Source organism: Drosophila miranda, chromosome XR, assembly GCF_003369915.1.
Source record: "Drosophila miranda strain MSH22 chromosome XR, D.miranda_PacBio2.1, whole genome shotgun sequence".
Taxonomy (NCBI): Eukaryota; Metazoa; Arthropoda; class Insecta; order Diptera; family Drosophilidae; genus Drosophila; species Drosophila miranda.
The window spans coordinates 19,906,089-20,122,369 of NC_046674.1; the positions used below are offsets into that span (position 1 = coordinate 19,906,089).

Here is a 216,281-nt window from a genome sequence, read left to right on the forward strand (position 1 = left end):
AATATCCCAAACGCTTTGATCGATTAATTTCTTTTATTTTTGTTATTATTGTAAAATCCTTCCTAAACGACATATGTTTAAATTGTAGAGCCGGGGATCACAACGTTCCCGCTCGTCTTTACCTACTCTACGTTCCTTTGCAAGATATTACCTTTTCGCAGATCCTTCTGTTTTATTTACACAGTAAGTATATCTATCATATGCACATGCATCTAACATAAGAACGATCGTCCAAACAATTCTGGGAAACTAATTGCCAATAAAATGGGATGACGTACTATCATCAGCCCTCTGCCTCCTTGATATGCCAATTCGTTGCAAAAGTATAATTTCTTTCGCAATGCGGTTTAATCAACAATAGGTATAATATCTCGTTATCTAACGCTTTCTTCAAGACTTCTGAAAAGAGCATTTGGACTGTCTCTTCAAAGAGCGAGTTAAGGGATTGATTATGTTATGATTATAACTTGTATAGAATATTTCATGAATGATTAAAAGGTTTTTTTTTATTTTGCAATAAAGCATCGGTTTGAAATCTATTTCTAAATAATATTTTATCAATACGCATTAAATAAGTCGAAACCGTCAACCGATGCTGCCTTCATCCACAGAGTTTTAAAGACAATTTAGTCAAATTTTACCTAATATGGAAATAAGTAAAGACAGACTCCTGTAGATTCGGTGAAATGAAGCAAATGACATCCTACATCTCAACATTTGGGGGAGCAACAATGACCTCCCCTTGTAATAATAAAAATAGTGCATATTCTGATTAGTTTTGAAATTTAAATATTTATTTTTACTGTATGTTACTAAGTTTCCATTTATCTCTTTTATGATCTTTCACATTTAGTAATCGAAATGTATTGTCAAGTGTTTGTTTGCTTTTACATACGTTTGTGTGGTGTATATAGAGGCATATATGTATATCATATTGTACAGATCCCAACTGAAAACAAACAGAATACATCAACGTAAGGATAAAAACAAAAGGCGGACAAACATAATTTTTAAAAATTATATAATTAAGTAATCACAATACGTTTCAAACTTTAGGTTTTATAGATATTAGATTAGTATTCGCGGCATATAATCATGTGGTTGTGTTCGTGTGTGTGTGTGTGTGTGTGTGACGGTTTAAAAGGGTAATCAGCATATCAATTTACAACAGTTTTTCATTCTCATGGATTCTCGCTCTCATCCGCGATTCGTGTGTGTGTGCACAACATTAACTATCTGAACTAGGGTAGGTGTTACGGGGCGGGGATAGGGGTGGGCGTTTGGGTGTTGTTTAAAAATAGTTCAACAAAATACATATACATTTATATATATTTATATAGTTAGTAGTTATATGAGATTCCTGTCGGTTTTAGCTTCTGCTTCTCGGCTCCTCTGCTCCTCTCCTTCACTTTCATCATCATCTTTCATCAGCTTATTCGCTCATGTAGGGATAGTTGACGTCACGCAGGGGCACAAACGTCTCCTTGATGGACTGCGGTGAAGTCCAGCGTAGAATGTAGTGGGGTCCGCCAGCCTTGTCGTTGGTACCGGACATCCGACCGCCACCGAATGGCTGTTGGCCCACAACAGATCCGGTCGACTTGTCATTGATGTAGAAGTTTCCGGCAGCCCATTTGAACTCCTCCAAAGCGGTTTGGACCCAATTCCTTTGCAAAGGATTAAAGAAATTAAAGAACATATTTACGAGTTTCAGGCTATACGCTTACTCGTCTTGTCCGAATATTGCGCCAGTTAGGGCAAACTTTGTGGAGGTGTGAACCAGCTTCATGGTCTCCGCCAAGTCCGCTTCCTTGTACACATAGATGGTCAGCACGGGCCCGAAGATCTCCTCAACCATGATCCGGTCCTTGGGATCTTTGCTAACCACAATGGTTGGATTTACAAAGTAGCCCTTGCTGTCCGAGTAGGTACCGCCGGCGATTATCTCCAGGTTCGGAGACTTCTTGGCCTGCTCTATATAGCTGGTAATGCGTTTAAATGCTTTGTCATCAATGACAGCCGATGTGAAGCTGCTGATGTCTTGGACATCGCCTATTTTTAGTTTCTCCGCCTCGCACTGCAGACCAGCCTTGATCTGCGGAGAGAGTTGAAGGTCAAACAGATTAGTAGGGGGCAATCAGTGCTGAATGGCGCTCGACCAACCAACCTCTGGCCACAGAGACTCGGGCACATACATGCGCGAGCAAGCCGAGCACTTCTGTCCGCAGTACTCGAAGGCCGAGCGTATTGTCGATGTGACTACCGACTGGACGTCCGCCGATTTGTGCACGAAGTGGAAGTTCTTGCCACCACACTCGCCAATCAAGCGGGGAAAGTTGATGTAGTTGTCAATATTGTTGCCCACCTGTTTCCACAAGCGGTTGAATGTTCTGTCCGAGAGATAGAATACAATATAGAACAGAAATCAATAATCCGACTCTTACTTACGGCACAGAGCCGGTGAAATTGATGCCTGCCAGGTGGGGACTGGCCGTAATCGTGTCTCCGAACACCGGCCCATCGGCTGGCACAAAGTTAACAACGCCATCGGGCACTCCTGCCTCGCGCATGATATTGAAAATGCGCCAATTGGAAAGCATGGCCGTGTCAGAGGGCTTCCACAGCACAGCATTGCCCTGGAAAACGAGACGGGAGTGCACAGGGTGTTAGCTTAATTGATTGGGAATTTTAGGGGCTTGGTCGTCCTACCATCAAAGCGGGGGTGTAGGACAAGTTGCCGCCAATGGCCGTGAAGTTAAAGGGGCTGACAGCGGCAATAAAGCCGTCGATGCCACGATATCGCATGGAATTCTTGGTGACCTTGATGTCCTCACTAATGGGACGATATTTGGAGACCTCCTTCAGGAAGTAGGCATTCAATCTGCATGTAAATGAATCCAGACATTAGGAATGCTATTCCCTTGAGGCTGACTTTCCCCATTTACCGTATGAAGTCAATCAGCTCTGCTGCCGCATCGATTTCGGCTTGAATGACCGTCTTGGACTGTCCCAACATGGTGGCCGAATTCAATTCCTGGCGATACTTTGTGGCCATCAGATCAGCGGCCTTCTCCCAGATATTCAAGCGTTCTGCCAGCGGCACCCGATCCCACTTGGGCTGCGTTTCCACAGCGGTTTTGATGGCCTGTTGCAGGAGCTTCTTATCGGCATAGTAGAACTGGGCCAGCTTGTGTGCATGATCGTGGGGCATAACCTGATGCCGCACATCAGATGTCTTGAACTCCTTGCCGCCTATCACAATGGGAATCTCCTCGCAGTGAGAGGCCGTGTCCTTAAGAGCCTGCTGTAGGGCCTTGCGCTCCGGCGAATCCTTGCAGTAGCTCAGAATCGGTTCGTTCTCGACACTAAAGTCCTTTAGCTTGAGCTCCGGAATCGCAGAGCCCAGACCTCGCACATGGCTAGCAGCGGTGGATAAGTGGTGTTACATGGACCTCTCTTTCAACTTGAAAATCAACAGGAACTTACCTCTGGATTACGCTCTGCTGCTGGCCGGAGCACCTGGCGGGCGTACTGCGTAGCAATCGCAACATCTTTTACTGGATTGAGGGGCCTGTCTCGGTTTCTGCCTTGTTATATAAGCTCTGTTGTCGTCGTCGGTGTCAGCGGTGCTTCGTTTCAACTAGAATTTTGCTATCTGTGTGATAAGCACAAAGGCGGCAGGCGAAAGGTACAAAACGAAACGAAAAACATTTGATTAGTTTTCATTTATCAGCGCAGCCTTGAAAATTCATTGGGGGGCTACACTGCTCGGGCGAGTCGCACGAGCAGCAGCGGCAGCGTCACCGTCACCGTCGCGTGATTTTGATAAGGACCCAAACGTGAAGAGAGACCGACAGACACACCCCCCGGGCCTAAACCGAGATAAGGCCACACTTGATCAAGTAATTTTCTGTACTTGCATGAATTATAAGCTCGAATATCAAGTTGAATTGGATTTTCTAGCGCGAAACACTGAATAAACTCGTCAAGTTTTTTTTCTCGGTATCTAAATTGTCTCTTCTCTTGCTCGCGCACACACACAAATACACACGACTTGCATACATACACATATAAAAGCAAAATTTGACAAGCATCAGCTGTTCTGTGTACGCTGCACAGTGGTGCGGATGCTTACCAACACTAACATTCATTGTAAACTTTCCGCTATCGACATACCGTCAAAAACTTTCATTCGCCGATATTGTGTGCCGTATTCCAGAAAAAACTAGACTGAAATTTATTGATATAGGGGAATGGCTACAGGGAACTAATATCATTATCGCCTACTTGTTTTGAATTGTTTGACCACTGTGCGCTGGCTACGGAAATTTCCTAATGCCGAAACAAACCGATATACGTGTGTAGTATGTGCATATGTGGAGCTTATACCAAAGGTATGTACATATAGTTCTTGTTGTTTTTTAACTGGCACTGCCTTGATTTATGAAATTAAGCAGCCTGGACGGGGAGCGCGGGGAGGCGACCCACCGTATACCAGCAGTTGTTCTTGCGAGGGGGAGAGAGACAGAGGACGGGCGATGCGCGTGAGCAGCAACTATGAAAGTTAGAAAGAGAAAGGTAGAACAAATATGGAGCAAGCATTTTTGCATTGTTCGTCAGATTGTCAAGTGTTTTTAATAAAATGCAATTAAAGCTGAGGCAAATTGATTTTTACCAATACATACTATCTGTACGTGACTACAGACAACATTAGTATGTATGTATGTGCATATGTATGTAAATTTATCGGTAGAATAATAATAAAACGGCCAACAAATCAAGAACAAGTCACAAGTTGATTTTTGAGGCCAAGTAAAACGTACGAAAAGCAACTAAATACAACAAAAATTCGTTACTCAGCTGTAGATACACACACTAACACACAGGCGCATTCAAAATTCACTTGGTTTTGGCCCGTTTTGCGCTTGTTGTTGTTGCTGCTGCTGTTGTGACCCATTATGCAATGTAATGTTTTTGCCTCCCGTTTATTGTTAGCTTATTGGTCGCTTGAGACCCTTACTATCATTATATTTTGCAATGTAACACATTGCACACTATGCACAAATAAAATTGATTTTACGCTTACTTTGTGTGTTTTTTCAGGTGACGACGCTGGTCAAAAACGCGACTGTGCTTTTGTTTGGCTGGGACTATTTAAGCCAAATAAAAAGAGCGCTATAAAATTTAGCCGTTGCCGGTAGGGTTGTTAAAAATGTATCGATATATTATTAGCCGATTTTCGGTTTCAATAGCATTATTTTTGTGTCATATTTGAAGTTTGGCGCCATAGAGCCTTGTTTGTTATCATTTTTCTTAGGAAATTATTTTAACTATATGAAAGTCAAAATGGTTAACGACTGTCTTTATTGGAGGCATCTATTTTGTTTAGTTTGTCTAAGTTCCGGCTGTCTCATATAGCCAATTGAAATTACCCATGTTCAGAAATTCCACAATTAACTTCATCTAGAGAAAGTTTTGTCTTGGCTCAAAAAAACTTGAACTGGTTCAGTTCGTTATCGACTCGCATGCTGCTCGTGACTGCTTTCCACCTATGCACCCCTGCAATGTCATACTTTCCAACACTTGGGTTAGCTATCGAGTGCCGCGCCAAAATTTGAAAATGGACAAGATTTGCGAATTTTCTTTACACATTTATTAGACTGTTATTTTGTTTGGCTGGGGCTATTTAGAAAGATCGCTCTGAAATTTAGTAGCTGTCGGTTGGGTTGTTAAATATATACCTATATATTGTAAGTCGATTTTCGGTTTCAATATCAATATTTTTGTGTCATAAATGCGGCATAAAGTCTTGTTCAATCTTGTTTTGCAATCAAGGAAGATATACTGCGACTATATGAAAATCAGAATGAATAACGACTGTCATTTTTGGAGGCTTCTAAATATAATTCTAATAAAAATGAAGTGTTTCTAAGTACTGGCGCTCCTAATTAGCCAAGCGAAATTGGCTATTTCAAAAATTCCACCTTATTTTTCACCTATCGAAATTTTTGTCTTGGTTCAAATGAACATGACTCACATATGGCTGCTTTCCACTTATCCAGCCCTGTGACCTCATACTTTCCAACACTTGGGTTAGCTATCGAATACCGCGCCTAAATTTGAAATTTGAGAAGCTTTGCGAATGTTTCTCACACATTTATTCGTGCTAAAACACATATTTTTTATGAAAAAAAAATTATTAACCAATATTTACACTTTAACTAGCTTAGGGTAATAGGGAAATAATATCACACCAGGGTTAGCCGTAGTAGCCGCCGCTCCCCGCACTGGCTGTGGCAAAGCCGCCACTGCTGCTGGCATATGCCGTGTCTATAAGAGAAAACATGTCCAAAACACTTGTAGATTGCAGACGGAAGGATTAAGGGAGCTTCAGGCAGATGTGCATGGATTTCTACTTACTCATTCCGTTGCCTCCGCCGTACGGGAAGCCGCCGTAACTGGGATAGCCATACTGGGACTGACCGTACTGACCATACTGGCCGTATATCGAATAGGGATTGTAGCTCGGATATGAGTAGTAGGGATATCCGCCGTAGCTGGGATAACCGTAGCCATAGGCATTACCATACATGTTCCCATAGCCGCCACCCAATCCAGCGCCGGCGCCCGCTCCCCCACCATAGTACGGATATCCATAGTACTGGCCCTGAACCATCTGCAGAACTGTGGCCGACAGGACTAGGCCCAGCCAGAGGCAATTTCTTGTATTTTTTGCAGACATATTTGTTGTTTTTGGTGGTTGTTTTGTGTGTAATCCTCGAACGCAGACTGAATGCAAAACCACTGACACAAACTGATTTTATAGAGTTTGCCAACTGGTATATTCGCGATTTTTACCAAACCATAAAACGCTTTTTTAATGGCGCTTAATCGCCCGCCCATCAAGCATTGCTCATCGGCCTCACTGTCCGCTGACGCTGTTTGCTTGCTCGGGCATGACCCAAGCGGCGTATACGTATTTTTACAATATTGTGTAAACCGTAAATAATGCTCCCACGACCAGAAACAAAACAAAGTTTTTAGCAATATTTGTTTACAAGTTGTCAACGCTCCCACACATAATACTATTATGATAACCGTTTTGCTCTCAGTATCAATTAGTTAGGCGGTTTTTCAGTGGCGCAGGGGTTCACAAGTTTTCCGCATAAACATAGTCATTAGCCTTAAAATTGTTTGATGGGCCGCTTAGTCATGTGGTGCTGTGCTGTTCGGGTGGTTTCCACTCTTTGAGGTTCATTGCCTGGGTGGTCAATGCTCATCAACGCCCTTCAAATGAGGTCAATAATTATAATTCTTTTTGGCGGGTATCAATTTGGCTTAAGCATTGACCGAGAGTTCAGTCTGAAGGACTTTTACCTTTTTGTCATGCATGGGCATCCATGGGAATTTCCCCCCAATCTGGTATAGATTACATCTATCATCTGCCACCTGATTACCCCCCACTCTGTATGCCTGTCCGTCCTTGTACATTGACAAATTACAAGTCACAATATTTTATGCAATTTTCCAAACAGAGAAAGGCAAAGAGAGAGAGAGAGAGAGAGAAAGCCCAGAAAACTTGCCAAATTCGTGTACAAAAAAGTATCCAAAAATTCATTCATAAATTTTTAAAACCTTTTCCCATACACTGTGCTCATTTGTGTTGGTGTGTGTTGGGTTTTACACTGGCCAACAATGGAAAATGTCATGGAATTGCCATCGCTGCTATTATTGTTCTTTGTCGAGCCTTTGGGTTCGCATGCAGCTGACGTTTCTCTCTCTCTCTCTCTATCTCTCGCGCGCCATCTCTTTCTTTTGCCATCTCGCTCTCTCGTTTTCACTCTACATTGCCGCATTACTTTCGGTTCTCCAGGTGGGCCAGGTGTGCTTTTGTGCCGCGTAGGAGTTGCATTGTTGCTGCTCTCCAGTCGAGTGAGTTGCATCTGCATCGAGTCCGGACATGTTTGCGCATGCTCAAGCTCGGATTTCGAAGCACCCTGTACGCCCATTCCGTTCCCCGATTGAGTCCGAGTGATGTTTTTGAGTGCACCAAAGTGCAAGCCTTGCAGGTTGTTGCAGGTGGTTCCCCACGTAACCTCATATATAATTCATACAAAAGACAGTATCAATAAATGGATGAGTAACGCCCATCCATTTTAATGGTACACGATTTTTTTAGCCTGGCTTTATGAGCGGGCTACAGTCTCTCTTAAAATGTTTCCTTGTAGAAGAATAAGGAATTCCTTAAGCATCTCAAGATCTTTAAGGTATATTTTTAGTTTATTCGAGAGTCCCAAATAAAGAGAATCCCAAAAGGTATTCCATGGATGATTCTAGGACAAACAACAAAAGGAACATTCCAATCGTGGTTCCAACTGGCAAAATCGTATCCTAAATATTGAACAGTCTTCAAATATCTACAGGTAGTCGAATATCTTTTGGAATTTGACGTCTGAAATTCCCTAAGATTCCTTCGATTGTGCCCTTAAAATCTTAGAGCCTGAATAGTGAATATAAAATGGAATTGAGGGCTCTTTAAACCTTTAAGACCTCCAAAAAAAGAACCAACCTTCCCTCATATGCGATCATCTAGCATTCATGGTAATCCCAGTTCCATAATTAGTTATAATTCAATTATACGAAAAATACCATTCAGGAAACCCTTTAATGCCAGAGATAATAACCAGCATTTATCCCTATCTTAGGGGCTGGAATCAATTGGCAAAGTACGCCCCAAACCCCGTTGCCCGTGCCCCGCCACTTAATTTCCTTGCCCCAAATGAGCAATTTTCATATTAAAAAGTTTGTCTATACCTCTCTAGCACTTCCTCAACCCCTCGACGGAAAAATGAAAGCTATCCTTCACAAAACTTCATTAAACTTTTCGTTCCTTTCACTTTGCTCTTGCTCTACCTTTTTTTTTTGTTTTCTTGTTTTTTTGTGATAATTTTTGGGACAGTAAAATGCTAATTGTTAGTCCGAAAATGTCCGAACCATTCATGTTTTTGGATACTTTTCCAATTTGGCCAACAGTTTTACATGTAATTAATTATAAATTTGATGCAGCAGCAACTTTTGTTTGCTTGTCAGGAATGCACTAAAAAACGAAAAGCTAATTAAAACTTGAAAAATATGAAGAGGAGCAGCAACTAATGCCCTGGCCCCGAAGAGATCGTCCCGCTGAGAAATCACTCAGAATGCGCTGGCCCCGTCAGGGGCAATGAGTATCAGGAAAACTCACTCAAAGTTGCAGCTAAGCGGCGGTGGAGGCGGATGCAAAATTGCAGCTGAAAATGTTACGCATACGCCGCATGGGTCCGAGAGAGAGATGAGCACGCTGAGGCCGTCTCGCTCTGAGTGCACTAAGCGGGTGGTTGGCAGGAGGGGGGAAGGGAAGAGGGGGGTGAGGGCGGCAAAAAAATACAAAAAAAATCAATTAAAATGCACTCGAGTGGGATTGTCGAACCGCACACTCTGCGACACCTCCACTCTATGGGGATGTTGGGTTTTTAGGAAATTTGTAAGAAATTTTCGAACGAAAATAAGCAAATGCCTTCTCTCTCGCTCTCGCTCTCGCTCTCGCGCCCAGCCGACAGGCTGTCTCTCAGGCTCTGTCTCTGTTGCCCTTGCTCGCCATGGGTTTCGCGGGGGGATATTTCAATTCAGTTATTTGTGCAATTTCGCTCAGACCAGTTGTGTGCTCCTTGGGCCCCGTGTGCGCTTTCAGCATTCTCAATCAATCAGCAGACCCGCAATCGACCATTTCCGAAACACTGAAACAGAAACAGAAACAGAAACAGCAGATAGCCATCAGAAATTCCGAATTTAAGCCAAAAAAATTAACAGGCCCCGCCTCCCGCCACAGCCCCAGAAGCATACAGAATACAGCGGATCAAGTGCATTATCCAAAAGGCCGCCCAACCGCAATCAACATCCCAGACAACCCACACGGAGTCAGAGAGCAAAAGAAGGAGAAAGAGCAGGAGAAAACGCAAGAGAGAGAGAGAGAGAGAGAGAGAGCGAGAGCGAGAGAGTCCCAGAGAGGAAATAACAGTTTGGAAAGCTAATAGCATTCTGCTTTCTCTGTTTGTACGTCTGTGTCTGTGCGTGTTTTGCCGCGTTGTTTTTTTTCCTGTGTGAGTGACTGTACTTTTTGGCGCCCAAAAACATTTTGAGCGAATCATCAGAAACAACCAAGCAAACAAATCAACAAACAAACAAACAAACAAACAAACAAACGGACAGACAGATAAAAACATTCAAACTAATTAACAAAATTGCGACAAAGCGAAATTTAATGTATTGACAGGTGAGTGCTCTTCGGGCTGTAAACTGAATTTTACAGATAATTGTAGGACGGCTCAAAAACTCCCAGTAGATCAATGATGAGGTGTATCTATCATTTGTGGGATTTATTTGATTGCTACATACACTCGTATATATATTTTACCCATTGAAAACTATTCAAAGGACAGCTACCATTGGTTATTGAGTATTTTCTATGAATATTATGGGTGGGAGGAATGGATATGGCTTATTTTGAGGATTATGTATCCTATCCTACCTATAGGTTGGGTAATTCTTATGTAAAAGTAAGGGTTACGATTCGAATCATTTTCAAAAATACCTCATAAATACCGATCTTAAGTCTTAAGTCTTTGCTCCAAGATCATAGTAATTCCAATTTTATGTCTTTCTTTCCCCTAAAATAATAGGCTTCCCCTTCTTCATTCTCTATCATTTCTAAAGAAACAATTCTGACCTGTTCCCAATTTCTTTTCCTCTAGACTCTGGACTCTAGACCCTAGACTCTAGGGGATATATTCGAGCGAGGCAATTTAAAATAATTCCGCGAGTAAATCCCATAAAAATTTCAACAACTTTGGCTATTTGTTGCCACGTCATAATGCATTTTGTTCGTTTCGTTTCGTTTGGGGCCAAGACAATGGCCCAGACACAAGGACACACACACACACACACACACAGACACACGCCATACAAAGGAGTGTGCAGTGGTAGTTGTGGAGTGTAAGGACTAATTAAAACTCCGGTAGACGTCATAATTGGAGGGCGTACTGGAGGGGGGTGGGGGGGTGGGTAGGTGTTGGGGCCAGTCGGCTGGAGAGTAAATTAACTAGGCGAAGGCTTTTGTAAGGCATACCATGCTGCCTACATAGTTTGTGTCTTCCCACTACCCCCCCTGCCCCCCCCCCCCCCTGCGCCCTTCCCCGACGGCATTGAGAGTATATATATAAAAAAAAATTTCCATTTAAAGGAGCCATGGACCAAAAATCCTGAAAGAAAGAGCCCAACGAATAAGTGGGGAAATATGCAACTAAAAGGAGAGATGCGAGAGAGTGAACTGAAAAGAACCAAAACCAGAAAAGAGAAGAACAGAAAGCAGAGAGAAATACATATATAGGTATATATATATATATATATACTTTTGCCGTGCACTGTAATGAAAGGCCTCGGGCATAAGTTTTAAATAAATATTTGTCTCTGTGCATGTGCATGGGGATGTGTGTGTGTGTGTGTGTGTGCATGTAATTTAACAAAAACAACTGCATAAAAACAAACAAAAATTGTGCACGAAATGATGGAAGAAGCAGCAGCGGAAGAGCCAAAGAAATGGACAAGGGTCGGTCGGTCGGTCCATGGCAGCAGGGGTGTGCGGGGTGTGGGGGGGTAGAGCGGTAGGAACTGGCCAGAAACTACAGCGTATAAAAATGATGAGAGGCAACAAAAATATAAAAAAAAAACGACTATAAAGAGTAAAAAGTAACAAAGTTCCAAGGGGAATACTCTAGGAATTCCAGAAAATGTTTAAGAACAGGTTTGCCTCTTTAAATATTATACGGGATATTATAGAACATTTTTAGAACGAAAACTGCAGGAGGAACAGTGCGAAATGTTGAGAGATATAAATAAATAAGAGATCAAGGCATTCGAATATTTCATTGTATATCCATCTTGAGATCCTAGGACATACCCTACACGCTTTCCAGGGTATAATTATGGGGCTGCCCCAAAGGGGTGATCCGAGGGGTGAAGGCTAGGCAAACAGGCAGAGCAAAACAGTAAGAAAACTGCCTGACGGACTGCCTGAATGCTCCCCACTGTTGTTGACTGACTGTCAGAGGGGGCTGGTCTGGGGGGGTGGGCTATTTTGCGGGAGAAAAGGCACTATTAAAGTCTTAGCGAATGTAGGTTGAGGTAGCCGTAGGCCCCCGACAGGCGCCGCCATGTTTAGAATATGCACACAAAGCATAAGGCCAACAAAGAGGGTGATAGGAACGGGGGGGGGGGGGGGGGGGGGGGGGGGGGGGGGGGGGGGGGGGGGGGGGGGGGCGGGCCCAAGGGAAAGGAGGAGGGCGGGGGCGGGGGGAGGGCGTCCAAGGAGGCTTGTTGCTCTGTTAGACAGTGTAACAAAAGATTTGCTTAGCTTTCATGTAAAGCGTAAAATACAAACAATTATGCAGTTGGGTAGCTACCCGTACCCCCTTTCTGAACCCCTGCTCCAAAACCCCCCTCCCCTCTCATGGCCCACGACTGTGCCTCAACCCCATCCTCCCCCATTTCCTATTTAGTAGGCCGTCAAGCCACTTGAGTCCGAGACTTTGCTACTTGAAATTTTGGACAAAGCAGCGTCTACCTCCACTCGCTCCCCCTTTCGAGCCCCATTTCTGCCTCACCTATAGATGCACTATAGGGTGCCACGATTCGGCCTAGCCGAGGCCTACAAAAATATGACAAATTACAAAATAATTGTGCGCACAGTCAAAATGTTGTCCTCATTTGTTGTTCTCGTTGTCGTTCTCGTTGTCGTTCTCGTTCTCGTTGTCGTTGTCGTTGTCCTCCCTGTTGCTCTCCTTCTGCTTCCATGCACGCCTCCTACAACCCAATCCTCTTCAGCTACAGACCTCGTCCTCGTCCTCGTGCTCGTCATCGTCATCGTCAGCATACCTTGCAATATTAATGAACTCTTTTACATCGTCTGTCATTTCCATGGCATTCGGCGGCAGTGTAAACCGCAGCAGGTTTACCCCCATCCCAGCCCCAGCACCAGCCCCATCCCCGCCCCCCCCCACCAGCAAAAGCTCGCTGCTTCGCCGTCGTCTGCCTCCTTCCAATATCCAGTCCGCTCCTATTTGCAAGGCTGGCGGTGGCTTGGGAGCCAGCATTATAGAGCAGACTTCGACAGAGGCCCGACATCATGACGTATTTACTTTAGGCCTTGCATATAGAAAAAAATGCACGGTTTATGCGGCTGAAATAACGCGATATTGGTGGCCACCTAGAGAGTGGAAATTATAAAAAGAATGTGTTTTGTATTTTGTATTTAAAACAAGTAATTGTATGCCTGGTACTCGAAGAGTTTGGGGATATATGTAGAAGAAAGTATTTATATTCTGGATCCTCATCAATAGCCGAGTCGATATAGCCGTGTTTGTCCGTCCCGATAGGCGCCTATAACTAAGAGACTATAGAGCAATCAAATTTTGTATCCATACTTTTGTGATATCACACTGTTTCGAGTGTATTTCGCCCTGCCCCCGAGCACGCAGAACCATGGAGAATGACCCTATCTGCCAGATAACTGAATTTGGTTCAGATTGGATTATTATTACGGCCATAATTAGCAAATCCATTAGCTACTCGTTCCACGCGCCTTCTCTTGCCCTCCCTCTCTCTCTTTCGCCCTGTTAAACGCCCTCTGTGGAAAGCGAGCGAGATAGCAATACAGCTGTTGCGAAAAAATATTATAAAACTCAAATAAAATAGATCATTAGGTGGAAAGATGATAAACGGAGGGCAAGAGTTAACATTAGACAATTACTAGCGGTTGTGAGGGCTCTTCTTCCACTCTCTCTCTCTCTTGAGAGAGAAACCCCCAAACCATTAAGCGACAAGCGGGACAAACAAGCACTTGCTGATAAGTATTCATAGTCGTTTTCCTCTCACTTACCCAGAGTTCATGATTTCGGCTGCGCATAAACCTACTTTTTAGTGGCATAACCGACCCGAGACCCCAGCCCCTGGGATGGGGCTGAACTATTCGCCCACACAACTGTCGCACCCAAACCCAAAACCCAAACGCCATCACATTGGGGAGCATCCGTGTCGTTCCCAAATGAACGCGTTCGCAGTGCTTAAAGTTTGTTACTCGAAATGCATTTTATATGGCCCGTTAGCCGTTACATTTGTGTTTGCATTGGCCCGCGGGTATTCATTAAAGTTGAGGGCTCCCTCCATTCATACATACACTTTATAGATATAGCATATAGCGCTCGTACATATGTATACACACGCCATGCCAGACTTTAAGCTGACTGACAATATTCTGGCTGGAGCAGAGGATGGCTCAGGCCCAGGACACAGGACACAGGGCACAGGGCAGGACAAGTTAGTTTTTGGCGTCGGGGAAAAAACTAAAAAGGAAATTAAAGGAAAATTTTGCGTCGCTGTGCTCTCCTGGTTTGAGTAATGGAACTTTTGTCGGGTCGCAATGGGAAGTGGGATATGGAACTAGAACTGGGTCTGGGTCTGGCTCTCTGGCTCTGGTTCTGGCTCTGGCTCTGGCTCTGAGGGCGACGAATGGATAGACAGCTCAGACGTTTCGAGTTGGCTTATTACATGGCCCAACTCCTCTGCTCAGCTGGGTATGCGATTTGTTTGTGTGCCTGGCCAAAAACTTATTAGACAGTCGGAAATTGAATATTGTTCCTGCAAAACTGTTAAATGTTCGTCCCAGGCTCCTCTGTCACTCGGCTGTTTCCTGTTTTCGTCCTTCTCTGTGATTGTGTGTGTGCCTGAAATTCGTGCGGTTTTCCTCAATCTCTCATCCGTCTGACTTTCAAATTGTTTTGCTATGCATACTATGCTGGAAAGGGCAACTAATTAGAGCAATGTGCAGCAAAAGTTTCCCCCCCCCCCCCCACGCCCCGCAGCCATCGGCTAATGTGTGAAAAGACAGCCGGGGAAAGGATGATGTGCTCGGTAATCCGGATTAGATTGTGGATCAGGAAGTGCTCTGCATACAGGTCGTTCCCGAGGAAGGACTTAGTTATCCCCGAGGGGGCTTATCGTGGAGAACAGTCCGTTTTGTGGCTTATGGCTTAGTCGGCCGGGCGAAAGGTCATCTCAGGCATGATGCACTGTTTCATTGGTTTCCAACTAATCAAATTTGGCCAAATTTGGGTGGGGAAGGGGGTTATCCTGCCTGCCACTTCGTTAATTTGTAGTTATCGAAATTCTACAAAACCAGATGAAATCCCTACCAAGCAGCCGTTGCCATGGCACCTGCACCACCGCGAATTCAGTTGAATGCAAGCATATATGCAGGCGAGTCGAGCAGAGTCGAGCAGAGTCGAGTCCGCTCATTAGTTACATATATTCTGGTCCCATATCAGATAAGCTCATTAGCGTGCTGTACGTAACTAAGTTTTTCGCCAGCGAAATCGCGTATACGCAGCGTATGCACTCCGCCCTGCGGAGATACACATGTACGGTGGCGCTTTAAGGGCGAAACGCCAGCCATGGAAACGAAACCAAAGTTTGCCTTTGGGGCTAGAGCTGCAGCTACCTGGAGCTTATTAAAGCCCTTCTCATTGTAGACGCTTTCAAAGCGATTTTCGTTTCGTTTCGTCTTTGGTCTTTGGTCTCTTTTTGTTTTATTTCCTATTGCTGGCTCTGTCTTTCATCTTCATCTTATGCCTGTCTCTGTCTTAATGCCTCTTGAGTGCTCCGCTTGGCTGGGCTTAAACTCTTTTTGCTGGCATTTCAACGCTGCAGCAGTCTGCAATTTCTTCTTCCAAATGCCACTTTGCATTCCCTCACACACGCACACGGAAAGACTCCAAATTGAACTTCAATCTTCCCTTTTTTTTCTCTCTCTGGCAACCCCAACGCCCACACCAACACCAACACAAAAACACAAACGCATGTAAATTGGCCAATTTTGCACTGACTCCCCTCCCCAACGCCCTGCCACGCCCCCCCCTTCCGTCTCTGGCAGCTACTTCTGCCAGGAACAGAAGAAAATACATAAACGAGAAATCCTTTTCTTTTCGTTTCGTTTCGTTTTCTCCTTTTGATTTGTAGCTGGCGCGCACTTTTGTTGATTTATCTTGGCCTCTGCCTCTGCATCTGCATCTGCCTCTACATCTGGTGCTGCTTCCTTTGCATTTTATTTGCCATTTGCCTGACAGTCGCTGAGCCGCCGCTCTGCTCCTCCCAGGGCTCTCCGGGGATATGCATTTTGCCAAAAAAAACAAAAACAAACTCGAGGAATATGAATATTGGCATTATGGGGCTAAAAGCTTGCTTGCTCGGGAATCGAGGACATAGAGGAATAGCCGTAAAGGCTATGAGAACTCCACGGAGTACAGTGGAGCAGCTCTGGCAATTATCACTGAAAATCGCATTCAATTTCTAATCACAAATGATGTGGCAGCCGTCTTGAGCCGTGGCAGCAACCTGCGTTTTAATGAAAAGTTGCGGTTATCCTTTTTCGCTCTGGAGTGCGGACCGCAACCAATTGCCGTGCCACAAAACGTTGCAGCACAGTCAAAGTTTTAATGAAGCCACCGCTCTCTAGCAGGTGCCAGGCCACGACGAGAGGACCTGTAACATTTCTGGTTGACGAATGGCAATTCGTATCGGGAAATGGAGGCAGCAGCAGCAGCAGCAGCGGCAGCACTTCAATCCAAAGCTGTGGTAAATGGCTTTCCTCTGGCCCCAATGCTAATCAAATTAGAATTCCAAAGCTTTTGCTTATGGCCTCCACGGTCCCTCCCTCTCTCCCTCTTTCTCTCTCTCTCTCTCTGTGTGTGGGAAATTATGAGGCATGCTACTTTTTGCGGTCAACCGAAGTTTGACGAAGGCTTGCCTTTGGGGCCGATGGTGTTGCTGATATTACTTTTCATTAATTATTTGCCACCCCTCGACATAATATTTATTTAAAATTTTAATGAGGCATTGCGAGTGAGTGGAGGCATTAGCCATTTCTCTACCGCTGCCTCTGCCTCCGCCTCTGCCTGCCACCTTTTTGTGGTACTGGTGGTGGTGGTGGTGCTGCTGCTGCTGCTTTTCCTTCTGCTGTGGTTTCCTTGACAAATTTTGGTTGAACAAGTAGAGGGAGATGGCAGCATACTTGTGCGGTTACGTGGAGAGAAGCAGAGGGAGCGGGAGAGCGCGTTGCATACTTTTCGGTGCACTTGGACAAGGACACGGCACATGATTGATGCGGCCAACAATGGCTCAGCTCCTGCTGGAGGAAGACATGGTCTTTACATGGCCATTAGATATATCATGCATATATCTCAAGAAATAACATTTCGTGCTTGATTCTCCAGCTTTTATTCTATGGGATTTGTGTACATATATGTACGCATGTATGTAAACCGATTCGGGTTTGATGGTGAGCAGTAAACTTTGAGTTCGGAGTCTTTGCTAGAGCACATAGTGCCTGCTTTTTTGAGTGGTCGGGGCATTAAGAAAAAACAGAGGGGATAGTATTGAAGATGTGGGATTCCAACGATGATTCGGTGTGTGATTCGTTATAATTCACTTTGTACATATATATATTTTCCACATGTTCGCCCTGGGGGTTAGTGCGTAATCCACGATATGAAAGCCATGTGGAGAGTGGGCTAGAGACTGCACTCCCAGGGATCTGAGAGAGTCGAGCGGCAACAACGAGTGGTAACAACGATTCGTTACACCGATCGGCAACAGCGAGTCGCTACACCGATTGGTAACAGCGAGTAGCTACACCTATCGCTAACAGCGAGTAGCTACACCGATCGGTAACAGCGAGTAGCTACACCGATCGGTAACAGCGAGTAGCTACACCAATCGGTAACAGCAAGTAGCTACACCTATCGCTAACAGCGATTCGCTACACCGATCGGTAACAGCGAGCCGTTACACCTATCGGTAACAGCGATTCGCTACACCGATCGATAACAGCGAGCCGTCACACCAATCGGCAACATTTTAACATGCGGAAACCTGCCGTTACTCTGAACAGCAGGTGATACTTTCGTTGTGGACACATCTAGACGGTCCTTCTTGAACCAGAATCTACACAGCTTTCGCTGCTCTTCTTTTCCCAAGAATTCTATGGAAAGTTGGGATATTTATATATGGCTGCATATATTTTGCCGATTGCATAAAAACCGCAACATCTTTCTGCAACATCACCATCGTTAACATACCTCTGTCATAGGCATGTCATATATCGGGCCATGTTTCTCATAGCCCAATTAGTGGGCTTTTTTGCAGATTTCCCCCAGATTTCCCCCAGATTTCAGTTTTCTATAATTTCCATTTTGTGAATTTTTCTGCTGCGTAGCTTTCAATTAATTTAACAATAATTTTTGCATGTATTTCATTTCCCAAAAAATCACAAATAATTAAACCAAATAAATTTTCCTTCTATTTTGCTGTCGCTGTCGTTGTTTTTGTTATTTTTGTTGTTGCTTTTGTGCTGCACTTGCAATTTCGCATATTTTTGCGTAGCATTGTAAATGGCAAAAGGAAAACTGCCGAAGAGAAGGAAAATCAGCGAAAAATAAAAGAAAAAAATCGCAGCTATAAATAAACGACGTCAGCGAATGGCGACAACGGCAACAACGATGGCATGGCACTATCCTAAGTGCCTACCTCCTAGCCTTCCCGCCACCCCCTTTCCCTGGCCGCCCTTCCCGTTGAGATGGTCACATCTCTAGACCCGAGACGGATCGGATAGACTGAGGACGGACTGCAGCGGATTCTCTTCTCTATGCCAAATGCAGTGGCCCGACCGACCGACTGCCTGCCTGCCTGCCTGCCTGCCTGCCTGCCTGCCTGCCTCCTCGTCACTCTCAAGTTGTCACTGGGCTGGGGGCAAGAACTTGGATGGATCTCTGCTGCCTCTTCTTGCGTCACATTCTCCACTATTCGCATCCTTCTCGACGACGCTGCTCTTGGAGTGGCCTCCACTCTCGTTGGAGATTGTTTATGCAGCTCGGTCCACGCGAAGTGGTTTATGATGCCATGGCAATGGCAACGGCAACGGCAACGGCAACATTTTCAGCTTCATTGGTTGGGGCCGGGGGGGGGATGCACATAGTTGTGGAAAATGTGAATTGTCCGTGGGAATTGTCTCAAGAACTGGAAAAAGAAATACGAGTACACCTCCCAAGAGGTTGCGGGGACAGGGCGCCAGGACCAGAGCCAGGCGACCCACGATCTGGCCCCCGATTGGGGGAAAAGCTAAACGGGGAACAGGAGCACGACAGTCAATAGTATTATTATAAAACGAGGGACAATTAGACGTTTCATCGTCAAGGATCCCTTTGAGCTGGGAAAGTGTTTTTCTCGCTTTGGTTGATTTTTCCCCGGCTCCAGATATGATAGATTCCCCTAGCGTCAGAGAAAAACGAAGCACAGCCACATTTCAATTAAATATTCAGTTTTTTAAAAAAACATAAACATAGCGAATTTAAATGGAGTTCACTTTTATTCTTAAAAATTAATGCATTATATATAGGGCCCATTTTAAATCGAAATAATATATTTAATCTGTACTAAAAATATATTTTCTTTTATATAATTCTTTTAATAATATAATATGAATTATATTTATTTAAATTGTAAAATATATTTTCATTTTAGTATCAAAATTCAAATGAAAAAATTTCTCTGAATTATTTTCATATTTAGATTAAATATATTCACTTTTTTTTTAAATATAAATGCATTAAAAAGTCTTTCTTTAAAAGGCCCATTTTTCATTGAAATATAAAACACTTTAAATCTGCACTAAAAATATATTTTATTTTATTTAACTTAAATATGAAATATAAATATTAACAATATAAAATATATTTCAATTTTAGTGTCAAAATTCAAATGTAAAGCTTTCCCTTTCGATTTGCACTCTCGATGGAAATCCTCTGGATTATTTTCATATTTAGATTCAATATATAACATTTAATTTTTAAATATAAGTGCATTAAAAAGTTTTCCTATTAATGATAATTTTTAATCGAAATATAAAACACTTTAAAATATAATATAATAATATATTTAATCTGTGCTAAAAATATATTTTATTTGAATTAATTTAAATATATATATGAAATATAATTATTTAAAATATAAAATATAAAAAACTTTAAAAGATAAACACTCTCTTTACAAAGTGCACTCTCGATGAAAATCTACTCGATTCTTTTCGTATTTCGATTCAATATATTTTCCTACAAATTAAATAATCTATAATTATGTTAAAGCGTTTTATGTTAATTATTAAAATCTCAAGGCGTTTTTTCTCTGGGTGCAGATTCCAGATAGAGTGCTTCAGATGTCTGTATGTATGTGTGTGTGTATGTGTAAGCATTCCCCTGACTTTACATTTTTCTTCGCCAAGATTTTCTCGAAATTTCCTTTTTATTTTGTTTTCCGCCTAAGATGCATCCCTAGCCGCATGCTCTCTTCTCTTCTCTTCTCCTCTCTCTCGCCCTGCCTTTCTGTTGTGTCTGTGTATCTGAACGAAAGCATATATGTTGTCTATATATTATGTACTAAATCTGTCGTTTTCCTTCAATATGTCAGCGTTGTCGTGGTGTGTACCCGTACCCGTACCCCTACCCTATCCCTATCCCCCCCCCCCCCCCCCCCCCCCCCCCCCCCCCCCCCCCCATCCTCCCATCCTCGGGCGGGTCTGTTCTGGTTGCGTTGTCGTCGTCGTCGTCGTTGCTGAAATTTAATTAATGTGAAAATTTGCACAGACTGAGGCTATTTATAAGTTGTTGTAAGTGCTCGCCATGGCAGAGAGTCAACCCCTTGGCTGGGCTACCGCCCTCCCCCCCCCTCTTCGGCGTACCTCTGGTAAATGCCATGTGTAAATTGAAAATTGAAAATTGAATATTTTCCCTGGTTCTGGCTCTGGCTCCGGTTCCCCCCCCGAAAAAAGAGTTCTGAAAACTTAACTTGATTTTCTGAAGGTGGTGCTGGTTGGGGTGGTGGATGCTAATTTAAATATGCAAAATGTTGCATGGATTGATTTTCGGCTTTTGTTTGTGGAAGGTCGCTCCAAATTCAGAGGCGGTGGGGGGGGATTGGGGGGAATGGAAGGACAGGTGTGCCCGGGCCACAATCAAACACTTCAAAGAGCCTCTGGTAAAGCATCTGGAGCTCTGTCAGTGCCAGGCGGTGCTCCTCGCCTGCTCCTGGCCCGGCCACGCCCATTTGCTGCTGCTGTTGCTGCCACAATTCTTGAGAGCTTCAAAGTGTGGCAGGAAGGCAGGCGGTGTGGCGGTGTGGCCAGGGGGGCGGGGGACGAGTGTAATTGAATTTTGATTTAAAGTCCTTTGATATGTGTTCGGGAGCAGAGTGAAAATCACTTAGACCAGGCCATCAGAAAGCCAGCAAAACGAGAGGCACAGGATGGGGTCATTTCAATTTTATGTGGCCTGCCTGCCATGCCCCCAGCGCCCCCCCCCCCTCCCCCAAACTCGCACAATTTATCGAAAAGTTAATCGATAAACTAAACTCTTGGTTCTTTTCGAAAAGCCAAAAACCAAATCCAATAAAAATATCTACCCAAAGGGGGGAGGTGGTGTGTGGTGGGGGGGGGGGGGGGGGGGGGCAATGTGGAGTTGAAAAGTTGTTGCAATAATTGATTTGTTGCAGATGTTTTTTCGGGGGCTTTGTTGGCTTTGTCTGCGATTGCCAGCCATTTGCCGAATGGAATTTCCTCTCATCTCCGCGGCGGTTCCTTCACTGGTTTCCCGCTTGTTTCTATTGGTATTTTACTTTAATTACTTAGATTAAATGGAAAGTTCTGCGCCGGCGGATAGCCGTGGAAATTGCACATTTAATTAGAGCTAAATAGTTTCGGGTCGAAAGTAATTGGAATTGGAAGCGGAATCGGAATTGGAATTGGCATTGGATTTGTTGTGGGTTTTCGGTGTGGTCTGAAGACTCTCGAAGAAGTTGTGTGGCTCTGGGGCTCTAGAGCTCTCGGCTCAAGCCCAGCGCGAACTCATTAAGGCTCCACACTCGTCCACATTTAAATAAATTGTTGTACATTTCCCAGCCCCAAGAGCAGCGCGTAGCTCTTTATAATTGCCGTCTAAAAAGCACTGTGGCAAGCTCTGGCGGAAAATATTTTGCTGTAATTCAAAAGCGCACCGGCGACAGACGCACACGGCAAGAAAACCCCCAAACCCCAAGCCCCAGGCCAGAACGCAAACGTTTTTCCTGACTCTCGGCGGAGTTTTTCCTTTTTGGGGGGGGCGGTCGCGGTTGCTTCTTTGCTCTGCTAAAAGATCCCCCAAGCCAGTGCACTCCCCTAGCCAAAATGTGTTTTTGGAAGCAAAAACCAAAAAAAAAAGAGATGAAAACAGAGTAGAGAAAATCCCCAATAGCAGAGCACAGTTATTTTAATTAGAAAAGAATTAATTTGCATATTGAACAGGAAACAGAAAGAGAGGCACAGACGAGAGAGCGAGAGAGAGAGAGAGAGGGATAGGTGAAAATATGTAGATGGATGCATGGAAAATCATTGAAAATTTTGTCAAGAATTTGTGTGCGAATGAAAAGCGAAAAATCTGACATAAATCCAGATAAAAATCATATCAGAATATCAGAATTCTTCTAAAAATAAATCAATAACCCAATTAATGTTACAAATTTTGTAAGTATTAGTATTTTTAAGAATTATAATTAATTTTAGGCCAAAAATAGTTCTATAATTCCTCTAAAAATAAACAAAAAACTCAATTTATTATTGTATATATAAAAGATTAAAAAAGGTCGAAGGTCGTGTCATTAAGGTCGAAGAATTTTAAGGGGGAGATTATTTGAATTCTTCTAAAAATACATCAAAAACAAAAACCAATAAATGTTAAATGTTACAAATTATAATTATAAATATTATTTTTAAGAATTATAATGAGTTTTTGGCTAAAAATAGTTCTATAATTCCTCTTTAATTTATTTTATTTATAAAAGATTAAAGATGGTCGAAGGTCGAAGAATTTTAAGGGGAATATTATTTTGTTCAATTATTCGTCCAGGTTTCTAGGGTAGGGGTCCTCTTCGGGGGGTATCGATTGAAGTGTTTGCTAGCTTTGAAATTACTGAAAATTACAAATTATATTTATTATTTTTCAGACCAAACAGTGTGATATTTTCATATAAATTGAATTCAACCAAGACTCGGTTTCCGTTTCCGTTTTGCTGGCATTTTGCGCACTTTAATCACTAAGCCCTGTCTGTGCCTGGGGCTGAACATTAAGCTGGTTTTCTTTAGATTAGAATTGACACTTAATGGTGATAATCAGAGAAAAGCTTTTTGAGTCCGACCCACTAAAGCCGGCCCCAGGGCAGACGACAGAGAGGACATTGGGCGGAGGAACAACTTGACAAGGAGCAGGAAGAGCCATCGGCAGGACCCAGGCAATCAGTCAATCACTCAGTCAGCAAGTCACTCACTCACTCTCTTAGTCAGTCAGTCAGTCAGTCGGTCAGTCAGTGAGGCAGTGAGGCAGTCGATCAAATGAAATCAAATCGGGATGCCAGATATCGAAGGACACTCGACTCGAGGCCCTAAATGCCCCCAAAAGCGTTAAGTGTCCTGTTGTTTATCCTTGAATATCAACAGCAACAAACAACAACATCAAAGTGACCGAAAAATTCAATTTCAATTCCGTTTTATGCGCCCAAAGGACATGCAAACTAAAACTGATTTCAAATGCAGCTCCTCAAACGGTAATCAAAGCTGCTCCATCTCCTCCACAGAGACGTGGGGGGGGTTATAAAATGTGAACAGCCACCTGGTTGGCCATGTAAACGGAGAAGTTAGCCAGGGACAGGACAGTTTATCTTGAGTGGCTTGTGGTGGCTCCAAGGACTGCGCCCGGTATGCAGAGTAGATTTCTCCAAGAGCTGGGGCTGGGGCTGGGGCAGGCTCCTCCTTGCGCGCAATTTCAAGCAAATTTTTAATGATTTTTAATTGGCCATTTCTCAGAGAGCGAGAGCCCCTGCACACCACTCTTTGCTCATCTCAAAACTGTCAAACTATACACAATTTTGTTACCGAAAGTGTCACAACAAGAGCCCGCACCAGTGCCCGTCCCAGCCCCGCCCAGCCCATCCCAGCCCCCCCTCTGAGTCATAAAGAAAACCAACGAAATTTTCACATCATCATTATCAAAACACAAACCGTGAAAATTATCTGCTCAAGTGGAGATGCGCCTCCTGGGGGGTGGCTGATGGACCTGGCCAAGTTCTCACCCTCCCTCGGAGCAGCACACATCCCTGGTCCCCGTTCCCGTCTCCCGCCCCGTCCCCGGTCCCGTCCCTTGCCATTAAAGTGCTGGCCCAAAAGCATTTAGAGGGAAAACTCTGCGACGCGTCAAATGCCTCACGGGCAACATTGTCGTTGTTCTCTCTTCTCTCTGCTCTGCTCTGCTCTGCTCTGCTGCTCTGCTCTGCTCTCTGCTCTTCATTCTCTGCTTGTAACACGGCAAATAAAAATTGAAAGCAAATGAGACAGGAGAGACAGACATGGACACGCCGTCGGTCCTTCCAGGAAGCCAGGAACCCAGGAACCCAGGAGCGGCAGCCTTCCTCATGTATGCCAGCGAGTATCCTCCACCTCCTCCACCTCCTCTTCCTCTCTCTTGACAGCTTGCGCTAAAAACGTTGAGTGTCTTGGAGGAGGAGGAGCAGAGAACCGGGTTTACCCTCCTGGTTAGGTAATGCGTGACAGAAACACCACCCCCCCCACAAGCGGGCCCCAACCCACCTGCCACCTGCCTCCTGCCTCCTGCCTCCCATTTTGCGAATTCAAATTTGATGGCGGCTGTGGCTTCCTCTGCCTCTCATGCCCCGGCCCCGCCGCTCCGGCAGGATGTGGGGCTTGTCTATGTCGTCCCTTTATGCCTCCATTTCCTCTTTCACCCCCCCTGCCACCCCTTGTGCTCCTGAGAGCGTGCCGCTATCCTGATCCTGACTCTGGCTGAAAGTTTAAGCGAATTAAATTATTTGCTTTTTAGATTTCAATATTTCCGCAGCTGAGATTTCAGTCAATATCTTGCTGGATGCCAGAAGCGGACAAGGGCGGGGGGCGGAGGGTGCTTGTTTGCTGTATGTGGGCGTGGCCAAGGGCGTGGGCGTTTGTGGAGGCGTGACTGGTCTAAATTGGGTTTTTATGATGTGTCTGTAATCATAAAATGCTTTGAGGGCAAGTATCAAGCATTTGTTGAATGTCCCCCGAAACCTGAGGAGAGCCGAAACGATACCTGACGATTATTGAAAAGGCCTTGTACATGGCCTGTACATAGAGGATGGAGAAGTTCAAAGTAAATTGAGGGGATAATAGACAGATAGAAGCACTTGATGCATTTCTATGGCTGGGATTCCCATATCCCAAGGGATATTTCGAGTATTTAAAACTAAAATGAATAAGATTTTAATGGGTTTTCAGCTCGAGGAAGTATATATTTAGATCTAGTGGGGGTTGTTTAAGGACGAAAAGGACACAAATTTCATGGTTTCCTCTCCCACATACGAACATGTATCAACAGGCCAGGGAATTCAATATCAATCCACAATTGTTATCCCTTTCTCCTCTCAGAGGCCCACCTGCCTTGCCACTTCCTGGACAAATTACCCCATCATATGGTCCCTCCCCCCCCACATCAAACTTGAAGTTGGCATGCCCCAAACTGATTATCCTCCCGGACTGCCACTCTGCCACTCTGGCCCTGCAAATGATTTCCTAGCACGCTTTTGGGCGCTGAGCCTTTTCGAGGCTAAAAAATAAAATGTGTTCCGCCTAGTTGGGTGTTTTTGGGTGTTTTTTTTTTCACTTATGGGCTTCTTTTTCGGGTAATCACAATCATTAAAATAAATAATATACAAACAAGGAAGGACGAGGACCGTCCAGCCTGCTACGCGGCGATGCCTCTTCATCCTTTTCAGCTTTTTGTTTGTTTCCTTTTGGCCTGCCTTTTGCCATTTAAATTTCAACTCTAATTCAATTTCTTTTGGCGTTGAGTTGGCCCTTTTTTCTACCGTGTTTCTGCCGTGTTTCTACCGTGTTTTTGCCATGTTTCTGGCCCGTCTAGGCTGCCCGGGAAAAATATCAGAATCAAGGAAATTTATTTGAGTTGAAGGAAAAACGTAAGCATGATTATTATGAAGCCACTGAAAGTTAATTTTATTGCAGGCCAAATGGAAAAGAGGACGGAATGGAGTTTCCAGGGGGGGTGGGGAGACGGGAGACGGCCGATGGGGGCTGTGTGAGGTGAGAACTAGTCAAGCGCACATTTGGAGCTTGGCCTGGGCTCCCTTCTGCTTTTACTGTTTGCTGGAGTGAGAGCCAGTACGTTGCATGCTTCAATGGTCGCGCAAAACATGCCATCATCATCATCATCATCAAAGGGAAATTAACCTAAACGGCCATGAAGCTGGCACTGGCAGTGGCTCTGGTTCTGGCCTGGCCTGGCCTGGCTCTGGCCTGGCCTGGCTCTGAGGCTGCCTCTGACTCTGCGGCGGCTTTACACGTCCAACGACCACAGACTGAACAACTGCTAACCCGCATTCTTGCTGATTATGAGGTTCACTTTCAGTTCTGAACTGCAAACTGCTGTGAAAAGTCTTCCTTCCTTCCTTCCTGACTGCCTGTGGGCCTGCCCTGCCCTGCCCTGCCTCTGACTGTTAGTTTGTCCAACCCGACTCCAAGGGATAGCCATGGATTGCCGTTGATTTGGTTGCTAATTGTGCCCCTCTTCGGCTTGGTTTAACTCCGCTAATTGAACTACTCTTGCCAGCCTCTGAATGCCCCCTGAAAGGTGTTTACTGAGGCGAAGTTTTTGGAGATTTGCCATGTGATTGCCTGGCATCGGTGCTTCATGCTGCGATTGATGCCACAAGGGTTTTTCCAGCTTGTCAGCTGTCTTTGAGCGAGTAATCGAAACGGATTGCTTGCCCCATTCAAATGCCACACGTTGAATGCAATGTTGAATGTTTTCAACCGAGCTTTGAGCTGTCGGTCCCCAGAATCCAACAACAAAATACACAGCGGAAAATACTTGCTTTTCGGGCTTTCTTCAAGTCTGGCTGTAAATTTCGTGCCTTTTCTATTCATAGTTGGTCCGTCCCGGTCCCTTGTGGCACACATTTGCGGCACAAAGCGTTTTGTGGCCTGTGTCCCTTCAGCCGCCCTCTAATTACCTCTGGAGGGTGTCCGAAAAATCTGCGCCCGCTTCGGGGCCCAGAAGGAGGACTGTGGCTTGGCTTCGCGGCTGACACTGTTTAGACAGTGGATTCAGGGATCCGCAGCACCGTGTTCACCGTTAAATGAAGCAAGTGCACACAAGTCCGGGGGGGCAGGCAGCACGGGGTGGTGGCACGGGCGCCTGGCCTTATTAAAGGATTTTGTACTTAACGCCATGTTGAGCATCGCATCGCATCCGAAGGTGAAACAAGCAGCATATTGATAAAAATAGTCATTAAAAAGGGTTGTTGTTCCTGTTCCTGTTCGGGTGGCACGCCCCTCCTTCCACTGCCATGCACTGGCAACCTTTGTGCTTTTATAAATACATTTTAATTTAGCTTTGTGCATTGAAACATATTTAAATTAAGGAGCAGCGGCTTGTAAAATGCCAACCCCCCCCCCCCCCCCACGACACGACACGACACTTCTGTTTACCCACATGAGCAGAGCCGGGTAGAGTTTTTGCTCCGCTGCCGACTGGCTTTTGCCATTTTCCAATAGGGTTTTGTCATTGTCGAATGGGCAACGCCTTCGCCCGGACTGGCACTGGCACTGGCACTGGACTGGCACTGGACTGGACTTATTGGCGCTGCCAAGCGTGCTCCATTGTGAGAGGACCCCCGATTGTGCTCCGGCCCGGACTGCTCCGTGGTGGCGGCGTTGTCCAGCAGCCGCCCGCCTGTCATCCGTTCGATAAAATTAAAACGTCTGCTCATGTGGACGGATGCCGCTGCCGCTGCCGCTGCCGCCCGGGCCAAAGTTTGCTCCTTTGTTTATCGACTTGGTCGTCCTTCGCTCCACTTCCCTTTTGGCTCATTCGGCTGGTCGGATGCTGGATGACCTCATCTCCATATGCTGGATGGAGTCCCTGGGCACAATATCTGTCTCTGCGTCCGAGTGGATCCGTCCCAAAAGGCAGAAAGCGCCTTTCGATTAAGTATCGAAAGTATCCCTTATAACGATAACGATTGGCAGGAGTCCCTGGGCACAATATCTGGCTCTATCTCAGAGGGGATCCGTCCCAAAAGGCAGAAAGAGACTTTCGATAAAGTATCGAAAGTATCCCTTATAACGATAACGATTGGCAGGAGGCCTTGGACACAATATCTGTCTCTGTCTCCGAGTAGATCCGTCCTTTCTTACCTTCAATAAAGTATCGATAGAAAGTATCCGCTGTAGCGATAACGATTGTCAGGATGCCGAAATGTTAGCCAAAGGAACGATCTTCTTTAACAATTTATTTCGAATATCATTTTCAAAGAGAACCTCCCGATGCAACACTCTCCTGCGCTGAAAGGGTACTGTTTATTTGACCACTTATCTCTCCCTCCCGCTCTCGCTCCCTCTCTGTCTCTGTCTATGGCCACAAGTTTGGTCCTTGTTCCTTCTGCCTTGTTCCTTGCAGTCCCTTTGTAATTTGCATCAGCATCGCTTCGGGGATGGGTAGCTGATGAATTTACAAGCCATTTTTTATGGCAACAATTTGGCCAACTCTTCACTTCACTTATTTATCGATAATTGGAAACTGCGGCAACCCTGTCACCCCGCCAGCCTGCCAACAATAACGGTGGCTAAAAGGGGCAGAGCGAGAGAGAGAGAGGGAGAGAGCGTGAGAGTGAGATGATTTGCATATGGCACTCATTGACCACATTATCGGATAGCTTCTGGTTCCCGGTCCTTGTCGATGGGTCAATCCCTCCCCTCTCCCCGCCGACTTTGCAGTCCGGTTTGATACTCTCTCTCTCTCTCTCTCTCTCTCTCTCTCTCTGATTCATTGGCTGGTTTGCACAATGCGGGACTGAAAATGTCATTATTTCGCAAGCAAGCCAGCACGCAAGGAAGGAGCAGGAGCAGGAGCGGGAGGGGGAGTGGCAGTTTGCAACAATTCCTCACTCGTTGACAATAAACTCGGGGAGTCCCACTGCTGGGCTTTGCTGTGGCTGCTGCACTTTTCTGATAAGCGTTGATTCCACGTGCCGCTGCCCCCCTGCCCCCGTGCCACCGTGCCACCGTGCCCCCGTGCCAGTGGGGCACATTGTGTTGCATCGTCTGGCTGGCTAATGAGTTGCTAATTAGAGTTGTGTGTGTCTGTGTGTGTGTGTTTGTCGGTGTGTGATTAAAAGTGGCTTTAAATGAAAGCGTGTTGCCTGATGGCGGGCTCGAGCTGCAATTAGATGACGTGCCATGCAGTGGCCCCGGATTCGGTGAGTCATGGCCAAGTCTTGGATAGTCCCCCCCCCCCTAACCCCATCTGTACGCTTTAAAAGGTGCTTCAGCAATTAGTTGAAATTCAGGCGGCACTCGAAGGCGTCGTCCTCATTGGTTCCGGCTGATGATAACCACTCGATGCACAACCACTTGATTATCAGGCCAAATGCTTGATTTCCCTTCAAGTGCAGCACTCCTCTCTCTGCCTTTCCCAAGGCAACTTTCACTCAACCGCAGGGCCCTGGCCTGGGCCTGCCAACTAAGCCAAGTGAAAGCCCCACCCACTCAGCCCCAAAGCCCGCCCAATGCCATTTAAAGCGTGATTTTGTTGTTATCCGCCCCTGAAGATTCTTTTAAACGAGTACGAGTCTGCTGCATAATCATAATCATATAATTATAATCCTTTCGGATCGTGTAATTAAAATGTGTGCATATAATGCTTTCAATTATGAATGAGAGAGTGGAATGGTCATTGGGATAGGTGGGGGGAAATGGGGGAAATGTTATTTACATGTCCCTCTCTCTCTCCCTCTGTCTCTCCCACAGATGAAGATAAATTGAAATTTCATTAAGAAAGTTGTGCTATAGGGAGAGATGGGCATACATATGTATGTACACTCGTAGATGGATGCTTTCCAGGGGCTCTTCACAGCCCTCTCTCTCGCTCTCTCTGTCTGCCGGTAGCCCCTCGTGTCACTTCAAAATTGAAATGTGTAATGGCTGACTTGTATTTGTGAGTGTATTTGTGTGTAACCGTGTCTGTGTGTGTCTCTGTGTGCCTGTGTGTGTGTGTAGGCGCACTTCAGCGACTTAATTGTGTCGCGTTAACGTCAAACACATGCAACAAACATGAGCAAACAAATGCCTTTCCGTGTGCATATGCCTGTATGACTGTGTGTATCACTGTGTCTGTGTCCTCTGTGTGTGTGTGTGTGTGTGTGTCAGGCACCGTGTTGACAGATTCAACCACCCAAACAAAAAGCCCGCTCCATACCCACCCTCGCCGCTAACATACAAAGCCACTCTTTTATTTTATTTTATAGAAGAAGCAGCAGGAAAAAAAAACTCGCTACCATACAAACACACACTCACTCAAGCGGCAAAACATATCCCGCACACATCCGTTATAGCCACGCCCCCACACCCACACCCACAACCCACAGCCACCTTTTGTTTGGGAACACGGCATCAGCCTCCAGCCCATTGCCACCTGTCATAAATTTGCATGCGCGCAAAAGGTTGAGCCCCATAAAACATATTTTCCTTAAACGAATTGAGCCGTTGACGAGATACCCTTTAAAACGAGAGCTCCACCATAGAAAAGATAGTGGAATGAGTGAAAGAATGAATGTATCGATAAGTTATCGCCCGCAGCTAGGAATCGATGAAACTCGATAGGCGCCCAACCCGCCGCTCAGGGAAATGCTGACTCATTTGGAGGGCAAATTAAACGAACAGGCCGGAGGAACCCCATCTGGGTTAAGGCAATGACATACCCTTTAAAACGAGAGCTCCACCAAAGAAAAGATAGTGGAATGAGTGAAAGAATGGATGTATCGATAAGTTATCGCCCGCAGCTAGGAATCGATGAAACTCGATAGGCGCCCAACCCGCCGCTCAGGGAAATGCTGACTCATTTGGAGGGCAGATTAAACGAACAGGCCGGAGGAACCCCATCTGGGTTAAGGCAATGACATACCCTTTAAAACGAGAGCTCCACCAAAGAAAAGATAGTGGAATGAGTGAAAGAATGAATGTATCGATAAGTTATCGCCCGCAGCTAAGAATCGATGAAACTCGATAGGCGCCCAACCCGCCGCTCAGGGAAATGCTGACTCATTTGGAGGGCAAATTAAACGAACAGGCCGGAGGAACCCCATCTGGGTTAAGGCAATGACGGGAACATTTTCGATAGGCTCTACAAACGAGTATCGCATAAAAGCAGCTGTTCCCCCACACACGCACACGTACCCTCAGAGGCAGAGGCAGAGTGAGAGGCAGAGGCAGAGGCAGACGATGGCTTATGCATAATAGACACACATACATATGTATGTAAGAGTATGAGTGTGTGAAGGAAAGGCTGGAAAATCCATTTCCATAACCTGGCTCGGAACTTCCATGGCGATTATGAGAATATGCTAAAAATACCGCGAGAATATGGAAATGTTCAATCAGGCGACTGGCCAATCGCCAGTGCGCATTGTGCGATGGAAATTGAATTTTCCCCCCTGTCTTTGGCATATGGGATGGTGATGTGTGTGTGCTGATAAGTTTTAAGCCTTCGAATGCTAAACAAAAGCTGACTTGGCAATCAATTAAGAGTCCCAGCTTTGTTTTAATGAACCTTTTTCTTTCCCTTTTTGATGGGTCCAGCCTGTTGCTGCATGGCAGGGCATCCGAAGAGGCAGAGGCAGCTTGCAGCTCAATCCACCTTCCAGCTGGCTTTTAGTCTCTGGATTCAAGGCCTGCTGCGGCCAGTTGACAGTTTCATTAGTTGGTTTACTAGAGGCGGAGGCGGAGGACTGGGGACTGGGACTGGCACTGGGATTGTTTGCATTGTATCGCCATGTTGTGCAGGATATTGGCTGGCATTCTCTCTGCTTGGGGCTGGGGTTGGGGCACACACATACTCGATACTCAATGTGGGTGGACGTCGTGTACTGCTGTTGGTAATGGAGTTGGTCTGTTGTCTTGTCTTGTTGTGGCATTCACCGGAAGTCAACTGATAAGTTTAGTTGACATGGCGCCCACTCTCCCACTTCCTGTCCCCCGTCCTCCCCCCAACCTCTCAAGTTTAACCAGCTGAAAGCTTTCATAAGTTGATATAAATCTGAAGTTCATCACAAAGCTGTCTGTCGGTTCGTCGGTTGCTTTGTGTGTGGTTTATTCAATAAACCGAACTATGGCAAAAGTTTGATGAAATAGTAATGGACCTGCCAGCCGGGGCTAATCCTGTCGCAACCTGAAAACTATACCCATTGCCAAGCCTTTCGAACGGGCCCCCAAATCCCACAAACAATCATTGACAATCCCCCCAATCCCGGGCCTTACACAATCGAACACGTCTAACGCACAGCAGACAGCATATTTTCGGTTCGTTTTGTGATCACGAGCCTTCGCTCTGGTGACCCATAAAAAACGGTCAGCCCAACTCCCAAAAGTGGAGTACCCTACAGGTCCGAGGGCTCTGCATCCATCTGTTGACCAAGAAGGTATCCATGCAAAATTGAACAGGCTCTCCTGCCTGCTGGCTCCTGTCAGATGCAAGCCACCTGAAGGCGTGGACCGAACAACCCCACTCCAAGGACCAACACAGCATCCCATTGTTCTTCCGCCACTCGTCCTCTCTTCCCTCTTACCGCTCTCTCCTCTTTCCGTCTTTCTGCATATGCATGAGCTTTTTCTGTGGACTGCCTGGCTGGGCAAACACGCAAATGTAGTCGCCGCCTGACCTGGCACTCTCCCCTGTGTGCATGTGCCATGGTCATCATCGAGAGAGTTTGCCATACGACCCACCCGTGTTCGTGTGTGTGTCTCTGTGTGTGTAGGTATGTTTGCCTACGCCTATAAAAGTGAACGGAAGTTAATACGTTTACCGTTTGCTTTTACCCTTCAGCAGGCAGGGTGTGCCGGACAAGGCACAGAGCACTCGACTTCTCAGATGTCCCACTACTGCTATAACAGCGGGTTATTTGTGCAGTGAAGGCTTTTTTGGAAGGGCATATATATTACACCCAAGAATGTTTCAATATTGATGTATATTGTAGTTTGTTTATCAAGTTTTAAGAGTAAAATTCGGAGTATTCGGAGTCTCTTAAAGATCTGGTTTTGGATATAGAAAATATGAAGATATGAAAAAAAGGGGGACAGAAAATTCCTTAAACTGTGACTCTTGAGTGCACAAGTCACTGAATGAACTACAATCCATTTGAAATAGGTTTTGCCACAAGCTCTGGGAAACAATCAAAATAAATTACAGAAGGGGTATTTAAAGCAGGATAAATGTAGGTTTTACAACTGGAATATGGACAGACGATTTGATTATTACTTGATTACTTTTTTAGCAATTTGCAGACACGTTGCTTTCAGGAGTGTTTCAGTTTAACCTCAAAGATCGTTTCATTCGAGACACCCTTTTGTTCTAGAGACACCCCAATCCCCAGCTTTGAATTAAAGTTAGATTAAAATGCCCCCCAAAGTATGCAACAGTCGCCGAATACAGCGTCCATAGAACGCTCAAAGCAGCGCATCAAGCAGGGCATCAAGCAGTCGATCCTGAGCCGAGCAGACCCGGGCCCACCTATAGCCATCTCTGTCTAGCGCTGGGCAGGTGGCGCCATCTACATTGTTTCACTCTGGCGCTGTTGTCGCTCCTTGTCGTTGTTTTTGGGGCTCGCACACAGGACCCGGGATCCAGGACCCAGGAGCCAGGACCCAGGCCCCGAAATTGAATTGCGTTAATACGCTTATGGCATATACGATTATGGGAATGGCGAAGGGAAACGGGATATGGGATATGGGATATGGGATACGGGATACAGAAGAGGAGCCCTGGCCTGGCCTGGCCTGGCCGGACCTGGCCGGAAGCTGGACGGGACGGGACTGTAATAAATGGCCAGAATAAAAATGCATATGAAAATCTATAATAAAAATAGGCATCAAATGGAGATTAAGTGCAGGCCAGGCACTTGGGACTGGACCAGGTGGGCGGCGGACGAACGCCCAGGGATTCCTGGGCTTATACAACATTTATGTGTGCCCAAACATGGCCGTAATTGTTATGCCGGGCTTATGGATCTGTCCCGGTCCCGGGCCGATTCCGGTGTCCCCCTCTTGTTTATTCCGTTTATGGAGTGCCGGAGTGGCTCGAATGTACATACATAATTACTGCAAATTATAATGGCCTCCATATCGCAGGTCCTCACATTTGCTTAACATTTTTTTTCGTTTTCTTTCAATTCGGCTCTGGCATTCCGTATAAGCCAAATGAATCCGACTTGTTCATTGTCGTTGTCCTTGGGTGAAATTGCATTATTATGTACTCCCCCTGCCCCGCACTCCGGCACCCGCTGCGACTCTCTTCGACTGGAGCTGCCAGCTCCTTTGACATTTTCTTAATACACTAAAAGCCAACGTCATAGTTCAGAGTCGAGCGGCACTTAGTCAACGGCAAATGCAACTGCAGCATCCGCCACTCGTCCACTTCCTGCCATCCTGCCAGGCCCCCCCCCCCCCCCCCCCCCTATCGCTCCCCTGCTATCTGCTATCTGCTCTAAATGTGTGTGAGTATTTTTCTTCTTATAATATTTCCACTTTGATTCAATTTCTTAATACCTTTAAGTTAACATCCGCTTTGGCAGGGACCTTATTCTGCTCCACAGAGAAGACTTCCTGCGGTGGCCAGAGACAGAGAGAGACAGAGAGAGACAGAGAAAAGCGGAGGCTTCCTGTGAGCCGAGTGAGAGAGAGTACTTTGGCATTATCCTTGCAATCAGCGTAACTGTAAATCACACACACTCGCAGCGCCAGGACACTCGAGCGAGAACTGTTAAAATAGTTGACACAGAGAGCGAGCGAGAGAGAGAGAGAGAGAGAGAGAGAGACAGGCCGGAGACACAACTAAAAATGGCATCGGGAAATGATGCTCGCCTAGTTTGGAGCATCCTTTTGTATTATGGATGTCACTGTAACACGCCAGCAAACACTGCACACGCAGGACACACAATCCCTATGCCCCATCCCCCTTTACACTCGCACTTGTCCATCATCATCATCATCGTCGTCGTCGGTCGTCCTAGGCTCTGCCTTGCACTCCCATTTTCCTTCTCATTCTCCTAGTGCTTGTGCTTGTTCCTTTGGTCCGGACACCGCGTCGTCCGCATCGTCGCCACACTGACGGATATTCCGGTGCTTGTGTCAAACGCTTGTCATTTTATTCTGCCTGCCACACCCACACCCACAGCCCCACCGACACCCCCACCCACTCCCACTACAATCTATACTCTATACACAGTGCCACGCATCAGTTTGCTCCCTAGCTGGGGGCATAGAGCACACCGTCCTGGTCCCCCTTTTATCGGCTTAAAATGCGAAAATTGCAAATAAATACGCTAAAGTTGTTCTACTCGGAGCACTTTCCTTGGCACTGCTGCTAAATTATTTACTTGGTTTTTATTTGACGTTAAACGTTCGGGACGATTTCAAGCTTCGATTGTCCAAACCCTGCACGGAGCGTACACAGCGAGAAATGGGCCAAGAAAACCACTGCCCCTCGTAAGAGCTCTTCAGCAGGGGCTGTTCTACTGTGTCTTTCGTTATTGGATTCTGGATTCTGGATCCGACTCAGCTGCCCAGGCAGGCCCCAGTGCACTGTTCAACACTGAAATACTCCTCCTTTTCAACACTATCTTTTGTAGATTTCTTCGCCGTGTCGCTTCTCTCAGTGGCTGTGTGTAAGCTTTTGATACAAATAAATGCGTGCGAGATACAATTCTGATCGTTTGCTCAATGGCTCGTGCCATTTGCCATCCCGGGAGTCCCCCTCAATCTCGCACGCACACACAGAGTCCCCAACAAAGTCCCCCGCCGTAACACCCCAGTAGTTGGCCATGTTCATTTCGTGTGCTCGCGTTCCGTTCCGAGTGCTGTCCAAATAACGGCTGGCATCCCATCTAGCATCCATCGTTCGAGATTGCAGATGGAGAGTCGGAGGACCTGATGCACACCCGATGGAAGCTCCCCAATTTGGGTGCCTTGTTGTTTGACTTTGTGCCGTCGAAGTGGAGGTGAAATTTCCAGGGTTGCAAGTCCTTTGTTTGTTATCGATAAATATTCATTTACCCATCGATTGTTGGGCCAAACCTCCACTCGCTCCCACCCCCTGCCCCGAAGCAAGATCTGACAGGACCTGCGGCAAACCCCTGGCAAACGCTTTTCCGTGCGGCATGTGTCGGCGTTTGACACATTTCATTTCAAGTTTTTTTTGCACCCCCGAACACTCCCGCCCAAGCCATTGTCCACTCAAATGTGAAAAATCTATCCAGTTTGCATTCAATTTCCTAGTTTTTGTTTTTTTGTTTTGGGTCGATTTCCCAGCCACGTGCGCTCCGTGGCAGAACGGAGGCGAGGCGACCGAGGATGCGGCGAGGGTTAAGCAAACACAGCAGGAAGCTGTCGGCAAGGGGTTAAGGCGAGATAATTAGTTACTTTGTGTCCTTGTGGTTACTGGGTCCAGTCCCTGGCTCTACTCATCCCCCATCAACCATTCTCCCTGCTCCACTTCTATCTCCATTTTTGTCTGTGGAAGCGGATTTGTAGTTCTCGGCGCGTGCCTTAGTCCAGTTGAGGCCCAGGAATGGAATTGGAGTTGGAGGAGGACTAAGGGCGGACTAAGGGCGGACTAAGGGCGGACTAAGGGCGGACTAAGGGCGGACTAAGGGAGCACTGAGGGAGGTGTGGGAGCGGCAGCATTTGGTCTCTGTCTGTCTCGTCCTGGTATTTGTATTGGTTGAGTGTATTTGCTGATGCTCTCTACGGTCTGTAGGGTTAATTGAATTTGCTTTTGAGGTTCCTTTCTATCTGGGGGATACTAGAGGAGCGGGGTGGAGTGGAGCGGAGTGGAGTGGGGGAGTGTGGTGTACATCTACATACATTTAAAACTGATTTATAAATATTCATGAACTGACCTCACAATTGATTGCCGAAAAGGCGTAGGCACAAAAATTCAAAACATAAATGTTTTCCCCACAAAGAATTTTGAATTGAAAAGGGATCGAATGGGGAGCCTATCCACCTACGATTTAAACAATTGTTCGGGCAGGAAATAAGTAGATTGTAGGTTCCCTCCTTTAAATTGGTTGCGAATTAAGATTTTTGTATATCAAATGATAGTTTCGCAATCGATTTCCCTTTTCCAGTGCATTGATATCTATCGTTTCTATCGCCAACAATCGTCTCAATCGATTTCCTTTCTTCAGTGCACTGATATCTATCGTTTCTATCGCCAACAATCGTGTCAATCGATTTCCCTTCTTCAGTGCACTGATATCTATCGTTTCCTTCGCCAACAATCGTCTCAATCGATTTCCCTTTTCCAGTGCATTGATATCTATCGTTTCTATCGCCAACAATCGTCTCAATCGATTTCCCTTCTCCAGTGCACTGATATCTATCGTTTCTATCGCCAACAATCGTCTCAATCGATTTCCCTTTTCCAGTGCATTGATATCTATCGTTTCTATCGCCAACAATCGTCTCAATCGATTTCCCTTTTCCAGTGCATTGATATCTATCGTTTCTATCGCCAACAATCGTCTCAATCGATTTGCCTTCTTCAGTGCTTTGATATCCATCGTTTCCTTTGCCAACAATCGTCTCAATCGATTTCCCTTTTCCAGTGCATTGATATCTATCGTTTCTATCGCCAACAATCGTCTCAATCGATTTCCCTTTTCCAGTGCATTGATATCTATCGTTTCTATCGCCAAAAATCGTCTCAATCGATTTCCCTTTTCCAGTGCATTGATATCTATCGTTTCTATCGCCAACAATCGTCTCAATCGATTTCCCTTCTTCAGTGCACTGATATCTATCGTTTCTATCGCCAACAATCGTCTCAATCGATTTCCCTTCTCCAGTGCCTTGATATCTATCGTTTCCTTCGCCAACAATCGTCTGGCAGGGACCCAGGCCTGGGATTTTGATTTATTCGAATTGAAAACAACTCTACTTCAAATGCAATGAAATAAATGAAGTTAATTAAAAACCCGGCCATAATCCAATGAATTTTCTTTAAAAATTCCCAGCGCCAAATCTGTTTGTCATCTGTGTGTCTTATGCCGAATAAAATGCGCAAATATTTGTATTTAATTGAACTCTTAATCTGTCCCAGGCACTGGGGCGTGCGGAAAAGTCAAACAGATTTCCGAAAGCCAAGAGCAACAAAATGTTGCAAGTACTTGTGCATATGCATTTACTCGTAGAAAACTACGACGAAAACCACAACGGATATTATCCCTCTTTAGGGGTTTTCAGTTTTCAGTTTCCAGTTTTTGGTTTTCGGTTTTCGATGTGTTTTTTTGGTTTTATTCTGACTTTTCTGCTTTTGGAGTTCAAAAAGTTTTTTAGTTGGCCTTTTACAGCATTTTGCGCCAAGTTTGTGTGTGTGTGTGTTTTTTTTCGGCTTTCGGCTTTCGGTTGTGTGTATACAATTTTGTGGCAAATTAAATACACAAACGAAGCGTGCCACACACACACGGGCACACGCACACTCGAGCGATTCTTGAGCGCAGCAAAGTATGCAACAAAAAATTTCGGCCTCGCGCTTTGCGTGTGGCACATTTAAAGGCAAAAACCCTCCACAGACGAGCAGGAGGGTGGCGCAACCGCAGCTTTAATGCGAGGTGCGTGTGTGGAAAATCTGGTTGCAAATTAATGGGCGGGGGGGGGGGGGGGGCGGTGGGGCGGGGTGTGGGAGGGGTGCTTAGAAGTTGCTGTGAGCATGTGGGCAACATTTTAGCGAATTATGGTCTGAGCAGTCAATCAAGAAAATGCTGGAGTTGAACAAAAGCGGAAGTGGGGAGGATGTTGGGGCTGGTGCTGAGGGCAATGATTAATGGGTATTGCTAGATGAGATACATATATACACTTCCACTGATCTCCAAGAGCTGTAGAGATTGTTGTACTCAAGACCCTGCTAATAATCTGCATGTTTCTTTCTCCCCCACAGATCCACAAGCGATTGAAAAGTAAGTAAAAAAGTCCATAAATATGCCCACATATGGCATCCCAAAGTCTAGCGTCTGCGAGGGGTATCCACGGGCTGCGTCTTTCTCCCTTTGACAGACACAAAAGTTTCGCCTTCAATTTAGTTAATTAACGGGCTCACATGTCGACACATTTACCAGGAGCTGCTAGCGTCCCTTATCGCATTAACATCCTGCTCGGTCCTTGTCTGCGGGGACTGTTTAACGGTTCTCAACTGGAAACTTTTCTTCGCGCACTATTCAACACTTTTATTTGCCGTTTTTTTGCGTGCGTTTCCTTTTCGGTTGGCTTTCGGACTTTCTTTTTAGCCTTATCAATACCTTGAGAACAGCAGACATAAGGAAGCTGTCCCAGGTCCTGGCCGGACCCGGTCATAATATATTTTAGGAGATAGGCAAAACATTAAGCGGATTAGTTTTCCTGGCCCGTCTGGCCACTGCACTCGCAAAAGCAGCTTGCCAGAGACGAAGGAGCCCCGAGTTCAGGTGGGTCACAGGACCATTAGTTGTGTGTCGTTGGAGGCTCCTGCTCTGCGGGGGCAGAGGCGGCCCGAGCTAGTTATAAATTGTTGGCTATTAGTTAAATGAACTTGCCGCTTTCTTTGGCTCTGCCTCTGAGCACGGCTTTGGTCATTTCAGTTAGCAACCACTAAGCCACTGAAAGAGGCTCACTCAAATAGATTTACATTTAAATGCTAAGCGCCCCCGAGAACTTAAATCTCACGAAAGGTGAATGCCATCGCCAGCACACCAGACCAGGGACAAGGAGTGAGACTTTTACTCAAGCAGCAGAATGTTTGTGCTCGGAAATCTGAGATATCGGAAGTTATTGCCCAGCACTTGTATTGGATATCTAAGATATATTTCCATACTACCATTACCCTTAGATTTCAACCTTTAAGACTTGTGTTTATTGTTCTCTCTCAGTCAAGGGAAACCAGATGGAAAAATTTATTAGGCCACGGAATGATTCATGGCCAGATGGAGGGGAGAGTAATGCCTAATCAGGCAGGATGGGATTCGACCTCGCCAGACAGAAGTTTGTAGAGCTAGAGAAGGCCTTGATAGGTCCTACGGCTGTCCATCAGAAGGAAGATGTCTAGAGGGATTGTTTTCGGGCATATCTAGATAGTTTTTGGTTAGGAGGAGACCAGATGCAGGAACCATGTTCCGGACAAGTAGTTTAGTGTATAATAAGGGTATAAATCCAACGATTGTCCCACAGTTCCTCCAACTTTCATCTGTTTTGAGCACCTCAAAAGTCCACCTTTACACCTTTATAAATCCAACGATTGTCCCACAGTTCCTCCAACTTTCATCTCTTTTGAGCTTCTCAAAAGTCCACCTTTACACCTTTATAAATCCAACGATTGCCCCACAGTTCCTCAAACTTCCATCTCTTTTGAGCTCCTCAAAAGTCCACCTTTTTGTACCTCTATATTATTGGATCTTTCTGTCCAAGTTCCTGCCCTTTTTTCCCATTTTGCAACTCGTTCTATCCTTCTGTAAATCACTGTAGTTCTAGTGGTTCCTATCATCTATTTTTCCACCTTTTTGTAGCTCTATATTATCAGATCTTTCTGTCTATGTTCCTGCCTTTTTGCCCAATTTTCTGCCCCAATTTCCAGCTAGATTTCCCGTAAATTCATCTACTTTTCCACCTCTTTTCCATTTAATTAGCATCTCTCCTTAAAGGTATTTTAAATTTCTTCCGTTTTGTATTATCTATCCCATTTATCTATCCTCCTCCTTTGGGTAAATTTTCTCCTTGAAAAAAAAAAACAATCTCCCCTAATAATGTTTATGAATTGAAATTTAAATTGATTATGGGATCCGACAGACAGCTCGATTTGCATAATCCCAATGGATAATGAGTGGATTATGTAGTTGATTTAGGGACCTCCTCCTCCCCCTCCCCCTCCCCCTCCCCCACCCGCACCGCACTGACAGGGGGGCGGGGGCCCTCGGAATCGATGCCAATCGATGGTTGTATTGAGAATTTTAGCCATATTCCATGACAATTAGAGTTCATTCAAAATTCAAGCGACCCAATTTTCATGCCTTCCCCCTTCCCCCATCCCCCCACCACTCCTTCTTGGTTTTGGGGGCTCTTTTGGCATTGGATTTGTATTTGTGGGCTATGTCGAAAGTTTTTCACGTGAATTTGATTATTCTTTTATTTTGCTTTCAGTTATTTATGGAAATGCAATTTATTTTTTTATCAGGTGAGAGAGTGGCGGAGCGACAGAATGGGTCAGGGGGTCAGGGGGCACACGCACACGTGCAGTCAAATGAGATTAACAATAATTTAATTAAAACTCGGGGGCTTAATGCATTTCGCGTGTAACGGAATGCGGATGATTCTGCGGATGCTTCTGCGATGGGGCTGTCCACTTGCTGAGTATCGGTTTCTTCTTCCCTTTCAAGGGTACTTTTTTGTTGTTGTTGTTGCTGTTTTTTTTTCCACCTGAAATGAAATTTAATTAAGTTTTGCACTTATCGTTTATACCAACAAACACACACACAGACAAACATGAAGGAACAAAGGCTGAGAGCCTCGCCCTGTCCCTCTCTCTCTCTCTCTCTCTCTCTCTCACTGAATGCCACGCCCACCATTGACCAATGTCCCAGCCTTTCATAGTACTTTTTACTAGAGTATTTTCAGACAGTGTTTTTGCAGATTTTTCCAGCAGTAGTCTCTGCACTTTTGGTTCTTCTTTATACTCATTCAATTAATTAACTTTTGTGTTTGTTGTTGAGATACGCACACGCACACGCACACGCATACGTTCCCATCCAAAAATATGCATAGTGTGCGTGTGTGTGTGCGTGTGTGTGTGTACATATACGGTTTTTTGGTAGAGAAAACCAACTCTGTTCCGGCACAAGACTTTATACATTATTTATCACTTTTTGCACTATTTTAATCGGATTTATGCATTTTCCTTGCGAGCATGTGTGGAAAATTCCTTCCACCTCCCTCGCTCTCTATTATATTTATAGTTGGAATAATTGTAGTTTTCTTTTACTTGAATAAATGCCAACAAAGTCAAAGATTTCCTTAGGTTTTTGTACGCCAAAAAGCAATTCAGAGCAGGATAATTACTATTTGCGAACCACTCCAGACAATAGAATAGAAAGAAAATGTTTTTTCCTGGCGAGTTTGGGCCTCAATCGTTGCATAATTCGGCTTAAATATTTAATACTCAAAGGCAGAGAACCACGCCCGCAGGAGGGCTGTACCTTTTGTATGTCCTGTGCTGTAATCGTTTCTGACACACTAAATTTATAAAACTACTAGCTACAGTACATAAATATTAAATTGATATTTATTCTCTCTCACGCATAGCAAAGTTTAGTGCGCAATAAAACCAAGTTTTTCATATGAAAATATTTGTAGTTTTCGAGAGACATTAACATATTCAAAATAAACAAACATGTAAAAAGTAGGTCCCCATGCAACCCCTGCATGGAAACCAAACACATACATGGCTTGAGCGTGACTCCAGCATCTCTTGGTTAAGAAATAATCTTCGTATCTTAAAATACAACATTTATTGAATGGTTTTCTGTTGGATGTGACACTACACAAGGTTGAGGTGTACCTTCAGGAGTCTAGTGTTTGAAAACACACTTTTTATTATTTTAGCACTAGCATAAAGTACAGTTTTAGGTGTTTTAATCGAGTTTGAGTCGGCTCGCAGAACAGATCGCCTAGCGGTCTCGGAAATAGCAATTTTGGTTTGGTTTTACATGTTTTTTGGCATTTGACCCATTCTTTAGGAAATCATTCAAAACACACCTAGTTTTTACCAATTTTCGGACTTATTTTCATTGTTGAGGGACCTACTTCCGTCTTTTCGTCTTTTAAAAAGTGACTTACAACAACCCAAATTTATTTCTTATGAGACTTCTTATTGATTTTTGATACCTACTGGCCTTGAACACCCTGTGTTATGAAGACCTTTACCATATAATGAATAATCTGTTCTTTTCCGTTCTGGTTGCAACCTTCTTATAATCCACACGTGTTGGTCTTTCCACCTACGTATGTATATCATAATCCCCGAAACTTTTTCCCATCTACTACTAATTTTGAAATGTTTCATTTTCATTGCAAAATTACTGAATATACAACTGCTCGTATTTGCAAAATTCATGAAACTCCTTTGATTACACGAACCAAAAGGTTGTGTAATATTTTCCCCAGTCCTGGCAATAATTGCATTTATTTTTCCCCATTTCCACGTTTTGTTGAATTTTCATTCCCCCAAAAGGCCCCTTCCCCTTCCCCGTCCCCGCCCCCTTCCCCTTGCACCCCTTCTTGATGATGTATTTGATGTGTTCCAAGTAAAACCTTTGGCTTTCGCTGCAATTTTCAACTTATTTGCCCCCGAATGACCTTCAGGCTGGGGCTGGGGGGTGGGGTGAAGTCCAACTGCAGTTGCGTTCTAATTGGAAATGACCTTTTTTTTTGTCTATTTTTGTTTGGTTTTTCTGTTATTTATATTTTAATGAACTGAAAATATTTGTGTGTAATCCTTTTGTTGTTGCTGTTTTTCCTCTTATTTGTCATAACATTAATTACGTAATTCAATTTGAAGCCAATTTACCGTTATGCTTTAATCCCTCTCATTAATTTGCATACGACGTGTACGTGGGCGAGGGGACGACTACGTGTGCGTAATGCAATTCCCGTTAACCGTCGAAGCACTCGTAATGCGAGGAGTGGGGGGGGGCCGAGCATAATGCTACAACCCAAAGGGGATAACTATAGTCCATAAATTATCAGGAATTATAGTTAAATAATTACAAAAATATGCCGAGAACATAAGATGGGCATTTCTGCACTCCTTAAATATTCAGTAAATTCAGTAAAACCATCGAACTCCTTGATCTGAGCAGTAAATAGTTCATAAGTTGTCATAAAATCCATCCGTTGAGGGCCACTCCAAACTGTTGGGGTCCACTCAAAGATTAGAACAGGCTGTTTTACTTCATAGACCCTAAACTTTATTGAGACTCTTTTGCTAAGTTTCCGCTTATTTTATCCCCTTAATAAATATGATCATGAAATTATTTTATATATTTGCACTCAGCCCAACAGAGATGCACTCTTTACTGTTAAAGTGCACTCAGAGAGATGCTAGGCAGCAGCACTGTTGGGTGCAGAAGTACTCAAAAGTCAACCAACAACCAGCTCTCACTCACTCACTCACTCTTGTGTTGATGCTCTGCTCTGTGCTCAATAAGACAACCATGCGCATTTGGCAATGCGAGCGAGACAACCATAGTCTGCCAGATTTTCTGACTAGGCAGCACCAAAACGTACTCAAGCAAGTACACCCCCGTCGTCGCACGGGTTGTCACAACAGAAAATGTTCAGCAGATATTGAGCGTGAGTGAGTGAGTGCGAGAGTCGAATCTTATGAATTTTTCTACCGCTAAGCGGCGCATTCAACATCTAGTTTCCTCTTCTCGTTTACAGTATTTCCATTTAAAATGAGTGCTTGCTTAATGTTAGGTGCTTAACATGAGTGGGATGTTAAGCAGCAATGTTAAACGAGACACTTACGTTTCTTTTGCTCTCTCGGTGTATTAGCACAACGAGGTGGTTGCGTTGCTCTCTCTGCGAAAATTTAATATAAGTGAATAATTAAAGTTAGCATATCTTGTAGAATATCATGCGGATAAAATTATATATGGCGATATATTTTAATCGATAAATCCGCGGTCACACTGGTTGCTTCAGTATTCCCATTTAACAAAATTTCAAACGCTCCCGCGGCGTATGAGCACAACGAGGTGGTTTCGTTGCTCTCTCTGCTGGGGTTCTTTCGGCGCCGACGGCAAGGTGGGACTCGAATTTTGCTCTGTTTAGTGGTGGGATGCGATCTAAGGCATCTCAGAACAGAAGAGAGCCGCACACTCAATTTTACGTTGCAGCGCTGCTTGAATATGGTAAACAACACGAAAGGGGTATTAGCACAACGAGGTGGTTATGTCGTTTCGCTTTGCTCTCTCTGCTAGGGGCGGCTCTGCCGACGTCGACGGCGGCGTTGCAGCGATGAGTTTTTTCAATGCTTCAATACGCTGTTTCAATATTTCAATTTCACAAAATTTCCAACGTTTGAATTGAGCGGTTGCTGCGCTGCGTCTCCGCAACGTTTTTTTTCGTCAGAGTGAAGAAGAAAAGATATATCTCTACAAATCTGAAGAAGGGAAAAGTCGTCGAGCCAAGTGAAAAGTGACCAAGTTTCGTAATAGCAATAAAAAGTAATATCCGAGTAAAAACGGCAATTGGCGCATTGCAAATGCAAATTTAAAGTGTGCGAACGAGCAGGAAAGCAAGCCAGCAAGCGAGAAAGAGTGTGCAAAGAAGAGGCGGCAATAAGCAACACACACAAACACACAAGTACACACATCAAAGAGAGCTGCAAACAAAACGAAATTGTTACTAAAAAAAAAAAACGTTCTCCAAGCAGCGGCAAAAAACAACACAAAAGAAAACGTGAGCTCTAACTTTGATTACTTTTCCTTTAATGACTTTGCCGCGTGCGTTTTTTTTTCTAACGGTTGCTGTGTGTGTGTGTGTGTCTTTTGTGTTTGATTAAGAACAAATTAAGCATAATTAAAGCGTTCTCTTAGTCTCAGCTCGCCCTTCCTCCCTCGCTCTGTCTCTTTCTGCGTCTCTTCTCTTATTCCTTGTATTTTTACCCCAACCGGCAAAAGCCGTCGCGTGTTGCTGTCTGTCTGCCTGCCTGCGTGTGTGTGTGCTTCTTAATGTAAGTGCATGTGTGTGTATACAGTTTTTTTTTTTTTCTTTTTGTGCAAAAAAAAATAAAAGAAGCAGCAGCACACAGCATCCACAAGATCCAACACCATCCACAAGGGCTTCTAGGCGGCGGTCCAAGCCCCACGCCGCTCCAAATTGATTTTTGTATGCTGGCGGCGCTCTGTCGACGGCGGCGGCGACGGCGGCTCTGTCGTTATTTTTTTTTGTATTTTCTTATTTGCCTTCTCACGTTTTTTGCCTGTTGTTATTGTTAATTCCTTTTGTGCCTTGCATTCGGGTTCTGTGAGAGAGGGAGAGAATACAATGAAAGGGCTCAGTGGAAAGATGCGATGGATTGATACCGTGTAAATCATTAACCATGTTAAAACCACACAAACTGATAACCATTTCTTTTTTTTTGTTTTCGATTGCCTATTCTACAACTCTTATCAGACATTCGACCTGGTATTTTTCTGAATGGGAACATAAACCTTAACAGTAATCTTAAGCAGTGCCAAAATGCTCTCTGTATACCCTGCCATGCCATGCCAAACCATACCATACCATACCAAAACGCGTTTCGTTTTACGCGCGTCTTTACGGCCGCTGCTCTCTGTCTCTCTCTTGTTCTCTAAAATTGAGCGCAAGTCGCTCTTTATGCTCAATTGTTCAATTGCGCTGGGGCCAGACAAACTGGCTCTGGATGCACGAGTGTGAGTGTGTGGCGTCGTTTAGTGTTGTAAAGCGACGCCCAGCTTGATTTTTGTAATTTCTAATTGGCGTGGCCAGCGCACCCGTAAAGCGCGCGATTTTCCTTTTCCTCTTCCACTCTGTGGAACTCTTGTGCCCCTCTTCTGTTGTGCTGCATTGCATTCCCGAATCAATTTTTGGCACGCTCTTCTCGTCTTTGTGGCTTAAAAAAGGCGTTGACAGGGTGTGGGACGGGGCTGCTCCTTTTGACTACACTCATACATAGACCATACCATGGTTCTTATCGAATCCTGGCAAGACCCTCAGAGTCAGTTTTCATCCCAATAAGAAATTCAGTTCTGATTACTGTTCAAGGCGCAAAAACCGACGTCTCTGTCGCTGCTTCGCTGCACTTGAGCAGCAGCGGCGCTGGAAGACGCGGATTTGAATTTTTCGCTCTCTTTGTGGGACACGTCCCACGTCCCACGATTCCCGCTCTCTCGCTATCTCTCTCGTTGGCTTTGTTATTGTTACGGCATATCATTCATGGTTGGCCGGAGAGTGTGGGAGGAGGAGGGAAGTGCAGTTAGTTTCATTCACTTATTTATTATTCATCAGGTACTGGAAAGCCAATTAGATTCCATTACACAACTGATATATTTACTGTGAATTCTATCCGACTAGTCTGCTATTTCGTTTTTTTCCAGCTATTTCTAAAAAAAAACAAAAACTCAACCGATTCGTGCGTTGCTTTTCTGTGAATGATATCCGCACTGATTTGTCACTCAATTCCTCAAAATGACCTCCTCACCTTCCCCTCTTTGCTGTGACTTACTCGAATGATCTTTGCACTGCTCTGTGAATGAAATCCTCCTAGTGGTCTCGCTCAATCTCGGCTTGCTCTGCTCTCCCTGCCCTCCCTTTTTCTGATTTCATGCTCGGTCTCGGGCTTTGCCTGTGCCTGTGCCTGTGCCCGTGCCCGTGCCTTTGCTTTATGTTGCATTTCCTTTTCATGTACTTTTTTCGCACTCTGCCTATTTTGTTCATGTGCTTTGTCGCCAGCGACGTCGCCGTTGCCATCTCCTCAGTCGTCAACGTCATCAACGTTTTGCCCTGCCTCTTGCTGTTGTTGCGCTGCTTTGTGCTTTCTGTGTGCATTTTCTTTGCTATTTCTCATTTACTTTGCTCTGTCGCTTCGCTCGTTCCCCTGCCTAGGCCTCGCTTCTGTCTCTCCCTCCGTTTCGTTTCGTTCCGTTCCGTTCGTTCTGCTGCGTTGGATTTCAACCTGTCATGGGAGAGAGGTGGGTGGGTGGAAAACGGGGGTCTGTGTGTGTGTGTGTGTGTGTGTGTGTGAGTGCAGATTGAGGTCTGTACTTTGTTGCACTTTCTTGCCTCTGTCTGCATCTGCCTCTGCCTGCATTTTCTAACTGGTTGGACTAGGATCCAGCGTCGCTAAGTCGTCGTCGCCAGCGTCAGCGTCGTCTGTAGGCCGTTGACTGCATTGAGTGGCGTCGTCGCCTCTGTCCCGCTCTCCTCTTATCGTTGACCCTGCGCGCCACTTATTGCAATTCTCTTCTTCACCACCATCTTCTGCTTCTGCTGTTGTTGCCGGTGGTGCAGCAATCCATGCACTGCATTTCTTTTGCTTCGAAGCCCCACCAGAGCCAAAAGCACTCAACCCGTTTTGGTGGGAGGAACGGGGGGCGGGGGGGGAGACAGTACAGTGCACACACGCTAAGTAGAGATTGGAATTATGGATACCCTGAGAGGCAGAGGCAGAGGCATGGAGAGAGAGTGAGAGGGTGTTCCTGAATGGAAAGCAGGCATCCCCCCCCCCTCCCCCAAAGAGTATTTAAGGCTTCTCATCGCCCAACTGGCCATCTGCTTGGAGACCCCACTGTAGCCTGCTGCAGAAGTGGTCACACATGGGCTTTTCAGTAGAGCTTCCACTGGCTTCTGGTGCTGCTTGCTGACTGCCTTGCCACTTAACCGCTTTTCCGTCTTTTGTCATTTCACACTCTCCTTGGGGGGCCAGCAGGTTGCAGAAGGGGCAACCACCTGACCTGCCAACCAATTGGCGTATGCCACCAAATGTCAAATGGCCTGGCCTGGCCTGTGGGCCTATTCCGGTGGGGGGGGGCACCGCTCTCTCGCACACATTAGTATGTTAGATTATCCAAGGCTTCGCCTTCTGCTGAGGCTGCTTAAATATGCAAAAGCGCCTTGCGAATCCTTGTGGGAGAAACCAGCAGCAGGAGGAGCACAAACACAAACACACACACACACACACACACATTAGAAATTTAACAGGTTAATGTCCAAAGTCGTAAACGAGACCATTTATTTATGGCCACATTCTGTGTCGTCTCCCCGCCTCCCCGCCTCCCTGCCTGGTTCTCCTAATTTTCATAAAATATATGGAGAGACCACTCGCACTCCCACTCGCACTCGCACTCCTCTCCCGTTGAGTGGTGTGTGTGTGTGTGTGTGTGTGCGTGTCCTGAACATAAAAATCTCTGAGACCTTGAAGGGCTTTGATAATGACTGCGCGTTCCTTTCTCTCTCTCTCTCTCCCTCTCTCTCGCTCAGTGTCTTTGCCACCCTCTTTCGGCTGGCAGCATAAGCTTTATGTTGTCGAGCTCCGGTTTTTTTGGGGGTTGGAGATACTCTGTCGCTTGCGTTTTTTCCCCAGTTTCGGGCCAGCTGTCGGATTTGTCAAAGGAGTGAAGGACTCCTCGGTCGACTCTTGGGGCAGCTCTTGTGTGTGCGGCAGGAAGTTACTTTTGACTGGGAAGCGGCCAGGCGGCCAGGGATGTGGTAGGGAGGAAAAACGTATCTGGACGGGGAATACATGTATCCGTGAGGAGCATGAAGGTTGAAACGACAAAAAAAATAAAACACAAAACGGGAGCTAAAAATGCAAGTATCTTTTGTGGGTAACAGGGTATTTAATACGAGGCAGGAGTATCTGTAAGATACATTTTTCATTTTAAATGAGCGCTGAATAATTATCTTTTGGGGTTGATGAAATGTATATTTTATCTATGCTGTATCTTTTGTATCTTTTCTTTGTGAAATGTATCTGATGATGGTGCATTTTGGTCAATCACTGCCAGAATCACCTGAAAACCTTTTTCTATGGATCAAAAAGTATATGCTAATCAAAAGATAGTCATTAGAACGGGTTGCCGTTACCGTTCAAATGTTAAATCAGATGCAGATACTTTTGGCACCCCAAAATGTATCTGTCATCGCATGAAGGAAGTATTTATCAATTCAAAAACTGTTTCAAGTATCTAGTCAATCCACAAAATATGCGCAATCTGAATCCGTTGGATCGTTCAACCAGTTTCGATTTGCATCTCAAAATGTATCTGCAATGTGCGGGGAACCAGTTCTACTAAGCGAACGAAAACAAAAAAAAACATGTGAAATTTCATCAATTCCGACAGATACACGGATACAGATACACGGATACGAAGGAAAAGTCAGATGCCTTCAAGTTGGATAAGGAATGCATCCATGGAATGTCCGTGTGTGTGTGTGTGTGCGAACATCATTTGCGCTAATCGAAAACGCATCTGCAGAATGCATCTATCCAGCAGCAGCAGCAGCAGCAAAGATACTTGCAGACAATCCATCCATCCATCCATCCAGTGGCATGACCATTTCTAGGAATTTTGTAGGCCTTCTTTTTCTCTCTTTTTTTTTTTTGCTAATTAGCACACAACAAAACCTCGATGGATGTGCAACCAAACATCGAAGCTAGCAGCCATCATTGATTTTTCCATAGAGAGAAAAGTGGCAAAGCGGTTCTGGCCATTTCGGTGGATCGGGGGGCCTTATTTGGCACCGTGGCCCAAGAGTTTTTCCTGCGCAAGAGATATCTCCAATTTGTCGCTGGCTGCATAGCTCAGATGCACAGATACACAGATACACAGATACTTGTACTAGCTGTGTGTGTGTGTGTGTGTGTGTAGTTTTTGCTGCATTCATCCGCCGCCGTCCCATTCGAAATGTCAACGTATCAATCGTGTTCGCACTGCCGCTCCAAAAATACACGCCGTACATATCTCACAGATACATCGATATGGAAGCAAATCTTTTGGCACGTCAGCAAATTAAACAAATTCTAAACGATTCCCCGACCCGACCTGTTTATGCAAATCGCACAACGCCGCCGTAGCCGGGGAATATCTTGTTCGCTCAAGATCCCCACCCCCCTCCCCCTCGCCTCCCCCTCCCCTCATCGAAATGGTATACAAAGGCGGAATATACTCGCTCGCAGCAACAATTTTATTAAGTTTCGAACTGCCCCTGCAACGAATGTGTGGGCAGAGAATAGAGCGTTGCGGTGGAACGCCAGAGGGAAGGGTATTCGGGACGGGGCGGGGCAATCTGTTGATTAATAGTTCATTATGATGGAAATAGATCTCTGGAAATGAGTTGCTTTAGTTTCCAATGAAATTATTTATCGATTAATAAAGGCATTTAAAAGGAAACTCCTTTCAAAGGGCGATTGAAGTAGAATGTTGTAAGATGAGATTTTGAGAGACCAGCCACAGATACAAATACAAGTTGAAAGTTCCTGGAACTAGTATCTTTTACTTGTTCGGCCTGGATCAGCCTCTCAGATGATTTGAAATTGAAAACATGTGGCAAAAACATATAAAGGCATCACGGAATTTATTCGTAGGAATTTGGTTGCTCCCAAAAGGCGGGACTTGAGTACATTTTCTCCCGAATATATATTACAATTTTTCAATTTGCAACTCAAGTACGCCTCGTCCTTTGTGAGCCCTTTTTCACTCCACATTCCTAGCCTTGTCTCCTCCTTTTATCACTCGATTTTTCAGCCTTTTTTCCCTCGCTTTTCTTTTCGCGTCACCTTTTTTTTGATGGCATTCTTAACCTTTTGCGCGCGAACTCTTTGTTGTTGCAATTATTTGCCGATGATGTTTCCATTGTATTAATATAAACACGGCTCCTCCCCCCTCCCCATTCCTTTCCGTACCGTCTATTCCATTAATTATCTAAACACGGGTCTGACGCATCGCACCGACCCAAGAGAGGGAGAGGGAGAGGGAGAGAGGCATAGCGTTTTGCTCTCTCCAGTTTTATTTTATTTTTTTATTTGATAAACAATTATGATGATGTGCCTCTGCCTCTGCCTCTGCCGCTTGTCCGCTCTCTAAAGACGCCTTCTGTTTTTGCCGTTTATTTGGTTTTAAATGTTTTTCCTTTTTGCTTTTTTTTTTTGATGAAGTAAACTAAAAATTTGTGTTTGTTGCTTTTGCTTTTTCCTTTTGTTTTGTTTATTTGTCGGCATTTTCATTCATAGACAAAGTGGGACGGACGGACGGTGGGAGGGAGGTTGGGAGGCAACAGTTTTAGATGATAAATCTTTTTATGCGAGGGGCAGCACGCGCTTTTTATAAACAGATACAGATGTCTATCTGCTGCTGCGTAACTGTATCTCTATCTGTGCGTGTGTGTGGTGTGTGTGTGTGTGTGCTGTGTGGCATTATCATTAGCTTTGGCGATTGGAGGGGATTCTCCCTCTCTCTCTCTGGCGTCCGTACCCACAAGTTCATTAACTTTCGGAGATTTGTGCGCGGGGGCAACAATTTGTCAAAAATTCTGTCAGACATGCGATTTTTTAATTATTATTTTATATACAACATTATGTACAATAATATTTTATTGTCTTCTCTCTCTCGGTGTGTGTGTGTGTGTGTGTGTGACCCACATGGTGTTGGGGCTTGGAGCATAATTTTGATTTCTTCTTCATAATTACGTCTATACCCTCTCTGATGGGAGGGTCATTTCGATTACTCTTAAATGGAGAAATACTGAAATATTCCAGAGTGTTCTACAAGGAACAAACAAGTGCCTAAGGAGCCCCAAAAACAGGTCGTTATGGTAGCCAAAAGGCTCCTAGGAGCCCTGTTTCTTTAGAGCACATTCTCAGGCGCATTCGTTGAAAATTCCCCTAAACGAAAGGCTGCACTCGTTGGAGTTCCTGAATAGTTATCAAAGTGGCGAAAAAGGAACAGAAATGAGCCAAATTTAGTTTCTTTTATTTCTTCTATATATTTATTAATATATTAAAATATATTTTTGGGTTTTTTGGGTAGGAATTTTAGGCATTTAAAAAATGAACACCCGTTGGATTTTTGCCCCAAAATTCGAGGTTCGTTTGAAGCTCTAGGATTTTCGCTGTAGGGTGTCGTTGTAGGGTATCTCCCTCGGCGGTCTAGCCGTATTTTCTTACCCGTTTTCTATTTATGTTTGACATGCGAGACGCAAAGACAGCAGCAGAGCTGCTCAATAAAAGTTTGCTCAAGCAATTAAGGCAGAGACGAAGTTGCGTCCGGTTTATATTTTTGCTCGTATTTTTTGGAGTTGTCTGCCGCCTGCTGCTGCCTGCCCCACTTGACCATTTGCAGATGGAACGAGTGAATGAGTGAATGAATGAGTGACTGAGTGAATGAATCATTGACTGAGTGAGCTACCTGCTGTGCTGGTTTACTTCAATGTTGATCATAATCCGTGTTTTGTTTTTTGGACGGGGGTTTTGGCTACCAGTTCCGTTCCGTTCCGGCCCCATGCGACGTCAAAGAACAGGGCGCGGCATCGGCGGCGGCAACTCGTTCAACCAGATACAGATACACTTGTATCTGTGTATCTGAGAGGGCCAACAGCTGACTGCCATTGCGGAAATGTATATACCCGTTACGCTCAAGGGTATCCTCCGCGCATCCATCAAATCTGCATAGACCTCCAGAGAGGGAGGGCATGTCTGGGCAGTTTCCTGGTGGGCCGGCCCCCCCCCTTCCCTCCAGATTCCAGCATGGAGTAATTTTCCGTTTCCATTTCCTGCCCAAAACGAAGCTAAACATTGAAAATGGTTTTTCCAACAGCTGTTTGTGGGGGAAAATATTGAGAGAAAAGAAATACCCAATAAATTGATCTTTTGGCGGTCTACAGAATTTGTTTATCTCTGAGATACGAGCTCGAGAAATGCTTTCCCTTTCCCTTAAGTTCAATAAATTATTTACTGCATTACGCATTTAGCAGGTAATTAGTGCGAGTGGATCCCTGGATCCCTGGAGCCCTGACAAGCCCTGCATCTATTTATTTATTTAAATTCTCCATAAATCTTGTATTTATTCTCATTCTCTCTCTCTCTATCTCTTTCAGGTACGTGTCTGGGCATTGATTTTCCCCCCTCTAAAGAATTTTCGTGTAAGTTTTTTTTTGTTTTTGTTTTTGTGGGTCATAAAATTGCTGACCGTGGAATAGATTTTTGTGTGTGGGGGGACGGGAGGGGGTGGGCAGTTTTCCACGGCAGCAGATGTTTGTTTTTCCTAATTACAGACTCAATCTTCCAATCGTTGGCCGGCAATCCATAACGAAGGGGGGGAAGGGGCGGCACGATCTCGGTAGAACAAGGGTACTCCCGAAAATAAACGATTTATCTTTTTGTAATGGATAGACGAGAGGAATGTACGAGAGGAAGGGGATCCCCTGGAATTTATCATTTTCTCATTCGGTTTGGTATTTGAAGAAAAAGGAGATGAGGATCAGAGTGATCTGGGGACTTACTTTGGGGACATTATTTCCCCCGACTCTTCCTCAAGAAGATATATCTTATAGATACATATTTCTTGATATATTCAAAGATTCAAGCGCACTTATGCGGAGAGGAAAAAGTACATATTTATTTTTCGACAAAATTTTTTAAATATTTTTTTTAATTCTTTTATTTTTTATATTATTATTCTTTTATATACCTTTTTTTTTGTATTATTTAATTTGTATTACTTCTTTTATTTATTTTGTATTATTATTTATTTATTTTTAAATATTTTCTAGTTATTATTTTTCTATTATTCTTATTATTTTTATTATGTATTTGATTTATTTATTTAGTTTTATTACTTTATTTTTTTTATTACTTTATTTTTTTATTATTTAATTTATTAATTTATTTTTTTTTATTATTTAATTTATTAATTTTTTTATTGTTTTGTTTATTTTTAGTATTATTTTATTAATTTTTTTTATTATTTATTTATTTTTACTATTTTTAACTTTAAGCTCTCTCTGTCCCTTTCTCTCTAGCTCTATGCTAGTGAGAGAGTTCTTCTGTAGACTGTAGAACATTCTGATAGATCCTTGTCTCCCTCTCTCTCCCTCTCTCTCGCAGAGATCTTTTCCCATGCCTTCTCTGTGGTTCACCGAACCCTGCGCCCAAAAGCTCAATTAGTTTTTTTTTTTCCCCCGATTCCCGATTATTCTCGGCTTGAAACTAGAACCGGAATCCATATTCCAACAGATAAAAGATAACAGTAATTCCAGACAGATTTTAGTTGGTTAACCATTTCCGTTGGGGCCAGACTACAGCCAAAGAGAGGGCGAGAGAGAGAGGGAGAGACGGCGGGAGGAAGTTGGCAATTTTGGTCCGCCCCTCCCCCTTGCGGTCGTATCTTTGTATCTGGCATTTAAGAGATGGCATCCAACTTTGATGATGGCTCACAAATAAATATCTAAGAAAAATGGTTTCAACCAAAGAAAATTCATTTTTCCCTGCTGGAAGAAAAACTAGTTTTTCCTTTGTGTACGTGTGTACGTGTACGTGTGTGTGTGTATGTGTTTTTCTCTCTCTCTCTTTTGGTTTCGGAAAAAGTTTTCTCTGCAACAGCGGAACAGGCAGCGGCAGAGGCAGCGGCTCGTGGTTATCCGGCAGCGGCACAAAACTCGTCGTATCATGGCAGAGCCTCTCCTTCTGTCTCCTGCCTCCCCGCCCCCCGGCCCCACGTCCCCCGTCACATCCCAAAAAGTTTTCCATCATAATCTACTTAACTTTTGCTGCAATCAATTGCAGACTTTTTGTAGCAGCGTTGTGCCGCCTCATTGCATCTTACACACACACACACACACAGACACACACACACACATACACCCCGAGAGGCAGAGAGAGACAGCCCCCTTACCTTCTGTGTGCGGCTCCCCCCCTCCCCCGGCACTGTGCTGAGGCTTTCTTTGTGTAGATACAAAACGTACTGAGAGATACTTGCCGGACTGCCTGCCTGCCTGCCTGCATTTGCTGGTGTTTCTTTTTTGCATTGCACGACGGACCGTTAATAGAAAAGTTGTCAATGTTTTTCCTACTCGACAGAGAGAGAGCGAGCAGGGGAAACGGGGCACTGAGGGGGGGGAAGTGTCAGCCATTCTTATCTTATCACCCACCATAAAGGGAAGGGGGAGGGGGGATGTGCTGCTGTCGTTTTGCATTGAGACTGGTGCAGGGAGGGGTGGCCAGTGGCAGGGGGGGGGGAGGGTGGGATGCATCTGTTCTGCGTTGCGCTGCGTTTCGTTTTGTCCGGTTGCAGGTACTTAGATTTAGATACAGCTACAGCTAGAGCTTCTTCAACAAGCAAAAAGCTATCTAAATAGGGGTAAAAGGGATGGGGGGAGGAGCAGTGCCAGAGAGATGTATAGACACAGCCCACAGACAGCAGGCAGCAGGCAGCAAACATGTATTCCGTACAGATACAATATCTTATAGATGCATTCAAGCGTAATTGTTGTTACCTATCCACGCGAACGCGACTCTCCCGCTCTGCATCTTTTGTTGCATTCTCCCACTCTCTCTCTCTCTATCCGTATCTCGAGTGCTTCGAGGATTGATTACTATCTTGAATAGAGTTGTTCCTAAAGTATTCCATAATCCAATAATTAGGGGGGATCATTCGCTGGCCAAAAAGATACGCCCCGTGTATCTGTAAGATGTACAAAACGTTCCTCTCTCCGTTGGCCTGCTTAGTCATGTTCTCTTTTGGGCTGTGGGGAGATTCTGTGGCTCTTGGGTCAAGCCCCATATTGAACCTACAGTTTCTCCGCCTCCTCTTGCCCCGTATTTGTATCTATGGGTTGTGTGTGTGTGAGTGTATCTCGTCTTTCAAAATTGGCACATGTGTCTGCCCCCCTGGGCTTCTCTCTCTCTCTCCCTCTCTCTCTCTTTTCCGTTCACCATTTTCGATTTAGTTTCGAGCTTAAGGCTTTTGTGCTCTGCTGACTTCTGGCTAATTGTTTGCTGCTGTTGCCTGTATTTGTATCTGTATCTGTATCTGTGTGTGTGTGTGTGTATCTGTCCGAGAGCTGGTAGTATCTGTATCTGCGAGAGCATCGAGTATCTATTGCAATTGCATTGTTGTCTCGTTTGTACACATAATTGTAATTGATAGTTTGACTTTTACACAGAGAGAGTAGGTGGATGAGAGAGAGCGAGAGAAAGAGGGAGAGGAAGAGTGAAATGTGAATTATTTAAGGGATTTCGTTGCTGTATCCGTGACAAGGTAATTGGATAGCAAATCCGAAAATGGAGCAACTCTTAGAAAAAGACCTTCAGCTTGACAGCGAGCGAGAGGGAGGGAGACAGAGAGAGAGAGAGGGACAGAGACAGAGATTCGACCGAAAAATACTCGGGCTTTGAACTATGATATTTTCCTTCATTGCCGCATTGAACTTTTCACAGTTTTGTGGCGAAAACCAGTTGGGGTATTTTCTCCCCCCTCCATCCTCCCCGTTTATCTATAAGTATTACTCATACGGCCAGTGGAACCTGGGGGCCAGCTTTCTCATCCTTTTTCCTTACGATTTGTGCATTTCGTGGTAGGCAGAATCTTCGAATCATTTACACGACATGTATGTTGCTCGAGTCGAGCATTACCCAAATATTTACAAATATAACCGCTTGAGATATTGCCCAGACAGCAAGTACCAGCGGGAGCTGATTATTTTGGGCTTTTAATCCCCACGAATCCCCAGAACCGATCTTGATGGGAAGTACGTCCCCCCCCCCCAGTCCTTCATTCTATTGCGAACTCAATCGAAGAATGCTCTCCGCCTCTATCACCATCTTCCGTGCTCTTTCTTCCCACATGTCCACAGCCTCTGTCCATGTGTCCATGTGTGCGTGTGTGCGTGTGCGTTCCGTTGGTTCTTCTTCGTTTGCTCTTCTTGCCGTTTCTTTCGTTTTCCTTGTGTGTGTGTGTGTGTTTTTTTTGCCGTTTTTCTTGTGTTTTTTTTTTGCGTATATCAAGCGTTCATTGCCCGCGTTTTGCTGTGTCTGCTCTTTTCTTTCCCGCGTGTTTTTGCTTTTGTTGTTGTTGCTGCTGCTTCTGTGTGTGTGCGTGTGTGTTTTTGCCGCTGCATTTTGATTTAATTTTTGTTCATTTTATTTATTTTTAACATACACAATTTGTTAATCTGTCGTTTTTTTCCTCGTTGTTTGGAATAATTTTGCATTTTGTGGGTGAGAGAGAAAGAGAGGGGGAGAGGGAGGGGTTAACGATTGCCCTGTGAACTCTTGGTGGAGCGATGCGCTCACTTCAAGGTCACTGGGGTTTGACCTTCCTATTGCATAATGAAAGCGCTATTTATTGAGTGTTCTTCTGGATAGCAGCCTATCGATTGCCAGTTGATTATTTATCGATTAATGCAGAGCACATTCCGTGGATCGAGCTTATCGCTCGCTCTCATTCTCTTTCGCTTCCACTTCCTTTCTTAGGTTCGAATAAATCACAGACTTTCCTTTCCTTATTGCCGTTTTTTTTTTGTTCTCGGTTGGACAGTGTAATTATCGTGCACTATTACTACATATTTATCGCCAGCCCCCCCAACCCCCACCCCCTGCCTCCTTTGCCCCCTGCAACCGAGTGCTGATTAATCTCTGTTTAGCGATTGCTTATCAACTTATATTCTTAGTCGTAGTCTGCCAATTCTTTGACTCATTTAATCAGTTTATAAATGCTATACATTGTATATATATGTGTGTGTGTGTGTGTGTGTGTATTTATAGAGCCCCTTTGCCTTTGCGCGGCGGATCGGCGGTGGGCGGGAGGAGGGCTGACTTTTCTTGTACTCTTTCTGGTGCGCTTCCTCGGCCGCTTTGTCTTTTCCGATGCATTTCATTTGCAGCTTTAATTTAACTTTAGCGAAAAGTAACCACAAAAGAGACCCCAAGTAGGAGAGAGGAGCATGTGTGTGCTCAAGAGAGAGACAGAGACAGAGACAGAGAGAGATAAAAGCTGTTTTTTTTGCATTCTATTTTTATTGCGTTTTGCTTTTGCTGCTTGCTGCTTGCTTTTTGCATTTTTACTTTGGCCTGTAAACTATTTCGGTTTACTATTTACTTTATGGTGCTGTCCTGCTCGCACGCCGTCCCAGCCGGCGTCTGCTGTACAGGAATAGTGCTGTGGAGAGGGGTGCGGGGTGCGGGGCGCGGGGTAGGAGGAGTGTGCTTAGTGCGTTGATTTCCCGACCTATCCGGCGACAATATTTGTTGTGCACTCGACGCAAAAGCCCCCAGGCAGGAGAGGCAGAAGTGCAGCAGAGAACAGGGGCCGTCCGGTATTCCTGGCATTCACAGAGAGAGATAGAGAGAGAGAGAGAGGCAGAGAGAGAGTAACAGGGCCCCGGGCGGGGAGAGGAAAGAGAGGAACAACTGTAGACAGAAGCCTAGGCATTTGTGTACGTACAGTGGGACTGTGCCTGGGAAATACTTGACAAAAAAATATAAAAACTATAATAAAGCAAAAAATTAATGTTTTTTGAATCTGAAATGAAACATAAATTTCGAACCGTTATCGGTGTATCGGTGGCTTTCCCACACTTGATAGTTTATGTGCTCCACTGTGTCGCATGTCTAGATCTCTCCCCCTGCCCCGCCGCTTGTGCATGTGCACCATTGTTGGGTTGCATGCCACTCGGCAAGCGGCATAAAAGTTCCTAGACCACTCGAAAAAGAACACAAAATTTATATGCGCCGTCGCGCATGCAGCACAGCAGCACCAGTCGCAGCGCTGCTTCAGCTGCAGTCTGCAGTGCAGTCTGCCGTCTGCCGTCTGCAGCTGCAGTCTGCGTCGCTGCCAGCGTCGAATGTTGACACGTACGAGCAAGTCGCGCCTTGTATGGCTTTCAATGGCAAGCAGATTATTAATATTGCAAATGTGTGCAAAGAGTGGAGATAGCAGGAACGGAACGGGAATGAGAGTGTGTGAATGAGAGCGGGAGAGTGGGAGATGGAACGAGTGTGTGCGGCTGTGTGTGTGTGTGTGTGTGTGAGCATCTCAGCCTATAAATATGTTTTGGCATTAGGACTAGGAGTTTTATAAACTTCGGAAAGGGGTAGCCCAAGGGTAGATTAGGCCGTGGCGATATTTTCTCGAGTTACGGGGTAATCTCTTCTTGGATTTTGTATTTACTGTATACGTTTTTTCTTTAACTACTTGAAATAATTGCAAGTGCAGACAGAGGCAACATCATTATCATTATCAAAACTTCATTATCGACTTGGCACAGAACGCACATTCATTGCACATAGCGGCGGCCTACGTTGCTCCTCGCTTTGTCTGTTGACTTCCACTCGCTGCCGTTTGTCTCTGCCTCTGTCTGTGTTTGTGTGTGCCTGCGAGTGTGTATATATTTGCGTCTGTCTGCGCTTCAGAATTGTATAGCAATTGAATATTTGCAAGAGATTTCCGTTCATTAAACCCGACGGCGAAAAGCAGCCAACCGACATCGGCATCGTCAGCAGCAGCAGCAGCTGAAGAGAGGAGATTGAGCGAGTGAGAGAGAGAGAGGGAGCGGAAGAACCGTAGGCGGCCATAGCCTCAGCTGCTGCTGTGGGCTTTTTTTTTATATTTATTTCATTCTCCCTTTGGAGCACAGGAGAAGTGGAAAAAGAAGAAGCAGAGGCAAAGGCAGAGGCAGAGGAACCGAGAGAAGAGCTTTTGCTATAATTAAATTCCTTTTTAAAGTTTCGCGCGGCGGTTTTTCATGCATACATTCAGAGGGTGTGAAGGGGCTAAAGTGCAAGGCAAAGTTTTTGCTCTCCGAGAGAGACAGAGAGAGAGAGAGTGCGGGTTGGTGGAAGATCCCTCTCTCTCTCTCTCGCTACAAGTTGGTAATAGGAGATTAGCCCAGGAGCGGCCCGCATGGCCCTTTCAATGTTTGATTGAAAGTTCATTATATCATATTTCCACCCAAAAATGTGCCCCCATCAAAGTTTGTGGTGCCTCCCGCCACACAGTCCACTCCACTGCACTGCACTCCACTCCGGTCGGGGAACACAGTCTACTCGAAAAGTTTGGCACAACCACAGCTTAAAGTTCATCTTGAAATGTTTGGGATTTTCTGTGGCAACCGCCCGCACCCTCTCTCTCTCTGTCTCGCCCACATCTCTAATTGCTGGATGTTCTCTGGTTTCTCAGTCTCCCCCCCTGCCGCCCCCCCTAAATTTGAAGGACTTTCTGTAGAAAACTTGAAAACTTCCGAAAAGTAGCTGGAAATGAATGACCGACTGATGGACTGATTGAATGATATCTGACTAAACGATCGACTGACTGAAAAGCCGGACTGGCCCCCCTCCCCCAGCCCGCCCCCCCCTTGCTGAGGCGGATATATTTTCCTGCCGGGTCCGAAAGGTAGTGGAAATTGCAACTAAACTTGAACCAGGAAAACATGTTTTCAGCTTCCATTCCACCACACGATCTGTGCTCACTCCCCACCTGACCCCCCACCTGCCCCCCCGTCCTCTACTGTGGCAATGAAAAATGGAAAGACTGAAAGAAAAACCCGCAGGTTCCACAACTTTGACTCCGAAAAAAACAACAACAACAAAAAAACTCCTCTGATGGCAAACAGGCACGCCAAGTTTTTCCTGGTCCTAGCCCCAAGCACAAACCCCAGCCCCACCGCACACCCCACTCTCCCCTCTTCCTCTTTATTCATAGAACATGTTTGGCCATTTTTCTGCTGGCTCTCTCTCTCTCTCTCTGTCTCCGTCTCTTGTTTCCATTTTTCTATGCATTTTATGTTGCTTTGGCTTCGTTTTTTCCTACTTTTTGTCGATGCACAACAGCAGCTAGGAGGTGCACAGGCAGGGGAGGGGAGCGGAGGGGAGGGTAGGGGCTGGGCGGTGCTGCGGCAGGTATGTTGGCCCCCGGTTTGGTCGGGTCGGGGGGCTACTGTGGTCTGGTTTGCTTTGCTTTCTTCTCTCCCTCTCTCTCTCTCTCTGTCTCTCCTTTTTTGGCATGGCTTTTCATGTTGTTGTTGCTTTTACTAAATATGCACTAAATGCTATTTATTTCCAATGTGTGAGAGACCGTGTGTGTGTGTGTGTGTGTGCATCAGATTCCTGGGATGCTTCCACTCTAAGTATCTCTCGCTAGAGATGGAGCTTCTCTACCCAGAAATGAATGCAATGAATACTCTTGAATTTGATTTGGGTTTGAATCTGGAATACCCTGCCAGTGGGGTCATAATCTTAGGGGAAAATCGAACCAATATCACATTTCATAGATACTTATCGGTATTTCCATGCAAATTTCTCTTGGAATCGTTGGAAAAAAGGTACAAGGCCTCTCCCATGCAGGGTATCCAGGGTATTGGGAGCCATTGAGGGAACTCCCACGAAAGCCAGAGATGTTTTATCTGCAACTCTGCTCCCCCCTCCCTTTTTTTGGCAATTTTTGCAGGCAGCTCTCTGGAGAGACAGACAGCGGGTGGCAGGGGGAGGCAGCATTTTTGCTCTGTCAATTATTTCAAAAAGTGATTTTTCGCTCTACAAAAATATTGCATAACTGCTACCATCCCCCATCCCCCCCCCCCCCCACGCTGGCCTAAAAGCAAAAACTTTTTCTGGCATTTGTTTAAATTTGTGTTTGGCTCTTCCCGAAGGGAATGGAAACGCTCCACGCTCCACTCTCCACTCTCCAGTGAAGTGGATTTTCCGAGTGGGGTTTTCTCGTTTGGCTTTGGGGAGGGCCTGCGCCTGGGCTTGGGCCCCCAAATTAAGTTCACGTTTTGCGGATTATCTGTGAAAAGAGGCCGTCGTTGAATTCTATTTGCTTAACCGAGAAAAAGCAGAAACAGAAACTGAACCATCAATCACGGAGCACAGAACAACACAAGGTGTATCTTTTGTCCAGATTTTGGAGGAGGCACTCCCTCCCCGCCACCCCCCACCCCCTTCTTGGGAGAGACTTTTGAACAAAAGCATTTTTCAAGCATTTCCTTAAGCGTTTCGCTCAAGTTTCATTAAGCAAAGTAAACTTTTAGCAGAGCACACAAAAACATACACGAGGTGGGCGAAAAAGGTAGCAAAAGAGTAACAAAAGGCTTGGGGGGGAAAGGGGGGGGGCAACAGGGGGGGAACCGCAGCAGCAGGCTTTTCATTACCCCAGAGAGAAAGGGGGGGGTGGCGGGTGGCGCCTGGGAGAGTGCCTAAAAGTGCGCTTTATTAAAATCAAATTTCTTATTTATGCCCTGCGTTTTAATTAAATTTTTTACAAATTTATTTATCCCCCCGAAACACCCCCCAAAGGGTTGTTGGATTTTTTGGTTTCCTCCTTTCTTTCCTCGCTTTCTGTTGCCACTTTAATTGAAATTCCTAATTCCTCTTTCTCCTCTCTTTCCTTTTTTTTTTTACGTATTTATTTTTAGTTGCGTTTTTTGGTCCTTTGCCTTTTTTTAAGCCATAATTATATTTCTGGGCAGCACAAATCCAATAAGCATTATGACTTGCCCCAAGACATCGTTTGTCGTTTTGCCCCCAAGCCGCACACAAACACACATCCTGCCCCGTGCCCCGTGCCCCACCCTGCCCCGTGCCCCGTGCCCCACCCTGCCGCATCCCCCATTTAATGTACTACTGTAATATATATATTTTTTCCGTCTCTAAAAATAGAACTGCCGCCAGAAAGAGAAACTTTTTTGGGGTCTCCCTTAAATTTTATGGCCTCGACGACTGTCGCGCTAAATATCCTTTACTCCTGGCTCCTGGCTCTCTCTCTCTCTCGGGAGAGAGGCTCTTTCTCTCCAATCTTTGTCGCTTTATTGAATTAAAAATTCAAAATTTGCCTTTGCATCCTCGACAGCAGGCAGCCACCAGCCAGCAGCCAGCAGCAGGCTTCACCCGTGGCACCCCCGCATCATTAAATTAATAAATTAAAATGGAAAGCACTTTGTTTCAGACTCCCAGAGAGTGCCGGAGAGAGAGAGAGAGAGAGAGAGAGAGAGAGAGAGAGAGAGAGAGAGCGAGCGAGCGGCAAGTCTTGGGGCCAACAAAAGCGATGAAATTATTAATTTATGTCATTTACTTTTGGTTCGAAATATTTTTAAATTAGCTCCGCTCTCGCGTTCGATGAGAATGAACGAACCAGATTTCCAAAGGCTCTATAATTGGAATAGAGTGGTCTCCCTGTCGTCCTCATTATGGCTTAGAGCTTTGAGCCGGATGGCAGACGTCGTCTCTCCTGTTCTCCTGTTCTGCTTTTCTGCTGTGCTCTGTGCTCTCTGTGCTGTGTACAGTGAGAGGGAAGTCGAACTCTGAACTCTGAAAAATACTTCTGCAAGATTTCAGCGTCTGAAATGATTAATCGATTATTATCGTTATCGATTTGTAATCGATAATAAATGGAAATGTATATTAACTGTGAAATACACAAACAGATCAATTATCGTTGGCTATCGATAAGCTTTCAATTTTTAATCGATAATAAATGGAAATTTATTTCTTCTCTGAAATGCCAAAACAGATCAATTATCGTGGGATATCGATAACAATTTGGTCTATAATCGATATAAAATGGAAATTTATTTCTTCTCTGAAATGCCCAAACAGATCAACTATCGTGGGATACCGATCTTTGGTCTATAATCGATGTTAAATGGAAATTTATTTCTTCTCTGAACTTATCGTTGGCTATTGATAACACTTCGATTTATAATTGGGGCTCAATCTGTCATATCTAATGGATCGGTCTTACGTAAATTATGGCCAATATCCGAAACAAGTAGTTAGCTGCATCGATAATTATCGCTCGCTATCGATAGCCCTTCGATTTATAATTGGGTCTTAGTCTGTCATATCTAATGGATCGCTTTTAGGTAGATTATGGGCCATATCAGAAACAATTAGGTAACTGAATCGATTGTTATCGTTGCCTATCGATAGCAACTGTACCATTTTCGATATATAATCGGCGAAGAATCTCCTTTATCCAAATGGCATGGAAATCGACAATTACTTGTGCCCACTGTGCACGGGCTCAGCCCCCCTACAGCCTCCCCAAACCTTACCCTCGCCCCGCGCCCCCAACCACGAGAAAACTTCCTTCGGGCAAATGTCTGCGTCTTTCCTGCTCCTTAATAGATTTTGTATTTTGATTGATTGCCTCGCTTATTCAATTGTGTTTGCAGTAGAAGCAACCCAAAAGCCCCCCACCCCCACCCCCACTCCCACTCTCTGGGGCACCCACTAAACCAGTCATCGTGGCATGCCCCAACCCTTGCGGGGCTTACACAAGAGTCGCGTCTGGCCGGGCTTATGAAGCGTGTGATTGCTTTACTTACAGCTCTGCCGAGAAGTTGGTCTGCTCCGACAGGATTTAACTGCATTATTAGTTGAATCTGTAGCATAAATTTCAATATCGATGTTGGTGGGCGAACCCATGCCACATGCCACATGCCTCATGCCCCATGCCCCATGCCCCGTGGGGGCGGCAACCTAAATGAATTTTAATGCCCTTTAAAGCGACTTTCATATGCCGTGGCGGGGTGGGGGCTTCAGGTGTTCTGGCTGTTGTCGGAAACCCTACTAGTGACAGATACTTTCTACGTGTGTGCGCGTGTGTGTGTGTGTGTATCTGGCAGATACTTTTCAGAGTGCACTGTTGCATAAAAGCCGAGAATGAAAAAGCTCTCGTTCAACGTAGCCCCACCGCAACTATGTAAGCTAATGCCACCCGAAAAACTACAAGATATGACCACACGATGGGCAGAGGGAGGGCGGGCTACAGTGGGGTCAGGGGTGGCAATGGGGTCAGAGGGTACCAAAAATACTTTTGATGCTGCAACACAGGCAGTGGGGCAACGAGATTCCTGCTGCAGCAAAATGGGAACACGAAACAGGAGCATATCCCCCTGCCCCCTGCTCCACCCCCTGGCCCTCCCCCCTCCTGCTCTTCCAATTAGTTGCATAGATAACGGGACATCCGTACGGATCGTATCGGATGGGATCGGTTCGTTTCGTTTCGGTCAGTTACAAGTGCAATTAGCTAATTAATGACTAGACCCAAGCTCCACCCCCTCCCCCTCCCCCTCCCCCCTCAGACAGCAGAGTCCTTGGCCTGCGAATCGGAGAGCCAGAGTCCATCCACGGATTGACAATCGTTGACGGGGGGGAGGGGCGGCGGAGCACCACGCTGATTTCGGGGAGGGGAAGGGAGGGCGAACGGAGGTGTGGATCCTGTAGGACATCCCCTTGATTGAGGGAGTCCTCTGCTTCCTGCCATAATGAATCTTCCAAGCCCATTATACCGTATCGTATCCAATGGGAGACTTGAATTGCATCAGACTCTAAGCCCCTGTGCCCCCCATCCATATCCATTTACACGTTTCCACCGCCCCTAGACATTTCCCTTAAGAAATGCTCATCCCCCCGCCCCCCACCCCCTTGCCCCTGCGCCGTCTGTGCCCCTGCCTCTCGTGCGGTCAATCACATGACGTTGTCGCCAACCCCCCACCCCCCACCACCACTGGCTGGCCCCCACATGCTCCCCCATGTAAAATAATCTGCTCTGTTCTGTTCCGTTCTGTGTTGTCGTTTGTTGTCGCCTCAGAGGCACTAAGTATCTGCCAGATACATTTTGCTTGGCTACAGATTTACGCCTTGGAGCCAGCCAGCCCCCCCCCCCCCCCCCCCCTCCCCATTCGTACACTAATTACAAATTGCAGCATGTAGCAGCAGTGGCAGCGGCAGCAGTTGCTGCCTCATCCGTATCTTCCTCTCTGTTGTGCCTCCTTTCTCCTCACCTTTGGTGCAACGAATTCTCGCGTCTCATAAATTAAGTAGGCCACCCATAGACACCCATGGCACCCGTGCAGACGCCGCCCGACTCCACCTTGCCACAGCACAGCGGGCGGGGGTCCAAGACGGAGGCGCATCTTTATTAACGCCGACGTCAACGGGGCGAAACATTACAAATGTTGCTACCAAGTACAGGCACAGATACAGACACAGACACAGATAGAAATGCAGCATAGATACTCCTGTATCTGTAGCTGTAGCTGTGGCAGATACTACACCTGTCTTGAGACATCGTCATCGTCTGCTTGAAGAAATCTTATTAACAGCAAAAAGAGGAGGAAAGAGGATGGTGGGGAGGATGCGGGGAGGAGAGGCCCAAAGCTGCTGCTGCAGTAGCGGAAAGGCACCGTTGCAAGTCGCATAAATTACACAGCCAGATCATACCCCGCCCCCTGGTGGTGGTGCCACCCCCTTTTCGCACTCCGCAGGGGGCATTCGCCTTTTTAGCACCAAAAGCATAACGATGATTATGCCAAAGCATGAAATGCGATTTGCCGTGTGGCATCATCATTATCATCTTCGTGAGGGGGCCCATGGAGCTCGAGGCTTGAGGCATGAGGCATGCGGCATGCGGCATCTAGCATCAAAGGCGGCTCTTAATTTCTTAAACAAGATTTCTTCTCGAAGGCACACAAAAAACGCAACAAGAAACGAAGAAAAGAAGAAACAAAGAAAATAAGAAAAGAAGAAAACAGTTGGGCAAATATCTGTATAAATAGGTGAAGTATAATGCAAAAAGAATTGATGGATGGATGGAAAAGAACTGGGGGAAAACAAAAACCATTTGCGAACAAAATAAGATAGAATTTTAATGGCATGGATGGGATGGATGGCACGGATAATGATGAGGCGGAGAAGACACTTTTCAAGAAATCAATTTGTAGAAAAGTCAGCCCATAATACGAGTAATACGCCAGATAAAAAATGAACCGATTGTTGGAAATAAAGGAAAACCAAACAAGAGATTCTTTCGAGGAAATACATCTGAAGGAATCAAAGGGCTAACCTAACCTTATATTCTTTCCTCATGGACCAAAACCATCTTTATAAGGTGCAAGATTTATAGAAGATTCACTCATAGACGCAGAAATACCCCAATACTGCTTTCGTTTTAGTTCGAACTGGAAAACTTTGAAGCTCCTTGGCCCATTTTTTGGGCAATTGGGCCGACATTACCCCTCTGTCTCTGATCTGATTCTTTCTGAACGTTAAGAGATCATCCTCCTCCTCTCTCAGTACGCTCCCAACTCTCGAAACTCTCTCTCTCTCGAGAGAGAGAGAGAGACAGACAAGAACAGCAATGCTCGTGGAATGGGCAAATGACAAGAGTAACGGACAGCAGACTCTAACGGTGACTGAAGCACGGACGGGCCAGAGAAAAAGAGACCCAAGAAGTTCATCCACTGAGAATAATGTCGTGGTAGATTTAGGCAAAGAAACCAAATTACACTGAGAACAATTTCATACACACAAAAAAATAAAAATACCATAAAAAAGACAAAAATCTCTTGTAAAAGAGTCGAATAGAGCGAATCTTTAAGGAATTCGTAAGAGAAGTTCGACTGTAATTATTTTTAATTATATTTTTTGTTATTTATTATTTTTTTAATTTGTTATTTTTTTAATTTATTAGTTTTGTATTTATTATTTTTTTTTGTCATTATTTTTTTATTTATTTATTTTTTATTTATTTATTATGTTTCTTTTTTTTGTATTTATTATTTCTCCACGCTATTTTTCTTTTATTCAACATTGAGTTTTAGTATTTTATTTATTTATACTAAAAATCATAAAAAAATCATTATTTTTGAGTTGTATTTGTCTATTTTTGTTCACAAAAATAATTATTATGCATAACTATTAATAAAAAATAATTATTATCAGCAAAGATTATGCGTAAAAATTAAAATTAAATTTGTATTGTGGAATTTTTTAGAATAAGTGAAATTTCGTGTGCAACAAAAATTTCGTAGACCCCCCATAAAAGTGGAATTATAAACATGAATTCAGATGAAACACTGGACTCACATTAAACTCATTATAAAGCCCCTAAATAATGGGCTGTGTGCGGGGTGGGGGGGAGTGCAAACTTTCTGCTGACACTATGAACACACACACACAGGCAGACAGAGGGAGACGGGAATAGAGAAAAGCGGGGGAATTTTAGTGTCGAAAAAAAGGCGAGGGAGAGGGAGAGGAAGGGAGAGGGAAAACGACTGCCGGAGAATGGCAGAGAATGTAAAATGCACAATAAAGTAGAAGGATTAAGGATTCAGGATTATGCCAGAAGCAACACACACACATAGACACACACAGACAGACACACCGATACGGAAAACAGATAGAAAGAAGGTAAAGGGTTGGGGTGTTGGGGGGTTGGGGGGTTGGGGAAGTGAATGAGACAATGCAACAAACAATGACACAAGAGTGACAAAAAAAAAACAAAACAAAAAATTGTTGGCTCAGGTTTTTGTTTTTGTTGTTTTTTTTCTGTGGCAGCCAGCAGCATCCTTTATCATTGCATGCCCCACGAGATGATGACATGTGTTTTGTCAAAGAGAAGGACAAAACGATGATGTGAAACGGCCAGAAACAAACACACAAACACACACACACATAGACCGTGTACTATTTGGATAGTTGGCTGTGGGGGGTGGGGTGGCGAGGGGCTGCCAGGAGAAGTGACATTTAATTAGAGTGTCCCAAAACTGATGACTGGGTCAGAAAACATAATCAAAAGCAGCAGTAGCACAGATAGAGGATACACAGATACTACACAGATACACAGATACACATCTGGTAAAGGAGAGATCATTTCCATTTCCATTTCCGAGCTTATCAAATCAAAATGGCCTTTTTCTGACAGCCATTTTCCATTTCTGTATATCATTTACTCTGGCCATTATTTATTTATTAATCCCATAGTTTAGTTTTAGTTATTAAATGGAATACCATCTCGTATCCCCCCCCCCCCCCCCCCCACACACACACACACACACACACACGCACACGCACACACGTATGCAAATCCACTCCATAAGCCAAAGTAATTGGAAATTAAATTGGGGGATTTCCCTGCAACTATTTCCAAGGCCCTTAAGGGGTTCTTCCCCAACAATTTCGTGTGTGTGTGACACAATCAAACGGGAATCAAGACGAAGTTTTCCCCGACACACACGCACCTATAGCGCCCCCTCTCCGCCGCCCCCCGTCCCGGGGAGGCCCCAATAATTGCTTTATCATGAAAGACAGGAATATCATTTTACCATTCAATAGAGGGGCGGGGGAGCGGGGGGGAGCGGGAGAAAAGATGCTATAACGAGAACTACAATACAAGAGGAAATATTGGGTATTTGTTGTTGGGTCTCTCTGCCGCATGCCCCGCCCCGCACGGCCATTGTTGTGGCATGGAGTCATTTTAATGGGCCATCATATTAAGGGATTCCACTGGCCAATTCTCATATGCTGCTGGAGCTTTTGTTTGTGTATCGATTGTTGTGTCCCCGCCACCGCCACCGCCCCCGTCCCCGCCTGGCTATTGGCTATTGGCCATTTGCCATGCGCTGACATGTGCGTTTAATTGCGTTTCACTTATTTGACACAAATTAATGTGGCACTCCAGGCACTCCTCCTTGGCCTGCCCGCAAAAGTGTGCTACGATTTCGGGCTGCGTCTCGCCTTTGGCAAGTGAGTAAAAAGGGCACGGGCCGGGGCCAGCGCATCATAAATCAAAAATATGATGACCCAAGGAGCAGGAGAAGGCCAGGAAATGCCTTCAAGTGCAGTCAAGGGACTGACCCGGAAGCCGGAACCCGGAGGCCGGCCACGGCTAACCCTTGACCGAAAGTTTCGCCGTGCGAGTGTTTTATGTTATTAATATTAATATTTGTGGCCAGAACCCATAGAGGGCTACGTGTACGTGTGTGTGTACACATAATTATGCAATTTAATGAGTTTTCTCTCTCCCTAGCCCTCTCTCTGTCGCTCCCTTTGCTGTCACAGGATATCCCTCTGGACAGCAGCTGGCTGCTGCACATGTGCATAATTTATTTTGAAAAATTAGCCCTGTTTTTAAAGTAATTTCTGATATGGGGATACGTGGATCCCTGACGGAGCCAGGTGGAAGGAGCCAGGTGGAAGGAGCCAGGTGGAAGGAGCCAGAAACACTGTTACGAAAATGTTTGCTGACGACAATGAACGGGGCAGGGGGAGGGGGAGGCAGGAAGGGGAGGCTGGAGGAGAACAATGATGATGATGATGATGAAGGTGCGGGTGCGGGTGCGGTTGACTTTGCCACAACTTGACACACGAGTGGCAAGAGGACAGTGGAGGAGTGGAGGAGTGGAGCCTCCTGTCTCCTGTCTTCTGTCTCCAGTCTCCTGCTGTTGATGTTGATGTTTGCTCTTGAAGGAGCAGGAGGAGGAGGAGGAGGACCATAAATGGAAGGAAAACTCATCCCGAGGAAATTGACGTACCATAAAGAAGACAGCGCCCCCTGACTGTGTTTTCCTTTCAACGCATGACAGAATTTTTAAGGCCAGAAAAGGTGTCCCCGACTCTGCCCCATGTGTCCGTGTGTGTGTGTGTGTGTGTGTCACGTACAGAATTTAGCATTTATTGTCTCTTGGAGGAAAAGAAATTCAATTGAAAAAGTTGTCCCCCAAAAGGTGTGCCGCCACACAGAGGGGTGCGGGTGGGGGTGGGCTCCACTCGTAGACAAAAGCCGGTCAACGGCTCCTGGAGATTCGAGAAGTAGTGCAAAAAGTAGGCAACAGTTTTATATTTTTGATTAAAACATAACTCCTCCCCTCCCCCTCTGACACTCCACTGAAGATCGCAGGGAATATTTGATTGAAGTTGGAGATGGAAATGTGTCCAAAATGGCAAAGGAATAGAAGCTTTGCCAGCTCTGGTGGAGTTACGAAAAGGGGGGACCAAAGAGGACTGCAAAGGGGGGAGATGGAAAATGGGAGTCGAAGATGAATCTTTTGTGATTTGTGGCTTTGTTTTTGTCATCGTTTTGTCGTGTGGCAGGAAATTAGAAAGACTGAGGGACGGACTCACGCACGACATCGTCTCCGATGGCAAAACAGAAGGAAAATTAGAAAGCAAACTGGTTTAACCCCCCCAGATCCCCCCTAGATCCCCCCCCTAGATCCCAGACATTGGCATTTATATGTCGGAGTTAATTAAAAGAAAACTAGTTATGCCACTGCTGTGCCGCTGCTCTTTTCCTTCTCTTCGTTCGTCCATAGAAAAGTCATTAAAAAGTAAAGGAGTCGACAGTCGACAGTCGACAGACGACAGTGCGTATGATTGATAATGAGTTGAGAGTTGAAATGAAATTCAATGAAATGAAATGATAGCTGACATCCTTTCCGACACAAAAGACACGCAGACAGAGAGACGGCAGAGAGACGGCAGAGGACGGCAGATATTTTCCATTGTTTCCCTTTTTTTTTTTGTGTCTGGAAAATGCACCAAAAGAATGCAGTTTTCTTGTAACGGAAGCTCTTATTCCATTGCCCTCTCGGACACTTATTCTCCAAGTCTCGGCGCCTCCGCCTTCATTGTGGCACCCAAGAAGCTGTCATTGTTGTGCCTCTCCTCCTGCCTTGCGGCATGTGATTGTGTGCAACCTTTTGCGGGTTATCGCAGCGGGTGTCACCGACAGGACAGGGCAGGACAGGGCAGGACAGGGCAGGACTCCCGGCTTTCACTGGCCTCCCATTGTCCCGTACCAGTAGAGCAATTTACATATTGCCAGCGAGGACACCGAGAGGTGGCATTTGTAATTTCTAATTTCTGTTATCTCCGATGCGGGCATATGGCCAGTTGATTGACCCCTGACCCGCCCGCCTCGAACGGATATCGGATGGAAATCAAAGATCTTAATCGGCATTAAAAATGGAAATTTCTTGGGCCTTTCAAGGGTCTTCTTTTGGCCCCCTCGAAGGCTGCCTTGGCATGCGTTGGTGAATCTCGACCAAAGTCCTTGATATAGTGTCCCTTTTTGGGCCCAGCGAAAACTTGCAGGAAAACTTACACCGCAAAACTATGAAAATATTCCCTTTTATGGCCTCGTCTACCAGCAGCAATTTGCATTTATAAATATCATAGTCTGTCCGGCGAGGGAGAGGGAGTTCCAAGTGCCTTAATCACCTTTTAGCGGCAGAAGGACTCGGCTTTCTGGACAGAACTTCTGGTGGGGAAATTCAAATTGGTCCGAACAATGTCGGGACGCTTTTTTGTGGCTCTGCGGTGCTCTGTGGTGCTCTGTGGCCAGTGTCCTGCCAAATGTTAAGTGCAGCAGATCTACCCAAAATTATGCGCATTTTGTTTAGCTCCAGACTCGGCGACTCGGCCACGAATATTTCAACTGCTCTCCAACTCGCCATCTTTTTGCGCCCCAGTTGGGCCCTCGAGACACCACCGTTACATGGGGAATTAGTGTGCATAATTTCTTAAAAAAAAAACTCCACAGCAACAGCGAAGGGGAGGGAGAGAGAGGGAGGGGGAAAGCTTTTGGCAGTCATTGCGTTGGTCTGGTCTCTGCGCAAATATTTTTGGTGTCCCCCGGGAATGATTTTTTTTTCTGCTGTATGTACATACATACATTCGTACATACATCAAGTTATGCTGGGAATTTGTACGCTCGAAAAGGGGGAAGGGGGGGGGGAATGGAGAGGGAAACACGGAGGCAGTAAGATGTTTGTGTGCTCTCTATGGGTGTCTGTGTGTCTGTGTGTGTGTGCTGTACCAAATTGCACATGAAGTGATTTCAAGCGTAAGAAATGCCTCACAACAGCAACAAAAACAGCGCCCAGAGTACATCAATATTACATGTAAATACACACATATGTATATATATATATATATATATATATATACATGAGTGTATACAAGTGTACGTAAGTACATCTGCGTCGCAGCATCGCGTTTGGAATATGCACAAAAACTTGGCGCAGTTTCAACAGCAAAAAAAAAATGGAAGATGAAATGAAAGAATTTCATATCAAACAGGGGGGAGGGGGGGGGGGGGCACGAGCAGGGGGAAATGGATGATGAACGAAACACGAAGTACTACACGCGGGGTTTTTGTCGGGGTCACCTTTTGCTTGGGGTTGCCCTTTGACTGGGTTGAGTTTATCCTCTTTGCAGGAACTGCATCTGGCTGGGATCTCTGGCTGTTTTGCAGTGGAAATATCGCAGTTTGAGATGTGCTGTGGTCTTTGGTGTGCCTTGGTCGGGGTCACCTTTTGCTTGGGGTTGCCCTTTGACTGGATTGAGTCTATCTTTTTGCAGGAATTGCATCTGGCTGGGATCTCTGGCAGTTTTGCAGTGGAAATGTCGCAATTTGCGATGTTCTCTGGTCCTTGGTCTGCGCTGGTCGGGGTCACCTTTTGCTAGGGGCTGCCCTTTGACTGGGTTGAGTTTATCTCTTTGCAGGAATTGCATTTGGTTGGGATCTCTGGCTGTTTTGCAGTTGAAATATCGCATTTTGAGATGTGCTCTGGTCCTTGGACTGCCCTGGTCGGGGTCACCTTTTGGGTTGAGATCTCCCTTTGAGAGATCTTTTCTAGTTGGGACTGGCTCTTGTCGGGCGGGGGAGGGGGTCACCTTCTGTTCAAGTATGGGTTTTGCTTCCCCCCCGCCCCCCTTCTTGTTGCACAAGTGCCGGATGTGTCCGCTGCAATGCAAAAACTTGATTAAATGTGTGCCCGAAAATAGCTTTGGCTAATTTCATGATTTATGTGTGTGTGTGGGGGGTGGGGCAATCTCTTGAGTGCAAAATGAACATTTCAAAATGAATATTTACAATGATTTATCGGCGACTAATTTGGTGTTGTTTTTATTCTATTTACAGGAACGGCATGCAGCTAAGCGACAGTATTTTTGCTCAGCACTAAAATAAATATATAAACAAGATATAGAAGGGATACCCAGCACTTTTCACTACAGAGATACAGAGATACAAATCTTAGCCGTGATTATTTGTTGCATTTTTTTGGACACACGGAGGAAACGAGATAGCGAGCTTAAGCCAGAAACAACAACAACAAAAGAACAACAAAAACAACAAGAAGAAAACGTAGTACGACTAGCAAAAGACACCACCAATTTCTAATTTTGAACTAAGGATAAAGTTAAAGATACAGATACATAAAGATAATACCACAAGAAAGTAGCCAAAATCTCTATATGTTTAGTATATATATTGATCATCGTATATGAACAGTATATAGCATAAAGTTATACATATATTTACAACAACAAAGCAACAGCAGCAACAGCAGCAACAACCCCAAGGCCCTATCTCTAGAAAAGAGAGAAAAAGTGCTTCGAGAGAGAGAGCGACCGCCGGTCCGATAATCAGATACATATTTTAATCCCAGACGAGACACAGAAAAGGCTTCAAGATAGATACCATGGAGGACAATAACACAAGCAGCAGTGCGGGCGGTACGTCCATCAAACACGAGGACCCATCGGTGACACTCACAATAAGGCTGATTATGCAAGGAAAGGTAAGACCGAAACTGGATATACTTAGAGCCAGATTAAGATACTTTTCGATTAAGTTGGAATCCCTGAAAGTAGAGGAATGAGTGGAATACTCCTTGTGGCATTCCCATTCCCCTTCTCTCCTCTCCTCTCCCTTCCGACTGGCGTATGCCTATTAAAATATGAACGCTTTTGTGCACACCATTGGGCTCTGTGTCACATCTTAAATATTTATGGGCCTCGTTTTTCTCCTCATTTTTCGTATTTTTTGGAGCAGAAATCAATAAGTGGGAAAGGCCACCTCCGTCCCCCCCGCCCCGGGAGGGCCGTCAGCATACCTGGCAGCCGCAGAGAAACAAAGAGAGAGAGAGAGAGGGAGGGAGGGGGAGGGGTAGGGAGAGCAAACAATGGCACAAAAATATATACTTACAAATTACGGCGTGCATTATTTTGTATGCAAATTTAAATTAAATACGCGCCACGTCACGCATTATGGCATTTCATTTAAAAGAAATTAAAAGTGGAAGAGGCAGAGGCAGAAAGAGACCCAGAGAAATATAAAGTATAATATATACCATATAGGGGGTACTACATTGGCAGAGAAAGAAGCCCTGAAATATATTCAAATAAAATAAAATATTCCGTGCTGATATTTAAATAAAATATACTCATTTCTGTTTCGATTTAAGCCGAAAACTATTTTCGAGTGCCGTTTTTCTCCCAGTGTAACATGGGTACTCATATAAAGGCAATAAAAAAGCAAACGGGAGACGAAGTAAGGCATCGGCTATTAAACAATCGTTACGGCTCCCCCAGATATGAGTAATAAAACAACAACAACAACAACAGCAAGAAAATAAAATGCATCAATGTACAAAATTGTTGGCATGACAACAAAAGTATTGCACAAAAAAAGAATAACATGCAACAAAATATATACATATACATATATTTATAATAATAAATATTTTATTGAAAAAGACAAAAAAAAAACGGAGGCCTGCGGCCCACAACGGGTTAAACCAGTCGCAAAAACACTGAATATTAAAAATTAAATATTAATATGTTTGACTGTTCGTTTAAATTAACCACAAATAGGGGCCACTAGCGCATTCTATATAGTGTATGTGTGTGCGTGTGGGTGTGTGTGTGCAGTTCAATCAAGTAAAATCTTGTTGTTTTTCCCAGGCAAAGCGACCCAAAGGCAAAAGCCAGAAACACGAGTCAGGAATCACGAATCGAACACGAAACACCAACAATGACTGAAATCTCTCGAAATTGATTCAATTTCCAAACCAAAGCAAACCAAAGCAACCATCCTCTCGAATCCTCCCACATGCAAATGTTGTTGTTTTTGTTAATTCTGATACAGATTTGTGGTTCAGGCCTACCATCCCGAGAGTGGTTTGACCTTTTTATAAACAAACCAGATTGCAGAATCTGTTTGTAATCGGAGGATTATTGTAGGCAGAATAAAGAAACTACGATATTGCACACACATACAAAATATATCAAACCACCGCCCTGGGTTCGGCTCTTGCATTTTTGTTGTTGTAAGTCGGCTACAGGCGCAGTGCCAGTGCCAGTGCCGTCGTCGGAACTGCCTTATCTCCCTCGTGATCTTCGTTTCGTTTCGTCTCAAGCTTTGGCTGCTCTCACGCAAGCAATGCTCTCTCTTGCATTTGCTGCTCTCACGCAAGACATGCCTCTCTCGCATTAGCAACCATCCCATTGCTATCTCTTTCTCTCCTTCTGCCTCTCGCAGCAATTCCTTTTTAGGCTTCCTTCTGTCGCTCTTCTGTTGCGTCGCCCTCGATTAAGACGCATCCAGGCTCTATCTCTCTCGCTCTCAGGCCCTCACTTGAGACGGCCGGCGGTCGAAATTACACTGAGAATAATCGAAGGACAGACTTTAAATTCTCCAAAGAAATAAAGAGACTTTCGAATGAGATAAACCACATTATATTTGTGATATTCAAAGCCAAACATTGCACATTTCCACTCTCACTCTCTCTTAAACGATGAAAGCCAACAATTGAATTTTAAACGTACTTGAAACAGGCCCTAGGGCCGGGGGAGTGGCCTATACCCCTTGGGGATGTCACCTACTGTGCTGTGGGTATAGTATTACTAATAATTATGATATCTCTGGCCGGCTGGCTGGTTAATGTATCGTTTTCCGATTAAACTGAAGCTACTGCTGCTCGGGCGGTGGTCGGTGGGCGGGGACACTGATTCATAGACACGAAAGCATTCAAGCTAAAAGCTGGGCTAAACAAAAGCCACCACAAAGCGGAGGGGAGACAAAAAGCGACACTAAATAGCTGCTTATTTATTTAATAACAGTCAACAGCCATTAAAAACTATTATTCAGCAGCAACAAAAACAATACTGAAAAAAGCTGTCACGCAAATTCAAAGCGGATCGCGTTGAGACGAGACGAGACGAGTCGAGACGAGAGATGGAGAGGCTTGCCACTTGAGATGTGTACATTAGAGAGAGAGAGGGAAAGAGAGATGAAGCGAAGAGGAGGCGCTGGCTCTGGCTCTGGGCACGTGGTGGGGCTGTCATTTATCTTTTTAGCCTTATTCTCCATTTACCGCTAAAGCCGAAAAGCCGAAATGCTGTAAAGCCGATTCCCAGCTAGATTTCGATGTGCCCAGGCAGTCGGCAGGCATCGATTTAATTATACATTTTCTGGCTTGATTTTTATTTTTATTCGGCGTCTAAAAGAGGCGACAGGTGCAGAAGCACAAGATAAGGCGACAGACCAGTGCATCTATCGCATCCAAAGCGGGTAGGCTATGGAAGGGGCGAGGGGGGGTTTTCGTTGAACACTTTACATGATGTGTAGCCAAAAATTGGCAAAAAGGCAGAGAAATATGCCCCCCAGACGCGACAATTTATGGCGAAAATAGAAGCCAGACAGCCCAGTGGGCCAAAACAGTGCGAGTTGACAAAGAAAAAGCCAACATCTGAAATCAGATTAGAAGAGGGGGCAGTGGCAGGGGGAGGGGGAGGGGCAGGGTAGAGCTGTACCTGGTAAATCCCTCTCTATCCCGATCGTAGAGACCCCCAACCCCATGAATAATTGCGCACAAGAAATAAACTAAATATACATATATGTATGTACATATGTATGCATGTATGTATGTATGTACGAGTATGTATTAATGAACATTTTGTAAATATTCCCTGCACATTTTCTCCCGAGATTTTCTTTAATTCTGATTTTGATTTTGATTTTTCTTTCTTGTGCCTTGAGTGGTGCTCAAGGATTCGGGCAATAAATTCTCTCCCCTTCTTTATTTTGATCGATAGTTATAGATTAGCATGATTTATGCGGCCTTTTTCGAACGGGCACCCCCCCGCCGCGCCGTTTGTGCGGCGGGTCGTATTTGAGATGTGAATAAATTTGAGGCGCAATGCAAATCAAGTGGCAAAACAGGAAAAAAATAGAGAAAAAATAAAAACCAACAGCAGCGAAATAATGTCAACCGATTTGCCCGATTATACAGAAATCGGCCGAGAGATGGCAGATCGAAGATGGGAGGGCGACTCATTGCGGGTATATCCGCATTGGGATTGTGTTTATTTAATTGTGCGACTAGACTTTGAGGTAGGTTCGGATGGTTGGGTAATTATTGTGCGAAGGAGACAGGGGGGGAGCCAGAGGGAGAGATAGTTGGGATAGGTTGGGGGAGAGACAGTGAAGCTGGGATTTATAGAGATTTATCAAAGAATGCAAACGAATAATTATTGAGTACTCGTATTGAGAAGAAGAGAACATGTTTGGGAAATTTCCTATATGCATATCGTATTTTAATAGAATTTCAGAGAGTTAGAGATGGGAACGAAGACTGGGTGCTGAAGACTGAATTTTTGAAGCAAGACCCGAGTCTAGAGGGCTATAATGGAATTTAGGCAGAGATCTATCTATTGATCTATATTTATTGCAATAAATATACTGTGGATCGTCATAGAATTTCGCAGAACATTGCACAACATTTAATTGCTGAGGAAACCTTTAAGCCATGATTGCCAAACCAGTCCTATCTGGCAAATGATTCGTGGATCAGCAGAGGCCCATCGCCCACTCACTCAGCCACTCGTAAATCCTCAAGCCAATCAATGTTGCAATTATTTAACGAAAGAGAGGGGGATAAACCAAAATAAATCTCCAAGCCAGATGGAGATGTATAGATACAGATACAGAAGAGACAAAGAACCGAGCCAGACAGAGGAGTGGAGGATCCCTCCCTTCGTATGGGGTGCATGTCAAGGGCACTCGCTGCCAGAGTTTCCATTGTTTTTCAAGTATTTTGTGATATTTCTGCGTCTCTCTAATTAACTTTGGCTCATTAGGCCCCCGAGTGCAATTGTTGCAGTTCTCTGTGAAAGTCACAGTCACTCGGAATCGAAATCGGAGACGGAGACACACGGACACACGGAGGCACGGTGGCACGGAGGCACAGAGGCGGTGCCATGGAGCCTGAGTCAGAGGCAGAGGCAGAGGCAAAGTCGTGATGCAGTTAATTAATTTATGGAAAAATATATATGTACAAAAGAAGACAAAAAACAATAAAAATGAAATAGAAATAGAAGAAAGAAACAACAAAAACATTCAGTAGATGGAGTGCAGCGACAATGTGGAAAAAACACCTTTTTCTTTTTTTTTTGCATTTGTTTTGTTTTACTTTTTTTGTTGTTGTATATTGCACCTTTTTGCTCCGTTTGTTCCGTTTGTTTTTCTTGGCAGCCATCCGCAAATTGCATTCAAAAGAAACGAAACCGAAAATGTGGGTTGCTCTCTCGCCCAGAATTGTCCGTGGCAGACACACACAGATATTTGTTGCAATTGCAATGGCTGTTGTTGGTGTTGTATTTTTGAATCATGCATTTTTAATTAGTGAAATTGCACGACGACTGCAACAGAGGAGACAGGCGGGGGGAGGCATGCCGCAGCGACAGAGAGGGGTGGCAGGCACCTTTATGCGAATTTTCATCACTGTCTGCCACATTTCCCAAGCACTTGTCTAATTTCTTACTAATTTAACTATTTTTCAAATGGAGAGCAGCGCTTTTTGTTGTGCAACGCCAACGGTGGAGGCAGTGGGAGGGGAGGGGGGGCAGGACAGCTCAAGCTTCGATTTGTATATAAAGAACCATCCAGTATTCAGGGTATTATCCCCCACCCCGCCACCCGCCTGTTGACGGTTTCCCTTTCAACAACAAAATGTTGAATGTTCTTCTGCCTGCCTCCTGGCTCCTGGCTCCTGCCTGCCCCCTGCCTGCCTCCTGTTTCTGTTATTATTTAATTTAATTAAAAATTTCCCACTAGCTGTCTGTATCCTCTCCTGACCCTCCTGCATTCGGCCCTGGAAAATTGTAAATTATTTAATTGTACAATTTTTTCTTTTTTTTTTTTTCTGTTTTGTTTTCGTTGCGGCTGCCAGGAGCAGAAATAGCAGAAACAGCGAAAAAATATGTGCTGGGCGACAAAATGCGCTCCATGATTTATCGGATGGAGTTTGGGGGGGGAGGGGATGCAGGAGGTGCAGGAGGAGACGAAGCCAGAGCCAGAGCCAGCCGCACATGTGTGCCACAGCAGGCCATATGTGTCTGCTCTGCTCAGCCCCCCCTCCTCCCCCCGACTAGCCCCTCTTTTGTCACATTTTGTGGATTTTCCAACATTTGTTGCAAGTTTTTCTTGCATTTTTCCTTTGCAACATGCGGCAGCTCCCATAAATGGTTCTCACGGTTTTGCAATTGCCGTCAGAGATTGCGGTGGCTGCTGTTGCTGTTGCTGTTGTTTGTTCATTGTTGCTGCAATTTATTTATTTTCGTACAATTTTCAACGCCGCCACACATTAAAAACATTACAAACAACAACAAAAATCAAGAAAAATCTGTGAAAAAACGAGTCATGCTCCACGGAACTGTCTTTCGTCTCGAGTCAAAGTCCGAAAGCCGTTTGCTTGCCATTTGTTTTCTCCATTCTTTCCCCCTTTCTTTGCGTTCTTTCTGCTTCTTCTTTAATGTCTGCTCCACTAACACCAAAAACTACTCGTATCTCTCGTGCCCCCCCAACCCCACCCGCCGCCGACGCCTCCCCGCCTCCTCCCAGCCACTGCCACCGTCTCTGGTTCTGGCAGTTTCTTTTGTGGCCTCCACAATTAGCGTTCGTTGTCCATTCTTTTGGGCCTTGGCTTTAATGCCTTTCCTGTTATGGTTTGTCAAAAGCCCCAAAGTGATAAATGGAGCCATCAAAATTTTGCGTTTGACTGGAAATTGTGTGGGAAAAAAGCATTAGATGGGGGAATACTTGGGATCATTATGGGGGGGAGAGATGTGATGGCTGTTGATGCTCATCTATTTATAATGATTGGCTAATGGTATGATTCGAAAAGGTTTCAAAGGGTCTATCCATCTAGATCTAGGGAGAAAGTGGTTCCAGTAGCTGTTAATACCTCCATTCCACGGGCAGCCAATGATTTTCTCTTTTCAATTGGTAGAACATTCCATCCCCAACATTCGAAACGAATGTGGCCGCTCGCTTATGGGTAATTTTGTATTGTGTTAACAGAATGGGGGGGTGCGGGGGTCCTCTACAACCTTTAAACCCCATTTAGTCAAGGCTTAAGATCGAAAACACAATGGTCCTCGGTGTTAACTGGGGACCCAAAAGCCGCTTGGCCCCTAATCTGAGAATCTCCCCCGACAAAATCAATAAAAATGGAATGCAAAATGCGAAAAACGAGAACTTATTCCCTGCTCGGGATGGGGATTGGGAAGGGGACTGGGAAGGGGACTCGGACTGGGTCTCGGACTCTGGACCACATGGAAAGCCCAATGCCAACCTGCATTTTCAAACAGTTTTGGCTCCCCCTCCCCCCTCCACCCCCTGGCTCCGTGTGTGCGTGTGGGCGGAATGTCAACTTTTCCCATGCATATTTTAAGCACGAAAAGCTCCCCACCCGCCGACCAAATCGATTCCCAATCGGTATTCGAGTCCGAATACGAATCCCAGCTGTAAGCAAAAGCCAAAAACATTCAACAAAAGGCTGACCAAAATGCTTCACAGCCTCCGACTCTGACCACAAAGTGATTTTTGGAAATTGCAAAACATTCGAAAATTCAAAATGCAAAATACAAAATGTACAATGCATTCGAGAATGTAAGGCATTTAATTGTTGGCCAGGAAAATGGCAAGCAGTGGCTTTCCGTCGGGCGAAAGTCACCGAAAATTTCACTACCATTCCCCCTTGCAGAGAAATGATTGGAGAGGGGTGGGGAGAGAGGCCAAACGATGTCAGGCGGATCCGATTTATGCAAATTGCGTAAACTTCAGAACGGAACTCGGGACTCGGACTCGGACTGGCCATGGAACGGGGATAATTGAATGTATATGGGCGGGGGCAGAGGGTGGAGAGGGGCAGAGTGTGGAGAGGGGAAGTTACACTGCCACGCACCGGCTTTGGCCACATTATTAATGATGATGAGGCAAACCGCGAACCGCTGATGATGGCCACGCGGGCAGGCATCAAGCAAAAGATGAAGGAGTCTCTAGGCCACAGATACAGCTACAAATATGTGTAGAATGGAGAGTGGGGGATGGGGTGTGGGGCAGCAAACTTGTCCTATAAATTACACACAACATCGGACCATCGAAATTTGTCCGCGAGTGCACACAGGCGTAAAAACGCATCGGCGACTGAGAGCGTGTTGGGGCTGGGCCTCGTTCGTTCTGCTTTCAACGATAATTGCGCCAATAATTATGCCAATTCGCTCTGACATTTGTGTACAATAAATATCCATGGCATAGGCATAAATATTTTGTCGAAAAGGCGCACAAGAATTGGGATAATGCCAGAGAGGAAGGGAGGAGACAACTAATTTCCCTCGCACATTGTCTTCCCCAGTTGCCGGTTCTCGCTGCATTTTGTCTGGCAAACTGCCCATAGCTGAGCCGAAAAAAGAAACCAACAGATATTGTACATAATACTCGTACATAATACATCGTACTAGCACAATGGACTGCTGCACTTTGGTTGGTGTTTCTGTGAAGGTTGCCGCGATGGTTTATGGCCAGAGCATCGCATCGTTCTAGCAGGGCAATCAATATTGGCCACGGTCCCAGAGATGTTGAAACATTTCGACAAATCGGCCAACGAAAGCCCAAAAGTTTACTCAAATGTTCAATTTGTTAGCCGTAGATTGAAGGCAGCTCCACCTGGTTAACAGTTCTGAGAGCCGGATGGCGAGAGGAGAGTATATGCCGGTCCCAGTCCCTGCTGCTGACCAAGACATAGGGAGATAGATGGGGTTTAGATGGGTTAAAGGTCAAGGAAGGGGGGAAGGGAAGCTTCAAGAAAGTCAAGAAAGCTTCCTTCTATATATATTTGATCCAATCCTAGTGGCTCTCGCTTTGGGGCATCCTCATCAATCCCTAGACTGGAGTCGAGCAGCGTTTAACCCCGTTCCTTCACGCACACTGTGCGTATTTTGTTTTTGCATACTCGGTCGCGGTGTATTTATTTGCTATGGAAATCCCGATCGTGCAGACTTTTTTCCTTTTCATCTTTTCTCAATTATTCTGCACTTTGGCGCCATGGAAGTCGTGTATTTTGCTTTTGCACTCTCGGCTTTGCATTGGATGATGGTAGCGCTAGCCCATCTCTTTCCCGGCCCTCTCCCGCGCTGCCCCTCTCTTGGGTGTAAGTGGAAACCACTTTTGATATCTGTCAACTGCCATGTGCCGTGGACCACGCCACATTACGATTGATGTACAGTAATACTGCTTATTAAAAATGATTGATTTATTGATACCCAAAGGAGGGAAGGCGGGCTCTATTGTTGCCACTCGACTTTTGCAGTGCGGCACTCGGGTTTCTGGTTACGAGAGCCGGGGCAGTCAGTGCAGATATTTACAATCAATTAAAACGCGTTAAATGCGCTGGCCGCAAATTTCATTATGTCCCCAGTCCCCAGTCCGCGGACACTGCCACTGCCACTGCCACTGCCACAGACCAGACAGGCAGACGGACAGCCTGACTGACTGAAAGGGAAATGGGATCGAGTTTGGGTTTTTTTTCTGTGGGAGTGGGGATTGCTTTTTGTGGCAATTAAATATGCAAAAGTAGTTACACACTCACATGAGTGGAGTGATGGAGGGGCGGACTGGTGGAGGGGTGTACGGGCGGGTATGTGCCTTCCTTTGTGCATGCTCTGGCATAATATCACTTAATATTTAATCAAATTTGAGCATCGTCGCTGACAGTGGCAGTGGCAGTGAAAGAAACGAAAAAAAAAAAAAAAAAACCAGAGACACAATAAAGTGCTTTTGAATGTATCTGCATCTGCAGTATCTGTAAGGGGAGGGAAACTTAATTTAAAAGATATTCTACTACATGCTTCCGCCATTTGTTTTGTTTCTTTGCAGGAAGTTGGTAGTATTATTGGTAAAAAGGGTGAAATTGTCAACAGATTTCGTGAAGAGGTGAGTAGATCCCAAGATATCGAAGGCCATAACTCATTGCATTTCCATCTCCGTCCACAGTCTGGTGCCAAAATTAATATATCGGATGGGTCGTGCCCGGAACGTATTGTGACTGTGTCTGGTACAACTAATGCAATCTTTTCGGCATTTACGCTCATCACCAAGAAATTCGAAGAGGTATGTGTGCGCTAAAACCGACAGGCCGGTGGGGACGGGGGTCAAGCACTTGGTGTCCACCTGGTGTCCCTGCGAGTCCCAGTGAGTCCTTTCACATTACTAACTTCTGACCCGTTTTAGTGGTGCTCGCAGTTCAATGATGCAGGCAAAATTGGCAAAACTCAAATACCCATACGATTGATTGTGCCCGCCAGTCAATGTGGATCGTTAATTGGTAAGTGAATCCATCTAGCCAAAGAAATCGTAATCTTAATCGTTTGACTTTGATTCGAACAGGCAAAAGTGGCTCAAAGATCAAGGAAATACGCCAGACTACCGGCTGCTCCATACAGGTGGCCAGCGAAATGCTGCCCAACTCCACAGAGCGAGCGGTTACATTGAGTGGCAGTGCCGAGCAGATCACCCAGTGCATCTATCAGATTTGTCTTGTCATGTTGGAGGTGAATACCCTCTCCTCTCTCTCTTCTATCTATCCCATCTAACTAATTATGGTTTCCTTTCATCCATTGACAGTCCCCGCCACGCGGTGCCACCATACCGTATCGACCAAAACCGCAAGTAACTGGCCCTGTTATACTGGCCAATGGACAGGCCTTTACTATTCAAGGCAACTATGCAGTGCCCACACAAGAGGTATGTCTTCCTGGCGCTACACAACACCGAAGCACACAAAAACAGTGTTGTTAGACAGTGAACAGTGTTGTGTACTCTCTCACTCTCACTCTATCGCCAGCTATCTATCTATCTCTCTGTCTCGCTCTCTCTCTCTATCTCTCTTTCTGTCGTAACCGAGCCCCAGGCCCCCAGACCCTTGAGCCCCCAGCTACGAAAATTTGTATCTAGAGACCCCTAAACCAACCCACCCCCGAAACTGTCTCTCTCTCTCTCTCTCTCACTCTCTCTTTTTTGGTTTCTGCGCGTCTACACACACACACACACACACACACACACACACACATACAAACACACAATCTTTGTGTTCTATTTGCCTCTTAATAACTCTTTAGTTTTCTCTCTGTCTCTCACTTTTCTCACTCTCCCCCCAATGCTCGTCACTCTGTAGAAACCCCCCACCGAAACGTTTATGATTTTGCAAACCTCCTCTACATACTCTCTTTCTCTGTCTGTCTCTCTCTCTCTACTTGAAGAATCTCTCTCTCTCTCTCTCTTTCTCTCTCTCTGTCTGTCTCCCTCTGGAGAAGAATCCCCGAACCAAACCGAAACAAACCGAACCGAACCGATCCGACCCGACTTGTGTGTCCCGTTTTTGATCGCCCTCTTAACCCTCTAGCCACAGTTGTTTATCCCCCCGCCCCTCCCCACGCCTCCCCCCAGGAGATTATGTGTTCTACATCTACTTTATATCCAAGTCCAAGTCCAGTCCAGGTCCCCGGACCCCACCACGATCAAATGAACTAATGTGCTAACCGATTTTACAGCCATCCAGACTCAACGACAAATTAAACTTAACGAAAACAAATTTTTTGAAATAAACTTTAAAATATGTATCTTTTTCGTTTTGTTTTTAGTTTCTTTTGCACTCTCTTCTCTCAGGTTAAAAGAGCGAACGAGTGAGCCGCTCTCTGAGGCTCTCTCAATCTCAGCATCTGTCTCTGTCTCACTTCGAGAGTCGGTCGTCGTCGTGTGGGAAATAGTCAGAAAAATCCCCAATATCTGAGAAAAAGTAACGGGGGAGGAGGCTTTGTCCGAAGGCAAGGCAAGGCACGAGTCGAGTCGAGTCGAGTCGAGGCGCGGAGTGAGTTTTGTGTGAAAGAAAGAAAGAAAAGGCTCTCGGGGAGCGGGGGCTTCCCTCTCCCTCTCCCTCTCTCTCTCTGAATCTGTGAATCTCTCTGTATCATCTCTGTCTCGGCTCTCTCCTCCAACTGTCTCTGTCTCTGCCTCTGTCTGTCTCTCTCTCTTCTTCTTCTCTCTCTATCTGTGTGTGTCTCTAAGTTCTGTTCTGACGAGGGCTCGCTGGCAGCGTGTGTGGAGAAGTATGTTCAAAAACTACACTAGTCCAACACCAAAACCAAAACCAAACCACCAACCACCTCTATCTATCACTCAAAAACTATCTATATCTATCATATATATATCCAATTAATCCACACAACAACAACAAACGACAACGAATATCAGAATTTCCCCACTCTCTCTCTCTCTCTCTCTCTCTCTCTATCGAGTGCCAGAAAACATAAATAAATAATTGAATTAATAATAAGAACCCCAAACTCTCTCCTGCGTTCAATCGATCTCATGATTTTCTGTGTACTACAGGCATTTCCTTTGACCAAAAAAAAACACCCAACAAAAGCAGTCCAGTCCAGTCCAGTCCAGTCCTGTCCAGCCTTTATTTAGATGAATTTCGTCCTGCCAAATGTCACAATCCATCGAATACCAGAGTACACTCGTGTCTATGCATACAGCAAATGCCAATAGCCATTAGCAACAACAATAACATACTGTTCAAATATCGTCCTGCCCGAGCCCTCCTCTCACATCTCTCACTGTCTCTCTCGCTCCAGTCTCCACTCTCCACTCTCTCCGTATCAATAAGTATTGTTCATAACTCTGTTACAAAATCCCGCAATTCAATTTTGTGCTCCGAAACAACAGTAAAAACTATTTCTAGTACAACCACAGAGCCGGCCCCCCCCCCCCCCCCCCCCCCCCCCCCCCCCCCCTCCATACAGTACAGTTCTGTGCCATTCCATTCCATTCTGTTGCGTTGCGTTCCGTTCCGTTCAGTACAGTCCTGTCCACGGTCCACGGTCCCTCCACTCGACAGCCCAGTAAAAACTTTTTCCCACAACTAAAAACAGAATCAAAAAGTTTTGTTATTGTCAAATCCAATTCAATTAACATCCAGGAATGTAATAAATCAAAAAAAGAACAAGTTTTATGTAGAACCCATTTATTTCTCTCCAACCATTCGCTCTCTCTCTCTCTTGCTCAATCTGTGTCTCTCCCTGGTCCTGTTGTCGGTGTTGGTTTACCATTTTGTTGGCCTAAAGCGACGTCCCATAGTTGTCCCCCCAGTGGAAGCCAAAGAAACAGTGTTGTAAAAGGCCAGAAAAATGCCTAAACTGTACCCGAAATGTACTCTCAACCTCTCCGCTAACCTTTTGGCATTAGTCCCACATTTGTTGTTGAATCTCGTTCATGCCTCATGGTATTTGACACCCATCCCCCCCCCTTGGAATACCCCTGGAATCTCTCTCTTGGTCGTCATTTGTTATTGTTTTTATACCCTAACCCCCCGTCCGCCCCAAAATATCATTTATTCTGTTGAAGCCCGACCTCTCGATCTCTGCCCAAATACACACACACACACACACAAGTACAAACACACACACACACACACAAAAGTACACACGTTTCGAAAGCTTTTTCCGAATTTCTCCAGCGATAAATCGTATACGTATTTGATAAGATTTTAAACATCTCTCCATAGCAAAATAGCAACTACAAAAGTTAAGATTTAATAATCAACTTGTTCCAATGCATTTATTTGTGGTAAACAACTTTCGTTCTTTCTACTTTTCTTTCTTCTTCTTTGGCAAAATGTTTTTTCAACCGAACGAACAAAACTAAATAAATGCACACACACACACACACACACACACACACAAACACAAATGAAAAATACAACAATAAAACGTAGACCTGTCCAGTATTTCCACTTGCCCTGGCTACCGGCGGCCTACATGCTGGTATTTCAGGCTTAGCGGATCCTTTATTAAAGGGGGCACATTTACAAGGAGCGGTACCAGCACACCACCATCACCTACAGCAAATGCCCGATGTGAGTTTTTAGATATCATCCTCCTCCGAAATCCGTAATCCGAAATCCGAAACGGTTCAAGAACTGCCAACCAACCAACAAAAAGATATCTCCAATTCCAACTCCAAACAACTCTATCAAAGAAACAAACTACTATATAATCGAACGAACACCCCCCCTAAGCCCCTAAGCCCCCCCTAGCCCCTCCGCCCCACCGCCAGACAGAGCATGATGTTGCTGTACCGCTGTACCTGTACCCAATGCCCGCCTGCCTGTCTGCCTGCCTGCCTGTATAAGAAATCCCACACTGTATGAATCCCTAGATAGTTGTATATTGTACCCCTCGCCAACCCCCAGCCCCACCCCCCTCTCAGTAGTTTGTGTGTTGTGTACCATCTTTACTACCTTTGGCACTTCTTTTATGATCCCCCCAGTAGCGTAGCGGCGCATTTCAATAACATTAGCATTTGGGGCCAGCCCACGAGTGTCCCGTGTCCCCGTGTGTCCCGTGTGCCTCGTGTGTCTCGTGTGTCTCGTGTCCGTTGCCACAATGTTGCCAATGGCCAGCAGCAGCGACAAGAGCGGCACTAAAAATCAGGCAACTCTGGGGGGGACATGGCCCCATACTACAGAATCGTCGTCACCCATTCCCCAAAAGTCATCAACAAATGCATTTTTACTGTCGTTAACCCCTTTTTTCCACTCCACTCCTCGGGGCTCTCCGCTCTCCCCTCTCCTGCCTCCTTCAGCCCTTTCAAGTTTCTTGTAGTTTTTTTTTGAAATGTTTCAACTTGTTTTTGCCTCTGTCTGTGTGTGTGTGTGTGTGTGTGTGTGTGTTGTCGCAAATGTTTGTTAATAAACACACGCACACCAACACACAAGTTTTTATGACAGTTTTCTGGCAGATAATCCATTGTTGGTAGAGACCCCATCCACCCACTCGTCCACCCACCCGTCCCGTTCTGGATCTTGCACTAAACTTTTTTATTGAGTTGCAATTCATTTTTGGGTCATAAAATATTTCCATGGCGCATGTTTTTTTTTTTGAATTTCGTATTGCATTTTGATAAATATTTCAGTTCAAGTTTTCTAAGCTCTGACACACACACACACACACACACAGAGAGACACACAGACATAGCCATGCACCATGCACCGTGCACCGTGCACCATCCCCCCGCACAATGCAATTTCAATATTGTATGATTTATATGAGATTTTCTCTTAGTTCTAGTTTTCCAAGCCACCCCCAGCACCAGCCCCCCATCTCGCTCGTTCTCTCTCTGTCTCTGTCTCGATTTGAGAGCTGCTTTTGGATGCATTTATTCGAAAGTTATTCGCAAGTGTTCGCATTTGATTTGATTAATTTATAAAGCGCGTGCATATCCTAGTGTAGCCCCTAGCCCTGCGCCCTGCACCCTGCCCCCTCCATCCTGCCACATCGTGTGTCGTGTGGAAAGCTTCTCTCTCTCTCTCTCTCTTTGAGTGTGTTGTGTGCAGGCTACATATGTATATGTTATTTGCTGTAGGTGTCAGTGGTGGAAAAAAAAAAGAAAAAAAAAAACAAGAAGAGAAAAAAAAGAAAAATCCCCCATGCATAGCAGATGTTGAGGATGCATTGAAATATGCTCCAGATCCAGGGGAAATGTACAAAAATGAAATTACAGCCAGAGATTGTGGAATATATAAATAGTATAGGTCTCAAGGCGAGACATCCCCAATCCCATTTACATACAGTCCTACTATACATATGTACGAGGTGTTCCATCCATTGTATATCCAATAAATGTCTGAACATAGTTGCTATCCAACCATTTCTCTCTCTCTCTGTCTCTCTCTCTATGTAACCTTAAATTTTGTAAAGCTAAATTCTTGTGTAGTAGAGTCATGTACCAGAGAAACATTATTCCAATGAACCCTACTACTACGAAAACACTTACATACACCTACATACCTCACGCATACACACACACACACAGACACACACACAAACTGATGTATAAAGAGAAATATACGAATTGTACAAACAAAAAACAAAAACAAAAAGAGTCCCAGATGATGATTACTATCCCGTTTTTGCTTTTGCTTATTGCATTCTGTTGTTGTTTTGTTGAAAATGCTTTATCCGTTTCGTTCCCATGCCGTTTCCGTTACCGTTACCGTTTCAGTTACCATTTCGTTCCTATTCTGTAAACATTTTCATTTCAATTTTACTTTCCTTTGTTCCCTTCTGTTGACTGTTGTTGAAAGTTGTACGCGCGTTGTGTTGTGATCTCCCCCTGCCACCCGATCTACCCCTGAAACAGAACCCCACCCCCCCTCAAGAATATATATATACACCCTACACACACTCACACACACACACACACACTTACACACACTATAACCAATGAAGCCCCTGGAATAAGATTTAACCTTTAAAAAAACAAAACTAAGAAAAATACATATAATGGAATCACTCACTAATCGATGCCTTTCGTCTATGTTCCTTCTCCTTTCCCCGTTTCGAAAACAGGTGGCCAAAAACCCGTTGGCCAGTCTGGCTGCCCTGGGCCTGGCTGGCATGAACCCAGCCAGCACTGGGGGCATCAACCACACAGGTGAGTTGAGCGCTTCATCGATCAGAGGCCAGGCAGATTTCCAATCTAATCTAGGCTCTGCCCCAGCAGCCCTGGCTGCACTGGCCGGGTCGCAACTGCGTACAGCCAACGCCGCCAATCGCGCCCAACAGCAGCAGCACGAGATGACCGTGTCCAATGATCTGATCGGTTGCATTATCGGCAAGGGTGGCACCAAGATTGCCGAAATCCGCCAGATATCCGGCGCCATGATCAGGATCTCCAATTGTGAGGAGCGCGAGGGCGGCAATACCGATCGCACTATAACCATTAGTGGCAATCCGGATTCGGTGGCCCTGGCCCAATACTTAATCAATATGAGGTGAGTGCGCCATATCCTTATGTATTGTACTGTACCGTAATGTACTACCTCTGTGTGTGCCTTTGTGTTTTATTTTCGTCTTTATATTCATGTGCGTGTGTGTGTCAATACATCAATTTTGTCGAATTGATTTGCTAATTGACCAAAAAAGTATATAAGGTATAAGGAGGTCGTCGGTCATCGGTAACGCAACCGTCTCTCTCTCTCTCTCTCTCACTCTCTCTCTCTCTCGCTGTCTCTCTGTCTCTCTCGGTCGTGGAGTGGCGGCTCGTTCAAATGGGGTTTCGACGGATGTCGAGGGTTGGGGAGGGGGGGGAGGTCAAAGGTTAGCATAGCCATAACCATAGCTTAAGCCACAACACACATGTCGTAGTCTATAAGTCGTAAGCCCTGCGAAGCCACATGTCCAAGCACTTCCACCACAGATCCATGGATCTCCACAGAACTTCTTCTAGCATAACGATTTTAATAAACCACCTGTATAACTGATACTCGTACAATATATATCTAGTATTACCAACCAACAACAAAACCATGTATAATATAACAGTTCAGCAGGCCCACAGCCAGAGCCAGAGCCAAAGCCAGAGCCAGAGCCAGAGCCAGAGGAAGCGGATCAAGATCAAGGTCGAAACGTGATGAGGCCCAGCCACCAGCCCAGCTCACTCTCTCTCTCTCTCGAATCAATCTACGCATCGCACACTCTTTTTACACAACAGAAAAGAACAAAAAAAACGTAACGGTACATGCGCTCTCGTAATGCTGGACCGACCTGATCCAATTGGTACTTCAAACTGCAGTTCAACTCCAAAAATTATCCTCCAAAAACCTCTCTCCCCCCTCAAAAATCAAAAACCGAACCGTATTTCCTCCCAACCACAGTTCATCCTCCAAAAAAAAAAAAAAAAAACCTGAAAAAACCAACTCTTTCGGTCCATGTCTCCCAATAAAAAAAGAAAAAAAACCAAAAAAAAACTTTTGTTCTTCTAATCCTACCATCCAAAATTTGAACGCCGCTCTCCCACCAAAACCAAAACCAAAAAAAACCCCAAACAAAAAAAACAAAAAAAACAAAAAAATTAAATAAAACCTTGAAACAGCTCTCTTTTTCTCTCTCTCCGTAAACTCCGAACCGTTCCTCCACACAAAACCTCCTTAACCTTTTGCATAAACACTAAAAAAAAAAAAAAAAAAAAAATTAAAGAAAAGAAAAAAAAAACCAACTCAATTCCACAAAATCGAAAGAAAAAAAATTACCAAATGTTTTGAAAAATACCTCTCACCCAAAAACCGCAACAAATACCAACAATATCCCAATTTGTTCCTTTCTTTCTCTCTCTCTTTCTATCTACCTTAACCGAAACCTCATCCACAGCGTTGAGCTGCAGAAGGCCAATCTCCTGGAGCAGGCCCAGGCCCAGCAGAACGGAGGAGCGGCTGCTGTGGGAGCCGGAGCTGTGCCCGGAGGAGCTGGAGCCACCGTCGGCGGCGGTGCATCCGCCGCGGGCACCAACGGAGCCCTGACCACAGTGGCCCTCGCCGCAGGAGGAGCAGCGGCAGCGGCAGCGGCAGCGGTTGCAGCTGCAGCTGCTGCCGGCGCAGGGGCAGGCAGCAACGGCAGCCCCACGGGAGCCGCCAACGGAAGCAGCAGCTCGATCAGCAGCAATGGCAGCGTCTCCGCCTCGTATGCCGGCGTCAATGGCAACCAGAGCAGTGCCGGAACCCCCAATGGCACCGCGGCCGGGATCAATCCGGTGGCGGCTGCTGCCGCCCTCAACAGCCCCCTCGCCTCGGCGCTGCAGCTGCTGACCAAGCCGGGCGCCCTGAGCGCCCTGTCCAACCTCAGCGCCCTCGATCTGCTGAGCCTCACGTCGCTGGGCAACGACAACGGCGGCTCGCCGGGCGGACCGCCAGTGCAGACGACCGGCGTGAATCGCGGCAAGGGACACTACGCGCGGTTCCGGCAGCACCAGGCCGAGACCGGAGTCGAGTCGGAGAAGCAGCGCAACAAGTTTAATCCGTACTAGGAGCAGGCGGATGCCTGCCCCGAGGTGCCGCCAGATCAGGCCTGGAGAGGGAGCGGAGGGGAGAGGCCGATCAACGATTGATAGTCGCTTAGTTTTGTAGGATTTTTGCATAATTTGCATAGCGTTGCGAAAGCTTTAGGGTTTAGGTTCTTGAACAAGAAGAAACAAAAAACAGAAATGTATAAATTCGCTTTAGTTATGCGTGGGTACACGCACGTGGGTACACGATGCTACCAGATACCCACAGATACCCATACCCATTGATAGGGTACGCCCCCATTCGTATTCATATTCGTATTCGTATTCGTATTCGAAATTTCAAGACAATTTTTACATCTAGTTGAAGCCTCAGTATCCGAGTAGTTGATAGACTTATGCAATATTTATCAATGTTTTCGAAACACTTAACTAAACGAAAGATAGAAAGATAGAACCGCCAGTTAGGGCAGCTATATAGTATCCATATATCGTACATTTACTTAATCGATCGGAAAAGACAGAAAACAAAACAAAAGAAAAGAATAGTAAAGGAAAGCAAGCACTTGAACAATATTACGCGTATCGAATATTTAGGAGGACAGAGCCATCATCTGTGAGTGGCCCAATCAAGATTTACTGACCAAGTGACCAAGGACCCTAGTTAACCCAATTCATACGGAGTTATAGATTTTCACACCAGCCAGCCAGCCCCCTACCCTTCCCTTTCCTTCCCTTCCCCAAAACCTTTTGATATATCCAACTAATATATACATACCTACTATATATCGTACATTATAGAATTTGCCAAATTTTAGCGCATCTCAAGTAGAGTTCTTCGAAGCATATACTTATACTTATAGTTAGTACCGAGTAGATCACATTAGTCGGAGTCTAGATCGAATATCGAATATCGATAGAGAACAGGAAACGAGAGCATAATTTAGCCGCCACCACAACAATCTTTCCCCAAGCCCAAGCCATTCATATTGTAACATATAACACACGCTCCAATATCTGATAATCCATTTTACTCTTCTTAGGTTTTAAGCACAATGTATTTTCCCCCCCCCCAAAAAAGCATATGTAATCCCTACCCCTCTATACCTATACCTATACCTATAATCCTATCCATATACATGCCTATCCCTATACTTATATCTAGATTGTAAGCATTAAGATCCAAAAGCCATTCGTCAAGAAGCAGCAGCCGAAAGCATATGAAAAATGAGATGAACTCAAAAATGAAAAAAGAAAAAAGAAAGAAAGAAAAAGAAAAAAAAAACAAATTAAAGAACCTTCTATAAGAAGTCAACAAAACAAAAATTCCAATTCGTTGAGCCCCCGCCGCCGGTGCCAAATCTCGGCACGGGAGGGGGGGGGAGGCGGGGCCAACGACCTTTATGGACCAATTCGCTCTAATTGACACAATCCACGCAATGAGCGTACAAAAACCAAACTATTTGAATAGAGAACAAAATACACAGAGAGAAAGAACAGAGAAGGGTCAACTGAAGAAGAATTGAGTTGAAAATGAAAATGAAGATGAAGTTGAAGATAAAGATAAAGTTGATGAAATGAGAAAGAAAAACGTTATTATGTATTAGACTTGAAGTCTTCAATTGTTTTACCCACTATATATTTTTTATTCCACGTATCCCCCCTCCCGAAATGGAAATCCCCCTGATTTTTTATGTATTTATGCGATTGTTATTATTTGTAAAAAGAAAAAAAAAGAAAACAAACAAAAAACTGTTTTTGAATTGGTCGAAAATGATGTTGAAAGTATTTGGAAATTGAAATTTCTCTACCCTTAATGTACACGACATAACTGTAGTTGTTAAGCGTATACCATAAATTTATGATTTTTTTTTTCATATTATTATAATTATTATTATTATTATTACCAGTAGACGTAAGACACAAAGGACACACCATATGTAACACCTTAAGCTAAGCGGGCTTACGATTTTATAACCAAATTACATCATATATAAAACCTAATTATACATATACATCATACATGCGAACATACAAACATACAAAACATACATACATATATGCAAACCTACTTATACGAAAACCATTTAGAACGAGAGTTTTGTCCAGAGACATTGGAACGGCACGAACGCCACGAAAACTCCCCTTATATTTGAATGTAATAATAGTAATTCTTGACTTCTACTACGAAAACATATACCTACATAGAGACACACAGCTGTATAGCTAATACATACATACATATATAGAAAGCTTTACCTGCAGCTCCTCCTCCTCCTTCTCGCAATGGAGGAGATCGGCCGCAGTAAACTCGATCTATTTATATGCAAAATGAAATCAATGATGGAAACTACATGAGTTTGTAATAAAGTGAAAAATGAATACTAAAACTACATACATGTGTGTGTGTGCGTGCGTGTCTGTCTGTCCAGATGGGAGCTCCTCTCAGATATATAATGGCAGGGGTTGGGGTTGTGGAAGTGTCCCTAACCAGAAATGGAATTTCTTGAATCAAAGCCCTACTAAATAATCTATTTTTCTGCGTTCTAGGATATCAATGGAGACTGCTGGTCTGCCCATACCCGGATATCACTACATTGCGCCCAGTGCAATTGTTAAAACACCCATTCACTAAGTGAAACAAGCAACGTGCAACAACAACAACCAACCAACCAATCAACCAACCAACAATCAACCCAGCAATCAAGCAGCAACAACAAGAACAGCAGCGGCGGCGGCAGCGGCAGCAAAAAAAAACCCATTGGAAATCGCAGGGGGAGAACAACGGACAGGAGCAGCAGCCGCAAGCGGAATGGAAAGGAATGGAAAACGTCAAATGTTAAATCATAAGCAATATATCAAGAGAAAATCAGAAACAAAAGAACAGTTCTTATATGAATACTGTCGGGAAAAATCATACATTAAATACACTCACGCTCACACTTATGCCCACACACACACACCTACACACACACCAAGACGGACCACACTCACAGAAAGACCAACCCACACATACGCGTTATATTTATTCATTGATTCTTATTAATTACGATATTTTTTTGATTAAGTTTTAAATGCAAAGGCAAATCAAACACAAGAAATTTTATGTTGAACCGTTTTCGAACGGGGAAGCCAGCCCCCCGTCCCTGGGGGCGGCGGCGACCCCGCACAAGTAAGAACAGAACAGCAATTAATTCTAAGCTTAGTCAAAATGAAGACAAAATAAACTAAAAACAACAAAACAAACAAAAAACAAAAAAACCAACAAAAAAAACAAGAATACAAAATAAATAAATAATTAACCGAATTGCATGCAAGAAGCATACAGCAAATACAAGAAGCAAGCAAATATAAGAAATTAAAGTAAAGGAAAGCAAAGAAAAGCAAAGAAAAGAAAAGGAAAGCAACAATTTCGAATGCAGTTAATTTTAAGCCATTTACAAGTAATTGTGCATGAGCATGACCAAAAACGGGGCAGCAAATGAGCGGAAACACAAGAGAGAGAGAGACAGAGCGACAGAGAGCGTTAGAGAGAGAGAGAGAAAGAATTAAGCATAAATTGAAGGGATCGGAAAGAAAAGGAAAGGAAAGGAAAGAGACAAGCAGCAGACAAACAGACCAACAAACAATCGACTCGAAAGACACGGGGAAAACAGAAAACCGATGATTCAGTTTGAGTAGGCATTATACGATATTGTATGTTTTACACGCTACAATTAGGCGGCAGCGATGCAGGCAGGGCGAGACGAGGCGTTTGTTAGTTGTGTTTGTGTTTGTTCAGAGATGTGTATACACACATACATATGCATATATATTATATATAGACACGGCGATATATTGATACGATAAATCTTTTTTTTATTATTTCTATTATGGTAATTGTTATCGAAATTGTATTTGTGATTTTTGAATATGTTTAGACTGATGTGCAAAATTGATTCTGTTTATTGATTACGACTAAAACTACACTTTAAACGATTATGGACTAATTAACTAGTTGTCACCCCCACCCCACCCCAGCCTAGCCCCTCCCTTCCCTTTCGTTCCGTTCCGTTTTATCTATTTCTATATCCACATCTATATCCTCTATATACCCCATTCGAAATTAGTTTTAAAACAATGCGAACTAGCCAAGGCTGGGGAGACCAGGCCCTCTTTCGTACGAGTCTGTATCCAAAATTGTTATGGTTTCTTTCGTTCGGTTTCTAGTGAAAATGCTTAATGCTACTACCATATTTACAAGACCTACAAATTAGCGAAAAAGAACAATTCGAATTACAATAATAACTTTTAAGCACTTTTGCGGCGATTAAAAAGACTTTTTTCTGGAGCGCGGAAAAAACGAGCAATTGATTTACATATTATATTACAATTATGCTTAAATTAAAGTATAATTTTAATTTATTAGCTGTTAAATTTATACGCAAAACAAAACTAAAAAACAACAACAACAACAACCACAAAACAAAACAAAGGCAAAGGCAAAAGCAAAAGCAAATGCAAATGCAAAACAACAAAGCAAAACAAAACAAAACAAAACATAAAAAATAAACTGATTTTCAATGTTAAAATTACAAATTAAACTAATTTTATTCGAATTTAGTTAATAGGCTGGGCAGTGAAAACCAAAAGATCATCAAAAGACACACATGTGTGGTAACTAATTTTAAGCCATCATATTTAGTTACTTGTACTAACCCACACATGCCACACATACCACACAAACACACAAGAAAAACACACCTACACCTACACCGACACCTACACCCACACATACATAAGAGATTAAGAGACAAAGGTGTCAAAAGTGGCAGGTGAAAGCGAGAGAATCAGTTTGCGCAATGGCAAAATGTGTCAAATTTTATTCTACAAATTAATTATTTAGTAAGAGAAATTAACAAAGCATAAATGAAAACATATCCACTGCAAAGAAAACCAATCTAACCGCAACATAATTATATTAACCAGCAAACAGCAACAACTATTCAATCAAACAATGCATACATATAGAGGCAAACATATCCCAGATCAACAATCTGTATACACACACACATTTGATTTCCCTCTACCCCCCCAACCATATGTACATATGTGCATGCATATGTATCTTATATCTTATATCGAGGACTATATTTTGACTTGAGGAATTGATTAGAAAGTGACTTCCCTTGTCGACACTCAAAATTCTGTATCCTTTTGTTAGACTTTTTCCCACTCACAGACATCCAAGAACCCAAGAACCCAAGAACAAAACAAAAGAGGAAAACTTATGAGAAAAACTTGATTACAGGAAATTGTTAATAGCATAAAGAGTATTAAATATAAAACCATACCACTTGTAAACAATAATAGGGGAAAAGCATGGCCCTAACTGGCCTAACTGTTCGCTCCACCCCCTGAAGATTTCAATGATCGGAGACCACTCGAAGATCAGAACGGGAGCGACAAGCAGCAGTCGGGCGGCGATAGAGAGACGATATCAAGCGAAACTATTTCGTGATTTTAGTGACAAATATATTTCGCTGAGGACAAACAATTTGAAGCAATCATTTTTGAAACCAAAACACTTCGGTTCCCCAATCGGAAACGGTGCGGAATGGCACTGGGAGGTGATGAATGAGGAATAAGGAAAGGGAATGGAATGGAATGGAATGAAGAGAAATAAATGCGGAATGCGAAATCAGAACATGAGCCGTATATCTATATATAAATAAATTATATATCTATATATAAATATACATAAATTAAATATATTATTATTATTATTATTATGTACACTTGTATTTAATTGTATTTGAAATATTTAGTAAATTTTTTGCGCAAGTTACAAAGAAAAAAAAAACAAGAAAAACGAAAAAAAAAAAAAAAAAAAAAAACGAAATGAAAGACGAGAGCTATGGGGCTACAGAAAAACAGAAGGGTAAACAGCGGGTAACTGGGATTATTTGTACGATATGATAATAAAGAAAGGGATAAATAAATAATGTGTATGTGTGTGTATAAGAGAAATAGCTCAAACAGATTTCACAAACATTTTTACTAATATGCGTGTAATTAATGTAATTATTAACGACATTTTTTTTGTTGACAACTTGTAAATTTGCAAAGGAAAAATACGTGTAAGAAAAGCAATTTTAATGGTGCCTTAAAAACCAAACCAAGCAAATTTCTTCTTGCCTGCCTTGCCTGCCCCCCCTCAGAGCGAACCCGGTGGCACGCCACTGTACCACTGGGTGGCACGTGAGTGTTCTACTCCATTCTCCTAATCTTCACGAACACTTCTCGACATGTGCTCGATTGGTTCGGTTCGGTTCGGCTTGGATCGAATCGAATCGGATTCAATTGAATCGGATAAGATGGGAGAGCACAGTGTTATTGTAAAATAAATTTAGTTATAAATGCGTTACCTATTCCGACACAAGAAGAACTTATCCCTTTTAGCGACACACGGTGATCCACAATTGCTCAAAGCTGTCCGAGTGCGTGTGCCCGTTACGTTACACTTCAAATTGAATTTGAACTAGTATCTGAATTTGAATTTGAATTGAAATTGAAATTTAAATTTGATTACTTAGCTGCAGTATGCGTAGTGGATGCCTACCTACACTGAGACCCAGAAGTATATCAACAATTAGCCATACAACAAAGCGAAAACAAATGAAAAGAAAACCAACATATTACTTAAATTATATACACATACAGCAATCCAAGACACTTACACACCCACACCCACACACTTACACACACACACATATATAAATGTTTCTCTCAGTGTAATTACAAGTCACTTGAATGTATTTGCTCACATTTTTACAATATGTACATGTCGAAGAACTCTACACAATAAGCAACAAAAGTAAAAGCATTTAAGGCACTTGAAACGATCGATCGATTTATAGATCTATCGATGGAACGTTGGTTGGACGCAAGATCATTGTTAAGGTAACTGCAACTATAGAAAAAGATTATGGGAAAAGGTGTAAAAGAAAACCACAGCGGAAAACAGAAAGCAGAAAAGAAAAAACCCAAAAAAAACAACATATTTATATACATATATAAAGCAAAAATGAAACTAATTCTTAAGGTATTTTAGATATTCTTATTTAATATCCAGAAAACAAGACAAGAAATTATACGAGAAGAGTTTTAATTTAGAAGCAGAGCTAGGGAGAGAGAAATGGGAAGATCGGGTCTAAGTAATGGAAATATATACTATATGTACTTGTACATATATTAACTAACTAAATATCGGTGTTAGAAATTGTTAAGAAAACCTAAAAAACAAACAAGCAAACTCGTGTAATCTGCGCAAGACAAGACAGGATCAGAATACAGAGAAGGAGGAGGAGGAAGAGGAGGAGCGAGTAGTCTTATTGGATCCTTCCTCTGGAGAGTGCAAGAAATCCCGTTACCCAGTACATATACTTACATATTCTTTTTTATTTCTTTTTTTTTTTTTGCTACATTATCTTGAAAGCCGCATACACAGGAGAGCGGATGGAAATATAACTACGTGTATTCCAATTCATCAAAGCAATTGAAGAAATTGAGGAAAAATAGAACACCTAGGCAAGGCCAGGGCTCCGGCCGGCACTTGCCATTAGAAATATACGAAACATCTAAGGTTTCTCAGCATAACAAAACAAAAAACAAAACACAAAACAAAATACAAAACAAAACAAAACAAAAAAGCAAAATGAAACAAGTATCGAGCATATTATCTTATTAACTATATAGAGCAATCAACTTAGCTACCACATACACACATGCATGTATACATATATACAGAGGCTACCACAGAAACAGGGGCTCATAGTTCGGACAGACAATACTACTATACGTGTATGTATGTATGTATGTACAATATACTATGTACGAGTATGTATGTATGTATGTATCTCGGAGTATAATCGGGTATGAGTGGGTATCGGATGGAATTGGATTTGGATTTGGATTTGGAATCGGCGGCGGCGCATTACATTTACTCGTAAACTTCAAAAACAATGTTCTCAATGATATTAGCATATGTATATGTTTATGTATATGTGTGTGTGTTTGTTTATGTGTATTAATCAAGTTGAAGATGATCTCTCAAAGAAAAAACAAACAAAAAACAAAACCCAAGGGGAAAAAACTAAGGATATTTCCTGGTATGTACTTACACTGGTCAGAAAATGAAAATGAAAATGATAATGATAATGCACATGCATATGCATATGATATGTGGAGAAGGGCATAATATTGTATGTATTGTAGTTGCCTAGCGTGTAGGAAGAATCTCTCTTACTCTCATCTTTGAAGAAGACGAAAAAGAATGAATATGCAGCGTAAAATTGATAAAACTGAACAATTGGGATCAACTTATATTTTAAATATAAGATTAAATTGTAAAAACCAAAAACCAAAGCAAACTTTTTAATTAAGTCCCGAAGTTTGTAGACGGCTACTTAACTCTAACAACAACTAAATACAAATATCATGAAATCCATGAAAACTGTGCCAAACAACGGGTAAAAGAAAGAAAAGCTGATGTGATGGTAAACTCTGATGAAGAAGACAGGTAGAAGATACTAACAACAACAAAATGAACATTAACAACAACAAAATGAACAACAACTGGCCAAAAGCACAGCGCAGTGGAGCAGCACACAAAGTAAATTCTTTTGCTTTCTTTGGGGGAACAACACATAGGAATTATACGAATTTCAATGGATTCACAACAGTTGACAAGCTACTCACATTTAAATTTAAATGTTCACATTTACATTTGCTCAAGGCAAAGCACTTAAAGGAGCTTATTTAAAGAAAACTAAACAACTAAACAACCAAAATACAAATACAAATACGAATACGAATACAAATACAAATACAAATCATTACTAACCTTAACCATATAGATGTGTGTAGGCAATGAGTTATCATTTCCGCAGACTAATTCAATTCAATCTGGCTGTATTCGCAGTTTTATTGCCAAAAGTGTGCCAAACGATGCGTTTGCGTTTGCGTTCGCGATGCGCGACGATTCAAGTCGAATTTGGATTTGGATTTGGATTTAGATTTGAATTTGAATTTGAGAACACCAAGCACCCAAAGCACCCAAAGCACCCCAAGCACCCCAGTTTTCCCATTGGGTTTCCCGCAGACTTTCGTTGCAGGCTTTCGGGCTAAATCATTTCGTGTAGAATTCGCGTAGAAGCCATGTAGATGTAACAATACATACGAGTATCTGTATATTCCGGATCTGCAGCGAAAAAAGAAAGATATTGCACACAAGAAATCACCTTTTTCACCTTCTTCAAATTAGAATGCAAATCAAATTTCGGTAAACGGCTGACCCGTAGACCCGTAGACCCGTGTGCTATCGATACGTGATAGCAAAGTAACAATAAATTGTTCAAATTTCCATTGTTCTTTTTGGCCGAATGAGTGTCTCCGTTCATGTCTGCTATGTTGGTGCATTTTAGAGTGCAAGGCGTTGCTTGCGCAAAGCTGCGGGTACCTTGCTGGAATTGGATTGCGATTGAAGGCACCAGAGAGGCACGTAAATAGGAGGCAACGTAAATTGATGAATGATTGAGAAAATGAAAGAAAACCTAAGGAAAACTAAACATATTTACAAGTTGAAGAAAACTGCAAGGCAATCATATAACTAGAGCTTCAATAAATAAAAACAAAACAAAAACAAAAATAAAAACTAAAAAAAAAGAAAAGATAAGAAAACACGACACATGTCATAATAGAGAGGGGTTATGGCTATTAAAATTCAAGTTGAAAATGCCTAGAAATGTTTTTGGATAAATATATATTTAAGCCATATTCACAAATGAATAAAATGTATTTGCGTTATTATTGTGGTTAAAGCAAAGTCAAAGTAAAACAAAAACAGAAACAAAAAACACAAAACAAACAAAAAAAAAAAAAAAAAAAAAAAACAATAAACATTAAAACAAAAGGGGAAAAGGTAAAGAACAAAACCAAAAGTTAGTGCCAATTTTTAGTGCAAATTTTTGCGTAATCGTTTTCATTTCAACGTTTCAACGTTATAAAAAGTACACCAACCAAAAAACATTAACAGCAACCAAATAAGCAAACAAACTGTTGGTTTCAGAACCACCAATTTTTGGGAAACTTTCAAAATGGAAACGATGAAATCTGGAAAAGGCAAGGATGGAGACAGAAATGGAGACGGGATGGAGACGGAGACGGACAGATAGTACGAGTAAGCACTCAGCACCGCTTAGTTATTGATGTGAACCAAGTGTGTAGTGTAGTGTAGAGGCTAGGTTAACCCACGTAAATGTAGATCAGGCCAAGATCCACGATTATTTCGCACAGCAACCCGAACAGGACCCGGCACACACAGGGACTTACAGGATGTTCAGATTGATGGTAGCAGCACTGAGAACAGGGACATTTAGATTGCATCCTACGAGTATCAAATGGAAAACTAAGGATTCACACACACACACATACACGACAAACACACACTCAAACAAAACGACGGAAAGTTAGAATGGCAAATGCAAAAGTAAACGTAATGTTAAGCCGTAAGGGAAATTAATCTTGTTTATCTGTGTACAACAATAATATTTAAATAATTCTTAAATGTGTATTACGACTCTATACAAAAACTTAAAGAACAAAACTCAAAGTAAACCACATTAATACACTACGAATTAGACACACATCATATCCAACCAACCAACCAATCAACCAATCAACCAATCAAGCAACCAATACACACACAGACACACACACACACACATACACACCCACTCATAACATATTGAACATTTATTGAACAAAAATCAGCATACAATAAGCAACAAAAAAGGTATTAAAGAATTCTTAAATAATGGCAAAATGTACAAGAAAACGAGTTGAGATAAACAAAAAGAAAAACAAAATACTGATATGAAACTCGAAAAGCAAACATTATTTACAACATATTTACAATTCTATATAAATTATATTTAAAAATGTATTTACATATATATGGAGGACAAACTCAATGTGTAAGTACGTGCGATCCAACATAGAGTGCAAAAGAACCCCCAAAAACAGGACACGATTCAAGATCAGAACAGAACAGAACAGACACTAACCACACCCACACAGGCAAACATAGGCATACATAGGCATCGCATCCATCGGGGTCACCCGGTGGAGGATAAATTTTGCGGTGGTAACCCCGCAACACAAGCAATCACACACACAGCGACCCAAACACGTGCAATAACGACACATACACACACATACACAAACTCACACGCAAAGTTAAGTGCATTATAATTGAATTTATAGAATTAAATGAATCTATTAAGTGAAATAATTTAAACTGATTACTGATTATGGTTATTATTAACAGTGCATATGTATTTATTCACATCTCATATACACACCTATATATATAAATATACATCTATATATATATATATATATATACATATATATATGTATACATGAATATATACAAGGCATATATCGCAAAAAAAATATTTTTTTTTATCAAAAAAACCTGTACGCAAATTTAGTTGCCATATACCACACATCATCCATCATATCTCAAACATAAAAAGAAAGCAACAAATATGATGAAAAGATACATCAAGAGTACACGGAAAAAAACACTTTGCAAATTTACCCAACCAACAAATTACAAAATGAGAATTGTAAAATTGAAGAACGGTTTTTGAAAGCTAAATGCATAAATGTGTTTGCGTTCTTTTGAATAAATGTTTTTTGAGTCGAATTTTTACTTCAAAAGCAAAACAAAACCAATAAAGAAAAACGTCACATAAAAATAAATAAAATTAATAGCAAAAAAAAACCCACACAGAGGAATAAGCAGAAGCGTTCGGGAGAAAAAAAAAGAGACACCCTCTTACAGGGTATCTGTGCGAGAGTCATGAAAATTGCCGAAAATTGAATATGAAAATGTACCACAAGAAGCATGGAAAGAGTAGAAAAGAAGAAGAACAGAAAACCAAAACAAGAATTTAACACAATTTTTGAATTCATTAATAAAGGTATGTGTTTAGATATATTCAAAAATAAAGGACGAACCGTTGTTTACATTCGGGAGGCATCGGAGGCTGCATCGAAGATGCATTTCCCTTTCAGCTGGTTGTTGGCCTCGTTCAAGGCAGAGCCTGTCCGATGTATTGATCAAATTAATAAACAATTCACAATTCAGTCAACGAAGGTCTGCAAAAGCATATCAATGGCAATGATAATGAGTATACGACACGATGTCCCAGTGTTTCGATTTAATCAAAGCACACACATGCTCCGGCCAACAATGGACGCGATGCCGAAAAGGCCATCGCACTTCATTCATAAAGATCCCCTATATTAGTCAGGCTCGTAAATTAACAAAACGTTAACAAAATTTATAAACAAAGAGAACGGGGGAGCGGCAAAGCGGGAAAGCGGGAGCACAGAATTCAAATTTCAGCTCTGACATGCAACGTTTTGCTAGCCGCTTATTGCCTTCGATAAGTGGAACCTGTGTTGGCCATAATGGAATTTCGTTTAATTGCCTTTTCACAGCCTAACACCTGACTAGGAATCTCCGAGTAATGCCGTTACGTTTATCAGCCCTAACACGTTCTGAACAAAAAACGAAAAATCCCATTTCAAATCTCACACAAAAACAAGCCTGTGTGTCTCCGCTTTTGTATTTTTGCATAGCAATTAGATCTCAGAAAGTAGTTAAACTTATTATTTATATGGTTCCCCCCTACTGCGAGTATATTGAGTTCTAACCGGTTTGGGCTCTGGGCTTTGGGCTCAACACTTAACTTTAGTGAACACTCGATTACAGTTGGGGCTTTTTATAGCAAAAAAAAATACCCTTATTTCTGGAAAATAATTGCATTAATGTAAAACCACTTACCCCTGGTCATGATTATGATAATGAATGGATATGGAAGTGTGCATACATGGATTGCGATAGTCGTGCGACAAGTTCGTTCGCCTGGCTGTTTGGCCCCCAGCCAAATTGGTCTACATGTACAGCAGGTCTGTCAAAAGAATTGGCATTAAGTAAGAACTATGGAACTATCACGTTTGCGGCACGTGACCATTGGAAACGCGTCGAACAGTTGGCCCACTAAACCACTAAACCACTAAATAGGAGAAATATCCAAGAAAAATCCGAATGTTCAGGGGAAGTTAGCTGGAAGGCCTCTTCTGTGGACTCTGACCATATCTACACCCGCAATCCACAGTCCGCAATCCGCAATCCGCTTTCACCGCAACCAATCCAGCACCGACACACCGCTGGATCTCAAACGAGCCTATATAGAGCCTATCCGTAGATTCGTAAAACAGGCCTTATCAAGGCTGTTTTTGTGTGTGCGGTCGAGGCTCTCAATAGTTGGCCGGTGGAGCAAGAGCTCCTCATTCGCTGTCGGGCTGCGATCGTGATCGCTTCGTTCGTTGTTTTTTGTTTTTGTTTTGGATCGTTAGGGGATCTCCGATCGCTGATCGCTGGTAGCAGTTCGTTGCGCCACTCTGTCCCGTGCACATCGTTAAAGTTTTCGGCTTCGGATATAAAAATAAATATATGTACATATATGTTTCGTAAATGAAAATAACCGAAATAGACGGAAAGCGGGTGCAGAAATAAACCAAAACGTGTGTAATTGTGCCCCAATCACCAAAGTCAACAAATAAGCAGCAACAATCAAGAAATGGCAGCCAGCGAAGCGCCGCCGCCCGCAGAGGCGACTGTGGAGGTCCAAACAACCGCGCCACCAAAGGATCCGGAAGAAGTGACCCTAGATGCCATACTAAAGCATTTGGGGCAGTTTGGCCGCTTCCAACTGATCATCTTCCTGCTGATCTGCCTGCCCATGATGTTCCATGCGATGTTCTCAGTGACGTACGTCTTCACCGCCAGCACTGTGACGCACAGGTGAAGTTAATGCCATGCCGCGACCTTGTTGTGGGTTAGTTGTGTGCTACCGAAAATAGAATTATCCGCAACCACCAACAGATGTCACATTGCAGAATGCGATTCGCCCGAGAGCGCCTACGTTGAGCCGTGGACGGAGTTCAGCATTCCCAGGAACGGGAAGGATCTCGACCAGTGCAACCGCTACAGCAACGATCTGCTGCCCCAGTGGAACCAGTCGGCGGGGGAGGATATATGCCTGGCCGAGCATTATAGCGCGCACGTCGAATCGTGTCCCGGCAATAAATTCGTATTCCGCGATAGGGAGGAGCTAACCATTTCCAATGACGTGAGTATCAAAGAGCCATCGGCAATGAGGGGGGTGTGCATTCCGCACTCCTTATCAGGTACTACGACAACCGTATGCCAGACTCTGGCAGACTTGGACTTTGATAATATGTCAGACGATTACACGCAGCGCATGGCTCCCGGTTGCCTGGATCAACAGCCGGGAAATGGGAAGCATCAGAAGCGCATCGAGGTGGCTCTTCTCTGCTCTCATCCCTATCAAGATCTAGACAATCAAAACGGGTTCAATGACTAAACTATGACTTAGACAGCTACCGCCAGAATTCGAGTACATCAATGATAGCCGCTCTGAGTCTTTTACAATCTTAATCAAATAGTGGGCACTCAGTCGGGGCCCGAATGGGTTTACCGTCTACATAGCATTGCTTTAAGTGGTTGTAAAGTGCTTCAGGTATTGATTATAATACGCAATCGAAGAACAAGTTCAAAGCAATATCGTATATTGTTGAGCATACGCAGAATGCCCCAGTCAGCTGAATCAACAGAGAGAGAGAGAGAGAGAGAGAGAGAGATTATATTTTACAGATCCAAAGTTAAACAGAATTTCCCCAGGTTTGAAGGCAAACAACTCCACTACGCACAAGATAAATAGAGGAGAATTGTCACGGTCAGTTTTAATGGGCCTCGTCTTATTGAAGGTTTTTACGATAAGGGATCGTAATCGTAGCCATTAGCATACAGACTCGTGCTCGTACTCGTAGAAAGTGGCAAGTGGGAAGTGGGAAGTGAGAAGTGAGAAGCGGTTGCTCAAGTGCCCTGATGAGCTGACATTCTTTATCACCCAATTGGACACGTATGTGAATGGGATGGGATGACAGAAAAGTGGCTGACAGATAAGTGCCTCATAAGTCAGGCCACGGCATGGGAACAACGAGCTATGTATATTAAAGATACTCGTACGCGTAATCATGGGCAAATTAGGCTACAATTCAGTGTAACGATTAAGACTGACACTTTGGAATGGAATCTTTCTGTAGTTTGGCATTTACTGCGATGAAGAATGGAAGTTGTCGCTGGTCGGCACCATCAACAACGTGGGACAGTTCTTTGGCATTCCGATTGGAGGCTATGTGGCAGATCGGTGAGAATGGAATATCCCTAGTAATGGTCTTCCCCTTCTGAGTGATCGTGTCTCTCTTCCAGCTATGGACGCAGCTTTTCCATCGCCCTGGGCGGAATTTTGGGCGCCGTGCTGGGCATCGTTCGCTCCTTCTCGCCGAGCTACATTTGGTTCCTGGTCTTTGAGTTCCTGGACAACATGACAAGCAGCACTTTGTATTCCACCTGCTTCGTGATTGGCATCGAGCTGGTGGGTCCCAAGCGTCGGGTGCTGGCCTGCAGTGTAATCACGGTCTTCTATGCCGTGGGGGAGGTGGCGCTGGCCATGTTTGCCAAGGCCTACCCAGACTGGCGTATTCTCCTGCGAATCACTTACACGCCATCTCTGATTCTGCTGGCCTACTTCTGGATCCTGCCGGAGAGCGTCCGTTGGCTGCTCAGCCAAAGCAAGGAGGAACGGGCCAAGGGCATTCTGCGCCGGGCGGCCAAAGTGAACAAGCGGAAGCTCTCGGATAGCTTGCTGGACAAGCTGATCCTGGCCAATCGGGACAAGCTGGAGCAGTCGGCGGAGAGCAGATTTCCCATTCGCGAGGCCTTCAAGAACTTCAAGTGGCGCATAGCCAACTGTTCCCTTTGCTGGATCGTCCATGTGCTGGTCTACTACGGCCTGAGTCTGAATGTTGTGCTGCTCGATGGCAATAAGTACAACAATTTTGCCTACATTGCGCTCGTGGAGATTCCCGGGTTCTTCCTGCCGCTACTCATCATGGACCGCTTTGGGAGGCGCTACTCCCTCTGCGGGCTAATGATATTCAGTGGCATCTGCTGCATCGGCACCATCTTCGCCGGCGCAGATCAGCCCGTGCTGCAGCTGGTGCTCTTCCTGATCGGCAAGCTAACCATCACGGCCAGTTTCCAGGTGCTTTACTTCTTCGCCTCGGAGATCTATCCAACGAATCTGAGAAACAGTTTGCTCAGCTTCTGTTCCATGATGGGCAGATTCGGCTCTATGCTGGCCCCTCAAACGCCTCTTCTGGTGAGTATGCACATCGGTTGTTATAAGATCATTACTAAGCTCTTATTCTTTTCACTCGTAGGCCAAGTATTATGCCAGTGCCCCAGCCATGCTCTTTGCGGGCGCAGCCATCGTGAGTGGATGCCTCACCCTGTTTTTCCCCGAAACCACGAACGTGATTCTGCCCACCACAGTGCAGGAGGCGGATGCCATTGGCGTGAAGACGAAATCCTCGAAGAGCCAGCAGGACCCGAAACAAACTGTTCCGTAAACCAAATCCCAGAAATCATAGCATTATCGTAAACACTAGGGCAGCCTGCAAATACAAAGACACTGTTTTTTTTTTTTTTGTGTTATAGTATAATTATAAGAATAATCATACATATATACTACTCGTATAATCTACCATTGCAAGGCCTAGAAATTTGCAGGAAAGAAACTCAATCAATTTATTTATTGCAGATATTAATGGTCAACATTGGATTCTATTCTTAAACCTAACGCTAAGGCTAGAACAAAAAAAAAAAATACAAATAACAAAAAATTCATAGCTCAAATTGTCCTCTATATCCTCCATATGGAAATAATACTTGGTGTAACAAAAAAAAAAAAAAGAAACAAACTGAAGCTGCACGTGGTCCATTCTTAGGCGCTATCTTACGCTAATATCGTATATGGTTTGAGTTGGAATTCATAATTCATAATTTTAAGCTTTAAACTGAACAATTAATTGGTTTGTGTAAAAAACTGGGTAATTGGCTTGTTGCCCCTGACGGAGGTGTTGGCTATGGTAGCATTCAGCTGCTTTTGCTTTTGCTTCTGCTTCTTGGCCTCGCCCGGAGAGCTGGTCTCCTTGCTACGGGCAGCCGCTCGACTGCGCAGATCCTGCTGGTTGAGCTCACGCTGGAGACTCTTGGCCATGTGGTAGTCCAAGTGCTCGGGCATATCGACGCTCTTGATGTAGGCCTTGCACTCGGAGCACTGTTGAGTGGGAAAGTTGCTCGAAGGCGGCTCTGCAGGGGGCTTGGTATTGAAGAACTTGGCTATGCTATTGGCAGGAGCAGTGGAGGAAGACGAGGAGCCTCCGCTAGCTGATCCAGCAGACTTCTTTTGCTTTTTGGGCGGTGTCGGCTTGGGGGATATATTCTTTGGGCTTTTTTGTCTCTTCTCGCGCTGCTCGGTTCTCATTTGGCGACTCAACTCCTGGGCAAAGTGATGATCGCGATGCGTCTGCAAGACCTTGACATCGTCGGGAATTTTCGCTCCACACTGATCGCACTTGACCATGGGCAGGAGATCTGGTCGTATTTCGGGCACGGCGTACTCGGCATAACTTTCTTTGTAGCTGCTTGAAGAGCTGTTGTTGAGCTGATCAAATTTACGCTTGGATGTGGATGGCTTGAGTTCTTCTTCCGTGAGTGGCTGAAATGTTGAGGATGGTTCCTCCGGGGGCACGATTGTGTTGGACCTTGATGTGAGGGTATCATCTTCGAGGGTGTCATCATCGAAATCCTTGGAATTGCTTGCCTCAATTGCATCTAGTTCTTCGGCCAGTCCCTGCATATCTGAGGCATTATCGGCTGCCGCCTCGACCTCCTTTTTCTGAGTCTGTTCCTCATCCTCTTGACCTTCGGCCGCCGACTCGATGTGCTGCTCCTTAGCCGCATTCTGTTGCTTTAAGTAGTTGGCAAAAAAACTGCCTTTCAATGCTGGCGGTGTGGAGGTTTGCGTGGAACCTACAGCAGCTGCTTCCGTTTCTGAAACGGCTTTAAGTTTTTGCTTATACTCTTCAAAATAACTATTTTTGGACGGAGCTCCTGCCGCTACTGTACACGTATCCTCCGCAGGAGCAGGGTCAGCGGTCTTCTTCTCCTCTTTTTTGGCTCCTTGCAGATAGTTGGCGAAGAAAATCTTCATTTTTGAGTCTTCCGTCTGCTTGGACTTGACTTCCGCATGGACTTTCGGCTGCTGCAGAGCTTCCTCCCCACTCATTCGCCTGTTTTTCGCCGCCTGATTGGCGAACATATTTTGTAGGCTGTTTTGAGCATTTGAAATGGTCTCGAACTTTCCCACGCTGATTCCTAGAAACTTGACCGAATTGTTTAGAGCCGCATCGCTTCCAGGTCGTAGGAACGTTTTCGTATTAGATTTGATCAGGTCTAGAGCAAGCTTTGCCAGCGTTTCCTGATCGTAGTGATTAATTGAGGTGGACCGAGAGCTGTTTACCTCTTCTCCATCAATGTCCTGGACATACTGGACCACCATCTGCTTGGCCTTCCGGTTATTTTCGATGAAATCCTTCTCCAGCCTATCATTAATCTCGATGGAGAGCTCTCCCAGCCAATGCTGCAGAGATTTCAAGCCAGTGATATTGTTACGTCCGGGAAACTTCTTGCAGCAGCCAATGCTCTTGGAGTAGAAGCGAGGAGTCACCGCCTCGAGATCGATTCCGCGAGACATGTAGAACAACCAGGTGCTGAAATGTGATGAGATTATGTATGAGACTTATTCGTTCGTGACATTTACTGAAACGAAACTCACCCATTCTTCTCATCAAATTTTCGCTGAAGCTCTCCCTCGGTGTATTTAACCAATTGTCCTAGAAATTTGATGCCCAAAGTCTCGCAAACCACCTCGCCAAACTTTCCGCCCAGACCCTTGATCTTTCCTACTGGCAACGAATCAAACAGCCCAGGGATTTCCGCCAGCGGTAGAATGGTCTGTTTGTTGGGCTTGTTCAAGCCGGCGGCCAGCTTGGCTAGAATCTTGTTGTGGGCTATTCCAGCAGAGCAATCATAGCCAGTGTCCTTCTTGACTGCTGCACGCACCTCCCCAGCTATGGACGCTCCGATAAGGAGACGAATATCGCTCTGGCGGACGGCGGGCAAATCGTTCTGATCGTAGGAAAGTTGGAAACGTTCATCATCAATGTAGGGATTGGCAAATAGATTCGTTATCTTGTTGACATAGTCCCCAATATTCGCATAACCAACGGCAAAGGTGTTAACCAGTTCCTGCGGCTTCAAGGCAAAGGCGCCCTACAGAGAAAGTGAAAAGTGGAAGTGAACATGGAAGTGCTGCCCCTGTTAGAAATTGCTTACAATTTGCAACTGCTTCATGCGGAGATTCACAGTATCCGTGATGTCCAGGTACGCCTCATCCACAGAGGCACGCTCCAGGAGCTGCGTGAACCGCTGCAGAACATTAGCTACTTCTTTGCCAGCATCGCGATATTTGCTCGTATCCGCCTTTTCCCGGATGTTCGGCACTTGACAGAGCACGATGTCGGGGCACAGATCTTTGGCCTCGTCGCCACGCATGTGCCGGGTCACTCCTTTGGCCCGCGCTGCGTAGTTCACTGCGATGATGCCGCCTCCGCGCCATTTATTGTATTGCACTACGGCCAGGGGTCTGTTGCGGTATTCGGGCTGCTGCTTCTCCTCCACCTGGCAGAAGAAGCAGTCCATATCCACCAGCAGGACCACCCGATCGTATTTGTTTTGCATGCAAACATGGCTGCGAGTCGTGGTCATATTTGCATTTCGTAAAGACGCGCTCCGCTTTCGCACTCAACAAGTTCCCGCAATTTTTTGTGTGAATGGCATCAAACGATGAAATATGCGGTCGACCCTCAGAAATATACCGTCTCATTTTCATAATATACCGAAAATATACTGTCGAATTATTTGTATTGCACTTGCATCATATTCCTCGTTTTTGATATTCGGATGAATATTAGTAACTAGATAAAGACCCTCAGCTGTGAACTCATAGTTTAATCCAACTATTAATTCAATTTCCTACAAGACTGATTAAATTTAAGTTTACATCTTTATTGTTTTGATTATGAAATAAGGTTTAAACAAAAGCAAGTCAACAAGAGAAGCCACTAACGGGCAACATACAGTGTGACCGCGGATTTAAAATAAAATTTACCGTAAATATACCGAATGAACCTTAGGAACATTAGGCCACAGCTTAAAGTAAAAAGAATGTTTTGATTTAATAATAAAAATATCTAAAGTATTTGCCCTTTAGTAATATTAAAACGAATATCAAAATAGAGGAATATGATAGAAATAATTCCATAAGAATGTACTAACTCAGTATATTTTCAGTATATTCTGAAACTGTGATGTATATTTCGATATATTTCTAAGGGTCAGACCGTAGATTTTATTGTTAAGTCCGCGGTCACACCTGCTCGGCTTAAAATAACAAACAAAGTAGTTGGCGGTGGTGGTGCTCTAATAAATAAACTAGTGAACTATTAATTAAGTGCTACACGTAGTATTAGTGGTGCGTCATTCCAGCCGGGCATTAAATAGCAAATCAAAGCGCAAACCGATTTTAAGCCAAGCGATTTAACAAAATCAACGTTTTAATTGGGAAGAAAGTAAGTTGTGTGAGTGAAACGAAACCTGTGACTGTATTGGATCCGGGGAAGACAAAAATATGTTTTAACACAGATATCAAATATTTACACTGTGCTGACGACTACGACATGCTCCTGTGACGTGAGCGATTTCACATCTCTCTCGGTCTCTCTCTCTCTCGGTTTCTGCGCTCTCCCCGCGCGAAATGTCAGCTCGCTTGGAGATTATGCTTGGGTTCTTTAAAATGTGCGTTTGCGATTTGGATTTGATCGCAATGAGCTTTACCCGACAATCGCCAGCCTTGATGGCTTGTTTACATAATCGTCTCGCCCTAGACGTTTCTCTGTTTATTCCCTCCCGAACAGCTGCTGACACTTATCGATTTTGTTTCGCCGGCAAGACGACGCCAATGCTAGCCGACCCTACCCGCCACGTCACTCTTTGAAGAAAATACACCGCCACCACTGGCGCTGCTTTATCGTATGACTTTTGGTGTGTAGCTTGCAACGTCCCCCTTCTTTCGTTTCGTTCCCTTTCCACACGTCACTCTGACGCGTCAACACCACTCACCGAACTTTGCACTGCGATCGTACGATTTCGCCTAGTGGAAGTAGCATCATCCTCACCACCATCATAATGGGGGTTAATAATAAACCTTGCCATTTTGCACACTTGCGAAAGCATTAGTCATGGCTGTCAAACAATGTGCTGCGCTCTACTTTCCCAAGCGACGATTATATTTCACCGTGGGAGTACACCACTATGTCGCGGGTGCCTGTGTGAAACATAACAGAGAGAAGGAAGGAAAGAAAGAGCGATTGAGGGTGATCACACGCACAATCAGTCAGCTGTTTCAGCTCTACTCAATGAAATTTGTATATCATGCGTAGGAGAAGCTTTTACGTGAGCGAGGGCATGTGTGTACGAAAGAGAGACAGCATGTGTATGTGTGCTTTCTGAATCAAAGTGTGAAGAGAGCATTGTGCAATTAAAATGTTTGATAAGATTATCTATGGACATGTGGAGAACACCGGTATGAAATATAATTACTGAACGTATAGTTGGGATTTTGGACATACGTGCATATTTAGCGTTCCCATTTCCTGTGGACATTTCCCCCATATTCTCACGTACTTCGAACAGCATCCAAATTACAGTTGACGTCAACCAATCTTTTTTGGAGTACATACTCATCATTGATAATAAATGCCCACCACCCAGCCGAAGGTTATCAATGCAAATATATTAATACAAGTCATATTCATTGTATACATAGTCCAGAGAGTGGGGGCTTATCATCAATGGGGGAAAAACACTCGAAGAGCGTAGAGATCGGAACGGAGCAGCAGTTGGAGGAGGAGGGTAGGTTCAACTTGCTGGAACTGTACTTTCAACCTTTTTTTTTTGGCCAACGCGAACGAGCTGGCAAAAGGCAAACTCCAACAAAATGCCAACTAACCATTTTTGTTTCGCCGTTCTCTGAGATTCTGCAGAGTTCTTTGGCCTGTTAGTATGCCACATGTGTGGGGGGAAAGGGAGGCTTAACCTGAGACCTGGCTGGAGAGCGCGTGATGATAATGAACTTTGGTTTCCCTCGAATTTTGCCTCACTTGCCAGATCCGTCTGAACGATTATTGGTTTGGGAGGGGGGGCTGGGTGGTGTTGCTGAGTGTTCTACGATTCTTATCAAATAGCATGTGTCTATAGACACACATGGACGGTTTCCGCCAAATTCCATTTATCGTGTTCCTATCGGACCCATTTGTCACTCCCCCGTTGCGAGTGCAGCGGAAGTCCCGTTTCCAGATAAGTTAAGAACAACAGTAACAATCTTATCTGTCGCTTACTTTAGTGCATACCGCCTGTCAATTGGCAAATCGTTTTTACTGGTCTAACACATCCATCCACCCACTCATATTAGTACGCACACTCATCGCTTTCTCTCTTGTGCGTTTGTTTACGTTTGATTCATTTTACTTACATACGGCGCACCGTCATCCTCTGCTCTGCCGAAAAATGGATCGATCGTACGACTCTCCGCCTTGTGACGTTGATCGCAGCTGAAGATTGCTTGTCCCACACTTTTCCTTTTGCCTGGCAACAGAATTAACATGTTTGTACATGCACGTATTTTTCGATGTTTAAAATACAGCTTACATCAGAGCACAGAGCACAGATCTCTCTCTCTCTCTCTTTCTTGTTCTCTTGGTCCAAAGCCAAGAGTTGAACTTGAACTGTCGCGAAGCTGGTTCCAGGTGAATCAGAGCTAAGTCAGACCTTGAGCGGGCAAAAGTACGATTCCAAGAAACAGCCATTTGGGTCTTGGTTGGATTTTGTGCTTATTATCAAACGGCCTGTTGATTTCCAGATAAGAAAGGAATACTACACGGGTGGGTACCGTCCCTCGCCTCAAACATCTCTGACGTAATAGGATCACCTCAATGCCAAAGAAATATTCAGACGTAAGCGGCAATAGATAAATGTGTGCATGTGTATGTACATATGTCTCTTATGTTGAATAAACATGGGTATGAGAAATCGTTTGACTGCTTCAAGGTACATTAATAAGAAGGTAAGACAGTGCGAGGGGGTGGCCTCGAAAAAAGTTTACATTCGCATAAGTATGTGTTTGTGTGGGAGATGGTAAGAGATGGTGACAAATAAAAAACTAGCACAACAGCCTTACCTCCTGTTGAACATACCATGGCATGGCCGAAATTAATTTGGAGCACGCAGCGAACAGCTGACTGAATGGGAGCGAGAGAGAGTCCAGGCACCCCGATTGGGTCATCGTAGCTGCCTTCTCTGACTCACATTCGAATCTCTCCGTTTCGTTTTGTTTATGTAAAACGGGAGATTGCAGCAGTGGCAACAATGAAGTGCAGCTAATGCGCTAATGGTGGAACTAGTTCCATCTCCCTCTCCCTATCGCCCACCCAAGCCAAGCGGCTGCTGCGCTTTCACAGTGCCGTTGTTTTAGTTTTAGTTGCCGTTTCTTCTTTGCCCTGCCTGGTTGAATGTACGTGCCAATAATGCGTTTGTAGTTGTTCTTTCTTTAGTTGTGATTTATTTCTGTTGCTGCTGGTTTCTGAGGAATTTCAGTGGTTCGATGTGCGCGTGGCGAATCGAATCATTCGGTTTGGCAATTAAAAATAAATTGATTCGGCCATGGTGCCACGGTGCTGCGGTGCCGCTACCGCTGCAATTGCGCAGCAACGGGAGAAATGCGACGTCACGTGTTGTTTTGCCAGCAGAACAAATTACCTGAATGGCATTCTAACCGTTTTTCCCCTTATTTTTGCAGTTGGACGCACGTGAATCTCCTCCTCCACGAACACAGCAGTCAACAGTGAACGCCTCCTCCGATCCACCCACAAGTGTTTTAAGAGAAATCGTTAAAACTGCCGCTCCAAAACATTCGCTGCGATGGCCACCTCATCGATACTCGCCAACACCAACAACACAATTAACACATCACAGGCAGCTACCTCCCCGCCGGCCACGCCCCTGATCACTTCGACGCTGACCACGCGGAAACGAACATACGAGACGGCCATCGCCATGCCCGCCTCTGCCTCCACCTCACCATCAACGTCGCCCATTACCACCACCACCATTGTGGTGGATGCCAAAGATCAGCGCACAACTAGCCCCGGTTCTCGATCGCCCGCCAAGGCCAAGTCCAATGGCCAGCTGGAGAGTGTCGTCGTTGATGGCGCCGCAGAGCCCACCACCTCGGCCACCACGCTCAGGGACTGCACGCGCACCATCTCACAGTGCGAACCAGACGATGACGGTGAGGCTGCCGCCGCCGAGGACACTCTGCCCGCCGCTACATCGACGGCGGATTATCTAAGCGGAGTGAAGCGCAAATATGTGCCACAGCCACAGGCGCCTCCCGTTATAGCTGCGTCCACATCGCAGCAGACTTTTAGCGGTACATCTGACTTTGCGGTAAGCACTGGGACACTCGAAAGATGAAATCCCAGTCAATATTAATTTGGGTTTTCTATTTTATAGACCATTTGCAAGCCGGCCCCGTTTTCCTGCGACGAGGAGGCTATGCTGGAGCGGGATCGCTGCGACTACACCTATCGTATCACCTACCAAATGGCCCGCTCCGGCCAGACGAATCGTCGTGTGCGCGTCTATGCCGATGGCATCTACGACCTGTTTCATCAGGGCCATGCCAGGCAGCTGATGCAGGCCAAGAACATCTTTCCCAACGTCTATCTAATTGTCGGAGTGTGCAACGACGAGCTAACGCACCGCATGAAGGGAAGAACTGTGATGAATGGTTTTGAGCGGTACGAGGGTGTGCGTCATTGTCGTTATGTCGATGAGGTGAGTGCTCAGCGTAAGCAGGTCGATTCAACCCTTGATAACCCTACCCTTTTCGCCCTCCACAGATTGTTCAGAATGCTCCCTGGACACTGTCCGATGCGTTCATTGCTGACAACAAAATAGATTTTGTTGCCCATGACGACATTCCCTATGGAACCCAAGGCATGGACGATATCTATGGCCCGTTAAAGGCTCGTGGAATGTTTGTGGCTACCGAACGGACTGAGGGTGTGTCCACATCAGACATTGTGGCCCGAATCGTTAAAGACTACGATTTGTATGTGCGTCGCAATCTGGCACGCGGCTATTCCGCCAAGGAGCTGAACGTTTCATTTCTCTCCGAGAAAAAGTTCCGTCTACAGAATAAAATGGACGAACTGAAGTCACGGGGCAAGCGGGAGCTGACCAAAGTGAAGGGCGACCTCATCACAAAGTGGGAGGAGAAGTCGCGCGAGTTTATCGATACGTTCCTGCTGCTCTTTGGCCGCGAGCGTCTGAATCATCTGTGGAACGAGTCAAAAGGAAAGCTGATACAGGCCCTAAGTCCGCCCGGTAGTCCCTCTGGATCGGTCAATGGTGACGAGCTCGAGGGCGACGAGGACGAGGAAACAGAGTCCAGCGATGAGTACTTGGAACTGGCGGAGTACAGTGCGGCCAGTAGTAGTTCTCTTAATGGCAAGCATAAGAAGAGATCCGCTCTGGCACGTCGGAGCTACCAGGACACCTACGACGACGATGACGATGATGATGACGATGAGACGGAGGCCGTCGATCAGGAAGTGGAGTTTGAGAGACGCTCCGTCAATTGAGGCGAATGATTTTAGATTTTGGAACTAGCCTGAACTTTTTCTACCTCTCTTTTCCTTTCTATGGGATCGGAGAGGGAAACGTCCCTCCTCGCAGGCTCGTCCAGATTCACCTCTACTTACACATAGCTATAAATGGTATCTGTAATCCAATTAGTCTTTAGTTTTCACTCGCACTCGCTATCACTCGGCTATACCTCACTCTCGCTCTCAATCCCTGATCCCCTATCCACCCATCAGATCCTTTAGCTAATTTTAGCCAAATGGAGTGAAGGCGCACAGCACGATACACCATTCACCGAATCCCGCGACTCGCAAAATGTATATGGGGCTTACATTATTGGAACAAACAACCAATGCAGAAAAGACTCATTTTTGTATTAAGCACTCGGCCACAGAGATTGTTGCTCGTGTGCGTGCAGCAACAGCAGAAGAGTAGTAGAAGATACCGGAAATATCTAGAAATATTTATATTAAATTATTTCGCATACACTATAACTATAAGTTAACCAACAAACAGAACACCAACATCATAGAGAAAACCAAAACGCATTCAAAAACAAAAAATAGAAACATGATTCAACACATGGCAATATCGGAATTATTGCAAATGCTTTGTTAAATATTTTTTGAAAAATAAACCTTGAATCGAAAGAAAGCTTTTGGAAAATAGTTTATCTAATTATTGAGGGTATATTTGGCCTTGAAGCATGTATGTTACGGCTCCTCCTAGGAGGCGGGCACGAAACGGATAGTGTGCAAGACAAAATTAATTTTTGTAATCTGAATACTTTATGTACCCTCTAATATAGTTTTAAATACCTTCAAGGCCTCTACAAAAGTATTAGACTTACTATATCTTTATCTATATATATATTGATACCTTTCGCTTCCGTTTTTTAATAGTACTGTATTCATTCCCCTTTCATATAATTATGAAAATCATTTCGAATGGCCGCTCTATTGGTGCCGAACGATGATGAAACAATAGTTTTTGATTGGTCTTCTGGTTCAGTGATTTGTTTAATGGCTTTGTAGATTTATCTATATAGTTTATATACATATGTATGTATCGCCTGATTTTTACCCCCGTGCCAAGAGTCAGGCGACCATCACGGAGGCACTTCCTATTTGTTTGCGCCTCAATTTATGGCAATTGAGAGATGACAGAGATCTTTGTAGACACAGACCATAAGAATGGGTCGCTACTATGCCACAAGTCGTGTGCCTGTGCCAGCCTCCTCTCGAGCCTCAATTGGCTTTGCCGCCAATTAATTTTGATAGGCGCTGCGCAATTTGTGGGCAACTCTCGAACCCTGGAGCTGCCGCTCTTGCAATCCTCATCAGAGTGTGCCGAGCATTTGGTGTGGAAAAGAAACGGTTTTATATAATCAGTCACCCATTTGGAAGTATCACGAGCGGTTCCAGTTGGCTGCAGTTCTGCATTTTCTATATTTTCGAAAAAATAAAACAAAACAAAAATGGATAAATTGATCGAGGAGGAAGCCTCTCCGTCATCATCGGAGCATGGAACTCCTTCGCCAGCGTCAAGGTCTGGGCGATCAACGCCATCCTATGAATTCCAGATGGATAAACTGCTTGAGGATGTAGACTCAACGGATTCTGAGCTGCCGGAATGGGAATCATTCCCGACGTTGCCCCTATATGACATGAACTTTGACAAATTTGTAAGCCAGAGAGCCAGAGAGTCAGTCCCAAAGGTAACCATTTTCAAATCCGTTTTCTATGCCTTTTAGCCGTTTTGCAAGCCGTGTCCCTTTGCCAACGATGTTCAGGCCTTGGATGAGCTGAATGGCTGTGATTATACTCAACGGATCAGCTACGAGATGGCCCATTCCGGGCAGTCGAAGCGTCGGGTGCGCGTCTATGCCGATGGCATCTATGATCTGTTCCATCAGGGCCATGCCAGGCAGCTGATGCAGGCCAAGAATATATTTCCGAATATCTATCTGATTGTTGGAGTGTGCAACGATGAGCTGACACTGAAAATGAAGGGTCGCACAGTGATGAATGGCTTTGAGCGCTACGAGGCAGTCCGTCATTGTCGTTATGTGGATGAGGTGCGTCTCAAAAAAGCTAACAGGGATATTTACTTAAATCTCTCCTGTGCCCATAGGTCGTTCCGAATGCTCCCTGGACACTTACCGATGATTTTCTGACTGAGCACAAAATTGATTTTGTGGCCCACGATGACATTCCATACGGCGCTGGGGGCGTTAATGATATATATGCTCCGCTGAAGGCACGCGGCATGTTTGTGGCCACCGAACGCACTGAGGGTGTGTCCACATCGGACGTTGTGGCTCGCATCGTAAAGGACTACGATTTGTATGTGCGTCGCAATCTGGCCCGCGGCTACTCCGCCAAGGAGCTGAACGTTTCATTTCTCTCCGAAAAGAAGTTCCGTCTGCAGAATAAAATGGACGAACTGAAGGATCGCGGCAAGAGGGTGAAGGTCGACATCATTGCCAAATGGGAAGAGAAGTCGCGCGAGTTTATCGACGCATTTCTACAGGCCTTTGGTCGCGATCGTCTGCACTCGTTCTGGAACGAGTCGAAGGGCAAAATAATGAGCGCTTGGAGTTCGACAGCATCGATTAATGGCGACGATCCATCGGCAATGCATTCCCCGGACGGCAGCGATTCCAACGATGAGTATGAAGAGTCCCATTCGGTGGCCCGGAGTGACAGTGGCATTGATTCTCGAAGGCATGGCTCTGGTGCGGCCGATCTCGGAAATCTGAACCGTTCCAGCAGCTTCCCCGTGGTGGACCTGGGTTCCACGAGAGCCCCACCACAGGAATTCGATTTGGTTAAGCCTAAAATTGTTTCAAAATAATGTTGGACGACAGACGACCTGCTGTGGTGGCCCCTTCTCTTTTTTATGATTAAGCTACTTTCAACCGTGTATTTTCTACACTGAATTCCTAGTACGAGTATGCTTGCTGCTTTTATTGGATTTACTTGATATAGTTATGCATATGTGTATTATGGATAAAATGTTGGTTAAATTATAGTTCAAATATCCATCGTTGATTTGAAATAACTTTGAAGTATTCATAAAAAAAAAACGTACATGGTTGTACAATAATTTCGCTAATTTTAGCTTCTCCTTTTTTAAGGAGCTCTGTTCATGCCCATGGCAAACAGTGGAACCATTTTCTTGGCCTTGGCCTTCTTTTGGGGCTTGCCACATCGCGGCTGCTGCTGTTTCTGCTGCTGCTGATCCAAAGCTCCGACGAGCAGCTCGCCCAGACCCCAATGGCCCACCGAACGCTGATCAGGGTTTTCATCTCGTGACATAGCCGATGGCATGGCCCTTGGTGCTGGAGGAGGAGCCGAGCGTCCCCAGGCACCTACAGAACTCATAGCGCTGCCGCTGCTGCTGACTGGCGAGAAACTGCCGATGGTGGGCCACAGCTCCTGCTTGGGGTTGGTTGCACTGCTCTCCTGTCTGATGATCATTGGCGTTAAACCGCTGGGCGACGGCAAGGCCTCCTCAAAGCCACACTGCAGAGGCAAACAAATGATGTAGCAATACGGAAATTGTGCAATAGAAAAGGAAAGCTTACAGTAGGAAACTCATGGGAAGACTCAAGATTTAGGTTTGCTGCACTGGCAATCAGTTTTCCCATTTGGCGATCGTTGATCTCATTGATGTGCTGCTCCCGCTTGCGTTCTTCGCGATCGCGACGCTGTCGCTCCTTCTTGCGATGCAAAAGATCCTCTGGAGATGAGAGTACATGTTAGGTTTTAAGTGGAGATTCTTTAGCAGACGACCAAACCCGGCAAAACTCACCTTTAAACAACTTGAGAATTCCCCCAGAGACGACTGGTGGTTGGAGTTCCACTTCCACAACAGAAAACTGACACGTGAGGGGCAAATGTCCCAAGCAAGTGAACTTTCGGCGATGCTCCTCGTCCATGGAGTGCTGCTCCTTCTGCAGGATCTGCGACTCAATCAGGAGTGGACCCAGATCCAGAGTGCCATAGCAGGCCTGCAGCATCTTTACATTCAGGGGATGCAAGTAGATGTTTTGTCCATCGTTCGACTGGTAGAAATAGTAGTATTTGCTGCCGCTGTGTGCGCTGCCAATACTGCTGGATGCCTCGCCCGATGAGATGGAGGCATCGTCCGATTTCTCAATATCATTTTTGTTTTCGTTCTCCAGACTGAGAGCTGCTGGTGGTAGTGGCTGCTCCTCCAGCGGCGACTCCTCATCCTCTTTGATGCCCAACTTCTCGAGGCGCTCGTTCAGCATTAGGAGTGCCTGCTGGATGAATATATCCTCCGGACAGGATGCATCTGACTCGGCCAATAGTTCGCGCCGCTCCCTTTCGATGATAGCCGCAACATCAGCCCGCTTGGCGATTAAAAACTTTGAGTATCGCTTGGCCTCGTCACCAGCACTGAGCAGGGGGAATCGTTCGCCGAATTCCCCTACGATTACACCGTGCCGCTCGATGTACATGCAGCCCTTGCGACGACGCATCAGCTGGAAGGTGATGCGATCTCCCACATTCATTGCATGCTGCTGCTCAATGGTGCAGCTCTTCAGATCGCCAGCGTGGATGGCATCGTAGCAGATGGGGCACTTGCGCCAGGTCTTGTCGCTCAGCGAGAGATAGTGCAAGAGGCAGGGCCAGCAGTAGGCATGGCCGCAGCGTGTGAGCTTGGCAGCCACCGGGGGATACAGACAAATGGGGCACTGTGGCTCCTCCGTGGTCTGGATGTTGATTTGCTCAATGAAGTTCCAGTCGATCAAAGTGTCCGGTGAGCCATTTACATGGGCCTTGGCCCCCGACCGAATGACAAACTGAAAATTGGCCTGCAGGAACTGTTCCTTGTTGTAGCGAGGCTTGCGCCCAGCATTGTGATGGTGATAATGACCGGCAGCGCGTCCATGGCCATTTCTAGTGTCCGACGCATCGCGTGGCACACAATGGAAGTTGAGCAGATGGTTCAGGTTCTGCTTCTTGCTGCCCTGCGCGTACACAGAGTTTAGTTCATAGTCAAAGTCGCTACGCGGGTAGCCGCCACTAGTGGCTGCTAGTCCGGTGCCGCCGTAAGCCCCGTCGTGATGCCCGGATTCAGGGCCATCGTAAGCTCCATCGGCAGGGCCATAGTAGCCCGCAGTACTGCCACCGCCACCGCCACCGCCGCTGCCTCGCGCCCTTGGACGCTTGTCCACATTGGGACGAAGTTTAGCAGGTTGCTGTTGTTGTTGCTGCTGTTTGGGGTGCCTCGGCTGCTGTTGCTGGTCGTTGCGCGGCGTCGGAAGCTGCTCGCGTCTGCGGCTATTGCGCTGTTTGTTGTTCTGCAATTCTGATTGGGAACACAGACAGGTTGTTTGGTAAATAAGCAAGAGAGACAAACACATACATGTGTAGATAGAGTATAGCTAGAGCATGATGGCAATCTATCTATCTCTTTCATTGGATATACATGGATCTCGTTCTTTACTCACCACTGGACTTGCGTTGGGTCTCACCAGACGATTTGCTCGCTCTGGCATGTTGTTGCTTCTTGCTGCTGTTGCTGTTGTCCATTTTGCTCGTAGAAGTAAGAGGAATTGGGGGGAGTGGGGGCGATAGTATTAGATACCTGCCAATCGGCAGAAAATTGCGTCTTGCTTTTGTCTCCACACGGAGTGCGTTCGGCAAAATATTCTCGTTGAGGATTCATGTTTACTGAGCCATGATTATTCAACAGATATAACCAGAAATAGTACTTGCGTAATATTTCCAAATGGTATGCTACTCTTACGTAGAAATGCACAGAGCGTAAATCGATTTAAAAGTACTAAAAGTACCTTGGCACTCGCAGACGTAGACGTAGACTTTCGATCGTTCGATTAGTTCACTTTCTTGTGTTGGGTGTTGTGTTTTTGCAGCTGTATTAGTTCTTTGCCTTGGCTATTATGGTAATATGTTGGTATTGGTGTGCAAACGAAAAGATGTGACGATTGCGATTTCTTTTGCTGAGAATTTTATTCACTTGGTATTTTACTGGCAAATTATTCCAACTTTATTTTTACACTGTACTGCCTGTACTGGTTGGGGTGTAGTTTTTGTTGTTTTAAAATCAACAAATTTTGATAGAAAAACCAAAAAACCTTTGGTCTGGAAAAAGCAGCATCCAGCGCATGTATTGAATCCAGTGTGTGTGTGTATCAGTGTAACCGTATAAAAATTCGGACTTTTATCGTTCGTTTTTTACTTTATTCATACTTAAAAAATACCGAAAATGTGAACTTTTGTTTATCTTAATATGTTTTCAGATTGGGGAAATTAGTTAACTTTCAATAAATTTAGAAAATTATCTCGGGAAAAAACTACACGGAAATCAGGTTGGATTATCTGCTATAGTTTTAGGAAATACTATCCTAATAGCTATATGACATTAGACTTAGCTAAATTTGCTGCGATAATTTGAGATGCTTGATAGACCAAACCCAAGATTAGTGTTAGCCGCCACGTCTCCGGCTATCAGTCGAATAACTGAGGCACTATTTATGACACAATTATGTTTATTCATATTCAACCGAATATCAAAATTGAGGAATATGATTTCCGATCATGAACACAGAACGATTAGCCAATTGTCGGCCAGTGGGTATTAAACTACACTCCACAATATGTTGAATCTTAAATAATTTTAGCGCAGTTTAGGTAGTATAGATAGATAGTATGGTACCACAAGAGTAATTATTATTATTCTCATTCGCATTATTTTCCGCGCTTTAACTCTAGTTGTGCATCTTTTTAAAAAGAGTGGTGTCTAGTGGGCTTAGTTCGTTTTTCAGAGGGGTATTTACGGTATATTTTGAAAATGAGTCAGTATATTTCGGTATATTCTGAGGGTCAGTTACACTGGTCGTACCCCCAACACATTGAAAAGAGCAACAACAAGTGTAAAAAACAATAACAAATATAGTTTAAATAATAACAAACGCACTCGCGGGACGCAAGGAAAGAGTCAAAGAAGAGACACATAAAACAAACTAAAAGAACCAACCAAAATGGCGTTCTAAAATAGCTTGTTCTTGCTGTTTCGTTTCTCTTATTTTGTTTTCGTTTCGTTTTCTGGTGAGCTATGAAAATTCATTTTTTATGTGCTTCCCATATACTAGATGCACTCCATTCATATTTTATGACTAGCGAGAGGTATAATTCTGTTCTGCGCAGTAGAGAAATGGAACCTCTCTTTGGCTGTAACCGCTGTATCTTTGGCGATAATGCAGTGGAATGAATGGATCAGCGGGAAAAAACCTTCTCTCTTGCAGAAATCAATCAAGTGATTTTAGCTTGCATCGATGCGGTCTCCTACTGCTTCTAGATTGCCCCTTATCGCCGCAACCAGTGGCCGTTACAGACACGCATCATTGCCAGCTGTTTACTCGGTTGTAGCTGCAGCAGAACCAGAAGCAGAAGCATTAGAACGGCAGAGCCATTGCACCCACCCACCAGTTGCCCTGCTGTCCCCTACAACCAACAATACAAGCAACTATCTTTTGCCGGCTTAGCAACAGAATGCAATGCCACTGCAAAGCTGCTGCCCCGCTCTATAAATAGCAATCTTAATAGTTTTCCTGCAGCCGCTGCAGCAGCACCAGCTAAACAACTAAAGTTTCCACTCCAAATTATCAGCATCACCGGCCTGGCCGCCTCTGGGCAAATAATCACGCATCGTCGCCTCTTTCTCCTCCTCTGGCAGACGCATACAGAAGACACAGATTTTACTGCTTAATGATTCGCTTTAATAATTACAGCTGGCGTTCTCCTTCGATCGCCTCCGTTCAGTTTGTTCTCAACGCTCAGTGCGTCCACAACGTTACCCGATGCACGAGGATTTGGTGAAGCGGAGAGAACTCGTCAGCCAGTTGGGAGGCACGTTTGCCATTATCTGTGATTTACCATGGCCGAAGAGGAGCTGCAGCAGCAGCAGCAGCTGGCAAAGGAGAAGGAACACCGCCAGTTGCTGCTGGATACACTGATCAGACTCTGGAGTCATTATCTACATGCCGCGGAGCACGAAGAAGCGAGTGTCAAGGTTTGTACTCCTCCATTGATATGCCAAGAGCATGGATTATTCTTCTTATCGTTTGTTTTCCCTTCAATGACAGGACCACTGGCTCTGGCTGTTGCTGTATAACTTTCAGTTCCTGGATGATCGGGCGCTGGAAGAAACCTGGCTCAATAGGTACATAAATGTGCTGCCGTCTCTATAGTTCCCTCTCATGGTTTGTTATTTTCTTTGCAGCCACTTTAACCTAATGCCAGAGGAGCTTTGCTCCTATCTCCTAGAGCAGGTCTATCAAATCATCAGCGAAGCCAAACGATCGCAGGGTAGCAGCCCAGACCAGGCGCCAGAGTCAGAGACAGAGCCAGAGCAGCAGGATAAGTGCATCAAGCAGCTGCGTAAGCAGCATAATTTAGCGCAGGTTCGTTTTCAGCGATAGCCACTATCAATGGTGTTCCTCTATCAATTGCGACCATAAATGTTGATCACTTTCTCTCAGCTTATACTCAGCACACCCAGTGATTGTAATAAGATTCTCGCCTTGCGAACATTTCTCACCGATAAGTTGGGTCATCATTTGCTGGCCTTCTTATTGCGCGTGGATATCAAGGCAAGTACATATGTATACAGAATATACATTATACATATGTATGCTAATTGAATCATTTTTTTACTGCAGCACATTGCTTCACAGAAGAGCCTCTGTCAGCTGTGCATCAATCTGTTCCCAAATTGCAAATGGAGTGAAACAAATCAGCCGCTGCAGCCGCTCACCGGCATTGCTCAGTTCATTAGCAGCTTCTACCTCAATTCACAGAGCAAAAAGGTGGCGGCACGCCGCCAGCAGCAACAGCAGCCGCCACAAAAATGTCAATTATGGAATCACATATCCAGTAAAAATATCACAAACATTGAGGACTTCAAAAGGGCCTCGAAAAGCAGCGATGAACTGGCCTTACTGCTCATCCAATTGCTGACCCGCTGCGTGGATGCCGAGCAAGAGTCGCAGCTGAGTGTGACAGTCCACAACTTTGCACTCGGTCATCTATGCGCCTCCGCCAGCGCAGAGCTCGAAGACGACGACTGCTCTCCCCGTGACAACGATGAGATCATCAAATTCGAGTTGCTTCAACTGATTGCCCATTGCGTAAACAACTTCTACGTCCACGAGCAGCAGCAGCCTAATGTCCACGACTTCAACAGCAACTTCAGCCAGCTGCTGTATGCTTTGAGGGCCAATCAAAGATGTCCCATGCTGGCGCATGGCGTGCTCTTCATAATGTTTGGCACACTGCACAATCTCGTTGACAATGGGGTCAAAGAACTCAATCAAATCGATGTGCGGAACTTTGATGCTTGCTTTGATGTTCTGCAAGAGGCGGCAGCAACCAAAACGACCACCTCCTCCACGGCCATCTTTTTGCACATCTACAAGATGCTGCTGCGTCTGACGGACAATCTATCAAGACAGGAGCAGCACCAGCAGTGCCTCATGGAGAGCAGCACGTCCACGGCGCTGACCAAGCAGCAGCAGCAGCACCGCCACAAGCGACAGCGCAGCAGTCAATTGCATTGCCTGGGCAGCAGCTCCTTGAGCTGTTACTTCCAATGTAAGCTGTACCAGCTGCTGCCCTCCCTGGATTCCGAGCTCCAAGAGCATAGTGTGAGGAGTTTGCTGCGCACTGGGAGCTGTTGCTGCCACTACAATGCCAGAAACTATGCCACCTGCCTGCAGCTGGCCACTCGACTGTCGAGCACATATCAGAAATGCGCCTACAAATTCCTCCACTACAACGTGCTGCACACTATATTTGTAAAGCGTGCGCCCCAGGGGTGTCCCAGCTGCGAGGAGAAGCTCAAATCTCCTGGCTTCCATCTGGAACTGCTCAACGTATACAAGGAGAACTACAAACAACTGCTAAACACCCAATCGATGTTGCTGTTTCTGAAGCACCTGAAGCACATTGCCTACCTTCTGTCCTACGACTTGGCTGCGGGTATACTAGCTGAGGTGGCACTCCCTATTTTCCGGCAGTACAAAGAGCGGAGAGAGAGTGAGGACAAACAGCGAAGGGACGCCTTAAAGCTGGCGCCCCTGCAGGTACCCAGCAAACTGGACAACTATCGGGCGCTGCACGAATGCCTTAGCATATTTGTGATGTACCTGAGTGACATTCGACTGGTTAAGGCCTTCTACAACGAGGAGAACATACGCTATATGCAGGATCTGTTGGCCATACCCGAACTCCAGAGAGGCGTATGCGACCTGATTAAAGTGGGCATCGACAATATCGCTTTCCTTGGGGAGAATAGCCAGGAGCAGATCACCCTCAGTCGAAGACTGATCCAACTGCAGCTGAATAGCAGCGATCAAGCCTCGCAGCTCTTTCAGGCTCTCCTCCAAAAGTGTTCCAAGCAGACGCGCAGCAAGTTCTGGCTGGATGAGTCTTCCGATCCTCTACCACAGCTTGCGGGACACAAGCCGGCGGATATCCTGTACATCACGGCCCTGCAATGGACCCTGAACTTTGAACTGCTGAAAACGAGCCAATTTTTTTATAATGAGTTTGCCAAAATCTATTCGATACCCGTGGAAATGCTGGACAATGAAGATGATGATGTAATGGAGCCTCCATCGGAGGAGCAGCCGGAGAGGAAGCTGCGGCGTGGCGATAAAAACATTTTCGACATTCTCAAACTGAACCACAATGCCCTCGGCTGCTTCCTGATGCTGCCGAAAACCGCAATTGGAGCGACGTCAACCACAGCCACGCCCACAGTCACACCCACTGCTGTTCAGGGGGGTATCTGCGGCTCAAGTTCATTGGAAACGCTTGTTTCGCATGTCTACCAGTTGCCGCCGCTCGGCGTTAGTGCACTTTCAGTGTCGACCACGACGGCTGCCAGCTCGGACTATGCTGAATCTTCGCTGGACTACGCCTCAGTGATCGATAATTACTCGCGGGAATCGTCGGCCGCACCCTCGTTCTTGCAACATCTGCAGCAAGCCAGCGAGCCGGACGAGAGCATTGTTCTCTTTGATATCCACAGCCACGACCACGGATTGGACCGGTCCAGTCCTCAGGCAGAAGAATCTATTGCTGCGAATGGCCTAATCAACAAGCTGTTTAACGTTGTGGGCTCTCTGTTTGGCGGCGTCAGCAGCTTCTCCTCCAGTGGCAGCGGAAGATCCGACTCCCAGGAAAATCTCAGCATTGAAGCGGATCTGTATTGCCTGTACGAACCCAACGGGGAATGCAAGAAACTCTTGCTCAAACTCTTCGAGGCAACGATGGCCATATGCATCAAGGGTTTCCAGAACGAGGAAGGTGTGTGCTTAACGATTGTATGCTTGGATAAGTAAAGCCACCCACCTACCCCTGAACAGGGGTATATTCATTATGTGAAACGATAGAGAGAAGTGTGTTCAAAGTCTCTTTCCTATAGAGGAAAGGGCATCTGTTGCTCGTTGGAACAGACACCTCCTGTTCCGTAACACATTCCGCGGCTAATGCTTTTGCCACTAGTATATAGTGACAATCGTTGCCAGTCGAGTGCCGAGTGCTAGAGGGAAGCCCTATAAGTGCGGGACCATGAGGCGATAGCAAGAACAAGGGACGCCACACACATTCACCTCCAATCGTGCGGGCTAATAACGGGGCCTTGTGGTCGGGGATGTGTTGTGGTTGCGGCTGAGAGTTAATTATAAGCCAGTCAGTCCAGTCCGCTAGTTAGTTAGTCAGTCTCTGTCTCGCATAATCCGCGGCACTTACAAGCATCTATCTATCTGCTGCTGGCAGATTGAATTTCTCTATGTACACACGGTTACAACATCGACAGACAACAGATACGGAGACAGATACAGAGACAGATACATTCCATAGAACCAGACAAGAGACCGAAACACTTTTGCTTTAGCGCTCGTCCAGGGCAGACGACTTGCTCTAGTTGAAGCGGAAGATAAGCGGCCTTATCATCCATCCATCATCAAACAACTAATCCCCGCCACCAATCTCTCTCTTTTACAGTGGAGAAAATGCAAAAGCATTTGCGAAAGCTGAAGGCCATCATTCTAAGCAATGCCTCCGACAATTGGTCAGAGCATGGGGAGCAGCATGCCCGGGATAATGCTGTTATTCAGACCCTGCAAACGCTCCTGAAGATTGCCGAACTCTCGAGCAACCACAACGAGCCGGCGGGCGTGGTCAGCAGCCCATCGGCGGACTCCAATCAGCCGCGACCACGTGCTCGCTCCTTCAACAGTGGTAGCGTGGAACTACCCAGATTGCAAACGGTTAAGCTACCGGCCAAGAACTCTTTGGCCACGCCACCCACGCCCCGACGGCGGCCAAATTCGAGTGAGATCAATGTGGGCGATGCAGATTACTTCTCCACGAGGGCCTCCCTTAGCTGTGCCGCCGACAGCGAGCTGGAGCTGAGCGAGAACGAGCACGAATTCTATCTGACGGCCGACGAGGGCTACGAGGCTGATGGCGAGATAGCGGACTTGAGTGAATCCGAGTGTGAGCTGAATGGAGGCGGTGGAATGGCGGCCAACGAATCGTGGACTCCGTTCCAACCTTCATCCCGCTATCGCACTCATATAATGCACCAGGGATTGAGTCAGTTGGTGGTTCAGATGCTCGCAGAGCTCTCGCTGCTGTGCATGCGGCAGCCCAATGGATGGACAGAAAGTCTTATCCAGTTGGCCAATCGGTTGTTTGTGATCCGAGACTATCTGGGAGGACCACTGTGTCTGCTCAAGGGATTTGCGCCCATCCTAAGCTGCAGTGATCCCAGATTGAGGGGTAAGTAGGGGCCATTCCCATGTAAACAATCATCTAAATCTGCCTCTAACTCCACCAGAACTGCAGCAATCTATACTAGAATTGATTACGCATCTGAATACCCCTGAGGTCCTGCATTGCTATTACTCCATACTGGCCTCTAGGCAGCCGCCGGTGGATCTGCTGATGCGACACATGCACCACATCTCCGCGGGCACTCTACGCAAGGCACAGCCCTGCATGGAGCTGGAATTTCCCATCACCACCGATGGAAAGATTGTGATCACCTCGGAGCCGCTGATCAGTGAACAGATTGAGCGAGTGCGTCTGCAGCATCAGCAGTGCCAGGCGAGCACTTTGTTCACCCGCGCCGCCTGCATCTTTCCCGTGACGCAGACGAGCCTCTGGCAGCCAGAGGGCCTGACACTGTCGCTCTGGCTGGAGCTGAGGGGTCAGCAGATACATCGCAGCTCCATGCAGTTCAACGACGATGAGACGCGCTACTCTGGCGAGGATCTAACCGTAAGATAGTGTTCTTTTGGTTACTTTTAGCCACTCTGTTAACCCTTTCCCTTCCTAGAAGCTGCACTTGCTCTCTCTGGGCAGCAGTCAGGCCGTGGTTAGCGTGTACATCAGCCACAACATGCAGCTGGTCTTCGAGCTGGTTCGCCCCAGTGAGCAGCTCTCGTCCGTGCGCGTGGAGGAACCCATGGAGGCCTCCGCAGACACGGCATCTTTGGTCCCTGCCAACACCTCGGCGAATGGGGGAACGATCCGTCAAGCCCTCAAGCAAACAAAATTGGCTCTGCTCAACAGCTTTGGCCAGATGCATCTGCTCAATGGACATCAGGCGGCATCGGCGAATTCCTCGGGCGGCTACTACGAGGGCGCCTCGGTGCAGCTGCAGCATCTGCGTCTGCCACGACACAAGTGGATGAATCTGGTGTTTGGGCTTCAGCAGCAGGCGGACTCCTTAGAGATCTCCATCTTTCTGGACGGCTTGGAGCAGCACACCATGCAGCTGCCCTTCCCCAATCTCCGGCAGCTAACGCGGCTGCACACGTTCCAAATGCTGGCCCTGGGCGAGGGACAGCCTGCGCGGAGCCCCAGCAGCAGCTCCTCTTCGAGGTCCACCCTAGATGGGTCTCTGCCACGCTATGCTCTGTCGAATCTTATCCTCTTCAGGCGGCGCCTGGTAGAGCCATCACTCATTCTCAATCTGACGGCCATGGGGCCGGACTTTACGGAATTTACGCAGTGCCAGGTGGCCAACTGGAAGCCCAACTATGGTCACTTGAATCTTGGCAAGCTCTTGTCCTCGAACTTTGGACTGCATGCGGATTGCATGCGGCAGCTACGGCAGGCCAGAGTCCTGGTCTACACCGCCCAGCAGCCGGATCTGGTGATGAGCTACGATGCCAGCCAAGAGCTGGATATGGCCTGCTACGGCCAACCCCATGGACACATGCTCTACGGCGAGCTGTTGCAGAATCAGCCGCAAACACTGCAATCGGCCACGGCTCTAACTGGAGGATTATCAACGCTGCTGTATCTGTTTGCGAGGGTAAGGCTTACTCTACCTTTTCTTGCCATTTTCTACAGTAATACCTTCTATGTGCAGGTTGTGGAGCTCAGTGGAAATGCCAATACCCAAGCCCTGGCCTTAGATCTACTGCTGCAGGTGGCCCACTCGGATGCGCAGCTTTACACCGAGTTCCACCGACAGGATTACCTGGCACTCATCGGGTACGTGATCAAGTCGGAGAAATGCTGCAAGGATGTGCAGCTGCTGCGCAGCATCATGAACAATGCCTGCTCCCAGCCGCTGATCAGCCGAAAAGGCGATTCCCTGCACGTCAATGACAACACAATGGCCACTCTGGTGTATCCACGACTAGTGCTTGCCGTGCTGCAGCGCTACTCCGACTGGCATCGCTCGGGCGCCATCCACTCGGATGTGCTGGACATGCTCTTCCGTTGCACTTTGGCCCTCACGCGAGACAAGCACCCGCAGCGTGACTTCAACATGGAGCAGCTGCAGAAGACTGGTTTGCTAGGGGCCCTGCTTAATTTGTGCAAGGTGTATGTGATTGAATCACCCAGTCCGGTCCAAATCTCGCCGTATGCCGCCGAATGCTTCGTGCAGATACTGGCTGTGTTTGCTGGATCCCCGCCGGCATCCTCACTGCTCGATGAGATCATGAAGCTGCTGCTGTTGCTGCACAAGCCCAGCGAGTGCTATGTGACCCACGATCGTGCGCACTTTTTCTTTCTGCTCACGTCCCAGCAGCCGGCCAAGGAACGCTCGCTGGTGGCAGCCAATCTGAGTCGCGTGACCACATCGCTGCGGCGGCAATTGCACGTCCCGGCTCCCTCAGAGCTCGAGCCAGAGCGGGCGGAGAGAATCAGGAGACTGCGTCGTCTGCATGCCAGCGGATCCGACTATCGGCGTGCCGTAAACGAGTTCGAGGAGCAGCTGGAACACATGGCCGACTGCTCGAATCTGAACAAGTCCGCCCTGCGGCTCCTTAGTCCTGTGGAGGCGAGTCGGTGGCGCATTAAGTTTAAGCGACGGCATCCAACGAGCACCACACACAGCCCCAAACGGAGTCCCCTGAAGATTGCCCGACGGCGCATACATCCGTATCCGCATCTGGGAAAGATCTGGCAGCCATCGGGCCACAGTACGCCCAGCTCGGGGCAGATGTCAGCGCTGCCCAATCGAAAGACGGATTTCTACGATCAGCCGGGGATCATTCGACTGCAGCAGCGTCTGCTCATCCTGCTCAAGGACTTTCTTTGCCTGCTGCCCGACTCCGCAGTGGATGAGGTTTTGCGCCACTATGTGAAGCTGGAGCTGCTCCTGGTGCTGGCCAATCAACGCAGCTGTGCCGTTCGTCAGGCTATCATCCAGCTGCTGCACGTCCTGACAAAACGTTTGGGCAATGGAGAACTGGCCGCTGCCTCGAAGCTGCTGTATCCCCTGCATTTGGCCAATCAGTTAACCATCCATGGGTGCGACATATCGATGTTTGAGGCGTGTCTGGCATGGATAAGCGGTGTGCATGGCAGCCTCACGGATCTGCTCAATTGCGAGGCTCCTTTAAGGATACGCCAGCGCTTTGGATTGCAGTCCTTGCTGGCCATTGCCACGGGCACAGAGCCACAAAAAGTGTTTAAAGCTCTACAGCGTCTGTATTTGCAGGTGAGTTTGGTCTGCCAGTGGAAGTTCGTCTGTAATCCTAGTAATAATTCCTTTTAAATAGAACCCCGATGATCAGCTGTGTCTGATTGAGGCTGGACTGCTTCAGTGCTCTGTCAAGGGCTTGTACAAGATCTACTCCCTGCGTTTGGGTCCGCCGAATGTGGATGAGTCCATTGTGGATTTGTTAGTGAATATTGGCGATCGTGCCCTGCGCTCGGTGGGACAGATAAATGTAAGTATCGAAAGATTAACCAAAGAAATCTTCTAAAACAAGTGATTACCCTTCGATAGATCCTTTGGGACATTCTCAATCTGCTGGCCTTCTATCAGGACAAGCAGCCACAGCAGATCATACGCAGCTTTCGCACCGTTCAGGCCCAACTGCAGCTGGAATGGCTGACCAAGTTGTTCGAGCCGAATAGCTTCCGGATACCCGCTCAGGCGGACTGCCTGCTCAGCCACACAGAGCTAAGGACACGCGTGGAACTGCTTATCGATCGCTGCAGTCAGTTCTTCACCGTGGGTTTGGGCCAGACCCAGACCACGGGCTCCAGCTACGTGGCCAGCTCTCAGGAGCTGGCACTTTTTCAGCTGCTCGTCTCCTATGGCATTTCGAGCAATCAGCGGTGCAACAATTTCATTGCCTGGGGACTGCAGCCGTCGCGTCCGCGGGATCTGCGTTCTTACATTGTGGATGCCCTGTGGCGGTCGCAGCAAGATGAGTTCCAGCGCGCTATCATTTGCGATGGCAAGATGATCAAGGCGCTGCTTTGGCTCTCCTTGCTGGAGGATATGGAGCAGCCCATCGAGAACCTGCAGCGACTGTGCGATGCGTTGGGCATCAAGGAGAACGATTCCTCATGGAATTTGGTTCACGAATTGGAACGCCTCGATCAGAGTCGCAACAACATGGCGGCCAAACAGAAGACGTTGCTAGAGAAGACCGTCTATCGGTTTGAGCCACTGGTGCAGCATTGCGTAGAGTCCTCGATGGTGACCACCAGGCGAATGGTGGAGTTGCAGGTGAGAATTAAAGAGGAAGACTTCTTACAGTTGAAATATTATAATTCTTTTCTCTTCTAGAACGCTGAACGCAAGCTGCTGATGTGCCACATGAAGGACTACGATGACACCTATACCTACACCAAATGGCTGGAGATTATACGTCGGATGACGCATGAAGGAGCCCCCTGGCACTGTGCAGAGCGAGCTGAATGGTAAACTAAGACAAGGCTTTCCTTTAATCACAATCCAATGTAAATTCTATTCTTTTCCAGCTCTTGGGAACTGGACGACACTGAGGGACCATCGCGTGTGCACACCCGGCTGCGTCGCTGCCATTTGGACATTGATCGACGCTTTTTCATGAACGAGTATTGCCCGGGGCAGGGACAGCGCGAGGATTCAGAGAACTATGTGCGCCCGCTGGACTATCTGATAGCTAGCTATGATCAGCAGCTAAACATATCGCTAAACTCTCAAATTCTGTACAACTTTGCGGCCAAGTTCCTTCCCGTGGATGGTGAGATCGAGGGGGAGATAATCATCACCGATCTGAAGCTATATTTCCTGGCCACGTACCGATGTCGTTACTTCAATGTGAACTGTGATATTGCAAACATAACAGAGATCTGGCTGAAGCGGTACCAGCACCAGGAGACCGCCTTTGAGATCCTGCTGGACACCAACAAGTCCCTGTTCTTCTCGCTGCAGAATGCCGACGACTGGAAGATAATGCGCGATGTATTCTGTGATAAAATAGTAGCCACGCCCGATCAAACAAAAGTCCTCGGCATCACGCAGCAGTGGCGTGAGGGACTGCTCACCAACTGGGAATATCTAATGACACTCAATCAAATTGCCGGACGTACTTACAACGATCTCATGCAGTACCCGGTCTTTCCCTGGGTACTGGCCAACTACAGCTCGGAGATTTTGGATCTACGAGAGACGCAGAACTTTCGACGCCTGGAACGACCCATTGCAGTGCAGCTGGAGGAGAACGAAAAGCATTATATCAGTAATTACACGGTAAGGATCAGCAGTAGGGAGAATGCTAATAGCTTTAATATAATTGTGGATATTTTCAGTACATTGACAGCACCAATACCACCATGGGATCACTGATCCTCAAGCCCTACCACTACAGTTCCCATTATTCCAACTCTGGAACAGTGCTCCACTTCCTAGTGCGTGTGCCGCCCTTTACCAGCTACTTTCTGCGCTATCAGGACAATGATTTCGATCTACCAGATCGCACATTTCATGCTCTAAACACAACCTGGCTACTGGCCAGCCGCGACAGTCCCACGGATGTGAAGGAGCTCATACCAGAGTTCTTTTGCCTGCCAGAGATGTTTGAGAACTTTGAGCGCTTCAATTTTGGGTGTCGACAAAATGGCGAACGGGTGGAGGATGTTTCACTGCCACCTTGGTGTCAGCGGGACTCTAGACTGTTTGTTCTCATACATCGACAGGCGTTGGAGTCGGAACTGGTCAGGAATCAGTTGCATCATTGGATCGACTTGATCTATGGCCACAAACAGAGCGGGGAGAGTGCCGTGGAGGCCATCAATGTCTTTCATCCAGCGGTGAGTGGGGATAGGCGGCTCTCCAGATGCAGTAATCAAACTAAAAAAATTATATTCGATCTATTCCCAGACCTACGCAGTTTTCCTTGACTCGGAGATCAGTGATCCCATTGAAAGGGAGGCGGTCAAGACAATGGTAAAGACCTATGGTCAGATGCCCCGGCAGCTATTCAAGTCCGCGCATCCATCGACCAAGGCGCTGGACTATTCGCTGGTGGACAAGCCCATTGTATCCACGGTGCGGGGTCTGCGCTGGGGCGTCTATGTGGGTTCGCCCCAGCTGAAGCCTCCCTCCTGGGCGAACATACACAAGATACCCGGCACCGAACATTTGGTGAGCTTCAGCAACACGAATGTGGTGTACGCCTTGCCGGGACGGGCGGCTGTCATGCAGGGAGCCGAACCGGACACATATAACGTGATCTCCTGGGGCTACGACGATCGCATTGTGAGGATCCAGCCGCTGAACAAACCTCAAGCGAAGCCCAAGAATCTGCTGCACAATGGAACCTTCGATGACATCACCGCCTGCGGCTGCGATGTGAACTCCAATCAGCTTTGGTTTGGCCACAAGTCCGGGCGGGTGAGTGTGTACAAGTGTGCCGGCGGTTTGGACACCCAGCAGCGGGCTACGGCCAAGAGTCGGCAGAGCTATGCGCGAGGCTTTAGCCTGTCATACAACTCTGCTTTCCGCAAGATGACCAACAAGGGCATGGGTTTGGTTGGAGCAGAGGAGGCGAGCGGTGGCCTACATGCCACTCATTCGGCTTCATCAGTCAACTCTGCAAGCAATTCCTCTAGCAGCGATGGCTTGCAACGGGACGGTGCCGACTTGACCTGGCTGGGTCCCACCCTACTGGTGCGGCACACCGACGAGATCACCTGCATAGCCCTGTCCGTGGAGTTTAAGATTGCTGTGACTGCAGGCCGAGATGGGATTGCTGTTATCTGGGATCTTAATGAGTAGGGTTATCCACCAACAAATCTTCATTAGCCATCCTCTAATTATTCGTTTCTTTCAGTTGGAGTTATGTTCGCACGATTGCCCGTCCGGCGGAGATCCACCAGTCGCCCATTACGCATGTGGCCATTAGTCCCACGTTGGGAGACATTGTCACAGTGCATACGCTGCCCCAGCAGTCCACAGGCAACGCGGATGCACAGCCGCAGGCTGCTGTAGTGAGACCCAATTCTCTGGCTATAGCCGATGAATGTTTCGAGGTAACGGAAGAGAACCTAGATGACTTTGTCAATGTGAACGTCAATCCTAATGGCAAGTCCATTCTACGCCTGCACTCGGTCAATGCCCGCTATGTGCAGCATCTGGTGCACGAGGATCGCATCCTGGCCGTATGTTACTCGTACATTAAGGAAGGAGTGGGTGTCAATGTGATTGCCACCGCTGTGGAGGGCGGCTTTGTGCGTTTCTGGTCCAGTTGGAACCTCAGTTTTGTGAGTGAACTAACTACGGGCACATCGCCCATACGAAGGTAAGTTCGGTGTGCAAGCAAAGGAATGAATTGGTTCACAATTTACTTTTATTTTGCAGCATTAGCTATTCGACACATCAGCATTTGGTGGTGCTGACACGAGAGTCCCACATCCAGGTGTGGCAATCCGAGGGTCTCTACGGCAATGCTCCCAAGTTTCCACAAATTGTCTACAAATGAGGAAAGGAAACAAAACAGAGGAAGTATGTAAACAAATCAAACACCCAAAAGCATATCAATGACACGACGACACATAAAATACAATACTGAAAAAGCTGCTGAATCAAAGGAAATTTTGAGTGGATCCATTAAATGTGTGCTTCAATTGGAAATCAATCTTCACTTGGATCCCATCAAGGTCTATACAATATATCAAAAAACACTTAAGATTCTTAGGCATATACATACATATAATAGGGTCTCATAGAGCTGTAAAATACATTTTTTTTACGAAAACTTTTATAACATACGCAACAGACACTTTGTATTTTTTGTTCTTCTTGAGCCGCATACTGATGCCTGCGCTGCCTTCAAATTGTTGATATTATCAAATAAACTATATAATATTTTGCAAAAAATATTTACTTTCCCGTTTAAGTACAAACCATATATAATTCTGATTCACATTGAATCGGTTATACAGAGATGTATAAATGCTAATCACACTATTACTAAATACAATTTTGGTCCTGAAAGGCAACTCCGGGTGTCAGCACTTCCAGGGCGGGGCCTTGTTGCTGCCGCATCCATTGCGTTTGCTTGGCTTCGAACCCTTTTTGGCGGTTAGGGCCAGGATCTCATCGAGCTTGTCAAAATCACTGGGTGACTTGCTAAGGAGCAGCTCAATATATGCCGCCAATTTGTCCATGGGCGACGGAGGATCCCGTTTGCCCACCGAATCCAAATTGTTCTTTTCTGTGTTGTTGCTACGCTGGGATTTGCTTGTCCTTGGGGTTTCCGGATAGACACGGGCATTATTCAGTTCGGGAGACTCACTGTCCGTGTCACTGGCGGGCATCAGAGAATTCTGTGTTGGGGAGGTAAGAATGGCCAAGGCCTGCTGCCACTGGGCCTCCATTACACCATGCAGCTTCTCCGCAATGTCAGCGCTGGAATGTAAAAAAAAAATGTTCAAATATGAATACCAGTTTTTTTTTTGTCTTTCTTAAGACAAACGTGTACCGCTTGTTCTTGTAGAAACTCAGCTTGAGTTCTAGTTCATCGATCTTCTTTGACGCATTGCCCAGCTGCAGGCGATAGAGTTCCACCTCCTCGTCATGCTTCTCCTGAATGAGATTCAGCTCTTGGTTATTTTTCTCGTTGATCATTTCCAGTTGCTTCACAGCACGCTCTGCTATCAGGCGCTCCCGGTCACGTGCCTCACTCTTTAGATTCTCCTCGGATTTGTCCAGTTGATTCTGGAACTCCTGCATCTTTTTGGCCACCACATTCTCCATTTGCTGCTGATAGTGTTGCTTCATAGATTTCTGTTGTATCTCTAGCTTTTTCTTAAGGTTTGTCTGTAATAGAATCGAATATTATTTGATTCTTAATGAAATAGAAGGAAGAACTATCTACCTCAACTTCTGTTAGATTTGCCAACGTCTCTTGCATTGACTTTCGTTGTGTTTCCAGAGAATCTGCTCGGGATTTCTGCTTTTGATGATAATCTTGAAGCATTTCCTTCTGATGTCTAAGCGTGGTATTCTCCGTCTCCAGCTCCTCTATGTGTGCTTTAAGCTAAACATGTAGAAAAATACTTTTTAAAAGGTTTGTTTTGGTGGTTTCTTTGCCAAAATTACCTTCTCCTGCTGATAGTCTACTTTGGCGAATTTGTCCCTCAGTTTGTTTAGTTCTGCATGGGATAGCTCCTCGGCTCTCTTACTGCCATGGAGTTGCATTTCCAGTTGCTCCAACTTTTCATCCCATTCTTTGGCTTCTTGCTGGTGCCTGTCCAGATCTGCCTCCATTTTCTCGTGCCTCTCTTGGAACTTGGTGGCCAAGCCGACTGCCTGAGCCAGCTCATGCTGCAGAGCTTCCATTTTGCCATGTGAGTCACTCCGTTCTGCCTCCAGCCTGTGTAGAACGTCTCGGAGTTGTTGCACCTCAAAGTTGAGATTCGCTGCGGCTTGCTCGGCCCTGTTTAGGGCTTCATCTTTGCTACGATCCACCTCCATGGCCACTGAGATGCGCTGCTGATACTCCAGTAGCTGTGATTGCAGCGTTTGCACAGTTTTCTCTAGATGATGACGACGCAGCTGCTCCTCTTTCAGAGAGGGGCTGCACAGAAGAGGATTGGGTGTGTTGTTCGCGATGACTGTACCCCCCATGCAGCTCTTGCCCCAGAGATCACTTAAGCTGATGAGCTTGTTGTTGTCACTGAGACTACCGCGCGGTAATCTAGCCGCTTCTATGGATGCCGACGTTGATGTCATCCGAATGCTAGGCAGGGAAGTGGCTGCCGGATGTGCGTCATGCACGACACGAAAGTTTCGCAGGTGCTCATCACTGTGGTGCTGATGATGGTGAGGCTGTTGCTGCCAGCGATTCGTATTGTTTTCATCCAGGTAATGGTCAATCTCCAGCAGAATGTTATCCTCCCTAAGGCGAGGCCTTGGCGGTTCCACCGATCCACCCTTGGGTGTGGAATGCACCACGCCATGGAACTCTTTCGGCAGCCTGGTGCCCGCCGTCGTACGCACAGTGTTTGTGGAGATTGTGGAAATATCGGATGGCACATCAAAGTGTCCCTTATCGTCGCCATCCAGTTCAATGTTCTGCAGTCGAGCATTTATCTGATTCAGTTCCGATTTCTTACTGGGTGGAAGAAACTGATATGCTGCTGTCGTGGGTACTGGCGGTGGTGGCATGACAAGTGCATCCGCTGCTGCTGACGCTGCCGCGGCTGTGTCCATTTTGACTTCTTGTAGCAAACGCTCGGCGGTCTGGGTGTAGTAGTTGGGCGGTACCAGCAACAACAGATCGGTGTCGTCCGTATCGGTATCACTCATGCCTTGAACATTCTCCAACCAGCCCCAGATGCTCCTAAAGCCCAGACCTGCAGCAGACGCAATTTTTTTGTTGGCTGCTATGGCGACGCGTAAACAATGGAGGTGACGTTAGTTGTTCGATAAATGCATAGCGGTATTTTCGAATTCTATTCTTAGGAATCAGAAATACCAAAACACATTAACCCATTGCAGGCTGCTCCTAAACGGCTCGTACGATTTTTATGTTTTCCTTGGGTATACTCTATTTGGAAAAATTTTACTGTTTGTAATATTATTATATATTATTAGTTTGTATTATAGTTTTTATCCGGTTGTTGCCCCAGACGAAGGTTGCCATAGCAAAATAATTGCATTTTTGGTACACACAAAAACCTGTTAGTTTGCGGCCAGATATGTTAACATATCGCTGGTAAAGGACACCCGGAATTATTAAAAAACCAAATTCAAAGGTGAATGCTGTTTGGAAACTCTACTTAAAGATTCGTCTCCCTCTTTACCTAACAACAAATTTTATTGCGATACCTCTCAATAGTTCGGCGCTAAAATTCTTAAAGTTTCATTTTCTTTGGTATTTAAATACCCATGGCCATTAATGGGTTAAACTATATAGAAAATGAGAGTCGATATTTAATGCCAGAAATCTCATAACAAACTTCATTTGTGAGTGAGTTCCGAAATTGCGTCTGAAATTTTTTTTTCCCGCGCAGGGGGAAATGTTTGATTCCGGGATGGCAGCTGTAAGCTTAAGCATAAACGGGCAGCCGGCCGTCCTTCTACAGCCCGATACTGTTTACCGCATTGGGCGCAAGGAAGCATATGAGTTCTGTGTCGCCGATGAAGTAAGTACAGCCAAATGTGTAGTTCTTCCCCAAAGATGAAAACATTGCTTTGTTTTAAACTTGTGCGCCTTAGTCCATGGAGCTGTTGCATGCTTTGGCAATTGTCTATCGAGCGGGTGTCCTTCGCGTGTTTGCGCTGATGGGAAAGGTATTCGTGAATGGCCTGGAGAACGGCAATGTGGACATCAGCCGAAAGGATGCCATCGATGGAAAGGTAAAGTTACGCTTCGGTAATGTGGCAGCCGAAGCGCAAATAATGGAACCTATTCAGGTATGTGTATCCCAGAGTGGCTCAAGGAAATACATAAAAAACATTGACATATTTCAGCACCATGATAGCAGTGGATTCGGCGAATCCCTCAAGGACACATCCGTCGATACAACATCAGACAGTCTCGTTATACCAGAAACGGAGGTGCAGTCGGTCAACACAAGTGCTAATACAACGGTTGGTAGCTTTTTTGTACCCGAAACCCAAGCTGTGGTCTTTGATAAAGGAGTCTCGAAGGGCGGCAAAGTTTCGCTGGGCGATGACTTCATGATACCCGAGACGCAAGATCTCCTTAGTACTCCACCAGTTGTTGTCCACAATGAGAAATCCAATTCTATCGATGAAGATGCCTCTGAAATGGGCACGCAGATACGCATTTGCACCCAGGAATTCAATAATTTCGATGAGGATGCATTTGATGACTTCGATTCATCTATGATAATGGGAGATTCTGTGACGGCACTATCGCTTCGTCAGCGCATTGAAAACAAAAACAAGCAGGGTATGTGGAACCTATTCATATATGTAATTATTATCATTTAGATAATTTTTCCCTCTTAGATGTCGATGAAAAGGACCTGGAACTGAGTGCCTTAAATTGGTCTGCAACTAATCCAAAATGCACTGTCTTGAATATCACCAAGGCGGGAGAATTGTCTCCTCGGGAACTTGCTTGTATTACACCAGACCTATCCGGCCAGAATCCATCTCAAAATGCAGGAAATTGTACTCCTGATCTATTTGATTTGATGAATGCTGGTAATGTACTGTCCGAGAGATCCGCCACACCAACGCTTTGCGGGCTAAAGCAGTTGATTGTGGCCACCATAGAGACACCAACAGCAACTCCTATCGAAGTGGAGGACAAAGAAAATCAGGACTTTATTGTCACTCCGAGCAAAGAGCCAGCAAGCGAATCTCCCAAAAATGGCAACGAAAATAACGAAACTAATCAGGATTTCATTGCCACTCAGCCGTTTCCCTTTCACTTAAAGCGCAAGCAAGAAAGATTGCAAGCAACCGAATCTCTTAAAGATCGCCCTGATGGCGAGCTCATAAATCAGGATTTCATAGAAACTCAGCCATTTCCTTCGAAGCTCAAACAAAATGCCTGGAAAGCAGCCGACTATCCTAAAGACCGCAGCTATGAGGAGGAAACTAATCAAGATTTCATTGCCACTCAGCCGTTCCCCTTATGGAAGAAGAAAAATAGGAACGCAGCTGAATCAACTGAAGAACACCGCGACAGTGAGGACAATCAAGATTTTATAGCCACGGAGGCATTCCCCTCGATAAGCAAGCAAGCAAGTAAGAACACTCCAGAAAATAAAGAGAACATTCCAGTTGAAAAAAATGATACAGAACCCAAAGCTTCTACTTCCAAAGACGCAAAAAGTAAGATAAGATCATTGCACTTTTAATGTCAGTACAATTTTACTCATTCCCTATTTAATAACAGATTTGAATTCCCGTACATATAATGAAATCATGGAGATACTGGACAAAATGGCTGCAGGCCTTCCACAGCCGCCTGATGATCCAAACGAACCTCAAATTAAGTTCGTTGAACCTTCCATTATTATGGATGAAAACTATAATGCTAAGGTTAGTTGAACGTATGTACATCCCCGCATGACTTCGTATAACATTTTTCCAACTCTACAGGTTGCCCGTCTAGAATCCATCTATCCGGACAGGGACAGCAAGCGGCTTTGGGGTTTACCGAAATTACCCGAAGTCTTGAATAGCCGCATAGCCGGATCGGAGTCACCTCCACGTACTAGTAGGTTTCCAAGTGTTTTTTCATATGCGCCGGCCTCGCTTAACACGGATCTTAAATGACTGGGAACCAGAGTGTCGTGTCGTGCTGAGTTCCAGAAGAACACGTTTTCGACCATTAATATTTTCTTGATCATGCCTGTCTGTCCGTCTCGATGAACGCCTAGATCTCAGAAACACTAAGAGCTAAAGCAGCCGAATTGTGTATCCAAATTTTGGTTCGCCCGACCGTCTTCCACCCCCACAAAGAACGTAAATCTGTGGCATCTACGATTTTGAAGATACGAGAAAATCGAAAACGTGGAATCATAGAGAATGGCCAGTTCTAGCAGTTTGCCAAATCTGGATCAGTGGCTACGCTAATCCTTCTCTCTTTCTCACTCTTAGCCGTGCAGCGAGATGTTATGCTGGTGTGGGTGTAAGAAATGAGAGAGAGAGAGAGACATATGTATGTAGCGGAATAATAAGCAGTTGCAGAAAAATATTTTTCTCGCTATGTTTTTTCCATCTCTTATGACAAGTGCCAGCCAAGAGATCGCGGATCGATCCCATCCCTCCGCGCGCTAAACAAAAATTCGTCCCTTTAAGTCATCGGCTCCGATGCCTTTGCAAATAATTTTTGCAAATATTACAACGATAAATATTCATTTAAAATGAAACCTTCTTAAGCGAGGCCTTTGTGTAAATGAAAATAATCAAGAATTAATGCAACAATCCTTACCAACAGCAAGAAACGCATGTCAACGACGCCTTTCAGACGAATCACCCAGAATTGAGCCCAGAAAACGGCCAGCGGCTGCAGAAAACTCACCCGAACGTAAGGTTTTGGAGTTTATGATCTTCAACCTGCTGAATTATCGTTTTCTTGCAGCTAAAAATAAGATCAGCCGTCTACCTTTGAATTCGTTCATTGAAGAAGATGATAAAAAGGCAGCTGACAAGGAGAGTACGCCGGAATTGGTGGTCAGTAACACACAGCTCGATTCTGCTTCGCATTCCAAAGTAAAGAAGACAACCGGACCCCAAAAAGAGGAACAGGCATCTGACATGGAAAGTTCACCGGAATTGGTGGTCAAGGTGCGGCCGGGTAGATCAAAGAGGTCGACTAGCACACAGCTCGATTCTGCTTCACATTCCAAAGTAAAGAAGAAAATTGAACCCAAAATAGAGGAACAGACAGCTGACAAGGAAAGTTCATATTCCAAAGTAAAGAAGACAGTCGAACCCAAACAAGAGAAACAGGATGTTCCAGATGCACCACGCAGTCGATTAAGAAACGCAAAAACAATCGACAAGATTCAGGAAAAGGCAGCCAAAATTGGGAATACACCCGAAGAAGGAGTCGTTGAAAAGATAGCAAGCAAGCGAGTAGGAAGACCTAGAAAGATCAAAACACCAACATCAACACCGCAGGACACCATACAGAGTAAGATAAAGAAGGAGAACCCACCAGAGAAAGAAAATGCGAATACTAGTTCAGTGGCAAAACGGAGGGTGGGCAGACCTAGGAAGTCCCAAAAACCAACAGAAGATAAACCAGAACTAAAAGTGAGAAGAAGTGAGACATCATCTACAACAGATAAGATCACTACGAGGAACACGTCCGAGGAGAAAGCTAAAGGAGAACCACAATCCAAAGCTGCTGAAACTCGAGAATTTCGGGAACTTGCTTGTATTACACCAGACCTATCCGGCCAAAATCCATCTCAAAATGCAGGAAATTGTACTCCTGATCTATTTGATTTGATGAATGCTGGTAATGTACTGTCCGCAAAAACAATCGACAAGATTCAGGAAAAGGCAGCCAAAATTGGGAATACACCCGAAGAAGGAGTCGTTGAAAAGATAGCAAGCAAGCGAGTAGGAAGACCTAGAAAGATCAAAACACCAACATCAACACCGCAGGACACCATACAGAGTAAGATAAAGAAGGAGAACGCACCAGAGAAAGAAAATGCGAATACTAGTGCAGTGGCAAAACGGAGGGTGGGCAGACCTAGGAAGTCCCAAAAACCAACAAATAACAACAACAAATAAACCAGAACTAAAAGTGAGAAGAAGTGAGACATCATCTACAACAGATAAGATCACTACGAGGAACACGTCAGAGGAGAAAGCTAAAGGAGGACCAAAATCCAAAGCTGCAGAAACTTGAGAATTGGTCAAAAAAGAGCAAGGGTGTTCTCCCGTTTTCCACTTTGAAGAATAAATATTTTTGAGCCCTTGTGGAACCTGTATATATTTTTATTTATTTATTTATTAAATTAACAAATTAACTGTTAATAATGGTACTTAGATTAAAGGCGGAAAAAGATAAGTTAAAAGTTAGCTAAATTTAAATGATTATAAATATTGCATGCAATTAGTTTAAGAGACAGTTCAGGGGATAGGGTTTGACAGAGGGAGTTATAACCCCTAAAAGGTTCATGATCAGCATAATTAGACCTACATATGGGTAGACGGATAGGCCTAAAAGTACGGGTAGGTCTGGATGGAACGGCCAAGTCAATCTGACCCAAGAGAGTTTGGGAGTCAACAGTCCCAAGAAGGAGCTTGTGCACGAACATTACGCCATTGCATATTCTGCGATGGTGTAACGACGGCAGGTCGATAAGATTTAGCCTAGACCGGTAGGGTGGCAAGATTCTACCCGAGTCCCAGTTAAAGTTCCGAAGGGCAAAAATTAAAAATTGCTTTTGCACGGATTATATCTTGTACAAATATAAACGCCCAGTCCAGTGCCAGTCTAGACTCCGTCAAGTAAAGACGCGCCAGCAGCTAAGCAACAGCAAACGCAAATCTAACAACAAAATCCACGCAGAAAAACATTCAAGTGCACAAAGCAAATTCCAAAAAAGCCAATAACAAACACACCAAGTGAACAGTTACAAATCCAAGTGAAGCGGGCAGCAGCCCAAGCTCGAGCGCAATGTCGCGACCACCAGACCCAAAATTGCTCACACAGTGGGACAAAACAGCATTCTTAGAACCAAAATACATATCAATAAACAGAAAAGATAACAAATCTTTCGAAAACACCTCCCCTTTTATAATAAAAAAAGTCATAGACTACCAGTGTTGCGGTGAAGTAGACTCGGTTAAAAAAATCAGAGACGGATCACTTCTAGTCAAAACAAAAGGAACAGCCCAGGCTACTAGACTTATGAAAATCACCAAATTCCACGACTTCGAAGTAATAGCAACCGAACACAAAACACTAAACTTCTCCAAAGGGGTAATCTACTCCAACGACTTGCGGAACATTGATATAGACGAAATCAAAAAAGAACTCAAACCTCAAAAAGTCATTGACGCAACCAAAATACTTAAACAGAAAGACAACGTACTCCATGAAACCGGACTCATCATCGTCACATTCGACACACCAACTCTACCTCAACATTTAATGATCGGTTACGAACGAGTGAACGTACGTCCTCAAACACCTCGCCCCCTTAAATGCCACAACTGCCAAAAATACGGCCACCCTTCTAAATACTGCAGATCCCCAAAGATCTGTACTAACTGCTCAGAAGTGCACCCTGCTGACGATGAACTATGCTCTAAGCCAAAGTTTTGCAGTAACTGCAAATTCAACACCGACATTCAGAATAGCCACAGCCCCATAGACAAAAATTGCCCAGAGTTCCTCAAACAAAAAGAAATCACAATAATCAAAACAATCGAAAAAGTAGATTTCACTACCGCAAAGAAAATTTACCATCAACGGAACCCCCATCAATCCACACCATACGCTGAAGTAGCCCGCTATCAACAACCAAAACCTCATCTCACTGAAGCATCTACCTCATCATCGCCCACCTATAACCAATCACACCAAATAAGACCAATCAAAGACTACGGAGACATCACCCCAAACACACATCCAATCAACCCTAAGCCAACTTCATCCCAACTACACCCCCCCAGTCAACAACAAGCAATGGATATGGACACCGAAACTACGGAAACCGCTAAAAATACCAAAAACTCGAAAACTATCCAAGATTCTGACCGTAAACTCAGAAGCCAGACTAAGGAAAAAGACAAACTTAACCTGGTTACCAAACACCTCAAAGCCAAAGATAAAACTGAAAAAAATAAGACCCCAAACGCAAACCTAGCCCTTTTATCTAATAATGCACTAGCAAACAAAATTTACAGCGAAGACGATCTTTAAATATAAACCCAAACTAGTATTTATCACTAAGCCCTATCACTAAGAAAACAAAACACTACTCCCACTAACTTATAATGCTCAAAATAATCCAATGGAACATCCACGGATACAAGAATAATTATATAGAACTACAAACACTCATGAAATCCCACAACCCTCAAATTATTGCATTACAGGAAACCCACATAACGAACCCCATCTCACTCCCAATCCCAATTAACTTTAGCCTATACTGCAACAACAACCCCACAAATGCTTTCGGTGGCACAGCTCTCCTCATTCACAACTCCATCTCCCATACCCAAATTCAACTCAACGCAGACTTTGACGCAGTAGGCGTCACCATAAGGTCCAAATCAAATCTCAATATCATATCCGCCTACATCTCCCCTAACAAATCCTTCAACACCCGTAACCTCCAAAACGTCCTCACCCCGGCAAACGACCACACCATTGTCCTAGGAGACTTCAACAGCTGGCACCCTTACTGGGGCTCACCTAAGGCCAGCTGCAGAGGGAAAACAATAGCCTCATTCCTAGACCGCTCGAACTTCATCCTACTAAATGACAATACTCCGACCCACTTCTCAACACACAACACATTTACCCACATCGATCTCTCACTTGCAACATCCAGAATTGCTCCAGAGATCCTCTGGAAAGTGATAGATGACCTTTACGGTTCTGACCACTTTCCCATCTTACTTACACTATTCAACACTCCCTCTCCCTATCCCCCCTCCCCCTTAACCCCTAAACCTACTTTCAATCTCAAAAACGCAGACTGGGATCTCTTCAGGAAACATACAGCCCGCTTCATCTCCACAACCCAATCAAATAACAATGTCAATAGAGAAGCCGCCCTAATAAAAAAAATACTTATCCAAAGTGCCCACCTTTCTATCCCACAAAACACCACCTTCTCTCTCACCCGCACTGTTCCCTGGTGGAACAAACAACTTTCACTCCTCAAAAGAGACAAAGTCGTAAAATGGATTTACCTCAAGCACAACATAAGCAACCATAACATCATAGAATACAAAAAATCAAAAGCGTGTTTTAAAAGAGCAATTAGAGAAGCCAAACGAAAATCGATCCTTGAGTTCACAACCCATATACACCCAAACTCAGATCCAACCACAACATGGTCCAACATCAGACGTCTCTGCGGTCTTTACCCCACTAAAAATATCCATGCCATTCATAACCCGTACACCCAATCACAAACAACCTGTCAATCCGAAATAGCCAACTCCTTTGCCCAGACATGGTCAGAAGAAGCAGACGACATCAACTTCTCCCCAACATTCCTGTCCAACAAACTCCTCATTAATACCCCTTCTAACTATAACCCAACACCATCAGCCCTAGAAATCGAGAAAGACATAACATTAATCGAATACACATCAGCACTGTCCACCTTGAAAGGCAACACTCCTGGTCTTGACCGAATTTCTTACTCTATGCTAAAGAACTCACCCTACCCCCTTAAAACCAGAATCCTAACCCTCTACAACAAGATACTCGACTCCTCCATCCCACAATCCCTTAAACTCAGCCTAGTCCTTCCCATCTTAAAACCACAAAAGCCCCAAACCGATATCAAATCTTACAGACCCATCTCTCTAAACTCATGCCTAGCCAAAACTCTGGACAAGATTGTCGCAAAAAGGTTGTGGTGGTTTGTTTTAAATAACAACCTGATCCACAACAACCAACTAGGGTTCAAAAGAGGCAAATCTGTACTAGACAGTCTACTTTATGTAGACCACCTAGCTACCAGAGCTATCGCCCTGAAAAAACACCTCACAGTCATCTCGCTGGACTTCACCAAAGCCTTCGACAGAATTGGTATTCACACCGTAATAAACCAACTAAAAAAATGGAAAGTAGGGCCACGAATACTTAATTATGTTAAGAACTTTATGTCCAACAGGAAAATCCTCGTCAAAACCGGCAGAAGCTTATCAAATATCTACCCTCTAAATAATGGCATTCCCCAAGGCTCCCCAATCTCCGTTATCCTTTTCCTCATAGCTTACAACTCACTCACCGATATCATCTCCCTCCACAAACAAATCAAATTTTGCGCGTACGCCGACGACTTCCACCTACTCATCAATCACAACAAACAAAAAAGTCCCACAACTAACATCCAAACAATATTTAACCAAATAGACGACTGGTGCAATCACTCAGGCTCAATCCTCTCTAAAGAAAAATCCCAACTCCTTCATATATGCCGCAAACGCAACTGCAAACCCAAGATACTCACCGGTGGCACAACCATCCAAGCTACCGACACACTCAGAATCCTTGGGCTCACAATCAACACCAAATACAATTGGATCTCTCACATCAACAAACTCAAAGTTGACCTTGCTAAGCCACTAGGCATCATCAAACACCTCTCTTCATTTAAATATAACTGCCACACTTCATCATTAGTGCAAATCATAAAATCCATAATCATTTCCAAAATAGAATTCTGCCTTCCCATATATGGATTTGCTCCCAAATCCCAACTTAACCGCATAAAAACCACCCTAAATACAGCAATAAGAGCTGCCCTTGGAGCATTCCGTACCACCCCCATAAATAATATGCTAGCTGAAACCAACATCTTCACCATTGAAAGCAAACGAGACTACCTTACCGGGAAAATCTCCAAAAACCTCATCCACGGAAAATCCACCCCCCTAAATACCCTTTCCAAAAGCCATAAAAGAAAACACCGACTGCTCAGCACGGTAGACAGAGCCATACAAGTGTCCCAAAAACACCTCATCCCTTTTTCCCCAATCAGAACCTCCACATCCAAAAAATTCAACATCCTTAACATCCACAAATCAACAAACATCAACCTCTCCAATCACAACAAAAACACTACCCCTACAATAGTCTTCCACCAACTTTTCCACTCTATCAAATCAGCTCTCCCCAAACACAACTTCCTTTACACAGACGGCTCCAAAGCCGGGGGCATTACCAGCTACTGTATTACAAACGAGTCAGCAGTAATAAAAACTGGATTGCTGCCAACATACTCATATGTACTCTCCAGCGAAATCATAGCAATACACGAAGCCATCTTATTTACTCGATATAAACGTGGAAAATATGCTATCTGCACCGACTCCCTCTCCTCTATCACCTCAATCAGGAACCCCAACAATCACTCCTACTACGCCTCCTCGATCAGAAACCTATTATCCACCCACTTCCCTAAGATCCTAATAATCTGGATACCCAGTCACATTGGCATAAAAGGCAACGAATTCGCCGACTCTACAGCCAGGATGAACGCCAAATTTCCCCTTATTTACACCCCAAACCACAACTCTACCGATATTGCACACTTCCTAAAAAAAATCCTCCAATCCAAACAAACTGACCTCCTCACAAACACCTCTACATGGTACCAACAAATTAGCAACCTCGCTACCAACAACACCCCCAAAAACAATATCCTTAATAGAAGGCACCAGGTCATATTTAATAGACTGAGACTGGGCCACACCAAGCTGACCAACGCCCACTGCATTGACAAAACATTGCCCAACACATGTCCATTGTGCCACAACGCGAACATAGACTTACGACACACACTATACACCTGTCCCTCACTCTCACCACAAAGGTCCCTATCATTCAATAACAACGACCCCATGCAACTTATCGCAAACCCCACCAACTCAAATTCCAAAATTATCCTCAAATTCCTACAAACCGCAAATATCCTCCACAATATATAACCGAACATACTGTAAATAAATACTCATCCCAACATCTTTGTATATGTATATGTATAAAATCTGACCCAATTACCCTAGAGCTTAAGGCCTCAGTAGCTATAGCTCCAACTTCTGTTAATATTTAGTTTTAACTAGCTATTAGCATTATTTAATAATAATAATAATAATAAACGCCCAGTCAACATTTTGATGATTATTAATTTTCTCACAGGCACAGGCACAGTCGCGTCATCTCAAGAGAATGCCCTTAAAGGTAAATATGAATAGATAAGTGCTTTCAGACGACAGACGCAATTTTTTTGTTGGCTGCTATGGCGACGCGTAAACAATGGAGGTGACGTTAGTTGTTCGATAAATGCATAGCGGTATTTTGGAATTCTATTCTTAGGAATCAGAAATACCAAACACATTAACCCATTGCAGGCTGCTCCTAAACGGCTCGTACGATTTTTATGTTTTCCTTGGGTATACTCTATTTGGAAAAATTTTACTGTTTGTAATATTATTATATATTATTAGTTTGTATTATAGTTTTTATCCGGTTGTTGCCCCAGACGAAGGTTGCCATAGCAAAATAATTGCATTTTTGGTACACACAAAAACCTGTTAGTTTGCGGCCAGATATGTTAACATATCGCTGGTAAAGGACACCCGGAATTATTAAAAAACCAAATTCAAAGGTGAATGCTGTTTGGAAACTCTACTTAAAGATTCGTCTCCCTCTTTACCTAACAACAAATTTTATTGCGATACCTCTCAATAGTTCGGCGCTAAAATTCTTAAAGTTTCATTTTCTTTGGTATTTAAATACCCATGGCCATTAATGGGTTAAACTATATAGAAAATGAGAGTCGATATTTAATGCCAGAAATCTCATAACAAACTTCATTTGTGAGTGAGTTCCGAAATTGCGTCTGAAATTTTTTTTTCCCGCGCAGGGGGAAATGTTTGATTCCGGGATGGCAGCTGTAAGCTTAAGCATAAACGGGCAGCCGGCCGTCCTTCTACAGCCCGATACTGTTTACCGCATTGGGCGCAAGGAAGCATATGAGTTCTGTGTCGCCGATGAAGTAAGTACAGCCAAATGTGTAGTTCTTCCCCAAAGATGAAAACATTGCTTTGTTTTAAACTTGTGCGCCTTAGTCCATGGAGCTGTTGCATGCTTTGGCAATTGTCTATCGAGCGGGTGTCCTTCGCGTGTTGGCGCTGATGGGAAAGGTATTCGTGAATGGCCTGGAGAACGGCAATGTGGACATCAGCCGAAAGGATGCCATCGATGGAAAGGTAAAGTTACGCTTCGGTAATGTGGCAGCCGAAGCGCAAATAATGGAACCTATTCAGGTATGTGTATCCCAGAGTGGCTCAAGGAAATACATAAAAAACATTGACATATTTCAGCACCATGATAGCAGTGGATTCGGCGAATCCCTCAAGGACACATCCGTCGATACAACATCAGACAGTCTCGTTATACCAGAAACGGAGGTGCAGTCGGTCAACACAAGTGCTAATACAACGGTTGGTAGCTTTTTTGTACCCGAAACCCAAGCTGTGGTCTTTGATAAAGGAGTCTCGAAGGGCGGCAAAGTTTCGCTGGGCGATGACTTCATGATACCCGAGACGCAAGATCTCCTTAGTACTCCACCAGTTGTTGTCCACAATGAGAAATCCAATTCTATCGATGAAGATGCCTCTGAAATGGGCACGCAGATACGCATTTGCACCCAGGAATTCAATAATTTCGATGAGGATGCATTTGATGACTTCGATTCATCTATGATAATGGGAGATTCTGTGACGGCACTATCGCTTCGTCAGCGCATTGAAAACAAAAACAAGCAGGGTATGTGGAACCTATTCATATATGTAATTATTATCATTTAGATAATTTTTCCCTCTTAGATGTCGATGAAAAGGACCTGGAACTGAGTGCCTTAAATTGGTCTGCAACTAATCCAAAATGCACTGTCTTGAATAGCACCAAGGCGGGAGAATTGTCTCCTCGGGAACTTGCTTGTATTGCACCAGACCTATCCGGCCAGAATCCATCTCAAAATGCAAGAAATTGTACTCCTGATCTATTTGATTTGATGAATGCTGGTAATGTACTGTCCGCAAAAACAATCGACAAGATTCAGGAAAAGGCAGCCAAAATTGGGAATACACCCGAAGAAGGAGTCGTTGAAAAGATAGCAAGCAAGCGAGTAGGAAGACCGAGAAAGATCAAAACACCAACATCAACACCGCAGGACACCATACAGAGTAAGATAAAGAAGGAGAACCCACCAGAGAAAGAAAATGCGAATACTAGTGCAGTGGCAAAACGGAGGGTGGGCAGACCTAGGAAGTCCCAAAAACCAACAGAAGATAAACCAGAACTAAAAGTGAGAAGAAGTGAGACATCATCTACAACAGATAAGATCACTACGAGGAACACGTCAGAGGAGAAAGCTAAAGGAGAACCACAATCCAAAGCTGCTGAAACTCGAGAATTTCGGGAACTTGCTTGTATTACACCAGACCTATCCGGCCAAAATCCATCTCAAAATGCAGGAAATTGTACTCCTGATCTATTTGACTTGATGAATGCTGGTAATGTACTGTCCGAGAGATCCGCCACACCAACGCTTTGCGGGCTAAAGCAGTTGATTGTGGCCACCATAGAGACACCAACAGCAACTCCTATCGAAGTGGAGGACAAAGAAAATCAGGACTTTATTGTCACTCCGAGCAAAGAGCCAGCAAGCGAATCTCCCAAAAATGGCAACGAAAATAACGAAACTAATCAGGATTTCATTGCCCCTCAGCCGTTTCCCTTTCACTTAAAGCGCAAGCAAGAAAGATTGCAAGCAACCGAATCTCTTAAAGATCGCCCTGATGGCGAGCTCATAAATCAGGATTTCATAGAAACTCAGCCATTTCCTTCGAAGCTCAAACAAAATGCCTGGAAAGCAGCCGACTATCCTAAAGACCGCAGCTATGAGGAGGAAACTAATCAAGATTTCATTGCCACTCAGCCGTTCCCCTTATGGAAGAAGAAAAATAGGAACGCAGCTGAATCAACTGAAGAACACCGCGACAGTGAGGACAATCAAGATTTTATAGCCACGGAGGCATTCCCCTCGATAAGCAAGCAAGCAAGTAAGAACACTCCAGAAAATAAAGAGAACATTCCAGTTGAAAAAAATGATACAGAACCCAAAGCTTCTACTTCCAAAGACGCAAAAAGTAAGATAAGATCATTGCACTTTTAATGTCAGTACAATTTTACTCATTCCCTATTTAATAACAGATTTGAATTCCCGTACATATAATGAAATCATGGAGATACTGGACAAAATGGCTGCAGGCCTTCCACAGCCGCCTGATGATCCAAACGAACCTCAAATTAAGTTCGTTGAACCTTCCATTATTATGGATGAAAACTATAATGCTAAGGTTAGTTGAACGTATGTACACCCCGCATGACTTCGTATAACATTTTTCCAACTCTACAGGTTGCCCGTCTAGAATCCATCTATCCGGACAGGGACAGCAAGCGGCTTTGGGGTTTACCGAAATTACCCGAAGTCTTGAATAGCCGCATAGCCGGATCGGAGTCACCTCCACGTACTAGTAGGTTTCCAAGTGTTTTTTCATATGCGCCGGCCTCGCTTAATACGGATCTTAAATGACTGGGAACCAGAGTGTCGTGTCGTGCTGAGTTCCAGAAGAACACGTTTTCGACCATTAATATTTTCTTGATCATGCCTGTCTGTCCGTCTCGACGAACGCCTAGATCTCAGAAACACTAAGAGCTAAAGCAGCCGAATTGTGTATCCAAATTTTGGTTCGCCCGACCGTCTTCCGCCCCCACAAAGAACGAAAATCTGTGGCATCTACAATTTTGAAGATACGAGAAAATCGAAAACGTGGAATCATAGAGAATGGCCAGTTCTAGCAGTTTGCCAAATCTGGATCAGTGGCTACGCTAATCCTTCTCTCTTTCTCACTCTTAGCAGTGCAGCGAGATGTTATGCTGGTGTGGGTGTAAGAAATGAGAGAGAGAGAGAGAGACATATGTAGCGGAATAATAAGCAGTTGCAGAAAAATATTTTTCTCGCTATGTTTTTTCCATCTCTTATGACAAGTGCCAGCCAAGAGATCGCGGATCGATCCCATCCCTCCGCGCGCTAAACAAAAATTCGTCCCTTTAAGTCATCGGCTCCGATGCCTTTGCAAATAATTTTTGAAAATATTACAACGATAAATATTCATTAAAAATGAAACCTTCTTAAGCGAGGCCTTTGTGTAAATGAAAATAATCAAGAATTAATGCAACAATCCTTACCAACAGCAAGAAACGCATGTCAACGACGCCTTTCAGACGAATCACCAAGAATTGAGCCCAGAAAACGGCCAGCGGCTGCAGAAAACTCACCCGAACGTAAGGTTTTTGGAGTTTATGATCTTCAACCTGCTGAATTATCGTTTTCTTGCAGCTAAAAATAAGATCAGCCGTCTACCTTTGAATTCGTTTATTGAAGAAGATGATAAAAAGGCAGCTGACAAGGAGAGTACGCCGGAATTGGTGGTCAGTAACACACAGCTCGATTCTGCTTCGCATTCCAAAGTAAAGAAGACAACCGGACCCCAAAAAGAGGAACAGGCATCTGACATGGAAAGTTCACCGGAATTGGTGGTCAAGGTGCGGCCGGGTAGATCAAAGAGGTCGACTAGCACACAGCTCGATTCTGCTTCACATTTCAAAGTAAAGAAGAAAATTGAACCCAAAAAAGAGGAACAGACAGCTGACAAGGAAAGTTCATATTCCAAAGTAAAGAAGACAGTCGAACCCAAACAAGAGGAACAGGATGTTCCAGATGCACCACGCAGTCGATTAAGAAACGCAAAAACAATCGACAAGATTCAGGAAAAGGCAGCCAAAATTGGGAATACACCCGAAGAAGGAGTCGTTGAAAAGATAGCAAGCAAGCGAGTAGGAAGACCTAGAAAGATCAAAACACCAACATCAACACCGCAGGACACCATACAGAGTAAGATAAAGAAGGAGAACCCACCAGAGAAAGAAAATGCGAATACTAGTGCAGTGGCAAAACGGAGGGTGGGCAGACCTAGGAAGTCCCAAAAACCAACAGAAGATAAACCAGAACTAAAAGTGAGAAGAAGTGAGACATCATCTACAACAGATAAGATCACTACGAGGAACACGTCAGAGGAGAAAGCTAAAGGAGAACCACAATCCAAAGCTGCTGAAACTCGAGAATTTCGGGAACTTGCTTGTATTACACCAGACCTATCCGGCCAAAATCCATCTCAAAATGCAGGAAATTGTACTCCTGATCTATTTGATTTGATGAATGCTGGTAATGTACTGTCCGCAAAAACAATCGACAAGATTCAGGAAAAGGCAGCCAAAATTGGGAATACACCCGAAGAAGGAGTCGTTGAAAAGATAGCAAGCAAGCGAGTAGGAAGACCTAGAAAGATCAAAACACCAACATCAACACCGCAGGAAAACATACAGAGTAAGATAAAGAAGGAGAACCCACCAGAGAAAGAAAATGCGAATACTAGTGCAGTGGCAAAACGGAGGGTGGGCAGACCTAGGAAGTCCCAAAAACCAACAAATAACAACAACAAATAAACCAGAACTAAAAGTGAGAAGAAGTGAGACATCATCTACAACAGATAAGATCACTACGAGGAACACGTCAGAGGAGAAAGCTAAAGGAGAACCAAAATCCAAAGCTGCAGAAACTCGAGAATTGGTCAAAAAACAGCAAGGGTGTTCTCCCGTTTTCCACTTTGAAGAATAAATATTTTTGAGCCCTTGTGGAACCTGTATATATATTTATTTATTTATTTATTTATTAAATTAACAAATTAACTGTTAATAATGGTACTTAGATTAAAGGCGGAAAAAGATAAGTTAAAAGTTAGATAAATTTAAATGATTATAAATATTGCATGCAATTAGTTTAAGAGACAGTTCAGGGGATAGGGTTTGACAGAGGGAGTTATAACCCCTAAAAGGTTCATGATCAGCATAATTAGACCTACATATGGGTAGACGGATAGGCCTAAAAGTACGGGTAGGTCTGGATGGAACGGCCAAGTCAATCTGACCCAAGAGAGTTTGGGAGTCAACAGTCCCAAGAAGGAGCTTGTGCACGAACATTACGCCATTGCATATTCTGCGATGGTGTAACGACGGCAGGTCGATAAGATTTAGCCTAGACCGGTAGGGTGGCAAGATTCTACCCGAGTCCCAGTTAAAGTTCCGAAGGGCAAAAATTAAAAATTGCTTTTGCACGGATTATATCTTGTACAAATATAAACGCCCAGTCCAGTGCCAGTCTAGACTCCGTCAAGTAAAGACGCGCCAGCAGCTAAGCAACAGCAAACGCAAATCTAACAACAAAATCCACGCAGAAAAACATTCAAGTGCACAAAGCAAATTCCAAAAAAGCCAATAACAAACACACCAAGTGAACAGTTACAAATCCAAGTGAAGCGGGCAGCAGCCCAAGCTCGAGCGCAATGTCGCGACCACCAGACCCAAAATTGCTCACACAGTGGGACAAAACAGCATTCTTAGAACCAAAATACATATCAATAAACAGAAAAGATAACAAATCTTTCGAAAACACCTCCCCTTTTATAATAAAAAAAGTCATAGACTACCAGTGTTGCGGTGAAGTAGACTCGGTTAAAAAAATCAGAGACGGATCACTTCTAGTCAAAACAAAAGGAACAGCCCAGGCTACTAGACTTATGAAAATCACCAAATTCCACGACTTCGAAGTAATAGCAACCGAACACAAAACACTAAACTTCTCCAAAGGGGTAATCTACTCCAACGACTTGCGGAACATTGATATAGACGAAATCAAAAAAGAACTCAAACCTCAAAAAGTCATTGACGCAACCAAAATACTTAAACAGAAAGACAACGTACTCCATGAAACCGGACTCATCATCGTCACATTCGACACACCAACTCTACCTCAACATTTAATGATCGGTTACGAACGAGTGAACGTACGTCCTCAAACACCTCGCCCCCTTAAATGCCACAACTGCCAAAAATACGGCCACCCTTCTAAATACTGCAGATCCCCAAAGATCTGTACTAACTGCTCAGAAGTGCACCCTGCTGACGATGAACTATGCTCTAAGCCAAAGTTTTGCAGTAACTGCAAATTCAACACCGACATTCAGAATAGCCACAGCCCCATAGACAAAAATTGCCCAGAGTTCCTCAAACAAAAAGAAATCACAATAATCAAAACAATCGAAAAAGTAGATTTCACTACCGCAAAGAAAATTTACCATCAACGGAACCCCCATCAATCCACACCATACGCTGAAGTAGCCCGCTATCAACAACCAAAACCTCATCTCACTGAAGCATCTACCTCATCATCGCCCACCTATAACCAATCACACCAAATAAGACCAATCAAAGACTACGGAGACATCACCCCAAACACACATCCAATCAACCCTAAGCCAACTTCATCCCAACTACACCCCCCCAGTCAACAACAAGCAATGGATATGGACACCGAAACTACGGAAACCGCTAAAAATACCAAAAACTCGAAAACTATCCAAGATTCTGACCGTAAACTCAGAAGCCAGACTAAGGAAAAAGACAAACTTAACCTGGTTACCAAACACCTCAAAGCCAAAGATAAAACTGAAAAAAATAAGACCCCAAACGCAAACCTAGCCCTTTTATCTAATAATGCACTAGCAAACAAAATTTACAGCGAAGACGATCTTTAAATATAAACCCAAACTAGTATTTATCACTAAGCCCTATCACTAAGAAAACAAAACACTACTCCCACTAACTTATAATGCTCAAAATAATCCAATGGAACATCCACGGATACAAGAATAATTATATAGAACTACAAACACTCATGAAATCCCACAACCCTCAAATTATTGCATTACAGGAAACCCACATAACGAACCCCATCTCACTCCCAATCCCAATTAACTTTAGCCTATACTGCAACAACAACCCCACAAATGCTTTCGGTGGCACAGCTCTCCTCATTCACAACTCCATCTCCCATACCCAAATTCAACTCAACGCAGACTTTGACGCAGTAGGCGTCACCATAAGGTCCAAATCAAATCTCAATATCATATCCGCCTACATCTCCCCTAACAAATCCTTCAACACCCGTAACCTCCAAAACGTCCTCACCCCGGCAAACGACCACACCATTGTCCTAGGAGACTTCAACAGCTGGCACCCTTACTGGGGCTCACCTAAGGCCAGCTGCAGAGGGAAAACAATAGCCTCATTCCTAGACCGCTCGAACTTCATCCTACTAAATGACAATACTCCGACCCACTTCTCAACACACAACACATTTACCCACATCGATCTCTCACTTGCAACATCCAGAATTGCTCCAGAGATCCTCTGGAAAGTGATAGATGACCTTTACGGTTCTGACCACTTTCCCATCTTACTTACACTATTCAACACTCCCTCTCCCTATCCCCCCTCCCCCTTAACCCCTAAACCTACTTTCAATCTCAAAAACGCAGACTGGGATCTCTTCAGGAAACATACAGCCCGCTTCATCTCCACAACCCAATCAAATAACAATGTCAATAGAGAAGCCGCCCTAATAAAAAAAATACTTATCCAAAGTGCCCACCTTTCTATCCCACAAAACACCACCTTCTCTCTCACCCGCACTGTTCCCTGGTGGAACAAACAACTTTCACTCCTCAAAAGAGACAAAGTCGTAAAATGGATTTACCTCAAGCACAACATAAGCAACCATAACATCATAGAATACAAAAAATCAAAAGCGTGTTTTAAAAGAGCAATTAGAGAAGCCAAACGAAAATCGATCCTTGAGTTCACAACCCATATACACCCAAACTCAGATCCAACCACAACATGGTCCAACATCAGACGTCTCTGCGGTCTTTACCCCACTAAAAATATCCATGCCATTCATAACCCGTACACCCAATCACAAACAACCTGTCAATCCGAAATAGCCAACTCCTTTGCCCAGACATGGTCAGAAGAAGCAGACGACATCAACTTCTCCCCAACATTCCTGTCCAACAAACTCCTCATTAATACCCCTTCTAACTATAACCCAACACCATCAGCCCTAGAAATCGAGAAAGACATAACATTAATCGAATACACATCAGCACTGTCCACCTTGAAAGGCAACACTCCTGGTCTTGACCGAATTTCTTACTCTATGCTAAAGAACTCACCCTACCCCCTTAAAACCAGAATCCTAACCCTCTACAACAAGATACTCGACTCCTCCATCCCACAATCCCTTAAACTCAGCCTAGTCCTTCCCATCTTAAAACCACAAAAGCCCCAAACCGATATCAAATCTTACAGACCCATCTCTCTAAACTCATGCCTAGCCAAAACTCTGGACAAGATTGTCGCAAAAAGGTTGTGGTGGTTTGTTTTAAATAACAACCTGATCCACAACAACCAACTAGGGTTCAAAAGAGGCAAATCTGTACTAGACAGTCTACTTTATGTAGACCACCTAGCTACCAGAGCTATCGCCCTGAAAAAACACCTCACAGTCATCTCGCTGGACTTCACCAAAGCCTTCGACAGAATTGGTATTCACACCGTAATAAACCAACTAAAAAAATGGAAAGTAGGGCCACGAATACTTAATTATGTTAAGAACTTTATGTCCAACAGGAAAATCCTCGTCAAAACCGGCAGAAGCTTATCAAATATCTACCCTCTAAATAATGGCATTCCCCAAGGCTCCCCAATCTCCGTTATCCTTTTCCTCATAGCTTACAACTCACTCACCGATATCATCTCCCTCCACAAACAAATCAAATTTTGCGCGTACGCCGACGACTTCCACCTACTCATCAATCACAACAAACAAAAAAGTCCCACAACTAACATCCAAACAATATTTAACCAAATAGACGACTGGTGGAATCACTCAGGCTCAATCCTCTCTAAAGAAAAATCCCAACTCCTTCATATATGCCGCAAACACAACTGCAAACCCAAGATACTCACCGGTGGCACAACCATCCAAGCTACCGACACACTCAGAATCCTTGGGCTCACAATCAACACCAAATACAATTGGATCTCTCACATCAACAAACTCAAAGTTGACCTTGCTAAGCCACTAGGCATCATCAAACACCTCTCTTCATTTAAATATAACTGCCACACTTCATCATTAGTGCAAATCATAAAATCCATAATCATTTCCAAAATAGATTTCTGCCTTCCCATATATGGATTTGCTCCCAAATCCCAACTTAACCGCATAAAAACCACCCTAAATACAGCAATAAGAGCCGCCCTTGGAGCATTCCGTACCACCCCCATAAATAATATGCTAGCTGAAACCAACATCTTCACCATTGAAAGCAAACGAGACTACCTTACCGGGAAAATCTCCAAAAACCTCATCCACGGAAAATCCACCCCCCTAAATACCCTTTCCAAAAGCCATAAAAGAAAACACCGACTGCTCAGCACGGTAGACAGAGCCATACAAGTGTCCCAAAAACACCTCATCCCTTTTTCCCCAATCAGAACCTCCACATCCAAAAAATTCAACATCCTTAACATCCACAAATCAACAAACATCAACCTCTCCAATCACAACAAAAACACTACCCCTACAATAGTCTTCCACCAACTTTTCCACTCTATCAAATCAGCTCTCCCCAAACACAACTTCCTTTACACAGACGGCTCCAAAGCCGGGGGCATTACCAGCTACTGTATTACAAACGAGTCAGCAGTAATAAAAACTGGATTGCTGCCAACATACTCATATGTACTCTCCAGCGAAATCATAGCAATACACGAAGCCATCTTATTTACTCGATATAAACGTGGAAAATATGCTATCTGCACCGACTCCCTCTCCTCTATCACCTCAATCAGGAACCCCAACAATCACTCCTACTACGCCTCCTCGATCAGAAACCTATTATCCACCCACTTCCCTAAGATCCTAATAATCTGGATACCCAGTCACATTGGCATAAAAGGCAACGAATTCGCCGACTCTACAGCCAGGATGAACGCCAAATTTCCCCTTATTTACACCCCAAACCACAATTCTACCGATATTGCACACTTCCTAAAAAAAATCCTCCAATCCAAACAAACTGACCTCCTCACAAACACCTCTACATGGTACCAACAAATTAGCAACCTCGCTACCAACAACACCCCCAAAAACAATATCCTTAATAGAAGGCACCAGGTCATATTTAATAGACTGAGACTGGGCCACACCAAGCTGACCAACGCCCACTACATTGACAAAACATTGCCCAACACATGTCCATTGTGCCACAACGCGAACATAGACTTACGACACACACTATACACCTGTCCCTCACTCTCACCACAAAGGTCCCTATCATTCAATAACAACGACCCCATGCAACTTATCGCAAACCCCACCAACTCAAATTCCAAAATTATCCTCAAATTCCTACAAACCGCAAATATCCTCCACAATATATAACCGAACATACTGTAAATAAATACTCATCCCAACATCTTTGTATATGTATATGTATAAAATCTGACCCAATTACCCTAGAGCTTAAGGCCTCAGTAGCTATAGCTCCAACTTCTGTTAATATTTAGTTTTAACTAGCTATTAGCATTATTTAATAATAATAATAATAATAAACGCCCAGTCAACATTTTGATGATTATTAATTTTCTCACAGGCACAGGCACAGTCGCGTCATCTCAAGAGAATGCCCTTAAAGGTAAATATGAATAGATAAGTGCTTTCAGACGACAGACGCAATTTTTTTGTTGGCTGCTATGGCGACGCGTAAACAATGGAGGTGACGTTAGTTGTTCGATAAATGCATAGCGGTATTTTGGAATTCTATTCTTAGGAATCAGAAATACCAAACACATTAACCCATTGCAGGCTGCTCCTAAACGGCTCGTACGATTTTTATGTTTTCCTTGGGTATACTCTATTTGGAAAAATTTTACTGTTTGTAATATTATTATATTATTAGTTTGTATTATAGTTTTTATCCGGTTGTTGCCCCAGACGAAGGTTGCCATAGCAAAATAATTGCATTTTTGGTACACACAAAAACCTGTTTGGTATTTAAATATCAATTTTCATTAGACTTAGTTTGCGGCCAGATATGTTAACATATCGCTGGTAAAGGACACCCGGAATTATTAAAAAACCAAATTCAAAGGTGAATGCTGTTTGGAAACTCTACTTAAAGATTCGTCTCCCTCTTTACCTAACAACAAATTTTATTGCGATACCTCTCAATAGTTCGGCGCTAAAATTCTTAAAGTTTCATTTTCTTTGGTATTTAAATACCCATGGCCATTAATGGGTTAAACTATATAGAAAATGAGAGTCGATATTTAATGCCAGAAATCTCATAACAAACTTCATTTGTGAGTGAGTTCCGAAATTGCGTCTGAAATTTTTTTTTCCCGCGCAGGGGGAAATGTTTGATTCCGGGATGGCAGCTGTAAGCTTAAGCATAAACGGGCAGCCGGCCGTCCTTCTACAGCCCGATACTGTTTACCGCATTGGGCGCAAGGAAGCATATGAGTTCTGTGTCGCCGATGAAGTAAGTACAGCCAAATGTGTAGTTCTTCCCCAAAGATGAAAACATTGCTTTGTTTTAAACTTGTGCGCCTTAGTCCATGGAGCTGTTGCATGCTTTGGCAATTGTCTATCGAGCGGGTGTCCTTCGCGTGTTGGCGCTGATGGGAAAGGTATTCGTGAATGGCCTGGAGAACGGCAATGTGGACATCAGCCGAAAGGATGCCATCGATGGAAAGGTAAAGTTACGCTTCGGTAATGTGGCAGCCGAAGCGCAAATAATGGAACCTATTCAGGTATGTGTATCCCAGAGTGGCTCAAGGAAATACATAAAAAACATTGACATATTTCAGCACCATGATAGCAGTGGATTCGGCGAATCCCTCAAGGACACATCCGTCGATACAACATCAGACAGTCTCGTTATACCAGAAACGGAGGTGCAGTCGGTCAACACAAGTGCTAATACAACGGTTGGTAGCTTTTTTGTACCCGAAACCCAAGCTGTGGTCTTTGATAAAGGAGTCTCGAAGGGCGGCAAAGTTTCGCTGGGCGATGACTTCATGATACCCGAGACGCAAGATCTCCTTAGTACTCCACCAGTTGTTGTCCACAATGAGAAATCCAATTCTATCGATGAAGATGCCTCTGAAATGGGCACGCAGATACGCATTTGCACCCAGGAATTCAATAATTTCGATGAGGATGCATTTGATGACTTCGATTCATCTATGATAATGGGAGATTCTGTGACGGCACTATCGCTTCGTCAGCGCATTGAAAACAAAAACAAGCAGGGTATGTGGAACCTATTCATATATGTAATTATTATCATTTAGATAATTTTTCCCTCTTAGATGTCGATGAAAAGGACCTGGAACTGAGTGCCTTAAATTGGTCTGCAACTAATCCAAAATGCACTGTCTTGAATAGCACCAAGGCGGGAGAATTGTCTCCTCGGGAACTTGCTTGTATTGCACCAGACCTATCCGGCCAGAATCCATCTCAAAATGCAAGAAATTGTACTCCTGATCTATTTGATTTGATGAATGCTGGTAATGTACTGTCCGCAAAAACAATCGACAAGATTCAGGAAAAGGCAGCCAAAATTGGGAATACACCCGAAGAAGGAGTCGTTGAAAAGATAGCAAGCAAGCGAGTAGGAAGACCGAGAAAGATCAAAACACCAACATCAACACCGCAGGACACCATACAGAGTAAGATAAAGAAGGAGAACCCACCAGAGAAAGAAAATGCGAATACTAGTGCAGTGGCAAAACGGAGGGTGGGCAGACCTAGGAAGTCCCAAAAACCAACAGAAGATAAACCAGAACTAAAAGTGAGAAGAAGTGAGACATCATCTACAACAGATAAGATCACTACGAGGAACACGTCAGAGGAGAAAGCTAAAGGAGAACCACAATCCAAAGCTGCTGAAACTCGAGAATTTCGGGAACTTGCTTGTATTACACCAGACCTATCCGGCCAAAATCCATCTCAAAATGCAGGAAATTGTACTCCTGATCTATTTGACTTGATGAATGCTGGTAATGTACTGTCCGAGAGATCCGCCACACCAACGCTTTGCGGGCTAAAGCAGTTGATTGTGGCCACCATAGAGACACCAACAGCAACTCCTATCGAAGTGGAGGACAAAGAAAATCAGGACTTTATTGTCACTCCGAGCAAAGAGCCAGCAAGCGAATCTCCCAAAAATGGCAACGAAAATAACGAAACTAATCAGGATTTCATTGCCCCTCAGCCGTTTCCCTTTCACTTAAAGCGCAAGCAAGAAAGATTGCAAGCAACCGAATCTCTTAAAGATCGCCCTGATGGCGAGCTCATAAATCAGGATTTCATAGAAACTCAGCCATTTCCTTCGAAGCTCAAACAAAATGCCTGGAAAGCAGCCGACTATCCTAAAGACCGCAGCTATGAGGAGGAAACTAATCAAGATATCATTGCCACTCAGCCGTTCCCCTTATGGAAGAAGAAAAATAGGAACGCAGCTGAATCAACTGAAGAACACCGCGACAGTGAGGACAATCAAGATTTTATAGCCACGGAGGCATTCCCCTCGATAAGCAAGCAAGCAAGTAAGAACACTCCAGAAAATAAAGAGAACATTCCAGTTGAAAAAAATGATACAGAACCCAAAGCTTCTACTTCCAAAGACGCAAAAAGTAAGATAAGATCATTGCACTTTTAATGTCAGTACAATTTTACTCATTCCCTATTTAATAACAGATTTGAATTCTCGTACATATAATGAAATCATGGAGATACTGGACAAAATGGCTGCAGGCCTTCCACAGCCGCCTGATGATCCAAACGAACCTCAAATTAAGTTCGTTGAACCTTCCATTATTATGGATGAAAACTATAATGCTAAGGTTAGTTGAACGTATGTACATCCCCGCATGACTTCGTATAACATTTTTCCAACTCTACAGGTTGCCCGTCTAGAATCCATCTATCCGGACAGGGACAGCAAGCGGCTTTGGGGCTTACCGAAATTACCCGAAGTCTTGAATAGCCGCATAGCCGGATCGGAGTCACCTCCACGTACTAGTAGGTTTCCAAGTGTTTTTTCATATGCGCCGGCCTCGCTTAATACGGATCTTAAATGACTGGGAACCAGAGTGTCGTGTCGTGCTGAGTTCCAGAAGAACACGTTTTCGACCATTAATATTTTCTTGATCATGCCTGTCTGTCCGTCTCGACGAACGCCTAGATCTCAGAAACACTAAGAGCTAAAGCAGCCGAATTGTGTATCCAAATTTTGGTTCGCCCGACCGTCTTCCGCCCCCACAAAGAACGAAAATCTGTGGCATCTACAATTTTGAAGATACGAGAAAATCGAAAACGTGGAATCATAGAGAATGGCCAGTTCTAGCAGTTTGCCAAATCTGGATCAGTGGCTACGCTAATCCTTCTCTCTTTCTCACTCTTAGCCGTGCAGCGAGATGTTATGCTGGTGTGGGTGTAAGAAATGAGAGAGAGAGAGACATATGTAGCGGAATAATAAGCAGTTGCAGAAAAATATTTTTCTCGCTATGTTTTTTCCATCTCTTATGACAAGTGCCAGCCAAGAGATCGCGGATCGATCCCATCCCTCCGCGCGCTAAACAAAAATTCGTCCCTTTAAGTCATCGGCTCCGATGCCTTTGCAAATAATTTTTGAAAATATTACAACGATAAATATTCATTAAAAATGAAACCTTCTTAAGCGAGGCCTTTGTGTAAATGAAAATAATCAAGAATTAATGCAACAATCCTTACCAACAGCAAGAAACGCATGTCAACGACGCCTTTCAGACGAATCACCAAGAATTGAGCCCAGAAAACGGCCAGCGGCTGCAGAAAACTCACCCGAACGTAAGGTTTTTGGAGTTTATGATCTTCAACCTGCTGAATTATCGTTTTCTTGCAGCTAAAAATAAGATCAGCCGTCTACCTTTGAATTCGTTTATTGAAGAAGATGATAAAAAGGCAGCTGACAAGGAGAGTACGCCGGAATTGGTGGTCAGTAACACACAACTCGATTCTGCTTCGCATTCCAAAGTAAAGAAGACAACCGGACCCCAAAAAGAGGAACAGGCATCTGACATGGAAAGTTCACCGGAATTGGTGGTCAAGGTGCGGCCGGGTAGATCAAAGAGGTCGACTAGCACACAGCTCGATTCTGCTTCACATTTCAAAGTAAAGAAGAAAATTGAACCCAAAAAAGAGGAACAGACAGCTGACAAGGAAAGTTCATATTCCAAAGTAAAGAAGACAGTCGAACCCAAACAAGAGGAACAGGATGTTCCAGATGCACCACGCAGTCGATTAAGAAACGCAAAAACAATCGACAAGATTCAGGAAAAGGCAGCCAAAATTGGGAATACACCCGAAGAAGGAGTCGTTGAAAAGATAGCAAGCAAGCGAGTAGGAAGACCTAGAAAGATCAAAACACCAACATCAACACCGCAGGACACCATACAGAGTAAGATAAAGAAGGAGAACCCACCAGAGAAAGAAAATGCGAATACTAGTGCAGTGGCAAAACGGAGGGTGGGCAGACCTAGGAAGTCCCAAAAACCAACAGAAGATAAACCAGAACTAAAAGTGAGAAGAAGTGAGACATCATCTACAACAGATAAGATCACTACGAGGAACACGTCAGAGGAGAAAGCTAAAGGAGAACCACAATCCAAAGCTGCTGAAACTCGAGAATTTCGGGAACTTGCTTGTATTACACCAGACCTATCCGGCCAAAATCCATCTCAAAATGCAGGAAATTGTACTCCTGATCTATTTGATTTGATGAATGCTGGTAATGTACTGTCCGCAAAAACAATCGACAAGATTCAGGAAAAGGCAGCCAAAATTGGGAATACACCCGAAGAAGGAGTCGTTGAAAAGATAGCAAGCAAGCGAGTAGGAAGACCTAGAAAGATCAAAACACCAACATCAACACCGCAGGAAAACATACAGAGTAAGATAAAGAAGGAGAACCCACCAGAGAAAGAAAATGCGAATACTAGTGCAGTGGCAAAACGGAGGGTGGGCAGACCTAGGAAGTCCCAAAAACCAACAAATAACAACAACAAATAAACCAGAACTAAAAGTGAGAAGAAGTGAGACATCATCTACAACAGATAAGATCACTACGAGGAACACGTCAGAGGAGAAAGCTAAAGGAGAACCAAAATCCAAAGCTGCAGAAACTCGAGAATTGGTCAAAAAACAGCAAGGGTGTTCTCCCGTTTTCCACTTTGAAGAATAAATATTTTTGAGCCCTTGTGGAACCTGTATATATTTTTATTTATTTATTTATTTATTAAATTAACAAATTAACTGTTAATAATGGTACTTAGATTAAAGGCGGAAAAAGATAAGTTAAAAGTTAGATAAATTTAAATGATTATAAATATTGCATGCAATTAGTTTAAGAGACAGTTCAGGGGATAGGGTTTGACAGAGGGAGTTATAACCCCTAAAAGGTTCATGATCAGCATAATTAGACCTACATATGGGTAGACGGATAGGCCTAAAAGTACGGGTAGGTCTGGATGGAACGGCCAAGTCAATCTGACCCAAGAGAGTTTGGGAGTCAACAGTCCCAAGAAGGAGCTTGTGCACGAACATTACGCCATTGCATATTCTGCGATGGTGTAACGACGGCAGGTCGATAAGATTTAGCCTAGACCGGTAGGGTGGCAAGATTCTACCCGAGTCCCAGTTAAAGTTCCGAAGGGCAAAAATTAAAAATTGCTTTTGCACGGATTATATCTTGTACAAATATAAACGCCCAGTCCAGTGCCAGTCTAGACTCCGTCAAGTAAAGACGCGCCAGCAGCTAAGCAACAGCAAACGCAAATCTAACAACAAAATCCACGCAGAAAAACATTCAAGTGCACAAAGCAAATTCCAAAAAAGCCAATAACAAACACACCAAGTGAACAGTTACAAATCCAAGTGAAGCGGGCAGCAGCCCAAGCTCGAGCGCAATGTCGCGACCACCAGACCCAAAATTGCTCACACAGTGGGACAAAACAGCATTCTTAGAACCAAAATACATATCAATAAACAGAAAAGATAACAAATCTTTCGAAAACACCTCCCCTTTTATAATAAAAAAAGTCATAGACTACCAGTGTTGCGGTGAAGTAGACTCGGTTAAAAAAATCAGAGACGGATCACTTCTAGTCAAAACAAAAGGAACAGCCCAGGCTACTAGACTTATGAAAATCACCAAATTCCACGACTTCGAAGTAATAGCAACCGAACACAAAACACTAAACTTCTCCAAAGGGGTAATCTACTCCAACGACTTGCGGAACATTGATATAGACGAAATCAAAAAAGAACTCAAACCTCAAAAAGTCATTGACGCAACCAAAATACTTAAACAGAAAGACAACGTACTCCATGAAACCGGACTCATCATCGTCACATTCGACACACCAACTCTACCTCAACATTTAATGATCGGTTACGAACGAGTGAACGTACGTCCTCAAACACCTCGCCCCCTTAAATGCCACAACTGCCAAAAATACGGCCACCCTTCTAAATACTGCAGATCCCCAAAGATCTGTACTAACTGCTCAGAAGTGCACCCTGCTGACGATGAACTATGCTCTAAGCCAAAGTTTTGCAGTAACTGCAAATTCAACACCGACATTCAGAATAACCACAGCCCCATTGACAAAAATTGCCCAGAGTTCCTCAAACAAAAAGAAATCACAATAATCAAAACAATCGAAAAAGTAGATTTCACTACCGCAAAGAAAATTTACCATCAACGGAACCCCCATCAATCCACACCATACGCTGAAGTAGCCCGCTATCAACAACCAAAACCTCATCTCACTGAAGCATCTACCTCATCATCGCCCACCTATAACCAATCACACCAAATAAGACCAATCAAAGACTACGGAGACATCACCCCAAACACACATCCAATCAACCCTAAGCCAACTTCATCCCAACTACACCCCCCCAGTCAACAACAAGCAATGGATATGGACACCGAAACTACGGAAACCGCTAAAAATACCAAAAACTCGAAAACTATCCAAGATTCTGACCGTAAACTCAGAAGCCAGACTAAGGAAAAAGACAAACTTAACCTGGTTACCAAACACCTCAAAGCCAAAGATAAAACTGAAAAAAATAAGACCCCAAACGCAAACCTAGCCCTTTTATCTAATAATGCACTAGCAAACAAAATTTACAGCGAAGACGATCTTTAAATATAAACCCAAACTAGTATTTATCACTAAGCCCTATCACTAAGAAAACAAAACACTACTCCCACTAACTTATAATGCTCAAAATAATCCAATGGAACATCCACGGATACAAGAATAATTATATAGAACTACAAACACTCATGAAATCCCACAACCCTCAAATTATTGCATTACAGGAAACCCACATAACGAACCCCATCTCACTCCCAATCCCAATTAACTTTAGCCTATACTGCAACAACAACCCCACAAATGCTTTCGGTGGCACAGCTCTCCTCATTCACAACTCCATCTCCCATACCCAAATTCAACTCAACGCAGACTTTGACGCAGTAGGCGTCACCATAAGGTCCAAATCAAATCTCAATATCATATCCGCCTACATCTCCCCTAACAAATCCTTCAACACCCGTAACCTCCAAAACGTCCTCACCCCGGCAAACGACCACACCATTGTCCTAGGAGACTTCAACAGCTGGCACCCTTACTGGGGCTCACCTAAGGCCAGCTGCAGAGGGAAAACAATAGCCTCATTCCTAGACCGCTCGAACTTCATCCTACTAAATGACAATACTCCGACCCACTTCTCAACACACAACACATTTACCCACATCGATCTCTCACTTGCAACATCCAGAATTGCTCCAGAGATCCTCTGGAAAGTGATAGATGACCTTTACGGTTCTGACCACTTTCCCATCTTACTTACACTATTCAACACTCCCTCTCCCTATCCCCCCTCCCCCTTAACCCCTAAACCTACTTTCAATCTCAAAAACGCAGACTGGGATCTCTTCAGGAAACATACAGCCCGCTTCATCTCCACAACCCAATCAAATAACAATGTCAATAGAGAAGCCGCCCTAATAAAAAAAATACTTATCCAAAGTGCCCACCTTTCTATCCCACAAAACACCACCTTCTCTCTCACCCGCACTGTTCCCTGGTGGAACAAACAACTTTCACTCCTCAAAAGAGACAAAGTCGTAAAATGGATTTACCTCAAGCACAACATAAGCAACCATAACATCATAGAATACAAAAAATCAAAAGCGTGTTTTAAAAGAGCAATTAGAGAAGCCAAACGAAAATCGATCCTTGAGTTCACAACCCATATACACCCAAACTCAGATCCAACCACAACATGGTCCAACATCAGACGTCTCTGCGGTCTTTACCCCACTAAAAATATCCATGCCATTCATAACCCGTACACCCAATCACAAACAACCTGTCAATCCGAAATAGCCAACTCCTTTGCCCAGACATGGTCAGAAGAAGCAGACGACATCAACTTCTCCCCAACATTCCTGTCCAACAAACTCCTCATTAATACCCCTTCTAACTATAACCCAACACCATCAGCCCTAGAAATCGAGAAAGACATAACATTAATCGAATATACATCAGCACTGTCCACCTTGAAAGGCAACACTCCTGGTCTTGACCGAATTTCTTACTCTATGCTAAAGAACTCACCCTACCCCCTTAAAACCAGAATCCTAACCCTCTACAACAAGATACTCGACTCCTCCATCCCACAATCCCTTAAACTCAGCCTAGTCCTTCCCATCTTAAAACCACAAAAGCCTCAAACCGATATCAAATCTTACAGACCCATCTCTCTAAACTCATGCCTAGCCAAAACTCTGGACAAGATTGTCGCAAAAAGGTTGTGGTGGTTTGTTTTAAATAACAACCTGATCCACAACAACCAACTAGGGTTCAAAAGAGGCAAATCTGTACTAGACAGTCTACTTTATGTAGACCACCTAGCTACCAGAGCTATCGCCCTGAAAAAACACCTCACAGTCATCTCGCTGGACTTCACCAAAGCCTTCGACAGAATTGGTATTCACACCGTAATAAACCAACTAAAAAAATGGAAAGTAGGGCCACGAATACTTAATTATGTTAAGAACTTTATGTCCAACAGGAAAATCCTCGTCAAAACCGGCAGAAGCTTATCAAATATCTACCCTCTAAATAATGGCATTCCCCAAGGCTCCCCAATCTCCGTTATCCTTTTCCTCATAGCTTACAACTCACTCACCGATATCATCTCCCTCCACAAACAAATCAAATTTTGCGCGTACGCCGACGACTTCCACCTACTCATCAATCACAACAAACAAAAAAGTCCCACAACTAACATCCAAACAATATTTAACCAAATAGACGACTGGTGGAATCACTCAGGCTCAATCCTCTCTAAAGAAAAATCCCAACTCCTTCATATATGCCGCAAACACAACTGCAAACCCAAGATACTCACCGGTGGCACAACCATCCAAGCTACCGACACACTCAGAATCCTTGGGCTCACAATCAACACCAAATACAATTGGATCTCTCACATCAACAAACTCAAAGTTGACCTTGCTAAGCCACTAGGCATCATCAAACACCTCTCTTCATTTAAATATAACTGCCACACTTCATCATTAGTGCAAATCATAAAATCCATAATCATTTCCAAAATAGATTTCTGCCTTCCCATATATGGATTTGCTCCCAAATCCCAACTTAACCGCATAAAAACCACCCTAAATACAGCAATAAGAGCCGCCCTTGGAGCATTCCGTACCACCCCCATAAATAATATGCTAGCTGAAACCAACATCTTCACCATTGAAAGCAAACGAGACTACCTTACCGGGAAAATCTCCAAAAACCTCATCCACGGAAAATCCACCCCCCTAAATACCCTTTCCAAAAGCCATAAAAGAAAACACCGACTGCTCAGCACGGTAGACAGAGCCATACAAGTGTCCCAAAAACACCTCATCCCTTTTTCCCCAATCAGAACCTCCACATCCAAAAAATTCAACATCCTTAACATCCACAAATCAACAAACATCAACCTCTCCAATCACAACAAAAACACTACCCCTACAATAGTCTTCCACCAACTTTTCCACTCTATCAAATCAGCTCTCCCCAAACACAACTTCCTTTACACAGACGGCTCCAAAGCCGGGGGCATTACCAGCTACTGTATTACAAACGAGTCAGCAGTAATAAAAACTGGATTGCTGCCAACATACTCATCTGTACTCTCCAGCGAAATCATTGCAATACACGAAGCCATCTTATTTACTCGATATAAACGTGGAAAATATGCTATCTGCACCGACTCCCTCTCCTCTATCACCTCAATCAGGAACCCCAACAATCACTCCTACTACGCCTCCTCGATCAGAAACCTATTATCCACCCACTTCCCTAAGATCCTAATAATCTGGATACCCAGTCACATTGGCATAAAAGGCAACGAATTCGCCGACTCTACAGCCAGGATGAACGCCAAATTTCCCCTTATTTACACCCCAAACCACAACTCTACCGATATTGCACACTTCCTAAAAAAAATCCTCCAATCCAAACAAACTGACCTCCTCACAAACACCTCTACATGGTACCAACAAATTAGCAACCTCGCTACCAACAACACCCCCAAAAACAATATCCTTAATAGAAGGCACCAGGTCATATTTAATAGACTGAGACTGGGCCACACCAAGCTGACCAACGCCCACTGCATTGACAAAACATTGCCCAACACATGTCCATTGTGCCACAACGCGAACATAGACTTACGACACACACTATACACCTGTCCCTCACTCTCACCACAAAGGTCCCTATCATTCAATAACAACGACCCCATGCAACTTATCGCAAACCCCACCAACTCAAATTCCAAAATTATCCTCAAATTCCTACAAACCGCAAATATCCTCCACAATATATAACCGAACATACTGTAAATAAATACTCATCCCAACATCTTTGTATATATGTATGTATAAAATCTGACCCAATTACCCTAGAGCTTAAGGCCTCAGTAGCTATAACTCCAACTTCTGTTAATATTTAGTTTTAACTAGCTATTAGCATTATTTAATAATAATAATAATAATAAACGCCCAGTCAACATTTTGATGATTATTAATTTTCTCACAGGCACAGGCACAGTCGCGTCATCTCAAGAGAATGCCCTTAAAGGTAAATATGAATAGATAAGTGCTTTCAGACGACATACGCAATTTTTTTGTTGGCTGCTATGGCGACGCGTAAACAATGGAGGTGACGTTAGTTGTTCGATAAATGCATAGCGGTATTTTCGAATTCTATTCTTAGGAATGAGAAATACCAAACACATTAACCCATTGCAGGCTGCTCCTAAACGGCTCGTACGATTTTTATGTTTTCCTTGGGTATACTCTATTTGGAAAAATTTTACTGTTTGTAATATTATTATATATTATTAGTTTGTATTATAGTTTTTATCCGGTTGTTGCCCCAGACGAAGGTTGCCATAGCAAAATAATTGCATTTTTGGTACACACAAAAACCTGTTAGTTTGCGGCCAGATATGTTAACATATCGCTGGTAAAGGACACCCGGAATTATTAAAAAACCAAATTCAAAGGTGAATGCTGTTTGGAAACTCTACTTAAAGATTCGTCTCCCTCTTTACCTAACAACAAATTTTATTGCGATACCTCTCAATAGTTCGGCGCTAAAATTCTTAAAGTTTCATTTTCTTTGGTATTTAAATACCCATGGCCATTAATGGGTTAAACTATATAGAAAATGAGAGTCGATATTTAATGCCAGAAATCTCATAACAAACTTCATTTGTGAGTGAGTTCCGAAATTGCGTCTGAAATTTTTTTTTCCCGCGCAGGGGGAAATGTTTGATTCCGGGATGGCAGCTGTAAGCTTAAGCATAAACGGGCAGCCGGCCGTCCTTCTACAGCCCGATACTGTTTACCGCATTGGGCGCAAGGAAGCATATGAGTTCTGTGTCGCCGATGAAGTAAGTACAGCCAAATGTGTAGTTCTTCCCCAAAGATGAAAACATTGCTTTGTTTTAAACTTGTGCGCCTTAGTCCATGGAGCTGTTGCATGCTTTGGCAATTGTCTATCGAGCGGGTGTCCTTCGCGTGTTTGCGCTGATGGGAAAGGTATTCGTGAATGGCCTGGAGAACGGCAATGTGGACATCAGCCGAAAGGATGCCATCGATGGAAAGGTAAAGTTACGCTTCGGTAATGTGGCAGCCGAAGCGCAAATAATGGAACCTATTCAGGTATGTGTATCCCAGAGTGGCTCAAGGAAATACATAAAAAACATTGACATATTTCAGCACCATGATAGCAGTGGATTCGGCGAATCCCTCAAGGACACATCCGTCGATACAACATCAGACAGTCTCGTTATACCAGAAACGGAGGTGCAGTCGGTCAACACAAGTGCTAATACAACGGTTGGTAGCTTCTTTGTACCCGAAACCCAAGCTGTGGTCTTTGATAAAGGAGTCTCGAAGGGCGGCAAAGTTTCGCTGGGCGATGACTTCATGATACCCGAGACGCAAGATCTCCTTAGTACTCCACCAGTTGTTGTCCACAATGAGAAATCCAATTCTATCGATGAAGATGCCTCTGAAATGGGCACGCAGATACGCATTTGCACCCAGGAATTCAATAATTTCGATGAGGATGCATTTGATGACTTCGATTCATCTATGATAATGGGAGATTCTGTGACGGCACTATCGCTTCGTCAGCGCATTGAAAACAAAAACAAGCAGGGTATGTGGAACCTATTCATATATGTAATTATTATCATTTAGATAATTTTTCCCTCTTAGATGTCGATGAAAAGGACCTGGAACTGAGTGCCTTAAATTGGTCTGCAACTAATCCAAAATGCACTGTCTTGAATAGCACCAAGGCGGGAGAATTGTCTCCTCGGGAACTTGCTTGTATTACACCAGACCTATCCGGCCAGAATCCATCTCAAAATGCAGGAAATTGTACTCCTGATCTATTTGATTTGATGAATGCTGGTAATGTACTGTCCGAGAGATCCGCCACACCAACGCTTTGCGGGCTAAAGCAGTTGATTGTGGCCACCATAGAGACACCAACAGCAACTCCTATCGAAGTGGAGGACAAAGAAAATCAGGACTTTATTGTCACTCCGAGCAAAGAGCCAGCAAGCGAATCTCCCAAAAATGGCAACGAAAATAACGAAACTAATCAGGATTTCATTGCCACTCAGCCGTTTCCCTTTCACTTAAAGCGCAAGCAAGAAAGATTGCAAGCAACCGAATCTCTTAAAGATCGCCCTGATGGCGAGCTCATAAATCAGGATTTCATAGAAACTCAGCCATTTCCTTCGAAGCTCAAACAAAATGCCTGGAAAGCAGCCGACTATCCTAAAGACCGCAGCTATGAGGAGGAAACTAATCAAGATTTCATTGCCACTCAGCCGTTCCCCTTATGGAAGAAGAAAAATAGGAACGCAGCTGAATTAACTGAAGAACACCGCGACAGTGAGGACAATCAAGATTTTATAGCCACGGAGGCATTCCCCTCGATAAGCAAGCAAGCAAGTAAGAACACTCCAGAAAATAAAGAGAACATTCCAGTTGAAAAAAATGATACAGAACCCAAAGCTTCTACTTCCAAAGACGCAAAAAGTAAGATAAGATCATTGCACTTTTAATGTCAGTACAATTTTACTCATTCCCTATTTAATAACAGATTTGAATTCCCGTACATATAATGAAATCATGGAGATACTGGACAAAATGGCTGCAGGCCTTCCACAGCCGCCTGATGATCCAAACGAACCTCAAATTAAGTTCGTTGAACCTTCCATTATTATGGATGAAAACTATAATGCTAAGGTTAGTTGAACGTATGTACATCCCCGCATGACTTCGTATAACATTTTTCCAACTCTACAGGTTGCCCGTCTAGAATCCATCTATCCGGACAGGGACAGCAAGCGGCTTTGGGGTTTACCGAAATTACCCGAAGTCTTGAATAGCCGCATAGCCGGATCGGAGTCACCTCCACGTACTAGTAGGTTTCCAAGTGTTTTTTCATATGCGCCGGCCTCGCTTAACACGGATCTTAAATGACTGGGAACCAGAGTGTCGTGTCGTGCTGAGTTCCAGAAGAACACGTTTTCGACCATTAATATTTTCTTGATCATGCCTGTCTGTCCGTCTCGATGAACGCCTAGATCTCAGAAACACTAAGAGCTAAAGCAGCCGAATTGTGTATCCAAATTTTGGTTCGCCCGACCGTCTTCCACCCCCACAAAGAACGAAAATCTGTGGCATCTACGATTTTGAAGATACGAGAAAATCGAAAACGTGGAATCATAGAGAATGGCCAGTTCTAGCAGTTTGCCAAATCTGGATCAGTGGCTACGCTAATCCTTCTCTCTTTCTCACTCTTAGCCGTGCAGCGAGATGTTATGCTGGTGTGGGTGTAAGAAATGAGAGAGAGAGAGAGACATACATATGTATGTAGCGGAATAATAAGCAGTTGCAGAAAAATATTTTTCTCGCTATGTTTTTTCCATCTCTTATGACAAGTGCCAGCCAAGAGATCGCGGATCGATCCCATCCCTCCGCGCGCTAAACAAAAATTCGTCCCTTTAAGTCATCGGCTCCGATGCCCTTGCAAATAATTTTTGCAAATATTACAACGATAAATATTCATTAAAAATGAAACCTTCTTAAGCGAGGCCTTTGTGTAAATGAAAATAATCAAGAATTAATGCAACAATCCTTACCAACAGCAAGAAACGCATGTCAACGACGCCTTTCAGACGAATCACCCAGAATTGAGCCCAGAAAACGGCCAGCGGCTGCAGAAAGCTCACCCGAACGTAAGGTTTTTGGAGTTTATGATCTTCAACCTGCTGAATTATCGTTTTCTTGCAGCTAAAAATAAGATCAGCCGTCTACCTTTGAATTCGTTTATTGAAGAAGATGATAAAAAGGCAGCTGACAAGGAGAGTACGCCGGAATTGGTGGTCAGTAACACACAGCTCGATTCTGCTTCGCATTCCAAAGTAAAGAAGACAACCGGACCCCAAAAAGAGGAACAGGCATCTGACATGGAAAGTTCACCGGAATTGGTGGTCAAGGTGCGGCCGGGTAGATCAAAGAGGTCGACTAGCACACAGCTCGATTCTGCTTCACATTCCAAAGTAAAGAAGAAAATTGAACCCAAAAAAGAGGAACAGACAGCTGACAAGGAAAGTTCATATTCCAAAGTAAAGAAGACAGTCGAACCCAAACAAGAGAAACAGGATGTTCCAGATGCACCACGCAGTCGATTAAGAAACGCAAAAACAATCGACAAGATTCAGGAAAAGGCAGCCAAAATTGGGAATACACCCGAAGAAGGAGTCGTTGAAAAGATAGCAAGCAAGCGAGTAGGAAGACCTAGAAAGATCAAAACACCAACATCAACACCGCAGGACACCATACAGAGTAGGATAAAGAAGGAGAACCCACCAGAGAAAGAAAATGCGAATACTAGTGCAGTGGCAAAACGGAGGGTGGGCAGACCTAGGAAGTCCCAAAAACCAACAGAAGATAAACCAGAACTAAAAGTGAGAAGAAGTGAGACATCATCTACAACAGATAAGATCACTACGAGGAACACGTCAGAGGAGAAAGCTAAAGGAGAACCACAATCCAAAGCTGCAGAAACTCGAGGATTGGTAAAAAGAAAGCAGCTAACAAAATCGACCTCTGTCACTGAAGAGGATAATGGACCAACTACAAGTACTGCAGCAGCAGCACAAAAAGAAAATCTTGGGCGAAGGGGAAGATCAATTAGTAGTAAGTAAAAGTGTATATTGTGTTCATTGCCAATTGTTTCAAGAGCAAGGGTGTTCTCCCGTTTTCCGCTTTGAAGAATAAATATATTTGAGCCCTTGTGGAACCTGTATATATCTTGTACAAATATAAACGCCCAGTCAACATTTTGATGATTATTAATTTTCTCACAGGCACAGGCACAGTCGCGTCATCTCAAGCGAATGCCCTTAAAGGTAAATATGAATAGATAAGTGCTTTCAGCGACAATCATTTATACCCGATTCCATTTTCCAAAGCCATTAACGAACATGTGAGGAAGGCAAAAGGACAAGGAAAAATCAAAATAGCATTCTCGATGTGTAATCTAGCTGAGCTGGCGTCAGTTCTGAAGGCCTTGAAGCGTAAGAATTTGGAGCAGCATTGACATATAATAACATTTATCTACAAATATCACCCTAATCTTTCAGATTCTGTGGAGAAAACGGATGATCCCCTGAACTGCGACGTCCTCATCATGGACAAGGGTGATCGCACGTACAAATTCCTGGTGGGAATAGCTGCCAGTAAACCTATACTCTCCAGTTCCTGGCTTCAATCCATGAGGGCATCGTCTCGTGCAACTGTTCAGACAGAACACCTCTTCTCAGACTCAAACTTCGAGAAGTTGTACAAATTCGATCCTCTAATGGCAATGCAGCATCCACAATTGTTGAGTGGGCTTAACTTTATGCTCTGCGAGGGTATCCAACCGAATCAAAAAGAAATGAAAGGCAAGTACTGTAAACACATTTCAGGCTTTTTTCCTTCAATACTATAACGTTCGTTGGCCTCCCCCTTAGCAATCATTGAAAGTGCTGGTGGAAAGGTCCACAGAGAACCGCCAGCGCAGGAAGAGAATCTGTATGTCATAACTGTAGCCAAGGATAAAAAACGCTACAAGCGAATCCTGCAAAATCGTGCCCATGTTCAGTACATAACCACAGAGGGCATCATGAAGACACTGGTGCAGCATAATCTGGATCTGTTAAACGACCCTAAGGTACAAATTTGAGTCGCGTCTCAGTAAATTGTGCCTTGTTCCTTGTTTTGTGTGGCCATATATATTTCATGTTCATTTTTTTGAAATTACTAAATACATCATAAGATTGTGCTTATTTTCTACTCCAATTTCTTCCGCTTGGATCCTGTGGGCTTGTCAAACTGCTGCCGCATGCCTCCCGCGTGTTCATTGTGGAACTTGATGTTGTTCGAGGTCTCCGCATACCAGGGACAATCGAACTTTGTTGTATCCTGATCCACTAAATGAGTGTACTTGGTGCGGCCGCAGCGACCGAAGTTTTTCACCTGCATCACCTTGGGCAGGATGGTCTTGTCGAAGTGATCCTCAAGCGTTGCCTGGGCAAAGTCTCGTTTTAGCACATCGTTCTCCTCGTCCAGGTAGAAGGCACCGCGATGATAGTATTTCTGCAGGAATTTGTATTTTCCTTTGGTGGCCTTGTTGGTGACCATTTTGGGATTCTGCCGGAGTTCCTGGCGTCGTTCCTCTTCGTTGAGACCACGGACCCGGTCGATTTCCAGTTTCTCTCGTTCGGTGCTGCAATTAAAACATTTAATTGTGGTTCACAATTACGTTCATGAGCTACTTACTTGTCGCGTTCTTCGCGGTCCCGCTTCATTCGCTTGAGCTCGCGAAGCTTCCAAGCCTCGTACTCCACTTCGTCGTTGTCGTCGTCCGTGCACACATCTTCTAGGCAGGCTTCATTCGACTCCGGCTTGGTCTTCTCCAGGTCTTTCTTAACGCTGTCCTCCACCATTCGCAGGGTGGCTCGCCTCCGCTCCTTGGCCGCTCTTTTGGCCTCCGCCTCTATTTGTTTTTGTTTCTGAGCTTCGCGCTCCTTTTCCTGAATGGTCGCCCGATCTTTTTTCCTTACAAACAGGGGCTTAAGACGCGGCTCGTTGTCCTCCTCGCTTTCGCTTTCTTCTTCGTATTCAGAGCTCTCTGTTTCTGAAGATTCCGATTGCTTTTCATCCTCTTTTTGGAGCACCTCCTCCTCGCGCTGTTGCTGCAGCATTCTCGCCCTCAGCTTTGTCCGCCGATTCTCCATTTCCGTGTCACTGAGCTCCGCATCTGTGTCGGATTCGGAGGCAAGTGTAATCTTGTTGGTTCCCCGCTCGAGGTTCTTCTGCTCCTCTGCGTCCGCTTCTTCATCTTCACTGTCACTCTCCACCATCTCGGGCTCGTGGATGTGTCTGTGGCGTTCCCTTCGTTCTCGTTCCATGTCCTCCATATCCACAGGGCGTGCACGTAGGCGTCGCAGACGTGGATCATCCACCTCGGCCTCATCGCCGTCCTCGGCAGGCTTTCCGTCGGCGCTGCCTCTTCGGGCCAGCTCCATCTTGTGGCGTTCAGCCTTGTGGCGCTCCATGCGCTTCCGTGTGTCAATGAAGTCATCCTCATCGCTCTCGTCTGTGCTGGAGTCAACGCGGGCATATTCAGGACGCTTGCCAGATATATATCGCTGGACTTTAACTTTCTGCATGGAAATCTCGCCTGGAAAATCATTGTAAACAACGAGATTGATTGAGATTCATAATTTATCCGCATCATCGCAGTCCAATTAACTTTACCTTTCTCATTGCGCACGGGAACAGCACCCGCAGTACTCTGAATGCCCGAAGGGGCAACGGGAGCACTCATTTTGTGCACTTTACAAAATTTTTAATTTTTTATTTAATTTGCTTATTCTTTAGGTGTGTGACCAGACTTATCGATAAAATGTACCGTCCGACCCCCAGAAATGTACCAAAATATACCGTCTCATTTTAAAAATATACCGTTAATATACTGAGGAATTCAAGTTCTATATTCCTCGATTTTTATATTCCGTGGAATATTACTAGCTTTCTAGATCTTTCAGCCCAGCCAACATAATTTTATCCAATTAATGCTTTTATTGGATTTTTCCTAAAAAGGTTTTAGCGAAAAAGGTCAAACAAAAGAAACGTAAGAGAGTGATCGTTCAAATTGCTCAAATTTGATATTCCGTTGAATAATGCTGACTAACTAAAATCTTTGGCTCTGCCCACATAGTTTTAGGCCATTGATGAATACATTTTCTACAAGATTAGCATCTTTAAGTACTCAGTTTTATTGTATTGTGTCTAAAACAAGGTTTCAACATAATAGGTAAAATAAAGTGACAACGTAAGTGAGCATGTCACGGTTTTTCTTACTTGTAGCTTGTAAACAGGATTATGGGCTTTTTTATGGGCTATTTCGTTAATTTAATTAATACAGACCTTTTCTCAGATTGATATGTTATAGACATATTAATGCATACCTTGTATGTATATATTTATCTCGATCCCGATACATATTCTTGGTCTCTGTAAGAAGACAATAAACTGCAAAATAACTTTTAAATACCTTTAAAACAGAGACTGACTAGTTTCTGAATTAATTAAAGCTTGGGATGACAAACTTTTCCGCAATTCTATAATAATCTTCTTCCTAGGGTATGCAGCATGCTGCGGGAAAAAAAATAACGTAACATGTTTTGAAATGCATTTTTGAAACGATACCATGTTTGACGATTTTCTTTGGTTGAAAAATAAAACTGTGGAAAAGAGCACCAAACTAAATGAAAAAAAAAGTTTTTATGGATATAGTATATGTATGTGGTGTATACGTAACTTATCAATACCAAGTCTTAATACTAGTCCGTTCTGGGTCCGTTAAACTCACCTGGCAGTACCTGATTAGCATGAAGGCAGAAACGGCCACAGACAGCATGTTTGGATATGTCGTGTTAATATTCCCCAATAGTTGCGGCATATTCACCCTTAGCGACACCCTTGTCTCCATTTTTCCAAGGCCCAATTTTCGCCGAACAATATTCTGAATCTACTTCAGCTCCTGATTATGAACTTCAAGTACATTCGCCGGTGGGTTCACCTTGTCAATAGTTGTGATTTCAGTTCCAATCATTACCATATGTCGATCCAAGTACAGTAATTTAATAATTTAAAAGTATAGAATAAGACACATTGTGTCTACCGATTCATACCCGATTCAAAGAGAGATTTTGCAGAGCCAAAAGAGCCAATAACCTTATATCCCCTATAGTTAAGAAGGTGAGCAACTTTAGCTAAACGGCGGAAAATTATACTGTTTGTAAATTCTTTTTACTTAAAAAATAAAAAAAGTCCGATATTTTTCAACTGAACTGCGCTAAAATTCTTCAAGATTCATAATTTTCCTTTTTTTAATACAGGTCTACAATGGGTTAATCGTTCTCTATCCATGATCGGTTTATTCCTTGATTTTAATATTCGGCTCAATATTACTAGCTAGCTAAGATTTTTAGCACTGAACACATGATTTAATTTGATTGATGAATCAATTTTCTACATGACTGGCTAAATTGGATTGCTTATAAAATAAGTTTGAAGCAAAAGATGAACAAAAATGTTAATATGTATACATGATAGATATACGGTATTCGTTATCGATAACGATAAGGCGGGCGTTAGCAGGCCGTTTCAAAACGAAATTCAAAATGATTCATCTTCATTTCCGCAAGGATAAAATTGATTGGTTTCAAATGTGTGAATGACGGAAGTGCTATGACTTAGCACCCCCTAGTATGAAGCCACCAACTAATTGAGACACCAATTAACGATACATATAACACGGGTCGGGCTCGGCTGCATATTTTAGCAATGTCAACGCCCACTCTAATTAATGTAATAATTGACAAATTGACTACTACGCTTTCTTTTAAACAATTCATAAATATTATTGGGTGGCAGACGCGTTCTTGTGTAATATCTTGAATGACACCAAACAGAGAATATTGTTCTAAATATACTTTTGATTGATATTGCGTTTGTTGGTTCGTTACGACAGCACGCACGCAGCACGTGTGGCCTGCCGGCTGGTTCTGTTCTTTTGTGGTCTTGAAAGAGACAACGGCCGGCCTGCCCATACCGGACCAAAGTCCAATCACATCTCATGAGTGAGAGGCTCGACCAGTTTTGTGACGATTGAAGTGGCTTGCATCTTATAAACAAACTTTCCGTTGTTGCTGCTGTTGTTAGATCGTTTCGGGCCTAAACACTGCGACGCATTTGCCGAACTGCTTTAAACTGCTTTCGGCTGGCTAGTGGAACGGGCAAGATTTACATCAGGCTAGGCTGTTAGTTAACTATATGGCGGGAATATTTAATTAATGCAACACGCTTCAAAGCTCAACTGCATAGCCATAGCCACTGCCCTGGGTAATCTCTCCACGTTTCCATCGATACCAGCCGGTGTCTACAGTGACCTTATACCAAGGCGGTGCGTTTTGGAGACTTTCCGCTGGCGGGGAAGCCCCTAATAAATTTGACATTAATTTGTTGATCTTCTTCTGATCTTGATTGCTGTTTTCCCCATCAATTCCTTATACTCTTGGGCATTTCTTTGGGTTCAATGTGAATTTATTGTGATTGATACTTTTTTGAACCAGCCGCCACCTCGCCTTTCAATTCCAGTACACATTACACTTTTATTAGAATTAAGCACTCGCAAGAAATAATTCAAAACAAATAATTTTCTATTAAGAGAAAGAGAGAAAGGGAGAGAAAGAGTGTCATGACTGATCAAAATCGTACCAGATCGAACTTGTTATCGTTATCCAAGTAAGACCATTACCAGGCGGCAAGGCAATTGAGGCGAGGCGACAAGCACACAAAAAAAAGAGTGATAAAATCGCTTCGTATACGAGGCCCATTATTAATTGGCGCACTTTTTTCCTTTGTGACTGGTCTCGGGTTACTTAAAAAGTAATAAAAGAAAATTTTCATTCACAGCACGGGTACATCCATCACGCAAGCCGAAAGCAACTAAGAACACTTAACACATCTTGTTGTCTAACAATTAAACTTTTGTACTTTGTTTACAACGCATTTCATTTAGCATTTAGCCCTGGTCAATTGATGACGATCCACCGTCCACTGTCCTGTCCTGTCCGCCTACCGATGGAGTTTTCTCCGGTATTTTCTGGCACTTATGCAGAGAGTTTTATGGAATGCACATCTATGGGAATGGAATGAATCATGCGATTCACTTAATTGTACTTTCAGTTCAGGAATCGGAGTACAATGGAATAAATGTCTCAACTTAAAATATGACTGCCAGCAGTTTATCTTTCCTAAGTTTATTTATATTTTTCCAATAGTGTAAACCACGTTTTACTTTAAATTTCAATTGGAATTTCAGTGGAACGAATTTGGCTCCACATTGAAGATCACGTCGTTGTTTGTTTGAAAATATGACAACAAAAATTTGCTAAAAGTGTTGTAAAGATAAAGATTGAGAAAGGTATTGGCATTCGATCTTTCGTAATCCCCCGCATACGAATTATCAAGGAAGTGCTCGGCTTCCAGGCATTCTATATAGTAAGATACATAGATCTTCGCTTTTAAACAAGATTTTCCCTGACGCTATCAATCGACCATCAATTAAGTGCCGCTCGCGCTCGCGCTCGCGCTCTCCCTCTCGCTCTCGCTCTCGGATCTCTGTACGAGCATCACGAAGCATCTTGTGGAGATCGGCAAGCGCATATCCGGCGTCGCTAGGCTTGCGCTGGCGCTCGCTTGCTCTTAGTTCGATTTTCGCTCTTGTTTTGGGGCCCAAGACTTTGAAGAGAGAGCCAGAGACCGCCCCGTGGGGTTCCCGCAGCTGGGCCGCTCGGTGATCTGTGATTTGACGCTGCCTTGGCTGTCGGGGGCCTGGCTGTCGTATAAAACAGCGTAACGGACGCTTGCAAAACTCATTCATATGAAAATTGTCAATACGTTCGAACTGCTTTAAGAACACCCAGTGAAAAAACCATCAAAGGACAAGTGCTCAAAACTAAAAATTTCACAAAGGACAACCAAACATCTCAAAAAGGGATATATAATACCTAAAGAAAATATCAGTGATCAATATATTCGTTTGGTGAATTCCAAATAAGAGAGAAAAACACGTTAATGAAATACAGAAATAATCAAGGCACAATCCTGCAAATACAATTCAGAACATTTCTAAGATACAATTCTCTATGTGCCTATCCACCTGAGTGCTAAACGAAGACGACAACGAATAAAAATATAATTTAAGGATTGAAAAATCCGACATCAAGGTGAGGAAGTAAATTAATACTGAGGTGAAAGCGGCTTTAGATCGACAAGTATTTCACCGTTTATTAAATGCAAATGAAGTAGACTTTCTACACCAACAATTGTCTCACTTAATAAGTTTTTTTAATTCTCATTATTTATGTAGTTTTCATTCAACCAAGTGCCACTTAGAACCTTTCAAATGTATGCCATTGACTGTGTATTTTTATTATCACTAAAAATAGTTTAAAAATTAGGCAAACAATTAAAATTTGTAAAGCAAAAAAAAAACCAGCTGAAATCAATTTGGAGAACCCATAAATCTATCAACAAGCAAAGCTGTCGAACATCTCAAATTTCTCAGACCCTCTGACGACTCTGGGCAATTAGCCAAACCCTTTCGCACCCGCACCCGCCTCCGCCCTGGCCATTGCCCTACCTATTGGGCAATCTTTTTTACAACTGTTACAAGGTCCAAGTATCCCCGTGATAGATCCGTGGCAGCGTCAAGTGCTCCTCTTCATTGGAGAGGACCGGTGAAGTTTGCTGGCACTATCTTTGACCAGATGGGCATGCCCTAACAGCCTGTCTGCCACAAATCATGTCAAATGGTTTATTTTGTTTATATGAATATTAATAATAAAAAAAAAAAACGAAAATCGAAAAACGAAAAACCGAACCAAATACAAAAACAAAACCCAGACATGGCAAACCCCAAAACAAAACAGACGCATATCAATTGGCGGAGACGACGAGCTCGAGATATAGGGAAAAGACAAAGATGTTTTCAGATATTTGCCCTGGTCAGTGGTGGGGGGTGGAGGGGGTTCCACATGCGAAAGGGGGATAGAAAATGCCACCAATTAAGCCAGGCGCCCTGTCCGTGTCGCCCCCCCCCCCCCCCCCCCCCCCCACATAATCGTAGAACAGCACCCAGAACGCATACGACCTGTGTACTACAAAGACTGTCTCCAGACAAGAGTGGAAACGTGTTTCTCCCCGGCACCTCTGTGTGGAGGGAACCTTTTCGATTAGGCCGCTCTTTCACGGAGGCATCTTGCTCTGCTCTTACTCTTCGCCTCAGGCCTTGCCAGCAGCAGCTCTTTTCAGATGCGATGGATGGCAAATTTCTGGCCAAAACCGGCGCAATCCGGCTCAAGCCACAAGCCACTGATATAAACCAGTTGAATTCGCTTAAATCTGAATTGGGCGCGGGAGCATTTCTCACTTTTCGCTCAAAACTTTGCTGCCGTTTGCTCTGCCTCTTTCTCAGTATCTGTGTGAGTGTTTGTTTCCGTATTGCATCAGTGTGTGTGTGGGATTGTGTGTGTGTGTGTGTGTGTGCCACAGGAGCAGATTTTCTTTAATAGTTTGAATTGGCTGGAAAATTGGGAGCAGGAGAAGCAGGTTCGGTTCTAAGTTCGGTTGATTAAAATAATTGTCAGAGTGTTTGAATCAATTGGATTGTTGATTGATTCGTATGGGTTATCGATTGCAAAATGAGTGTTTTATGATTTAACAATTGAACGCGAATATCAATGAATGTGTAATGGGTGGTGGAAATATTGTATGGAAATCAGACACGATGCAAAGTGTCCGACGGGCCAAATGATCATTACGATCTGTACTCCTAAAAGTAGTTCATGGCACATATGTACATACATATATGTACATAAGTAACCTTAAGGTGGCTTTCAGTCTTCACTTTCTCTTGGAGACTCCCTACCAGAATCTGCTTTCTCTTCCTTTCTACATACATACATATGTCGATTACATATCCCGAAAATCATTTACGAAAGCGTTTCGCCTTGAACGAGTGTGGACCCATAACGAAAATATATTAATAATAAAGCAATTACACCCAAATGGAATTGTTTGTTTAAGGAAATAATATATTTGTACTTGAACATGGAAGCTGTGGCCAATGGCCCGTTCGATTCCATAGCCCCTACCCTCCCTTCAGCCTCCCCTGCTTCTTTCCAGAGATGACTGCTGGTGGAATTTGTGGGGGATCGTTCGCTTAATTAATTAATGGCAGCCAAAGCGACACCCACTGATGGAAAGCTTTGGCGATTGCCGCCTTGGTGCAATTTCTTTTCGGGAACCTTGATCTTGCTATGATCTAAGCCGTATGTTATGCTCTATTCCGTTTCAGTTCGCAAATAACGTTGTGGGGCTTCAGACGGAGAGTGACCCAAGGTGTCTGGCTCGAACCACTCATCGGTTGCAGTTGCAGTTGCACATTCCCTGGCAGGATGTTCGCTACCCAGGATACCATTTTGAAGCTGCTGACCCTCTGCGCTTTGGCGCATTCTATTACCGCCTATGCGCTGCAGGAGAAGACCCCCGCATCGGGATCTGCATCTGCTCCGCTGGACCCCAGTCACAAGTATCTGATTGTGCGGGGAGAAAGTCCTATCGGAGCCTCCGCCTCCCAGGAGCATGTGGACTTTGATAATGCGGCAACGCTGCTCCTGCAGGCCTACAAGTCCCAGCAGACCACGTCCCCGAATGGACTGGAGGAGTGCAGCGCGCCCAGCCACAAGCCCACCTTCTCCGGCTACGACTACGTGATTCTGCTGGGCATGCTGGTCATCTCGCTGGGCATTGGCATCTTCTACGGGTTCTTCCAGAAGGGAGGCAGCTCCTCCAACGAGTTTCTTCTGGGTTCCGAGATGAGCATCTTCCCAGTGACCCTCAGCCTGACGACCAGCTTCATTACGGCTATCGAGCTGCTGGGCAACCCATCCGAGATGTACTTCCAGGGCACACAGTTCGTGCTGATTGTGATCCCCATGGTGCTGGTCATCCCGGTGGCGGTCAAGATCTTTTACCCCATATATTTCAAAATGGAGCTCACCAGCTGCTATGAATACCTGGGCATACGCTTCGGCAAGGAGATCCGAATCTTGGGCGCAGTACTCTATGTCATACAGGTGCGTTCAGAGGATCCTCAACAGAAAGAACTTTGTGTAACCTATCTTCCTCTATTAGATGTGCTTCTACACGGCTGTTGCTGTCCTCGCTCCAGCCATTGCCTTGTCCAAGGCCACAGGATTGGACACCAAAATTGCTGTCATTCTGATTTATGTGGTCTGCGTCTTTTATTCCTCGCAGGGCGGCATGAAGGCTGTGGTCATTGCCGATTCCTTCCAGGTAAACGGACAAAAGAAAACTCCAGGGATCTATTTTGTAACCTTTTTTCAATCCTTTTCAGGCTGCAGTCCTGGCTGTGTCTCTCGTTTTGATTGTGGGTCTCGGCAGCTACTACAGCGGGACTCCCATTCAGGTCTTTCAGAAGGCTGCCGAACTCAATCGCTTGGAGTTCTTCAAGTAAGTTTTACACCTAGAAACCCTTTTGCCTTTCTCTTCTAATTTTTTGCACTCTTCCAGCATTGACCCCAGTCCCACGACCCGCCACACCGTTTGGTCTGTGGTCATTGGCGGCTTCTTCTACTGGACATCGCTGTTCTGCACCAACCAGGCCTCCGTCCAGAAGTGCATGTCACTAAAGTCCTTAAAGCTAGCGAAGATTGCTCTGGGCTTTGCCATTATAGGTTTGATTGCCGTTTTCCTGCTCAACTTTTACACGGGCTTGATGGTCTTCAACCACTATGCGGACTGCGATCCCCTGACGGCAGGTCGCATCTCGGCCTCGGATCAGCTGCTGCCTTTCTACGTGATCAATACGTATGAGCACATCTACTCCATTGCGGGCATCTTCGTTGCAGGAATCTTTGCGGCTAGTTTAGGGTAGGCACCACCACACTTGTGGAGCTCTAAGAACCAGCACTGATTATACTTTCTCTTGCCTCCAGAACTGTGGCGTCTGCCTTGAACTCCCTGTCCGCTGTGACCTGCGAGGATCTGCTTGCCAATGGCATGAACATCAAAATCTCTCCGGAGAAGGGAGCAACCTATGCCAAGTGGATGTCCTTGGGCTACGGTATTGCCTCCTTCGGACTGGTGTTCATTGTGGAGCATCTGGGCGGCGTGTTGCAGGCTACTCTCACATTGAATGGCCTCATCGGTGGCGTGACACTGGGTCTGTTTGTCCTTGGTATTGCCTGTAAGCAGGCCAACACTAAGGGAGCCTTCTATGGCGGGCTTCTATCGCTGATTCTAGTGATCTTTGTGGGTGTGGTGGCCCAGATAGCCAGTGTGGAGCCACCTCCGCTGGCCACATCCATCGAGCACTGCGATTGTCATGTGAATGTGACCAGCATTATCGAGGACTTGCTCACCGAATCAATGAATCCCATTGAGCAGGAAGGATTCACGTGAGTTTAGCTTTTGTTCTCGAACGTTTCGATGGTTATTTGAATCATGTTATTCCATTCCTTGCAGTTCCTGGCCCATCTTCCGGCTAAGCTATATGTGGTATAGCATGATCGGATGCCTGTTGACAGTATTCCTAGGATGGTTCATCTCCCTGATAATCGACTTTAAGCAACGACGAAATGTCCTGAAGATCACCGGCAAGGGCATCGATAACGAAGGCGTCTCCGATGAGGTGTTCAAGAGCGACTCCCAAGTGCAGTACACCACCAACAGCACCATCACCACCACCACAGCGGTAGACCCACCACCCCCACCCACAACCAAAGAGACTACAAGTGACGAGGGGCATGTGAATCATGCCATACGCATCGACGACGAATAGAATCGAATTCGAATTTGGCTTGGAATAATTCCAATCCAGTGTATTCCTTGTGTAACCGGTAACCTCTATGTACAAAGACCAGTCGCAATCCTAACTGTCCTAGTTTAGTCGCAAGAGTGATTTTTAGTTTTAAGTCCAATCATAGCCCGATTGCTGCTACACCCCGAGAGCAATCTTCGACACAGTATTCTGTATAAGAAATTTTTTTTTTTTTTTTATATAGTCTCTTTCAACCGTGTATACATATATACTAGTTGAAAGAATTATTTGCACGGGCCAACAACGCCACCACACTTTACTAATTTTACTACGAAAGTGAATTTACCTTTAGGTTTGTTTTAAGCAACCATAAAAATAACCTTAAATAAAGACATATATGTATTCTTAATCAGCATCCGCTGACTTAAATCAAAATTCAATCTGATTTTTATGTAAAATGGAGTAGTTCCCAAAATACACGTGGCATGTATTGGATGGAGCCACTGTGCATATGTAGTTGTCATGTATACTCTACATGCCGATCAATATCGATTCTTCGCGGGAAAAATTCTAAAAAATCATTGATTTTGCAAAGAAGTTTATTTCGTTATTTAGATTCAAAAAAAAATATTATACATATATTAAATACTATAATTTCAATGCATCAATAAATTTACAATTATATATTATATGTATTGTATATTTACAGTGATCCGTCCACCGAATCACGTCACACTGATCTCCTCATCGCTATCGGAGTTGGAGTCATCGTAGTCGTCGTAGTACAGCTTCATGAACTCTGATCCCTGTTGCTGCTGTTGTTGTTGTTGTTGTTGCTGCTGCTGTTGTTGCTGCTGCTGTTGCTGCTGCTGCTGCTGGTGATGGTGATGCAGCTGTGCGGCTGCTGCGGCGGCTGCCAGCTCCACCTCTCGCATTGCCGTAAAGTGGGGCGAGTGATGGAGCTGCTGCTGCAGTTGCTCGAACCGCCGCTGCTTCGCCTCCTGGATGCTGTTCTCCAACTTGAACTTAAGATCGGCGGCCACCAGCTGCTTCTGCATCTCAGCATTGATCTTGGCCTGAAACTCTGCCGCACTGCTCGCCCCCGGAGGCGAAGAGGCAGCCGATGAAACCGTTGTGGCTGCTCCACCCGATCCTCCCGTGGGTGTGGGCGTGCCCGACTGATCGCTCATCTTGAGGCTGGTGAGCAGTGGGGGCGGCGAGCTCATTTGCATTCCATATCCCGCCGACGGATGACACGGAGAGCTCCTGCTGCTGACGGACTGCGGTGATTTGGGTGTGACAGCAGCCGGCGGCGGTTCATCCTTGGCAATGGCACCGGGCGGGGGTGTGACACTGCCATTGGGCGAGAGGAGGGAGGGGGAAATCGGTGTGAGGGGTCGATCGCACTTGGCATCGGACAGATCCGGATTGGGATTGTTCTTGTTGGGCAGCGTCTGGTCGCGGGAACCGCCGCTGGCCAGCAGCTCGCGCTCCTTGGAGTTGCGCCACTTCATCCGGCGATTCTGAAACCAAATTTTCACCTGCAAACGAAAGGGGATATAACGATATAGACATAGATATGGATTCAATCTTGCAATGAAATGGGTAAATTAAGACTGTCCATCTTCGGATGGAGAGCTGTCTGTCCCAGGCAGACCAAAAATCCAGGGAAGTGGCAGTGGCAATGGCAGTTGGCTGTAGTTTACCCTAAAAACTTTTCATGGCCACAGGGGCGGATGAGTTCCAATTCCTTCAACGTTTTCCGGTCACAAAACAACTTTTCCCCTAACAAAAAACTTTTCTGTGGCAAATTGAATCTACCTACCGGCCCTCCTCATCCTATTTCTGGTTATGTTGTCGTGTGTGTGGGCGTGGCCCTGGCCAGAGGAAAAGTTTGAACTGCAATGCCAGCGCCAGAAGCCGAGCATATCCATAATAAATGCAAATTAGAGGCATTTCCCCAAAACCGGCAACAAATTGATTAGAGGCCGCACAGTGGTACACACAAAGTACTGCGAAAATTGTGGTAAAATATAGACACATAGAGGCCGCACAGTGGGCCGCACATTAGGCGAATAGGTAATACGAAGTCTGTGGTAGAATATGAAGAAGTTTTTACCCGAATTTGCTGACCATTTTGGTCCCACTGTTTAGGCCACAAAGTTAGTCCGGCAAAAATTCTGTAAGTTTACTATCCATCTGCCTCTCTAAACAGTCTCTCTCTGTCTCTCTCTTTCCCTGTTGCTTGCTGCATTTGACAGGCAAGCAGCGCATAGGCACAGACCCTTGAAGCAGATTGCAGGATACCCTGAACCTGGACCCCCCCGGACCTGGACCGAGCCTTGGCCCACCACCACCTCGGCGACTGTTTTTGAGTTATTATGCAGTGGGTGTTGCGTCCTTGTTGTGCTGCCTCTTGTGCATGCCTATGACACAGCAGGACATTCGCACTTTGTTGCAAAAGCCAAACAATTTGCAACAATTTATGGTCAGAGCACTACTCCTTCTTCGGTAATTAGATTGTGACTTGATGTGAAATTTTCAAGCAAATTGATGCGTGAAATTGGGAAATGCCGGGAAAGGCCATTGCCGTTCCCCACCCACACTCACTCGTACACCCTAATCTCTAAACATTTATAAATAAATAAGTAAAGAGCAGCACAACAAAAAGTTGCTGACATGTTAAACAAGCGATTAACCGCAGAGATTTCTTCGGCATCAGATTTTTCCCCGGGGACACGTGCCAAAAATTTTTTCAGTTTGCTGTTTCGCTTACTTCCGGTCATTGAGTTTTCCAGCGCTAAGCCCACCAACCCACCAACCCACCAGTGGGAACCCAGCAATCCAGCCAGCAACCCCATCCCCTAAGCAATTGAAATAATAAGCTCAGGCGGCGATAAGATTAATGATTATGGGTCCAGCCCAAAGTCAGTCGTAACTGGGGGACAGACTTTGCTCTAGCCACCGAACCACTGAACCGCTGGACGACCAACAGCCACCGTCGTCATCGTCATCGTCTGTTTCTGATGGAAATTAATTATAAAGCGTGCAATTTAGTATGCCAAAGAGTGAGAGAGAGGGAGACAGAGGCGGCTCGGAAAATTGGGCAGCGTACTTCCGTTCTGTCGCAGACTTTTCTATTTATACTTTCTCGGTAGCAGCCAAGTTTAATGAGCTTGAAATTATGATGTTTGCCTTCGGAAAACAGAAAGGGAGAACGGAAAGAAAGACTGCGTATACTCGTACTTGTATAGAACCTGTTCTAGTTAACCCGATGTGCGATGCTGTAATTATTCCGCAACGGAAATTCCTCAATCAACAACAACAAAAACAGCTCGTATGGAAATTGTATAAATACACGTATCAATTGCATTCCATGGGTACCGAAACGAGTCGAGTTTAGTTCTATTATGGGACTTGCACTCCCCCGGCTTGTTAACAAATATTGGCCATGTAACGACTGTGCCCCTGCCCCGTCCCTGCCCCCGTCCCTGCCGCCGAGGCGGACATCATACATATAATTATTGTCTAACACAAAAATATTCGCTTAATTTTTGCCGGTCAGTAAATAATTAAATTTATGCAAATACTCGTATTTATGGTGGCGACAAAAGCTAAAATTCAATTGTTGTGCCTGGTAATTAGGGAAATGTTTTTCTAAAGGCTTGTTGCGGTCGGAATTAAAAGGTTTAACTAAGTGGGTAATAATCCGGAGATGATGATTATATAATAGAGTTTATGTTTGGGATTGTCGGAATGCCTCACTGACGATTTGTTGATAAGAATCTAACATTGGTTTTCCAATCTGTACCAGACTTTTGCTGATAAGAGTACTAGGATCTTCTAGGAATTGGGAATCCCAATAGGAACCCTATGAATTTCTCTTCTAATCTTTATCTTCTTTATTTCAGTTATCGTTTCAATCAAAACCAAATGAAGTTCTTAAGCACTTTCATATCCAATTCCGGCTAAACTGTTTCCCACTTTGTTAAAGACCCACACATATTATGCTCCCTCAACGCAGTCCTTCCCATCTTCCCATCCCATTCCATGGAGCGTAAGCCAAAACGATAAGTAACATATTTTTCTGACACGCTGCCAGCATAACGCGCATGGAATTTGTTTGAAGTTTTTATAAACCACCCAGAAGAGAGTCGGATGGTATGGTTCTCTACGGTGGGAGTTGGTAAGCGGGTCGCTCAGTCAGTTGGCTACAAATTGCTTGGCCTCCTGTCCCCTGTCCCCTGTCCCCTGTCCCCGTCTACTACTTTTTTCTGCCCGAAAATTGACTTTGGGCAATGAGCACAAGCTGTTGTTGGCGTTGCGATGCGATGAGGGAGGATGGAATGAAGATGGGAATGGGAATGGGAATGGGAATGGAGTCCCCCATTCGAGATTCTGACTTCTGCCAATCTCGTCCGGGGCAACATATGTTAACTAATGAGGCTGGATCCGGGATGGCTGCTCCCGGGGATGACTGCTCTCGGGGGTGGCCTGCTGTCAACCCATTGCGGCCCCCGAAATGTCATTCGATATGCGACGTAATAGCGTATTAAATAGTCTGCTACTATTTGCCAAAGTCATTTCAACAGCAGTTGGCAGTGCGTTTTGGGTTACTGGCCATCGTCCATGGTCGATTTGTCCATTTGTCCATTCCAAACCATCCTCATGACGCTCCTCGTTGTGGTTATTGTTTTAGTGGGGGGCCAGAAGCTGAAGTGTTTGCAAAATACTTTGGATTGTGGCGGGCGAGCATTTATTTAGCAATTTGTCAACAATTTATTTTGTAACCAAAGCTGCGCGTAGAGGGTGCGGACGGGACGGGAGGGGAAGGAAGGGATCAGGAATTGGCAAATTGAAATGAAATTTGAGCTATGAACATGTTTCGGGTGTGTTTAAGTGTTCTTTGATTGCAGACAAGTGAAATGGAAATGTAAATTGATTTGGTATTAATGGGGATTCAATCCCTAGAAACTTTGTGTGGAGCGAAAGAACTTCAAGATATCTCAAGTCATAAGAATAGTTTGAAGGTGTGGAAACTTATAGGGAAACTTTATAAAATGTGACTATTACGGTAAGAGCTTTCAGATTTGTGGCTATGGCTGTCCTACGGTGGGTTATTGTGAAAGACCTTAAGATCCTTAAGAGCTGATGAGCCCCTCGACATGAGTAAAATATCGGACGTAGACGGTGATCTTAAACTTTTTTATATAATAGAGAGATAACTGTAAACAATAGAATATATTTAATTACTTTTAAGGATATCTCAGCCCCAAGACAAGTCGTCGGGAATTTCAGAAACCATCTTAAACTGAATATGAAATGGAATCATCATTGGCCGGCTACTAAAAAGGATAACAAGGCTCATAAAAAACAAAGCAAATATCACAAAAGACCAACCCAGATTGAGAGTGTTAAATATCGTATCCTCTTCTATTCGGGGATTATTTATCATCCGAATTGATTTAAAGCCCGCAAACGAAAGAAATCGAAATCGCAAGCAAAAAAAAAACAAAAACGAAAGTCTGGAAATGTTTGTGTAATCCCCCTCCCTCACCCACTGGGCCGGGTAGGGCCTGTCCACCATACGCCATCCTTTATCCGCCATCCACAATGCACACTCCACACAAAAGACAAGGCAGACGAAATGAAAATAAAAATATTTATAACGTGAAAAATGCCAAAAGTGCCATATACTCGAATGTGGAGAGAAAGGAAGAGAGAGTCGGAGAGACACAGTCGGGGAGATTCCACAGTTGATTGCCGAGCGTTGGCGGGAATTTCCTTTATCCTTTATCCGCTCTGGTATTCTGGTTTTGGTTCTGGTTTCCGAGTATTTTTTGCTCCCCCATTTTTCGACAAATCAAAAACAGACGAATTTGTTTTGGACATGACACTTAAAAAGTTGCCGGAGAGAAAGAGAGAATCCCCGCCAGACACGTGTGGGTGTGCTTGGGTGTGTGCGTGTCCCTGTGTCTGCGGGGGTTGTACGGGAATCATCCTGCCTGGCGACTCCTTGAGCTCCTGGCAATGGCCTTTTGTGTATTGATTTAAAAATGCAAATCACATTTAGCCTCAAGATGTTTTCATTTCCGCTGTTTTGGGTCTGGCGCCTGCAGGCGCCTGCAGACAGACTCCATCCAGCTCTTTCGCTCTTTCATCTGAAGTGTCATTAATGGCAATTAAATTTATAGCGAGCGGATTATGAGGCTGGTAACTGTCAGTTGCACTGCATTCTGAAGAGGGCGTGACTGATGGACAGAGTGTGGTATTATTTGGGGGTGTGTCATGCTTGAAAGCGATGGGAACTGAAAATGGAAGAGGCTTAACCTGTGAAGATTGTGATTTTTAGTGTTCTGATTCGATTGCTTTGCGTGGGAGAGCCCTGAAATTTGTTCTAAACTATCAAATGTAGAAGTTTACCATGATCAACATATGTATGTGGATTCTTAGAAATTTCCTACACTCCTTTCCTTCATAGAGTTCCAAGGCCTATAAATCCAGAGACCCCTCGCCTTGCCACTTGCAACGCTTTATATACTCCGATCTGCCAGTTAATAACCATTAGCAACTCGGCCACGCCTTTGCACGTGACTTGCATCCCGCACAGAGGGGAAAAAAGCAGACCAGAAAGTCGCCCATAAATCGCGTTTGGCTGCAATAAACGCACGCGGTTTCGGCCAGCGATTTTTCGAGTGCGTTTGTAAAAATCGCAATAAACGTTGCAATGAACAACACTCGAAATGATGAATCACCTGAATCCGCCGCCAGCGCGGGTCACCAGCATTCACCAGCATTCAGCAGCATCATCAATGCAACGTTTGTCGACCACAAGGCACGCGACAATGGAACCGACCCCATTCCTGGCAATATCTCACGGGCCTGGTCCTGGTCCTGGTGCTGGTCCACTGCAGGCCATCTAGGCCCAGTGCAATATGAGAATATTTATGGCAGGCAATGGATGTTGTGGACGAGTGGGGCTGCAGCAAAATGAACAACAAATGGCCGCAAAAAAGTGCAGCACAACGAAGGATGAAGGCTCTTAAATCATGTTGCATACAACTAGGCGCAATGCAATCCACTCACTCTCCTCACTCTTCACTCCCACACACACTTACACACCCACCCACTCGCACCCATGCACCCACTCAACCTGTGTCACTCGAGTGTGAATATCCGCACTCGTTCATCACCCATGCCACCAGCACTCGAACCGTTGTCCAGTCCCCATCCCACAGCCCATCCCATCCCACAGAAGCAGCAGTCGTTAATGGAGCTCTCAGCTCTCGGTGTCGTCATCGCCGCCGGCTGGCCAACACTTTGTGTGTCCTTTGTCCTGGGTCCTAGGTCCCAGCTCCCAGGTCCCAGGTCCCAGGTCCAGCTACCGCAAGCCGGACACCCGCTGCGATATGATTGCGAATTTTTCTGACATTTTTGCACATTTTTGTTGCTCCAGCTTTCTTTTACTCCCCTATATTCCCATTTCCCAATTTCACCAAATTTCCCAAAGGCAAAGTGCCTTTTGATTTTGTCGCCGTCGACATTTTCTCCATTTTTTTACGTTTTTCATTTTCACAATTTGAGAAATTTGTAAGTTTTGAAATATACTTGTCACAGTGACATATTACAGAAGTCTGGATATAAAATGTCGTTGCTCTAGCTCTTATAGTATTTGAGCACTAGGCGCTCATACGGACGGACAGACGGACAGACAGAAATGGCTAAATCGACTCGGCTATTGATGCTGATCAAGAATATATATACTTTATGGGGTCGGAAACGCTTCCTTCTATCATTTTGAGTGTTCGGTATAATAATAATTAAACATTAAAAATCAAAAATAATAATTATACAATAAGAATCCAAAATAATAATTACTCATTAAAAATCAAAAATAATAATTATTCAATAAAAATCAAAAATAATAATTTTGATTTTTATTATTAAATAATTATTATACAATAAAAATCAAAAATAATAATTATACAATAATAAGAATCAAAAATAGTAATTACTCATTAAAAGTCAAAAATAATCATTATACAATAAAAATCAAAAATATGCAATATTATAAACATTATATAATTATTATTTTTGTTTTTTATTATTAAATAATTATTATTTTTGATTTTTAGCGAGTAATTATTATTTTGGATTTTTATTGTACAATTATTATTTTTGATTTGTATTGTTTTTGCTTAAAATAAAACTAAAAAAATTATAAAAAAAAAAAACGAGGGGGAATGTTGTGAGTTGCTGCTGCGACCGCAACTCCACATTTATACCCGATGCATAGTCAGTATGGCTACATTGAGTGCAATTGATGAATGCTTTGAACTTTTCTCTTAAAGATTTACGACGAAACGAGGGGGTAATAATCATAAAATAATAGTTAGGGCTTGGGAGAAAGGGCCCGTCAATGGGATTTCAATGCTGCAAATGATGATCATTTCTTTAGTCAGCAGCAATTTTTACTCCCGGAATGAATAGCAATCAATGGTTTTACATAAAAACCTGATAGATGATTTAATTCTCAAAAGTTTCCCTTCGATTCTATTAACATTTCCGTATATTTCTCTGTACCCCAACAAGTCTACAGTTGTCGTAGAACTGTCTAGAGCAAGCAACGTCTAGCCTGTTGTTCGACGCAAACAACTGAAAATACAAGCGATTTAGAACAACTATTTATGACCCACTTATACCGCAAGTCTAAAACTTACTCAATCAAAACAAAAACTTGTATAATTCCGCACTTAACAAATAATCCATCAGCGTTTATATAGGGGAATTTCGAAATCTGTGCCCGCTAGTATTTTCCAGTACTAGTTGGAATACGCTTGCATCTTTTAGCTCGACCCAGACCTGGGGGCATTATATGATCATTAAGGTGTAAGTGATCGATCGACCAGTTTCCAAAAAAAAGGGGCGTGACATGTGCAATGAGTTGATGAATTCATGTTTCAAACGCAACTGGACACGCTTATTGTGTAATTATGAAATTTTTATGAATCATATGCTAGTGAAAGAACAAAAAAAGAGCTACACTAATTTGGCATGACATTGTCAGTCATCATCAGCATCATCAGGCTGCCGCAGCCGTCGGCTTGTGGCAGGGGGCATCCATTGAAAGGAATGGTGGTGACAACTCCTGGGCCTGGGCCTGGGCCTGGGCCTGGGCCTGGGCCTGGGTCTAGATCTGGGTCTGTGTCTGGGTCTGGTCTGTGATTGAGTTGTGATCGATTACATTGTGACAAGACCGAATTGGCTACGCAAATTTCGCTGCCATGTGAAAATGTGTCTGCGTAAAGGTTTCTTCTTTACAGTGCGCTTTCTCTTTGCCTTGGCTCCTTTTTGAGTTTTACAAAAATTAATTTAATTATTGCATGACACACAGAGAGGCAGAGGCGGAAAAAAGAAGAGATTCTCCCTCCAGAATCAATGAAAGCTGTCTGCCTTCTCAGCTAGAGCCTTTGTCGAGATGAATTTCTTATAGCTCGTTATAATTTCATTATATTTCCACGCCAGCAGCCCCCGAGCACTCCGACCTTTGCTTATATGTATATATCTCCCAGTATATGTGTATTCCAATGGTATATACATATGTATACAGGCGGCCACCCAAGACGACCGACCGCCCGACCCGACCCGAGCGACTGCGCATTTCAAGGAGTGCCGTGCCCGCCCTGCTCGTCGGCCCCCACTCCGACCCACGACCCACGACCCACACCCGAACCCCTTCGCTGCCATTTTCCTCTCTGCGCAGCCATCGCCGGAGAGCTTTGCTCCGTGTTCCAGGGCGGAGTTTTATTTTCATTGTTCGCTCTTTGTTTTTGAAGGAGTACGAGGGCGAGTACGAGCACGAGTACGAGTAAGAGTATATTTTATATTTCCGTCGCCTTTTGTTGTCTGCTTATTAAAGCTGATTTGAAAAGTTTCCCAAACTCAATTTTCATAAGCGGTTAAATATAATTTTATAATGGCATAATTTTATGCTTATTATTATGCTTTTAGTCTGGTGGAGCTTATTGATTTTTTCAGTGGCATATCGGAGATTGCTTATGGTTATGGATTGCTTTCACCAACAATGTGCCAGAGTTTGGCGGATAAAGTTGTGGAGGAAATTGAATAATTAGACGAGTGGAGGGAAATTTTGAAATGCTAATTGGGTGTCGTGTCAGGTCTCGAAACGTTATAGGGAAAGGATAAAAATCACATCAAAATTAAATGCGGTTTTCGTTGGAAGGAAGCGGAGTAGATCAAAGAAGGCCTACGGACGTATGCCATGGATGCAATGGGATCGAAATAGAAGAAAAAGTTACAAAGGGGGCACCCGGATTCGAACCAGGGACCTCTCGATCTGCAGTCGAATGCTCTACCCCTGAGCTATGCCCCCAACTTATCAGTAATCCCCAAATCTCCCCAAATAAACTATATATCGAAGCTCACCTGAGAGTCCTTTAGGCCCAGTCTTTCGATATATGTATCTTCAAAACCACAAGGAAGAGGTGGCTTTATGAACCTTGAGCGGTCAACTGATCCTTATTTTGAGATGTTCTACGGTTTTCCCATTTTCCTACATAAAGGATCCTTAGAGCAAAGCAAAGCCGAACAAAAAGTGGTCCATGGTATTCCACGCAACCATTGGTGTAGTGATCTTCTCCAATAAATTGACGTCGAAGTAGGAAAAAAATCTACAAAGGGGGCACCCGGATTCGAACCAGGGACCTCTCGATCTGCAGTCGAATGCTCTACCTCTGAGCTATACCCCCAACTTATCGATAATCCCCAAATCTCCTCAAATAAACTATATATCGAAGCTCACCTGAGAGTCCTTTAGACCCAGTCTTTCGATATATGTATCTTCAAAACCACAAGGAAGAGGTGGCTTTATGAACCTTGAGCGGTCAACTGATCCTCATTTTGAGATGTTCTACGGTTTTCCCATTTTCCTACATAAAGGATCCTTAGAGCAAAGCAAAGCCGAACAAAAAGTGGTCCATGGTATTCCACGCAACCATTGGTGTAGTGATCGTCTCCAATAAATTGACGTCGAAGTAGGAAAAAAATCTACAAAGGGGGCACCCGGATTCGAACCAGGGACCTCTCGATCTGCAGTCGAATGCTCTACCTCTGAGCTATACCCCCAACTTATCGATAATCCCCAAATCTCCCCAAATAAACTATATATCGAAGCTCACCTGAGAGTCCTTTAGGCCCAGTCTTTCGATATATGTATCTTCAAAACCACAAGGAAGAGGTGGCTTTATGAACCTTGAGCGGTCAACTGATCCTCATTTTGAGATGTTCTACGGTTTTCCCATTTTCCTACATAAAGGATCCTTAGAGCAAAGCAAAGCCGAACAAAAAGTGGTCCATGGTATTCCACGCAACCATTGGTGTAGTGATCTTCTCCAATAAATTGACGTCGAAGTAGGAAAAAAATCTACAAAGGGGGCACCCGGATTCGAACCAGGGACCTCTCGATCTGCAGTCGAATGCTCTACCTCTGAGCTATACCCCCAACTTATCGATAATCCCCAAATCTCCCCAAATAAACTATATATCGAAGCTCACCTGAGAGTCCTTTAGGCCCAGTCTTTCGGCCAGCTTCTTGCGATCCGGCTTGCTGATGTATTTCTGCTGCTGGAAGCGCTTCTCCAGCCCCTTCCTCTGGGAGTCTGCAACGGAGGCAACAATTATAAATTATCCATTGGGGAGTTTGGACTTTGGACTGGGTTGGGGGTTGGGGTCCCACTCCACGCACCTGAGAAGACGGCACGTCGCATCATGCCACGTCGGGGCTTGCCACGCGTCGAATGGGCCCAGGGGAAGCCCTGGCCCGGCGGCAGGGGAAACACTTGGGCGCCAACTGCAATTGCAACATGGGGGAAATGCATTAGACAAAAACACTTGTTAATGCGCGCAGCGGGTGGGCTGCTGGCTGTGTCCAGCCACCCCCCGTCTGGGACTGGGGCTGGGACTGGGACTAGGACTAGGACTCTTACCACTCATGTAGGGATTGCGGCAGTGCGCCAGCAGCGAGTGCAAGTGCGGATGGTTGAGGGTGTGAGGCAGAAATGGGGTCGGTCGGCTGGGCATGGGTTTGGCAATCACTGGATGAATCGCTTGCGGGAGTGGTGGCGGTGGTGTTGGAAGGCCACCGTGTCCAGGGTTACCCCCACCACCGGCTTGACCGGCTAACAGTTGCTGCTGCTTTTCTTGCGTTAATCTTCGATTGCCGTTGTCCTCGTCTCCATTTGCATTGCCCATCTCCCCATGCGGTCGCCCATCCTGGCCAGAGTTGCTCTGGCTCTGGCCATTGCTGCTGGTGCTGTGATTGTTGTCGCTATCGCTAATTGTGCTGCCAGGTGACGACGACGAGGATGCGGCCGTCGTAGCTGCGGTTTGCGGTTGACAACTATTGCCAGGATGCTGCTGCTGCTGCTGCTGTGGGTGTGGGTGCGGATGAGGATGAGGATGCTGCTGGTGGTGCTGTGGATGCTGTGGATGTGGATGCTGCTGATGCCCCGCCAGTTGATGCGTTAGAAATGCGGGATGTGGAAAATGGGCATGCCCAGGCCCATGATGGTGATGATGCGGCTGATGGTGATGCGGATGTGCATGCGTTGGCACTTGCAACTGTGGATGCTGCTGCTGTTGCTGCTGCTGCTGCTGATGGTGTTGGTGATATTGATGGGTGTGTTGTTGCATAAAGTTTTGTTGTAGATAAGGCCATATATGCTGCGGTTGCATGAATTCTGTAAGCCGAAGAAGGGGGAAAGGAAACCAATAAGTGGTGAATGCAATTAACTATAGGTTCGGGTTTGGTTTAATATATGTTGTAGTTAAATGACTATGTCACTGCAAGCCACTGGTTAAATTCGCGGTCAACCGACGCCGATTGGAAGTGGGAAGTGGCACACTATTTTCAGACCTAAGAACCAATTCACTTTTGATATGCAGGGAAAATAGGAATCTTGCTACAAATTTGAACCCCGCTGATGGGTGGGTGAAGGTGGGCCGATGCATGTCCATTGCAGGTGAATTCAAGACAAAGATTTACCCTAATATTTTGAGGGAAACCCAGAAACGGCCTGCGCATTTCGATCTTTACAACGATGCTCCGAATTGATTTGTAGTTTTTTTGGAATCTCAGATTTCGATTGGGTTTGGTTGGGAAAATGCGGTATGATGTTCCACTAAGACTCTGTTGTTTCTTTTTCCTTACCTCTCAATTTTCTAAATTTGAGGGATTTGACGACCGTTGGAGGTATTTGTGAGATTTCACATTGGACAGTTTCACGGAACTAGAACCTAGTATGAATTCTGTCCAAAAACTACAGGAGAAAATTAACTTTTGTTGTAAAAAATACTGCAAAAAAGTTACGCTTTTGCCAGTCCTTGAGAAACTTGACTCCTTTATCGGACTTTAAAAATCGCAATGGAAAAGCTCTTGAGAAAGCAGTAAACAGAAAGTTTTTTCTGAGCCCCGACTTAAGTCCGGCACTGTATATCTGTATATCTAAATCCTACAATATTTGGTGCTTTATTATTATAGAATGATTTGATCTCCATTTCACATACCCCGAAAAAACACTTGGAAGTGCCAGATTGTCAGATTGTCAGCCTTGGAACACAATCTGGCAGCTCCAAGACCCCTTTACACCTTTACATTCTCAAGACAGCGACGCCAGCAACCCTTGATGTGTGTTGCGTCTTGTCTTGTCTTGTCGCTTTTCCAACTTCCAGACAGGCATCTTCCCGGCGCCCCAGCACACACACACCCACACCCACACAGACAGCGTATCCCCAAACAATGGAATCCGAAATCTGCTTTGAAGTGTCAGTGTGAAGTTGGCATAATTAAACCCGGCCCAAACCCCATCCTATGCCCCAAAACGCCACACACAAACACAGACAGAGTCGCACCTTGAGAGCAAAGTTTGGCTCCGTTGTGGCTGCATTTCATTTTCTAATTAAACACCCCAAAAAGGCAGCAGACGCCATTGCTGGGGCTGTCGCTCGCACCCACACACCTCCCATCCACACACACACACGCTCCTGTCTCGCTTTCACGCACATTTTGACAGGCTGGCAGGCCGGCAGGCGCTGCAGAATATGCAGGATATGATTTTAATTCGATTAGAGAAATGAAACAATTAACGTATTAACGCCTCTTTAGTTCTCTCTGTGTTCGGTGTCCTGTGTGCTGTGTTCTGTGTTCTGTGTGTGTGCGTTTGTTCGGTTTGATGGCTCGCATCTTTGTGCTCCACAAGTTTTTGCCTGTGGCCCTTCACCACCCTCTACCCCCCCCACCCGAAAATTTTCATCCTGTGGAGCCTCCATTCTCCATGTGTGTGCGATGCGGCACATGTGTGCCTAATGAGCGCACAAATTAAGTTATAATTGTTGGCTTTTGTTTGTTCTGTTTGCCGGCGGTTTGTGCCGACTTTTCTGTACGAGTACGAGTGCCGTTACGACTATCTGCATCTGCCGCTAACCGAAAGTTTTTGGCCGTATTGGTTTATGGCCTGGCCCAAAAAAGTTAATCTGTGGCTGACTCCTAGGCAAAAAGGCAATTTAGTGCGGTTTGCAAATCATTCAAAGTGGATTATTGGGATTGGATTGGGAAAGAATGGTAATTACGAGTGTGAATGTGGATGATTCGATTATTAAATGGCGTGGATAATAGATTGGTTTGAAACAGTGAGGGACCATGTTATCCATTCCATGGGGAAACCTCTCATAGAATCATTCCAAGATAATATACCAAATATCAAACTTTATTGGGATATCATAAAACACGAGTATATTTCGTTTACAGTGTTCTTTCATCAATCTATTTATTTCTGCCACGCTTCTTCCATAAAAAAAAATCACACGCAAAAACGAACTATTTTGGCCTAAAAATATCTCCAATAAAAACGCATAAAAAACCGACATAAAATATGGGAAATCAGAATGTTCAGCCCACTCATTAATATCAGAAAATAAACCGAACAACAGTAATCACATGACAATTAAAATCCCACAATCCCGTAAATGCCGCAGAACAAAGAAATGTCTGCCATTCAGATGCTAAAAAACGGCCAGGGCAAAGCTGTTACATTGACTGATGGACGATTTGTTCCGCCTACTTTTTGGTCCCACAACCCCAGGACCACAATCTCCCGTCCACAACCTTATTCCGTCGGTGTCATCCCTCGATGTAAGCAGCACGCGCAGCCGCAACGAGAGGCCGAGGATCGCGTCGGAAGTAGGTATCTCTGGGTATCTCTGTGGCACACTACGGAAGAGCGGAAGAGCGGAACTGGTTGTGCGGCATTGTTGCTCGGGGGTTTCAGGCCCAATAATTTAAACATGATTAGGTCTGGTTGTGTTTTTACAGCCTGCCAGCTCATCGGAGCACCGCCCTGAGGGCTTAGAGCACACAATAAAATCACGGCGTAAAAAACAAAAAAAAAAGATCGGTGGAAACTTTTTGGCCAGAATGTTATTCTTTTGGCTTTTCATATTGCAATTGTATTTTGTTTATGTTTGGCATTAGCCACGGCAAATTAATTGCCAAGCCTCATTTATGGGATCCTTTGCTGAGCCCCTCCCCTGCTAAGGGCTCTGCTCGATGGAGGGCTGGATGGTTGGATGGTTGGATGGCTTACCATTCCTAACGCGGACTCCCTCCCGGGTATCGCCCAGGATGGCGCTGACACTGAACTTGAGAATGGGTTTGCTGTTGTTATCCTTTAGGATGGTGGTGGTGGCTGCCGCTGGGATGGTGGTCTCCTTGGGCTCCACCTTGGGCAATTTGATTGCCTGCACCTCCTCATCATCCATTTCTTCGTCATCCATGTGCGGCTCCTCCTCAATGTCGGCCACGATCTCATCTGCCGATGAGTCTTCATCGTCGTCCATCTCCTCGATGCTGTCGACACTCTCGGCCCGGTGGTCGGCCCGGTGATCGTCCCGGTGATCGGCACGGCACTTATCACACTTGTAGCCTCGTTTCGAGCAACTGCAGCTGTCCGGCCGCTGCTCCGCGGGGGATACCGACTCCGCCGCCTGCTCCGCGGTCGACTCCCCGGCACGACGGGACAGGAGCATCTCGCTCAGGCTGGACTTCAGCTGGCTCTCCGTGTATGTCTGCTGGGCATGCAGGAGACTGTCCACGAGGAAGGCCGTTGACATTACGCTCGATTCTAGCTGGGAGTCCTTCGCTACAAGGTTCTTCTTTATATCTTTCCCGTCAGGGGCCGTCGCGTTCGCGTCGAGTGCTCAAATCGAACTGAACGCAGAGCCCGTTCAGACCGTGACATTATCCTCGGCGCAGGACCTCTGCAGCAGCATCTCGCAGGAGCACATCACGGGGGGACTTTAGGGGTTGCTCGACGGTGGTTGGTCCGTTCATCTTGCCCAGTCGTCGTCGTCCTCTGCCTCATCCGTGTGGCACGTGATGCTGGCTGCCTCCTTATGTACTCAACGCACACTCTCTTTCTCTCTCTCGCGAGTGTGCTTTGGGAGTGTGCGTGCGTGTGCGTGTCCTGCTCGTTATTGTTGTACGCTTTTTATTTGATTTTATTTGTGTGAAAACAATAAAAATTTAATTTTCTTGTTTTGTTGCCTTTGCCTTTGCCGCTGCCGCTGCCACTGCCACTGCCACTGCCATTGCCTTGAACTGTGCCTCCGTTGGGTGTGTGCCTGTCGTCGGTGTTTGTGCTGGTCGAGTCTTATTAGATTTGTTACAGCCCCATGGTGGCGCCACAGTGGGGCAAATGATGTGCACTTTTGGTTAGAAATTTGGGAATGGATTTCCGGAATCATGTGAAATATCTTCCAGGCTTTACTGTGGCTTCTATTTCACCATCAACCAATTAAACTTGTATTACAAAAAACAAACATTAATATCAGAAATATTTCCGAATTCTGTGCACTCCACTGTGTATTAACTGAAATTAAAATGAAATGTAATGGGTTTTAAATTGATGTTGTAATTCCCAACCAACCTTGACTTCTTCTCAGGACATTTCTAAAAGATTTCATTAGAAAATTGTTCAATAAATCGACAAAAAGGGATGGAAGATGATTAGTGAGGGGATGATCTTCTGTCCCCATAACTTTTGAATTTCTTCGCACAATTTGTTTCAGGCAGCATCCCTCAACCCCCAGCCCCCACCATCATCAGCATCAGCATCAGAGCCAAGGAGTCAGTAGATTAACTTTTATTATGACCGCAAATTAGTTGTCCTCGTCGTCCTGACGACAATCGACAATGATGACTTATTTACTCAAAGTAAATGCGAAAATTTCCCCGAATCGGTTATGTAAGTAAGCTTAGGAGGGAAGTTAGATGAGGGATCCACATACATATACATACACATACATATATGTGTGTCCTTTTGGCCTTTCTATTGTATAAGAACTAGACCCCCCCCCCCCCACACACACACACACACACACACACGCGCTGGCAAATGTAAAAAGAGACAAGGCTAGTGAGAGAAAAAGAGAGAGGAGCAACCCTTGTTGCGGCTTTTGGGCTTGGAAAAGTGCAAGTGGTTGCCCAGGCAAAGTCGGGGGCGTGGCCTCGAATCACTCGAATGGGAATCGGAATCGGAAACCCATCAGGGGCGGGGGAGCTGGCGGAAAAGTGCTCTCCACAATAGGAACAAGCACGACGAGGAGCGATAACAAAAGCCATGGCTGCTCCTTCCTCTTCTCGATTGTTTTGCGCTGCCATTTGTGGCTTTTTGCTTTCATATGGAGCACGCCTCAAAGGATTACCCCCATGTGGATCCGTTCTCCTCGCTCTGGTCCCCACTCCCTCACTCCCTCGTCTGCTGCTTCTGCTGCTGCTGTTGGCGTACTGCGAGTACATAAAACATGCTCATATAAGCGTATAAATATGTGATAATAATGATTAAAAGTTCTCATCATGCCATCATCATTTATGCAAAGGATTTCTCACTGTCTCCTCCCCTGCTCCTGCTCCTGCTCCTTCTCCTTCTCTCTCTCTCTCTCTTTGTTTGCCTGTGTCTTTGTGTGGGCTTGAGAGTGTTTGTGTGTGTGTGTGTGCGTTGAAGAGTCCTTACATTTTTATTTGGCACCGACACATGGCTTAAGCCGAATATTTTCCATTTTCCACAATTTGGGTCGGTGCCTCTCCCTCTTTCGCTTCCACCATAGAGATATGTGTATCTCCAGCTCTTTCGCTATGATTGCTTCATTCTTTGTAGTTGCCATAATATGAGGACAATTATTTGATAAGTGGGTTGAATGTGCAGCAGCAACAACAGCAGCAGCTTTTCCTTCTGTTCTGGTTCTGGCTCGGTTCGGTTCGGTTCCGTTTCCTGTTCGCATTCGCATTCGTAGTCGTAGTCGTAGTCGTATTCGTGTTTCATCTGCCATTGTCATGGCGCTGCTTTTTGACAAATGAAAGGGGTCACCAAAGCAGGCTTTTGTTATACACCTCTCGGTCCTCCCCATTCCATCGGCCCCCATTCCTATACTTTCTGCATGCGAGGGGGCAAGTGTTAAAGACAAACTTTTAATTGTTTTTCAGAGTGTTGACTTGAGTTGAGTTTATTTTCATTTTTATTCAGATTTTTGTTTGGTATTTTATGGAGTTTGAGCTTTTGTTTTGTCTGTAATTTGTTTGCTGAATTGAAAATATGTAAATTATAATGCGGCTGTTATGGCCATGGGCTTTTGTGGAGATTATTGTGCTGTTAACGTTTGGCTTTTCGTTTGGGAGGCATTTGGCCTGAAGAGATTTTTGTCGGTTTGAATTGAAGATGGGATAGATCTTTGGAATTGTTACCCATCAGATCAGATCGAATAAGGGTTTCAGGGGTGTTCTGTAGAAAGATCAAAGCCTGTTGGATCTTCCTTTCATCTCGTATACAAACTTTTTAGCTCTGTCTTTAATCTCGACTCTTCAGCTGCAGATATTTCTTTCTTTCCCCCTGAAATGCTTCATTACCCATCTTAAAACATGAAAGATCCTCATCTTTGGTTTGACTCTTCAGAAAAATATATGTACGAGTCTGTTTCTCTTTATTTTTGTTGTCTTCTATCTGGGCTGCTCAACAGCAGACGTCTCTTGCAATACGAATGCCAGAAATGCAGCATCTCCCAACCCATATGCCATCCCGAATACTGCCACATCAAAAGCCCAAACTCTTTACAAGCGTCACTTTGATTCAATTCCATCCTCCATCCGCCATCCGCCATCCCTTTTAGCCATCCCGGTAGGTAAATTCCGTTTGCCGAATTCAAAGACTTTTTCTGTGCGTGTGTGCCGCAACTCAAACGCTGCCACATGCCACTCCAGTGCGAATAAACAACTTCATGGCTCCGAATGGAATGGAATGGAATCGAATGCCATTGACAGCCGCATCATTATATGGATATCATTATCGTGTATCGTCTGCAGCCCCCCCTCTTCCCCCAGAAAAAAAAGGTAAAATGTCACAAGATGCTGCACGTGGGGTGGGGGTTTGATGGCGGAGTGGTTGAGTGGTTGGAGGTGGTGCGGGGGAGAGGGAGGGGGAGGGGGCGTGGTTGGGCAATATAATAAAGCGCAAACATTTATACACGACACTCGATGCCGAAGGACGATATAGAAAAAGCATTCCACCAACTTAACTGTCGATATCAGCTGCTGCCATGGCCATGTCCTCCAGCCGGACCCCCTACCCCTACCCCTACCGCTACCGCTACCCCTAGTGCTACTGCTACTGCTACTGCTACTGCTGCAGGCCACTCCATTCTATGGAATGAATGCGAATTCTGTTTGCTATCGATTTTCAGGACAACGTTTATTATTTTTATTATATTCGCCCTGAAACTGGGCAGAAGGGGGAATCCCCAGAGCTGAGGGAGCCAGAGAGAGAGCCGGGAGAATCGAGTGTGTCTGGGGTGGCTGGCAAATTATGGGCTTTTCATAACGTTAACAGTCGCATAAATACGCTCTTTGTGTCAGCCAAGTAGAAAAAATGCGATAAAAGATTATAAAGTGTGTGTTGTCGCTTTGGCTTTGGCTTTGGCTTGGCTTGGCTTGGCTTTTGCTGCCCAGGATGTGAAGGCAAGGAGGGTGCCCTCGCATCGCATCGCATCGCATCGGATCGGAGTTCGTTCTCGTTTCGCGTTGGGCGGCGACATCTGTTTCCGACATCTTTTAATAAAATTTTCATCTTTATTACAAAACGATTGTTTTATGCGCCCAGCTAGCCAGTCACCCAGTAAGCCAGTGCAGCCGGGGATACTCCCTTGTCCTCGTCCTTGTCCTCCTCCTCCTCCACCTCCTTCTCTTTCTCCGCTAAGCGGCAAATCTCAGAGCTGCCCAACTTCAACTTGAACTTGGACGGCGGGGGAGGACGTGTCCTGCTGCCGGAAGTCCTTCAGCGAGTCGCGAGGAAGTAATTAGAATGAAGCGATTTTGGGGCCAAGTTTTTCTCCATTTTCCATTTTATTTCTATTTTTTATTTCCCGTCCACATAAAGTTTTTTATTTGCTGGAGATGGAGTTCCTGAATGGCCGAGCAGTTTATGAAATTATTATTCGTAATTCTTTTTATTACTTTATTACTTTATTTCACTTAATTTGATCGCACTCGCACACATCTTCTTTTCTGCCATACGAATATACCCATACCCATCAATGCTTGTATGGAAATAATTGCCAACTTTATTGGTTAATTTATGAAATTTACACATTTAATGGATGCTTTTTGTTGCTGTGCTGCGCTGCGCTGTGCTCTGCTGTGCTGTGCTGTGTTGTCGTTGTTTTTACTTTTATTGTTTTATACGTGTGTGGTTCGGTAGTTGTGGCTTTTGCGGTGGCTCGTACATAAATATATTTATTTGTTTTTGGACAATGTGGTTGGTCGGTCGGAGAGTGTTGTTCAGCTGAGTGGCTGTTAAGTGGGTCTGTTAGTTAGGCGGATAATGATTTGTAGTTAATATTTAAATGCGAAAAGTGAGCAGTGGAAAGGGGCAACTTGTTGTTGATCAAGAAACGACTAGAACATGGGAGTGTTACACCTGAGGAACATGAGTGATCCATCACTGAGTCTCTGTCCTCGAGGTCTCTTTGGGATTGTCACCTCTCTGTGCGCTTCTCATACGACACAGGTATTTCCGTATTTCTGCTCTTTTCCATCGGTTCACTCCGCCTTTCTCTTCTCTGTTTGGGCTCCCCCTTGCTCAGATCTCAATCTTCTTTATTAGCCTTTCTTCACTCATTAGAGAGTTTTCTCTAGTTACCCTCTCTCTCCCTTTCTGTACTTGCTTTGTCTCTTCATTTTCTCTGGTTTTTCTTTTTTCTCTCCCTATATTTTTCTCTTTTTCTCTCTCTAGTCTGTCTATCTCCCCCCTTAATTGAAATTCTTTTGAAATTATTATTGCACATAATTTAACATTCCACCATAGCTCCTCTCTCTCAGGTTTTTTTCTTCCGTACAGTTCATGACCTATGGCCTATGTATACCACCTCCCAATCTCCCAATCCCCCATTCCCTCCGAATGGATTGTATATATTTCTGCAATATTATTTTTTTGAACTTTTTTGTCCTGTTTTGCAGCTGAACTTCGTTGATTTTTGATGTACGCATGAGGGCGCCGATTAAGCCAACTGGAAAATTTGCCAGCCTGCCTCCAAACCCTTTGCCATGGCTCCCCTCTGCCCTCTGCCCTCTCCCCCTCCTTTTAGCACTCTCTCCATAACATTGCAACAGCAACAAATAAATAAACAAAAGCTTTAAATGAAAACAGAGGAAAAAATTCTGAGAGCTGCATAATGTTCGAACAAAGAAACGAGAGGCAGAGGCAGAGGCGAGCAGTAAAGAGAAGGCAATTAATATTTTTTATTGCATACAAATTGCATAATTAGTCAAAACTAAATGACAGACCCGAAAAAGAAAAGAGATGGGGAAGGGGAAGGGGTGCAAGGGGAAGAGGTGGAAAAAGGAGCAAGGAGTCGCCGGGCAAAAGGGGCGTGCAGACAACAAATGTGTTGTTGTGATTAATAAAATTACATGAAGTTGCAAAGGTCCGCAAGAAGCCCTGAAATACAGCAAAATTTGACAGCTAGAAACAATTATAACAGAGGCAGACCCAAAAGCAGGCCGCCGAGGAGGGTTGCTGCTCCCAGAGATTGAAATAAAATCTGGAAAAAAGGCCCATCACTTGACGCTGCGGCCAGGGAGGGAAACACACAAAAAAACGTCCAAGGAAAGGAGCTCCGGCAACGTGTGAAAGAAGGACTACTTGACTCGAGCCATAGCCATCCGAGTGAGGCGCCCAAGGACAAGACGCACAATTTTTAATTAATTTTCATGTTTCCTTGTACTCCCTGACTTATGTGACTCTCTGCGGACAATTCCTTCGATTCGAACCCATCCAGGCGGAAGTAACATTGAAATTTACGAGTACTATGTTGTTGTGTGTTGTCACTGTCTTCTAGTTTTCACACATTATAATGGAAAACTTGAGTGCAATTAGTCAAACAAATTCGGTGGAAATTTATGTGAAGTTAAAAATTAGAGAAAAGAGTTGCAGAAAGAAGATGGCTGTGCTTTGATGTCTCCGGGGAGCCACTCAAACTCAAATGACAGTTCTAAAGGAGTGTGTTCCAGATGGTTGTTAGCCGGTTCAAATATGATTCATGACGATTGTTGAATTCCCAATTGATACTCCAATTTTCTGAGCCCATAGCTCTAGAGAGCTAATCTTTTAACGAACTCTTCTTGAATGCTTTCCTTTGTGTAGCCTGTCAGCTCTTTTACTTGATTATTCCACTGAAATCAAGTTCATCTTCCCGTATAACCTGCTCAATCACCCATAACCATATCATTTCATTACGTTTCCATTGATTGATGGATCGCAACTGGACTGTCGCAACATCCACCTTCATCTTCATATCGAGCTGATCCCATAACAAGTTGTCAGCGGTAATTAGAGACTTTTGCCAGCTGACGCCGCAACCCCCCACCGTCCTTAAAGTGGCATCAATGTAACGCCTAGTTAGGCAACAGATGCCCTGAAATGTATGCAAAGGTCGACTCGGCAGCCACCACCACCACCACCACGAAGGACAACGGGG

The 216,281-nt window shown here is 44.6% G+C and overlaps 17 protein-coding genes, 1 long non-coding RNA gene and 4 other non-coding genes across 48 annotated transcripts; 10 read left to right on the forward strand and 12 right to left on the reverse strand.

Moving 5' to 3' along the window:
* Nucleotides 1-1,004: 1,004 nt before the first annotated feature.
* Nucleotides 1,005-5,195, reverse strand: LOC108153057 (delta-1-pyrroline-5-carboxylate dehydrogenase, mitochondrial). 2 transcript variants are annotated; one of them, XM_017282829.2, is made up of 8 exons: nucleotides 5,087-5,195; nucleotides 3,487-3,655; nucleotides 2,946-3,419; nucleotides 2,710-2,881; nucleotides 2,449-2,636; nucleotides 2,168-2,390; nucleotides 1,728-2,095; nucleotides 1,005-1,667 (listed from the first exon to the last, which is right to left on the reverse strand). In XM_017282829.2, exons 2-8 carry the CDS (start codon nucleotides 3,549-3,551, stop codon nucleotides 1,433-1,435), a joined length of 1,725 nt encoding a protein of 574 aa, XP_017138318.1. In that variant the 5' UTR covers nucleotides 3,552-3,655; nucleotides 5,087-5,195; the 3' UTR covers nucleotides 1,005-1,432. The 2 variants fall into 2 exon arrangements, with proteins under 2 accessions (XP_017138318.1, XP_033243775.1); XM_033387884.1 differs by lacking the exon at nucleotides 5,087-5,195 and adding an exon at nucleotides 4,177-4,196.
* Nucleotides 5,196-6,219: 1,024 nt separating this feature from the next.
* Nucleotides 6,220-6,917, reverse strand: LOC108150895 (neuropeptide-like protein 29). Its single transcript, XM_017279205.2, has 2 exons — nucleotides 6,421-6,917; nucleotides 6,220-6,330 (listed from the first exon to the last, which is right to left on the reverse strand). The coding sequence occupies exons 1-2, from the start codon at nucleotides 6,740-6,742 to the stop codon at nucleotides 6,260-6,262; spliced, it is 393 nt and encodes a 130-aa protein (XP_017134694.1). The 5' UTR covers nucleotides 6,743-6,917; the 3' UTR covers nucleotides 6,220-6,259.
* Nucleotides 6,918-9,682: 2,765 nt separating this feature from the next.
* Nucleotides 9,683-97,732, forward strand: LOC108152213 (poly(rC)-binding protein 3). Of its 21 annotated transcripts, none has more exons than XM_017281374.2 (12): nucleotides 9,683-10,309; nucleotides 39,216-39,234; nucleotides 53,921-53,965; nucleotides 74,527-75,187; nucleotides 84,607-84,663; nucleotides 84,724-84,840; nucleotides 84,961-85,054; nucleotides 85,117-85,280; nucleotides 85,354-85,473; nucleotides 88,505-88,645; nucleotides 91,140-91,564; nucleotides 92,940-95,960. In XM_017281374.2, exons 4-12 carry the CDS (start codon nucleotides 75,089-75,091, stop codon nucleotides 93,589-93,591), a joined length of 1,869 nt encoding a protein of 622 aa, XP_017136863.1. In that variant the 5' UTR covers nucleotides 9,683-10,309; nucleotides 39,216-39,234; nucleotides 53,921-53,965; nucleotides 74,527-75,088; the 3' UTR covers nucleotides 93,592-95,960. The 21 variants fall into 21 exon arrangements, with proteins under 21 accessions (XP_017136863.1, XP_033242652.1, XP_017136865.1 ...); XM_017281377.2 differs by lacking the exons at nucleotides 9,683-10,309; nucleotides 39,216-39,234 and adding an exon at nucleotides 45,353-45,763 and having other exon boundaries at nucleotides 91,140-91,224; nucleotides 91,279-91,564; XM_017281378.2 differs by lacking the exons at nucleotides 9,683-10,309; nucleotides 39,216-39,234 and adding an exon at nucleotides 45,353-45,763 and having other exon boundaries at nucleotides 91,140-91,224; nucleotides 91,291-91,564.
* Nucleotides 97,733-106,933: 9,201 nt separating this feature from the next.
* On the forward strand, nucleotides 106,934-110,524 carry LOC108151643 (solute carrier family 22 member 3). 2 transcript variants are annotated; one of them, XM_017280349.2, is made up of 5 exons: nucleotides 106,934-107,488; nucleotides 107,570-107,816; nucleotides 108,814-108,917; nucleotides 108,980-109,931; nucleotides 109,993-110,524. In XM_017280349.2, the coding sequence occupies exons 1-5, from the start codon at nucleotides 107,265-107,267 to the stop codon at nucleotides 110,179-110,181; spliced, it is 1,716 nt and encodes a 571-aa protein (XP_017135838.1). In that variant the 5' UTR covers nucleotides 106,934-107,264; the 3' UTR covers nucleotides 110,182-110,524. The 2 variants fall into 2 exon arrangements, with proteins under 2 accessions (XP_017135838.1, XP_033242653.1); XM_033386762.1 differs by having other exon boundaries at nucleotides 107,488-107,522.
* LOC108151641 (DNA polymerase eta) lies at nucleotides 110,350-113,594 on the reverse strand. The gene is made up of 3 exons (XM_017280347.2): nucleotides 113,012-113,594; nucleotides 112,452-112,948; nucleotides 110,350-112,386 (listed from the first exon to the last, which is right to left on the reverse strand). The coding sequence occupies exons 1-3, from the start codon at nucleotides 113,441-113,443 to the stop codon at nucleotides 110,637-110,639; spliced, it is 2,679 nt and encodes an 892-aa protein (XP_017135836.1). The 5' UTR covers nucleotides 113,444-113,594; the 3' UTR covers nucleotides 110,350-110,636.
* A 510-nt stretch (nucleotides 113,595-114,104) lies between these two features.
* Nucleotides 114,105-120,106, forward strand: LOC108151645 (choline-phosphate cytidylyltransferase A). Of its 2 annotated transcripts, none has more exons than XM_017280350.2 (4): nucleotides 114,105-114,306; nucleotides 117,591-118,240; nucleotides 118,307-118,630; nucleotides 118,696-120,106. In XM_017280350.2, exons 2-4 carry the CDS (start codon nucleotides 117,713-117,715, stop codon nucleotides 119,437-119,439), a joined length of 1,596 nt encoding a protein of 531 aa, XP_017135839.1. In that variant the 5' UTR covers nucleotides 114,105-114,306; nucleotides 117,591-117,712; the 3' UTR covers nucleotides 119,440-120,106. The 2 variants fall into 2 exon arrangements, with proteins under 2 accessions (XP_017135839.1, XP_017135840.1); XM_017280351.2 differs by lacking the exon at nucleotides 114,105-114,306 and adding an exon at nucleotides 117,202-117,305.
* Nucleotides 120,107-120,700: 594 nt separating this feature from the next.
* LOC108151646 (choline-phosphate cytidylyltransferase A) lies at nucleotides 120,701-122,500 on the forward strand. Its single transcript, XM_017280352.2, has 3 exons — nucleotides 120,701-121,124; nucleotides 121,194-121,517; nucleotides 121,574-122,500. Exons 1-3 carry the CDS (start codon nucleotides 120,918-120,920, stop codon nucleotides 122,294-122,296), a joined length of 1,254 nt encoding a protein of 417 aa, XP_017135841.1. The 5' UTR covers nucleotides 120,701-120,917; the 3' UTR covers nucleotides 122,297-122,500.
* Nucleotides 122,382-125,626, reverse strand: LOC108151642 (RING finger protein 10). The gene is made up of 4 exons (XM_017280348.2): nucleotides 124,926-125,626; nucleotides 123,257-124,783; nucleotides 123,030-123,184; nucleotides 122,382-122,967 (listed from the first exon to the last, which is right to left on the reverse strand). The coding sequence occupies exons 1-4, from the start codon at nucleotides 125,005-125,007 to the stop codon at nucleotides 122,575-122,577; spliced, it is 2,157 nt and encodes a 718-aa protein (XP_017135837.1). The 5' UTR covers nucleotides 125,008-125,626; the 3' UTR covers nucleotides 122,382-122,574.
* A 740-nt stretch (nucleotides 125,627-126,366) lies between these two features.
* Nucleotides 126,367-140,022, forward strand: LOC108151029. The gene is made up of 18 exons (XM_017279388.2): nucleotides 126,367-126,546; nucleotides 127,230-127,510; nucleotides 127,584-127,660; nucleotides 127,721-127,901; nucleotides 127,980-128,090; nucleotides 128,160-130,809; nucleotides 131,509-132,288; nucleotides 132,347-132,789; nucleotides 132,848-133,831; nucleotides 133,889-135,472; nucleotides 135,534-135,704; nucleotides 135,764-136,495; nucleotides 136,556-136,689; nucleotides 136,750-137,503; nucleotides 137,563-138,063; nucleotides 138,134-139,026; nucleotides 139,086-139,553; nucleotides 139,613-140,022. The coding sequence occupies exons 2-18, from the start codon at nucleotides 127,376-127,378 to the stop codon at nucleotides 139,731-139,733; spliced, it is 10,719 nt and encodes a 3,572-aa protein (XP_017134877.1). The 5' UTR covers nucleotides 126,367-126,546; nucleotides 127,230-127,375; the 3' UTR covers nucleotides 139,734-140,022.
* A 95-nt stretch (nucleotides 140,023-140,117) lies between these two features.
* On the reverse strand, nucleotides 140,118-142,784 carry LOC108151030 (ankyrin repeat domain-containing protein 26). Its single transcript, XM_017279389.2, has 4 exons — nucleotides 141,356-142,784; nucleotides 141,132-141,293; nucleotides 140,736-141,073; nucleotides 140,118-140,662 (listed from the first exon to the last, which is right to left on the reverse strand). The coding sequence occupies exons 1-4, from the start codon at nucleotides 142,562-142,564 to the stop codon at nucleotides 140,263-140,265; spliced, it is 2,109 nt and encodes a 702-aa protein (XP_017134878.1). The 5' UTR covers nucleotides 142,565-142,784; the 3' UTR covers nucleotides 140,118-140,262.
* Nucleotides 142,785-143,167: 383 nt separating this feature from the next.
* On the forward strand, nucleotides 143,168-147,690 carry LOC117186248 (muscle M-line assembly protein unc-89-like). Of its 2 annotated transcripts, XM_033386759.1 has the most exons (9): nucleotides 143,168-143,403; nucleotides 143,477-143,674; nucleotides 143,732-144,176; nucleotides 144,236-145,069; nucleotides 145,134-145,279; nucleotides 145,340-145,457; nucleotides 146,181-146,270; nucleotides 146,325-146,749; nucleotides 147,242-147,690. In XM_033386759.1, the coding sequence occupies exons 1-9, from the start codon at nucleotides 143,278-143,280 to the stop codon at nucleotides 147,488-147,490; spliced, it is 2,631 nt and encodes an 876-aa protein (XP_033242650.1). In that variant the 5' UTR covers nucleotides 143,168-143,277; the 3' UTR covers nucleotides 147,491-147,690. The 2 variants fall into 2 exon arrangements, with proteins under 2 accessions (XP_033242650.1, XP_033242649.1); XM_033386758.1 differs by having other exon boundaries at nucleotides 143,171-143,403; nucleotides 146,325-147,690.
* A 6,060-nt stretch (nucleotides 147,691-153,750) lies between these two features.
* Nucleotides 153,751-177,119, reverse strand: LOC117186249. The gene is made up of 3 exons (XR_004471370.1): nucleotides 176,722-177,119; nucleotides 165,147-165,409; nucleotides 153,751-153,860 (listed from the first exon to the last, which is right to left on the reverse strand). It is a non-coding gene; the product is annotated as an uncharacterized LOC117186249 (long non-coding RNA).
* Nucleotides 154,225-159,235, forward strand: LOC117186247 (microtubule-associated protein futsch-like). Of its 2 annotated transcripts, XM_033386754.1 has the most exons (9): nucleotides 154,225-154,458; nucleotides 154,532-154,729; nucleotides 154,787-155,231; nucleotides 155,291-156,616; nucleotides 156,681-156,826; nucleotides 156,886-157,003; nucleotides 157,725-157,814; nucleotides 157,870-158,294; nucleotides 158,787-159,235. In XM_033386754.1, exons 1-9 carry the CDS (start codon nucleotides 154,333-154,335, stop codon nucleotides 159,033-159,035), a joined length of 3,123 nt encoding a protein of 1,040 aa, XP_033242645.1. In that variant the 5' UTR covers nucleotides 154,225-154,332; the 3' UTR covers nucleotides 159,036-159,235. The 2 variants fall into 2 exon arrangements, with proteins under 2 accessions (XP_033242645.1, XP_033242644.1); XM_033386753.1 differs by having other exon boundaries at nucleotides 154,227-154,458; nucleotides 157,870-159,235.
* LOC108151032 (microtubule-associated protein futsch-like) lies at nucleotides 165,801-170,810 on the forward strand. Of its 2 annotated transcripts, XM_033386756.1 has the most exons (9): nucleotides 165,801-166,036; nucleotides 166,110-166,307; nucleotides 166,365-166,809; nucleotides 166,869-168,194; nucleotides 168,259-168,404; nucleotides 168,465-168,582; nucleotides 169,300-169,389; nucleotides 169,445-169,869; nucleotides 170,362-170,810. In XM_033386756.1, exons 1-9 carry the CDS (start codon nucleotides 165,911-165,913, stop codon nucleotides 170,608-170,610), a joined length of 3,123 nt encoding a protein of 1,040 aa, XP_033242647.1. In that variant the 5' UTR covers nucleotides 165,801-165,910; the 3' UTR covers nucleotides 170,611-170,810. The 2 variants fall into 2 exon arrangements, with proteins under 2 accessions (XP_033242647.1, XP_033242646.1); XM_033386755.1 differs by having other exon boundaries at nucleotides 165,804-166,036; nucleotides 169,445-170,810.
* A 227-nt stretch (nucleotides 177,120-177,346) lies between the features above and the next one.
* On the forward strand, nucleotides 177,347-182,550 carry LOC108165301. Its single transcript, XM_033386757.1, has 12 exons — nucleotides 177,347-177,582; nucleotides 177,656-177,853; nucleotides 177,911-178,355; nucleotides 178,415-179,248; nucleotides 179,313-179,458; nucleotides 179,519-179,636; nucleotides 180,364-180,453; nucleotides 180,509-181,417; nucleotides 181,588-181,629; nucleotides 181,693-181,797; nucleotides 181,864-182,166; nucleotides 182,236-182,550. Exons 1-12 carry the CDS (start codon nucleotides 177,457-177,459, stop codon nucleotides 182,445-182,447), a joined length of 3,528 nt encoding a protein of 1,175 aa, XP_033242648.1. The 5' UTR covers nucleotides 177,347-177,456; the 3' UTR covers nucleotides 182,448-182,550.
* On the reverse strand, nucleotides 182,460-184,165 carry LOC108151031 (microfibrillar-associated protein 1). Its single transcript, XM_017279390.2, has 3 exons — nucleotides 184,025-184,165; nucleotides 183,044-183,947; nucleotides 182,460-182,990 (listed from the first exon to the last, which is right to left on the reverse strand). Exons 1-3 carry the CDS (start codon nucleotides 184,092-184,094, stop codon nucleotides 182,555-182,557), a joined length of 1,410 nt encoding a protein of 469 aa, XP_017134879.1. The 5' UTR covers nucleotides 184,095-184,165; the 3' UTR covers nucleotides 182,460-182,554.
* A 4,047-nt stretch (nucleotides 184,166-188,212) lies between these two features.
* On the forward strand, nucleotides 188,213-193,613 carry LOC108153583 (sodium-coupled monocarboxylate transporter 1). Its single transcript, XM_017283663.2, has 7 exons — nucleotides 188,213-188,565; nucleotides 190,698-191,478; nucleotides 191,537-191,698; nucleotides 191,760-191,875; nucleotides 191,936-192,295; nucleotides 192,361-192,822; nucleotides 192,890-193,613. Exons 2-7 carry the CDS (start codon nucleotides 190,798-190,800, stop codon nucleotides 193,203-193,205), a joined length of 2,097 nt encoding a protein of 698 aa, XP_017139152.1. The 5' UTR covers nucleotides 188,213-188,565; nucleotides 190,698-190,797; the 3' UTR covers nucleotides 193,206-193,613.
* A 236-nt stretch (nucleotides 193,614-193,849) lies between these two features.
* LOC108153757 (alpha-protein kinase 1) lies at nucleotides 193,850-209,452 on the reverse strand. The gene is made up of 5 exons (XM_017283891.2): nucleotides 208,844-209,452; nucleotides 205,190-205,942; nucleotides 204,949-205,053; nucleotides 204,759-204,862; nucleotides 193,850-194,725 (listed from the first exon to the last, which is right to left on the reverse strand). Exons 1-5 carry the CDS (start codon nucleotides 209,367-209,369, stop codon nucleotides 193,910-193,912), a joined length of 2,304 nt encoding a protein of 767 aa, XP_017139380.1. The 5' UTR covers nucleotides 209,370-209,452; the 3' UTR covers nucleotides 193,850-193,909.
* Nucleotides 203,506-203,577, reverse strand: Trnac-gca. Its single transcript has one exon. It is a non-coding gene; the product is annotated as a tRNA-Cys (tRNA).
* Trnac-gca lies at nucleotides 203,882-203,953 on the reverse strand. The gene has a single exon. It is a non-coding gene; the product is annotated as a tRNA-Cys (tRNA).
* Trnac-gca lies at nucleotides 204,258-204,329 on the reverse strand. The gene has a single exon. It is a non-coding gene; the product is annotated as a tRNA-Cys (tRNA).
* Nucleotides 204,634-204,705, reverse strand: Trnac-gca. Its single transcript has one exon. It is a non-coding gene; the product is annotated as a tRNA-Cys (tRNA).
* Nucleotides 209,453-216,281: the final 6,829 nt, after the last annotated feature.

What these genes read in the sequence shown, in the direction of transcription:
- LOC108152213 (XM_017281374.2), top strand. Translation starts at nt 75,089, where the DNA reads ATGGAGGACAATAACACAAGCAGCAGTGCGGGCGGTACGTCCATCAAA. An exon ending in TCAATGTGGATCGTTAATTG is followed by an intron (nt 85,055 to 85,116) that starts GTAAGTGAATCC and finishes TGATTCGAACAG; the next exon opens with GCAAAAGTGGCTCAAAGATC. An exon ending in ACCTACAGCAAATGCCCGAT is followed by an intron (nt 88,646 to 91,139) that starts GTGAGTTTTTAG and finishes TTTCGAAAACAG; the next exon opens with GTGGCCAAAAACCCGTTGGC.
- LOC108151032 (XM_033386755.1), top strand. Translation starts at nt 165,911, where the DNA reads ATGTTTGATTCCGGGATGGCAGCTGTAAGCTTAAGCATAAACGGGCAG. An exon ending in TGAAAACAAAAACAAGCAGG is followed by an intron (nt 166,810 to 166,868) that starts GTATGTGGAACC and finishes TTTCCCTCTTAG; the next exon opens with ATGTCGATGAAAAGGACCTG. An exon ending in TACTTCCAAAGACGCAAAAA is followed by an intron (nt 168,195 to 168,258) that starts GTAAGATAAGAT and finishes ATTTAATAACAG; the next exon opens with ATTTGAATTCTCGTACATAT.
- LOC108153057 (XM_017282829.2), bottom strand. Translation starts at nt 3,551, where the DNA reads ATGTTGCGATTGCTACGCAGTACGCCCGCCAGGTGCTCCGGCCAGCAG. An exon ending in GAGCTGATTGACTTCATACG is followed by an intron (nt 2,882 to 2,945) that starts GTAAATGGGGAA and finishes ATTTACATGCAG; the next exon opens with ATTGAATGCCTACTTCCTGA. An exon ending in CCTACACCCCCGCTTTGATG is followed by an intron (nt 2,637 to 2,709) that starts GTAGGACGACCA and finishes CTCGTTTTCCAG; the next exon opens with GGCAATGCTGTGCTGTGGAA.
- LOC108151645 (XM_017280350.2), top strand. Translation starts at nt 117,713, where the DNA reads ATGGCCACCTCATCGATACTCGCCAACACCAACAACACAATTAACACA. An exon ending in GCGGTACATCTGACTTTGCG is followed by an intron (nt 118,241 to 118,306) that starts GTAAGCACTGGG and finishes TCTATTTTATAG; the next exon opens with ACCATTTGCAAGCCGGCCCC. An exon ending in ATTGTCGTTATGTCGATGAG is followed by an intron (nt 118,631 to 118,695) that starts GTGAGTGCTCAG and finishes CGCCCTCCACAG; the next exon opens with ATTGTTCAGAATGCTCCCTG.
- LOC117186247 (XM_033386753.1), top strand. Translation starts at nt 154,333, where the DNA reads ATGTTTGATTCCGGGATGGCAGCTGTAAGCTTAAGCATAAACGGGCAG. An exon ending in AGTTCTGTGTCGCCGATGAA is followed by an intron (nt 154,459 to 154,531) that starts GTAAGTACAGCC and finishes TGTGCGCCTTAG; the next exon opens with TCCATGGAGCTGTTGCATGC. An exon ending in TGAAAACAAAAACAAGCAGG is followed by an intron (nt 155,232 to 155,290) that starts GTATGTGGAACC and finishes TTTCCCTCTTAG; the next exon opens with ATGTCGATGAAAAGGACCTG.
- LOC108153757 (XM_017283891.2), bottom strand. Translation starts at nt 209,369, where the DNA reads ATGTCAACGGCCTTCCTCGTGGACAGTCTCCTGCATGCCCAGCAGACA. An exon ending in GCGACGTGCCGTCTTCTCAG is followed by an intron (nt 204,863 to 204,948) that starts GTGCGTGGAGTG and finishes CCTCCGTTGCAG; the next exon opens with ACTCCCAGAGGAAGGGGCTG. An exon ending in TGGGCCTAAAGGACTCTCAG is followed by an intron (nt 194,726 to 204,758) that starts GTGAGCTTCGAT and finishes TTTCGTTTGCAG; the next exon opens with GTGAAAATTTGGTTTCAGAA.
- LOC108153583 (XM_017283663.2), top strand. Translation starts at nt 190,798, where the DNA reads ATGTTCGCTACCCAGGATACCATTTTGAAGCTGCTGACCCTCTGCGCT. An exon ending in CAGTACTCTATGTCATACAG is followed by an intron (nt 191,479 to 191,536) that starts GTGCGTTCAGAG and finishes TTCCTCTATTAG; the next exon opens with ATGTGCTTCTACACGGCTGT. An exon ending in ATTGAGCAGGAAGGATTCAC is followed by an intron (nt 192,823 to 192,889) that starts GTGAGTTTAGCT and finishes CATTCCTTGCAG; the next exon opens with TTCCTGGCCCATCTTCCGGC.
- LOC117186248 (XM_033386758.1), top strand. Translation starts at nt 143,278, where the DNA reads ATGTTTGATTCCGGGATGGCAGCTGTAAGCTTAAGCATAAACGGGCAG. An exon ending in GGAGTCACCTCCACGTACTA is followed by an intron (nt 145,458 to 146,180) that starts GTAGGTTTCCAA and finishes CCTTACCAACAG; the next exon opens with CAAGAAACGCATGTCAACGA. An exon ending in TGCAGAAAACTCACCCGAAC is followed by an intron (nt 146,271 to 146,324) that starts GTAAGGTTTTGG and finishes GTTTTCTTGCAG; the next exon opens with CTAAAAATAAGATCAGCCGT.
- LOC108151641 (XM_017280347.2), bottom strand. Translation starts at nt 113,443, where the DNA reads ATGACCACGACTCGCAGCCATGTTTGCATGCAAAACAAATACGATCGG. An exon ending in GCATGAAGCAGTTGCAAATT is followed by an intron (nt 112,949 to 113,011) that starts GTAAGCAATTTC and finishes CTTTCTCTGTAG; the next exon opens with GGCGCCTTTGCCTTGAAGCC. An exon ending in AAATTTGATGAGAAGAATGG is followed by an intron (nt 112,387 to 112,451) that starts GTGAGTTTCGTT and finishes ATCACATTTCAG; the next exon opens with CACCTGGTTGTTCTACATGT.
- LOC108151030 (XM_017279389.2), bottom strand. Translation starts at nt 142,564, where the DNA reads ATGAGTGATACCGATACGGACGACACCGATCTGTTGTTGCTGGTACCG. An exon ending in TAGACTATCAGCAGGAGAAG is followed by an intron (nt 141,294 to 141,355) that starts GTAATTTTGGCA and finishes CTACATGTTTAG; the next exon opens with CTTAAAGCACACATAGAGGA. An exon ending in CAAATCTAACAGAAGTTGAG is followed by an intron (nt 141,074 to 141,131) that starts GTAGATAGTTCT and finishes ATTCTATTACAG; the next exon opens with ACAAACCTTAAGAAAAAGCT.
- LOC108151029 (XM_017279388.2), top strand. Translation starts at nt 127,376, where the DNA reads ATGGCCGAAGAGGAGCTGCAGCAGCAGCAGCAGCTGGCAAAGGAGAAG. An exon ending in GGCGAATGGTGGAGTTGCAG is followed by an intron (nt 136,496 to 136,555) that starts GTGAGAATTAAA and finishes TTTCTCTTCTAG; the next exon opens with AACGCTGAACGCAAGCTGCT. An exon ending in ATTATATCAGTAATTACACG is followed by an intron (nt 137,504 to 137,562) that starts GTAAGGATCAGC and finishes GGATATTTTCAG; the next exon opens with TACATTGACAGCACCAATAC.
- LOC108151646 (XM_017280352.2), top strand. Translation starts at nt 120,918, where the DNA reads ATGGATAAATTGATCGAGGAGGAAGCCTCTCCGTCATCATCGGAGCAT. An exon ending in ACATGAACTTTGACAAATTT is followed by an intron (nt 121,125 to 121,193) that starts GTAAGCCAGAGA and finishes TATGCCTTTTAG; the next exon opens with CCGTTTTGCAAGCCGTGTCC. An exon ending in ATTGTCGTTATGTGGATGAG is followed by an intron (nt 121,518 to 121,573) that starts GTGCGTCTCAAA and finishes CTGTGCCCATAG; the next exon opens with GTCGTTCCGAATGCTCCCTG.
- LOC108165301 (XM_033386757.1), top strand. Translation starts at nt 177,457, where the DNA reads ATGTTTGATTCCGGGATGGCAGCTGTAAGCTTAAGCATAAACGGGCAG. An exon ending in AAATAATGGAACCTATTCAG is followed by an intron (nt 177,854 to 177,910) that starts GTATGTGTATCC and finishes GACATATTTCAG; the next exon opens with CACCATGATAGCAGTGGATT. An exon ending in TGAAAACAAAAACAAGCAGG is followed by an intron (nt 178,356 to 178,414) that starts GTATGTGGAACC and finishes TTTCCCTCTTAG; the next exon opens with ATGTCGATGAAAAGGACCTG.
- LOC108150895 (XM_017279205.2), bottom strand. Translation starts at nt 6,742, where the DNA reads ATGTCTGCAAAAAATACAAGAAATTGCCTCTGGCTGGGCCTAGTCCTG. An exon ending in CGGCGGAGGCAACGGAATGA is followed by an intron (nt 6,331 to 6,420) that starts GTAAGTAGAAAT and finishes TTTCTCTTATAG; the next exon opens with ACACGGCATATGCCAGCAGC.
- LOC108151642 (XM_017280348.2), bottom strand. Translation starts at nt 125,007, where the DNA reads ATGGACAACAGCAACAGCAGCAAGAAGCAACAACATGCCAGAGCGAGC. An exon ending in GACCCAACGCAAGTCCAGTG is followed by an intron (nt 124,784 to 124,925) that starts GTGAGTAAAGAA and finishes GTTCCCAATCAG; the next exon opens with AATTGCAGAACAACAAACAG. An exon ending in AATTCTCAAGTTGTTTAAAG is followed by an intron (nt 123,185 to 123,256) that starts GTGAGTTTTGCC and finishes TCTCATCTCCAG; the next exon opens with AGGATCTTTTGCATCGCAAG.
- LOC108151031 (XM_017279390.2), bottom strand. Translation starts at nt 184,094, where the DNA reads ATGAGTGCTCCCGTTGCCCCTTCGGGCATTCAGAGTACTGCGGGTGCT. An exon ending in TCCCGTGCGCAATGAGAAAG is followed by an intron (nt 183,948 to 184,024) that starts GTAAAGTTAATT and finishes ATGATTTTCCAG; the next exon opens with GCGAGATTTCCATGCAGAAA. An exon ending in GACCGCGAAGAACGCGACAA is followed by an intron (nt 182,991 to 183,043) that starts GTAAGTAGCTCA and finishes TTTTAATTGCAG; the next exon opens with CACCGAACGAGAGAAACTGG.
- LOC108151643 (XM_017280349.2), top strand. Translation starts at nt 107,265, where the DNA reads ATGGCAGCCAGCGAAGCGCCGCCGCCCGCAGAGGCGACTGTGGAGGTC. An exon ending in GGAGGCTATGTGGCAGATCG is followed by an intron (nt 108,918 to 108,979) that starts GTGAGAATGGAA and finishes TCTCTCTTCCAG; the next exon opens with CTATGGACGCAGCTTTTCCA. An exon ending in CCCCTCAAACGCCTCTTCTG is followed by an intron (nt 109,932 to 109,992) that starts GTGAGTATGCAC and finishes TTTCACTCGTAG; the next exon opens with GCCAAGTATTATGCCAGTGC.